Genomic DNA, 288,358 nt, shown 5'->3' on the forward strand with positions numbered 1-288,358 from the left:
CTCTAGGGGCCCTGGTATTTCTATTGTTACTTCTGGGATGGGAGGGGTGAGAGAAAAGATGTTCCCTGTTCTTCAGTAACATTGATTTGTATTACTCAAGTGGTGGCCATTATGGCTGAGGATATCTTTTGCTTGTTGAAGTCAATAAATAAATGACTGTTGCCTGACCTAGTGTTCTATTTATTCTTTGAGATTAAAGCAGAAAAGCCAAGCCTCTCTATACTTAAAAATCGAAGATGGATTACCAAAACACCCTATATGCTAGCTAGAATTGTAGTTAAGACCTGCACGGAGATAAATAAATGCCACTGCTTCTCTAGCAATAGTCTTGCTACAGCCAAATACGAGAATTCTGTTCTCTGCATCGTTAACTTAATTTTGGAAGAAAATTTAAACTAAGTGATGGAAGACAGAAGGTTGTGTCAAAACTTGTAGCCTAAAGAGAAGGCAAGTCTGTATAGCTGCTCAGTGATAGGTACTTGGTATTCCTGCACTGTGCTTCTGATTTGCTTTCTAGTGGATGGACTGTGTTGAAAGTCTGATTTAGACACTACAGTCATGGGAAGTTCAACCATCTGAACTTTTTCACAGAATCATCAAAGTGCTGTTTCTGAGCATCTCTCGATTTATGGGTTTATCACTCCTGTGAGGAGGGGTTTTGCCTACTCTATTTGATGTGGATAACTGAGAGATTAGTTGTCTAATCCCACCTAGACAGTTGGAGTTCTTGAAGTGACCCTCTTTTAACTTAGGCATGAGCATCACGAGGCGTTGATACGTCTCTGGACAGGCTTATTTTAGGAGAGCTTCTTTTACTAAATGCCTAAAGGGTAGGCAGACGTTGGGTCTTCGAACTAACCACACACTATCCTAACATAGTGATTTTGGCACAAAATTCTTCTCTTGGCTTGACCAGGTGATGAGATTCAGCTCCGTGTCGGAGTTCTGTTGGAAGCATTTAACGACAAGAAAAATCCAAGAAAATCCACTTGGGTGAAATTTTTAATGAAATACACTATCCTGCTGATTCACTCAACTTGTCTCTTTTTTCAAAAGTGCTTTGGAAATGTGATGCATCCCTGAATTTTCCTCTATGCGTCAACTTTGCAGAGAAATTTTCAAAGCACTGTGTCAAGTTCTAGAACACATTTTTTAAAATTAGAATGGTCGCACGTTCAAACATATGTAGCTACGGTCTCTGTGGGCAGCTGGTGATCTGCAGAGCACCTTCAGGAAGCAGGTGAGCATTTGAGTGTTGAAGTGGCACTTGGAAGTGCCAGGTGCTGCACCCTGGCCATGAAGAAACTTGCATCATTTAATGACTGTCTGCTTCACTCTGGAACAGAAGGTTTGGAGGGATCCCTGAAAGTGACATTTGTCCTTTGTGGAATGGAACACATGAGTAGTTCAAAGGTAACATTAAAAAAAAAAGGTGGTGGTTTTGTTTTTTTGTTTTTGTATTGGGAAGGATGGACTGTTTTTAAGGTCAAAGAAGTCAGGTACATCAGAAACAAAACTTAATGAATGATGAAAAATAATAAATAAAAAGTCACCCTTGAGTAGTTCGAGGTCCACCTTCCCTTAGCTTTATGTAATTTATCTGGGTTGTTGCTTTCTGCTGCTTTCCTGTCCTTGACTGACCTTGGGCTAATTGCGCATGTCAGCACACGGTGACACTTGGTATTTTGTCTCTTCAAGTAGCACAGGCAGCTTCTTCTGAATTGAGAACTGTGCAGAATGAGACAGGAGCATTTAAGGGGAGTTCTAATGGAAAATTAATCCTTGCACTGAACAGCAGTGAAAATTAATGTGTTTTGCTACATTTTGCTCAGCTCTCAAATGTTTGAGGGTTATTTAGTCTGTTCATAGCTGCAAGAAGAAAAAAAAAGTAGGGAAGGGGAGAAGGAATAGCAAGAAAATAAAGATCCCTTATTAGAATAAAAACCATTTCTATGTAAGAGGTAAATTTCTAGTGGGGTGGGAAGAGGTTTTTTGAGGTGGTTTCTTTTTGTATGTTTAGTTCTGTGATTTTTTTTTTTTAATGTAGTCTTAAAATGGGAAAATAAGATCACTTAAATATTCAAGGGAGAACACGGTTTAAAATCAAACTTAGTTCTGCAATCCTAAAATAAACATCATGGTACCATGCCTCAACAGCCACAATGTTGATTACATTTCTACTGAAATTATACAAAATGTATATAACCCTAAAGAGATTATACAACTGACAAACAAGTGGCCATTCTGTATTCTACAAAGGAAGATGTCCTCAAATGATAAAGGGCAAAACAATCTGAAATATGAAGGAGTCTGGCTCTTCTGAGTAAATTGCTTTTGACCTGTCTGCCTTGTTGGACCTGTATTTTTACTTGTATCATTGAACCACAGTGTTAGCAACAAAGTAGTTCATATGTAACAAGCAGAGACTAACAAGTGTTTGACTACTACAGCAAAATGCTCTTCCTGTAGCACCTTCCAAGTGGTTATAAATGAGTTCTGGTGAAAAATGACTAAGAGTACGTTTCACATTTGTAGTAGTTTAAATTCATGCTCAGAAAACAAAAGAAACCGGAATGCATCAGGCCACTGCTTCATTTTACTACTGCATTTAAATTACAGTAGTATAATGTGTAGGAATTGTTCTATCACTGTTTTGACTCATTCGGGAACAAATTTCAGCCTTGGAGCTCATAAAAACTGAATTCGTATTGGACAATTTCAGGTACTAGGCTGTCTGATGTGAAGCTTCTAATAATGAACAAGTTAATGCAAAGCACTATAATTTAAGATGACAATACAGAGACTGGAAGTAGTGATCTTGTCCAAGTCCTTAGTCCATAATAAAATGCGTCCAATATAAAATGTTACTATAGTTGCTCACAAAATAAAGGTTGTAGAACAAGAACCTTTGCCTTATCCTGAGACTTAAGCTGGAAGGCCATCCTAGACTTTATTTAGAAGAATCAGAATAAAATATTCTAAGGATCTAATTTCTTAAAACCTAAACCAAACCCCTCCTAATTTCTGGTAATATTCTGTATGGAAAGAAGGTGGAAGATGTTCTGAGCTCTTAAAATAATACCAAGGGGTAAATAACCATTAGACATTTAGAAATGGATGTGTGTCAATTGCATCTGGAGTAATGGAGAATAAGAAAGGAGCAGCAGGTCTGGAGAATTTTTGCGATTGCGTTCACAGTCATTTTAAAGACGGCTGTGTGTTATTCTCCAGAGGGAGCAGTGCCTCTGCTGGGCAGCGGTGGCTTGTCCCAGGATGAGGATGGAAGAAATTACCCTCATGGTTGGAGGTGTGAGAGGAGATGCGTGGAGGGCTCTGCAGCTGCCGCAAAGCGATGCTGTTCTGTGGAAGACAAGCCGGGGGGACGGGCGCAATGGCGAAAGGGGAAGACATCTGATCTTGCCATCTGGGTGGGTGGGGGTGCAGGAAGACATCTCACACAGCACAGGAGAAAACAATTTTTCCAGGAATAGGTGCAAGAAAGAAACAGCAAAATTCTTTGTGTGTGTAGGCAAGCCTTGAGTATCACTAGATTTTTTTTTTTTTGCTCCCACAGCTTTTTAATCAACAATCCAGTTACTGAGGACACTTATTTTTTTTTCCCCTCTGGGATATAGTTCTGGTAAATCTTGTAAATTCAGGGGTTTTTCCTACTTCCTTGAAGACATTTTTGTGCTCAGTTATCATGTGTGTATTAGTGCCAAATTTCCACGTGTAGGATAACTACTAGTTGTGTTGCTGAACTTGCGGCATTTTGCAGGAAGCTTTGCTGCTTCACCTGCCAAGGCAACTAGGAATATGAAGGTTTAAGCTATAAGGTAATTCAAAGAGACAGCAACCAGAACCTGTTTGTTGAACTTTACCACATCATATTACACAGATTTATAAATGTTTTATACTCAATTTGAAAACAGTTTTTGTAAGTCTCCAGCCAAGCATGGCATTCACGATCAGAGAGTTCAGCAAGCTCAGACTCCCTTCCGAAGCCAGCAGGACAGCATCCTCCATGGCGTGAATCACAGTCTACGTCGATGTTTCAGCTCATCTTAAAATGAGGGCAGAAGATATAATAGTTGATGTCCTTTTTTGGGATGGACGTGATCATACGGGGTAAGCAGTCCGGCATCAAGATGCTACGGAGCAGTCTGCTGTCTACATTGGTGGCGATAAGGTACCAGGTGTCGAGGTGAGATGGAAGGTTGCAAATGAAGACAGAGAGCCCAGGGAAGGCCTTGGGAATTTACTACCTCTCCTACCTTGAGGCTTCTTTATACAGTGGTCATGCACCAGACGGGGGTTGTTGGCCTTGGCAACCGTGAATTCGCAATGTGTGTGCAGTGGTGTAATAGTTCATCCGAGGGAGCACGGGGGCGTCTGCAGATCTCTCTGGCACGGAGCAGCAGGGAAAGGGTGTGCTTCCCAGAGCCCGCTTAAGGATAGCCTTGGTTGTGACTGTTTTGGCAACTGGTTCTGTTAAATGATCACAGCGGGTCAGAAAGCTGGCAATAATTATTCAAACATAGTGGATGTGGGTACTGTTAATAGGAATTAATTACAAGAGGCGATTAGCTCTCTGGTAGCAGAGACGCCAGCAGGACTATGGGAAGTGTATGAAACAGATTTTAAATGTTGAGTTGTGAGTGCCAATGATAGCAGCAGTTGAATATAGTTGTAAATTAATCCCAAAGGCCAGTAAAAAGTGACATTTTATTTTCAAGTAGATGTCACCCCCAGTGATGAAACTACAAGGGCGACGACTGCCACAGACATTTTCAGTAACTGATGTTAGGGCACTTTTCTTTGGCTCTGTCAAGCCACTGTCCCGTTCACACTTGTGTGATCACAGGGGTGTCTTAACTTATTTTTGAAATACTAGATCTTTTAAGTGGAAACAACAATAACACTCCTCATCTGATGAATGGTTCAGTGTTAGCACTGGGTTCACCCTCTCGTGGTGGGGTGGTGCTTTAGGTCTGTAGATCCTAAAACACATAAAGTAATTTGTAGAAAGTAGCCTGCCATACAAATACCATATTCTTACAAAATTCAATGACTGATTCCGTTTATCACTAATCACAATAGCCTTGTTTTATATCAACAATCACGGAACATACTGAACAATCTTTATTTCATGAAGCAATTAGACAATGCATTTGGTATCGTATATCTCTTTACGACAATGCATCTGTCATGTTTAGCAGATTGATATCTTTTATGTTATTGTTGGAGTGCAAATGAAGGTCTCTGTTAAATACTACTTTTTTCAAAAATGAGTGTCCCCCCTCCCCCCTCAACAGTCCTATTTTCACCAGATAAGAACAAGATAGCAAGAGGCTTTATGCCAAAGTCCCATTTAATGATTCTTTTCAGTGCTTTTCATGCATTTGCCTTTCTGTTCCTAGTAAGGCCTGACAAAGTCTTTGATCACTGTAGCATCTCTTTTTCAATATCCCTCAGCTGCTTTTAAATAGATTCATTGCAAACAACTGCAACCAGCTCTAACTATAGGTAGTTACCAGTTCAGAACACTGTGAATGTCCCTGACAGCTGTTAATTTATGTTTACATTCATCTAATGTAACATTGTTTTCTCAACTTCTTGGCAGTTTTATACTTTCTGTTTTCCAGGTTTGTTTTCTACATCAACTCTTCCTTCAGTGATCTTTAGTGCGGTCCTGAGAAGCTTTTATGAGTTTTGTCGTTATTTGCTGAACAGAATGAAGAATCAAACAATTCAGAGGCTCAGCAAAAACACACTGAGATTTAGTTCAGCCTCTAGAACTTCCTAACAAAGGACGTGTGTTGGATGTGTTCCATGTTTTATATACTACATCTCACTAAAAAGACATCTGATTTTTCAGACGTACAGCACAATGGCAGCCTGTGGGTTTTTGTTCATTGCAAAGGCTGTGTCTATGCTAGCAAATTAAAGGGTGCCAGGGCGCAGAGCGGGAGACTTGACGCCCGCTGCTTACACTGTTAAATTGTTGTCACAGAGTCCCTGTGCTTGGTCCAGGCCGAGCCGCGTTCTTCCAAGCAACCCTTGGCGTGGTTCAGGGCTTGGCTCGGCCCCAGCTGACAACGCAGACGCAGCCATCCTGTTTTGGTGGTTAAAAGAGGTTAATAACATGGCCATGGCCATTGGCATGAGGCAGTTTGCCTCAGAAATAGCGCAGGCACTGGTACTCTTCAGTTTACCTAGTACAAGTAAAATTCAGAACTGAGCAATACAGCAACAAGCACTCCTTACCTCCTGCAAATATGCCATGACCTGCCCTCCTACAGAGAGTCCTACACTACCAGGAACATCCAACAGTGACTGAGCAGAGAGGCGCACACCCCGCTCTCCTGGAGGGAGAAGAAAAGTATAAGGCTGCTGCCTGCTGGAAGATTTCAAACTGAAAACCAGGGTTAGGAGTACACGTGAGCAACACATTTCAGAGCTACGCTTCATCTGATGAAATCTGGGACACACCAGGAGTGGTGAACCATATATCCAAACGGCATTTTCAGTTGAGGGTTTTTTTTTAATTTTACTTGAGTATTTGTTTAGTGTAGACTAAAAGACACAAGTAAAGGGGCTTTAGGACTTCTTATTTGGACTCTTTTTGTTAGAACTTGTAAAGGACTTAAAAAGAAAAGGACTTTGACTGCAAAAAAATAGAGGTGCAGCTATGTTATTACAATTTAAGAAGCATGTAGTCTTCTTGTCTTAAAATGGGATTATGTAGGTGAATACCTCTTCCTGATTTTTTGTTAAGAACATTTACTACGTTGAAAATAAATTTTAAGTAATAACTTAAACAGTAGCAGGGCTCTGGTCTGGGCATTAGAAATCAGCTGCATACGTTGTTAAAATCATCAGCAACTGCTATGCAAGGTCTGGGGAAAAGGAATGTCCTGCTGGGGTTTGAGAACCTATTATAATGTTTAACTCTCAGTAACCAGAAACATCGATACCAGAACTTCAGTTCGAACCTCCACAATTTTAATTTATGGACTCTGAGCTCTGGTATAAATACATTCTTCCTTAACTCGGGCATTTGCCTGAAGGATGAAAAGCTGATGTAACTTTTCTTCTAAGGGATTGTCCTTTTTTAATTTCCCTGATTTTTAAATGCCTTTCCTATAGCACAGGTGACTTACCCTGGACTTCTGCTGGCTCATCTGCTACTTGTTCATCCCTTAAAAAGAGTGAAACCAAAACTATGAAAACATGGCAACTAGCAAGCTCTGCAAGAAATATTTGGTGATTTATTAGGCAACTCTCTTTTCTGTTTGCACAAAACAAACTTTCCAGAATTCTCTGAAACGTAACTGTCTTGAAATTTAAACTTTGAGACATAAAGATTAAATTCTGATGAAATTGTGGTCAACAGGATCAACATGATCCTTTCTTTAAAAGGTCAATAAATTATTTTTAGTGTTACCAAGATTTCGCGTGGGTAATCCAGCTCAAAGAACACCCTCCCTTTTTCTTCAAAACCCTAATGGGTTTTGTGAATTGTGTTAGACTACGTGGGAGAAATTATGTTTTCTTTTTTCGTTTCTCAATTGGTGGGAATTAGATATTTTACTGTGTTGCTCAGATCTAGATAAAAGTAAACTCTGAAAACCTCAGCTTTTATTTCTAACAGAAAAACCATGGCTCAAACCTCGGTATTTTTAGATAAGGATTTTGGAGGGTCCCAGCTCCTCAAGTGCTGACATGCAGGTTTGGCGTGACTTATATTTTAACTAGGTGATTCAAACTTTAGTTGTATTTCAAACGTGGAAAAACACAGATTATTTAAGCTAGGGTGAGCACAATCTTTTAATTTCGTGCAAAGTCCCCACGTGGGAAAAGGAAGGCACACGTGCCAACCTCCACCTTGCATTAGTATTAGGTTAAAAACAAGGAACGAAAAAAAAATTTAACCAGCATCATGTATATGCAAGGGCTATTTGTGGTCTGATCACTCTTCCTGTCTCTGGTACTCTAAAATCTGTAAAATCAAGAGATTGATTCAATGGTTTTAAATCAGCAGATACCTTACACCATTTATATGTCAATTAGTACACCCTGCCTACCTGGCAAACCAAAACTCTTGCAGTGTTTAGCTGGCCAAACTGAAAAAAAAAATACAAATAATCCTATAAAGACACCAAGTAGATGCTATAGACGAATATAGAATGTTGAGAAATCTCTATCAGCAGCCCAGTATTTTTGCAAAAGGCTGAATGATAAATAGACACCAGAGTCTCAGTGATGAGAATTTCATGGATGATTGACAAATCACATATGCCACACAAAGCGGGCACTGCCAGCCAAATGGTTCAATGCTAACAGCACTAAAATCTTTACTGTAAGTGCAAATATTGGTGCTACTCGCACTACATCATTACTATTTTGGGGAAAGCAGATATTTAAACTACATAGAAATAAAAATACTTTGCAGCTCTAAATGAAATCAAACAAGATTAGAAGGAAACACTCAGGAAAAACTAAGGATTGCCTGGCAGCCAGGAACAGAGCAAGGCTGAATGATCTTTATGGACATGTGCTGTCATTGGATGTTCTCACCAATGGAAGTGTCAGTTCTGAAGACTGCCAAAATCCTTGCTTTAGTGATTTCTGAGGCACAAGAAAAGCCAGGATGGCTATATTTTGTGATGGGGAAAAATATAATTTTTTGTTTGAAATCTTTCAACTACGTCAATTCTTGAACTATGTCCTAGAGTTTACGGAAGATCCTACTTTATCTTTTCTGAAACAGAGAAACTTTGTATGCCATACTTAAATATTACCTCCTCCAAATATTTTATTCCATTTTATTCCATTTCCTTGGTCTTTAATTCTATTCCTATATTTTTTCTTTATCCTAATTATTTTCCGTACAGTTATCTGAACGCTAATTCTTTGGAGATAAGGTGAAAGACTCAATGCAGTATTCCAAGAGATGTGTCATCGTTCTGTTTCACTGGTTTCATATTAGAGTTCTAGAAAAAAATTACCATATTCTCAGTGTTGAATATGTAATAAATAGAATGGCCTTTTTAAAAGATTTACTACTGGCTATTGAATAGAGCTTTTTTCCTTATATTGGTTTATGAGCCCATAAGGAACATGACTGACTCATATTATTTCTTCTAATGGATTATTTTGAATGTAACATCATCAAATTTTACCTACACTGTTCTGTTCATCTCTTATCTGGGTAGAGCTCTCTGATATTTCTTATGGCCTGCTCTGGTTTTATCTAAATTGTACAATGATTATCTGTAGACAGTGAAATATTTTTCCTTCATCTTCCCCTGTAATTACACATTAACAAGTACATCAGACTGTATATCTGATAACAATATGACAGAATCTCTCAAGTTATTACATAGATGTAAATCTGTACTAGTCCACTGTATTAACTTCAGAGAAATTCCAAGTCTATAGCAAAGCTACTGATAACCAGCCCCATTCTGAAAAGTCAGACAAATAGCCCCTCATTTGTACTTTAAAAAGTTGTATTTCTAGCAGGCTTCTACTGTCATTGAAAAAGTCAGATCCAAATTCCTAATCAACATAATAAACCTTTTTTTTTTCACTGCTCCTATATTCATCATGGAGTAGCTCTCCTCTAAAATACACCCTGTATATTGCTTTTTTCAAAGCTCCACTTAAAAACCCCACATAATCCTTAGAATTCTCAGAAAACTTTGGAGACATCAAATGGGCGTAAAACTGAACATGGCAAATATCCAAGATTCTCTGTGAAGAACAGTCCAATAATGAACAATTAAGTACAGCAGTTTAATCATTTTCTCAAAATTCTCTGGATAATTAGGGAATGTATTCAGCTTAGAAAGCTGTACTGTCAAACTGATCTAGTAACTTTAATCAAAGGCTTTTTAAAAAATACAGGAGCACAAACTAAATTGCTTTAAAATAAACCAAACCAAACAAAACCCCACCATAAAACAGCAGAATACCTTTATTCAATAGGAATTACACAGGTCTAATTCTTTATTTTTCTTCATAAAAAGTTTTTTGTATTCATGCAAAGATATAATAGTGAAACCGAAAGAATGTCATGGCTGGTGCAATTCATATTTATTTGGGTAACAACAGACTAAAGAGGGGTTTAGGGTCATCGAATGAATTTCAACCAGACTCATTTGCAGCTTCGAATACAAAAGACACATAGATCTAGTTTCAGAAGCCTGGTAGCAGAGTCATGGCTTATTATTTTATTTTCATATAAAAATGAACGATGTTTTCATATGTGACTTGATTTTGCTTTACTCTTCTAGCTGCATACGAGAAGAACACCTAGAAACATGCTTGTCAGAGTTTATTCTGTTCGTGTAACTTTATAAAATGTTAATTTATCAGTGCTGGTAGTGGCTTGGGTAATGCAGATGGATACCTAATTCTACACGACTTTTCACCAACAGGGAGAAGAAACTGAAAGGTGAAATGGTGTGTTTTGGTTGGAGTGGGAAGATAGCCACATTCTCTGGTAATGGGTGCACTGAAAAAGGAAATAAAGGTAAAGAATTTAATACCTGCTGCGGGCAGAATACACAGCGGGAAAGCACTTTGTACACAGCTCCGTAGTGGAAAGTTCAGCTGGGTTACTGACACAGGGCGTGGAAAGGACATCTTATTGGCATGAAGCATGAACAAGTGAGTATTTAAAATAATTCTGATGTGAAGGTACACAGTTCCTGCAGAAGGAATTTACTTACAATAGTACTGTATTTGGGCACATTTGCTTCTTTCTGTAGACATTTAATGTACACGATAATAAAAATTCATCTTGCCTCACTTCTTGCCCTTGTAAGATTAACGGTTGGTTTCAAGAGTAAGAATCAAGAGTCACAAAAAGTCAAACAACTGGTGGTGATAATTCTAATTTGAGGTGGAAAAAACCCCGCCAAAAAAAAAACCAACAAACCCAAAATCAACCACAAAACGAACCAACCAACACAACCTGAGGGAAGCTTAGTCAATCCTTTATGTTGCTCTCAACCTTCTCCCACTGATATTGTGCTTCAAATATTTAACTACATTTTTCAGCTTGACAGTTTACAAACCTTAAATACTTTGCTTTGTCTATAAAGAGCAAATTTCACAAGAAATAGAAAGCATTTCATGTCAAGAACTGCTACCATTAAGTTTCAAGTAATATGCTTTCCAGTGCAATAGCAACACAAAGCTATTAAACCATACTGATAACTGATATAAAGAATTAGGGGGGCGGCAATCGGTAAAAAAAACCCACAAAACATAAAACTACAAGGATACAGAAAAATCAAGAAGAAACCCAATATATTACATTCTTATCTGTCAAAAGTAACCAGTAATTAAAGAGAATTCTAACATATCTGTATTTGGATAGTTTTAGTACTTATAGAACTTTTTGGGGAAGGAGGGAAAGAAAAAAAAAGGCAAATAATGGGAAATTAATAATAATAATAATAGTAAAAATTAAAAAAAAATTCAACTTAACTTTGAGATCAGTCCATACCTGACTGCAAGTTTTATATATTCACTATATTAGCAGCAAAATCCAATAAACTTCATTTCTGCTTTAAAAAAAAATTATTTTTGTGAACATGAGTGAATATTCACATTTGAAACTCACAGAATAAAATAACAGGACACCACCTTTGGAAAAAGAAAATGTAAAGCTATCAGATGTTAAAACAATCCAATTCCTAGATTAAAAGAATCTGAGACTTTCTTTTTAACTGTAACAATGATTATAGCTGAAAAGGAAAATAATTTCATTACAACAACTATTTTTTTTAATGTATACCTTTCAGAGTAGAAATGTATTCTAAAAACATTAAATCTCACTGACAAAGCAGAACTAATGTGATAAGATCACATGAAAGAAAATAATTATTTGAAAGCAAAACAAGATAATAAAAATTCAGACATGAGGATATTTTTATCTACTTGGGTACATAACAAAAACATCCTCAATTTAACTGCAATGAGGATAAAAAACTTTTGAAATATCTTTGAATAAATAAAGGAGTATTTATTACTGCTGCAGGAATTGTTAAAACTCATTCTAGCATGCATCACCAAACAATAATAATTCTGCATCTTCTCTTGTGGTCTGTGTGACTTCCGTATTAAGCCACAAATAAACAAAAATCTGTATCACATTGCATCTGTAACAAGAAGTGGAATGTATGTTTGTCCAAGCTGTTTATTAAATATTATTTGTAGTACTGTGGTGCTCAGTCTCAAGTCAGGGACATGGATTTCATTTTGCTTAGTGCCCTATGAAAATTAAGTGAAAGACACAATTCCTTATTTTACTGTCAAAACACCAAGAACATTTTAATTCTGTGGGCTGTACTTTAAACTGCATCAGGAAAAGTTACGAGTTGCCAAAATAGCAGGGAAGTTCAATATATTCAGGATAGTTTTCGTCTATTTTCAGACTCTTTAAAATTTCTCTGTTCCTTGGTTTATAGTTTCAGTGATGTCACATATAAATATACCTTCTTTTATTTAAACATCAAGGGAAATTAAAATGTTAATCACATTGTTCATGTAGCCCTTTGTTGTGAGAACCACAACACAGACTACAATACATATTTTCCATCACTAAGAAAAGACTCGAGTCACTTTATTTTTTAAATCTTTATTAAGAGGGTAAATATGTTTTCATTGCCATTTCAATTATTTGAAGTGTGGATTTAAAATAAAGCTGAAACACAGAGTGGTTATTGTTATAAAAACTGAGAAAAGGGAGACACGTACATTTAAAAAGATGAAGTGAGTGTAGCTACAGATAGAGTGATCAAATCTAGAATGCATCATTTTAATTATTTGGAAAAAAAAATCTACACTACAACATACATTCACCTTGGTGATTACACATCGCATGCTAGATTATGATTTTAATGATTTTTAGGACATTTGATAATTGTATGTGAAAATGCATGGCAACTAGGCATCTGCTGTATAAATATAATTTTTATCACTTCTTATAACATGACTTTATGGGAATATGTGACATTTTAGCCTCCTTTCTCTAATCTTTTATGGTAACGTTTGTGCAGTAAAGCAGAAGGGTGGCTGCAGCAAGCGCTCTCATCACGCCAAGCACAAAGCTCACAAACTGAGCTCATGGACCTTGGAAACACACATATAAAAATGCTCAACTCAGCCTCCCCTCAGGGGCACAGAAATACAGTTTAAATTGAATTTTGTTAAAAGTTATATAGTGGAGAGCTTTCGGGGTCTTTACACACAGAATATTCTTTGTCTAGTTGCTACATAATTTCAAACATACTTTTGGCTTTTCTTCACAAATTACATTAGTTAATAACTGGTGCAAAATAAATATTAAAAACATGAGAGCTTTTCCTGTTTACATCGATCCCAATTAAATTCATTGTCATTGTTACAAACACATCTTGCAAGGCCCCGACTCGACCTGAAAAAGCATAAATGCATTGCAGACCCTAAAGACAAGTCATTACGCTTACTTAAATCCCTTCTTCACCCGATACGTTTTTTTTTTTTTTAGAGGCAATTATGGGTGGATGTTTGCTTTATTTTCCTTTATGACTATAAGCAGCAAATAAACAGCTACAGCACAAATCAGAGCGTTTATTCGGTACCGTCGGCCTATCAAAGCATTTAATAAAGAAAGGCTTTAATTGTTAAGCAGGCTCCGTACAACACTGCAGCCTTTCAGGAACGTTCGGCAGGTTATCGATCCGGTGAATTACCTCAGGCTCAGCCATAGGGTGCAGGCACCGCCAGCCCTCGCTCGTCCTCGCCTTGACAACGCTCCTCTCGCCACCGCTCCCGAGAAACCCATCAGATCCGCGAGTCCCGCGCGTCTCATCCGGTTGGCCGCAAGAACGATGAACAGAATCATTATTAGTCGTTTGTTTGTTTGGGTTTTAAAGGAGAAGTTCTCACAGGGAGCGCCCTGCGCGCCCTTCGCCCGCCCTCCCCGTGGCGACACCCAGACCCGAGGCGGCCGCGCCGAACAACGGAGAAAAGCGCCTTTCTGCTCGTTTGCGGCTCGTTGAGGTTTCCTCCCCCCCACCTTAAACCCGAGGCACGAACCCGGCCCCGGGCACAATGTTGCAAGAATAAGAAACAACAACGCGTGACACCGGCACTTACGCGCAGATGCCAAATCCGCAGCGCCCCGAGGCCCCCGCGGAGCTCTGAGGGAGCCCGGGGCCGCCGCAGCCCCGCGTTCCGGAGGGGCCTGGCTACGGTGGATGGGGAAGCCGCGGCGAGCAGGGGGGGAGGTCGGTCTGGGCTTCCTCAGCCCGCCTCCCCCGCGTGGCCGCGCTCCCCGGGGGCATTTTGGCTTCGCTCGCTTCCCATTTCTGCGACACTGAAACTCGGCAACTTGCAGCCTCCCCGCCGCCGCGAATCGCCGCTGCCCCGCCGCGGCCCCTCCTCCCCGTGCGTCGTATCCCTCCGCGCGCCGGCCTCCCGCACCTCGCAGAGAAAGCGCCTTTCAGCCGCCAGCCCGCCGCTTCCCGCCCACCCAGCCGCTGCCGCTCCGACATCTTCTGCCTCAGCCCGCCCGCTAATAAACACGTAGCGCTCGCTCTCGCCCCTTCTCCCCTCAGCCGGGCAGCGCCAGGGGCCGCCGCGGCGGCGGCGGCGGGGCGGGAGAGGGGGTAGGAGAGCCGAGCTCCCCCCGTCCCCGCTGGGCCGCCCCCACCGCCGGGGACCGAGGGGAGCGGGGGAGAGGGAGGGGCGGCGCGCTGGGCTCGGCGCGAGGGGCCGAGAAGGCTGAGGAGAGGGGCGCGGAGGAGGGGACTCTTTCTCCGGGCGGAGGGATCGCGCTCGCTCGCGCTGACTGGCGGCGGCAGCAGCGGCGTTGGCGGCGGGTTGCTGTGAGTTGTTGTTTCCTCCTCCTGCCCGTGGGTTGAATGGTGGAGCCGAGACTCTTCCTGGTGAACGAACAGTGACAGCTACCGGGCGGGCGGACGCGTTTCGCTGGGCCCCGACGCTGCCGCGGGAGCGCGGCCCGAGCCCCCCTCCCCTTCCCCCCCTCCCCTCCCCGGTTTTCGCCTCGCCATGTCCGGGGACGGCGGCAGCAGGCACACGGCGGAGCTGCGAGCGGGTGAGTGCCGGGGGAGCCGCCGTGCGGGGCGGCGGGAGCCAGAGCGGGGCGGCGGGGAGGGGGAAGAAAGGCGAGCCCGCGGGGAAGGGGCGAGCTGCAGCCCTCACCGCCTCTCCTCTCCCCTCAGAGCTCTACTTCCTCATCGCCCGCTTTTTGGAGGACGGACCCTGCCAGCAAGCGGCTCAGGTAGGGGATGGATGGATGGATGGCGCCGCCGGGCCTGGCGGGGAGGGGGCGGCCGGGCAGGGCGGCGGAGCGGGTGGCGCGCTCTCAGCCTCGTCCTCTTTCTCCCTTTTTTCTTCTTTTAAAACGGCCTCTCTTTTCTTATCCCCCCCACCCCCCGCTTTTGTTGTTGCTGCAGGTCCTGATCCGAGAAGTGGCGGAGAAAGAGGTAAGCGGCGCCGCTCGCCCCGCCTGCGGCCTCCCTCCCCCTTCCCCTTCTCTCTCCCGTTTCCCCCGCCCCATCCCGGGCACTGCTGGGGGGCTCCCCGGGGGAGGGGAGCCGCTCACGGGGTATCCTCTCCTCCCTCCCCCAGCTGCTGCCCAAGCGGACCGACTGGACGGGCAAGGAGCATCCCCGGAGCTACGAGAACCTGGTAAGAAGAGCGGCTGGGGCCGACCGCGGTGCGGCGGGCAAAGTTTTTTTTTTTCCCTTACTCTCCATGAGCAGCCCAGTAAAAAAATTGAATTTCCCGCAAAAAAAAAAAAAAAAATACAACTTAAAAAAAAAAAACCCACACACAAAAGTTGGGGGATTTTTTAATATTTTTTTTTAAATACAGTCTCGGCCCCCTCCTCCTCCTCTGTCCCGAGGGCAGAGGCGGGGGGCCCCGCCGGAGCGGCGCGGGGTAAATAACAACAAGCGCCCCGATGCGAGAGCCCCGGGCTGGCTGGGCTGGGAGGAGAGGAGCGGTACGTCATGGACGCGGTGCGGGCGGGCGGGAGCCGCGCGGGGCGGGGCCAGCGCGGGCGGCAGCGGCAGTAGCAGCGGGCAGGCGGCTGCCGCAGCCCCGGGCCGCCGGCAGGCGGGGGCGCTCTCGGCCGCGCCGCCCGCGCACACAATGGCCGCGCGGCGGACCCTCCGCCCCCCACCCCCCGCACAAGCGGCCGCGGTAGCCCCGCGGTGTCCGGCTGCGGGAGAGCGGGAGAGGTTGCTCGGGAGCTCGGGTCCCAGGTCGCTGACGTTTTTTCTTCGCTGTTGTGTTAACTTGGGTTGGGATCTCCATCGCGGGGGGGGTTTGTTTGTGGTTTCCTTCCTGGTTCCATGTGTGCTGGTAAGGTGCGTTGTATGGCTTTGCGTTTTTTATATACAATGTATCTGGTGTGCAGGAAAAACTGTCCTTGCCAGGTTCACATGACAAATTTGACTTCCATGCTTTTATTGTATTGGTTTTTTTTGTTTGTTTGTTTTGTTTTGGTTTTTTTTTCCTAATTCTTCCAGTGTGTGCCTTTAATCTCAGGTGTAGATCAGTGGTAAAAAAAAATATTACTTGCAATGTTGTATTTCTCGCTAGCAGAGAGGGGCCTGGATATTTTTTTTTTCTGATATGTTGTGAACTACAGTAGTCGGGAAAACAGCAATTAAGGTGTCTGAATTGTGTTTGTTAGCAACTTGTTGCTAGTATTGTTTTCATAACAGGTGCACTGTTGTACAACTTGGTGTCTGAATTTCTGAATAGGATTTCAGCGGGAGACTGAGCCGTGCCTGTAATGTTCATCAAAGAGAGATTTCCCTTCAGGCTTTCTGGTTGGTTATCGTAGTTCTGAACTCCAGTATTTCTGAGACTTAGACATGTGGAGGGCTTTTGAGTTCACACTAAAGGAGACAGAACAGTTTCCATCTGTAAAGACTGTAGGCTTATACATTATTTTGGTTATATTTGAAGTGTTACAATATCAGTCATAAGTATTTATTGTAGTTGGCACAGGTCTGTTTACTGCATTGGTTTTCTCTGGAACAAGGGGTGGATTGGCCCAGGCATTTTAAAGCATGTGTTGTGGAAGAACGTACCAATACTTTTTAGTTTTCCTGAAATCAAAGATCATGATGAAATTCAACTAGGAATTTCAACATGCTGATACTTTTCTGTGATATATGATGCTATTCTTATTTATTTTTTCATTAGTAAGACTGTAAGGCTGTATTATCTATTTCCAACAATGACCAGAAGTTGCTTGGTAAAACTTCCCATGAATCTCTCTTTTATACTCTGAATTATAAAGAATTGGAGGTGCAGTCTTAGTGCGGAATGGATTTTTTTTCTATGTAGTCAGAATATAAAAGGATGTGAAGAAAGAGCAAGTAAGGAAAAAGACATTTTAAACGTTGAAGTAAGAAGACTTGAGAAATAAGTTCATTCAGACTCTTCTTTTTAAGAAACATCTTTTGTTTGTTGAAATGCAGGTAAGGACTAATTTAGTCAGAATAGGTATGTAATGGCATAAGATGTACTTCCTCAAAATTTGGACTTGATCCTGGATACATAAATTTGGAGATGTGATGCTGTCTAGGTCCTTCCACTTCTCCTAGTTTTCTGTTCTTAACAAAGTTGTCTTAAAGTTCTGTATATTTATATGGCCTTTTCCACCTTGTCCCTGCCTATATGTTGGGAGAGAGGGGAAAATAAATTGGTTACTTTGTTCCTGATCCATCCCCTCTTTCGCTCCTCCTTCAATTGTCAAAGATGTGTGAACTTTGTATTAGTTGACATTTTAGGCTTGTGAAAACTGACACAGAAGGGCGTTTGCAGGGTGACAGTTACATTTGATACAAAATAAATATTTTTCACAGTGTCATGTTTCATTAAACAAAAACTTGTTTATCTCAAACCAAAGAATCTTTAGCTTTTAAGTTAGAGGCTGATGATGAGCCAACCTTCTCTTTCTTTTTTTTTTTTTTTTTTTTAATTTGAAAAACATTTCCAGCTTTCAGATGCCGACTCTTCTTTCTGAAGGAGGCATGTTTTATCATGAGTTGTTATCACTTCTCAGACTTGAATGCCTTGAGCTTTCACCAAACTTCATAGAAGGGCCTGAAAGGACAAAATCTAAAAAATAAAAATACCAGTAAATGTACTGTTACAGGTCTGATTTTTACTCTAGGAGGGAGTAAAGTCTCTGTGTGACAGGGGATGGAATTGTTGTTTGCAAAGTCATGCCTTTTATTATACATCTTTTTAGGTGGATATGTTTTCAAGAGATTAATAATCCTGGTTTTGTCCTCATTTTGGAAGCATTAATTTTAGGAATTACTTAGTAGAGTTAACTTCCTGTTATTAGAGTGAAATTTACAGCCTTAGATGTTTTATTTCTGTAACATAATTTGTGTAAGTAATATTAAATCAAATGCAATTTTTATCTTGTGAATTACTTGCATTTTTCTGTTTGGTCAGTGAAGGTAAATGTTTCATTTTCTTATAAGCTAACACCATGCTGTGCAGGCTTGTAATGCTACAGAATAATAGATGAGTTCAGAAATGCCATTATACTGTGTTTTATATTCATAGGTGATTTTTCTTGAATTCAAATATTTCTATATTTTGTTTTTCTACAGTCACCATTTGTGGTATAAAGCACATGCTTTGAGAGTGTAGTATTGCATTTCAGAGTGCCAATCTTATTTTTTATATTGTCAGGATTAAGATTTCTATTTGTGCTGTAGCCAAAGCCTTTCTGAGAATTGAGTCCCAGGTAGACCAGTTTCCAAGTAGGTATACCAAGGGTGGTGGGACTCTTCAGTAACATATCAGAATGTTTTGTATTCTCTTGCATTTGATGTGTAAACTTTACTAATTGTAAGCCAGCTATTTTTCTCTTCTTTTTGAAAGACTGAGAATTTCTCATGATAGGGGACAGAAATTGAGGCGTTTTAACACTTCACTTTAGCACAGCAAAGCACCATTGTGAATTGTTTATAGATTGTGGTTAAAGATATTTAAGTGTTGTGTGTAGTTAGTCTTTAAAACACATTTATTAGGGCCTCGACACATGAACAAGCTATGGTGCAGCAATTGACTCCAGGGTAATTATTATATTTTTCATGTTGCAGTAGCTGCTCTTAATTGTATGCTGTTGATGAAAGCCATGCATTTTTGCTGCATCCTTTGTGTAGGCACGAGTGCTTATCCAAATGTGTAGTCAATTGGATAGCGGAGCTGAACTGTCTGGAAAACGAACTGTAAAAAAATAATTTTCAGATGGTTCAGCTCTGCTTTTGTATGCAGCAGCATTGTGGGTCCTGCCACCACTATGAGGGAGGGAGTAGGAGTGCATATTGAGGAACGTGTTGGTGTTGTTCCTTTTAGGAGAGGTAGTACAGCATGGTTAGTATTTTGTTGTTTGTTTGTTCGTTTGGGGGTTTTTGAGGGATGGGATTTGTGTGGTGTGTTGGGTTTTTTGTTTGGTTGTGTTTTTTTTTTTTTTTTTTTTTTAAGGTCTTGTAGGGTACAAGTGTTGTAGTGTATATGTTCAGAACCAGCGTGGTTACTTTCTTATCTGAAGTATTCATGCAAATGTCATTGTCTCTATTAAATTAGAATTTTATTCATGGTTTTGGTGGGTGAGGAGGGAGAAGACAGGGAATTCACATCAAATAGGAAGATGGTGCAATGGGTTTAGTAGGCAGTATGCCTTGTTCTTTGTAACTGTTTAGTACAGTTTTGCTAACTTTTTTCCCTTCTCCTGCCCACAATTGTTAAATGTAGTTTAAAGTGAAAATGACAAAACTCTGTTCTCAGGCCATCCCCTTGTTCTTTCTTTTTGGTTGTGCAAAGGTACATTAAATTAAAAAGAGTATCTGTACAACTGGGACACTAAGTACATTGACACTATTTCATTGTCCGTATAATGTCTAACATAGTAAAGTCTTTTAGGCAGCATTGTGGTTATCGTTTAATGACTGTTTCTTAATAAGTAACCAGATAATAAGCGGTTTGTTTCTTCAGGAAATCTTGTGCTGTAAAGGTATTCAAAGAAACAGGGAGCCAAAATAAAACTTGCATTGAATCATTGAGCTGTGTCATCACCCAGTTTTCATTATTAATGGTATTTTGGGGAAAGTCTATACATCTTTTGGAAGGTGGTCTGAAAGGCTTGGCATTGGAGGTAAGGAAGCCTGTGAAATGATTGTGATCCTTAGCAGTGTTTTTGGTCTCATTGTCAGTGCTTCTGTTGGAGATACATCAACATAAATCCTAAAAGACAAACATTTCTGTTTTACAGATTATTGCCATAACTAGGAATTTAGATGGTATGAGAGCCTCTCTGTTCAAACTGTTAGATTTTGATGAGGAGGAACTCAGCTGTGAAGTACCACACATTTTTTCCACAGATAATCAAGAGGGTTTGCTAAGTCAACTATTTTGTGCTAGTTCTTTAAAACCAAGACTGAGAAACACTGATAAGAGATGGGCTAAAGAGGAATATCAAGTTTCTAAGGTGTACCTTTTAGTTAAAAACCAAACAGACAAACAAAACAACAATGACAAAAAAGCCCCAAACAAAACACACCACACCAAAACCAGGTTCGGGTAATCTAACAGTAATAGATGTAGTTGAACATCTTAGTCCCCAAGACTGAAAATGCTACTACATTCTATACCTTCTCATGTGGCAAGTAGCAAGCTTGAAGCAGTCTGTTTATACTAAGGTTTGAGGTTTTATCTGCTCCAGCCTCACACCTATTAAAAGCATTAAATAATTGGAAAAATAGTATGTTCTTGGGATGGCGGGTTTCATACAGGTCTGTTTCGTTAGAGAAAAAGTAATCTTGCATTCCTGTAGGCATTCCTGTAAGAAATAGTGGCTAACTATCCATATACAGAAGTATGCTCAAGCATAATTAGGAATTACATGAGAAATAAACATGCTTTGGGGAAAATAGTTAACTCTCCAATTCTCTCTTCCCATTGTCTGTTGCCACCTACCCCACCCAAATAAACCCAAACCAAAACAAACTGACAAACAAAAACTCACAAACAAACAAAAAAGCCCCAACAACAAAACTCACCAAGAAAAAAAACCCAAAGGAACAGCAACAAAAAATACCACAAAGAGAATCAGAATGTTTCAGAGAAAAGTAATTGTAGTTTATTGCAATTCTTAATCTTAAAGAGATAAGGCAGTGCCTGGTGGTACTGGATATTCAATTAGATTGATGGTCTGATATTGTACAACAATTACTGTAATTCAATTTGGAGCTTGTTTTGGGTAGTGTGTTATGTAGTAGAATACTTAAAGCTGGGATAGCTGCTGGTATTAGTAAGATGGAGCTCTCGCATCTTGAAATGTGGGTAGCTGACTGACTTAGATTTGGTTGTTAAATGTCCTTGGGTGGAAGTGTATTTTTCTGAAAGATGTTTGCGGTCAAACTTGTATTTAAACATGTTAACTGTTAGCATGGAGGGAAAAAAATCAACAGTACTTGAGAGAACATTTTGGTATGCACGCTGCTTAGAGCAGAATCCAGAATAAGGTCATATTTTACTTGATGTGTAAAACACTGGCAGCAAATAACTGCATTATATATGACAAATTTAGCTAAAGAGTTTAGGTCAAATCATGATTCTGGTGATGCATTCATTGTGATTCTAATGCTAAATTATTCTGCAGAGTCATGCCGAATGAAAATATAAGCACTTAGGTCTATTTCAAAGGTAATAAAGATTTAAATGTTAGTCCGAATGGCTGTGTAGCTACATTTTGTGTATTCCCATGCTGTTTGTTTGGAATAAATAAAGCTGGGGGTAGTAGGTAAGGGGTGAAGTTGAGGGTAATGCTGATGCTTATTTTCTAGAAAATGTTATTTGTGCTTAAGATCTGAAAATTTGTACTTGCTAACAGTTTTGATTTTTATTACAGTAATGTTTAAGAAATGTTATTAACTTGTCTCATGTGAAAAGACTACTCGAACAAAAAGAGGTCATTATTTTACTTGTAAAAGCATATCCTCTGTGCCTTTCTGTTTGAAGAAAAGAGCAGAATTAGATTTTACAGAAAGCCTAATAGGAGGAGGAAAGAAACCAGCTAGAATTTCAGCTAGGTGGGACTGACAGAGAAAAAAATTAGTGCTGTTTATATACTTTTGACATCACAGTTTTGGCAGAAAATTGTTGTTTGTGGAGTCCAGTTTTTACTTTCAGTTTAGAACTGTATGAATTTTAAATACTTTTCCATCTGTTATTTTTTCCTTTTGCTTTTACTTTCTCCTCTTAGAATCAGAAATTGATACCAAGACAAATTTCCATCATTCTATTCAGTTTTCATGAGCTTTTCTGTTTCTGACAAAGCTTGTAAAGTGTCCTTTTAAAAATAATTGTATTTCTTTTTTTGCCACTTGAATCCGACTTGAAAGTACTCTTGTCTGGGTTTTGTTGTTGTTGCTGTTATTTATTTTAGGAGGAGGACACAGGATACTAGATTACATTTAATGTTGGTTTTAGCTTCTTTTAATAGTTCATTGGTGGAGGAATTGTTTCCTGGTAGGCTTTCAAGTTGCACTTTTCTAATTTAATGTATCAACTGAACTTGCTTACCTTATCCTTTCTTGAGGTGTTGATACCACACTGTGGTTCTCTTTTCTGCATTTTTTTTTTTTTCTCTTTTTCAAAAGGGAGGAATTGGTATTAAGATGAATTTATGTTATACACTTTTTTTCATTTGTGGCTTCTACTGTGATGCCAATAGTCACACATGAAAATGAACACTGGACCAGGCTTTCTAGAGAGGTGTTTGATGCCCCCAGTCTGTCAGCGTCTGAGGCATTTGGATGGTGCCCTTCACAACGTGCGGTAGCTTTTGCCCAGCCCTACAGTGGTCAGACAGTTGGATGAGATGATAACTGTGGGTCCCTTTCAACTGGACATGTTGTATTAATATTGTTAAAATTATTTCTTTCTGATGGGGAAGTAAGTACTTCATCTGGAGAAAATTTACTTAATAGCCTACTTTTAATAAATTAAGTTCCAGCATTTACTTCTTTATAGAAGGAGAAAAATGAAATAGAAATCCAAATGAAACCCCTAATGAAATAAGTTTTTTTTCCCTAGCAGATTTTATAGTGAAATTAAGCTTCCTTTATTTTTAAAAGTTTCTTCTGTGTGCTTTGGTCTTATATAGGAAAGTGAGAGCCAAAGGATGACTCTGTATGAATGATTAATGAAATAGTTTTATAAAGTTCCTGGAGCTGTCAAGTGTTTAGATGGACAGTGTCACTTTAATTTTTTTTTAAGCATACAGCACACTTAGTATTGTTGAATCAGTTTATTAATGAGCTGGTTGCGAATGCTGCTTAGTGAAAAATGATTATTCAGACATGCTGTGCAGAAACATCACAAAACTACTGTGTAATTTGTCATAAATACCTGCGTTCACGTAAATGGACTAAAATGAGGAGAGATTATAGAGTGGGTGTAAAGGTATGTAGTAAGATAAGATCTTCAATAGATATGATCAAGAGTAGTTCAAATAGATCCCCCTTTCCAAAACATTTGCTTTAAAAACTGCACATGGAATTGAGCCTACCCAGTTTCTGCTAAAATAATAAAGTGAACACATGGCTCATGGCAAATCATGAGAAGCATGACTCAAGATGTCAGCTGGCTGTAGTTTGGAATGCATCAAAGCCGATTTGCTTCATTTACTTTACATTTTGCACGTTTGTGAAGATGTGTAGAACTGAAGGGTCTTGAGCAGGATAAAATGACAACCGCTTTGCATAGGTAGTTCTAATATTTGTGATTAAACAAAAAAGTCACTAATTATTTACCTTTGCAGAATCTGAACTCGTCTCTTGGGCGTGGAGTCCAGCTTCAGATAGGATTATACAAAAGGCAGTATTTGTTAAGATTTGCACTCCTTTTCATAGGATCGAAGGAGAACAAAAGCTGAGGAAATTGACCTGGGCTGTTGATGGCAGAAGCTGTACATAGCTTTGTCGCTACTTGTGGCTATTCTGATATTTCAGGGCTCTCAAACTTATATTTTGACTGTGATTCCTACTTCAAATAGAAAACAAAACCAAAGTTTTGAATTCAGTGGATTATTTTTTGCCACTCTTCTAACAGGGTGCCTGTCTGATGACATTAAATTTAGTCATTTTATATGAATTGATCTGTACAATCAACTGTAACTTTATTATAAAAATATTGCTAATGTTTTTTTAAAGAAAAGCCTTTAAAAAAAAGAAGGTGTGTAAATTTTGTAAGTCATATAAGTTTTAGGCATTCAAATTCAGACAGCTTGCAGGGCCTTCTACAGATGTAACATAATTCACAGAAGAAAAGCCCTGCTTTCCTGGAAAACATTTGGCTAAACATTTGCCTGTCAATGGGAAGTAGTGAATGAATCTCTTATTTTACTTTGCTTGCTGTGCAGCTTTTGCTTTACCTATTAAACTCTCTTTATTTTAACCCACCAGTTTCTGCTCTTTTACCCTTCTGATTTTCTCCCCCATCCCACTGTGGGGGTGTGAGCAAGTGGCTGTATGGGGCTGAGCTGCCGGCCAGGGTTAAACCGTGACAGAAGCAAAAGAGAAAACTTTTTCTCCTTCACTGGCAGGTTGCATCGGTGGTGGTGGGAATTACTGGTGTAAGCAAGGCTTTTCTAGAGCCTGGGTTTCAGACATCTGCACTCTTTATGTTAACAAACAGCTAGAACATGTGAAGCGATTACAGTGTGTCAGCAAGATAGGAGCATATTTAATGAAGAATGAGGTATATTTCTGTTAACTGAGCGTAATACAGAAGTATCAGTCTGCCTGAAGTGTCAGTCACAGCCTTCTCTAGTTGGAGAATAAAAAAACATCGTGAGCTTTTACTGCAGTACGTTTTTTTTTTTTTTTCTGCAAAGTAAAACTGTGAAGACATATTTCAAGCTATATGAAGGATAAAACTACTACATGCTACATTCTGTACAAGAACTGAAGAAAACTGAGTTTGTATTCTCCCTCGTAATTTTATTTTTTAAAAATTTTTGTTGTAGCTGAAGCTGGCTATACCTTACACATTTTAAGAAATGCCATTTCTTAACCATTATTCCTAACTGTTATTCTTAACCAGCTATTTAATTGCATTAATAGGAGTATACTTTAGTCATGCATATTTCAAAGCTTTTTTTTCTTATGTAAAATGGTCTTCTGGTCTAGAGTTATAGTAGTCCAAATGAATGAACTGGTTTTGTCTGCAATCATTAATACTGGTTTAACATTGTTACAATCAAGTGGGGAGATGCGTTGCTGATAATAGGAGCTTGTTTTGGTACTGTGCAATTTAAAGCTATGAGCAGTTACAAAAGCTGGTCATGTTCGTAGCCTGATAGAGGACCATGTATGCCAATTTTAAAGTGGTGTTACTTAAGTCAACATTTTAGTATAAAAGCTTTAGATGTAAAAAAGAAAAAATTAAAAAAAAAAAAATCCAGTTGTGGAACTTTGACAAGGTCTTTTAAGTTAAGTGAGATGAGGCAGAATGTTTTTGCATTGTTTTCTACAAAGCTATAGTATTTATTGGGGGTATGTGAATCTTCCAAGAATTCTGTAAGTGTTGCTGTCCTTACAATCTTTGTCTCATCTTCATCTTGCACAGAGAATTGCCCAGACTGCTATTTAAATATAATATTGAATATATACTTTATTTTTCACTGTCTATGACCAACCGTGCACTAAAGTCAGAAAGTAGTAAATACCAACAGTTCTCTGTACAATGTGGCATGTGCTGAATAGAGGAATTAATAGAGGACCAGCTGGAATGAATTATTGTACTTAAAGGTCATTATTTGTTTTTATCCTTAATATGCTATAATTTCTTATGAATTTGTGTAACCAGAATAAACCAGTAATTCTTCAAAAATATTGTGTTCTTTACCAGATGTGTTGTTTGCTCTTTCATATAATAGGTGAAATATTACAGACACTTGGCACCTGATCACTTGCTTCAAATATGCCATCGACTCGGACCTCTTCTAGAGCAAGAAATTCCCCAAAGTGTCCCTGGAGTGCAGACGTTATTAGGAGCTGGCAGACAGTCTTTGCTTCGTACAAACAAAAGTATGAAAATTTGATGAGATTTTGAGAGTTCTTGATTTATCATGCATTTTCTGTGTTTTTGCATTAAAAAAAATGTTTGCCTGTGTTTATTGTGTAATTCTTTTTAAACAGGTTGCAAACACGTTGTATGGAAGGGATCTGCTCTTGCTGCACTGCATTGTGGGAGGCCTCCAGAGTCCCCTGTAAATTATGGCAGTCCACCGAGTATAGGTAAGTCAATTTTATTATGGCATTGTCATTGTGATACCTAACTCCTAGGATGATTATTGTGCTGATGAGACCTAAGTAGTAGTTCTGTTCGTATTTGTCCTTGTTAGTGTCATGTACCTTACCTTTAGCGTTCTTTTTGTTGAGGTGTTATGGTGTTGTATTTCCCAGTTTGTGTCTGTGTAAAAAATAGATATTGTAAATACCTACAGTAGTTTTGCTCTGAAGCTGATTTTATCTTTGATGTATGAAATGGAATAAAATATATTTCAACAGTGAATACAGACAAATAAAACCGTTTAATAAAAAGATGTAGTAAAGTGGTCAGTAGATACAAAATTAGTACTATTTAGCAACTTAAAACCAGGACAGCATGACGCGCTCACATAGTTTAGGAGAATAAGTCATGTAAATTGGTGATAATTTTCTTTAGAAAGATTTTAGTGTCCTGTAGAAGTTATTCTTTTTCTTTCTGGTCCATGCAGTAATTTTGTAGCTGTGCTTTAGTTAGTTATGCTGTATCATGAAGCATGCATGTGATGTCTGTACCACTGAAAAACTGAGAAGCTGGAGATCAGGGATATTATTTTTCATTTTTAGCAATTTTTAAGCTCTCATATGGTCACTAAAACATGTTCATTAGTTTTCAGCCTTTTAACAATAAGATTTATGGTGTGGCTTTTTGTTGTAGTTTTTTGTTTTGTTTTTGTTTTGTATTTTAATTGCTGAAAGAATAATGATGCAATTTTCGGCAATTCTTTAAGGAGCATTCTCTTCCTTTTGTTGTGGATAGGAAAATGTGCAAAATCACTTGTCTTTTCAGCTTTCTCGGCTGATGTCCAGGGAAGCAGGAGCAGATAAGACCAAATTACCAGTGTGGATTATAACCAAACAGTACTGGTTTATACCAAAATGGTAGTTGCAGGCAGATGTGTAGTGTTGGATGAGAGTGGGCAGAGAATATCCAATTGATTGGCTCCTGATCAGGTGCAGCTGCTGCAAAGACAAAGGTTTCTGTCTTGGCAAAAAAAGAGAAGATACATTGGGTGAACTGCATTCTTAATGCGGTGACTTGCCATTACAATTTTTCGATGTCTAAATGCCTTTTGGAGGCTATTGGTAGCCTGTAAGTTTTCCATGAATTGGGGTGTGCATATATAAGTATATAGAAATAATCAAGAGAGTTTATTTTGGGCTGTTTTGTTTCTAATGTTGAAGAAACTCAAAATCAAATCTCAAAATGCATAGCATTGCACTTTACCCTGAGAATTACAGTTGTCTCTTAACAGCTGAAGTAGAAGTATGCCATAGCGAAGAAGCTCTTAGGTCGAGCACAGCCAGTTTTGACTTGGCCAGGTGGCAAAGTATGTGGTGTCCTAGTAGCTTTTTGATTTTAAAGCACGAGCTGCATGCTTTCCATGATATTTCTGTAGATACTTGGAATATAGGAAGAGAACATGGTTTTGCTGAGTGTTTAGAGATAAGTTTTCAGGGCCTTCTCAGCTAGTATGCGTATTGGTCAGAGAGGGTTCACTTAAACCAGGGGTGTCAGACTAATTTTTGCCGTGGCCACATATAGGAGTAGTTACATTCATACAGTTTGAAAATTACATTCAGCCCTTGGAAGGCAACAGTGTGGCTGATGTGGCCCCTGGTGAAAATGAGTTTGATACTCCTGACTTAAACCCTTACCCAGCACCTGCATCCATTCAATGTGGTTTTGTTTAGAAATGCTGTTTGGGTATTCATGTAGAGAGTTGTTCCTATGTTGTGTTCTAGATGTGGGGAAGAAAATGCCTGTTGCTGAATAGAATAAGTCCCCTTGCGAGTGACTGTGCATTGGCTTGGAGATTGTGAATTTGGAAAATCTTGGGCTAGACTAGCAGCTTTTTCTGCAAAATAACTGGAGGACAGAGCTTTCTAAAAGCCAAGATTTCTTCAGTGGTTGCCTTACCTTTTCCTTGTTGGAGAAATCTGAGTAGAATGGGACTGTTTAGCATGGTACTGTAGCTTGCTCCATAGGTTAGAGTTATTAAAGAGAGAAAGAATGTTGTATGAAATCCATGGCAGCTGGAGTTAAAGTTGTAGAGTTGCCGTGGTAGTGGAATTAAATGTTAAGAAAAATAACTTTCAGACTCTTTTTAGGGAAGAACAAGTGAGGCTTTCTAAATAAATGTTATTTTTATTGAACCTTTTGCAGAGCACCGAATATTTGCAAAATTACAGTTATTTCAACATATAATTTTTTTATGACCAATAATTTCCTTTTCCAAACATTGAGATAAGTGCTGGTAACTGAATGTCTTCAACTATGAAATGTATTTGGATTTTTTTGATGTCTGGCTCAGAGCTGTGTGTTAAAGCATTTGGTTTTGATTTGTCCTACTCTAGTCTGATCTTCTCAATGAAATAATGAACTGGAACGACACATCTTTTATAAATTGAACTAGAAAATTTTGTTCTGTTTCCTTAAATAACTTTCCTGTTTTTTCCCCAGGAAGGCTGTATTTTATGTATTTGCACCCCTCAACAAACTGGAACCTATTATTCTTCAGGCTGTATGTATTTCAGGTGGAGAGCCCACTAATAGTTGAGGAAAAGATACTGCCATATTTCTGTCTTGTGCAGAAGAACTTAATTTACATTTCAGTGAACATACAGAAATATTCATTTATTTCCTAGCCTGATGAATCAGTGCAATTGTGATGCTGATGGGATATTCTTTAGAATTAGATTGTTGTGTACATTGTGCTAGCTGCCTTTTAGGTATCTTGTTTGTGTGCAGCTAAAATACATCTGTACAAATATGTACTTCTCCAGAAAACTACAGAATTTCTGTAGAACATAATAGAGAGAAACAAAACTTGAATACAGAATAATTTTTGTCCAGTTGCTATAACTTGTGCAACATATCTTATAAAACTTTGTATATTTTTCCTGACCAGTGAATATATATCTGCCTTTCAGCAACAGTATTTCATGATCTTGCTGAAGAGTTCTGAGGCATTTTGCACTTCTCTCACAGTTCCTTTGTTAAATGATGCTGCTGGTTTTGCTGTGAAGGGAATGTGAGGTTCTCAAAGTGGTGTAGATGTCTGTTTTTAGAAATAAATATTTTAGACCTAAAAGTAACATCTTGTTACACATGTTTATTTAAGTCTAAAGTTAATTATACCAAAGTAAATTACTTCTTGTTATGCAAGAAGAAATGAGCTATAGAAGTCCTAAGGTATTTATACTTTGAGTAAAATACAAACTGAAAAAATACATAGTGAAAGCAAGTGGGATTGCATTGAAGTCAAGGAGCAATTTGGAAATGCTTGAGATTGTACAACTTTCATTTGTTTTACCTTCTGCCTTTCCAAATATCTCTTGTCCCACCCCCCTGAATTAGTAAGGGTTGGCAATTACTTTCATTGAGCATATTAATATTATATGTAAAGTTTTAGATGTATATAGAACTTTTGTATTTTCAGAAATGCTCAGGTGAAGAGTCAGTATACATTTACCTTCATGAAATGCCCAGAGACAAGTACTGACTTGATCAAATTGCCAGTTTAACCACTTTACTTGGCTGACAATCATCTGTAAGCCAGGAGGCTTCAAGTACTGCATTGAGTTTTGAGATCAAACAGAAAAATGGTAGGAAGGTAGAAGTCAATTCAAACTGCCTTTTGGATCTTGGACATATTTACAGAAGGGGAAAAAAAAAATCTTCAACAACCCAAAGCTGAGCGCTTGATACATTTGGCCTTACTAGCTTGGAGGGTGAAAGGAGGAGTCTAGCAGTCTCTTTTTTATTATTAACAACTCTGTATGTGTTGATATTCAGTAGAGATGTGTCTGGCCTCCTAAGTTATGAAAATTAAATTGATATGGGTAAGAGTTTTAAGTGTAGTATGTTCTTCAGGTTTCTTCTGAATCTGGTTCTATTTTTGTGTGAATGGAAGGGAAACAAAGGTTGATTCTGTTCTGCAGGATATAACTTAAAATTAGTTAAATACAACTACAGAAAATAAGAAAATGAAAGATAAGCCATAATGTTTTTGATGTGTACTTTTAAAAAAATAACTTAGTACAAAATTAAATTGGGTTTATCACTGATTATTGGATAAGGCAGATTACTATCCCCTTACTTTTAAGACAGAAGGCTCTGGCCTTCTGTTCAGAAAAAACGTGTGGACAGACTGGTGCTAGTCTAGCAAAGGACCAGCAAGAGGATGAAGGGATTGAGGCATCTGTCATGCAAGGAGAAGCCGAGAGAGCTGGGATTGTTTAGCCTTGAGAAGAGAGAGCATGGGAGCAGGGGGCTTTGTTATCAGTGGTTGTGAATACCTCAATAGGAGGCTGTAATGAAGATGGAGTCAGACTCTTGTGGGTGTCTCCTGACAGGATAGAGGCCATGGACAGAAACTGAAACAGAGGAACTTCAATGTAAACATTTAAAAACCCAACCTTTTGCGACTGGTCAAAGCTCAGGCACATGTTGCCCAGAGAGGTTGCAAAGTGTCCATCATTCGAAACATTTAAAACCTGACTGGACACATCCCTGAGAACTTGATTTAGCTGACCCTGCTTGAGCAGGGGGCTTGGACTAGACGATCTCTAGAGGTTCCTTCCCACCTCAATCATTCTGTAGTTCTGTGATAGCAGGCCTTTTCAGTCTTCAAGGCTGGTCAAGTTGTGTGAAAATGAGCCCAGTTACCTAAAAACTAGAACACAATCCATTTTTTTTAGAACCGATAGCAACTTAAATAATAAAAATTGTTGCAAAGTGTTTTTTGTGTGTTCAAAACATCAATAAAATACATGTATTTCTCAGGCATTGGTTTCTATTGATCAGCTAACTTCATTATTAAATATGAAGAATCCTGATTTTGAAACAAAAATATCATTTGGAAGTGGTGGATTGTCATCTGTATTGTGCAACAGCCACTCAGTAACATCTGTGCTTTTTCTTTATTTTAAGCAGGATCTTATGTGTGAGTAGTAGACAGGCGTGTAAAGCTAACTAAATTTTAATTTCTTTAGTTGACCGGGTGTTGGATGGGAGTTCTTTCTGTCCAGTGTCCCTTCCAGGAAGGTGCAGGCACTCTGTTCTGTTGTTTCCTTCTCTCTTCCTTCCAAGCCTTCTTTCTTCATGTTTGTTGACTTGCTGTAAGGCCCAGCCAGTGCTCTCTAACTCTTCCTTGGGTAAAGTCTCATCCTTCTTCCCTCATGTGTGGTTTCTGGCTCCTACTGCAGCTACTTAACTGCTTATACCTTATCACTCTTCTTGTGATTAACACTTTCATTGGTACTCATTTTTGTGTGGCCAGGCAAAATTTAAGCAAAGACAGAAAACTGCTAGTATGGCTAAAAACAGAGAGATATTAGACTTGCTGTCACAAGGCTTTCTAAAACAACTTTTTTCCAAATGCAGCTAAAATGAAACTAAAATAGATTAGAGACCACAGAAGGCCTGACAAGTGTTGATGCTAGATATGGGTAACAATTGTTACAAAACCAAAGGCCTATAATTAGTACAAAGCTAAAAATAAATTCCTGCAGCCAAACAATGAAATTGATCTTTCTGGTGCAAGTGAAGGTGATAAAAGCTATCTACTGTGGTTTCATTTGAAGGCATTGCTAGAAATTTCCAACAACTGTCTCCATTTTGCATTAAAAGCAAACAAAAGGTAACTTCTGAGCAGGTCGAGACTGTTGTGTATGCTCACTTTATTGTTATGATGAAGGCTTTCCTTATTCTGGTTGTGTGTGTGTTATGTGTGTGTTTAGAGGGCTTTGGGGTGTGTGTGTGGTTTTTTTTGGTTTTTTTTTTTCAACTGTAGGATTATTTGTCAGAAACCAGAACTAGCTTTGTCTTGTGACTGAACTAATCTTGGTTTCCTGCTGTTCTAAAGTAGACTGTTGGCAAGGAAAAGCTTTGTCATAAAGCAAATGTAACTGCATCTTTTTCTTGCATAAGGGGAGGGTAAAGATACAGTAGAACCTTAAGGCATTTGTGGCACTAAAAGTGCCTGGCTCCCCAGCTAATGATCCTGCTCCTTCATAAAGCATCTTGAACTAGGAAAACTTCCTTGAATCCTTGGGCTATGTAAGCAGTTAAATGAAATCATTCAGCGCTGTTCTTATGGCCTGAGGCCAATGTGTTTGGCAATTGTCCATACCACTAAGTGCTTTTGCTCCTTATAGACTAGCTACAATCCAGTTTGCGTATTTAGTATAGTTTGACCTGTGCTGACTCATGAAACAGTGTGTACCTGGTCTGGGTTAAAACCCAGCGATATGAGAGTTTTGCAGCCATTTCACGGCTGATGCTGGGGAGGGAATGTGATTCCACACCCAGATCTGTGCCCTGGTCCTGCTGAGTTCACTAGCACAGACATAGCCTTGGTCATAAATAAGGAGTGCCTAACTAGGCTAATAATGGAAGTATCAACTACCTCTCTTGGCACGGATAGATCTCATTTTCCATGTGTATGTAGTCCTGTGGACATTGTTGGGCATTTATTTTTGTCCTCTTCAGTTATTCAGAAGCTGTAGATCTGAACATATTACCTGCTGCATCACAATTTTATGGAATGCAAAGTGTATTGCTGTTGCCATTCTTCTGTCTGATGATGATATGGGGAACTGTTTGACTAATGTCTGTTTACTCTGCCTTATCTTTGCATGAGTAGCGGTTTAAAATTGGTAATGCTGAGCTTTATTTTCTTTACTGAAGATCTTGATTGAAGACTTCCATTTCATTAAAACCAAGTAGATCCTGCTTCTGGACCTTCTTAGCTTTTAAACCCAAAAAAGATCCCAAATCCTTTGAACAAGGTTCTGTTAGTCAAAATCAGAATATTTATGTAAGGTTTTGGTAAGTATGCAGGTACATTTTTGGTTTTGTTTGTTTGTTTAGCTGTAGTGAGTAACAATATCCTTAAAAAAAATATTGGTTTGCAAGTGATGGATAAATGTTTGGCTGTGTAGACCACAAAAAACTGGTTGCTGTGGAGAAGGTTTGAATGTTTGCTGATCTTCAGGTAATAGCACTGTGGAAGCTCTTAGGCTTGTTATATTTGAGGTAGTTTACTCCTCCATGGAAACTGACTCAGTCCTGAATTTTTCACGCTAGGTATAAAGTGAAAAGCGTACATTTGTGCATTGAAAGTTGTATTGCATCTTTATGCTCTGCATTGCAGTTTGGTACTTTTTTGTACATTTGTATTGTAGGCTACTTTTGTGTACGTTTTTCCCTAACTATGACAAAATGAGACAATTACTGTAGAAAGCAGTTCATACAGCAAGCGGTCCAATGTTGAAATAAACTTGCCCTTCTGGAGAAGCATTTTAGTTTATGAACTTAATACAAATACTGTATCTTTTTTTCTTTCCCCATTTGGTAGTGGATACCCTGTTTTCAAGAAAGCTAAATGGAAAATACAGACTTGAACGCCTTGTTCCAACTGCAGTCTATCAACACATGAAGATGCACAAACGAATTTTAGGACACCTGTCTTCTGTATACTGTGTCACTTTTGATCGGACTGGCAGACGGATATTTACTGTAAGTATAATTTTTTTTTTTGAGTACAGATAGTATGTCTAAATATACTGATGTTTTGTATCAAGAGCAGATAAATACTTTTCTCCTGTTACTGTCAAATATGCTTTTTAATAACCAAGCTGATTTGCATGTTAAAATAGTTTTGGCATACATTTCTTAAAGCTAGATGTGATGGTGATTGCTCATTTCTGTAGTTCAGTCAGAAAACACAGGTTATTTTCAGTAGAAAGGAATTACCTTATGTAGATTCTTCTTATGTAGTTTCTTATGTAGTTTCTTCTGGACTTGTTTTTTCTAGCAAAAACATAAGCAAAAGAATGCACCACCACCACAGAATTTGATTGGGAAGTCAGAGAGTGCAATCAATATGTAATTAAAGATTATTTTGACTCTGTTCTATAACTTTTGTTAAATTTAAAGCATGACTCTGAAGTTTAACAGTCTGATATACTTAGATTTGGTACAGCATGTTGTTGGAAACTAGAAAGCTGAAAATTCACATGTTGTGTTCTAACAAATGATGATTCATAAGGAATTGTCTTTATGACATCCTAGGGACTTTTTTTTGTACGGTGTTCTTAGTATTTGTAACTGTTTTCATTTTCGCTGTTGCTTGTAAAAAAAAAAAAATATATATATATATACACACACACACACACACACACATATATATATATATACGGGTAGGATGTCGGAAATTGGTACTGAAATTGCAAGTTTCCCTAGGAGTGGGCATTGTAAAAACAGGTGTCAGTGTAATTTGGATTTCTTGGTAAGTAGTCAGTTTTTGTAGGGCCAAAGGTCTTGTAAACACACAGTTCGTGCCTGTCTGGGACACTTTGGCTGCATTTATTGCCTTCTCACAAATGATGGATGTAATTGATACTTTTGCGGATCCAGGACCTTGATTGTGTCCTCTTTAATCTCATGGCAGACAACTTGGACGATGCAGATGGAAGTATGGTTCAGTTCTACTTTATGTATTGCAGTCCTAACTTACATTTAAAACCACCTTGAAAGAATTTTGTATTTCACCCTTTTGCCCATGTAGAGGGATGTGTGCTTGCAGGAATGAGACACTTAGTGTTTTAAATGGACTTCCATTTATTTGTTCACTTGTTATCTTCAGGTATAGCGGAGACTTTCTTAATATTTCTTTAGCTTTCATCAGCAAGCTAAATCCCTCACCAGTCATAGCCATTAAATTCTTATCTCATGTAGTTTATGCATGATTAACCTATCAGGAAAAGAGATCTTTGTTGTGGGTTTATTTTACATGTGACATGGCAGAATGGATTAGAGATTTTTATTTGTGCAAGTATAAAAATTGCCTATGCTCATCCTGTTCAACTCTAAATAAAAACTAATGTTCGTGTTTCCTAGATGAACTGCATAAAACTCCTTGCTAAGGTCTTCTGATTTTTCATTTTCCTAAAACTTTCCCACATTCCTCGAATCTTTCTACTTCCAGGGATATTCTAAATTTCCTCTGAGTGCCTCTGCAACGATCCTTCCTTGTTGCATGCCCTTGCCCTTTAAAAGTGATTAAGGAGAGAGAATTCTCTTGACCATAACAGCACTTTGTTTCCAAAAGCAAAGGAGAAGAACCTGAAATAAAATAGGGGGAGCAATATTGCTTCTGCCACCCCAGAGCTTTGCTGGCCATCCTTTGCTGACAGATACAGTGCGGTGTGCTGGTATGATTGCTTGAAAAAGGTCCCAGTTTAGATCATGTTTACTTCAATCTAGATTTAGTGTCCACAGAAATGAATTGTGGCTGGTGAATTTTCATTTTGGAGGGCCTGGGGCAGAACTTCTTACATCAACGTTCTCAAGTAGATCCAGTGTTTTTTGTGTAGATGTGTAAGTGGTCGTTGGCAAGCAGAAAGCCAAAGGGTTATATTTGACATTCCAGTGAAATCCAAGTTGCTGTAGCTGGCATGATGTAGTCAGTGGATAAACCATCATGAAGTGTCCTGTTGTAATTGTGTCTGTATGATGAAGTGGTGCCAATTCTTTTCAATCCAGACCACTGCCATTTCTAAAAAAAAAAAAAAAAAAAAAAAAAGTGTAGTGAGTAGGAACAGGAGTTTATAATCAGAAGTAAGTCAAACTTCATTCCATGTTGGCAGCATCTAAATTTGCATGTGTAAATAGGGAATATTTATTGTTCTACATTTTTACTCTACAACCTCCTGCATTCAGTGTGACATTAACTAGATAAGAGGTTGGTTTCGATTTGTTAATATGATATGATATAATATAATATGTTGTAGAAGATGCATCATAACTGTTACCTTTTCCTCCTAACCTCTGAAGGACTGAAAGCCTCTAAATTCAAGTTCTGTTTATGCTCTGCTTTAATTTAAAAGGAAAAGACAGTGATCTCAGCACGTTTTTGAGGCATACTCTTCTGGGAGATGTTATCTTTACTAGGAAGAATGTGCTCTTAGTTTGCCTACTTCATTTTTGTATTATTTTATGGATTTCACAAGATTTCTGAAGATCAACCTCTTACTGGTTTTGTGTTGGTTTTTTGTGTGTGGTTTTTTTTTTTTCTGAATATACAAAAAATATTCTTAATATACAAACTGTTGTCTTGGTATTTTTTTTTTAATAACTGCAATTAAGGCATCCTCTTTACTTACAAAGGTACAGCTAAAAGACTAACTAGCCATCAGTGAAAAAAATGTAGTTATTTCTGAGATTGTGTGTTCTGGATCTCTTGAAAGGCGTGACTTGTAGAACCCAGGCAGGATAAGAGGATCAGGCATTGCCTTTTCTGGTTCCTGCACTACTTATTATAACTTTCTGACTGCAAAGAAAGGTGGCTATCTCCTTTTCCCCCACCTTTATCATATTCTGTCCTCTGAGATTATTCTTTCTAGGGAATAATAAATAATGTTGTGTAAGATTTCCAACCCAAGATTAATTTATTTCTTGGCAGTTTCACTTCGCCCACAAGTCTCTCTAATGGTAGGAAAGTGAACCAGTTTTACTCCATACCTTGACAATGCTGTCATCAGTTCTCTCTTGGTGCTGAACTTGTTCTAGGATTCACTTTTGACAAATGATTCTTAATGGGCACATAATTCATAGCAGCTGTAGACATAAAGTTGGAAACATGAGCTTTGGATAAGCCAATGCCCTTGCTAGTAGAACTGCAACGGTATTATAAGGGTTGGGAATGGTCCTATTCAGTTCAGGCAGAATCCTCTGAATTGAACTCTAATAACGTTATCTTGCCAAGATGCTGCAGAGTTTACAATTTCACCTTAGTATATTTTCTTGCCTTCTTTTTTTTTTTTTTTTTTTTTTCCTCCCTTTTTTTCTTTTTTATTTTCCTTTTTTCTTGTTGAGACTTGCTAGCAGTTATTTTTCTTGGCAGTGGAGGTGTACAACACATGCCTCTGTGGCTATACTATAGCCAGCTGGTAGGGATAAGGCTGTTTTTATGCTGATCTTCTTTCTGTGGTTTGCTGTTATTAAATAGACCTCTGAGGACCGTCCAGGTGGCATTAGGTCCCAGAACTACCTTTTCTTGGTGACCATTTTACATCTTTAAGTTGTCTGTGTGCAGATTGCTCTTCATCAGTTGCGTTCTGCAAGCAGCATTTTAGGGATCTCATAATGCAGTGTTTTGTTTATTGCATGTCTTATTCTTTTTTTTTTTTTTAATTCTTTCTGTGCTTTAAGCAATCTGTTCATCCAGTAAAATGACAGCAGACTGTAAGCTTACTGTGAAGGCAGTAGCTTATTTGTAACATTGATCTGTACAATGTGAGAATTGCAGAAGCATGTTTTATGTATTATGGATAGTTCTGTAGACAGAGGTGGTGTGTGTTTTGGGTATGTGGGTTTGTTTTTTGTTTGTGTGTTTCTTTTTCATTTTTTTTTTTTTTTTTTTTTTTATTCATTCAGCACCAAGGAAAACAGGACCAGTGGTCTGAGATTTCTAGACTATGATGCAATAAATATTAATGGCCTGATTCTGTTCTCATGCATCTACTGCTTTGACAAAGCAATTAATCCATGTGCGAGTGATTTCCACCCCCTAAAGTGTTCTGGAAGTTTTAGTTTCTCTATTGCTTTCCTCTACTTTCAGATGTCTCTTGAGTGGTGAGGCTGCTATTTGTCAGCATCAGTTTTACACGCACACATGCTCACCCTTTGTCTCTTCCACTTCTTGGGGTTTTTGGTGGTTACTGCGCTTTCTAGAAGAATACACAAGATTCTTCATGCTCACATTGTAACAACAGAACAGAATGAGCTGGTACTATTTTTCAGATAATAATTGCATCAAATAGATATAGTGTTTGAAGTTTTTTGAAGCTTTAGATACGGAATCTAGAAACACAGGAACAGTTACGGCAACTTACTAATGGAGTAGCATGGGAAAAAACCAAACAAATTGGAGTACTTTGTAAGAATGTTTGGATGTTTGTTTTAAAGAAGCAAAGAGATTAAAACTGAATCTGCTTAGAGCTTTATAAGCAGAGTTTAGAGAAAAAAAGGAACCTTTTTTCTCTAAACTGCTCATAAAGCTTTAAACAGCAAGTTTGCTTGTTCTGTTGTAAACCCATGTTAACTTGTTCCTTGGGATTGATTTGGAAGTGTGTGTTACTGAGCTTGTTTACGAACTCTTTCCTTTTTCCTTCTGCTTAGCTTCTCAGCAACTTAGTAGAAGCAAAAAAATTGAGCTATAAGTGAAATTAGCCTGTGTGTATATGATTGTCAAAAACACTCTGTGACTGAGCTAAATAATTTAAACTTCTCTTTTTTCAACAAATAACACTGTGTGTCTATTTCAATGTATTCAATATAAATGCGTTTTGGAGCCTTTCAAAAGCATTCAACTACATTTAAATGCAGTTGAACAACTATAAGAGATCTTTGAATCTTCTTTATTCTTGTATAAGTTCTGCGTAGGTGTGCATCTTACTTGGAGGTCCCAAGTTATGCCTATTAATTAAAACCTGTTCCTGAAGGTGGTTTACTTTCTTTTTATGTAAGTATTTGAGCTGATCTAAATACAGCAATAAAGACAGAATAAGATGCATAGTAGGTTCATTTATTGAGTCTTAGTTCAGTGGATATGAATTAAAAAAAAAAGTTAGTGATCTAAAATGAAGTGGCTGTTTCTAGGGTTTGATACAGATTTTGAGAGAATAAGAGAAGGAACGAAGTTAGAGTCCTGAGCACTTGGTTTTCATATTAATGAAGTCTGACATGATGGGGCAGAGCACAGAGACTGCAAACACTTGTTACAGTTTGTGAGGATACATTCTGAAGAAATTCTGAGGTAATTCAGAAGGACTTTTGAGATTCATGGCAAATAATTGGATTAATATATACTTAGGTTGCTGTGTTGTGGTTAAAATGACTGCTGAATTCCTATCTTAGATGAAATTAAGAGAAGTTACAGAGTTTGTGTTGTACTTGCTGCTAGACTGCTCTGATTTCTTTTAATGAAAATGACCTAAGGATATTGGAAAAATTGAAGATTAATCCTCAGGAGACTTGTCACATTGTCCAAAGCTTTGGAAAATGATGGCTCTCAGTAAGGTGCTCTAGCACGTTACGGAACTTGTACTGTAAAAGCAAAGAGGTGGTTTGATCATTACGCAGTTTTGTCTATGGGGTACTTTTTTCTTTGGATCCTGTTACAACTGTGTTAACAGAGTAACTTCCCATTAAATTAACTGTATCAAGGGCTTTGGTGATTCTAACTTGTGGAGGTGCTGAAAGCCTGCAGGGGACAGGAGACTTTTTGGTATGGATACTGAGGGATGTGAAAAGGAAGAGAATATGAGGCAAATATAGGGCAAAAACATCTTTCTTAACAGGGTAACCAACATGGTGAGTAGAGTGTTAGAGCAGGAAAGATGTGGGACACAACAAACCCCAATCATGTGAGGAAGTAGTAGACCAGGTGGGTAAGTGAAGAAGGTGGGGTGTTGTAGACACGAGAAACCATGAAAACAACAAAAGGAGCTGGAGGGTGCCCGTCCCAAGTGTACACACACAGGTGAAGAAGTGCATTATGGGGAAAGCTTTCACACTTTGAGAAATCAGCCTGACTAGGTGCCTGTACAGTAATGCATGCGCTGTGGAGAAAAGCCAGAGGAACTGGAATTCTGTGTGTAGTTGCAGGGCTATGATCTCATTGGGACCCAACAGGTGGGGTGGGGTGGGATAGCTCACAGGGCTGGGGTGCTGCCTTGGATGGATCCAGGGTCTTCAGGAGGGGCAGGCCAGGATGGCAAGAGGTGGGAAGAACTGCAGGTATGCTGTTCTCCTCCTTCTCCCAGATAGTAGTTTTGAATCTGAACTAGTGTATTGAGTAAAATTTAGCTACCTTTTTCAGGTAGAGAACTGAGGAGTTTTTAGGTACTAACAACATAAAGAAGTTAAGGAAACAAGGGGAAATAAGTTGTCTGTTCATCAGCATTAACATACGTAAACAGGCTCGTATTTATTTTAAAAAGAAAAAAAAAAAAACAAAGAAGCTTTCCAAATCCTTTAATGCATTCCACTAACTGCAGCATGTATCTGGGTTCCTGTTGAAAGTGTTTCCTGGAGCGTTTGCCTAGCTGTCTGGTGGGACAGCTCTGTTTCACACATAGTGGCTGTGTTGGTGAGAACTTCCCAAGCTGTGTATTGGTGTCCTGGGACAGGGCTGCCCAGAACAGTAGCTAAATTAAACCATGGCACTGTGGGACTTCTATAGTTACGTGAATATAGACCAAAGAGTGTACTAAATAAGGAAAATATGTAATTTACCTGTTTACAAAAGCTGTAATGTTGACAATAGGGTCATAGCCTCTAAATATTTTTAAGACTTTATTGTTAGATGCTTACATTCACTGAAGGCTTACCAGTCTTTTAAGAATCTGGCTGTTGGTCCCTGTGCTTTGGATACCTTTTTTATAAAAGGTGGATGATAGTATTGCCCCGCCTTCTGACTTTTTAAAGAATAAATACTAGGTAAACTTGTGCAGAGGCACTATAAGTAAATGGAAGAGGAAAAACCCAGGTGAAATTTTATAATGATGGTGTCACATTGTAATGTGCTGTGGCTCCTGTGAGTGTCCGGTAGCAGATTGGTGCTCCAGATGTTAAAACCCAACACTGAGCTTTATATCGCTTCTCAACCTAAGCAAATGAATGAAGTGTTTATAGCAGATCTTCTCTGTCAGTGTCTTCCATGCAGTGTTCAAATGTCGTTGTGTTCAGTGAGGTGCAAGGCTTTGAGACTTTTAGGGGAGGTGCAGAAATGTGATGAAAAATGAAGGGCTGAGTTCTGAAATTTTTGCTAGGGCTGTGAATTTGTTGCACACAGGCAAGCAGCTGTTACAGTGTTACTAAAAATGCTGGTAGGGCATGAAGGTCAAACTAGAAAGATAAGGAACGTAAGTGGGTATAATGCTACATGCCAAACACAGTACCAATTCATAATTCATTTTCATGTTTAACGTAAATTTTCATTTTAATGTATTGCAACAGCTTCTTCAGTTTGTGCTGGCATTTTGAAAAAAGTGTCTTACTGAAGAGCATAAATCCAACTTGCTGTAGGGTTTGTGATCGTTATTATAAATGCATCATGCTTTGTATATACAGTTGAGAGTTAGCATAATCTCATGTTGTGTTTTGAATGTAGTGTGAAAAGCTTAAAAGCATGGAAAGGGAATATTTATCTATGTGTGCCACTGGTTCTGTTTTTCAGTTCATTGTGTTACTTAACTGTAACATCAAAACAGCTAATGGTATGGTTGAAATTATTTCTACCTTATTTCTAGGGATCAGATGATTGCCTTGTAAAAATCTGGGCAACAGATGATGGAAGGTTGTTGGCAACCCTGAGAGGACATGCAGCTGAAATATCTGATATGGCAGTGAACTATGAAAACACCATGATAGCTGCTGGAAGCTGTGATAAAATGATCAGAGTTTGGTGCCTTCGAACTTGTGCACCCTTAGCAGTTCTGCAGGGCCACAGTGCATCTATAACATCATTGCAGGTAGGTTTTTGCTTTGTGAACTCACCTGAGCAATAAGAAAATGCCTATTTGACTGAAAAAGGAACCACCTGAGAATGTTCTGTGTAATAAAAATGCTTGCCTGGCAACTTAAGCCAGTGAAGCAAGAAGGAATTTTCACGGTGCTCCTTGTGAAATAACATGTGTTTATTGTCAAAATGCCTGACCCTTGAAAAATGCCAGACATAATCCCTGCTAAATAAAATTGCATGATGCATGTGGGCAGTTCTGTTTTGAAGTGTCAGTCCTTTGTAGGCTGTACTTCTGAGCTCAGGTACATCGAGTAAGAACTGCAGTCAGTGCTGAACACTTTGGCTGTTTTCTGATGACAGTTACATGCTGTTGCACAACTTGGGTTGTGGGGAGGGAGAACCCAGAGTGCTTTGGCAAGGAACCCAGAAGGGTTGTTCTGAGGGAAGAGTGACACTGAGCAGTATCATGTTATTTTGGTGTTCATTGCAATTTATTTTTCTGAAGTATGGTTTGATACTTGATTGTTTTTGTTTGTTTGTTTTCTTTGGGAGAAGTCAATGACTTGAGGAACTTCTTGACGCAGCTGGAACAGATTAACAGGAGACCTTTTCTTTTTCTTCCCTCACACCTCCAGTTCTCTCCACTGTGCAGTGGCTCAAAGAGATATTTGTCTTCAACCGGGGCAGATGGAACAATATGCTTTTGGCTGTGGGATGCTGGCACCCTTAAAATAAAGTTAGTTGCTATTTTATTTGTTGCTATCTCTTTATTTGTAATTAAGAGTGATGTACAAATGTTGGAGAAAAATTTGACTAAAAAAAACTTGTCACTGGCTGATTCACTATGTGATTGTTGGATGTGATCTGTTTCTGATGTAGCTATAGCTTGCTTACTTATCTTTTAAGGACTAAGTTGATAATATAGCATTTTGTGGAGTGAAGGAAATAACTCTGTACCCAGTTTTGCTATATCTCTAACATTTATTTTAAAAGCCTAATGATTTTTTGTAATATGATGTCAAAGTTGGTGCTTTCTTGGTTCTCATCTCTTAATCCCAAATAAAATGAAAAATATGTCGATAAAATGATTGCAATTTAAACTTGAAAATCAGGGGGTTTTTAGGAGACAGTAATGCTCTAATACAAATTAGGTTAGGGTAGTTTTGATATTTTTTCTTATCTGTATTGCCTTTTTCATAGTTGCTTTTTACTGTAGCATGGCAGGAGGCAGAATTCTTGGGCAGCTGTTTATTTGTGGCTGAAGTTGAGCCTGATGTTTCTACCTTCAAGGTATAAAAATAAAAATGTTGTCAGGACCCTCAAATAGAGATACTTTTAAAAATTAACTTGTTCAATGGCTTTCAAATGCTTTTTGCTCCTTCTTTTCCTTTATCACAAAACATCTGTAGCTTACAATGGGAAATAGTTGTTTTAGTAATCGTTAGTGATTTAGCTTTGGGGATGGGATGTGTTCTTACAGGTATATTCTTGTAGCAGGCAGGTTCCGTTTTCTTACAGTTTTGGTAATTGCTGTTAGAATCTCTTTCTTGCACTGTGCCAAGATTATGCAGGGCTTGTAGGTACATTTGCCTAGATACTCCTCTAGTTATCTGGACCTTCACTATTTTGATGCTTTCTGAGTGTTTTGGCTGTTTTCACTACTGCAGATGAAGGTGCTTCTCAGGCTGCTAGTCCTCAGCTGCTCATGCATGCTGTAATCAAAGAAAGACTCTTCTTACCGAGGAGAGGAGGAGATGGTTTGCATGCTTGTTTTTAATGTCTGAAGGAGAGGAGTTGCTACCACATTATTTTTCTTGAGGTCTCTGAAGTCAGAGCTCTTGCTGACAAGATGAAATCTGCCTGATTTGTAAACCTTTTGAGCCCACATGCTTCTCTCTCTCTCTTTTTTCCTTTCTTTTTTTCTTCTTTTCCTAAGTAAAGTTTGAGTCTATGGGATTGAATTTTGAAACAAATCCATGAGACTTAAGTGGGTTGTCCTATATATGAGCTTGGAGATGAATGTTTAGAAATCATGGATGTTTGGATGAATCATGGTGTTGGATGGGATTTGTCTTGAGGTGAAGCTTAAGGACTGAGAAAGGTGGCATCGGTTATGATAGGGGATTCTCAACTAATTCCTTTCTATGGTGATAGGTAAACAGTAGAATAAAAATTTTCAGTGAGGTGCACTCAGTAGATATTAAAGGAATAAAAGTTTTTTGAGTAATGACTTCATGCGTAAGTAGTTGCAGCAGATGTGATCAGACAGCGGCACTGAGAAAACAGATTAGTTCCTTAGCTCATGCAGCACAACAAGGAAGTGGTCTGGTAACCCGAGTCATACACGTGATTCATGTTGCATGACAGAGTGCGGAGTAGATTTTGAGACTGGAATTTGTACCATCTTTACCTTCTGTTCTGGAAGTATTTTATAAGTTGTGTTTGAGAAGACAGCGGAACTGTTTAAGCTGTGTTTCTTCAGTCTGGAAAAAAATGAATGCATGTCGATGAGACATATACAGTCATGAGTGTCTGGAGGAGGGCATATAATGCGTAATTGCTTGTTGGCCCTTATTGTACTAGAGAGTTCAAAATGAAGGTAGCCAATTTCAAATTGGAGAGAGATGTTTTTTTACAAAACGTGCAGTTAAGTTATGAAACTCCTCTCCACAGGGTTTTATGCGTTATATGAAGATATTAAAGGGCATCACTGTGGGCTTTTTCTGCTCTTACACATCCAGTTTTGCCTAATTCGGAGGCAGGATGCTTAGATTTTTGTTTGAACTTAGTAGAGCTGTTATATATTTAAGTAATTAATGCTTTTAGATCCAAACTGAAGCTTGATAAAAATATGATAAAGTCTAAATAAGAAACAGATATGTATTTTAGAGCTGGAACCTAACCGTGTCATTTAAAATATCAAAATAGTTGGACACCCAGAAAAGTCTTAATGTAACTTTCCTGAATTGAACAGTATACTGATTCAGGGGAATTTGTTAGTCACAGGAGGTTTTACTTAATGTGCTAATTGTAAGCGTCTCGAACTGTGGTTGTCATTGCATGGGGTGATTGCACTTCCTTAGACCTTTAGATCTGGATCTGCTTCCAGAACTGCAGAAACATGGCAAGTTCCCTCTACATCGGTTCTGTAATGTGTCAGGGGAAAACGAGTGCCAGCAATATAAAAGCATCACAGGAAGGAAAGATTAATGTTAATGTTTTTCATAAGTCCCTTTGTGAGGTTATTTTTTAAAACATGATGTATAGGCCATCTGGAAGAGAGAATAACTGGTGGGGTGGGAAGTGTCCTTGTATCGCTGTAGCAAAAAATACAGGCTTGCTTCTGATAAGTATCTCTGAAAAGGAGGAAAGCTGGCAGAGAAAATCAGATCCTTACCACAGCTATTCAGGCTCTGAGCTTGCTGCCCTCTATCTGGGTTCTAGCACCACTCCCATCCCAGGAAAGAGAAATGGGAGCTTTCAAGCAGGACCAAAAGACCAGGCCCTTCTCATGTACGCCTGAAAGCAGTAATATTCCAGGTAGATTAATTTGGTTTCCAAATAGAAGAACAGTAAGGTTGGTTGTTGGTGCAGGTAAGGAAGTCAATGAATGTGGCCCAAACAAGATGGGAAATCAATTAAAAATTTAGGCAATCACAACTTTTCCCGATATTTACTTTCCCTGTTGCTATTCTGGATGATGGTATAAAGCACAAGAGTCAGATCCTGTATCAGTTGACAGTAGGTATAAGAGAGAAAAAATCAGCCTTGGGTCATCAGAAATTGAAGAATAATCTGTCTCAAATTTAAGGGAGAGTTATTACATCTAGTCAGTGCATCCAAGTTAAATTAGTTGCACTGCAAAATATTTGCATATGTATCTCTGAAAGAGATGCTGAAGTTTTCTTGTTATTCTTCTGCCACCTGTTTGGATCACAAGTTTCCAGTGTTAGTCTGTTATTGGTAGACCATATGAACAAGGCAGCAGAACCGTCTCACAGTTTTGGGTAGAGGAGCTTAGAATGTTGCTTTGCTTCTTTTCTATTTTTTCCCCTCATAATTTTAAAAAGAGGGAAAAAACTTAAGAAAAACACATGCTGATGATTTTGATGTTCCTGTTTTGGACAAGGTGTTGATTCTTAATTGTCATCAGTGTAGTTTTCTTAAGCAGAAGGCACTTAATCTGAAAAAAATAACAGACATTAGAGAGTCATAAGTTGGAGAATTTAATTTGGTTATTCAAACTAGAATGTAAGTGCATACTTGCTCTATTTTGCAGTTGTCCTATCTCCAAAGGCAGAGTTCACAAACCACAGTGGAAGAAAAGAGCAGCCTATTTATCTATTTACACTTGCTCCAAATTATGTAAGCTGCATATTGAATCATCTGATAGTTCTTTTTACGTTAGTATCTCAGTTAAAAAGGGTTTCAGCTGTTTTGTAGAGTGGATCTTTGTCTTGTTTAGTGTAACTTCTTGTGAAGTTTCCTTGGTAGGAGTCTGCAGGGAGTTACCTTAAAACTCCTACAGGAAGGTTCACAGAAACAGCCTACACGGAATGGACAGTTTGTAGAAAGATTTCTTAAGTGGTATTCCTGGTTTTTATTACTCTGCTTTGTGTGTAGGGACCCCCCGAAGTTTAAGGCTTATTACTTTATTTGAGATAGCAATAGCTGATTAGTGGAGAAAGGTCTCATGCATCTGCGTTCAGCTGAAATGAATTATATGGACCATTTTGCTTTAAAAAAATTGATAAATTATGAATATTCATTCTTTTATGTAAAGACAAATCTTTAGTGATGACACTTGTGGGTGTAACACTGCTGTTCTCTAGTAAGCTTATTCTTTGAAGACTGCAGATGGCATACTATGCAAGACCACCTACTGATTTGAGGTTGCTGCAGTGCATGAGCAGAATTGAAGTACTGACTGAAGAATCCGATCTGATTTTTTTGTTTCGTTTTTATACACTGTTAAAGTGTATAAAATCCATGGAAGCTTTAGTCGTGCTTGCACATCAGGTTTTGAAAAGCCAAAAATGACGCACAGGCCATTAAGTAAAATTCCTTACAAATTTCTAACCACTAGCCTGACATTCTTTGGGTGCTATTTGAAACTAGCCCACAAATAATATATGTCTTCTAATACTGTGAAACTCTGCATTTGTTTAAATATATTTTCTATGAAGAGCACCGGGCCTTGTTTCTCTGTTGTGAAAGCTGCAGTGTGCTGCAGGACAAAACAGAGTTTTAGTTCACTCAGTGGTTTAAAACTGAACATCCTGGGCAACTGGCTGTAGTGTCTTCTGTTCTGCTTTGCTGATGACTTAAGAAGAGTGTTTTGTATAGCAATATTAGAGGAGAGAGGGGAATGGGATTGAAGTTGTGATAAAACTCGCCTTGATACATGGATTACTTAGTTCATCTCAATGTCTTAGTTTCCTAAAGATCCAATCATGAAGCATAGTCACATGAAATTGTTTATAGTTGGGCAGCCATCTGTTCCTTCATATTTAATTTTGACCTTCTGTGATTTATTTCTAAGATACTTATTTTTTGAAGCTCTATTAGGAAATCATTTAACTGTTTCTTTGTTTGTAGTCCAAGGCCAACAAAGTTTACAGAACGCCCTCGGCCTGGAGTCCAAATGATCTGTTCTTCTTTTAGTGCTGGTAAAATACTTTTTTGTTCTTTTCCTTTTTCTTTTTTGTATCAATATAAGAAGTCATTTGAAGAGTTAAAATGAAGTGTAATATAATTACTGCAGCATATTGCTTTAATAAGGTGGAATTGAATTACAGTAGCTATGAAAAAAACCCAAATATTTAAAATAGAAATTCAGAATATATGCATTAGTTCTTGGTGATATGGAAATTCTTGAAACCAGTTAAATATAAAATGTTGAAAGTAACTCTCTTGTGACTACAAGTCTTTTAAAACACAATGTATACATTTTTCTCAGAGTGATTCTGAGAGTCAGCTTTATCTGAGATGGAATTTGGGACAAGAAGGTGTTGATTACCGGGTTCTCATGGTCTGTATATGATTAATTCCAGAGCTAGCAGTTGAAGAATGCAACATAAATAATTGGATAAAATATCAAAATGACGGAAACTTACTTTCAGAAAGTGTACTAGAGCTTTAATTCCATTCAATTTTTTGTTAAGATTGAGGCTTCTAAGGGCTTAGTTGAAGCAAATAGCTGTACTTAGCTGATCTTTCAGATCTATCTGCAGATGCATATTTCTATGACAGCCAATGTGAGGTAATTCAACTCCAGTTAAACTTTTGAGTTTCTAAATTTTTTTTTTTTTTTTTAAACTTAAAGGTCCGTTACAGGCATATCTGAAATGGGATTCAGCCTTAAATTTAAGGGAATTAATTTAAGTGTTGATGTTACAGCCATTTGAAAATACTGAAATACTATTAGAATGCTGTTTTTTCTTAAGACTTATCTGTTTTTTTCTCAGGTGGAATGTTTTTGGCCACTGGGAGTACAGATCACATCATTAGGGTTTATTTCTTTGGATCAGGTCAGCCAGAGAAGATATCAGAGTTGGAGTTTCATACTGTAAATACTTCTTTAAAATTACATATGTATTTGCTTAAAATAAGAATTTGAATAAATTTGGATAATTTGGAATAATATTTGATTTTTTTTTTCTTTTGTTACTCTTTTTTTATATAGGACAAAGTTGACAGCATTCAGTTTTCTAATAGCAGTAGCAGGTAAGTGCACTCTTTATTCAGAGCTGTTTTTTTTGACCTTCTGGACATTCGTAAATACCAGTTTCTGGATGTAGATATTCAAAATGCTTTCCGTTTTCAGGTTCATCTAGTAAAATAATCTGTAACTATTGGATCCTCGCTTCTGGTTTAATAATATTACTTCAGTTTTACAGTTGTTTTCATTGTAATGAACAAAGTATTTTGAATTTGTCAAAACTAAGGAGTATAAAAATACTTGAAATTTCTTCTTAAGAAAAGTATGTATATACTCATATAAAATACATGTGTTTTTAGATATATTTAAATATTTAAACCTTATTTCAGTTAAGTGACTTCTGGATGCAGAAAAGCTATCAAACTAGATCTAGCAGTATCTTGTTTAGCTAGCCTAATGTTTTTTTAATGTTTCACTTTCAGTTCTAGGTGTTGGATATGAAGGATGCTAAAGAAATCATTTCAGTTTGTTATGAAGTTTCTGACACTTAATTGATGTTCTAATGTATACTTTTATTGTGATATAAATAGTTGTAAACCAAGTTCCATTTTGCTCCTTCCACCTCTTTTTCCTCCTTCTACCCCTACACCCAAAAAGGGGGAAGAAGAAGGTGAGGGAGAAACTCAAATTGGGAGAGAACTATTCAGATAAGTATTTGCTACTTATTTGGAGTAGGCTTTGCTTAAAATCATGTCTGTACTTCTGCTTGCAGGGCTCTCCAGGCCCTTCAACTATTTTCACCCCTTAAATTTTTTCCTTAGCTTTACCTGGTGTGGTAGGGTCAGTTTCTCAGTGCTCGTGGGATGATGGTGTCCCTGTGCCAGAGCATCACAACTCTGCAAGGTGCACCAAAGATCAAAGTCCAGCTAGTTTGGAAGGGGCTCAGGATAGGGAAGCAGGTTCTGCTTTTTCCAAGATTTCAGTTTTTTGCTGGTACGTGAAGTGTTTTTCACCTCAAACCAGTTATAGATCATTCTGACACTGTTTGAACTTCTTACTTGCAGCTACCTTTTCTGAGTTCTAAGTTCTGGAACATCTTTTTTCAAGTGTCCTTTCTGTACAGATCTGCCTTTGATCTCTGAGTAACTTTTTTTCCCCTTTTGTTAGATTTGTGAGTGGAAGCCGTGATGGAACAGCACGAATCTGGCAATTTAAGCGAAGGGAATGGAAAAGCATTTTGTTAGATATGGCTACTCGCCCAGCAGGGTAAGTGATGTAAAATGTTTTGCTATCGGACAGATACTTGAAGGACGTTAATATAATTTGCTGATTTATTAAAAAAAAAGAGTGCAAAGAAGAAAATGAGGGGAAGGCCGTCTTAAATTATTATTGCTTTAAATGCACACTATGCTTGTCTAGCTCTTGAAGTCCAATGAAAACAAATATTTGACTACATATTCAGCTGTGGAAACTAACATGTCCTGATAGTAGCTCCACCAGTATTTCCATTAGATTAAAAGACTAAAAGATACTTAAAAGCCACTAAAGGTCAAATTTATTTGGCTTTCTACATAGGTATTTATTTCTGGAGCAAGAAAATCAGATCAGATCTGTTCTTGAGACTGCTTGCATTTAGTACTTTAAGACTTACTGTGATAAGATATCCAGATGCCCAGAAAAGCAGTGTTGAGTTCTTTCATACCACATGCCAGAGCAAATAAATCCCTTCCTATGTAATGAGTTCTTATTTGTTAAAACAATCTAAGAATTTACATGGCTTTGTAAGTCCGCGAAACTTTGTGCACTAGAACAAGCATGAAAGAAGACTTGAAGATGGAGAACAACTTAGGGAATTGTGACTTGCACCTCTTTACTTTGGCATGGAGGAGACATTTTCCAACTGACATACATTAGAAAGACTTATAATGGGTTTGAGGGTAAACCTTTATTCCCTTACTCATGATACTGAGTGGTTTGAAGGATGACATTTAAGAGAAAGAAAAAAAGAAAAGGAAATGATTTCCGGAGTAATTCTGTGGAAAAAGGAAATTATTTCTGGAGTAATTCTGTGGAAAGATGTCTGAAAGACCAAGACAGCCATGGAAGAGAAGGCTAAATAAACTATAATGTAGTTAAATACTTAGATCAGAGGATATCTGTTAGTTATGGACAGATGCAACAAAACATAAATCTAAAACCATTGTTCAAGAGTGTCTAAAACACCGACACTTTGAGAACAGACTGCATTACTCTCTCTTGAAATGCAGCCTGTAAAAATTCTCAGTTTTAACTGATTCTGGGAGAAACAGGAATGGGTTCTTCTTCCTTGTGGTCACAAATGATGAACTTCTTTGAGAAACTCAACTGCTCATTTCAGTAAAGCACCTTTAGCGGAATTCTGTTCTGTCCTTTTGACTGGAGGGATAAGTACACTTCCAAATTTGATCTTTTCTGCACAAGCACAATTTTATCAAAGAAAATGAAATTGCTCTAAAAAGAAAGAGTGAATTCAGCTTATAAAGCCTCCTGGGTTTCAGTATTGAGTCTAGAAAGGAATCTGGCTATAACTACATTTTCTAATATTGAGTTTTACAATAGATACTATTGTGTAATGTATTGTAGTGCTTACTCTATGGAAGATTTTATATTTTGTCTGCCTACTTGGTGGTAACATGCTGTTGTTGCATTTGGTTGATGTTTTTTCAGAAATTAATGTGCTAGAGAATGCAGTGGTGATTCCTCTTTAAACCACACTGATAAAAATGTAATTTTGGAGTATTCTGATAGATTATATTACAGATGGCTAGAGTCTGGTTTTCATAGGGATAAAAATAAAATACACGCAAGGTTAAGTGCCATTATTACTGATAGTAAAGTGATGTAAGGGTGGTGGTATAGTACTAAATATAGCCTGAGAATTTAACTCATTTAATGATACCAAAATACGTCTCTCCATATTGAGAACTACTTATTACAAATGCTCTCCAGGACAAATCACTGTTCACTGGTTGACCAGTTTGGATTTTTGCTGTTCAAATGTCACAACAAATAATGCAGTTATAGAATTTATTTGGGTGAAGTCATGTATCAGAGGGCATTTTCTGGAAAAACAGATCAACATATTAGCTCTAAGATAGTAAGAGGACCCTACAGTAATTGTTTAAGCATGTATGATTCTTCTGTTCTTGTATGTGCTACATAATGGAAAATATCTTTAATTTCTCTAGTTTCTAGAAGTAGTAATGCTTCTGTTCTTAATAAAGCAAAATACATAAGTATTTGCACTTTTTAGGGAAATAAAAATATTTTGGCAAACTAGGATTGCCTTGAAACCTTTTGCTTTCTTGTTTTAGACAAAGTTTACAAGGAGTTGAAGATAAAATCACAAAGCTCAAGGTGACCATGGTGGCATGGGACCGACATGACAACTCTGTTATAACTGCAGTAAATAACATGACTCTGAAAGTCTGGAATTCTTTCACTGGTCAGCTCATTCATATTCTCATGGTAAGGTTTTCCGTCTTGATTTATCAATCCTGAATGCAAATTTTATTTATACATCATCAAAATTCTCCTTTTTGTGCCTTTTTTTTCTGTTTGAAAACTGCCTTAGCAGATGTTTTCAGATAATTGAAGTGTAATAGAGATGTCTGTCAGCTGCTTATTAGAAAATAAAACTCTAAAGTTACAAATAACCATTTCTCTTCAAGATGTATGAAACTAATCTTGGACTTCTTTTCCTAAAGTGTTATCTTGAAGGAGAGAGGGAAACAGTTCTTTCTTTTTACCTTTATTTAATGTGACAAATGTTTCAAAATACCATTCATGGATAAATTTGCTCTGTTTAAACAGACACTTCTGCAACCTAATCATTCCACGAATACAAAAAAAAAAGTCTTCTAGCTAGAACAAATCGTATACTCTTTTTTTAACTGAGAAAGTAGGTGACTCTAGGTAACTCGACACTCTGTTAGAGATGGAAATATTTATACAAAGCTTTAAAATTTTGTATTAATTTTGGAGATGTTTCTAAATTATAGTTAATATTTGATTCTTTATGGATCTAAATGAAGTTGCTAACTGCTGCTCTGCCTGAACAAATTGAAATCTGCAGAGCATTAATACCAAAAATACTGAATGTTGTGGACTCTTAATATTTTAAAATAATGGTGAAAGTATTAGGACATACTTGTTGTGAAGGTGACATACTTGGCATACTTATTAGGAACCTAAAATTGCAATTGGAAAGAGTATGATACACTGCTAAAAAAAAAATTCTCATACTTTGTTGGACACTTTCATAGGTTAATGTTGTGGTTGCTAGTGTTAATGTATTGAGTTGCTCGGTAAGTATTTGAGACAATCCTCTTGTTTGTTGTCTTGTATCTTTAATTTCAGGGACATGAAGATGAAGTCTTTGTACTTGAACCTCATCCATTTGATCCAAGAGTTCTCTTCTCTGCTGGACATGATGGAAACGTCATAGTTTGGGATTTGGCAAGAGGGGTCAAAATCCGGTCTTACTTCAACATGGTAATTATTGTGCTATACGCAGCTATGCCACAGCAACCTTTCTAAACTTTTTTGCTTTTAGTACAGTCTTATGTAGGCCATCTTGAAGCATGTATTTGTGTAAAGGGCAAGATCCAGTGAAGTCAAGAGAAATTCCTGTTCAGTTTAGTGAGGCAAAGATTAAATGTCTAAAGTGGAAAAAGTTTTTTATTTGGCTGTATTTCATAGTGTCATCTTTTTATTCTTCATCCACATGAAGTTGGAGTGTTAGTTTACATTATCAGAGGTCATCCATAAGAGACAGGGTGACAGAGACCCTCCTTTAGTGCTCTGTTTCCTGCCTATAGAACCGAGGTGGAACTTGGTTTATTTATGCAGTACTAATTCTTAATCTGGTTAAAGCTCTTCAGGAGTCACCTGATCTTATACAATGTTGTTGTATGCTGCCTTGGCCCATTGCACTGAATACTGTCAGCCTTTCTGTGTAGAACTTTTCCATACGCAGGTCTCAAATTTGTTGTGTTCTGCACTAAATTAATTCTTCTGGAAGATGGATACAACAGGTATTTTCATCTGTTTCTTGATGTTAAGTGGGTCTTTGTACGTAACTTTTTCGTCAAAAAGGTAATGATGTGTTGTACAATTCAGACTTTGTCTCCTGGAGAAAATTACAAAAGAATATGAGGGATGATTGAGAATGCTGAGAGTAGGCAAATGGGCTTCATCCTGCCTTCAGTCATAGTGGAATGGCAGTCTTGGAGGCCAGCGTAAAGAAGATCACCTGAAGAAGAGACCTGCCATAGATGTACTCACAAAAAAAGGACATTTAGAAATAAAGTCAAGCCAGGAAGGTCCCTCTGAACCTAAAGAAAGATTTTGAGATGTACAGTGTACAGTATAGTTCATAAAGTCTCTGAGGAAATTCTGCCAAGCATAATGGGAGAGAGAGCAGCCTAGACTCCTTTAGCACTGACCTAGCTTCAGTATCATTCCCTCTGCACTGATTTCTGCAACTGAACTGATGAAGGGTCCAAGTCAATCATCTTGAAGCTATGAGTACAGATCTTTGTTACTCAGTGCTGTTCACTGTTAGCGGTTGGGGTGTATATTTTCATTGCGTGGTTAGGTTGCCTTTCCACTGCTGCTTACAATGGATGTATTGATATGATAGTTTTCATGGAATTTAAGGTCAGAAGAGGCTGAGCTCATCTGCCCTTTGTAAGACAAGTTCATTCAAGAGCTACTAGAATCTAACTTGCAAATGCCTGTGACATTAGCAAGCCCCTGAAAGACTGAAATATTTATTTAAAGGGTACAGCATAACACAAACACCTAAAAAGGGTAGAAATCACATACATTTTAAGGTCTTTGGAGTCAGAGAAATGTGTATCAGAAAATCTTCAGCAACTAGTAATCTGTACTTCAGCTTAGAAATGCCTGTGAGAAAGTCTGCCTGCTGTGTGAGGTAAGGGGAATTGTAAATCTGGCAATCAGTTTGTCTCAAACCATTGAATAGGTCATATGAGCCAGCTTTGCAAGAAAGGCATCTCTCTACAGTCTCTGAGTATTTCACTAGCCAGTCTTCCACATCTGATACTTCAAAAGACATGGGTGGAAATTAGAGGTTTTCTTAGGTGATTGCAGTGGCAGGGGGATGCTTCTAGATCATGAGACTTGATTGCATAGTCATCTCTGCAGAGCTGCAAATGTTAAGTGTCTGGTTTACTAAGGGAGGGCATGACTACATACAGAGCTGCCAGTCTTCTCCCAGTTTCCTAACTGGCATATCAGCTGGCAACATCATTAGACTAGTCACTATTAAATTATTCTGATAACTGCTGTGATGTTCATTGACTTGCTCAATATGTCATCTCATACTTCTGAAAAACAGTATTTTTATTCAGGGCAGGGAAATTTTTACAGATCTTTTGGATCAGACAGGGAAGATCACCTGAAGGAATCAAACATGAGAGCTAAATGACATGAGATATCTGCTTTACCATTCAAGAACCTCTTATTATCATTGCTTGACAAAACAATCTCTGTGGTACCAAAACTAGCACTGGATGACTTTGTCATAACAAGAGCTCCTTAAAAAAAAAAATGCAGACCTTGGGGGTGTTGGTCGAATTAGCAAAATCCGAGATAACTGTTAACTTAATGGTAGTCCAGTCAAGTATTCCCAAATTAGATGGATTGCTTGGTACATCTAAAGCCTTGTGGCAAACTCCTAAAGTAGAGTCGGGTATTTTATTTCTTCCCCTGCCCCCAAATTCCTTCATTGTCAGCATCAAAAAAACAAATTCCAAGGAATGCAAGTGATGTCAATCAGCTTGAAACTTTTCCTTTTATCCAGTCAGTGAATGTGAAATTGCAAAGCCATAGTTACCCAATACACTTTTTGTTTTGTATTTAACTTAAATGGAGGAATTAAAGCTTACTTATGCCTTGCTGGCGACAGGTGCCTCTAGGAGACTTCGGTGGTCCTACAGAACATTCTTTGCCAGCTTTTTAAAGTTAAGATTTACTATTCAATGAGTTGGCACAGTTACAGTTAATTTGAACTGGTTTTGCTCTGTTTGCCAGATTTTGGTCTTTATAACTAATAGTAAACTCAGTCCAGTAAGTGACTGTCTACACACATGGGTTTACTCTCAAAAAGTATGTGTGTGTATATATATATATATATATATATATACTTTATATATATATACTTTATATATTCCACATTTTCACCTGTAGTCTTAACTTCATTTGACCTAATTCTGGAAGTATCGTATAACTTGGTGTCAGAGTTCATGGGCATTCAGAACTAGTTTAATTCAGTGGTTTGAGTCAGCTAAACTCTAGGAATGTATTCACTGCCTCAGAGAGTGAAACTTGCCATAGAAATGTCAAGAGTGTGAGAGGCTTAAAGCTTTTTAGGCAATTTTGAGATGCAGCAAATGAGTCTCACGTGTAAATACAGGTACTTGTTTTGTGGCCTGTGTAATATGCCTGCCAGTCTTGACTTAATACAGCTGCTAATGAAAAATGCTTCCCAGCATATTTTTGTCATTCATTTTTCCAAGGAATCCATGAGGCTGTGGCTTTGGTGTTGTAATATTAGGACAGTTTCACATGCTGTATTTTCCAGGTACAAATAAGCATTTAGCAGACTTATGAAGGAACGGGGTAATAAACCTTAAGTGGTTGCTGCAGCGAACTGTTTCAAAGCATATGTATTTCAAAAAATAATGAGTTTGCTGCATAAGGACAGGGCAAACCCTTGTAAATGGTTAAATTGTGGCTCATTACCCATGGCTTAGCTTCACTGAAGCACTTGACTGCTGTGGCACTTAAGTTATTGGGGACCAAGGTCCTTAATTTCCAAGGTGGAATGCAGTGTCATACCAAATTCTGAGTTTACTGAGCAGTGTATGAGATTTAGGTGTCATAGTGGATAATCTAGGAATGGTGGGCTGTCTAGCGAAAGCCACTGCCTGATAATGTACATAGAGCTATATTTGAAATGCAGTTTCTTATTAAAAGCTTCAATGAGGCATCTGTATCCCTTCTGTGCTAAGGCACCTTTCCAGTAACTGAGAAAGGTCTCTGCTTCCCTAAAAGGAGGGCACAGGAGCAAGTGGCACTCACTCATCTTTTGGGATTGTCTTAACTAATGTTGAGCTGGGAAATGCAAGACCTAGATTCTCTTTTCTCGGTGACAAGGTGTTCAGTTCAACATCTGCCAGTTACCCAGGAGGGCGTCTCAGCTATGAATATCTAGACAGGACTTTTTCCTGACTTTCTCCTGGAAGTTTTGCCAGTGTGGAGAGGTGTGAATCCATAGCCTGTGGGTTTAGGCACTTCTGCTAGACTTGTTTTCTTGGGTATGGAATCATGTTCTAGGTAAATTAGAAAGTGGTAGAAATGGGCTGTGGCTTCAAGCTTAAGGCAAGCTCTCGAACTTGCAGGATTAATGCTCTATTGGGTCATAAATAAAAGCTGTATACGACTTGGTTGTTGTCATGTTTTCTTCAGGTCTTCTCACTAAGTTACTTCTTAAAGGACCTGACACTGGTGGCTTCTTAGGAATGCCAGGGACTTGAGAATCTTCCAGATTAAAAAGGGGGTGTCTAGTAATGTGAAGTGGATGCATGGTGGTTTGGTTTGGTGATCGTTTGTTTTTTTTGTTGGTGGTGGTGTTGCAATTTGGACATTAAGTACTGGTGTTCTTCAAGTCCGACTCTATATAGGTTTGTGTTATGGTGCTGCACTTAATTTTTGGTTTTTTGAATTTATGTAGTTTCCCATAAGCAGTACTTGTCAGGGTTGAGCTCTGAGTTGAGGCAATGACATTGCCAGGGTTAAGCTCTGCTGATTCAGACTGCTTGCAAAAGATATTCTGTCTGGAGCTTAGAGTGTAGGTTTCTTCTGTGGTAAAGCTGATAGTTCTTGTCCCATGGGTGGGCTGACCTGTAGAAGAGTATTTTTAAAAGTTTCCTGAAAGGTTTCAGGATATGTACAGGCCTGTAGCTCTGTTCTTTTTTTCTCCCTTTTTTTTTTTTTTTTTTTAATGATTTTGTTTACAGCATAGCTTTATGAACAGTTGCAGGAACATATGGTTACTGCAGTTATGTAAAAGTATGAAAACTGTACTACAGTAACAAGAATTAAAGACTTGGAGTAAGCAGGCATTTTTACAATTTTTGTCACTGTAGAATATTGGATTTTTGTACTGTCTCTTTGAATGCAGTTGCTTTGCCTGAGTCCGATACCTGACTGGTCAGACTTTGTTAGTAGGCATCGCAATTATTGCACCAGTCAACTTGTGTTTTAGTTGATAAAAAACAGCCTTATGACATTTAAGAAATCCTTGTGTAATGTAGAAATTAATCAAGTAGGAACACTGATGCCTTTTAAAGAAAAAAAAATGGTTCTCCTGGTCAACATATTAAAACAAACAAACAAACAAAAACCAAACCAAACACACACACAAAAAACCCAAACAAACAAAACAAAACAAACAAAACCAAAAACTGAACAATCTTTCATGACTAGGTGTTGCTCTTAATTCTCATTGCAAGTTGCATCTTTGAGAAGTCAGTTTTCTTAAGTCTGACACATTCACGTGTCTCAGGGGCCTCCTGTGTGCCAGTGCCTGTTAAGGTCAGAGTTTTACTTGCTTGTAACCTTAATGTGCTCCTCCCATTGGCTGTGGAGAGATCATTTGGATGCATGTGTGTTCCCTGGTGCTGAGCAGTCTTTCTGAGTGCTGTCCTGTATTACACTGTTCTTTGCAACATGCTCTGGGTGGGTGGTAGTTCTGGAACCCACTTTGAACTCAATGCAAAGGTGGCTTTAGTCCTTTCTTGGTATTCTGAAGAATGCTTTGAAATACTGATACAAAAAGAATGTTTGTATTATCTTGTATTAAATTCACAGATCCAAGTGCTTCAAAATCCTCCTACCTTTGTGACTTAATCTGACTTTCTGAAAGGCTAAGCCACCTTAGCCTTTGGCACTTAAGTCACACTATGTATCTCCAGCTGTTGCAAATTTGATGATGAGTCTTTTTTTCAATGCCAAAGCACATTTCATCAGAGCATATAGAGTACCGTGAACATATTTCAGAAATGCATTAGAACTCAAGCTCTGTAAACTAATGAAGTAAACTGATTCTTTTTTTGAGAAGGAGGAAGAAAAAAAAAATTGTTCACCAAACCTGTTCTCCCCCTTTCTCATCTTCAGCTTCCTTTGAAATGACAACTAATTCTGTTAGATTTGTGAAAGAAAAGCTTTAATCTCTCCCAGAAACACCATCGTTCTCTTCTGTGTCACTGAGTACATGTTGCTTGCCCTGGAAACCAGATTGGTACTTCAAGAATAGCGGATGATTTCTTACAGCAGTGTAATGGTTACTGCTTGAATTGGTGTTTGTTGCTCTTGTGCCCTCTGTCCCACTTCTATGGAAATCAGCAGGGGAAAGAAAAAAAGAGAGAGAAGAAAAAAATTTAAAATTGCAAAGCCTTAGGGGGGTTGCTGACCTCCCTGTTGCATCAGTGCTGAAGAAGATATAGGGTACACTTGCATTTCTTGGCTCTTTTTGAAAAACTCTGGTTCTGGGGCTAAGATTTGCTCTTTCACTGAGACCTAGAAGGACAACAATGTCTTTGATAGCTGTAGTTGCTTTAAGTAAGAATGAGGCTTTTTACAGGTTTTCAGGTGTCCTACAAAAAAAATTGTGATTTTTTTTTTTTTTAATTTTCTTTTTTTTTTTAAATGGGGGCATATTTTCATCTAGATATGCCTACCAGAATCTTAGCTGTTTCCTTTCATTCTATGCACTTTTCTGTTGGCAGATCTTGATGAATAGTCCCACACTTTCATGTAAAATATATTGCTTACATTTTATGTAAGTAGGCATTGTATCTAGAACGGGGAAGCTTGTGACTTACTTGCATGTGTTCTTTCCAAAATGCTTATTAATTAGCAACAGATGATGAGACTTAGACTATAAATATGAACATTTTCTAAACAAAGTCAGGACTAAATCACTTTCATGATTATTTCACAAAATGTTAGCTAGCATATTCAAAGATCTGGCTGCTGTGATGAGCATGGTTTCATCCATCTGTATTAAAAGCTGTACATTAAAACAAATACACTGTAAGCAGCTGAATTGAAAAGTAATAATTTTCTAAGAAGTTAACAGTTCTTGCAGTTGCAATTTTAATATCAAATTAGTAATATGTGATTTTGTCCAACTCCATTTAAAATTGTGAGCCAGACGCAAATTACTTGAGCTTTTAGGATAAAGTCTGGATTTAACTGCATGAGCAAAGTTATATTTCTTTTTGTTCTCTTTTTCTTCTAAAGAATGTTTGTGACATCTAAAAGAAAAACGGATACAAAACTTTGCATTCTTAGAGTTCAGAGATTAAAGGACATCCTACTGGAACCTTATGTAAATAGTTACAGACCCTTTGAGCAAGATAAAGTTATTTTGACTTTGCATCATACTGCTACATCAAAACTTAAATGTAATCATTCTCCTTAACAGGTACATTAATGGGGAGCAGCAAATCTAAAGCTCTTGGTACTGCAACACTTTTCAAAGTACTCAAATATAAACTGTTGTTGAACATATAGTACAAACAGGCATAAGCTCCTTGTAGCCTGATGTTTTGCTTATGTCCTTGATTGGAGTTAGGAAAGTATTGCAGAAGTTAATAATCTTTGAAAGAAAAACAGAACAAAATCAACAAAAACATACACAAAAAGCTTGTAGCATTGCAGCAGGGTAAAAATGTTAATGAAACTGTGAACTTGTTAGCTATTGAGTTGTTTGAGCTGTGACATCTTTTGCACAGTATTGAATGTCTTACACTATCTTACCAAGTTGACTGGGCGCTTGGGATGGCTTCTCTAATGAAGTCTCAAATTTAATGGGGCAGTGCTTGTTATCTGAAATAGAAAAATGAACAGCTGTACTTAAGTCTTGCTAAGAAATCCTGACCAGCATTCTCAAGACCAGCTACTTAGCATGACCAACTTAATTTGTGGTAGAAAAAATATATTAAAGAGAAAATAGATGAAAAGGGAAGAAGTGCCACAGTTTGTTTATGTAGTTTTCAAGCAAACATGCATAATGCCTTTCTCAGCATTATTTAGTTTTTAGAGAAAGGACTATATCTATTTTTACTTTAAAATTCATTATAAATGAATATTAAATTTCCTTTTTAATATCTATGTATATATGTCAGGTACATGAAGCGAGGAAATTATGTAAAGTGGTTATGTCTGGGTGTTCCTGAAGTAATAGTTGTGAAGAACGGAAGTTTTACTTGACTAGATCTTTCTCCATATACGCGAGAAGACAAAACTCCAGCACCTGCTTTTCACACTTAGAGGATTGCAACATGGCCATATTTCTAACAGTTTCCAATAGGAAAGTTAGCTAGAAGGAAGAGTGTTGGAAGGATCTTGTGATGATGCAAGACTGCTCTTCAAAACGTTATTTACTTATTCCTCTGCTAGAGTAGCTTTCATTAGTCCATGTTCTAACTTTTTATGCAGTGGAGTATGTAATGCTTTCATATGATCAAAATAGTAGAACTTGTTTGTGAATACTCAAGAACTTATTTTTAGGTCCCTTAATTTCCTGACCAGTTTGAAGTTTATACCCAAAGTCTTGCAACTGTGCTATAGTAAAGGAAAAAATGTGACTCTTTGGTCCTTAGTTTTCTTTTCCAGGTTGCTTCTTTCTTGTGAAACCTTGGGCTGAGGAAACAAAAAAATGGATTTGATATGCTTGTTTTGGAAGTGATCTCTGAAATTCTTTTACTTAATTTGATTGCCTTTGAAAGCAAATGGGTTGGTTGGATCACCAAGCAGATACTAACCTACCTTGGAAGGCCACCCTCTTCCTGGTTACATGATGATTGGAGTTGTATGGCTCCAAAGTGCTGCTGCTATTTCAAATGGTGTCTTAATGAAACAGGTTTTGCTTCTAGAAATGCTGGCACAAAATCAGGAAAAGTAGTGGTATATATTACAACAGAGCAATAGTTGCATTTAAAACATACACCTTGTTTTTAAAATTCAGAATGTGTACTTTTGCACATCGAGTGAGAAAGCTTGAAGCAAGCGGGTATGTTCATAGTGGTTTTGCTTTACATTCACTGTGTGAAGTACCATGGTGAATATATGCCTTTTTATAGCCAGATACTAGTTAATCTGTGTAAAAGTGTTACTACAGGTAAATGTTTTATATTAAAAAACCAAAACAAACAGCATGTGTTGATGTTAACGTTGAAAGTGGAGGCCACAGACATTAAGAAATATAAGGGCAAGATGCTGAAGCTAATGTCTGAGTTTTTGTCCCCAAGCCTGTAGCTAGCTGGTTGTTTAATTAATGTAAAGTCATCTGGTACTGTTCCTGGTTTCATGCGTTTTTCCCAAGTGGGTCCGTAATTACTTTTATAGGATGTATGGTGGTTGTATTGCATGGTCCTTTTTCAAGCTTACATGTTTTCCCTAACTTTCCCATGTTGGATGTATCTTTTGAAAATTCTGGATAGAAACACCTTACTAGCTTCGTGAGCTTTGGATATATTGTAGATTTATTTGAAGCTACTAGCATAAGCAGTGACTGAAATGGTCATATAAAAAACTTCACCATAAAAAGATCAAGTTCAAGCAGCCCATAAGAATTTTCCTGATTTCTGCAATGGAAATTGTAGAGGGTGTAATTTGACCCTACTTGAAGTTAATGGAAAGTCTGCACGGCAGTTGAAGAAATCGGACCATCTGGATGCGGTGATGTGTTGCTTGTCCTCCCCCCACACCCTGGTCTCTCTGCCCTCTTCCCACATGTCTTATGTTTTTATATAAAATCTGTGAAAAAAAAGTTGGGAACCCCCACAGAGGTGATAGTAGTAATGTATTTCATAATGGCGATGTCTAGTTTTTGTGGATTTGGACACATACATCCCTTGTTAATGACCGTTTTAATGTTCTAGTACAGTTTAATCCTTGTGTTGCATAGAATTTACTGTCAGTGTTACGGTATCAACTGATTCAGGTCAAAAGAGTTTCTTCCTGCAAATTGTCAATCAAGCAGAGACTACTAAGTTGCAATCAGATTTTTCTGTGTACTGCTCCTTCAGAGAGCTGGCTGTTGGCTCTGTCCTTTATTTTTAGCTCTGAGTGGACACTTCATTACAGGCAGTTCCTATGCTGTGCCTCCTTATGTCTGCGTATTTTAATGTTTTTCCTGGCCCCCTCGTCTCAGGTCTGATCTTTCGCTGGTCTGTGCGATACGGTTCCTTACTTTCTAATGCTACTTCTGCTTTCAATGCAACCTGATAAACTCTGAAGCTCTAACAGCATTATCAGATCTCTTACAACATTGTTTCCTTTTTGTTAATCAGTAAGCCTGCATGGCCTACCTAGATCTTTGTTTGCAAGTACTTGATTAGTTTTAGCCTAAATGACATACCAAGCAATTGGAGTCCCTGTCAGAAGAACAACATGGAAGATCAGGTTCCGTCACCTCAGCAGAATGATTTGTGCATGACTTTTCTGCCACATGAGGTGATTTTTCGGACTGATGTCTAAAAGGCATACCACTTGCTCATATGGCCTATGTATTGCAATCTCCAGTGTTTACTAGAGTTAAAGGTGGTTATTTCTGGTGTTGTGGCCTTCATGAAGTCTGAAGAGACTTCCAGTTTTGCTGAGATGATAAGGGATTGTATTTTAAGACCAGGTTTTGTAGTCATCTGAAATACAGAATGACTTACAATAAGATTAAAGGTGGATTATTTTTGAATCAATCTGTGCATAGTCCTACTAAAATGTTTTTGAAATTTTCCAGAGGTTCCACCTTTAGATTCTACATCAGAGCAGATCCTGAAGAGCAAAGCCAGCAATACTCTAGTAGTCCAAGTAGGAGCCAGTACTGAGTTTGCAGGATGTTTCTTAAGAAAAATTTTCTTTAACAACAGAAAAAAGCTGTAAATACTTTATATATAGCCTTTCTATAACTTCAGGCATCAACAGGGTGGGTGATCTGTTAGATCTCTTCATTCGTATGTTTATCTTTCAAGACAAATAACAGCATTCGTGAATGGAGAATTGACTTGAAATGCAGGACTACAGAAACATTTTATTCTTAATTACTTCTTGTTGTCTTCCTACCATTTGATACTTTGTTACTGTTCTAGAAGCAGCGTAGGAACCCTGTTGATTTTGATATATTTTTTTTTTTAAAAACTGACTTTAAAATTCAGTGTTCTTTTGCACTCCTACAAATCTACTCCAAGCTCTCCTACCTTGCAGAAAGTCTGTAGGTATTTTTTGGCTTATCATGAAAGCATGCTGTGATCAGAGATTGTTACTTAAAACAAAGGAGAACATAAGCCTGCAAAGCAACTTCAAAATGTTGGAGACTGATTTGACTAGAGCAGATATGTAGTTTCATCACTTATGAAAGAGGTTATATATTTTAATAACAGTTAACTTTGCTTTTTTGCTAGTTTTAAAAAGTTGTTCTAGCATAGCTTTGTGATTGTTAGAATCTAAATTTCAGTTTTCAAGTCTGAATGTTGCTTGTAACTAATTTTTGGTTGTTCTATGCATTTAAGTAGAGTAGTTCTCTTCCTGCTAAAGGTCTTTTTTGTATAGGCATACAGAACAGTCTTCTTTCCTTAGTGTCCATGTGAAGAAGCTGACCTCTTAGATTTTTCCATTGTCATGATGAGTGGAAACATTTCTCTGTAGCTGTTCCACTTCAAATTTACTTATCTTGAACATGGGAAGCAAAAACTGTGCATTCCTTGGAAGAGTTTGTGCTTGTAGTTGTCTGCTCGTCTAGCATCTGTGCTCTTTCTATTCTGGATACACCACTGGTATATTTTAGGATTATAGTTTTCTTTTTGTTGTTGCATCATATGTGATGCATTGCAGTAAATACGCAGTGATCTTTCTGCCTGTGTTTCCAACTAAATGCATCAAACTCAGTGTGAAGGATGGGAGAGAATGTTACCTAAGGCTGGTAGAGGCTCAGTTCACTGACTTACTAAAACAGCGCTCATGACTTGCGTTGGAAGGTGTGGTAGAAATACATAGCATTATTGCGTGTAGACTGAATTCAGTTAGTTTTTCTGTTAGTGAGTTATTTCTAATAATCTTACTAGGTTCTAGGCCAATTGCATCTTGTCCTGGTGGTTTTTAATTGCTTCAGCTGATATAGTTTGTGCTGTGTCCAAAATCTGTTCTCAGTGTATGATTTTTCTAACGTTCATTTCATCAATGGACTCTTATTTTTTTTTCTGTAGTCACTAGTAGAAAGGCCTGGTTTGAGGAACTTCACCGTTAACATCTTTTTAGCTTTGTATGTCTTTCCAAAACCAATAACCGTTATCCTTTCTGTAGGAAGTTTACCTAACTCTGCATTTCTCCTACTAATTGCAATCTGTTCCATTTGAACTAAGTTTTCAGTGCCCTATCATGGCTGTGAAGTCTAGCGAAGTTGACTGAATTATATTTTCTTGATATAAAAATTCAGTTATTTTACTCAAGAAAGTTTGTTAAGTTTGTCTTGTACTCTCTACTCTTGATTAATTTCCATTTTACTTTATATTTTTCCCCTCCTCCGTGTCTTTTGGTTTTCTTAAAAACGGGGTTTTCAAGTCTTTCATACTGCCTTTTGATAACAGGTCAGAAAGGCTTGCTATTGAGCACTCTCTCTGAAGGTGGTACTACTGTTTTCATACAACAAATTATTTTTATTGACCTAAGACATGTTACTTTGTGTACTAGTTTCAAAACTCCAGTCTCCCTATCTTTTGGGAGAACAATAAGCTCTCTTTAAAACTAAGAGGAAAAGAATGCATTCCTTTTTTCATTCTCTTATTCCATCAGCATTCCTCCCTTTGGGATATATCAATGTCCATTTGTTTCCTTGCTCATGAAAATGTGGGCAAATAGCTTAATTCTTGGGGTTGAGACTACAAGTAATCTCAATTTAGTTCTCATTGTGTAGCATCACTTTTTTTTCCCCCCCTCTTTGTGGCTGAAGACTTTTTGCGACTTGCTTTGCTGCCAGAAGCATCATACCCTGTTCACTCTTGGCAACCCTTTATGACATCTCTTAACTGGCCAGTGCTTTTTCTGTTCTCCTGAGCGGTCTCTTCCCATCACCATTGATACCCTTTCATGCAGCAAGGAGAGGTTTCAGACACAATAAACAGTTTATCTTCTTTGGGATATGGTCTTCATATAGTTATTGCATCTTTGATTTAAAAGGGATGGAGTGGGGAAAGCAGCTTCCTTCTTGCTCAGGTCCCTTATCTAATTTGCTGAAGTTGCAGCTTCAGTGATTTACTACAGCTTCCCCTTTTGAAACTTAATATTTAGTTTCTGTTTCAAATGACCAAGTCCTCTGTGATAGTTTTATTATTTAAGAAATTCCATTGTAAATTTTCGTTTATTAATCTCCAAATATTTTTGTTTACAAAAATTCTACTGGGTAGTGCACACTGGCAGACTTTGCCCTTTAATTTGTAATAGTAATTGTATCTTGGAAAGTTATCCCGAACAGTAATTTTTGTTCTTAGAATACTAATCATATTTATTTCCAAGTAATTGTACATCAGACTTGACAGATGGTACTAAAAGGTCTTACTGCTGTCCTTTCCAAAAGCACTTTTTAAAACAGATTCTGGCCACATTTAAACAATTTGCACTGTGCTGATCACTGAATAGTAGTTCATTATTCTTTTCCTTTACATATGAAGGCAGTGTCTTCCAACTAACACTCTTAATTCCCAGGGGTTTCTTGAAAATTGTCCATCCAAATAATTTATTGCTGGGAGGGATTAGAAACCCCCACCATCTTAATAGTCTCTTTTCTTTTTTTCTCTTCTATTTCTTATTTTTTGCCTTGCCATGATTAGCAAAAAGTTCTTCCCACAACATGTCTTGTATGCCTTGTAAAGCAAAAAGAGTTCAAATCTTAGGCTCTAGGAGAACCCTGAAATTCTGTTGATGAAGGACTTGAACATTAGGAAGCTAGATACTTTCATGTTACCTTTACTGGAGGAAGGGGAAGGGAAAAGAAGTCTCTCTGTAAGTACTCCTTTTCCAGGTGTTTACTATAAATCTGCAAAGCTTATTCTTGGGCTGAAGTTCCTCCTCCTTTCCACTTGCCTCCCCGAACTGTCTCCCTTTAATACGGTGAGCTTTCTACATACAAAAAGCAGCACAAAGTTGTAACTTTGCCTTGGTTGTTGGATCTTGCTTAGTAGCCTAAATTAATTCTGCATTCTTAGCTGTTGTGATGTTAGTGTCACTTGCTTGAAACTCTGTTTTTATTTTCCATCCCTTTCTATAGGATACTTCTGTTAAGAATTCATTTATTTTGGAGTAATGGGCAAAACAGAACATAAAACTTGCGTTGGGTTATGTTCCTCTTTTGCTAATCTGGAAACTCATTTGGCTTTTATGGAAAGTACCTGTAGTAAGAAAGACCTTTATCAAATACCTGAAAGCACTGATACTAGATGTAGCAACCTCTGCCACTGGGGGGGTGTGCAGGGATGTGGGTGTGCATGTGTTGTAAGACTGTGGGCAAAAGATTTAGATTTCTTGCTTTTGTCTCAGCCTGTAAGACAGTGAGAACAGTACCTACCTCACAGGTCTTTTGAGGCTTAGTTTGTTAACTTTTTAAAAATAATTCTGATGGCCTCTGGAAGGTGCTACAGAAGTGCATGGTGTTACTGCCTGCAGCTGAATACTGTTGTTTTTTCTGGCAGTATATAGGTCTGCCACGGTTAGGGAAATAATTGTTTTGGTGTCTCTTTAAAGAAAATGCAAAAGTGCTTTGCTGGGGAGAATAGAAAGGGGCTTTCTGAAGAGGTGCTGAAGACGTGAAAATTCAGAGTGGTGATTGGTCACCTCTGCTTGATTGACAGGTTGCAGGGAAAAACAAAAACCCATTTGTTCTGGCTTAATGGAACTGGAAAACAGAAAATGAGTATCAGGTAAAAATTCCTTTTTTAAAATCTTTGCAGTTCTTTAAAAAGTGGAGTTTTTACACAAATCTACACCTCCCCCACTCCAATAAATTAGGAGTAGGAATGACAGAAACAGGCAGTTGCTAAGCTGTGTAATGTGGGTTGTCTATGTCAGTGCGTTTTCTAATGGGCAGGTGTTCTGAAACACCGCAGCAGCCAGTGCTACTGGGCTAGCTCAGCAAAAAGGCAGAGGATGGAAAGGGTGTAGCGACTAAATCCCTGAACTGGACCCAGCTCTCTGGTTAGGCTTATTAGCAGGACTTTGAAGGGGAAGCTTTTATTTTCACTTCCTATACTGTGCCTGCTTTGTGGATAAAGTCTGTCAGTTTCTACTGCTATCAATTTGGCATCTTTCACAAGCATTATTACAAAATTCACTGGAAAGTGAACAGCTAAAAAGTAAACTATGTTTTTAAGTAACTTCCATCTAGCAGTATACTGTCTTACAGATTTTATTAAAAATTTCTACATCGGCACCAGTTTTGAAAATCATAACTGAAAATGATTTGTTTCTGGTAACTTAATTATTTTATTTGTTACTGTATTTCAGATTGAAGGACAAGGACATGGTGCAGTTTTTGACTGCAAGTGCTCTCCTGATGGACAGCATTTTGCATGTACTGATTCTCACGGTCACCTTCTGATTTTTGGCTTTGGTTCCAGTAGCAAATATGACAAGGTACAGTGCAAGATAAAAATCAAGATGTTTCTCTGTGTTGAATGCATTTGTGCAAACTCTCCTTCAGAGCTTCATAACAAGAGAGCGTATCTTAACATAATTTTGAGCCTCTAAAATGGGATGTTTCAGATTCCTGTTGTTGACATTGAGTTTTCTTTTAAGATCTTTTTTTAAACAGCAGAAATATGCTATTAATCTGTTGTTTACATGGGAAATTTAAAAGAATTTAAAAAATAATTAGCCAGTCATTGTCTGCTCTCTTAAGTGATGAATTTACAAAGTGTCTACTAATGGATCCACATGGATATGTGAATAAACTGCAGTGGAATTGATAGTAGTTTAACATTTTCCTTGAAATATTTTTCTGATACCTAAGTAAGACTGAAAAAAAGGAGGGAGGGTGTAATAGAACTGTTTCTGCTATCTGTATTTAAACATTACATAGTGTGGGAGACAATTGTTTATGTACTATAAGCTTCTAGAGGTAAAATGTTATGTCTGCTAATAAAGTTCTGCTGTTGTGGATACCTTGATACTTACACAGCAATGTTCTACCATTACTGTGTAATTAAAATATTACATCTTTATTGTAATGTCATAGTCTGCATTGTGAATTCTAAGTGTGGGTGTCTTGCCACAGACCCTCATGACTATAAAGATACGTGGTGGTAGTGTTTTTTTGTCTGGTGATGAGCATGCCCTATGAACCATACAGATTACCTAGTCTGGAGTGCCCACAAGGTCCTAGTTCTTCTTTTGCTACCCAGGGAAGAAGTGAGGTATGTCTCCTCTCCCTCTTTCTGAGACTTTAACAGACGTATCTGCTCCAGGATTTTCATCTCTGCTTCTGGCAGCTGATATGTGAAGGTTGTTGATGAAGTGCTGGCTTCTGGATGTTCCTTTCTGCTTTGGATATTTGGACTCAGGTTGGCCTTGAAAGCATTTTGGCAAACAGCAGCACAGAGGGGCCTGAAAGAGGGGAGAGCAAGAGGAATTTTAATCTTGTAAGCCACTGCATTTCTTTCTGTAGTCTTCCAGCTCTTATTTTCATGCTAGTTACAGCAGCATTTGTATATTGGGAATTTTTTTTCCTCCTTGTCTCTCAACTCTGATTTGAAGTACTCGGTACTTGGCTGCTGTTGCTGTCCCTCAGCTATTACTAGTTGTGCATTTCCCATTCCATTCCAAAGAAGACAAATAAGCAGAAACACCACAAGCAAGGAAAACCAGGATCATCAAATCATGTTCAAGGTCTTTATCTTTCAGAGTTTTTACTCTTCCAAACTTTTAAAGCTTGTTGTAATAGAATCATTTTTCTCACTGTGTCTGTGGATTGTTCTAGGTTAATTTTCTCTCTGGTCATTTTGGAAGTGTATATCCTCAGCTGCTTAGAAATGTTGGAAATGAGATTGAAATAGTGAGCCTTTTTGTCTTTGCTGTGAGGGACCAGGAGCTTCCTTTACACTGCCTTTTGAGAATTTACCTTGTGAGGGATTAGATCTGTTTGAAGAATGAAGACAATTGCTTTTCACTTCTTGAATTCTACAGACTCTTCGTTCTCTTGGGGTTTTTGCTGCAGCCTCTGAGAGAAGGTTATGTCTAAAATTTTTCACTTATTTGGTAATTTAAAACAATCCTCTTCAGCTGTTACTGTGCCAGTGGTAATCTTGGCACTCTTGACCATAGAAGAAATGGGAGCAAATAGTACTTACATTTGTTACCTTTTTAGTCTCAGTCTTTAGCTGTCAGAAAACTCAGCTTGGAAGTTTCCCGTCTCTTTCTTGTCTGGGTCCGTCTCCTCTTTCATTTTTGTCTGACCTGCTTTGTTGTAAAATGTAACTGCAGGTAGATAGGTGCTGGAGTTTAGGTGTTCTTTTTTCTGTACTCCCACCCTAATATACTTGTTTTTTTTCCCAGACATTGTGAGCATATACTCTGGTAGGACCTGCTTTTTACTTTAAAGGGATTTCCATCTATCCTGGGGAATTATATTTATGGAAGAAAGGAGCATGGTGACTTGTTCTGTATTCCTGCACTTGGGAGTTTTGTTCAGGACAATGATTGTAGCTGAGATAGTGGTAGCTCTGCTGAGAGAACAAGCTCTTGGTTTTCCAAATGTATGTTTCCATGTTATGTTCAGATAGCATCTGTGTTTCCTAGTTGACTTGAACCATTCTCTGGGCTTTTTTTTTTCCACATTGTGATCTTGGCCATGATGAAGGTTGAATGGGTGTTTTTGGATTGTTTCCTCTCAGCCCCAGTCATTTTTTGGTTTTGTTTTTGTTGTTTGGGTTTTTTTTTGTTTATTTTTGTTTTTTAATACTTTTTGTGGAGTAATTATTTAGTGGGGAAAAAAAAAAAAGAATGCATTTGCTGCTTGCTTTGGGCTTCTTTGTTATTTGACCCAATTAAAGGAACTTTGAGCCAGTCTCAGCTGAGATTTCCGAATGTGTGAACATTGTCTGAGATAAGCTGAGCTCACTGTCAACAGGGCATGTGCATTTCTGAAGTTCTTGCTTAGGTGGAAACTTGTCCAGGAGGCATAAGAGAACTTTGTGTTGATTTTAGGCCTTAGACTGGACTAGGTATTTGGGCTTTCTATGCCTTTAATTTCTAAACACTGCCCAAACCACAGTTCTTTGTTGCAAGTTGACAGCTCCTGTGTGGTGAATTGGTGCACTAGTAGGGAAAATCTCTTTGCATTTGTGTAATTGTGGAGAAGCTTGGCATTCTGAACGTGTAGTGTAATGTAGTTACTGAAGGAGTCTATTTGTAGAGCTCAGACCTTGTGGAAGGCTTTCCTACTGAAACCCAAGCTGGGTTTGTGAAGTCATATGTGCAGAGGACTCATGTCCTAATGGTGATGTATATTCTTACTGCCATGAGTTTAATCTCTATTAGTATATCAAGAAACAGATCTGATTATTGGTACTTTTAACTGGTCATCTACTGAACATAAACATTTAAGATTCTCTGAAACATCTAATTCTTCTGATTTTTCTCAGGACTTGGAATAGCCTGAGGATAAGATTGCAGCCCTGGGACATTGCAGCAGTTAGGGATATTCCAGTGTTCTCCCTGAGAGTAGGTTGGGGCCTGGGTTCTCCGTGAAAGGCTGTTCTTATCTTGTGGAGAAGAAAATTGTTGTTTATTCTCTCTACCATACTCGATTGCAGTACAGAGTACACAGAAGGGTAATGACAAAGAAGTCCCTCGTGATCTAGTACTGGAGGCTGTGCTGGTAGGGGTCACTGAATCTTAAGAAAGGATTTGCAGGTCTTCTCTTTGGTTACAAAACCTGGGATGCAGACAACATTGTGACAGCGAAATCACAGCACATTAAAACTCGCAGTCTGCATGATCATGCCATTGGAATCCCTTCTTTCTCAGTGTGGGAAGTACTTAATGGGGAAACTGACACTAGGTGAAAGTACTGGATAGTCTACTATTGTGATTCTAGGGAAAATTCTCAGTCTTCCCACAGGACCTGCATCTTTATCATATACAAGCTGAAGAAACAAAGTTAAGCAGGCCTTGATTCATCCAGTCAGACACATAAAAGTATCTTTCTCATTCAGCACCTGTTAACAGAGAATTTGGCTATGAGACTTCATCCAGTCAGGGCTTCTTACTGCAGTGAGACGTCACCTTGTCCATATGCACTTTTTCAGAGTAATCTTTTGAATCCCTGAAGTAAGTTCTTTGCCATTGTATCTTTCCAGTTTTCTTCCTGTTGTTACTTTTCTGAATTTTGTGGGGTCCAGATCCCATGATTCCTATGATTTTTTTTTTTTTTTTTTTTTTAAATTGTCCACCTCATGTACTGCATGTAGGCACTTTCTGATGTTATGATTGACAGGTGTTTGTTGTTATCTTTCTTTCCTGGTCTTCTCAGGACAGGAGAACTTTCGTTATTGAGAGAACAGACCTCTGAGTAGACGCTCTAACCTCAGCCTCACTGGTTTCTACATAACAAGTTACTGGAAACTATGTTATGGATTGGTAATGACAGAGCATGCTTTTCAGAAATAAGAGTATATTCTAGGTCAACTTAGGCATTCCTTTGTCTGTGCTCAAATACCTGTCTTTAAGACCTCAGACAAGATTTTTTTTTTTTGGACATCTCTTTGCCTTGAGTCAATTGTTTAATCATTTTAGTGCTGTACCGGAAATCTAATTTGCGTGAATGTTGATTCTATTATTTCATTTTTACTAGTTCAAAGTTAAAATTAGTATATGAGCTGCCAAGGGGTTTGCTTCCCAGTAGGTAGTGTTGGGATGTGTAGTATAGATGTCAGCTTCTATTCTGTTTCCTTTCTCTTTTCTCCTTACGGTTCACTATCTTTCTGACTGTACAATACTGAGATGCATGTGCCAGTGAGGGATGGAGCACACTATTTGGACAAAATTAATTCCTCAGTCTTGAGTGTCTGTGGAAAGTCATCTAAAATAAATTATGAATAGGTGGACTGAAATAAAAAAGAAAACTTTGAGCCTGAAGAATTCAACTTTAGATCAGCTTTATTTTATCTACTGTAACTTTTTCACATATCTAACATTATAGTAGGAGCATACATGTTTGACTGCTGATGTTAAAATATTTGGTGATGATGTGACGTGGTATTTTCCTATTCCTCTTCTTCCTATACCACAGCACCTAAGTCTTTGACACAGTTTTCATTTTCAGACTGTATATTCAGAGTATAGGAAGAAAATTTGTAACCTGTTTAATACGTCCATGCTGTGTTCTGTCATATGTCTTCAAGTAGTTAAATATTGCCCTACTCTCCTGTTCTTTAAATGCTCCCCGTCATCAAACATGTGGATTATTCTCCTTGCACTATAATATAGGAGAGGAATACTGGGAAAAAATAATCATGGAGTAATTAAATTTTCCCTTTTAAACTGAGATAAACAAATCAGCTTTGTTTTTGCAAAAGTGACCACAAGTAACATTGTTAAAAGTACTTTTGGCAGTTATCTACTGTATGTTTTTTTTTAATAGGTTCTTTAAAAAAAAATTACAAAATGACTTTGTTTACAGATAGCAGATCAGATGTTCTTTCATAGTGATTATCGGCCCCTTATCCGTGATGCCAACAACTTTGTCCTGGATGAACAGACACAGCAGGCTCCACACCTTATGCCTCCCCCATTTTTGGTTGATGTGGATGGCAACCCTCATCCTGCAAGGTATCAGAGGCTAGTTCCTGGTCGTGAGAACTGCAGGGAGGAACAGCTTATTCCTCAGATGGGAGTGACATCTTCAGGTATGAAAAATTTTGCTTCAGTACACAGTAGACTATCTAGTTACCTCCAGGTGTTCTACACTTTCCCTTTCACTTCATCGTTTTTCTACGTTTCTGGACATAGTAGTTCATGTAGTGTGGAAGAATTGCAATGTCCTTGGCACCGATTGCTGATGACAGTCACAGTACTGTCATCGATCAAGTCAGTACTAGTTGATGCTACAGCACCAGTTAGCTTGGAGCTTGTTTCATTATTGGAACAGTGTATGATGCCAAGTGACCTTGCAGTTAATCTCTTTGGGGTAAGATTTCCTACTTCAGAAAACCTCAGAAATATACTGATCTTCTGTAGATCAGTTGGAACAGGTAACACCAACAAGAAGCAAAAAATGAGAGGACACCTGAAATATGCAAAATACTTTTCCTATTTAGATGAAGGCAGTCATTCAACTTAAAATTTGGTTGTTTGGTTAGAGAACTCTGAAGACTTGATGACGATACAAAATTAGGAAATTCCTGGAAAGTTGTATTCTCCGTGCACAAGACACAGGAGGAATGTGCATATTTTGTGCCAATAACTGGCTGTTGGAAACTGCCTAAATGTGGTCCACATGGGTGGGGATGTAAAAATGGTGCCTACTTGTTGTGTGTCACTAGGTTGGTGTTAGTATGGATGAGCAAACAGTGACTGGTTAAAGTAGCTTTAAATGTTTTAAAGATAAGCATTGTTAAGTGTTTGGATATTGTTGAAAATATGGGAAAACTGACTGTGGCTGTAAATAGTAGCCTGTATGTACACCATAGTTAAGCTTGGGGTGTGTCAGACATTCCAGGAAGGTGAACTGACTCTGTTGTTACCAAAAGATCATCTGATGGTGTTGTTACCAAAAGATCTCTTTATCCTCATTTTTAGACCTGAGGATTATAAGCCAGTGAATACTTAAATAATAATTTTTAAGGAGCATTTCCATATTCCATCCAAAATTACAGGAAGAAATGCTACCTAAGAAGCAATTATAAGAATTTAAAAATCCTTTCTGATGAATGTATACCATGTTTTATCTCTAACTTTTTAGCTAGTAGCTTTGAAGCTAAATTTGATTTCCAAGGAAGAACGCAGTTTTACTTCATTGTTACAGTTACAGCATGGATCCATGACATTCTGAAGTTCTACAAATTTGAAAATGTCCTGAGCGTATTCTTCAATATAATATCTTGAAACAAGTCAGACTCTGCACACAGACTCAACAATATTAAATTTAATGGAGTGGCTGTGCGACACATGAAATGTCTATACGAAGATGATGTCCATAGCATTTGGTTTAATAGCAGGAAGCCATCAACCAGGTGGACAGAGACAAGAGAGATTTTGGAGAGAGAGGAGACATTTTTCTACCTCTTTACAGTTTAGCAACAATATACGCAGTCTTATCCAGAGTGAAACTATGTTCATTTATTTATTATGTTCCCTTCCACTAAGGAAGCTCTGTTTCTTTCTGAAATGTTATTGAGGAATTTGATGTATCTCCCTCAGAGCTCTGACAGATTATTTCTCAAGTTTTCCATAGAGGCTTATAAGAATAGGTGGACTGCAGATAGTCATGCTTGATACATGAAGCTCCTGTAAACTAGATGTTTTGAAAAAAATAAATACCAGTGTCTTTACTATTTCATGTTTTTGAAAACTTGCTGTTACAAAAGCAAAATCTCACAAGCTAGATACATAAACAACGTTTCATTTTGTTTAGGTAGCAGTTTCATTATTTAAGATCATTCTTGTGTTACTCGTAGTATTTCTCATTGTTTCCAGTAGACAGTATGTCTGCTCATGAGATACCAAATCTGACTGGCTCACTACATGAGTCAGAAAACATCCAGCTGTGGTTATACCAGAGCTCACTGCATGATCTGAGCTGCTGCTGCTTTAGGGAAGTTAACTTCAACTACAGTAACACTGAAACCCTGAGAGCACTGTCTTAAATATATTCTTTGTGCATACCATCATCTAGTAAGAGATGGCTGCTTCTATCTAGCCACATAATCCAAGTTCTTCATTTCATAGCACAACTTACTGTAATACCTTGTCTTGGATCTTGCAAAGTGCAGTTTATACTACGATATCTCTTTGGAATCACACTGAAAAAAATATTTCTGTACCTTGTTTTTTTGAACATTGTCATCCTTGTTTACAAAGTTTACAAGTTCTGCTTCTTTTAACTAGAGCTTCCCATCACTCTACTCCACCATCTAACTATTCTGTGTGGAGGTATCTGACTTCCTTGTCAAATCAGTACTGTAACCCTTGTCGTTTTCTCCATACATCTCTAATTTTATTGCAACTGTTGTATGAGAACAGATTTTGTGTTTTTCATGCTTACATGCTGTGTATTTTGCTTGCTGCAGAGAAAAAGCGTTATCACCTTGTAATCACTTCTGTGAGAATGATTCCTGTCTTTTACTCCAGAGACCTACCCAAAAGGAGGTTTTTTGACTGGTTTTACATACCAAAGAAAATTAGCAATACTTCCTCTGTGTCATCATTACACCTATGTGGAGCTCAATCAGGCATTTCACTGCTTGGTGTTCTCGAGTGTAGATAATTCTCTTCTAATTCAGTTAGACCTTCTTGATGGAGTATTGTGTTGAAGTTTATGCTAAAGTGTTTTATAATGCATTTGGAGCAGGCTAAGGACGCATTTGAACAATTTACTTTGAGCTGGCAAACAACAGTTGTACTAAGCTTCTGTGACTTGCTGGCACTTGATAAAATATAAGCTTTTATTAGGAGTGGCATATGATCATCTTGACTCGGCTCCAGAAAATACGTTCTCAATATATTAAGAAAAAAGTTGTCCTATTTAAAAAAAGGCTGTTACAAAAATGTGTTAGCCTATATTTCCACATGTGATTCTGTGCTGTACTTGTGAGTTTCAAAGCTAAAACTTAGATGAGATGTTTGTAACATTTGATTCTTCAACATTTATGTGTTGCTTTCCTGTATGTTTTAATTCACAGGATTGAATCAAGTTCTAAGTCAACAAGCAAATCAAGAAGTTAGTCCGTTGGACAGCATGATTCAAAGACTTCAGCAAGAGCAGGACCAGAGACGTTCTGGGGAGGCAGGAACCAGTAGTACCAGCCGGATAAGCAGAGGTAGATTACTGGCAGATGGGCGTTGTGGCTTTTCTGTTGAAACAGCTGAGAGCTGGAAAACATAAATCACATTATTGTACGTGATTTGTGCACTTTGTTTAACTATTAGAAAGGAGGAATGGAGCCACAGAAAATAATACATCTTTCCCATCTTTTTTACCTTTCTGCAAATCTCAGGATTCTTAACATTACAAACTTATCTTTGTTATTGTCTGACCACTGAGGGAACCTGCAGTAACTACATTCCTTTAGAAGTGACTACCCTTCTGTTTAATCTGGAGCTGACGATTTACTTGACTGAAGTCTGAGTTGTCTCAAATAAATATGAGGGAAGAAAAGAGGAAGGAGCTGCTTATTTCTCAGCACCACTGTTTCATATTTCAGTGTCTTGCACTAGATTACACAGTAGTTTTTAACACTTAAAAAGTCATGGTTGGCAATCTACTCAAGTAAGCAAAAATAGTTTGTGTGTGGAAGAATGTGGAAAAATGTTGAAATTCTGCTACAATGTAGGTGTTTGAAGGGTCTTGCATACATGTTGTTTTTTGGTTGATTTTTGTGTGTGTGTGTGGGGGGTGGTTTGTTGGTTTTTTGTGTGTGGGTGTGTAGTTTTATGTGTGTACAAATTTCTTACAATTTCTTGCCTGTAAATTTTACAGCTGGGCCTCTTAATAATTTCCAGTGTTGTGGCTTCATTTTTTTTAAGGTAGAAGACTGTTTAAGGAATACACTGATTCAGTGTGATATAATGGGTCACAGTGATACAATATGCATGTAGAGTGCAGTAGCAATAATTGACTTCACATAAATATTTTCAAAAGTATTTCAAGAGAAAAGCAAACCAATGAAACGTTGCTTCACTTCAGTTTGTTGATACGTCCTTTTCAATGTGAACTTTTAAACAGAATACTGCAGCCTCGTAGCTGTTTTAAGTGTGTGTGTGTGTGTGTTGTAGTGACTGTAGAAATTGCTGAAATAGTTATATTCAGTTAATATTTGATTTCTTTTGCAATAATAGATCAAGTAAAATGTTTTTTCTCCTTTCATTTTGAGTTTTTAAATGCTTCCCTTAGAGTTTCAGATCAAGTACAGCTATCACTTTTTGACTTTTTAGGATCTATAAGTTCTACCTCAGAAGTACATTCACCACCAAATATAGGATTAAGGCGTAGTGGACAAATTGAAGGTGTGCGGCAGATGCATAGCAACGCCCCAAGAAGTGAAATAGCCACTGAGCGGGACCTTGTGGCTTGGAGTCGCAGGGTTGTAGTGCCTGAACTGTCTTCTGGTGTGGCCAGGTAAACAAAGGCCAAGTTTGCAGTGAATTTTAGTTTGGTGAACTTAATTATATTGAACAGTTTTGGAATTCACATTGTCTTACAACTATGTGTAGTATTTATCTGTTCTGTGGTCTTATTTTTTTTACAAAATCATTTTCAGTTTGAAATCAGTTGCTGTTGAAAAATCTTGGGATTATAGACGTATTATGAATAAAAATTGACTGTTTAACTAATGATGGAATAATATAACTTGCATATGCAATGGGATCTAGCTGCCTCAATGTTTTCTGACTTGTAGCATATTATTACGATATATTTTAACTCAATTTGTTGCTGCTAATTTATGGCATTTTATGGCTCAGGCACTGACCTAATCCATTAGGTGCCTGAGGTTAATTTTTATTTCCAAACTGGAAATTTATTTTGTTCAGTAATTAACTCCAGTGATGAATACTTAAATCAATAAGTCAAAAAACCCTACTAGCCACAATCAAACAAACTGCTTTAGCTTTTTGAATTAAAATTGAAATCTTACTTTCTTCAGAAAGGGTTATTTTGAAGCCACATTCTGACTGTAAATAGAAGAGCTGTTGTTCAAAGACTGTTATAAATATTGAACATTTATACCTTGATTTGGAATAAATCCTCTCACTTGTAGTATTTTGCTTTAAAATAAACATCTCAATTTTCTTTTTTCAGTAGGCAGGAAGAATGGAGAACAGCAAAGGGAGAAGAAGAAGTAAGGGTATATCGGTCAGAAGAGAAAAGAAAACATGTCATAAGTCACATTCAAAGAGAAAACAAAATACCGACTTTCTCTAAGGTAAGTAGTCACTTGCACTAATAAGCATAAAATTTAACTGGGTGTGTTAGGCCACGTAAATTTACATTGTTCTTCTCAGTTTTAAATTTAAAAACCAGGGGTACAGGAATGTGTTTATCTCCCCAGAATGAGAAAGCGTGTTTCTACTGATGTTTCATTATGTTCTGAATAAACAAAGGGGGTTGCTTGTAGAACCATCTGAGTGAGAGATCTGTGAATCTAGTGTTAGGGAAAGTCATGCTCTTTGCTGGAGCTGGAGTGCATTTTTTGATGACTTAACTTGGTGTGTTCATATAACTTGCAAAAAAATGTAATTAATGTCTTTACATTGGTAAAAAAGTGTGAAGGATATATATTCTATATTTACAAAAAATAATTTTATGCCTTGTTTGTTAGAAAGTTCTTTTACCTATGCATCTGGCTTGCTTATCTGTGCTTCTCTAGCTGAATAACCAACTGTATTTTGTAGTGAAGGAAGTAAATTTTAGGCCACTGTAAAGGAGAATCCATACTCTTGTCTTTGTAGTATGTTTATTCTAGATTTTTTCACCCTTAATCAAAAGCTTAGTAAAATGTAGACCTTCAAGAATGCTGCAACTTGTCCATGGAGAAGTAAATATCACATGCAGTTCAGGGTGGAAAAATGAAGAAATGAAATATTAAGAACAAGCATACAAAAAGCTGTGCACGTCTTAACTTCATCAGAGTACTGTGCTTAATGCCTTTATTATTCATTTTCTTGGAGAGGAAGGGATTGAGATCAAAAGCAATCTGAAAATAAGTAAATTTCAGATGCTCTAGTACTGCTTCAGTAGTTTTTAATAATGGTAAATTAATTTTATATGCAGTAGGAAGAATAAACTTAAGATGGGCAAGTGTTTCTACTTGATACTAAATTTGAGTGTTTGGTTTTGCTTCTTTTTCATACTCAAAGGAAAGCTTTCAAAAGAAGTGAGATGAACACTTCCCCACTCCCAAACAGTCCCCTAATAATTTTTAATTTCTTCACTAAATTTCTTAATTTTTTCTTCAGTTTCTTCCTTGTATTAGAATTCTGTGCATTGCTGTCCTAAGAAATGGTATTGATATGCTAATTTCAATGCTGCAGTCACCAACACTGTGTTTGCCCAGGATAAAGTGAACAAATATTTTTTCATTGTATCTGCAGTTATTGTACAGAGAAGGAAGAAGCTCTGTGCCACTTAGGGTTTTGGAGGTGGGCATGGCAGGGCTCATTAATTATATATCAGGGCATCAGAAATCTTGGTAACTCCTATTTTTCTCTCGGAAATAATAGCAAATGGGCCTCACAAATTCAGAAGTTTACAAAGATATTTCTTGCAGGGATGTGTTTTGGTGCTGAATTATAGACTTTTAGTTTAATTAAACAATTACACTGCTCAGGGCTTTTTTTTTTTTTTTTTTTTTTCTTCAGCTACAGCCTAGTCAAAAGATCCTTCCTGACAATGTGAATTCCTACCATGTTACCATTAAATTTCTAACTGGGTTACAGTTTACCTATTATATCACTAGGACATAAAAATAGCAGAGTAGGCTAGTTGGTTAGGCATTTTGGTTTCAGCAATTACCTTTATTTCATGTTTTTGCAAATCTTTTCTCAGAGGAGAAATTTTTTAGTCTCCAGACTTTAAAGACATCACTGGATCATTTTGAGCGCCATATTTATGTCCTTAAAATCCTACAGAGCAAAAAATAGCTTGGGAAGGCCTTGCTTCAGTTTCCTACATTTACCCAAAAGAGTGCATCTTTCTTTTGTCTCAGTCCCTGGAGGGTCTGTGGTCTGGGTTCTGATGCCCAGAATGCGGGAGAGAGAACCTGGAAAATCCTTTAGTCACTTCCCACCTTCATCCTGAGGAAATACAGCAAAAAGCAGACAGCCCTGGTCTCTGCACTTGAGTATGTCAGTAAATTTTCCATATAAGAATTATTCCTGAATTCAGTAACAGTTTCAGAACACTTAAATAAATCCTTCTTAAACCCTACAGGATATTTTTTAATGGCAACTCGGGATAAAAATGACATATTCTTCCATAGTTTATTCTGCGTTAGATGTGTCCCTTTTTGCAGGGCTTGGTTTGCTGAGAAGTACAGTAATTCATATAACTTGTGATAAATCTGAGGTATTCAGAAATTAGTAGGTATCACATGGGCTTTAAATAAACAAATTTGCAAAAAGAAAATGATACTTGATCTCATGTGATTGAGTCTCCCAGTTAAATAAACTGCTCAGTTTTTAGTGATTGTTGTTGTTGCTTATGGTTGGCATGAGCAACACTTTTTCTCAGTAGTATCTGAACAACAGGAATGGTGAGTTGGAATTGTCAGTTTTGGTAGTGTCCATACTAAAATCAAACACCTGGTAAGAGAAGCAAGACTGACTGTACTCCAAAACCTGATGTGTGATATTTTAAATGTTCTGGTTTTTTTTAAATATAAATTAATAACTTAATTATAGCAGCTCTTCTGTTGCTGTTCTTTACAGTGACTGTGTGGCTTTAAATAGAAGCTGTGTTAGACTGAAGATAGAACTGGAAAGTACTGTGTAAATCTTTTCTGTGAATGCATGCAGTAGGTTTCGATACTGATACTGTGTAATCTATATTACAGTAGTATTGCAAGAGTACAGTCCTTTTGTGTTGCATAGTGAATTCTTACGGGTTTAATGAGAGAAGTTATGATGTAGAGGAGATGGGGAACACCTCAAACAAAATATAGGGGAAAATGTTATCTTCCAGTAATCTATAGACCTAAGAATTACAGTGTCAGGAATTCTAGGAAGAGTGTCATTCTACAGTACTGTCAGCTGGTCTGGGAACAGAGTAAACAAATTTATTTATATTCATACTAGTAGGAAATACTAATTTTTCTCTCAGCTTTTGAAATTTACCAGTTATGTTCATATAATAATTATAAAATAATATTTTCTTCCATTCCCTTTGAACCGAAAGGAGTCAAAAATACAAAGTAAAGTGAAAAGGAGGGCAGGAACAAATGTTGGCATTTTGGATTACAAGCTAAAGTGTAGGTCAATAAGGAAGAACACAGAGCAGCTGTAATTACTTTTTGAGGAGATTCCAAAGTCCTATTACTAATTTTTAGTCTAGGGTCATTATAGAGTGTGTTAAAAGTAGTACAGAATTATAGATCAGTCTTTCTTCTTTAACAATATCTGCAGCTTAATGGAAATCACATAAGTATTCTGCTATTTGAAGTTTAAAATGCCACATTTCTTAGACATAGGTCGTGCTGAGAAGTGTTTGTATGTGATTGCTTGAGGGACTAATGGAGTTGTGTGGGAGAACCTGTTGGGTATTTTGACCTGAATAGTGTTTAGAATCTCAGTTTGACTTTCAAAGTCATTGGTGAAGAATAGGATTTTCTCTGATTATTATTAAACAAAAACACTTATATACATATATATATATATACACACATATACATATATATATATATATCTTTAGGACCATGCCGAAGATGAGAAGTGACATAAATAACATGCGTAGGTGAATGTTCCTGGTCCAAGTCATTAGAGTATTACTTGATTAAACTACTGGGTTTACAGAGCATTTGAATAATTACTAAAGAGCATGAAATTTCTGTACAATAGAGGGTTGATGTGGTGTATGTGTGTTAGTAAAAAAAATGACAAAACTGGAAATATTTCTCATTACCATTAAGTGGACGTTATAAGCAGAAATTTCAAAGAATTAGGATTGGAGATAGTTATGGGTGGACAAAAGTAAGCAAAGGCCTCTATTACAGGTGCACGTGACTATTGTAAGCTAACAGGAACCAGTAAGGAGAAATGTGTGTGTTGTTTTGCTTAGTTGTGTTCCTTAGTAGGTATTTTTCCACTTACCATGTTATTTAAACACAACTTCTAGGTAAATCAGCAAGATGTTAAGAGGAAAATAATCTAAGCCCCGATAGATTAGCACTTAGTGTCCATTATCTTCACTGCTTTTGGAACAGTTCTCACTAATTACTTACACATATGTGATGTGGTAAGAGTGAAAACTAAGTAATTACAAGCACCCATCCAGACTTGAGGGGAATGTGGAAGGGGAATGTGCTCTTTGGCTAAGGAGGAAATGCAGGACAGGAGACAGTGGCCACGAACTGCTGAAATGAGGAAGGTTTTGCCTGAACGTCAGGAATTACTTCACTCTGAGGGAGACTGAGCACTGGCACAGGCTGCTCAGAGAGGCTGTGAAGTCTCCAACCTTGGAGATACTCAGGCGTTGCCTGGACGTGCTCCTGGACAACTGGCTCTAGGTGGCCCTGCTTGAGCAGGGGATTGGGCAAGATGACCTCCAGAGCTCCCTTCCAACCTCACCGTTCTGTGAAATAAAAACTGCTTTATACACTAACAGTATGGGGGATTTGTTGTATTTATCACCTGGGGAGAACTCATGATCACTCAAGAATGTTAAACATGGATGAAAGTGTATATTATCAACCTGGCTAATGCAAAAGTATCCCTCTCCAGAAAAAAGAACTGAAATTCAATAAGGGCACATTTAAGTGCAGAGATAAATATTGTGTTGAAGAATTCTAAGAGCATTTCTAGTCAAGAATGAAAACAGTTATGTATGCTGTTTCAGAAATTGCTTTTTTTTTTTTTTCAGCATAACATGTCAAATGTGGTGTTGTAAAAAGCATATGCAGACAAAAAAGCCAAAGATTCTTTTCTTTGTCTTAAAGAGGCTGTGAGCATCTATTTAGTGTTGGGCTTCTGACACTGGACATACACTTGTGCCTTGCCCCTGTTAAACTTTCTAGTAGAGGCTAATTCCTTTTGTCTTAAGGAAGGAGGATCCGATTTCAGATAAAGAGTAGATACTGCTGGTGAGGAAATACTATATAATTGCTACAGCCAAAGCTTTCCAAAATTGCTGCACCCTGTGTGAAAGCGCAGCAAAGCTGTGCTTCCTGGTACGGTCAGGGTTGTAGGGACAGTAAAATGCAGTGGTCTGAGTTGTCAAGGCACCACTGCGTTTTCACTGTGGCTTTCACAAATGGTGTTACAAAGACCCTCAGCAGTGCCCAGGTGACATGTTTGTGTATCTATCCCTCTCAAATACAGGGAATACCATCATTCGTATTTCACAGAAAAACTGTTCTGACAGCAGCTCTAATTTCTAGTGTATTTATAGATGTGCTCTGATATTGACTGGAAACCTTGGATGTGATACAAGGTACTTGTCAGCATGTATGACTGTTCACCAAAGGGTATTGAGAGAGACTGATGATTGAGCATCAAATCATAGGTTATCCTGGCTTTATTTCCAAGCCTTCTGTTAAAGTTGAGAGTCCAATTTTAAGCTGTTTCTTTAGGATATATATGGGGCTGGGGGCAAAGACCATTAACTCTGCTTCCTCAGTCGTTGAAAATTTTGGTGGTGTATTCTGTTGTCAGAAGAAGCTTGTAATACTTTATCTTTTTAGTCAAACATTCACACTTGAAACACACTCCCCTCCTGCACCTTCCCTCCCAACCCCAGTTTCCCCCAAGTAAATAAAGATTTGCCTGACCTGCAGCTTCTCATCAGATTTTGGCAAAGCTATGTTAAATAAGAGTGCTGTTAAAATACATTTTTTTTGTAAGATGTGGGAGCTGTATACCTTGTGGTGCCTTTTCTGGTCCCTGCTTGAGTAGTGGGGTTGGGCAAGGTGACATCCAGAAGTCCCTTCAAACTTAAGTCATTCTGTTACTTATGGATGACTACCTGTGGTTCTGTTTTTATCTTTTATTTTTTTTTTTCTCCATTCTTGTTTTGGCATTGCATTTCCCAGAGCAGTTTGTTACCCTTTGGCATCACTATGGCACAGTATTTATACAGTAATGTTACTTTCATAAAGGAATGGTATTTTGGAGGGGTTGTGAGGTGTGGGATACTTTCTTTTTTTCCTCAAGCTTTGAACTACCAAAAGAGAAGAACTCTTCCCAAAACCAAGGAGTAATGCAAAGCACTTCAGTTTTCCAAGGATCCATAGTTCTAGTATAAGCATGGAAAAGCTATATTTATAATGCCTATTTGAGAGAAATCTCACCTCTGAATAGAAAGGGGATGTAGATTTTTTAGGACTTTTGTTTCTAAAGCAAAGATGAGCATTACAGTCTGGCTGTAATAGAGCTCTGCAAAATACAGCCTTATTATTGTACAGGATACTTGACTAATTTGTTTCATTGGGGTTATGTGATTCTGTTCTGTTGTCCGTGTTTCATGATGGTAAGAGGCAGATGGGCTTTAAAACACGTCACAATTCAGCAGCAGAAGCAAGTTGCTCTAACACTAGCTTTTGTGACCTCTCTGCTCCAGCAATGAATCTTGAGAGCTTGATGAGAGGTGAGCAACCCCAGAAGGCTGAGGGACAGCAGGCTGTGTGATGGGCTTGGTCTTAGGGCTGCCTCCGAGAGCAGCTTGAGGAGATCACGTGCTGCTAGTTTGAATACAGGAGAAGGAATGCCCCAGGTCTCAAAAGCCTTGGGCAGTGTTAAAATAGCGATTGCTGAGCAGTCCCATCAGAAGTGTCTCTGGTAGCTGTGCTGCCAGTGGTAGCTTCCCCAACTAGAATTCACAAGACAGAAAAACAGAAACACAGTGCTCACTGAACAGAACATAAAGCAGGTTGTGTTCGTTCTGTGTGCTTCGGTGAAAACTGTGATGCAATTGTACAGATTGGCATGCTGGCCTACTCTACTGAACTGTTGCAGTCACACCTGAAAAACATGTATCTTCTGGCAGGAAGGGTAGGAGAAAAGCTCTACCTGCCAGAGTTCTTCATTTTAAGGAAAATTGTTGTGGCTAAAGAAAACCAAATCTTAGTTACTGCTGCTTAGCCAAGTTTTAGTTTTCACAAAAAGTGTGGTGATCTTTTCCTCAATGAGAAAATTTAACCTCATGAACCAACTTTGATCATACATGACAGGAAAGATACTCTCTCTCTTTTCACAGAAAAAAAAAACAAAACGAGAGTAATAGATACAAGCAGTCTTCCCTACTAGAAGGCTTTGGTAATATGAGTACTTTTCTGTGGTTTGCTTTGGTTCTGCTTGCTTTATCTCTGGGTCTGTTTTTTTCAACCATATCAGCACCTAACAGGTATCTGAGGCTTCCTTTGTGCAAGAAAGAGAGCGCTGGGGAAGTGTACCTTATTTTGTGGCATCTAGGAATGTGTCCGGAAACTGTTATTTGGTCTGAGCTCAGCTGAAGTTTGAATAAGCATGCCAAAAAAAATAGTTCAAAACTCTTGAAACTGAGATTGTAGCTCTTAATTTTTTGCTGGGGGTTGGGGGACTAATGCAAGATTACACACTTTGAGTTGAGAGCAAGTGTTTGCATTATGTATGTTTTACAGGAGGAAAAAAATCTCCTTATGCTGGGATGTAAAGTGTTTCTTAATTATAACCTTATTTCATTCTTCTGAGCTTCGTAAGAACTCAGATTCCTTCCAACTGACTCATCCATTTGAACTTTTCCATGCATCACTGCACCATTTAAAGGCCCTTACTTCTAACAGTCATCCGTATATGCTAAGGGATGTATTACTATATGGGCCTCTCTTCTAACAGATCTGACCCCTCAATTGCAAAATAACACACTCTGGAATTCTCTGTAAGAGTCCCCTTTCCTCTGATGGCTGTTTTTAGTGTAATTTTGAGCTACAAGCTCTTAGCAGCCTATCAGTAGTTGACTGGTATGTACCGTATAAAGAATGAGGAGTTTTAATAATTAGAACAGAAAATTTTTGTCTTTATCTGGGAAGAAACTTTAATTATTTCCAGAATATACTGAACTACTTAGTGCTAATATTCAACTATGCATGTGAATTGTTTTCTTCAGCAGCTCCTTAGTTTTGGACTTGTGGCCTGTTTTGAATTTTGTGATGTTGAAACCTGTATCTTTTTTTTACTGCCAAAGTTGCCTCCTGGAATACTATTATTAAAGAAAATGCTATGTATTAATAAAACGTATACTTTTGACTTTTGTGTCTTCACAGAACCATTCTCATGAACATTTACTAGACACTAGCGACTCAAGAAAACAGCAAGCTAATCAGCACACCTACCGTACAAGATACGCAGTAGAAGAAACTGCAAGGCCTGCTGAAGAGTTAGAAAATGGACACAGTTCCTCAGATGTAAGATCCTTATTCATGAGTCAAACTTTGTTCCATTTCTGCTCTTTAAGATCCTGCTTCAGTTAATTAAACATTGTTTCTAGTGGAAACTCAGCTAACTTAACTGTGCATTTTCTCTCTTTAAAAAGTGGTGTCGAATTAGGTTCTCACATGCTGTTGTATGTGTTTAGTTTTGCCTAAAAAGTAATTGACAGAAGAGAGAAATACTAATTTGTAAGGGCATTTTTCAAAGTGCAATGTTGAATCTTCCCTATATTTGTAAGCCTAATCAGCGTGTCTCAGATTGAACAAGGAGATGGGATAATACGACTTCCCAAGGTCGTCACCAGCCTCAAACATTTTGTGCTTTTTTAGCTACAGTGGAGAAAGTAGTAATACAAGTAGATAAAGTTTGCGCTAGGTTTTTGTTTCATATTGAGAAGACGTGGAAATACTACAGAAAAAGAACAGGAAATAATTTTCAAAAAGGTAAGCTAACATTTAAAAATGGAGATTTAGAAGCACTGAGATATCCACTGGCTATATGTTAAAAAAATGTTGCTTTACACTGTGTGTGTCCAGGCATAGGTATTTTCATTTAATTAAGTCCATTAAATTAAAGTAACTATCTGCAAACTGAAATAATATATAATACATTGAAAGCCTAGAAGAGTCCTAGTCATGTTGTCATGTATTATAACTTTTTTGAGTTCCAAAGAAAATGTTTTCTTTTCCCTTGCCTCCTCTTCTGCACCACCTGTTCTTGTTAGGAAGGGGAAGTTGTTGTTGCCAGTGGTGGAACGTCAGAAGATGATGAAAGAGCATGGCACAGTGATGGCAGTTCTAGGTAAGTGACATTATACCTTACAGAGAGAAGTCCTGCTGATAAATTTTAAGTAATTTTCTCTGTAACCAGTTAATGAGCAATGACTTAAACTTGAGCACATTTAGAAGAAAATACTAAAAAGGGCTTAAAACTTTATGGATTTAATTTTCAGCTGTATTACTAACTGAAATTTAGGGAAGGTGTCATCCTTGTTTGTCAGAAGCAGAATTGTTTCTGGTTGGTTTTGCAGAAGGGTAATTCTTTGCAAGCACAGGCACACTTCAGGCATGTGGTAGCAGTTTCCTATGACTGTCAGTCTGAGTTGTGTGACTGCCTCTGCTGACCCTTGGCTTGAAGTCAGAGGGCAGAGCTTGAAGTAGCTTCCACACATTATTTGTTTCTTCTTTAGCAGATTTTTTTTTTTATAACTTTTGTTCAAAGCTATTCATAGCCAGAAGTCCTGAGAACAGTATCCAGACTTTAACATGTATCGTCTTGAACTGACCACCAAGTAAACAGTGGATTTACTTATAGTGATGCTAGAAGTTAAGCTTCTTGCAAGATGGTCTCAAGGCTTTTGGTTTAGTACCATTTAATTTGTAGAGAGAATTTAGGGGTTTAGGCACTGGTTTTAACTATTAAAGTATTTTAGTGATCTAGACAGTTAACTATAATCTATCATATGCAGTGACTACTCCAGTGATTATTCCGACTGGACGGCAGATGCAGGAATCAATTTGCAACCACCAAAGAAAATTCCTAAAATTAAAACAAAGAAAGCAGAAAGTAGTTCAGAGGATGAAGAAGGACCTGAAAAACAAAAGAAACAAATTAAAAAGGAAAGGAAAAAGGGCATTGAGGAGAAAGATGGACCATCAACATCACCAAAGAAGAGGAAACCCAAAGAGAGAAAACAAAAGGTTAGAGGTTCTTTGTATATTACAGGATGCTCACTCCTGCTGTCTTAAAAATAATTAGATGAATGATTCAGTTACAACTTCATATTGTCTAATTTGAAAACACATAACTTTCACTCATAACAAATGATAATTACCGACTCTCCTAGGTCAAATGATAGATCACTGTAATGATACAGTTTCTAAATTTGATGTGTTTCACTTAAGGGACATTTATAATATTCTTAATGCCATTTTTCTCAGACCAAGAAACTTCTGTTCTATGGATGTATTGAGTATTGGTATAACATGTACCTGTATTTTTTCAGCTGTACTGCAATTTCTTTTAGGTCTGCACAATCATGTTGTCTTTTTTTTTTTTTTTTTTCCTATCAGTTTGTACCATGATGTGTGATATTTGCATTATGCTTGCCACTGTGCTTCCTTCCTGGGGAATTTAGCTTCATCAGGGTTTTGTCTGTGTTTTGTTTGCTTTCTAATATAACCTTGTCATTCCAGTTTAGACCAGTACATGGAAATTTTCAGTCATTTTTGTTATTTTCAATGTATTGTTGTTTTGGAGAGGGTTGTTTTGTTTTTAATTAAATGTTAGATCAGAAAACTTGGTTTCTTCATTCTTTTTTTACAGAGACCAAGAATAATCTATCTGGTAGATGCTAATTGCTTTCATAAGCTCATAGCCGTTCTTTTGCTATACCCAAGGAAACAAACTGTATAATCTAAGTAACTAAATAACTGTATTTTGTTTATTTATAAGATTAGGAGTCCTCAGCATTCCTTAAGATCATTATTTCAATATTTTGTTCCTCATTAGAAGGTAGAATGACAAAACAGCTGTTTAAATATGCAGGTTGGCATAATATCAGCTTTACTGTGGATCCTGGGTACAGCGTGCAGGATATTAGGCATGTCTTTACTCTTCAATTAGGGTACTTTCTGTTGATTGTACACAGTCATTTGTTGTAGTGTCAATACTAATAGTATCTTGATATTTACACAGTCTGAAAACAGAAGAAGGTATGAGATCAGGAAAACAGATGGTGTGGGTTTGTTTTGTTTTTGTTTTTCCAATGGTCAAAAGCTAGTTTAGCTTTTTATTATAAAATATAGTACTGGCTGACAGCCAACTATTTCCACTTAAATTGAAGCTGACCTGAGTGTTTTTGGGAAGTTTATATCTGCTTTGGTCCCAGTTATTGAGATTGCAGGAGGTTTTTGATTCAAAAAATGTAAGACTTAGGTATTTCATATTTTTAAAGATGTCTTGCTCCTTTCTTGAATCATGAGGAAATATTAGGCTGATAGGAATACCAGAAAACCATACCTCTTCCTTGTGCCCCTAGGTAGAATTAATTTTACCTGTCATTCCTGACAGATGCTTGTTTTTGAAGTTCCTTGTGGTAGAGACTCTACCTCCTTCCTGGGCAGAGAGCTCACAACCCTTGCTCTGACAGAAGGTTCTTCCTGATTCCTGAACCTTGAATCAAATTAGGACTTTCCATTGAGGAAAGAAGTTTGACCATCTTTGTAGCCAGGCACAGAATCAGAGAAATTAAGAAAGGAGTTATTTTTCTCTATTAATGATTGGACTGTTGAGATCTTGATGGTGCATCCATTTCTAATCCCCGTCTACTAGAAAGCAATCTAAAAACTGATACAGCAGTGAAGAAGGGCAAGAAAGGAGCACCCAGGAAGACCAAAGGGTACAGAATATTTTTTTTTTCTTTGGGACAGACACAAAGAGGCTGACTCTTAAAAGGGAGAGTTTGGAGGAGATACATTAAAACACTTTAATAAAACTATGAATGATTTAGAAATGAATAAATGAATTATTTTGTTCCTTATTTTGCTACAGTCAGATGTAACACCCAATGACAGACATGAAACTCAAAAAAAGAGCCCTTTCCTCATTCCACTTCCACCCCCTGAAAGCAAACAAAAACCCCAAACAACCTGAGCATGTAATCAAGTTGTGGAACTAATTACTGAAGATGTAGTAGAGTTTCAGAAATGATTAGACAAATTCACTGAGACTAGTCTGTTCCTGATGATTGAGTTCAGGTTTGGCTTCCAGAGGGTCTTAAACTGGTGATTAATGTGTGAAATTACAACAAGGGAAGATTTTATGTTTAAAGGCTATTTCTTGTTACCTTCCCACAATTTACCAATGACCTAGACCAACTTTGCTTTGGTGCACTGCATCAGTTTTTCCTGAGACAGAGTTGCTTGAATCTGAAGATCTACAAGGTGCTTCTATGTTAGTGATTTATTGCAATGGAGAGGTTCTGGTTTGATTTTTGTTTGTTTTTGACTGTGTGTATGCTTTTTCCTGTGCTACCCACCAGTGCTCCAGGGCTGCACTCAAAGCAATTCCCATCCTGGTGAAACCATATTTGAATTAGTGTAATGGGGTCACACTTGGAGGGTCCCATTAGCAGGCTGGGGTGCGGAGTCTTCTATCAGTGACTATATAGGGTAGATTTCTGTACAACTGTCCAAGGTTGCTTTCTGTATGTGCACAAGATGATGTGAATAATTTCAAAGCAACCTTGCTTGGACAGTTGTACGAAAACCTGCTTTTTCTAGCCTATTAGATACAGACCTGCAGGGTGCACCCAGGACCTGCAACTGCAGTGAGCTTTGTTACTTGGAAATATGTTATGTGGATATAACATCTGAAAATATAATTCCACAGCACATTATAGTGAAAAAAGCCAGTAGGTCACGGGGATGTACCCATTTGGGATCATTGCCACATGCTTTACCTCTGTTTATGTTCTTAAATATCTTCTTCTTAATTTTGTGTTCCTTAATTTGGAGGCAGCTGTATAGTTGTAATGTCTTATGAGCCAAGTCTACTCTATTAATTTAGTTAAAGAGAATGGCACGTTTCAGTTTTATCTTTTTGGGCATGAGGTGTAGTTACTGGAGTGTCAATAAATTCAGGCTTTGTTAGAAGAACCCCAACACCACCACTGCACTTGGGTCATAACAACCCGAGGCAGTGCTACATGCTCAGGGAAGAGTGGCTGGAAAGCTGCCTGGCAGAAAAGGATCTGGGGGTGTTGATTGACAGCCGGCTGAACATGAGCCAGCAGTGTGCCCAGGTGGCCGAAAAGGCCAACAGCATCCTGGCTTGTATCAGGAATAGTGTGGCCAGCAGGACTAGAGAAGTGATTGTGCCACTGTACCTGGCGCTGGTGAGGCCACACCTTTAATCCTGTGTCCACTTTTGGTCCACTTATCATAAGAAGGACATTGAAATACTAGAGAGAGTGCAGAGGAGGATGAGAAAGCTGGTGAAGGGTCTGGAGCACAAATCTCATGAGGAGCAGTTGAGGGAGCTGGGGCTGTTTAGCCTGGAGAAAAGGAGGCTGAGGGGAGACCTTATCATTGTCTACAACTACCTGAAAGGAGATTGTAGCATGGAGGGTGTTGGTCTCTTCTCCCAAGTAGCAAGTGCTAGGACAGGAGGAAATGGCCTGAAGGTGTGCCAGGGAGGTTTAGATTGGATATTAGGAAAAATTCTTCATGGAAAGGGTTGTCAGGCATTGGAACAGTCTGCCCAGGAAAGTTGTGGAGTCACCACCCCTGGAGGTGTTTAAAAGGCATTTAGGCGAGGTTCTTACGGACATGGTTTAGTGCTAGAGTTAGGTTAGGTTATGGTTGGATTCGATGATCCTGAGGGTTTCTTCCAACTGAAATGATTCTATGATTCTAAAACCCAACAAACTAAAAAAACACACTTAGTTTTTCAGATTATTAATGTTTTTGGTCTTGGTGATGGTTGTAAGCTGTTAAGTAAGATTTATTTTCACACTGGCAATGATTTTCTTTTTACATTAAATATACTTAAGAAATAGCAGTTGATTTTAATAGAACACTTCTTAAAATAAAAAGGTTCCCCAATTGTTAGTTTATTTATGTTAATCTGTGTGCATTTTCTTCAGAGGCTGGCTGTAGGAGTTCTGGCAGAAAATGGTTTGACACTAGAAGAATGGCTGCCGTCAGCATGGATTACAGACACTGTTCCTCGTCGGTGCCCATTTGTGCCACAGATGGGGGATGAGGTATTGTAGTTTTTCTTCCTCTGTGTTCTTGCTTCTTTCAGCTTTTTTTTGGCCTTTTTTATATTAATCTCTGCATTTTTTCCAGAGACTTATTATCAGAATATTTTGGATTTTCTTCAAAACATTCTTTGATCTGGCTAAAATTTGCTTTCACTTCCTTTAGTCTTTCTCATACTTAAAAAATATTCTGTATAGTGTTTCTTTGATTTTTTTTATTCCATGCTGTTGAGGTAATATTCCTTCTTGTACTGTGTTCAGTGTGTTGATTTCTTTATGACAGGTGTATACAAGCTGTATGAGATGCTTTACTTAGTGAAACTAGTCCTTAGTTGTGGAGCTTCTTGTATGCTGAAGAAGAGGTGAAAAATCAAATAGGAATTTAAGTTGCTTGGAAAACTTCAGTTTAGGACTGGAAGTAAAAAACAGGAAATAAACCTCTTGGGGGGAAGGTGTATGTTTGGTTTGGTTGGTTCATGGTTTTTAAGTCATTTATTCTGAACTAAAACTGATATTGTCCTTTTCACTTATGTTTCTGATATCAGAAAATTTGTGTTGGTCTCTTACAACAGAAAACCACAGAAGTTTTGTATATATGTATTTTTAGATGAATTAGACTGTAAACACTTTGTAAACATGGCCCAGATAAAATACAGTAGCAAAGGGACACCCACCAGTTTTTATTGTGGAAGGTATAGCATGTGAACATTACAGTGAATTGCATGACTAAGTAGTATCAGATAGAAGGCAATCCTGAAAATCAAGGTCTGTGCGTGTTTCCTAAAATCCCCTCAGGTTAAAATAAGAGGAAATAGCTGGCTTGTGCTGTAATGTGTCGTGCATTGGTTCTTCAGGTAGCAGTGCATTTCTGAGGTGCTGAATGGAGTTCTTGTACAGCTCACACCTTCAGAATGCAGTTGGAGAAATATTTGATGTGGTGGCAAATTCAATTAACTTTGGTCCTGAGCTAGAGCTGTTTGTAGGTACTACCTTAGAAATGGAATCAGGAGCAGAGGTTGCTTGTGCCAGCAGTTCTGTTTTTACTGGATCACTTCATTAATGCACTTCACAGGACAGCTATGCAAAAATTAAATCAGCATTGCTAATAAGAGAGGAAAGGAACACTTCAAGTTGAGAGTTGCAACTGGAGAAAATGCTTATGTATTTATGCCCTCCAGCAAGCATGTTTTGGAGGCTGCTGTTCAAAAGATCAAGTCCGAATAAATATATTTGGTGCCTGATACCATCTGGATACAGTGAAGCAGCCAAGGATTTATCTGTACCCTATTACTCAGAAGACTTTAACATCGTATCGGTTTAGTAAGATAAACCCCTGTGTTTGGTTTGTGGCACCTGCTGAACAGCTTGTGCAGTGTATACTAGGAAGATGTAACTAGACTGCATCCTTTTGCTGAAAAATGCTTTGTATTGGTGGACAGGATATTTCCTGTCTTGTGTCTAGAAAGCAGGAGTAGTTGCACCACTGGAGAATACCTTTGTAATAAAACAGCTCTGTCTAAAACTCTATCTCTGATACTCACCCTCCCCAGATTTGCTTAAGATGTGAAAAGAAGCTATTTATCTAGAAAGTTACTTTTGAGATCCACAGAAATAAAAGATCAGTTTAATTAGAGAAATAGAACGAGAAGAGGTTTCATGTGGCCTTTGAACATTATGGTGGATAGTTGGTATGTTTTACAAAATTTGGGAGGAGAGATATTTCAAATTTGTTCTCTTGCAGCTGTACAAACAAGAAAGAAAAACCCAGTACTGCTATATTTAGTTACACTCGGTGCGTAAGAATAGCACATACCATCCTTTTTCCCTTTCTGAATATTGCCATTTACAGACCTTTGTCATGTGTCTTGAGGAACAGTGGAGACACATCAGAGAGATGGGACTGAATTTCCCTGTCTGGTTATTGAAATACAATGCATATTCACTAGAGGATTCGGCCATCAACACAATAAAGAACCATTTTGTCTGGGTACACAGACATGCAGAAGAAGGAATTTATCAAGACTAAAAATATAATTTCCAGGAAAAAGGCATAGATTATTTTTTCACAGATATCTTTCTAATTTGTTCTTCTGACAGAGGATGTAATGCTTAGAGCCATTTACAAAATAAAAATGTGTCACTTCTGTAAACAGTGGGTTGAATTTTCAGGTAGAGGTTTAGCAGAAGCAGTAAGTGTAGGAGGAATTGTTTGTAGCCTGTGCCACTAAGTGGATTTTTTTTTTTTTTTTTTTTTTTTTTATTCCCTGGAAGGTACAGGAAACACTTGTCACAATGTTGAAAGTGTAATTGAAATTGGCATTATTTTAGATCTGTCTCTCAGTAGCACTGATTCCTTTTCCTGCCAGTTGGATTCTGACAGGGCACAGGAGATTCTCGCTGCTTTCATGCCCTCTGTAACTACTGTGTGTTTTTTCCCTACAAGGATATTGTGCTCATAGAATACTCCGAAAAACAAGAGTTTAAAAAATTGTACTGAGTCCTTCTCCATTTAAAAAAACAAAAGCACCATGTAACATTAAGGAAGTTCAGTAACTGTTAATGTAGAAACTTGATAGACACTTGTTTGTGGTGTTTTGTGAGACAACAATTTTGGAAAGCACATGGCAATACAAATATTAGTGTATTTATTTGTATAAATGTAGTTTAAAACTTACTGAGGGCTTTTCACTCTGCTTTTTTTGTTGTGTTATATGTTTACATTTAAGCCATTGTTCCCTGTTCCTATTTGATAAAAATCCTGTGTTTATGGTGTGGGGCACTTTCAGAGGTGTGGGTGTTTTTTTTTGTCGTTTTTTTTGGTTTTAATTTGGAATGCATTGTACCTGGGATATAGTTGTTCATCAGATATTTGTTCTAATTAGTTTGAGGAACCTCTGTTTAGCATTTCAGATACATTCCTTGAATATGTTTAAGGTTTTCAGCTTAGTGCTTCATTACTGTGATGGTTTATAATGAAAACATTCATCCACATGGTGTCATATATGACAGGATCTCAGTAAAATAATAGGCTCTGGTTGTCTGAACCATGGAAATTTATAGTGGAAGGATTTGAAAAACAATTTAATAAGCACTTGAAATGTCTGTTTTCAGTTTGTTCATGTCTGTGTTGAGCTGTTTGTTCACTGGTACAGAAGCAATCACCAAAATCTTAGCAGAACAATAACAAACAGCTGAATTTTTCTTCTAGGATATATTTCTTGTTTCAAGAGGACATAATTAGCCTGATAATGAATTTAGTGATACTTGATTGTCATCTCAGGGCTGTTCTACAGTGATAAATAACTGGATGGATTAGTGGACTTCATGTTGCTGTCATTGAATTGTTCTATAGTACGGTGATAAATAGATGCTTTTGTTACTGATTTCATTTTGTCCTCACGTGTAATTTAGGATATTTTGCTCAAAGGGAAAACAGTGTTCTGAATCTTTCCTATTTTTCTGTAAATGTTTCTATGATACCTACTTTCTAGCACTTAATTTTTTGAGAACCTGTAAGTCTTGCAGAAAAACAGTGGAAAAAAAGTTGATGATAAAACAGAAAGTACAAACATTGTATGGCAGTGATAGACTAGCATTTCAGCTCCTCAGAGTCTTTTAGATAACTGTCACATTTCACTTTTAGGTCTACTATTTCCGACAAGGTCATGAAGCATACGTTGTAATGGCTAAGAAGAACAAAATATATAGTATTAATCCCAAGAAACAACCGTGGCATAAAATGGAATTACGGGTATGACTTCTTTTTCATTTTTGTTTGCATCTTAAAAACAGTTTGGAAACTAATTGAAAAAAGTATCCTTAATACAGACGTTTCTAATGTCATGCTCATAGTATTTCAAGATAAGGAAGAAAAGTTATCTTAATAAATAGTCAAATGCTATCAGACCTTAAACTGTACTTCTTTTTGCATCTGTTTGGGCAGATGAGATGGTTACACTTCATAGCAAAGTATTTTTCAAACAAGTTATGTTGTGAAATAATAGCTTGTTTTGAAAGACTAAAGTTCAGATACTTGATGGTTCTGGCAGAAGTCTCGTCGTTTCAGTATACTCTATATTTTCATGTTTCAGAAAGTTGTTATAATGTTCCTAACCTCAGTGGTGGTACGTAACATTCTGTTTCTTCCAGGAGCAAGAGCTGATGAAAATAGTTGGGATTAAGTATGAAGTGGGCTTGCCTACTCTCTGCTGTCTTAAACTGGCTTTTCTTGACCCTGATACGGGTAAACTAACTGGAGGATCATTCACCATGAAGTAAGGAAAGAAATATTATATTCAGATTAGGGAATTTCTTGCAGGAATGTGATGTTGAAAGTTAAAAGATACCATTAATATTGTGACTTTGCTTTTGAGGTGTTGAGTTTGAAATAATAATTTTTATTTAAGTGCTTTACTTTGTGCTTTTGCTGTTTTATCTCTTAATAGTTGTGTGTTCTGTTCTAATTAGGTACCATGATATGCCAGATGTCATAGACTTCCTCGTCTTGAGGCAGCAGTTTGATGATGCAAAACACAGGCGATGGAACATAGGTGAGTTGTGGGGAGTTTTTTGGTGTGATTTTTCTGCTTATTTTTCTAAGTGTCTACCTATTTTCATGGTAACTTATTAAAAAGTAGATTATGGTAAATAAGATTCTAGTACTGTGCTGAAATTGGAGAACAAACTCTTTCCATATGGGATGTGGAGTCCTACTTTGTCCTTGACTGAATCTACAACAAGCAAACAAAATACTGAAGGTGATTAGTAGAAGAAAGTGCAAAGAAAATCTCGGTTGTGTGTTTGCAGAGAGGAATTAATACTTTTTAGAAATATGGTGTTTATTAGTAACTGATAATTTATTGCAGCTGACATATTGGTTGTCTTTTTGTTTGTTTGTTTGCGGGTCTTCTTACAACTTCATTGTTATTAGAATTTTTTAAAATTATTGTGATTTTTTTTTTTTTTTTTTTCCCCCACTTTACGGAATTTCTTCTGGAAATACAGAAACACCTTCTCCACCATTTGAAATACCCTTCTCATATCTCTATACTTGTTTTATTTCTGTTCTAAACCCCATATAGTTTAGCTTCACTGAAGTGTATATAACTATAGTTCACTGCTGTGTGATGTGGGAATGTTTTTGATGCATTTTACTTTGCCCATGCTAAGTTATTTCCAAGTGTTGGATACTGGAGAATGTCCATGACAGGCATATCCTCCAGTCAGGTCCATTTCCTAGTCATCTTTTCTATATGATGACAAAGATCATCTTTCAAAAATGAAATCTAACCTGGGGGAGAAAACTGCATTGCAGCAAAATGATCCTCTGAGTTGTTTATGTTTTGTTTTGTTTTTTCCCGGAGGTCAGGAAGTGTATATGTTCTCATTCGATTGTCCCTGATACTTAAAAGGTTAAACAAGTATTACTGATCCTTCTGTTCTCCTAAGAGAGACATTTGTATATCATACTGTATTTACAGAATGATAGGCACTGTTAAGTCCTTTCCAGTGTAGCAGCATATTCTGTGAAGTGACATGGTCCTGAAAGTGAGATATTGGTAGCCTTCCTTTTTTTTTTAAAGCAGGTCTCATTGTTTAAACACATTTTCTGTGAAGTAGCAGTGAGTACTGCTACAACTCAGTTTGTGCAGTTCTTCCATTCAGGAGCCGTGGCTGGCACGTGCGCAGCTGATGTGCCAGCATTTCTTGCTGCTTCGAGGAAAGCATCATATCACAGAATCACAGAATGTATGTTAAGGCTTAGAAGGGACCTCAAAATATCATCTAGTCCAATCCCCCTGCCAGAGCAGGAACACTTAGATGAGGCTACACAGGAATGTGTCCAGGTGGGTTTTGAATGTCTCCAGAGTAGGAGACTCCACAAGCCCCCTGGGCAGCCTGTTCCAGTGTTCTGTTACCCTCACTGAGAAGGGTATATTTATATATATATACCCTTTATTTATTTGTAAACATTAATGAGGTCACCCCTCAGTCTCCTCTTCTCCAAGCTAAAGAGACCCAGCTCCCTCAGCCTTTTCCTCATAAGAGAGATGCTCCACTCCCTTAATCATCTTTGTAGCTCTAAGCTGGACTCTCTCCAGCAGTTCCCTGTCCTTCTTGAACTGAAGGGCCCAGAACTGGACACAATATTCCAGATGCGGTCTCACCAGGGCAGAGTAGAGGGGAAGGAGAACCTCTCTCAACCTACTAACCACCCCCCTTTTAATACACCCCAGGATGCCATTGGCCTTCCTGGCCACAAGGGCACAGTGTTGGCTCATGGTCATCCTGCTGTCCACCAGAACCTTCAGGTCCCTTTCCCCTACATTGCTATGCAAAAACATGATGGGGTATCTGATTACCTATGTAGAAACAAGTGATACGACATATGTTTCTGTAAATATGCTGCCTCCTTGGTCTGTATTTGCTGTTTTCCAAGTGCTATACTCTCCTAAGTCCATTGTAGCTAAGTAACCTGAAGAAGGGGCACAGCTGGATGTTAAAAACTGGATTTTAAATTGTTCCCTACCTGACTTTTTGGCCAGGAAAGAAGAATTGCGCTCTTGTCCTTTGATGTACATCATTATATCCTTGCTTAGGATGTGTGTGCCTTTAGCAATAGATGTATAAATTACATGATGCCATATTAATAAGTTTTGTATCACCTCATGCTTTATGTTGTCCGAAAAGACAGCTAGTCTTCAGTTCTGTAGGGAACGTGGTAAAGACCCGAGGCTTGTGATTCAATAGGAAATGTAAACCTTGATATCTTCTTTAAAGATCATTTCAGTTTAAAGATCAAAGATTGGTCAACATCTACTAACATGTCACGGAGCTTTGCTCTTTCTGATGGTTATGGATCTGTGGTCTTGTCCCCCTCTGCCATGCCGTACACATTTTCCCACAAGATCACAGCAGCAGGAGCAGAATGACTGCTGTACCTTGTATGTGAACAGCCTGGCCAGAGGTCACATCAGCTGTCATGATAGAAATCCAGGAGTAGAGGAGGGACTTGTCAAGTGTCACCATTGCTGTTCTCAAAACTATGAGTGCAGGTAGCACCTCCTTCCTGGACCGGTAACTGTATTTCTAGACGCTTGTCATATAGAAGGCACTGGAACTACACGAAAAGTATCGAAAGTGCCAGAGCCTTTTATCAAGCCTTCAGTGTAAGTAATGTGAGTTTCAGGATAGTGTCTAATGCCAGCTTGTAACTCTGGCAAGTGTGTATTAGACTTTGTTCTTCAGTTCCTCTTTTGGGTGGTAAAAATAGTGGTAAAATAGTCTCTTTCTTTGAGACAGTATGAAATGCTAAAGCAGAGATAGCAAAGGCACTACTGTTAAAAATGTTACAGCTCTTCCAGGAGCCTTCTGGAGTGCTGCCCTGCTCTCTGCATTGTCACTTGGAATATTTTACTGGTGTACGCTTATGTACTTGGAACAAATCATGCGGTGTTTTGTTGCACTGTGGGACACAGTATAAAAATGTTCTTTGAAAGCAGATGGTATTTTCTGCCAGGATAAGGAGAAATGCCTTAGAACTGTATGTGAAACTGTTCCTGAGTATCTAACAATGTGAATCTGGGATCCCCAAGATTTATCTGACATGCTCGTGTCTTCCAAACTTTCACCATAGCTCTTTGTCAACAAACAGATTTTTTTTTTTTTTTCATGTCAAGCAGTTGCTGGTTTGTCTTCTCAGGAACTACTGTTACTTCCTTTTCTTATTCCTCTATGATTTCTGGCATTTAGCCTACAAATCAATGTTTTTATAGCTACTATTTGGAGAGTCACTGGATATTAAATTTTCAGACTCCACTTTTAAGTCATTAAAATGTTGATCTTCAACCAGTAACAATCCTTGGTGTTTTTGGTGTGGGGTGTTTGTTTTTGGTTTTGTTGTTGTTTTTTTTTTGTTTGGGGGGGGAGGAGGGGAGCAGTTTGTCGTGTGTTTTTGTTGTTAGGGGTTGATTTTTTTTTTTTTTTTTTTAGGGAAGAATATTTACTTATCTATTTTATTTTTATTATTAATATTAAAGTATATGAATGTATAATCTTTTCAGAAAGAACAAATGTAAAGTTCAAGAAGTGACAGGTTCTTATTTCTACCCAGATTTTTATTCTATATCTTTGTCTTACTATAGTTTAACTGCAAGATTAACACTTGTGTTAAAAGTTATTCCAGTAGGATTCCTGCAGTTTTAGCTGTATGTCTCAGACAGGTGTGCATACCTGTCTCTTACACCACTTTCTTACACCACTTTCTCTCAACCACTTTAAGTTCAACACATATTTTGTATTTTCATCAGGCTAATGTTTTCTAGTAATAACACAGTTCTGGAAAATTATGCTAAGTCCTTCTAATAAGAATTTTTGTGCTGCTGTCCACATAGATGAGGTAACACAGATGACATTGGAAAAGAGTGACTCAGGAGGTGGTTCTGTGGGCATTTTCAATCGTGTTTTCTGCTGTGGTGTTCTGTCCATAGGAATGATGCAGCTCTTGAGAAATCGGGAGTGGCTGCCAGCACACACTCCTTTCAGTGGTTTTGATCTGCTTGATATTCAGCCCTATGAAGGCACCCACAGTTGGACTGATTGATGCCCCTTTTTTTTTTTTTTTTTAATCATCACTAGGGAATGCCATCTTGAGAGATTGTACTTCAAGACCTCTTCAGAATTATTTATTCCTTTAAAATAAAGCATCAGCCCTTATTTACATTTTTGATCTTGCATTTCAGATATTTCTGATATACTTGGTTCTATTACATTTAGCACAATTGGGACTATTAATAGAACCTTTGTAATTGTCCTAGAATTACTTGCAATCCATTAATTTTTTTTTTTAAAAAGTGCCATAAAAAAAGCAGAACATTTTTTAGAAGATATTTACTCCCTATTAATTCAGATAACTGCAGCAAACATTTGGGCAGCATGAGGATGTACTGAAATGGAACTAACTACAGCAGTTGAGAATTTTTATGTGTGTAATCAAACCCCATGAAAACAAACATGCAGTTTGTGGAATCTCAGACTTATATTACATTTGTTCTTGTATTGAGCGAGCTGAATACTTTACTAAAAATTTTTTCTAAATTCCGTGGCATGTGTTAGAAAATGTTAGAATTTATGATGGCGTGTAATACACATATTCTCATGTGTAATATTTTTAATAACGCTTCTGACCTTTTTTCTCAGATAGGCAAATGCTTTGCAATAGTGAAACCATTTCAAGTCATAGTTTAAATTACTTTGCTAACCTTTTGAAGAAGCTTTAATAAATTTTATTCTTTTATCAGTCAGATTGCCTCTATAGTAAAGGGAATGAACCTCTGAGTTACATTTGTGTAGCTGAAAAAGCACTTCAGAAACAGAGGAGTTGCTTGGCAGCATGTAAAATATTGCCTTTACAGAAGTGTCACAATGTTCACTTTACTGTAGTTTTTAATGCAAGTAGATTTCAGTTTTAAAGTTAATGCGTTGAAATGTCTTACCTTCTACATGAAAATAACAAATAAATTCACATATAAAGAACATGTAGATAGATTTGCCAATCATTAATTGTTTTTTAACATCATTTTAACGTCTATTTTTGTTTAAAGGCAACCTTCAGAAATAGTTTAATAATTTTCTTTTAAACTGGGTATGACTCATGTTTGCCTATTGATGCTACAAGTGTGCAAAAGGATTTCTGTGTTCAAAATCAAGCCAGATGTATCTAAAAACTGCTTTTCCTGAGAGGAGTAGGATGCCTTGCATTGATGAAATTATTTTGTGTTCTTATCTAGGTGATCGTTTCAGGTCAGTGATAGATGATGCTTGGTGGTTTGGAACAATTGAAAGCCAGGAACCTCTTCAGCCTGATTATCCTGATAGCTTATTTCAGTGCTACAATGTCTGGTGAGCAAATTTATCTTCAATCTTTTGTTTTTAATTAGTTATTTCATTTGAAGTACTGACTGAGCACCTTGCTGTTATTAAATTCAGTCTTGCATCTCACCGTACCAGTTTATTAGAATACTCTGTGGTATATAAATAAGCTACATTACAAACATTAAATAATTACACTGTTGAAGCAATATTAGTAGATAATGTAAATGTGGTTATTTTAAAGCTGGGACAATGGTGACACTGAGAAGATGAGCCCTTGGGACATGGAGCTGATACCAAGTAATGGTATGGTACATTAATAATATAATTTGCTTTAAGGGTGTATTTAAAGAAGAAAAAAAAGTTGTATGGTTTTACCTCAATAATCATGTTTCTCTTGGGGAGTAGGGGGAAGGCCCATAAACCAGTTGCTTATGAACATCCTTAAATCAATTATTAAACTAAAAGCAGATCATGATAAATGAACTGTGAAAAAACATACAGCCATACTTAGACAAACTAGTGTATGCTGAAAATAGACAGAAAAGTTACAAAAACTTAGAAGAGATCATAGAATCACAGAATACTTTGGGTTGGAAGGACCTTCACAGGTCATCTAGCCCAACCCCCTGCAATGAGCAGGGACATCTTCAACTAGATCAGGTTGCTCAGGGCCACATCCAGCCTGGCCTGGAATATTTCCAGGGAAGGGGCATCTACACCTCTCTGGGCGACCTGTGCCAGTGTTTCACCACCCTCATTGTAAAAAATGTCTTCCTCATGTCTAGTCTGGATCTCCCCTTCTTTAGTTTAAAACCATTGCCCTTTGTCCTGTCATAACAGGCTAAATGACTATCCCCATCTTTCTTACAGGCCCCTTTTAAGTACTGAATGGCCACAATAAGGTTTCCCCTGAGCCTTCTCTTCTCCAGGCTGAACAACCCCAACTCTCTCAGCCTCATAGCAGAGATGTTCCATCCCTCTGATCATTTTTGTGGCCTCCACTGATCCCTCTCCAACAGGTCCATGTCTCTCCTGTACTGAGGGCTCCAGAGCTGGACACAGGACTCCAGGTGGGGTCTCAGCAGAGCAGAGCAGAGCAGAGGGGCAGAATCACCTCTCTCAGCCTACTGGTCACGCACCCTTTGATGCAGCCCAAGATACGATTTGCTTTCTGGGCTGCAAGCACACATTACCGGCTCATGTCCAGTCTTTCATCCACCAGTAGCCCCAAGTCCCTCCCCGCAGGGCTGCTCTCAGTCCTTCATTCCCCAGCCTGTATTCCTACTGGGGATTGCCGTGACCCAGGTGCAGGACCTTGCACTTGGCCTTGTTGAACCGCCTGATGGCCCTTTTAATTTGCTTCCTCGGGAGCTCTGGTTTTAGCATTTGAACTCATAAAACTGACAAAGTAAAACCACTGTCTGGAGAATTTTTTAGTGTCAATATCTCAAACTCCATCTGAAAATCATCGATTATTCATTACCAAAATCATTTATTAACAAGAATTCTGGGGTAAAAAAACAAACCGAACAAAACCCCACAACAGCAAAACACAACCACAACAATCTTTAACTGATAAAGGAGTGTCTTACTTGGTTCTAAAATAAATTCTACAATTAGCTATATGGTAGAGGATAAATTTTTTTTCATGAAGGACTTTACACCAAAATTCATTGTAAGGATTTAAATTTAACAGAACAATGTACCATAAGGATATTGGATGCATCCAACATGTCTTTGAGCAAATCAAGAATTATGCATTATGTTGTTACATATCTTTGAATTATAGGGATGTATATTACACAAGATACAGAGATTTATGTTTTATTTAGTTTTCGTGTTACATTCTAGCTGTATTTCCAGAAGAACTGGGAACTAGTGTACCTTTAACAGATGAAGAACGTAGAACGCTGCTCTACAAACCTCTGGATGGAGAGTGGGGCTCCAGGACACGAGATGAGGAGTGTGACAGAATTATTGCAGGGATAAACCAACTCATGACTCTAGGTAAATCATGAATAATATTGGGAACGTTTTTGTGTTATATTTTTCAGGCTGTGCTCATGGTACTTCTGAAATTACCAAAATGAATGTGATAAAATACACCCTTTTACCTCTTAAATTGAAGAAAACTTTCTCACCACACATGTAGTGGGTACACATAAGAACTACATTTTTCTCCTGTTTTCAAAGGTCACTGTTGCTTTTTGGTAGATAATTGGATATGTCAGGGGTTTGGGTTTTACATGCTAAAACCTTGATTTTTTTGCTTTAGCTACTGGAATCCCTTGTTGGGGTTAAAATTGCAAACTTTATGATAAACAGAATATTAACTATATTACAGGCAGATAGGTTAAAAAAATGTTATATAATTACTCAGAGAATGAATACCTATATGTTGATTTTCCCTATGTTAACCTTTTCTAGTTCCCATTTTCTCCCCCACATTTTCTTGGTTGTGCAAAATGTTGAGGAAATGGCAAAATGTTGAGGATAAAGTAATTGATTGACTTATGAAGAGCCACTTGCTATTTGGTTGTAGAGCAATTACTCTTTCCAGGCAGCTTCTGAAAAGGTAATTGTTAAAACATTTGACATATCGCTGCAACATTTACGTGATGAAATATGTGTGTCTGAGATGGAGATCCATTAGTGAAATACAGGCTGAATTGTAAGTCTTCCGTATATTTTTTGACGAGCGAAGTGTGTCAGTCAGCACTCTTAGTTTTTTGGGTATCAGTGGTCATAATTTGTATAGATAAGTTGTCACAGACAAGTTTCTTCAACTGATTTTTGAAGTACCTAAAGCAAGATAAGACACATTTAGAAAAAGCCTGAAAACTTAACTCTTGAAATACTTCTGATACCTAAAGGTCTCACATTATGACTTCTCTGGTGACACACTGCGTAAAAAGCTTCCCTTTGCTTCCAAAAGAAAGGAAATATCCATATGGTCTAGTAATACAATTACAGAATTAAATTTAAAAACTTGTGAGAAAATGAAATTTTAGTTGTTGTCACTGTGTTGTCGGAAAGTAATGGTTTTACATTTAGCATTATGTTGTGGGTACACAACATAAGCATTATGGCATAATGCTTAGTTTGGGTTTTAACTATGGCATATGTGGTGCGTATTGGTACAAAGTAGCAGTTGCTAGAACATTCATAAGAGTAAGTAAACAGCTTTTAGAAGAAGAGCAGTCTGTTTAACAACAACGTATTTTCTGTTTTTAAAGACTTCGGAGAGACACTGCGAAGGGGTTTTATGTTTTTGTGTTACTGTATTTGCTCTTGACATGTAAAATATAGGCATGATGTGTCTAGGAACTTGTGATGCTTCTGAGCACAGGAGGAGAAAAGCAAGTTTGTGTAGATGCGCAGATTTAAATTGCTCAGCAGTCTTCTAGCATTGTGGTGGGTTGGCTTTAGAAGGCTTCTTTGCTCTGAGGTAGGGACAGGAGGTTGTGTTTGTATTTTATTTTTAGTCTGGATTTTGCCTGTATTTTAATGACATTGAAATGGTACTCTAAGTCTTATGGTAAGAATCTAATGATTGCTTTGCTTGAAGATGAGAGTGGTAATATAAAACCAAATGAATTGAGCCTGTGTTGTAAATAACAGTACTGAATTGCATATCTTCAGATATGTATAATTTATACATATAAGTTTCCTTTTCAAAGGTGTATATTTTGCAGATACTCGCCCGTCTCTGAGGAGTGTGGTGCTTCATGCACAACAGAATGGGTAGTCACAGCAGTGATTATACTGGCAGCATACATCTCACCTAACATTTTTATGAGTAAAAATACCGAAAATTGTTCAGAGTATCTAGCGTAGTTATTTGTGTTATTTTGGGGAAAGTGCTTTGTGTTTCAGAAGAAATAGCATCTCTTGTGGCAGGAGTGGAATCTTGAAACTGCTATAAGCTTTTTGTGGTATGTAACTTATATATATATATATATATATATTTTTTTTTTTTTTTTTAATTCTATCTAGATATTGCTTCTGCATTTGTGGCACCTGTGGATCTTCAAGCTTACCCAATGTATTGCACTGTTGTTGCATATCCCACAGACCTCAGTACCATTAAACAAAGACTGGAGAGCAGATTTTACAGGTTAGATCCAAGTCTCCTAAATTATTTGCCTTGAGATCCTAAATTGTTGGGCAGCAACAAAAATAAGCTTTATCTTTTTGACATTGTTTTGATGTTTTCCTAAACTATGTTTGTAATTGCTACTTTTTGCAGTATATATTATCACTTTAGAAGTATGATCTTTTAAATTACCTCTGTTTCCTTTGGTTCTCGGGATGTTTCTGGTTTGAAAATCAGTGTTTGTGTAATACTTGTTTTGAATAAACATGGATAGCATTTTGTTTCGGGACAGATTTCAAAGTTAATTTTTAGTGCTTTTGTGTACTAACTGAAGATTGAATTCTAAACTAAAATAACTTTTTCATGTTCAAAAATATCCCTGTTTTTTATACACTATAATTTAATAATGCACATTTATTGTTCCATGTTTATTGTGTGATTCAAGATAATCCAACTTTGACTTCTGTAATGTACTGCTTTGAAATCAGAGTTGGTGATTTGTAATGGTTTTCACTGCATTTTGCTTCTCTTGTCAAAAGAGTAAGCAGTTACTTTTTGTAATCAGCCTACCTTATTCCATAAATCTGTTTTTATTAGTTTGTAGTATTGCCAAGGCCCAGTTAGATAACGAGCAGCCACCTTCTATTGTGTTTTCCAGTGAAAATGTTTTCTTTACCTGCAGAAGCAGGAGGGACTGTTCAGATCACTTGTAATTTTGGTAGCTTTTCATGAGGCATTTTTTCCTCTTCTGACCCAGGAATCTTAGCATGTCCATATGTTTTTAAAAAATACAAAACAAGGTAAATATGGTCTTTCCCAGTCACTGCTGAACCTGTAAACATGATTAAATTCCATCTAAATGCTTATGCTACACTAAGCATTTTAAGTGATTCTCCAGTTCACTCTAGGAAACACTTGTGCAGCATTTCTTTTTCATCATGCTTTGCTAGTATGAAGATAGAAAACTCTATATATTTCTAACTTCCATGCTGTCAGAGTTTTTATTTTAAATAGAATATATTTTCTTCTTTATTGCCCCTTTTTTTGTTTGTTTAGATTTGGGGTTAATTGGGTTTTTTTTGTTATTTTTGCTTTTGTACGTAATTTTTTCACAATGTTGTGGCTATTCTATACTTAAGTCATTAAATCAGAGCTATGGGAGGAAATCTGATCATTGTCTATCTGTCAGAAAAAATGTATACTCTTAATTTTTATTAGTATTTTGTTAATCCTCAGCTGTGACTTAAGAGGAGGTGATATAGGATGGATTATGTATATCATAAAGGAATAATAAAAGCTGAAGCATCACAACTGAATTTGCCTGAGGGGCATTGGCAGTATATTCTTAAAGCCTTTTGTATAAATTACTGCAGGACATAAAGTGAGAGCGGGAGGCCTGAGAAAGCTGCCTTCTGCTGGTCACACAGGAAACATACCCAAGTGTGCATGTTTTCTGATTTAGTGTAAAAAAAATTATGAGTGGGGTAGTACATTGGAAGAAGGTTGTAAGGCTTTTTCTTCTGTTTCGTATACAAATTGGTATTTGTTTTTCTTCCCCCTCCCCTCTTACTTCTCACACACAGGCGCCTTTCTTCATTAATGTGGGAAGTCCGGTACATAGAACATAACACTCGCACATTTAATGAACCTGGAAGTCCTATTGTCAAATCTGCCAAATTTGTCACAGATCTCCTGCTGCACTTCATAAAGTGAGTAGCTTAGTAGGTCTGTTGTTATTCCTGTCTCTTACAAAGGTATTTAGTCTTTTCAGATCTGAATTTTCAAGTGAGATAGTTCTGCAGCTTGAGTAAGGCCTATTTTTTACTGTTGGGGCAAAACAGAGTAAGGCTTGTCTTGACAAAGGATACTCAAGTTTGCAAAACAAAGTGAAGTTTTATAATACATTGATTTGCATGGCATTTTTCAAGAAACTTTCTGCTAAATGATAAAAATGGGTCTGAGTGTCTTCATGGAGTGATATATTTATGGGTAAGTTAGGAGTTTGAGTTTCAATACTGCCTGTGTTAATATAATTCTGGGCATTTAATTCTAAAGTCTTTACAATTTATAATGTGATTGAAAATGGTGTTTGATATGCAACATTGGAAACTTTGTAGTTGACAGAAATACTAGTTGTCTTTCAGGTGTTGTTTTTTTTTTTTATTGTCTGTAGAAAAACTCAATGAGAAATGTTTCAGATTTCTCGGTTAGTTGACATGTCTGCAGACTTGAAGTTTGTAATAAGAATTTAACTGCGTGTCCAGTGCCCTGATTTGCTTGGACACAGGGAATGTTGCTGTTCCCACCTTGTGGAAATGGCAAGATACTTCAATAGTTTAACAAAAACTATAACACTTTTAGTGATTTAGTTTCTCAGTGTTAAATTGAATCTTGTTTTTTATTTCATGTGTTCTTAAAAACACTAGAATTACATTATGTATTTGGAAATCTAGGACTTTAACTCCATGCATAAATCTTTGATATCTTCAGTGCCTGTGATTTCTCATACTGGCTGGAAAGTGAAAAATACTTAACTGCTTCAGATATTGAAAGTTTTCGTCAAATACATCTCTAGGAACACATATGTATCTAAAGGGCTTTTCTATTACGAATTTTGTTAACATCTTTGTTCTATGTGGCTTTTTTCTGATTAATTAAGGAGCTCAGGGTTTTTCAAAGTGTGTGTTTTTAATTGGCTTAGTAAAATTAGTGCAATACATGGATATTCTTATTTAATAATGGCCTATAGCTTGTGTCTGTTAATATACTCATGTAAGTGAATTAGCAATGCATATATAAAACCCAGACTTTTTTTTTTTAGTTCTAACTGTAGGGTAGAAGGCTGAGACCATGGAAAGCAAACCACATGGTTCCAACAGGAGTGAAATATCTAGATGCCTCTGGGAAGCTAAGATTTAGTCTCCAAGTTACCCAAGTCTTTTTAAAAACCAGGAAATTGGGGGGGGCTGGTTCTCGACTTCTTTCACCTTCTCCCCTAGCTGTTCTAGTGCTGTAGCCTGTATTATGGATTAGGATTCTAGTGCAGAGTTACTAAGTATTTACTCCTGTTTTCTGATGGTTTGTATTGCTACACAGTAGAATCCCTTTGGGCTTTCTTTGGTGTAGGAGTTTACTGTTATACAAGAACTGAAAATTGGTATTTGTTTTGCTGACTTAATTATGCAAGTTTATATAATAACAATGTTAGTCCTTACACAAATAAACATTGCATTTCAAATGTCTTAAATTGTGGATGCTAATCTGTTTGCACTTTCGTACATTAAATCCACAGTAATGTTTCTTACAAAGCTAGATGGGCCCCAAAGCCCTTTATGTGGTATAGTGTTAGGGTTTTTTTAAATACTAATAAATTAATGTTAAAGGATTAAGATTTTTAATTTTAAAGGATTGGCACTGTTAAGTCGTCTGTGTGTTACAGAGTGCAGATAACATCTTGCAACTTTTGAGCGGAAGATTAGCTTTTCTTATTGCTGTAGTCATCTTGGTATTCATATAGCGCTGAACACTTTGTTGTATTATTTGGGAATGGCTTCATAAACATTTTCCTGCCGTAGGCAAAATACAGTTGATTCCACAGGTGAAGATGGAAAATAAATGTTAGTGTGTATTTCTTTTGACACAGAGACCAGAGTTGCTATGACATAATTCCATTATACAATGCAATGAAGAAGAAAGTGTTGTCTGACTCTGATGAGGTAAGTGGTTGTGCCTTAGACATTTCCATTGACAGACTGAAGAAACGGGATCACTGTCTCTGTCCTCCTGCTGGATGCCAGAGTACTATTTTTGTGACTATAAGGGAGTGGGGTGTACTTTTCTGTCAATTAAATGTTTCTTTTTGTCAGCCATTAAACTGGGTAAAAATCCATCTTCCTCCTTTAGTGCAGAGAGCTTTAACAGTTTATTGGAGAATTTAGATTATTTTTTTTTTAGACTTTGGAGAGGTTATCAAAACTGACAGTCACATGAAATGCTTCCCAGAGGGACAGGGATAGAACTGTAAGGACTCAAATTATAAGTGAAGTATTAAAGAACTCACTTACTCATATATGCTTATATTTTTTTAACCTTTTTATGCGACTCATTATCTTGCTCAAAGGAAGAAGAGAAAGATACAAATGTGCCAGGAACTTCCACTAGAAAAAGAAAGGTAAACTTTTATATATTTTTAAATTATTTATAGTGCTATACATAATTAGAAATGCATTTGTAAACAAATGAGTGTAAAACTGAAAACGTTTTTATTACTGTGTAACTTCAGCTTCAAGCTGACTGAGGTGGTGTTCTTCTGAGCTGTTCAATGTAAAAGCATTTCTGTCTGTGCTGCTGTGTGCTACGAATTCATTAATTAGAAATTATATCCTGCAGAGTAACTCTTCCATTATATTTTGTCTAAAAAGCTAGTTTATTTAATATATACCAGACAACATTGTCATTTCAGGATCATCAGCCGAAGCGGCGGCTACGTAATAGAGCTCAGTCATATGACATTCAGTCATGGAAGAAGCAATGCCAGGAGCTGCTGAATCTCATTTTTCAGTGTGAAGACTCTGAACCATTTCGACAACCAGTGGATCTCCTTGAATATCCAGTGAGTATTTCGGAACAGGAGGCTGGTTATGATCCAGTTAATAGGTGGATTTTATTTTTTCAACTGTGACCATTTTCCCAGCTTTTTTAATTGAAACTTCAGGCAGCTTTATTGACATATTTTTTCAGTGCTTCATTGTCACCTGATAATAATGTTTGTTGTCTTTTTCAGGTAATTTCGGAAGAAATTGTACTTCTCTGCTCTCTTAAATTAGCTACAAAACGTTTTATATTCAGGGTTGCCTATGTTTATAAGTAAATTACAGCTTTTGCGATTATGACATGTCTTTCATTTCTGGGTGAAAAATAGTCATTTGAAGTGCATATGTTGATTGTTGCATGTGACAAATGTCATGGATCAGTTTTCGTTTGCGTTTCAGAAGTATAAAAGCTAAAAGTAGTTTTCATACCACAGTCATCTGGGCTTGATGCGTAAAAAGTACCCACTGAAGAACTGTAATGAAACATTAACTGTAGTAACAGTGACTCTCCCAAATGTCGCTTTATGCCTGGGTCATTACCCTGGAGTTCATATCGCCGTGATCAACCATTTGTAACTACAGAATATTATAACACAGAAGTCTTGTTGCCTTGTATCTCTTTTAGCTTTTCAGTCTGGTTCTACTTTAAGTAACGAAGCAAAGGTTTTGCATGCTTTCCTTCAGTTTTTCTTTAGAAGATCACTCTGAGGTGATTAACTTGGGGGAGATAATTCATCCCAGTGGGAGAAAAGAAGTGCTTCTCTTTTGGAAGTCACGAGCAGGTCTGTCCTGACAGTTCCACAGCCACTGGGGTACCATCATTTTTGAAGTAACTTAAACTTGATGTTGTGGCTGAATCTAGTGGCCTTTTATGTTTGAGATCCTCAAATGAACCGATGCACGGAACACTCTGCTCCCTGGCGTCACAAACCTATTTAATGTTCAGAAGCACTCGCACAGTTTCTATTTGCTCTGATGGACTTGGTATTTAAGCTTTTTGTAATATGGGTATTCCTCTGTTTCTTCCATAGCCTAGAAAAAAAGTTCTTTCGTTGGTTTGAACAGGGTCCTTTTTAAGCCTGTGGAGTTTTCATTATTTTAATATTACTTGCCTAAATCGTCAGGTGTCCGCTTGGGAAACTGCTCAGGTTTCAGCAGGGATGTGCTAAACGTCTGATCAGGTTCTAATATTCAAACTTCATATTGTAAAGCTAGTATGTAAAAACAGTATTAGGCTTAGTACCAAGTTTGAGCTGTTAAGCCACCCAGGAGAGCTTGTATTCACACTTCCATGTATCATGGTTATCTTTGTGACAGTGCCGGTAATACAACCCTTAGGATACAGAATTTTGAGCTCTGTATTTCAGTAAATCTGTTTGCAAAATGAATTAAGTCTCATATCAGTTAACTTCTAGCCTCGATCCTGGCAGGTATGTCTGTGAGGAGTTATGTTGTGTACAAGTAGAAAGGAGCAAAATGTCTTCCAGCAGTCTTCCAGAACTATTTAAAGAGGACATTTCGTTTAAACAGGTTTATCAAATGCATCCTAAAAAAAAGGATATATTAAAACTTGGAAAAAATAATTGTAATACACTGCTTTGCTATTTCTTAACAGGATTATAGAGATATTATAGATACTCCTATGGATTTTGCTACTGTTAGAGAAACACTGGAAGCTGGCAACTATGAGTCACCAATGGAGTTATGTAAAGATGTAAGACTTATTTTCAGCAATTCCAAGGCCTACACACCAAGTAAAAGATCAAGGGTAAGACTTTTGTTTGTTTGAAAGAGTACTTTCAGCTGAAAAAAACAGAACAGAAAAACAGAGAGACAGTGTAATTGATTACTTGAAAAACAAGTTTAATTTTTTTTGATACTAAAACATGAATATTTCTGAGAAAGTATAATAGCTTTTTTTAAAAAAAAATAAAGGAACATTGGCTGTTTGAATGCCTAAAGTTCTGATGTTCTGCACATGTGTTTTGAAAGTAAATATTGAAAGTGGATCTAAAGGGAGAGCCACATTGAAGGAAAGATCTGTAGAAACATGATTGTGGGTACAATAGTGGAATTTAACTGATATCTTGGGCAAGAAACCAAATTTTCAAAACACACACGGAGCCTCAAACTCCTCCACTTCAGAGGTTGCCCCAAATTAAAATGTCCAGGTATAGAGAGTTGAGGATAATGATATTGTATGCTCTTCACTGGTATTCAATAAGATTGTAAAGAAGGACTTAAGATTTCTGGGAAACAGAACTGTTTACATAAAGCATGAGCCTTCAGAGCCGTTCTTACTTAGCTGATAGGAAATACCCTGCCACTGGTAGAGTTAATAATGTTTTCTCTCAGATTATCTTGCAGGTGCAGTATCTGTTAGCAGTGAAAGTTATAAATATATATTTACACATGTTCAAGGCTTCTGTGTAGCTTTCCTTCTACTAATATGCTTTAGGTGTTAGACTAGAATTATTAATATTTTTTTATGTTTGGCTGTTCTAAATAGCAAATTAATCATCAGGACTTTACTGTCTTAAGACGCAGAGACAAATTCCAGAAGGAATGATGAGTGATTGGTCTCTCTTCAGTCAGTAATAGACAATTGCACTCACTGTTTGGGCTGCCTAAGAATCAGTCTTTTGTCTTTTGGTTGCATCAAAGGGCAGGGTGTTTTGGGCAGGTCTGGATTCTTTCGTGATTTTTTGTTCTCGTCTTGATCTCCTCAAACTGAGGTAGAATGCTTGACGTGATCTTAGCTCCGGTGTAGTTTCACGGATTCTTCTGATATTTTTGTATTTTTTCATGTTTCTTCCAGACAGACTGGTATAGTAGTAAATTTGTAGCTCTTTTTTATTTTACTTAGAAGAGGAAGGTTCTGATGTCAAGAATTTTGATATTCCAGAACCTCTGTACTCTCAGTGCATGCAACACATACTAGTTAAACAGTGATGTTTTCACTCGTTATTCTTACATGACTGATGCTAACTTGAAGAGTAGACATAAACCTGTAAGCTTTTCTTCTCCTTGGTACATTAGACATACATTTTTGTATCGTTTTTTTACATGTTTTCTTAAGAAATGTCTTTGGATGTCCTCTCTAGTAATGCATGCAGGGTGGTTACACTTAGCTGTTTAGTCTGCTGCTCAGATAGTTTTTCTGGTCTGTCATTAGACAGGCAACTGTTTAATATTGTCTTTCTGCTTCACATTCTAAGAAGGTTCTGTGTCCCCTCTTAGAGTATCTAGGCGGCTCACTTCTGTGTTTTTGTTTCCAGAATTAATAGCAACTGTACTCAAATAATGAGGCGTGATCAAAACTGAGTCTTGATTTGGCAGGGGGGAAAATGTGCACCTACATAATTCTAATACATTTTTTGTACCTCTTGCAACCAGCTCACTGGTAGTATCAATTCATCTGTAAGAGGATATGAGGAAGCAACTTAATATAGAAGAAAATTAGATTTCTTGACCCTAGATGTGATACAGTAAATTTCTGTTAAGGATTTCTCTGTGGTTCCTGCTGAAGCTGGAAAGGGATGTGTTCTGGAAAGGCAGTTGAAAAAGGGCAGTTAAAATAGTGGCTTTTCTAATTTTTCCTTTTGTGTGTGATCTTCAGTGGTAATACACTTTTCAAAACCATGAAAATAGTTAAAGCAAATGAACACGTGGATTAGTGTAAATTTGTTGAGACAGACTGGAAATTTCCTTAAAACATTTCCCTGTTAATCAATTTATTTATCATTGAACAACAGTTAGAAAAGTAAGTGAAATGAATGCTTTGGAAAAGTGTAAAACTTGCTTGTTTACTGGCTTTTCTTTTTTAGATCTACAGTATGAGTTTGCGCCTTTCTGCTTTCTTTGAAGAACACATAAGTTCTATTTTATCAGATTATAAATCTGCCCTACGCTTTCATAAAAGAAATACAATAAAGAAACGAAGGAAAAAAAGAAGTAGAAGCAGCTCAGTTTCTAGTAGTGTTGCATCCAGGTACATTATTCCTTTACAGTATTCATGAGATGGTGTGCAAGTTTGACATTCCTAAACAGTAGAATTTAGAGTGGTTGTGTTTGTTTTTTTCATATTACCTCCTTTACTGTTCTCTATATTACAGAATTATAGCTTTGACATGCAAGTCCCTATGATGTGGAAGAGTTTTAAACTTAGAGCTATCCTAGTGTAAGTGCTTAAAATTCAAATAACTGCTAAACATGTACAGCAAAATAGCATTGTTTAGGATTGCGATGGCATCGTGCTTTGTCATACAACTACAGCTTTTATTGTAAAGGTTCACTTTTCAGAGGCTCTCAGCTACGTGAATTTCCACAGTAAATGTCATATTTTTAACGTACATCATACAGAGATGATTGTTTTACTCCTATGATTTCAGACACTGGTATTTAATTTTATTTTTTCCTGTAAAATAAAAAAGTGGTCAACCAGGATACAAATTGTTCTTCCTTTTTCAGCCCTGAAAGGAAGAGGAGATTAATAAAACCTCAGCTGAAGGCAGAAGGTTCTGCCACCTCTTCATCTTCTGCGCCTGCACGGTCAACAGCACTGAGACATGCTCCACCTCAGATGAATGGAAAAGCAGCTGAAACCTCTTCCCTGGTCCGGACTAGAAGCAATAGGGCAATAACAGATGTGGCTGTTATAGAGCAACCATCTACTTCTTCAGGAGCAAAGCCTTTAACAATAAAGCCTTTAATTACAAAGCCTAATACTACTGCAGGGTCAGGAAAGTCAGGCAAGTTGGGGTTTTTTGTTTTGCCCTTTTTTTTGGTGGTTGTTGTATGAGGTTTTTTTGTTAAGCTGTGAATATTTTTTAAACATAAAACTTACTTTTTGGAAATATTAATGTATTTGTTAAGACTGGTTCTGTTTTCAAGCTGTTGGGCCTTTGACGTACTTTGGAGGAAAACTGAGGCTGTTACTTTATCCAGGAAGCTTTCTTGCGTGTAGATCACCAATTCAAATCGTTTGTTTGTAGTAGAACATGACTTGTGTTTTAGCCAGATAAGATTGAATGTGGAAAAAACTACTTAACTTGAATAATTGTTTGTTTTTCCTTTTTCTCCTTCCAGTACTGGAGAATTCAACCAAACATTCCAAGAACCAGAATATTGTATCAATCCCTAGTCAGTCTGATTACAGTCATAACACCAGGAATAACTCCACAAGAGAAAATCCCGAGAAAGAGAAGCAAATCAAGCGCAAAGTAAAGTCCTCCACTGTTAATCAACAAGGTACAGAGTTCTTTGGAACTCCACCCCCGCCCCCTCCCCAATTATTGATGTGGTGGCTGTATTCTTGTACTTTATTTGTGATAATTTGGGGGTGGGGAAATTAGTATGCATTATGATTTAGCAGAATATGGAAGTCTAATGTAACAACTCAGTCACAGTTGTTTTCCTTCTTGATAAATTAACATGTTTTTCACTGCTCTTAACACCATGTCCATGGTGTGATAACTGTGTTGTCTAGCCAATTTTGATATGTTAACATATCTGTACATACGAAGAAGATGGAGACTCCCTTTTTATAAGGAGTCATATGGAAAAGGCAAGGGATAATGGGTACAAGTTACTCCTGGGGAGATTCTGACTGGGCACAAGACAGACATTTTTCACAATGAGAACCATTGGGCATTGGAATAATCTCTCCAGGGAAGTGGTGGATTCCCCAGCATTGGACACTATCAATATTCAGCTGGACAGGGTGCTGGGCCATCTTGTCTAGACTGTGCTTTTGCCAAGAAAGGTTGGACCAGATGATTCTTGAGGTCCCTTCCAACCTGGTATTCTGTGATTGAAGTTATGACAAGGATCATGTTATGAGTTCTGAGATTCCAAAGCAGACTTCTGTAGGGTCACACTTTAAACCCTGTGGGTTTTACCTAATAAAACTTAACATGGGTTATATTTGACTCAGTAATACTGAGTGTGATGACACTCTCCACAACCATGAGGATAAAGATCAGAGCATCCCAGCTGCAACTTTGTTCTTTCATTTTTTGCCCCAGCAAAACTGAACTATGCAGTGTTTACTGTTTCTGCTTAGTATATTTGTATGGATTGATCAGACGTAGATTAATGTAATCTTCTGACTGAACTTGTATGGTCTTTTGATGTCAGGATACCTTAAAATGCAAAGCTACTGTGGAGACTGAAATAAGATCTCCTAGTCATAAAAGCTTTCCTGTTGATGAAGGAGCTTTGAACTGTTATGAAGCTGCTGTGAAGCAGCTAGATCCACTAAGCAACTTTACTCTGAAGATGGAGAAACAGTAGTCTGGAAATTGAGCCTCACCTGATTAATCTGTTTACTCATTGTAGTACTCCTCTCCCTGAAGATTATCTGGCCTTTCTTACTCTTCCATGCTTCTGAAAAAGAAGCTTGTGATCTGATAAGTTAAATCATATGTCCATTCCTTGCAAGCTTTCTCACAAAGGCCTCACTGCATGGCTAAAGAATGTGCCCATTACATGACTGGATGGTTGGTCATGTCAGAAGTCAACAATCTGCACGTTGTTGATGTGATCCCTTCTCCCCTGTATATCTATTCATATGACAATGGAGGCCTGTGCTTTCAGTGCATGATGGGGCACATCTGAACACGGCAGAAGCTGTGTATGGATGTTCCATCAAAGGACTGGAGGTACTGTCATGCTGGCTGCAAGTCTGCTCCTGGTCATGTTACAGGCAAAGGCTGTGGTATCAGAACATCTCCATCGGGGTCCTGTGACATTCCCCACCAAGGAAGCTAGGTACCACTCACCTAAGAAAAACTCATAGCCCATAAAAGTCTTGAAGCAAATGCCTTCTGCCATGTGTCTGTTAATGTGAGAAATCTGTGCAGATTGCATACTTTTTTTGTTTTGTTTAAGTCTCATGTTTCTACCCTTTTCCTTGATTGTTGTTGAAATAACCCTGGTCTAATGAACTGGCTATAATGGGATGCTACCTCAGGCTGAAAGAAACTTATTTCTCCAGAGATTACCTGCTGTGAGGCATTTCCAGTCCTTTCAGCAATGCTTCTTGAGCACCTGCCTTTCCCCCTTTTCCCCCTTTTCCCCCTTTTCCCCCTTTTCCCCCTTTTCCCCCTTTTCCCCCTTTTCCCCCTTTTCCCCCTTTTCCCCCTTTTCCCCCTTTTCCCCCTTTTCCCCCTTTTCCCCCTTTTCCCCCTTTTCCCCCTTTTCCCCCTTTTCCCCCTTTTCCCCCTTTTCCCCCTTTTCCCCCTTTTCCCCCTTTTCCCCCTTTTCCCCCTTTTCCCCCTTTTCCCCCTTTTCCCCCTTTTCCCCCTTTTCCCCCTTTTCCCCCTTTTCCCCCTTTTCCCCCTTTTCCCCCTTTTCCCTGTTGTCTTTGTTTTTTTTCTTTCCTCAAGCTACCTTGAGCTAAGCCCAACCAGAAGTTAGTCCTCATTGCCTACTGGCATGAAGTTCTTTGAGCTCGACTTTGGATTCCTTAGATTTTGACAGATTGGCAGTCACTGTGAATCCATTCAGATATTTTAGTAAGAGTTTTATTAAGGCAGTATGAAAATGGATGTAACTGCAAATCTGTTGTGTGATAAATACTCTCATTTCTTTACAGCAGATTGCAAGGATAATGCTTTGGCGTCAGGAAGCATTCAGGTAAACGGACATGGAGGACAGCCTTCGAAACCTCCAGTTAAAAGAGGTCCTGGACGGAAACCGAAGGTGGAGACTAACAACAGTACGTGTGAAGTGGTGCACAAGAAAAGAGGCAGAAAACCAAAAAAGCTACAAATTCTTGAACAGCAAAAGGTTGCAGAGCAGAATACCATCCAGACTGCAAGGGACATACCAGAAGAAGCCTCTGCTTCTACTGCATGCAATTCTCTTTCTGAAAATAATATGAAGGAAGACTTGGTACAAAAAAAAGGCCGTGGGGGTAGAAAGCCAAAAAGAAAGATGAAGACCCATCAGGTGGGCTCGGACCTTTTAGTTCCTGCGAATGTTAAAATGCAAACAAGAAGCAGGAGGAAAAAGATAGATGAGCCTATGGAGGAGGGGTCTGAAGAGCTTAAAGACTCTGAACCTCACATGAGAACTAGAAACCAGGGTAGGAGGACAGCCTTTTACAATGAAGATGACTCTGAGGAAGAGCAAAGGCAGCTGTTGTTTGAAGACACCTCCTTAACTTTTGGAACATCCAGCAGAGGCAGAGTCCGAAAGTTGACTGAAAAAGCAAAAGCTAATTTAATTGGTTGGTAATTTTTACCAAGGGTTTTACTTCGGAATGCTATGAAGCAGGTACAATAAAGGAACAGCAGAACAGACTTCTGCTTCCCTGCTGCTATTATGGGTTAGAAGAATATGTTCTGATTTGGGGAGAAAAATTTAGCAAAAAATGAACTGAAAGAACATTCTTTGAAAGAAATATATATTTTAAACTTTTGCTATTTATTGCCCTCCAAATAGGTTATGCATTTCAACAGTCATTTTGTTCACAGTTGAGAATAATTGAAGCAATTTCTGACTGGTGTACGGAGTTGAGAACTACTCTGCTCGAGTAGTACGTAGTATCTCTACACGATTAAAAAAAGGTGATAGAACTTCGAATGCCACAAACTGAAAACAGAAGTCCATTTTTGACCAAGTAGGTACACTTTGATTGTGAAGTCAAGTTGCCTAGGAAGGCAGATTTTGGCAAAAAGTGGCAGTAAATTCACTTACATTTCTATTAAACACAAAAATACCAAACTTTGCTAATCTGAAAATGCTTAATTTCAGTTGTGATGGAACATTGAACTGCAAAAGAAGCCTAGCACAGGCTGTTGGTTTATCTAAGTTCTGCCAAACATAGCAAAAATGTAATCACAAATATATATATATGTATCCACATTGGAAAAAGTTTGACTGATGTCTAATTTTTCAGACCTTGATTCTTGTATCAATCACTAAATCTCTGTTTATTGTGCCAAAGACTGAGAATCAGTGCAGTGGAAAGCCTTTTTTTCTTTTGGAGTGTCAGTACAGCATACCATTTGCAGTGATAAAGCTGTGTATTGTTTTAAATAGTGAGTTGTTAACATTGTTCGAAATGTATCCTTTTTGGTACTTTTGGTAGAAAATAATGCACTGGTGGGGTCCTTTGACAGAGATGTTTTAGACAAAATGTATAATTGGTTAAAGGATTCAAGGAAACTACAGGACAGGTGTGGAATTATGATGTTTACTTTCTGGTCCAGATTGATTGTTGTTTCTACAACTTTAGACATGCTTAAGAGGCTAAAATGACCTACAAAGAAGAGTGTATGTGTATATATTAATATATACATAAACACGTACATATAAAATATTACCCAGGTATAAATTTTTTTCAGGATTTTTTAGATAGCACTAGAATTGAAAATAAATTTTAAAATGTCATACTTTATAGTTTAATTTTAAGGGGAAGATTGGTTATTTTCAATTATTAAGGTTAAAAGGCCAAATCACTTTTTATGCAATCATGTTTTATACAGTGGTCTCATTGCACATTGTGTTTTTCTGCACTTTTTATGGTATATCACGCTGACATAAGTCAATATACACCCTAAAGAAAAATTCCATTTAATGATTGTGCCTTGTATTCTATTATTTCTTGCATCCTTAGTAAAATTAAGTTGTCTATTGTAAATGATAACTATATGACTTAGGGGAATGTATTGTTATATGTACTGCTCTGGAAAAAAAAGCAGTTATTTATTTGTTTATGGTACATTTAGTTGTTTTATACCTTTACAAACAAACTTTAATACCATTTTCTATCACTTAAAAAATATTGTCCAGTTTTAAGGAAAAAAATTACAGAAGGAGTCATATTTTCTGAGATCTGGTATGGTACAAAAATGTAACCAAAACTTTCCGGTTATGCATTATTTTGGGAGTTTGGGTAGTGTGAAAGATTTTTTTTTTCTATTGGTGTGACCCTAACTTAGTTGAAAAAATAAACCTGAAATGAAACCTCAATTCTGTACACCCTTAATTGTTTTGTTTTGTTTTTTTTTTAACAAATGTCATCTGCAATATCTGGAAGGGAGGGCATACAGAATTAAGTCCTTAAATTTGCACAGATTCTGGATATGTACTTGAGGCCTGATTCTTCACCCTTTATTTTCTGTTACCAAAAAAAAAGTTAAATGTTTGAACAAAGGTCATTGGTATCTGGCACCAAGAGGAATAGAAATATGCTACTGTGGATGGCAAATTGTTATCCACCATACCTGATTTTATGTAGTTCATTACGCATTTTGCTACCAAAAAATCACTAAACTGTTTTCCAGATCCTCTTTGAATTGTTATGGATATGAATTCGGGTAACAGGGATTAGTTTGCATTTCATTTGTTGGTATATTTATTTTTTCTAACAAGTATTTCTTTATCATTCAATTAAATTGGAATCACTAAACACATGGAAAGATAACAAGCGATGGTTGTACAGTTGCAATACAGCATCACAATTCAAAGCTCATTGATTCTACTTGGTAATTTTGTCAAATCTCACTGATGAAGGCAATCATTTGAAAATGTGTAATTTCCTGATGTTATCTGCATTGTAATATAAGAAATAGATTATATCAAAATTCAGCTTCTGTATTTACTCCATTTGTAATAATGTTTTATATGGCATGTTTATGTATGTATTTATATATCAAAAATACCTTGTAAGTAAGTTTGGGAAACTGAAATAACATGTGTTCCCTTAACAGTAGGTAGGAAATTTTACATCTTAATTTTACGAGAAGGCCTTACCTGCCAAACATGGATACTGCTTCCCACCCAATAATATCGGTGACTTTAGCCAATAATTTTTTATTCATATTAGACACACTAATGGTTTTTCTTTTTAAAATAAATTGTGGATAATTTGGGTCATTTTTTAAAACAGAATCAATGCTAAAAGTTTATTAGGAGTTAATACCAGATTTATTTAAAAGTTATATTTTTATAATTTAATTTCTCTAGGTTGGGAACTTTATTTATGAGACTTTAGTCACCATCAGACTGTGCATTTTGGTTGGGGAAAAATGTTATTTGAAGTTGTTGTGACATGAGTGTATCAACACAGAAAAAGAGCTTTTGATTTAAAAGTCTGAAGTTTTTATATGTGAGCAATAAACTATTGATCAGTGCTCTGAAATAATTTTAAGAACTATCGTTATATGCATGTTTTATAATGGCATCCTAAGTACCTAACAACTGGTTCAGAAAATGGAGTATCAAAATCTCATGTGCTTGTTTCACATATGCATTGTAAATACTAGATCGTTTCATAGTCATATACACTCAATCTTACAGACCTGGCAGCAATTAACGCAGTTTGATTAATTAAATTCATTTTTATTTGATGTGGATATGAGGATACTGTTCTGGTATTTCTACTCTATACTGAAAAACATTAAAATTGGTATTCACCAGTGAGTGGTATCTTACTAAATGTGTTCTCTCACTACCGCTGAGGAAATATCTTCTGTTTCTGTGCTACTGGTGTGCTCTCAGTGTTTAACAGAAATCACTGTGCCTGTGCCTACATACTTAACAACTTTTTAGTCTGTTTCTGTTGTTAGTATCTTCTCTGGGAATAGAACTTAAATTTTACCACTATAGTGTTCATTGTCAATATTGAACTAGAGCTTTTTGTCACTTGGCAGTTACCAGTGATACAGCTTTACAGACAAATGTCTTCCTCCAGTGATTAGACTGCTGTGATATAGATTTACGTATGTTTATTTGTACAGTGTCCGGTTTGTACGTGTGTTCAGTTTGTTGATAGACTTGTAAGATTGAGTTGGTTGAGTTAAATATTACTATGGCTTAATATTTGTAAAACTATGAATTGATAAAGGACCCTGATGCAACACGTAGGATATTAATATTTATTAAACAAATAAATGTTAGTGTAGAGACAACTTATTTACTGTATTGCTGTACAAATATTTTCAAGTACTAATTCTGAATCCGTGCCAGAGGCGTTTGCCTTACCAAAAAAAGACTATACATAACACAAAAAATACCATCTATTCAGTAACTTCAAGCTCGTTACAATTTTTACACCACATTGTTAAATCTTTTGCTCACATTTGTTGGATCGATGATTACAAGTAAATGCTTTAGCATGTAATTTGAATTTAGGCGCATGTTAAATGGTTGAATGGTTCTATAAAAGCAGTAGGCTGGATGGAACCCTTTCACCCTGCACTTACATAGTAGATTGGAGGTTAGGTTTTTAAGCTCACCTTCATCAACATTTGCATTTAATTTGAAGCATGCAAATCTTGCTGAGATAATTTTAACATATTGCTGGTTAATCAAGATATAGCCAGACCACAATAATTACACAGTGTCCTGAGTCCTTACCTTACTCTAAAGTAGTGTATTTTTGCCTGCAGTAGTTTTTCAAATGTTTCTTTTTGCTTTTTTTTTTTTAACACAGTTGTGCATTTAACAATAATTTAAATACAATTCTGCAACAGTGCTGTGTTACAGGAGGTAGAGGGCTTTAAAACCCCACCTAGAAAAAGCAAAAGCTCATTTTCTGTTTGCTACCTAATGAAGACAAATTAGCTGTGTGAAATTACTACATAATATGCTTTCTTTTATCCCTGAAGTTCTTGTAACAGATTGGTTTCCAAGGGGACCTAGACATTCAGCTGATAAAAGGGCTGTTAGTTTTCTGCTGTAAATTATTGTATATACATGCTGGTTCACATGCAGAAGAAAGTGTATTAAACTTCATAAAATTGGCCAAGGCTTGACAATGTGTTTCCAATAACAAATCTGGTATTGACAGCTTACGTAGTTCCCAGTTTTTGAATCAGGGATACAGCCTGTACACTTCCTGCTGTGTCTGGGGGAAATAACAGGCAGCTTTTAAACTAGTGCTAACCTCTAGGTGCTCTTGCATTTCTGCTAATTTAAATGTGGGAATTTGCCGTGTCATTTTACAGTGTGGTACAGGAGGAAACACACCAGGAAAGGGAAATTAAAAGACATCTTAAATTGCAGAAAAAGGTGATTAGCGCTGCTTCTTTTTTTTTTTTTTTTTATTTTCCCCAAGGTTATAACAGCCTCAAGGCACTCTAGAGAGAAACCTTATATGCTACAATAAAATCAAGGTGAATAAATTTAGCTTTTAGGAGGTAGGTAGTGAGACAAAGAGTCATGTGCATCCTTTTTAATGCAGATAAATACATCAGGAAATTCACTTTGAATAATGCAAACAATACATTTTTAGGGACGAAAGGTAGTACTATATGATGGATTTCTACCCTGAAAAACAAAGCATGAGGTCATACAAATTAGGAGTAGAAAGAAATACAAGTACTTATCACATACACATGCCTGTATGATGTACATGTACTATTTCGTGCTTACAACTGTGTGTATTGGTTTGCTAATAACATTGAGACCCTACAGAAGTTACATTTTTGGACCATACTAAAACTGCAGAAGTGTAGCAGACAACTGGATGATGATCTCGTGTGAATTAAATTCTGTCATAATGTTTTACGTATGTATAGAATGAAGCTCAACTTCAAAGCAATGACCTAGAAAGGTTAATTTTGAAACTGACACATTTTCAGATTAAAAATTATGCCTATTTTGTACAGAATTATGTAAACCACAAATCTGTTGTATGTAATGAGTAACAGTTTTGAAAACTATAATTCTTTAGCTTTATCAAGGCTTTTTCCTTCCAGAAATCTGGATTATCATGTTATAACCTGAAGTATCTCACCAGGATAACAGTGCCCTTTCTTTTTGTACATATGGATTGGAAATTTCTTTACCGTTATGTGGACACTTTCTATGTTAGTTTTGATGCATAATACTTTGAATCCTTTTATACAAACTAGAATGTATGTGTAAGAATTACTGTCACTGCAATGTAGTAACTACAAACTTATTTTTAAATAAATAGAAAACATGTTTTTCTAAGCTGTCCAACAGTGTTTGTTTCTATCTAGTGATTTACTGTGTTATGGGACAATTCCTTGTGTGCTCTTCAGAACAGCCTAAAATCAGCTTGTTTTGATTCCTTGTGGAATATGGTAGAGCAGCATATGGTATAGTGTCTTATGTGGGAGCAGACAAAATGACGGCCAAAGCACACTCTGATAGAGATCAAAATTTGCTGTTTTGTAGGATTTTTCACTAAAAACTACAGTTCTGGAGGCAACATAAAAGCAGTAGCTTCTGGCACTGAAGATGCCGTGTTACCAGTCCCCTTATCTCACTTTTGCACGCGCAGCAGGGTACCCCTCATCCTCCAAGGAGTCATCTCTGTTCAGGTGACAGCTGTTTGTACCAGAGCTACATCCAATCTCTCTGGAAATCTGTGCTTCCCAGCAACTCCAGAAGAAGCTTAAACCAACCAAGCAGAGAGAAGTCCCTCTTCTTCCTGCATGCAGGGTACTGGCCTCAGCTCTAGTTGCCCTAGACAGGTGATGCGCAGGAAAGTCAATATGGGATGTATTTTGTTTCCTGGTGCTGCAGGGTTGGTTTGTTTAAATCTACATGTTTCTGCTCCAAATGCGTGAGACAAAAGAAATGTTTGGTATTTCAAATACTGCACCATGTGGATTGTTTAATTTCACCTGTTACTACTTTTATCGGATGATCTTCTCATCCTTAAGTACCTTATCTGAAATCCTAAGGAAGAAGTGACTCACCTCTCAGCTACGTCTCCTGCTGAGCCACGGGGAGTGGTCGCAGCAGATCAAACCAAGTTCTCTGTAGCTTTCCAGACATGTCCACCATGGAGTCTGTGACAAAAACAACACTTGTTTCAGCATATGAGGAAAAGCCTCTGTTGTCTGAAGTATCCGTGTGGGTTTTAGTAATCGGCATGTTCTGCTTGGAGAGAAATAATTTTAGGATACTGAAAATACAGCACGCTTCCATGTTTCTGGTAAGTATTGAAGGTGGGAGTTTTATGGTATGTGCATCTTCACTACTACAGTGTTGTAATAATAGTGGTGTGCTGTTCCAAAAACAAGCCACCACAGGTCTAGGGTTTTAGTTCTGCTACTGTGAGCAGTCTTAAGCTGTTCTGGGTTTTTTTTTTGTTTGTTTCTTCTAAAGGAGATTTTATAAAAAGTCTACAGTCTTTCTTTTTAAAAGGTCTTCTTCTGTGTAATTCTGTACAGAATCCTTAAAATACAATCATATCCCAGTTTTCTCTTCACTTGTGTGACAGGTGTCCTTTTGAAACCTATGGTGGTTATTTTACTTTGAGCAGGAATCAAGAGTTTACTTAGGATTAACAGATGCTGTGAAACGTTGGTATGTGACAGCTCAATGCTGACTGTGCCACTACTAATGGTTCATTGTCTTGTTAATACCAGTTATGCCTGTTAGATCATAATGCTTATTAAATGAAGGAAATTATGTATGATCATTAAAGCTGACCATTTTGTTTTCAAAGTGAAAAGTTCTTGAACCAAAACCTGTATTCTTTCCTGCTCTAGCAATTAATATGAGCTTCACAGAAGAGTGTCTCCATCATTTTTCCCAAAGACAAATGGGCAAAGTGTAATGGCTTTAAAAACTAATCAATGTTTCTATTTGAAGCACATGTGAAAGTAAAGTAAGTGCCAGAGAACTAAAAGCAGCAATCAACATAGTAGGTGACTGGAATTCAAATAGCATATGATTGAGTTACTGTACACAAAGTTAGCATGCAAAATATAATTTTTGTGCGTTTTAGTCATGTGGACACAACACTCAAAGCCCAAAATATCAGGTTGTTTTTCTAGCTCTGAGAAAACCTGTGTTAGATAACTTCACAAGATGCTTAATTGACTCTTTTACAGGAGTGTAGTGAGGATTTATGAATCCTCTCTTGTACTTTGAAATCTGTGTGCACGCTGAAGGGAGGACAGGGTAGTGAATTAAGGAAAGCAGTTTCTAATCCAATAACAGTCATACAAGTTTCCTTCATGCTTCTCTTTCTCAGAAATAGGGAGGTTTTACCTAAAATTGGTCCTATCTGCCTCTCATATTGCTTTAGTTTGTAGGCACATCAGTGGAGAGGAAAAAAAAAATGAGAGAGGAAACAAGCAGAGGCAGGTAATAAATTGGTTCAGCGCCAAATTTCTGCAGAGGCATATTCCTGAATATACTGAGTTCAAGCTACATATTAGTTAGTATTCAAGGGGCAGACAGCCTTATCTGTTAATCTGTGCTTTGTTTCAGGTCTCTGAATTTAGCTTTGAACAAGGATATTCAAAATAAGAAAGACTGTCTCTTAATATGTAAAGCTAGTTTAGAATATGACTAAACTAGTAGAAATTAGAAAGAATGACTTGATTTGTGTCCTACAGTGGAGAAACTTAGTGGGTTTTTTTTCCCATGTTTCAGCACCCTAATTTAAAACTGGAATTTGCTTTATTATGAAGCAGGGTGGGGCAAGCTGCCACAAACTGCTAAAAAAGGTAATACAGCTGTTGAAAGCTTCCCATTCACCAAGATATTATCATAAGGACATTTACAGAAAAAAATCACTTTAAACAGGGGAACTCTTTAATTAGTGATCATGCCAGCATCTTTCAATAGAATGCAAATTTTTGCCCAACAAGAATCTCAACATGAAGAGCGAGGTGTGTGTGCACTCTGCTACTGCTGTCCTTCGGTGACATCAGTTTATCTGAATGCACAAGTACATTGGGAAGGATTAAAAATCTAGCACTCAAAGCTTTATTCTGTGTGGTGGTTGCAAAAGGTTTGAGGTTCTAAAATGTGTGTTAATACTAAACTCTTCTGATAGATAAAGTTATACAGGAAATGAGAGTTTAAATTATTTAGGAAAATTATTAGAAAACTTATATGAGCTTTGTCTTAAGAAAGGCAGATCATCTGAAATTGTCTTATGGGAAGGGTTTTTTTCTTACCTGCAACTTTATCAAGTTGTAATATTTCTCTGGCTTTGGAAATGTTCCAAATGTTCCAAACGTTCCCTTTACACCTCAGGAAAATGTTTCTGATTTTCTTTTTTCCTTCTAGTATTCTAATAAATCAAAATCTTTAGGAATTAAAGTCCTTTAAGGAGTTTTACTTCCTTAAAGAGACCACAGTACAGTGGTGTTGCAGCTGGTCCTATCCAAGTCCAGGACTCTAGGAGCCTAAATGGCGGTAGGGGGCGATGAGGCACAATCATTTTTATAGCTGTTTCTTGTGCCCCTGACACTGAAGCTGCCCTCACTTTTAGGGACTTTTCAGCCCTGCCTTTGTGGTGTTCTGTTAAAGAATGAGAGCTCAGTTTGAGTCTGCTCATGCCAGCAGCAGCTCTGACCACTGATGCCTTCCTCTCCTTGCAGGGGGTGCGTGTTTTGTGTGTCTCCATTTTGGGGGGTAGAGAAGAGTCCATTTAAGTTACTACAAAATGCCTAGTGCTAGTATGTGCTGTCATATGCAAATATATCTGGTTAAACTTGTGTGAAATTCAGCTGCACAGAACATTAAAGTTCTTCACAGATGGGGATAGTGCAAACCCTCAGGTCTTTGTTTTGTTGCATTCTGAGAATAGGAAAACCCTGATCTGATCCAATCTGAGAACCCCTTCCTGCAAGGGGAAGGTGACTGCCAGTCTGGGAGAATCACAGAATGGTTTGGGTTGGAAGGGATCTTAAAGCCCATGGCCAGGGACACCTTCCACCCAACCAGGTTACGCAAAGTCCCAGCCAGCCTGGCCCTGAACACCGCCAGGGATGGGGCACCCACAGCTTCTCTGAGCAACCTCTTCCAGTGTCTCATCACTCTCATGGCAAAGAATTTCTTCCTTATATACCTTCTTTTCAGTTTAAAGCCATTACCACTTCTCTTATTATCACAGAATGTTAGGGGTTGGAAGGGACCTCAAAAGATCATCCAGTCCAATCCCACTGCCGGAGCAGGAACACCTAGATGAGGTTACACAGGAATGTGTCCAGGTGGGTTTTGAATGTCTCCAGAAAACGAGACTCCACAACGCCCCGGGCAGCCTGTTCCAGTGTTCTGTTACCCTCACTGAGAAGAAGTTTCTTCTCAAATTTAAGTGGAACCTCCTGTGTTCCACTTTGTACCCGTTACCCATTGTCCTATCATTGGTTGTCACCAAGAAGAGCCTGGCTCCATCCTTGTGACACCCACCATTACCGCATGCCCTTGTACTGGAAGGCTGCTATAAGGTCTCCTTCACCCGGGCGTCGGGCAGAGAGTTCACCGCTCCGGGTTCACTCCAGGCCTCACAAGATGTCCGCCCGCTCCTCACGGCGCTACCTGCCGCCACGCGCCGCCGGCAGCTCGCGCCGCGCCCCGCCCCAACCTGGGAGCTCAGCCCCTGGGCGGCCGCGGCGGGGCGGGGCGGGCCCGGCACCTGCTGCCGCCCGGAGATCCGAAGAGCGGGACCGCCGGGTGAAGCCACCGCCGGGTGAGGGGCTGTCTGCGCCGGGGGTGGGCCGGGAGGGGAGGGAGGGTTGCGGGATGGCACCGACACCTGCCGACCCCGGCTCCCGGCAGCCGCTGGGGCGAGGGCTGCGGGGCTTGTCCCTCAGAGCCCGCCTCACCTGCCCGCCTGTCGGCTTCGTACGGCTGAGCCCCGGGACTGGGGCAGAACTACCGGCACAGGGGCTGCGGCCAGCCCGAGCGCGGGGCTGCGGGCACAGCTCCATCCCACGGGTCTCCAGGTGCTTCAGAACACACGCAAGAGTATTGTGATTCCGTGGGGTTCCAGCTTTGGCCCAGGCCATCTCTCCGTCCCCTCTGGTGGACCCAGCTGCTCAAAAAGCTGCTTTTAGAAGCAGGAGGAGGACCCGCAGCGGCAGGAGCTGCGCGGTGTGAGCGCTGCCAGGGCCTGTCCGGCTCTCCAGCTCAGCCCGTGCGGGTGGCACTTTTGTTGAACTGATTACGTGACTCTTCCTCTCGCCTCAAGATGTACATGAGTAAGGAAGTAATTTAGGTGTACAACTACTGATAGTGTCTGAAATTAGGAGATTTTTTTCTCTGCTGTTGGCTCTAAATCAGGTAATGTATTGTGTCCAGTTCTGGGCCCCTCAGTTCCAGAAGGACAGGGAACTGCTGGAGAGAGTCCAGCGCAGGGCAACAAAGATGATCAAGGGAGTGGAGCATCTCCCTTATGAGGAAAGGCTGAGGGAGCTGGGGCTCTTTAGCTTGGAGGAGACTGAGGGATGACCTCATTCATGTTTAAAAAATTGTAAAGGGCTAGTGTCAGGAGGATGGAGCCAGGCTCTTCCTGGTGACAACCAATGATAGGACAAGTGGCAATGGCTACAAACTGGAACACAGGAGGTTCCACTTAAATTTGAGAAGAAACTTCTTCACGGTGAGGGTAACAGACACTGGAACAGGCTGCCCGGGGGGTTGTGGAGTCTCCTTTACTGGAGACATTCAAAATCCACCTGGACACATTCCTGTGTAACCTCATCTAGGTGTTCCTGCTCCAGCAGGGGGATTGGACTAGATGATCTTTCGAGGTCCCTTCCAATCCCTAATATTCTGTGATTCTGTGTAATGCAGAAGTGAAAAATGCCATTTCTGGTAATTGTTTATCACACACACACACGTTTTCATGGGTCTTACAATATTCTTTGGACCTCCTTCAGCATTATTTTGTGATCTCGACTATCTTTGCTAGGCAGTTTTCATAAATCTAACTTCCCATGTACATGTGTACTGGATGTATTACACTAACCCAAATTACTATGTAAATGACAGAAATTAGACAGCAGGAACTAGAAGCAATTCAGATACGACTGAAACAATACTGTGCTTGCCAGCGGAGCACTCTGCTAGGGAGTAGTGGCTGTGACAAGCCACTACTGGAGACTAAAGAGACAGAATGGAGAGTGGATGGAGGTGACTCTTTGGAGGTTGTAGTGAACCTGTGCACTCTGAGAACGCTTGTGTAAAAGATAAAAAGCTCAGATTTCATCACATTCTAGTCCTGATTTGAAAAATCCTCACTGATTTAAAAAGAGAATAAATGTTCTCCTCATCTGAAGGTATCTTAATTTGAAGAGTCGGAAATATTGTAAGGTATTGGTAAGCTGTGGCAGGTGCCTGTGTAATGAATAGAGATGTCACATCCTTTCCTAGTCTAGTGATGAGACTGTAGCACACGTTATCATCTTGGTATGATACTATGCATGCCAGTGATCTGAAAGGAAAATCCCTCGGTTCTGTCAAATGTGCAATAATACCTGCAATCTAAATAGATTTTTTCTTGAGGCCATTAATCAGATGTGTCAGATGTTTAATACACTTAATTAGATGATAAAGCAGTGCAATGAATTTTGTTCATGGAGAACAGCCTTTTATTGCAAGTTGGACAACCACGCAACTTCCCGGTTCCTGTGTTTATTTATTTATGTATTTCCAGATGGTAGAGATGTCTGTATAACTCTTAACTAGGTTTTAATTTTCTTTGTCTTGTGAAGCAGTCTACTTTAGTTTTCTATTATTTTTTATAAGTAGCCTCCAATTTATTTCAGCTTGACCTAATTTAGATGTGCTCTGGATGCAACTGAAATGTGTGTGTACAGATTGTATGTTACCTTGTGAACCAGCAAAACAATCTGAAGGAAACTTTTAAGTACTACACAGCTAGCAGAGCTGGCTGCTACATTTTTTGTTTCTTTTTTTATTTTCTTCCTTCCTCTTTTCAGAGTAGAGAGCAGGGAAGTATCTTTGGAGAAACCTCCTGTTGGGGAATGCCTCACATCAATGCAGCTGCAGCTCTGCAGATCTGCATGCTCCTGTCTGCACTTCCTGCACAATATTTCATATCCCAGTGGTACGGGACAGACTCTGCTCAACGCATCCAAATAACAGAAAGGTTGTAAGTCTCACCTTCCCTACTGTATTTATTTATAAAAGAGCTCTCTTTCTCATCCCCAGTGACACTTTGTCCTGGAAAGTTGGAGTGTGGGTGGAACACACTACATGAAAACAACATTCAAATCATACCTCAGGCATTTTTGTGGCTTAATATGAGTATATTTAGTCATTTAAAGATGTCCTTCAAAATGTGAATAACAACCTGTTTCCTTCACGTAAAAAATCTGTGTATAATCTGTGTGAGTGCATGACTATGCCTTAATCTCATTCTGCTTTTGGACATTACAATATATGTTACTATGGGTTATGTGCCTTTAAAAAGCGGGAAATGAAGTGTTTGATTAGTAAGACTATTTCTAACTTTCCGTGACCTTTTGACACTTACTGTTAAAACAGATTTTCTTGCGTAGTATGATTCAGTACAGAGTCTTAACCAACAAAAATTAATGCATAGTAAATTACGTCAGGCATGCATAATGATAGAGTTAAGTAGTGCCATTTTGTGTTAATATATGAACTAAGAAACTATGTATTGACAGCGTCGCACGCATCTATCTCCAAATGTAAAGCGGAGAATAGTTTATCAGGTCCAATATCTGATAGCATTAGTCACTGGCAAATGTTGGTATATTGAAGGTGAACAATGTAAAGAGAGACTTATATGACTTGTTTTTAACAGGGCAGCCTGTGTAGTGCTTTGGTTGTGTGATTCATCTGTAGAACTCAAATATAGTAAATAATGAGAGAAATAGATTGGCCTGATGAAAAAAAAAAATAACTAAGTCTAGCTTTGTGCATAAAGACCCAGATTTAAATAATTTTCAGATTTCATGGCATGAGTCAACTACTAACCCTTTAGATTTATGCAAAAACATTTAAGCTATTTTTTAACAGATTATGTGCCCCATTTTTGAAATGTCTCATGCTTGCTATTCTCAAGCTGAAACTGCAGAATCTGATGCAATTTAGCAATTCCTGTGGTCTGAGTACAGAAAGCAAGTAACCTTGTCATGAAAAATGTCATTTTCCAAAATTTACATAGGGTTTACTGGTACAAGTGACTATTGAACATATATTAATTTGCAGTTTAGATATTAATTTTGAGGAGAAATTGTTCCTGATGACTGACTTTTTTTCCTATTTGCTACAGAAGCAAAGTTTACATATTAAACAAAAATATATACAAATATTATAGAAGGCTTCTAAAATGACGTGATGATTATTTTTACTACTAAAGGATAATTGCCTCTTGGAGCAGCTTTACAAAATCTCACTTGAGTCTGGATGCGTGGACAGATCGTTTAAAACTGTGGCTGTCAAAGACAAGGTAGGATGTTACATACTGTCTACACGTAAGAATACATTTCAGATGTGGCCTTTTTAAACAGGAAGTTATGCTGTAGGGGTGAAATAAATAACAAAGGGGAGATGTCTCTTATTTCCGTGTTGACATTGATTTGGGACTTTCTACCAGTTTTAGGAAAACCTTTTGCCTATAGTCTACACAAACATGCAATCTGAACTCCATGTAAAACTGAATAAAAATCATGGCAGTGATTCTATCCATGTTATCCTCTACTTTAAATTTATGTGGCCATGAAGTCCGGAGAACTAACAATATTAATGATTGTAAGCAGCTACATGATTGTAGGATCAGATCCTACAACATGGGATGGACAACTTACGCTGCATATGGTAGTTCAAGAAAATTTGAAATTGAATTCAAAAATGCAGATGGGAAATCTGTGGGTTTAGGAAGAAGGGGAAACTTGATTACTGGACATGTGGCAGTGAACTGTTCTACAAAAAGTCAGATCATATCCATTTATATATACGCCATTTTAATTTAAGAAGACTGTTGCTTGCACATGTTTGGGGAGGTTAAAAGGCTTGCTTGTGAGTTTTAATTATTGCACAGTAGAAATGATCCAAAGATTTTACCTTGTCTGGACCTTCAAAGATCCTTTATTACTGATCCATGAACAATAATCAAGGATGTCAAGTTCTCTGAACTGTGGAAGATTCAGACTTAGTTTTGCCCCCAGGAAAGCCTGGGGGAATAGTATATGGATGGAAACAGAAATTATGCGTTTCTTAAGTTCACCATCAATTGATTTGCAACTTTGTGGAAAGCTCTAGGTGTATCTAAAGACAAAGCCTTCAAAGACGAAATGATCCTTTGGAACTGCTTGTGTCATCTTATAAAGAACTGGTTATCCTAAAAACATGTTGACATTTAAGACCTTCCAAACCTACTATATTAGCTGCTGTTTTCTATAGTGCAATCTGACAAATCAGGATATTTGCCCATTCCTGTTCCTGTTAAAAGGTATTTGTCAACCTTAAATTTTCTTACAGATTTGAGCTAAACCAAGAGTTTATAAAAACAGTATTGTTTGCACAGTTGTGGAACCTGCTCTTACTTTCTTCCAGGCGGGGTGAAGGGTGTAAGACTGAAAGAGGGAAGGTGGTGAACACCATAAAAGAGGAAGGAGACTAGGACAACCTGTAGTTCTTTGGCACCAACAGGTTGCTGACTGGTATGAATGGCAAATGTTAACCCAAATACATTTGTTCACAGCCTACTCCTGTTACATTTCCAGCAGAAGGAATATTTGAAAGCTCCCCCCTACATATCAAATTTGTCATTGTTTCTGTATGCTTTGTCTTTTTCACAATGGCAATTAAAACCATTTCCCCTTTATACGATGTCCCTCCCCTAGCCCCTCCCGTTTAAATTCACATGAAATTCAGCCTAGTCCAGAAGGAGAAGTTACATTTACTGTAGCCTTAAGCTGGGACTCATTGCCAGACACCTTGTCCATACCAATGTTAGCCAATCTTTAAAGAATTCACAACAGAATTTACAAAAGATACTGAAGAATCACTCTGTACGAGTTCAGAATAATATTTGCTCACCTATAGAAAATAAATGGGTTTCCTCTGATATAAAAATTATAATGCACCTGTGGAGTTACATATCCAAATAAATTAGATTGATATTCTTTTCTCCTGTTGGAACAAATTCCTTTATCTTGTGTATTCCTTAAAAGCAGTTTTAATGTAAAACTCTCATTCAATTTGGGCTTCAAATCGTGAGGAACTCTGTATCAAAGGCTTTGCAGTATATCTCTATTCAGACAAATGCTTAAGATAGTAACAATCAGAAGGATGACTATGCCAAAACTCAGTTTCTAAATAACTTGTTTGAATGTTGGATTATTCATTTTACATTTTAGGAATTGGTACCATGGAGAAAAGAAAACTAAAATGGGTGACAATGAAGCAGAAACCCATTCTTATTTTGCAGGTATTGGAATCTTTGTAATCCTTTTGGATTTTTTGGTGATATTGTCTTCTCTAAGATCTTCTATGGGGATTTCTGTACTTGCTTTGTGAATGGTAGTATATTTTTTTTCCTGCCTCTCTGAACATTATTGATAATGTTCAGTAAGCAAAACAGAAATCTAAAATCCAATATCTTTTCACCCTGTGTTGTGTAACAGTACCAATATGATATATTGGTATATATATGTATGTATCTATTTTATTGAATAGATATGAGTGTGCCAGTTTTGTATTGATGTAAGAAGCAGTGGTATAGCTTTCACTTGACTGAGATGAACTGATTCAGATCGGCTTCATAAAAAGAAAAAGAAACAGTTGATCAGTCTGCTCCTGGAAAGAAATTCCGCAGAGTCAGACTGAATTGTAGAATTCTGTGATCTAAACTGGAAAAAAACTAACGGCAAAATCACTTGAGCACTGTAAAATATTCTATGTAAGGCTTAAGTAATTGTCAACACATACATGTGTTTATCCTTTCCAAACTTCTGTTAAGACCCCTATGTTATATCAAAGGCATACAAATAGAAAAAATACATTCCTTGGTGGGTGTTGCTTTGTCAAATATCATAGTAAAAATTTGAGGGGCGTGGAGTGGGGAATAGGGACCAAAGTACCCGTGCCCTTGTTTACTTTGCCTGTTAATCTGTCACTTTTGGTGGAAGTCAGGAGAATGTCTGTTTAAATGTTTAATATACTTGATCAAACACTTACCCTTGCTAAGTCTCTTTCTTTGTTAAACTAGAATCAACTCATGTTCACAGTCCAAAGCCTGAATATATTCAGTTCAGTGTGGGACAGGTAATTGTTCACAAAAGATTTGGCTACTCAGGAGTCATTGTTGGATGGGATGTAAAAGCTAAAGCTCCAGAAGAATGGCTACAACACAACTATCCTCCAGCGAAACAGGTTTGAATATATTAAACTCTATTAATACATACATAGAATGACTCCGGCTAGAAAAAGCTTCAGAAACACTCTTACAGACAGACTTCCTGCTGACCTAATGGAAAATATTTATAGTCCCATAGCACCTGTGCAGCTGAGCGATACCTCTGCCTCTTCTGCACTGTTGTCCCAGTAGAGCTTTGCTTTTGCACCACTGATGCATTAAGCTTCGCTGGTCAGGGTTGTACTGGACACATCTCAAATTAAAATCACTCACATTTAATACACAGTGTTGTATTTAAAGTAGCAGCGTCAACCTATAATGTTTGAATGGATTTCTCTTGGTGTATTACTGAAGTTGACAGGCTGTTAAATCTTACATCTGAACATCCAGTGTAGGTATAGTTAGTAACATCTTCATTGCACCTAAGAAATGCAAGTAATCCTTTGTGTTTAATCAATTTCAGTTAGAAAGCAATGTTTTTGGGGATCTGGATACTTGCAACGTAAATCTATTTAGCAGCATATTTTTGTTAAGAGTTCTTGAAGCTTTTGAAATTCTTTAGCCTAAGTCCTTGTTGTATTTGAGAATCAGATGCTAAATCTTTATTGACAGTGCTGGTCTGGTAATGCAGTGCTGCACATGCTGTGGGGTGACTGCTGACCTGCTGCTTCAGTGGCAGGAAGGCACTAATCATTTAGTTAACTGAAAATGAGAAAAATGAGACACTCTGCCTGTAGCAGAGAATTCATGTTCAGCTGGGAGCAGATATTCAGTCCTGTTTTGTGTGTTTTGTTCCTTCCCCGCTGTAATTTTATCCACCTGCCACTCATCTTTGACTTCTAGAACACCTGCATCCTTGCTTTCTTTTCTTCTCTCATTTTCTCCTCTCAGTATTGTTGTCACCAACTGAACACTCATGAATTTCCCATCAGGCGTTCTGATTCTTTTTATGCACCTTATGTTGTTCTGTTCTCCCAGTGACCTTGTGTTCATCTTTATGTTATTAACTTCAGCAGTGATAACAAGTGGTTTAACTGTGTGGCTTTGGGGTTTTTTTAACTTGCCTTTGCCTTTTCACGTTACATGCACCAGCTATGCAAAATGCCTTCTGACCTTTACGAGGCAACTGCTAAGCTTGGTCCTTGCAAATTCTGTTGGAACATGAGCCAGGCTTTCAGCCCAGCTTTGATTTGCCTTTCCCTGACTTGCAGTTCTTTACATTGTTGAGCAGAGGCCACTGCCTGTCACGTTGATCGATACAAACTGCTTCATAACCTCCAGTTATCTATCTGTATTAATCCATCACATTTTTGTGTTTAGACTGTGGCTTACCTTGGGCAGGAATGTTCATGGATAGTAGTAAGCATGGTGGGACCCTGGCCTGTGATTTGTTTTCATAGGCACTGTAAAAATAATAGTAAGCCACACTTTCCCTTTCTTGGCTGGAAGACTTTTATATATACATAGAAGTTGCCTTAGCTCTGTCCAGGATCAGGACCGGGATTGTCAGAGATGACTGATATTATGTTCTGGATTTGTTTCTTTCTCTCTGCTGTTCTCTGTTGCTGCTACTGAAGGAATAAGGGTGACTAACAAATTGTTATGGAACCTAGTTTCTTGCCAGATCTATGGGATAAAAGGTTAATTAAAATTTTTACTTAAAAAATTTTTCAGATATGCCAATAACTTCACATATTACAGTTTTGATTGCTTTGTATTTAATTTTCCAAACTGACATAGGTAAGATCGTAAAAATGAACTTGCTGTATGTATATATTGAGTAGGTTTAGGTTCTGTAAGCCTAGTGAGAGTTAACTGATTATATAATGTAATCTTCGGTCGTCATCTCCCCTTGAAGCTATTTATTTTCCTTCTATTTTTACAGGATCTAAAAGATACTCCTCACTATCGAATTCTAATTAACAAAGCAAATGGATTTGGCAAATCTACAGCTTATATTCCTGAGGAAGAGATAACCATTATTATGGGATTAGAGGTAGTATTTATCTTTTATTCAGTTGCAACTTGTTTGTTATCCTGTACATTTAAAACTTGGGTGACCTTTGGCTTAATAGATAACGTATATTTTTGCAAAGTTAGTGAAAACCAATAGAGAAAGTAGATAAATTACTGCTGTACTTTCAAGTATGTTTTTGGAAGATGATAAATGACCCATGTACTGCCAGCTTCCAAGTATCCACCTGCCTAGTTCTCTAAGTGTTTTAGCAACTTGTGTTATGTACAGGCTGTTGCAGACATGGACTTTTGTTTTAGGATTTCACTGACCTATCAAAGTTGGAAGAGACATTTAATTTCATTCTACTGGATTTGGCAAAGTATATTGGTTTCTCAATTCCACTCTGAAAAATCTGCATTTCAAACAGCTCCTGCTCATCTGCTGCCCAGACTGAATAATGTCTCCCTTTTTAACTGCAAAACCCTCTGGGAGCCAAAAAATCTGTTTGGTGTATCACAGTTTGGTAACTTTTGATTTCTAGCTTATGCAAGATGCACCTGATTCTTAAACTTGTCAGGGACTCTGACCCAGAAAGCAGCCTTCAGGCATGCATGCCACATAAAAATGTCTTTTTGTAAGGGATCCAGTGCTATTGTGGGTGCCTTCTTTTAAATTGTGGATAGTGGCAATACCTGTATTTAAAATAACAGCAAGTAGCAGAATGATTCATCTAACAGGAGATGCTTGGATTAGTCAAACAGAGGAGATTCAAATTGGCACCTTTTGCCTTTCAGAAGAAACCCCAAAGGAATTGTTTAAGTTAGGCTGGCCTGAAGAGTCTCTGTGATCTCTCTTGAAACTGTGCCGCTGCACGTAAAGGACCTCCCTCAGTTCATGGGGCTGAACAGTGTGACACCATTACCTCTTTTCTTTGGCAGAAGCCTTAGCTCCAGTCCTCACTTTTGTTTTAGCTGCTGCTTGTAATAGAAAATGAGCTAACATACCTGAACTCAGGAGCAGGAGCTATGCTATCCCAGATAAGTGTCCTAAGTATTTAAAACTGGGTTCTGGTCACTCTAACTTATGTGTCTAAAAAATGCACCTTTATTATGTCAGTCAGCTGGCTACCTTCAGTTACCTTTATAGTGCATGGGGAGAAACAGATACCTCACTTTAAACATCTACCTTGTGTAAACTGGTCTAGAGGATATCAGATCGCTTTATTCACCTCTATGATAGGCTGATTCTCCCCACAGATTATTAGGGGAACTGATGGTAATAAGCTCACAAAAACAGATATTTGAAAGTTGTCTAGTTGAGATGATTAATTACAAATGGTGAGTGATGCCTGTACCTCAAGTTCAAAAGGTCTGTGGTTTGCCCTCACTCAGCATTTCCTACAGCCTAGTAGGCAGCATAATTTCCCAAAGAGTTGAGACTGATGAGAAAATGCTTAGACTTGTCCTAACTCTTTCCCAGTTGACAGTTATAACCCGCTCACTGTATGCTTTCTGCATCACGACAAGGTAGGTAACTTGGATTGCCCTGCAGGGATCTTGCATCTTCAAGTTGGACACTGTGGTATCTAAGGCCTTCTTCTCCTTGGTGTGTGTTCACTGTCTCCCCAACCGCTTCTTTACTGTTCCTGCTGCGTAATTGGATTAGAAAACTGATCCAGCTGAAATAAATAACGAATTACCAGCTAGAGTTGAGTGACAACTACTTCAATAAGGAATAGTGCTGAGTTTAAAACACCAATGCTGGTGTAGATCTAGCACGTATCTCATGAAATGTGTTCAACACTTATAGAGAACTTGGACAGTTTGAGAAGGCCACTGTTCCAACAACATAAATGAGGTCAAGGTACATGGAAAAATCCCACTAGAAGTAGTTAACTGTAGTAAATTTAATGGTTCTTTTAAGTATCATCAGATTGTATTTACTGTTAATTCTGTTGCTTAATCAATTCAAAATATTATTTTCTTAGGTACATCACCCTGATATGAAAGCCTATTTCAGTGGATATGATGGATCAAAATACATTATGCAGCCATGGTTGAAAAAAATCTATCCTCATGACTGAAGTACTTAAGTGTTTGTATATGTAACACACATCCAGATAACGTTTCCTTTTTAAACTTATAAAACAGGGCAAATCTCATGTATATTGTTTCCTATGCCAAAATAAAACATTCCTAAGCATGTTTTCTGTTGAACAATCAATTTCTTTAGAAGCAAACACACTGCATGTTCAATTTACTGTGACTTGTGAGAGGTATTAATTTTCTTCCAAATTTGGGAGAAAAGCTTTAAATATAGCCAGGCTTCAGCTGGGAGTACCAAGCGTTTTGCACATCTTGCCATTTTACGGGGGGCAGAGGAGGAAACTGAACAGTTAAGAACTATACTTTCAGAATTAATCATAACCTTAATTTTAGGAGGTAGAGCTAAATAAAGGCCAACAGGAACTGAAATATTTCTGGGGGCAGCTGTAGTAAGTCAATCTTGCAATATTTTGACTACGCTCTTTACAAAATTGTGCACTGGGCTTCTTTCAAATGATACAAGCAAAGGAAAAGTTAATCTACATTTTTGCACCTGAATAGATGTTAAGAAGCCATCTATGCTGTCTCAATGCACAACCTGCATTCTTAATGTCCTCTCTTTACTTTCTACCATAAGAATTAAGTAAAATACAATAACAAAAAAATTAAGAAAGTGTAAAAAATTTTATTAAGAAAATGTGTAGGATTTAGAGATTTTCTAGAGAAGCTTGTTTCTTCTGTTTTCTTTTCCTTTTATCTCAAACACAGCAAACACTCTACAAGAAGCATAAGCAGTAGCATTCTGGATTCTTTCCTGCAGAGTCAGTGAATCTGGGACGTTTGACAGATGACTGTCAATGTGGCCTCCCCATTCTTTTGTTTCTTCTTCTCTTATTAATAAGGGTTTTCCCAATGACTGGCCAAACAGTCGACAGACTTCTTGAGCTTTCCTCCGCGTGTTTCCAACAGCAGCAACACATACTTGACGGCTGAGAGGTAGAAAAACCAGCACAATAACAAGCAGGGCCAACTGCTCTACAAGTACTCCTGCCAAGCATTTATTTTTAATGCCTCAGCTTTTGTAACTACACAGATGTAACGCACATCACCTTCCCCTGGGTTCTGGGTGATTATTTAGGAGTTTTGAGGAGGGGGTGTGCGGAGGAAATGTCAGCATCTTCACCAACTACCATCAGGCCTTTTAACACTGCAGATGTCCATGGTGTGTGGTGCAGAGCACGAGTTCAAGCCTTGCCCCAGGCACTTGGGTGGCCCAGCTGTAAGGCGCACTAGCACCTATTTAACCTCACTGGCCTGATGTCCAGGCTCCTGCCTGGTAGATACCTTTGAAATACACTTCTGACATCTCCAGAACCATTACCAGAACCATTATCTTGCTGCTTGGACGAGGCATAATTATTTTATTTAAAAGAGGGAAAACACCAACCAAGAATAAACTTCCCTCTGCCCCCCCAATGTCAGTGGGAGAAACAGGACTTTGAATAGTTAATGTCAAAAATATTAAGACCATGAGCTTCAAAGTAGCATATTTCAATGCTGAGCAAGCACCGTATGTGGTTCTTTTCAGATCACGTCAGCAGCTAAGAGTAATGGGAATTGGCAAAGTTGCTTAGAATTATCAACATCTGGTAACACACTTGCACCTTCATGAATAAATACAAATTAAATTTACGTGCTGATGTAACCAAAGTCAAATTTTGTTGACCTAATATTCACAACAGATTATACTTCCAATGGAAATTAGTGGGAAAATATTTTTTTATTACATTCTGCATCGGGACACTGTAGAAAGAACAAGCTGTATCCTCTAGGCTGAAGAGTACTAATTTATAAGTCATATTTAAAAACAAATACTGAAACATCTGAACATAAATTTTAATAGGTATGAAGGAAACTATTTGCTCCCATTGCAAACAGTATAAATTATGTATTCATATTAACTGTTACCTGAGGCTGTAAAATTCGTGGCGTGAGAGAGAACTTACCGAAGGGTGTCTACAGCTTCTGGTGTATGGTAGAAATGAGGTGGACTGATGGTAACAGAGGTTCCTAGCTTTTCAATGAGTAGATTGCAAACATTCTGCATTTTTCCAAAATCACTGAATATAATACAGACCTGGGAGTGAACACAGACATCATACAAATAATTTTTTTTAAATTTTTCTGATATGATTCAACACTTGTATTTAAATCAGTATAAAGCCAGATATGTACAAACTAACTAAATGTATTAGTCCTGTATGTAACTCCAACATTTTTTTACTTGGAACATTTTAATATAGCCCCAGAGACTACCATTAGGTTTGCAACAGAAAGAAGCTCATAAAACGGTTTAAAACTGAGGATTAAGAAATACTCTTTTGTGAGGAAGTACAGCATTCTTGGTATGCAGACAATGTGAAGAATGAACGTGCTCTTTGGGACACACGATGATGCATCCTGGTTCTTCCCTTTTTAGATCACTAGACGTTAATTATGCAGAAGCCCAAGCAAAATGATGTGGAAAACATTGTGCAGGAAGGAAAATTACATTTTAATTCCAAGCATTAGGTTGAAGAATCCTGAACTGTGAGATTAAACTAGGCCTAGCCCAGTCTAGCTTTCAGTAGGCTCAAAACCCTGTGTTGGTTGAACAGACTCCAATATCTACAAAGAACTGGGCACCTCAGACTTGGATTAAAAACAATTTAAATATCTAGCTGTGTGTGGCATTGACAATAAGAAGCATTAAATATTGTTGCATCAGGGATTCAGGTGCTTTCCCAAGTGCTACAAAGCAGACATCACCATCAGCCCCGGATCCAGAGCCTTCCACATGGGGAAGTGCCAGCCAGGCAGCCACTTTCCAGGCAGGAGCTGGCCTTTTTCTGCGGCAAAGCACAGATGCCAGGAATGAAATGATGCTGAGCTACTACAGCATTCAGGAATCAGAAATCCTGGGTCCCAAACACTTTTTTAGAAGTGCTAAACCCTCATCTCACTTCCCAGTACAGTGCTCTCACCACCAAGTCAGGCTCACCTTCTCTCTGATCCCTGACCCTTTCCCTTTGCACAGTGATACAGCTTCAACAGGAGGGGAAGAAAAACACGGTGGAAAAGAAAATTCCACTGCCAACCCCTGTGACATCCAGTCACTCCTGTGACTGGTGCAGTTCATGCAGCAATCTATCCCAGGGAAGGTATATGGTACAGAAATCCAAGCTATGGCACAGCAGCTGCACTTCTTGTATGCATACCACAGCTTTACCTCAACGAAAATGAGATAATTCAAAGAAGGTGAATTTCTCAGTGAGAGAGGAGTGGGCTGCTTCATACAGGGTAAGGTAAAAAATGGATATTGACAACTATCACAAAGTAATTAATGCACACGTCTTGTTAACCTTGGTAGCCTCTCAATGCAGTACATGTACCTCATCCTGGCTTGAATCCTTGCACTGGCTCTGTAGCTTTTCACACAAGTGAGCCAAAGCTGGGCTTAGGGCCTTAAAAACTGACCAAAATGGAGCAGTGGGGCAATTCCACCTTCTACATGGACAAAAGGTCACTCCTGTTGTGCAAAACTGCACCAGTTTTGCATTTTCATCTCAGCTGCATGCCCTTTATCTGTACCTTGGGGGCTGGCTCACTTTCTGGAAGGTGCAACACCAATTTGAAAAAAGTCTGAAGATGAGACTAAACCTAGATTTCTTTCTTCTGTGGGAGTTCTTGCCATAGACAAAAAGCATACATCTATCATCTTGTGCTGTTTTGCCAGAAAACTGTCGTTGTTGTATTTTGTGGGAAGTTGAAAGTCTCACTCTGAGGACTGTCATAATGCTATCAGTGTTTACAAGATTAGTTCTGTCAAGGAGATGAAACAAAAGAATGATGAAATAGAAGAACTGTGGGTCTTAAGCTGCTCAGGTTGGGGCAGTTCTAGGCACGCAGGAAGATTATTGTTAAAAAATAAGCACATAGTCAGGTACCCTCACAAGCAGAAAGTAACTGAGCAATAGCGTGCATTTTGTTGTTTTTCCCCCCTAAAAATCATGCTCTTCATTTAGAGCCAGATGAAATAAATTCCACTTATGTTCGCAGAAGATAACTGAGCATGGGGGTTGGACTCGATGTTCTTTAAAGGTCCCTGCCAATCCAAACCATTCTAAGATTCTATTATTAAAATGCAAAGCAGTGTTTCTTTTTTTTTTTTTTTTTTTCAGTAAGATTATGATTAAGTTTTAAAAGGGTGAAAAAGTAATAAGAGGGTATGCAGAACCATTATGGACATCCTAAGGTTTGGGTAAGGCTGTAAAGGACAAGAAGGTATGGTTTGTAAGGAGGCAAGTATATTAAGAAATGCACAAAACCGACATAATCTTCATCCCATGAGATCGTCATGCAATAAATGAACTATTGTGATTAAGATACTGTAGAGCTTTGTGACTTACGCAATTTCATTCTTCTGCATATTTTCCTTTGTTATAGCATGAATTCAAATTTATCTCCTTACAGTTGAAAGCATATCTTGAATGCTTAATTATACTTTAAAATAGCTATTTGTCTGGGTATTTCTTCAATCTTCTAAAAACCCTACCATACTGCTACTTAAGTGTACAAGGCAGCCAAAACAGCAGTACTATGGCTGGATTTTTCAAGTGCTAACATCCCGGTCTTAGGCAGCCATACAGCTTCTGAACAGCAATTACAGCTGGTCCAAGCTGCCTACAAATGAACACTAAATCCATGTAATTTGCTTTCCACATAAAATCTTTGCTGTGTAAAACTTAATAGCAGAAAGGAGATGGCTGGTTAGGTTACCACTTAAGACTGAATTTGTAAGCTTAAGCTTGTCTGTAGCCTAAATAATAATTCAATATAGTTTTATTAATTTTTAAGTATAGCTTATCTAAAAACATGGTGATTTAAGCACCCATGATAGTTGGTGTCTGCTTTGTGAAGTTAAAGTAATTCAGAACATGACACTAATGCATACCATTTAAGCATCTAAAGACTCACTTTAAAATCCAAATTTTGTTTTCCAAATTCTCTATTATTTCTGTATTTATTGCTGTAATTTAGATGAGAATATGCCTTAAAGCAAACTAAAGAGACTGAACTCTGTTTTAGAGGATTGTAAACAACAGCTCTATAAAACAGCTACCATTTCATTACAGGCTTCCAGGTTTACTTAATAAGAATCTGTAAATTCGCTGGGTAGTGATTGAAGTTTGATGCTCTAAAAAGATCCATTGACTGAAAACACGTAATTTCCCTCAGTGAATGTTTGCAGCACAGCATTTATTTCTTACTGTGGCATGAACATACGAAAATATACTCCCCTGAGCTGCTTCTGAAGTAAACGGGATTATTCCTGTGATATTTAGCTTTCACACAGCACGTTTTACCTACAGAATTCCAAGTCAATTACCTAGGAAACAATTAGTTTTGCTTTACTTGCAGCAAGCTGATGGCAAAGTCGTGCAGAATAAACCAAAGTCCAGGTGCTGTTCAACTGTGGCTTAAGCAGATCTAGATTAGGGCTGCCACACCACTGTTGTTCCCCATCCACTCTTGTCCTCTGCCTTGCATTGCCTTCAGTTCAGGAGCTAAAATAATGGAAAAATATAGAAGCTAATCTGAAAAAAGTAAAAGCTATTAACTGCAGCAGCTTTCTGAGCTGACCTGTCACCCGATCACCCAAGTACATCTCCTTGCAAGAAGCAGAGGGCAGGAAGGGCTGGGGGTGAAGGAGAGTGCAGAATCGGGGGGTTGCTGACACTGCCACGGAGCGACAACCTTTGAGCCTCAGAACCAGATATTCCCTTCTGTAGCACTGTATAGTATTTAAAAAGCACACAGTCATCTGGGAAGAAAACAATTATTTCTATATTACAGAAACAAGTCCTGCACACAACAGAAGACTCCAACTGAACTCTGCTTTAAACTGCAGTCTTGCAGTAGTTTACTTAGACAATGCTGCCGTTACTGTACAGAACATCTGCTCCTCAGGAAGGGGAAAGACAGTCTGCAAAGTGTCATTGGTCTTTGCTAAATTTCTTATTCTTTTTTGTTAATTATAATTTTTGGTTAGGTTGAATACGTACCTCTGCTTCCATTTGGTAAATATTTTCTACTCTACTAAAATCCTCTGTTACAGTCATATTTTCTTCCTAAAACAAAGTACAAGAATATAATCTTAAAAGACAGAAATTAAGCATCCGTTGGAAATGTATATACATTGTGTCCTGTAAAAGTTGAACTGTTTGGCTTATTACTTATGACTTAGAAACAGAAATTTGGAATTTTCCATGCAAATCTCTTGCATTAAAAACTAGCTGGATGTTAAAGACTGCTTGACCTTAAGGTAAATTATACAGTAGCTCTAGAATGTAATTTTGCTGCTATTCACTTGAAGAGAACAATTACATCTTAAAAGTGACTGCTAGCTAGAAGCTGTATGTATCAGTGTGTAACTGTAAATTCACCTGGTTCAAAAACTGGAAGCTTTAACGTTTTTCAGAAAGTTAGTATGTGAACAGTGCTTTTCAGGCCCTTATTTTAAGATATTTTAACAGTAGCAGCTTGTAGCAAGGTGATCTGAACAATGACTGAGCAGAATCTTATGCCGGCAGAATCGCAACCCTGAAAAGAGGCTAATGCCACCACTGACACTTGTGCATTAACAGCAGCTACATTATTCAACATAATGGCTGCACTGAGCACTAGCAAATCCTGTAATACTTGTAAATAAGACACTGATCTAACTAAGATACAAAATAACTCCACTTACATCCAAATATTTGATCAGCTTGCTAGTGGTCTATCAATCACATTTCTTTCACCCGCCTCCCTCATAAGTGAATACTTTGGATGAACAATTTATTGTAAAATTACTACAACACAACAAAAAGCACTGTGTGCAATTTAATTGTATATACAACTTTGCAGTTAATACCCAGAAACCATAACAAAGCAGATACTAAGCCTTCCAATTACTGGAAAAGTTTTACTTATTAAATTTATTTGCATAACAAAATAATATTTGCTTTCAGTGTTGACACATATCAAAACATGCTTTGTGTCAGAATATTTTCTACAGAGGTTAAATTCTTCAAGTTTGCCAAGTAGTATATAGGCATAAGTTTATATAAATGATATTAATCATAAGAAGCATTTTCCTTTTAAAAATATCATAAAGAAAATCAGATCCATAATTATCATTGCACAGCAGCCTCCAAGAAACAAATTCTGAAATTTCAATGTTATGATTGATTTCCAGTGCTCATTGAAACGCACAATGGTCCTATTTTGCATAATCTCTTCTAGTAAGGGCAAGGACCAGGACTGGTTAGTCCCTAAAAAATGTATTTGCCCTTTTGCAGTCACAGGTTTGAGGCACTTTGGCAGTGTGGCTGGCTCTGGTTTGATAAAGAGTGCTCACGTCAGTCCAGCACCAACCACTCATTTAATTTACAAAATGGAGCAAATCTTACTGTCTATGATGCAATCCAATTACAATTGACAAGGAAGATTTTTTTCTAGAACATTTACAGATCTTGTAGAAATAACCACAAGGAAAAACTTTCTTCAACAACTCATGCTTTACGGAAATAACTATATAAAACTTCAGGGTAAACACAGAAAAAGTGCAGTTGTTTTTCCTTGGTCCTGCTCCTTAAGCCTTTTTAAAAAAGTTCTACTTCCTGCTGAACGGATTAAAGTCTTCTAATTTGGTTTTGCCCTCTGCAAGGTTCCTGTGTATTTAAGGACAGTGCCATCCTGTGGCTCCAGGCACTACTGCAAGATCAGTGCAATCTGCGTGAAAGATCATTTTGTGCCATCTATTATAAAATTTCCCTCAGAGCTTATTTTTATCCCACTAGATTTAACAGTAGCTGTATGTGTTACTGAAGATAAATGGATGAAATAATTGCTCAAGTCATAACAAGGTGGCCTCCTGTGATACATCTTCTGTTAGATACGTTGTTCCTGTTTGAGAGTGTGTTTGGACAAAGATATGGAAAAAGACAGGTAGGTGATGATAGAATTTTAAATTGGAATCAGGACCTGGACTACATCAAAAAGCAAAAGGCTTTTTTCCTGCTGCTTATGTCTTCTGCTCATATTTTGGCTGAGGAACTATCCATTTGATTGCAATATCCACAGGAAAAAGTGTTTTCACTGTGACTTAGGGAAAGCTACACCTGTGATGTGTCAGGTATTCTGGACGTCAAGAATAACTTTCTCCATTTTCTAAATCTGTGGGCCAAGAATCACAGAAGAAAAATCAAATTAATATAATTGTTATGTGATAACTCAATTACCCCAGAAGCTATTGAACAATTCTTAACATAATTGCACTTGCATTCTGCCTATATAGCCCATTTTTTGAGCCAGCAGTGACATAAACCATCACTGTTGCAGGTGCTGTAAACAGAAGGAGCAGGTCTAGAATTGTGCTTTCCCTTATATTTTCTTTCTTTTCAACAGGAAAAAAAATCCTACACACTCTCTTCCTCCTACCTATTGGCTACTTCTGAACAATTTCTTCTTCACAGGACCACCCTCATGACACCATCACTGTCTATAGGAATGACTGTTCCTTCTCCCAGAAGAGAACAGGGAAAAAACTAAAGAGATAATCAGCAAAAGCACACTCCAAGGAGACAGCTATATAACAATACAGTAGGAGAAAAGCTTACCTGCCGCCAAAGTTACATGTTCTGCTCCTGGTTACTGCTTTAACAAACCCATGAGACCGTTTTATGAAACACAAGACCAGTCTCAGTATGGGAAAATGTTTATAGTTTGGAAATGTATGCTAATGCACCATTGTGGTAAGCTACGATGGTATGTGGTAAGCTACGCTGGAGGCACCTGGAAACGTCTTTTAAAATTTACTTGTACATTTGCATTGGTATATCTAATATAACTTTACGTTATGAAAAATATTTAAACAATCAAAAGTTAGCTTCTTCCACCTAAGCATAGCATTTTTGTTCTTAATACTAAAGAAATTGGTAGTGAGAGTCTTGGTGTGTGCTTGTATCTCCTAGTAGTCCGATCGCCCTAGTGTCCCCAGAGAGTTAAGGACAATAAGCACCTACGGTCAGGGAGTACTCCAGCTGGGCATCGGGTACCTGTGCTCCAGCCTCTTGTCCCCTCGCTCTGTCTGTTCTGTTTGGCATTAGACAGACAGAACAACAACCTAAACATCTGCAGTGAAGAAGTGTCTGCTGCTTTATGTCCATTCAAAAAATAACAGAGGTATATATAACAGTTACTTTAAGAAAGGTAAAAATCAGACTTGTACTCAGCAAATGTAAGGATACTTGGATACTTTGGAGATACTTCTTAAAATATGCAGTATTCTAAAAGTCTAAAAAAAGGTGATGCCTTATGAATGTTTCTACATTTCTTATTCAAGGATATAAGGAAATTTGAAGATTTTGTACCTGACTGAGCAAAACTTCTAAGCTGGTGGTTTGTGTATTTGTTTGTTTGTTTTGGGTTTTTTTTTGTTTTTTTTTCACACTGACTGGAAGGATGTGTATCCATAACTGTGACTCCTAAATAACAGATTGAAAATATGGAGGGTATCGGACATATATCCAAGGATATATCCCAGTACAGACAAACTCTTAAGTCAGAGTCCACTGGATATAGTTTGTGAGCTGGGTTGTTTGTTTTGTTAAATAACACTCAGACTGGTACAATAAAAATTATCACTGTTATTTTTAAACAAGATGGCCAATGCCAATTGTTAGAGAGAGTGGTTAAAGAAAACAAGTGTCATCTCTACACCACTACCCAAATAAATCATAGGTGGTAAATATAAATCAGTTTGCTTCTGCAGAAGGAGAAAAAAAACATTACTTTTGAGCAGCTGGGCTGAATAAGAGATTGGTTTCCCAACTGATTTTACTTTCCCTGCAGCCTTCAAAGCAGATTCTGTGCTCTGAAGTGCTGCATATACTTACAGCACTCTATAAATAAATGCTACGATGTGCATCTATTTCTGATCAAAAACCTGTGTAAATATATATGGAAATTAGGTGCTGCCCCCAGGCATCCTGACAAGCTGCTAATGCAAGCTCCTGCTGCTGCAAAGGTTATGCACTTCTGATCTCACAGACTTCCTACGGCAGCAGCGACAAGGGTTAAGGAAATTGTTCTATGGATTAATTAAAAATAAACACATGGAATAGCCAGCTGATTTATAAGAAGGCCCTAGATAAGCTTGCAACAACTAGAACCATATGGAGATTATGAAGAGATATTAATTTTACAGTGGTCCAGAACGGCATTAGCTACAAGTGATGTTAGCAAGTGCAGTTAAGAACAAATTGCCAGCAGTGAGAGTTGTTAGTAGAAAAGCTACAAGGCAAATAAAAGCTCCAGCAGAGGAGTGATTTAAAATTGGATGGAACAAAGTACTAAAAATTATACCTTGGGGAACTGCTCTGAAAAAAGCCCAAACCAAACCAACAAACTTCATGTTGTTTTTCTCAGAGTTCCCTAGAGCTAACGCTTTGCTAACACTGAGAAACTCACAAGTTAAGTAGCATTTTACAGTCCTTCGAGTAAGCAGAAAGTACTAACATTTCCATTCCCCAGCACATGGCATCTCTGAAACAGCAAACAATTACTGTGAAATTATTATAAGAAGACACTGAATGCTCTCATGTAAAAATGGTCCACTCTCCACCAGTGCTCACTTGCTCCCATTACATTTCTGAATCTGACTGCATATACACAAATATAAGAATTTGTTTGTTGGTAATACTTCATTTTGCAATTTTTTTTTCTAGCCTGCAGCAGCACACACAGCCCCTCTAAAGCACGCTCACTTATTTAACATTGTGCCTACTCCCTTTTTGTGTGCCATCCTCCATGTGCGAGTGCTCTGTGTTACCCTGATTCGCTCAGGCTCATGTCAAAACTGGAAGTCAGTTATTTGGATTCACTGTAGGGTAAATATGTGCAACTCTCTTTTCTAATCTATCCACACTACAAAGAGTTATTTATTTGCAGCCAAGAAGAAAATATCCCATGATCTGATAGCCCACCACAGTGGTGAGTACAAAGCTTATCGTCTTCTCTACCAACAAAAATGAATCCACGACGCCGTTCCTCCTGAAATCCACCAAACTTTAAACTCCTGTTAACTCAATTAATAGAAACTGAAGGCATCCAGCCCGTAAGCCCACACAAAAATGCACTGTTTCTGACTGAACAAGTCATTCTGATGGCAATAGAGTTGTGCTCCCCACGACAGACACACACCCAGACACGCGTTTGGGAAAAACACTGGGAGCAGGATCATGGATCTAGCCCATAGCAGCCTCCATGACTCCTTGCCATCTAGTCCCATGGCTGCAATACAAGCTTTTCCTAAATCAGGGTTAAGGAGTCTTTTCTTATTGCCGCCTTTATTCCTGAACAAATGCTTTATTTGGCTACTAGAGACAGCATCACTGAGTTTTAAAAGGAAACAGTAAATCTTATTTTCGGGGGGGGCGGGGGGGAAGCTGGAGTCAGCATTTCAAACACATCCAGCATTGGAGATGTGAGCATACTGTTTCACTGTAAGCACATCGCTATTTAGGCCGAGTAACTTACTCTCTTAATTTGCATTTACAAATACTGAATTCTATTGTAACATCATGCAGCATCATGAAAACCTTCTGCAATTCTTTCTTTTTAAATTCCAAATTGAATAATTTGGTGTTGATAGCAAACTCTGTCATTTCTCTTTTCCCCTGCTCATTTGTGAATATGCTAAAAAGGCACAAATTTCCTGGGGAACTTCAATAGTAAGCAGCTTTCAAAAGCAACCACTTATTCCATCAAAGATTGGCTTTGTTCTGTTTTAAAAACAGTCCTAGGTGTGGAACACTGTCCAAAACTGTTTTCTAAGATCCAAAAACAACAGTACCACCATTGCCAAGGACAAATATCACCCATACAGAGCGTTTACAGTGCAGACAAAGCTTTAAAAGCAAGACTATGATTTCTTGTCATAAAATGACTTCCTGAGGCCAGAACACTTATTCAGGTAAAGGAACCTTCTGAGTCTACAAGGGGCTTCCGTCACTTCAGCTATCTGGATCACGTCTGACGTTTTCTCATACCTCTTTACTGAATTGGAACGAGAAAAATAAAGGAAAAAGCTCTGTAGGTGTTTGTCGCTAAGCTACGGTAATCACATAGTTATACTGACACCTGCACACATGAATAGGTTACATTACATTGCTGTGCCCCCCTTTATCAGTTTCCTCCACACGCACACGAGTCTGCTGCATTACACGAACAGATGCAACAGTCAAAACAGGATGGTTTCCACATACAAAACAAACGACCCGGCGGAGAGGCCGAGCAGAGCCATTACACCTTTTCTGCTGTGGCTGGCAAAGCTGCACCTCCCGAAGACACACAGGCTGTCATAGCGGCGCCCCGGCGGCCGGCGCCTTCCCGAGAGCTGCAGACGCCGCTCCCGCTCCGCTGCCCGCCGGCTGGGCCGGGGCCCCCAGCGGCCGCCTTGCCCTTGGGGGCTGTCCCCGTCCAGCCGCCGCTACTCTCGCCGCCGGCTGGAAGGCGCTTTAACGCGCCGGCTGCCGAGCGGGGTCGGGGAGGCCCCGGGAGGTGCCGGTTGAACCCCGCGGCTGAGGGGCCCTTGGGAGCCCAGCGCCGCCGAGGAACGCGCGTTCCGCCCCGGCGCTGCAGGAGGCGGAGGCCGGGTGACGGCTCTCACCGGGACGCCGCGCTGGCGGGCGCTCTGGGCGATGTACTCCAGCCGTCGGGCCACGCTGCTCCGCGCCGCCCCGGCCGCGTCCTTCCGGCTGCTCAGTCGCAGCGACACCCGCGCCCGGTCCGGGCTGGCGCTCAGCTCCGCGCTGCCGCTTACATGCACCTCCCGCCGGGGCGGCCCTGGGGGACCGCCGCGCCCTGCCGGGACTGGGGCCGGGGTCAGGGCCCGGGCTGGGGTGAGCTCGGCGAAGACGCGGGCGGGGGACGGCGCGGACAGCGCCATGGCGGCGGGGAGGGCCCTCACGGCACCATGGCAACCAACGCCAGCGCCCGCTGCACCCTGGGAGGCGCCCACGTGACACCATTCCTTCCGCCCCCTATCGCCCTCGCCTGGCTGTGGCGCAGCCGTCACGCCGACGCGAGACGCAGGGGCTTTCCCGCCATGACAGGTACCGAGGCGGAAGTTCCTCGTCCCCCTCAAGGGAGGTCCGCCATGACAGTTACCGAGGCAGCGCCTCCGGCCGCTGCGGAAGGCGGTTGTGGCGGGCGGCTGGGCCGCAGGCGGCGGGAAGGCTGTGGCAGGGCAGGGGAGGGTGCGCACCCTCTGAGGAAAACCTGTCCCCTCTACGCCATTTTTGACCTATTATAATATTTTTCCAGCATGCTGAGATGTGTAGCAACCTGAGAGAGTGTGAGGATGGGCACTGGAGAAAGGGCTAGAGTCCTTGTCTGTGGAGGGCAGGCTGGGTTTTGTTGTGCCACAGCACATCCTGCACTGGTGGCAGGGCCTAGGCAGGGGTGACTAAAAGCCCCTTTAGTGCCAATGCTGCTGGTTCTCTGTGGAGGAGTCTTGCAGCTCACACATTGGCTTTGCTGATGTCTGCTGGGCAAGTCCTGCTAGTGCTGGCCTCTCCTTAGGAAAGGCAGAGGGGTGCAGTTTGGCTTCTCAGAATCACAGGATGCTTGAGGTGGGAGGAGGCCTCTTGAGAGGGGATGCAGCCCCCTGAGCAAGCAGGATCAGCCACAGCAGGTTGCCCAGGACCATGCCTGTTTTGTTCTGAATATTTCAAAGTATGGAGACTCTAGAACCTCTCTGGGCAACCCACACCACTGTGTGACCACACCCACAGTAAAAAGAAAGTGGTTTGTTATGTTCACATAGAGTTTCATGTGTTTCAATCTGTGTCTATTGCATCCTGTTGTGTCACTGGGCACCACTGAGAAGAGCCTGTCTCCCTTGACTTCCCTCCCATCAGGTATTTATATACATTGATGAGACCACTCTGAGCCTTTCCCAGTCGCAGCTCTTCCAGCCATTCCTTGTAGGAGAGATGCTCCTATCCCTTCATCTTCTTTGTGGCCTTTGTTGGACTCTTTTCAGTCTGTCCACATCTCTCCTGCACTGGGGAGCCCAGAACAGGACACAGCAAACCAGGTGCTGAGCAAAGGAGAAGGGTCACCTCGCTCGACCAGCTGGCAATGCGTCTCTCAATGCAGCCTAGGATGCTGTTGGTGCATGGTTTGCTTGTTGTCCACCAACATCCCCAAGTCCTCTTCTGCTTACCAGCCCCTGCTGTGTACTGGTGCATGGAGTTGTTCCTCCGCAGATACAGGATTTGGTGTTGCCCTTTGCTGAACTTCATGAGATGTCTCTCAGCCCACTTCTCCAGCCTGTTTGAGTGACTATGACTAGCTAGGTGACTAACTCTGTGTGTCTAGTCTTATTTGTATGGGGATTTTTGTGGATGACACTGGATATGTTGTTCCTGTTCACATTTGCAGTATAATGTGTTCTGATTACCTGAAATTTGGAATCTGGCACAGCTGGTGAAAGCTGATGACACTGTATGTTTACACAAGGTCTTGCAGCTTTTAGAATTCACCTTGCAAATGCTGGAAAGTCTGTGTGAGCCGAGACATAAATATTGCTGTAGTTTCTTTCTAGATGAAAACATGACATGTAAATACATCAAGACCTGATTTTACAAATCAGAGGCAGATTCCTTGGAGGTGGCAGGAGAGAGAAATATTACGGGAACTGAAGCCTTGTCTTTTTTTCCCTTAATCTGCTTGGTACGCTGTGTGCTTTGTGTCAACTCATTAGAGAGATTCTGTACAAACTAACTTTCTCATAATTAATATCCCATCTGCCTTAAGAGGTGCCAATGACTTTTTCATTCCTCGTGACTTTTAGAGTCTTTTGCCTTTGAATCTGTTTTTCTTTCCAGATTTGCTGCACACTTGAAGCTTCCAATGAAATGGACTGAAGCTGTTAGATATTCATTACTTCTGGAGATGATGCTCCATGCTTCTCAGCATGAATAACCAAAAGTAGAGACACCTAAAATTTTGAGTCTAACTGACTTTGATCCAAGTTATATGACAAGACAAAGAAACAGCTTGGAACAGAATCCAGAAATAGTGATGCCTAGCTGCTTAACATAAATCAATTCAAGGGCTTACATGAGTAAATTCTGGGCACTGCAGACTGTAAGAAATAAAATACAAAGTAAAAATGAGTACAGGTGGAATTATAAATGTATATTCCTCAGAAATAAATTATTTCATTAAACAGGGAGTTAAAAGGCTTTTGAAAGTAGTCTGCAGTAGTCTTTTTTTTAGGCAAGATGTTAGCAGAGGATTTACTTAAATATGTAACAGTATCAATAGGCACACTCTAAATACTGAATGCCGCTTATCAGGGAATCATTAATAAAGCTTTTAAATAAGTGTTGGGTAACATGACAAAGCCAAATTGTGTACTCTCCAGGTTTGTTTGTGTGTTCAAGACTATTCTGATTTAATTGTTTATTAGAAGTGATTTGCATTTTTATGAAAGACTGCCTGTATCAGACAAAATCTCTTAGAGTTGCACACATATATGCAGATATGCAATGAAATCTCATATGTGTTATGCACTTCATAATTCTGTGCTGTATGATCTTTAACTTTCTGGGAACATAGTGTGTCTTGTAGAAATATTACAAAAAGGTGTCATAATTTTAGAGCTTAATTGGTTGAATCCTAGAAGACCTTTTCCAAGGCCAGTTATAGAATTACCTTAGATACATATTAATCTATGGAAAATCACTTTCTGTGAAACAAGGTCAAGCGTTATTGAGTAGTTAGCATGCGCTATAAGAACATCCTACAGTAAAGATAATTTAATAACTGTAGCCACATCTTTACACTTTTAAAGGGTAGTTTCCAAAGCTCCGGTTTAAGTATATTGAAAGGCTGTGACTCAGAATTGGAATATAAAGCCAAATCTATGGATAACAAGCTTTTTCTGACTTACAGCTTGGGTAGGAAGCATTTTTGAAAATGATGGATTAAACTGTTGCAGATTTGGAAAAGCTAACTTAATTGCGAATATCATTCTGCTGCCTTATAGTTGAATTAAAATATTGAACACAACTACAGACTGAAGAAATGAAGAAGGTGCTAAATGGTGTGTGGGACTTGTTTTTTCCTTAAAAAGCAGATGGTTTGATTTTTGGATCTATATATGGTAGCAGTGAAGTGCTACATGTGATGTTTAGCAATGGAGCTGGGTTTGTTTAGTGAGCTATGATTTTTCAGGTTTGGAATGTGTGTGACAAGGAAATCTCTGGTGAAGCTGTTACCAAATGCTTTTTTTTTTTTTGTGACAGGACAATTGCAGTAGCCATGTTGACTGATGTCTTTCTGTGATGTGTCCTCCTGTGTATTGTAAAACATGTAAGGAATGGAGGCCCTATGTCATATCTATGTTTTACTTGGTTATTCCTTACCACATTTTTATGCAAAGTTGGTTGGTCGCCCACTTCTTACATGGCGTTGACAATCACTCTGTAGGGCAAATAAACAGTCACTGTGAGCCAGATCAGTTATCTTTTCAAAAGCGTATGAGACTCAAAATTGGGAAGGTTAGATTTAGGAAAATAGCAAATTCTTCAAAATTAAAAATTTGTAAGAATTCTAATTCACTGAATTCTTAATTTGGTAATGATCACCAAAGAGTCCCAAATGTTTACCTGAGCATTTTTTATCTTTTAAGAAGAAACATGAAGGTAAGAAAGAGAGAACAAAGTTAGTAGTCCTGCCCCTGTTGGTGTTATATTTCCAAGATCAAAATTTACTGGGTAAGCTGAAGCCAATGTAGAACTTCAATGATTGCCATGGAATCTCCAGTTTTAAGGAAATGTGTGTCCTCAGGAGGCTTTTTCCCCCTACATGGACTAATATAAATGACTGACAGATTTGCTGAGGCTTTTGTGGAACATACCAGGGCTTGCAGGAGGTGAGGCTGGTGAGAATTTTAAAGCAAAACAAAGGTTTTCACTTTAACAACGCACAGAGTTCTATAGAGAAAGAGAAAAGCCTCCAGTCTTCTCACTCTGATTTTGCCTACAGAATTTCCCAGGGCTGTTAACAATTTCTGTAGCTCAGGATGTTGGTCAGTGAGTCTCTGCTCTGAATGTTGCTTGCTGGAAGACAAACTCCGGTGAAAAGGATTTGCAGCCCAAGTATGGGAAGTGGCAGTACTGCTGGAAAGTAAGAATGAGTTCATCATGCTTTTACCTTCCTTTAAACAGCTCAGTGTCTCACAGATTCAGAAAAGACATCCCTCATATCTTTTCCTTGCAGGATTCCTCCTAAATAGTGAGTTGACAAGATAAAGTGATTTTAGAGGTAACCCCATGCAAAACCACTGGCTCAGGCTCGGCTCAGAGGTGATCTGACTTCTAGTTTTAGATTGGTACTGTTAATAAAAGCGGAAATTTCTTTACTCTGGTTTTCTGAGGCTACTTTAGCATATGATGTGAGCAGTGAAATTGTTCTCTGTTCTCTGACTGTAGCTAGCTGTTGATCAAGTAAGCTGATAGATTAGTGTATTGGTTGAAAACCCACAGTACAAGAAAACACATTGTAACGTCATTATTGACCATTTCTGTAAAACTGCAAAGAATTTAATACAGTTACTGCTGAAATCAGTTAGGAGTCTGTGGTTGTCTTCAGTCACAACTGAAAGAAACCCTAAATACTGTGCTCAGTTTTGGGCCCCTCTTCATAAGAAGGACATTGAAATACTAGAGAGAGTGCAGAGGAGGCGATGAAGCTGATGAGGGGCCTGGAGCACAAGTCTGACGAGGAGCGGCTGATGGAACTGGGACTTTTTAGCCTGGAAAAAAGGAGGCTGAGGTGAGACCTTGTCGCTGTCTACAACTACCTGAAAGGAGGTTATAGCATGGAGGGTGTTGGTCTCTTCTCCCAAGTAGCAAGTGATAGGACAAGAGGAAATGGCCTCAAGTTGCACCAGGGGAGGATCAGATGGGATATTGGGAAAAAATTATTCACAAGAAGGGTTGTCAGGCATCAGGACAGGCTGCCCAGGGAAGTGATGGAGTCACCATCCCAGGAGGTGTTTAAAAGGTGTTTAGATGAGGTTCTTAGGGACATGGTTTAGTGCCAGAGTTAGGTTAGGTTATGGTTGTACTTGATGATCATGAGGGTCTCTTCCAACTGAAATGATTATATGATTCTATGATCATGGAACATACTGATATTAATAATGCTGTCAGAGTAAGCTAGATTAAGGCTAGCAGAAATAGGATTTAAATCTGGTCTCTGATAGATGTCACCGAAATGCCATGTGTCCTGTGCTCAGCAGCACCTAAAAGTGAAAGAAGTCACAGTCACTGTTCAAGGGTATGAACATTATAGAAAGGCTAAGTGACCCTTTGAAGTGCTCTTTGGTATTGCGTTTGTGAGGAGATGGCCTGGAGTTATTCTCTGTAAGCAATAAATATTTTCCAAAAATGTATGTGTCAAAAGAAGCAATATTTAAAAAATAAATTATAAATAAATTAATAACTTAAAGATAGTAATCTTGCAGGATATGATAATGAAAATGCAATTCAAGATACTATAAGCAACACTTAATTAAAAGGTACACACTTAATAATTTGAAGTCTCAGTTTGTTGTTATTTAAAATGTCATCTGAGCTTTTGTGAGTTATGAAGGAAATAATATGTATTTTCTCCAGTCTATAATTTTATATTTTCTTAGAAGTTCACAATAACTGTGAATGAACACACATATATACTTCTCATATATAAGCACTGCTAACATCTTAACTGCCCACAAATACTCCTTTTTGGCAAGGTAATATAACTCTGTAATTTGACCACCAGGACTCTGACAGTTACTGCAATTACAAGTTCCACAGAAACACTTTAAAGGAGCTTTGTGGAGGCAACCATACAATTGGGGAGCATTACAGAATGCTTGATTTTAAGGCCAAAAGAAATCCCTATCTCCTGGCCTCCTTAAGAAGCCATACAGCTTTCAGAAGTTTTGAAGTGTGCTGACCAAACTTCTAGAAGACCGTGTCAGTTAAGTATTTATTAATTATTCTTATTGCTAAAAACCCCATGAAATTATATGCCATCCAGATTAACAGAAAATGCAGATTAGAAGGGGCTAGAAGTTAACAAGTCTATCCTTCTCCAAGCAGTCATTGGCAGATTCTAGGCTGCCCACTTCTAAAAAGACCCTCTGCTATTAGAGATTTTCCTCACTTGGCTGTGCCTTAGCTGTCCTCACCGTCTCTTGTTTGCTTTTGGCCGGAGATTCAAGGAGTGCACTAAAACAGCAATTATAGTCAGCAACAACCAAGAAACACTGCTTTAAGAAACCGTAACCTCCCTCTTTCCACAAGCACAGCTCCTTAATTTCAAACAAAGTTCCGCATGCACCATCTCTTTGACTCCCCTCTTTCACAGTGGATTGCAGAGACCTTTGTCCCACCTTCAAAACACAAAGGAAAGGAGTTTTTATCCCAAGTGGATTTCTTTCTGGGGCTCATTTCTTAGACCCTATTATTTGCTTATGGATATGATCTGATCTGTCAGTAAGCCTTAAACTATTAAGTGTGTGGGCCCAGGGCTGTTTTTTCCTCAGGGCAGCTTTTGTGTGTCCTATTTCTGGAATTTGTCTGCTTGCTTGCATTTCTGTTGATGTGATTGAAATAACACTATAGAAAATAGATGGCTTTTAAAAATCAATACTTTAAAATTGTCTGTCTAAGCTTGAATTAGAAAATTTTTCTTTAATTATTAAAAAATACTCATTCCTTTACATGTTGTTTGTTTAACTCTAATGAGCCTATCCCAGTGTAACAGCACCATGACATGAACGAAAATCAGCTTCTTTTTCAGCAGGTCATGATACAGTTTAATGTCTTGAAGCATAAAAGTAAGTGGGTATGCAATGCAACACATGTTAGCTTTCATAAAGTTACCCAGGCAGTTATTTTAGAATTGACACTATAATTTGAATCTCCTGCATCAAGGAAATCCATAGTTCGACTATGCACAGACTGCAGATTTTCTCTCCTCAATTTTTCATTCCCAGGCTCCCAAGTCAATTCAAATGAGATCTTGCTATTACACCATTGGTGGTGGAGGAAAATGTAAAAAATGGATCACTTTAAAACTAGGCCAGTTTTTGGACCTTTTTTTTTTTTTTTTTCATTACATGGCATCACATCTTTTTGATATTTGCAGCAAGGTGTAACATTGGTTTTATTATGGATCTTCTTAACGACTGAGGTTATTGACAATGATGCTTATTGATCTGAAATTATGGATATACTGAATAGCCGTAAAGGTGCATGTTGAAGTTTATAACAGATACTTGTTTTAAATATACACATGTTAAAAAATTAAGCTGTAGGTGCTGTAAATGGGAGATATAAGAATAGCTATGAGAGGGCAATTCAGAAATTAGCCAAAATATGGCATGTAAGAATTTGGATGAGAAGAGGAAGCAGAGGTGGGAGACTCACACCAGTGCAGGTACTCGGGGAAATGAAAATCAGAAAGAAGCAAATACTGACATAGTGACAACCGAAAAAGGGTAAGTGAAACAGAAATGTCTTCCTAACTTCTGAGCCTTTTTTTTTTTTTTTTTTTAATACCTAAGAATTAACTGGAAAAGGCAACATAAATGAATGTTTTCTCTCTATTTATGGCAAACTTTCATTTTCCCCCCCTCCAATTTTCCTCGATTAAAATTCAAATTCTTGCCTTTGAATACCCTGAATTTTGGTTATATCCTGTGGATTTTGCTTCCCTCCTTTTCCCTGCTCATGCTGCTCAATCCAAATGATGTGTTTTTCACATTTTTCACTACCTTTTACAGATTTTCCCCACATACCTGGAATTCCTTGTAGGACTAGGTTTATAGTGTTACCACACTCATGATTCTTCATGTCCTTCCTAAGAAAAGGTTTCCTTAGAAAACCTAACCCTGGTCCCTTTGAAAAGTTAAGCCTAATATTAAAGGCTTAGAATAGTGCTCAGTCTATATCCAATGGTGGGGTTTGGAATGAAACCATGTAGAGTGATAATACTGGTGTTCTCTGCCTGATATTAATCTTTTAAAATATTTTCCATATGTGTTGTTAGAGGCAGTTTCTCTGGCAGAAAAAAACAGTTCGGTGTTCTTTCTAAACACAAGTGGAAGTTAGGAGCCGGTGCCTTCTCCCCAAACCTGTAAACTCTCTGCAAGGGTCCCGAGCACCTGTCCCAATTACCACCCTACACGATCCAAGCGAAGAGCAGATGTTCCTGTTGTCAGAGGGTGTCTAAGGTGTCTTCACGTTCCTGAGTCCAGAGCAGACAGCTGGCTGATCCTCAAACCATGCAACTACCAATGGGTGGAAGAGTTGGGAGCTATGTTTCTTATTTTTGGTTAGTGGAGATTTTTCTAGGGTTTGAAATAGAAGTAGTAGTGTAATGTGACTTGGGAATGAGTAACTAAACACATGAAGTAGGTCACTTAGAGATTTAAACAAATGATATCTCAATGATTTTGCAGGAATGTCTGAGACAGATAGTTTTAGGATAGCCTAATTGCAATTGCAACAGCAATGGGGCTAGTGGAAGTATAAGGGATACAGCAGCAGAAAAACCAAATCACAGTTTAAAGATCAGTGAGAAAATGTTCACAGGAAAAATTGCCTATAAAAATGCTTTTGAAGAGCTCTGAAGGCTCCCTAATAAAAAATGTCTAAGCACCAGAGAGAGAGAAATGGAACAGGTAAGACATGCAGAGACAGTAGGACAATGCATAGCAAATGCCAGAAAAAGGGATGACAGAAAAAGAGCTGTCAAAGCAGACAGTATCAGGGCAATAGTTCTACCAAGACAGAGAGATTTATTATCTGAAAGCTGCATATCTCAAAAGAATGTTTGTAAGTGTGCTTGGACTATAAATCTGGAGAGTTGCAATATTGCTATGAAGTGCAAAATTAATTCAGAAGTAGAGGCAACTGATTAATAAAGAAACTTTTAAGCAGTTGTGAAGTAGCCGTGAAGTGGAGCAGACTGACGTCGTAATTATTTACCCTGAGGGATTAACAGTTTTAAGCAGTTACATAAAATAAGAAATCATCAGGATCAGTTCAAAAGCTTTGCAAAATACGTAGAAAAAGACTTTTTTTTTTGTTTCCCAAACAATAAATTGTATTTTTTAGAGTGCAATAGACTCCTTTAATTTTCTCTGTACTATGAAACATTTTTTTTAACCTAAAATTCCATAGGCACTTTACACACACCTGTCAGCTTTACAAATGCATAATTTTTGGTTTAAAGTATGTATTTGCTTACTATTGAAGTTAAGCTGGCAAGTTATTTTATCATAGGTCTCTGTACTATAATGTCTGTGGACCTAACTGGAAGTTGAATTCCCCTCTGAATAAGCTCTTTCCCCTCAGCACATAAAAATATATCATATCAGGCTGAGAGAGCTAGGGTTGTTCAGCCTGGAAAGAGAAGGCTACAGGGGCATCTTATTGCAGCCTTTCAGTACTTAAAGGGGGCCTGTAAGAAAGATGGAGACAGACTTTTAAGCAGGGCCTGTAGTGATAGGGCAAGGGACAATGGTTGTAAACTAAAAGAGATTTAGACTAGATATAAGGAAGACATTTTTTACAATGAAGGTGGTAAAACACTGGCTGAGGTTGCCCAGAGAGATGGTGGAAGCCCATTGCTGGAGACATTCAAGGCCAGGCTGGATGGGGCTCTGAGCAACCTGATCCAGTTGAAGGTGTCCCTGCTCACTGCAGGGGGGTTGGACTAGATGAGATGTAAAGGTCCCTTGTTCCCTTCCAACCCAAACTATTCTATGACTCGATGGTATTATATTGTGTTTAAAAAATTAAGTGTTTTTTTTCTATTTTAATATTAGCTAAACTTCATATCTACTGACTGTACTTTCCTGCAGTTTTCAGAAGACCAGAGTGATCAGTAAGAAGTAGGTTGGCCTTCTTAATCCACACCACTTTTCTCTATATTTAAACTTCTTCTTTTTGTAGTAATAAGATCATTAACTAACTAGGTTTAGATTTGGAAAAAAAAGAGCCAATATTTTTAATGACCTTGAATATACCTCTAATATCCCTTTTATACAGTAGGGGGCCTGTTTTGCACCTGAAATAGTGAGTTAGGTCTCTTATGTTTAAAAATACAGACCACAGGGAGTTACACAAATATTAAGGAAAATGGATAATTGCAAGAGTAACCATATGGTTCTGTTTATACCAATCTGGCATGTTTTGGGAATTTTCAAGGTTAGATTCTGCACTCTTTCTCCTTGCAAGTTAACAGAAAGTGATGGCTTGTAACTGTTTAGATTTCCCCACACTGGAGTGTGCCACTGAGCAGGGAGTTGTGACAGGGGCTAAATTATGTGTAAGAGTCAAGACCACCACATCAATTTGTCCTTTTTTGGGTAATACTAGTCTGTCAGGAAACTGAGCACAGATTATTTTGGTTTTAGATGGTAGGGTCCTACTGCATTAGTTGATTCTCCTGTAAATGTATTATTAAGTGAGATAGAGCAATTGCTCCAGCATCAAGGAAAGCCAAACAATGAAATACTTTGCAGCCTTCATTTGATTGCATTGTCATTAGGAGTGATCACTGAAGTGTGTTTAAAAGGAGTTATGGTAGCACATATCGAAAAATCAATACAAATGTTAGTTGCCTTGCAACTTTGTGCTTTGGGATTATAATAGCTGGGAACGGTTTAAGTCAATGCATGTTACAAAAATGGAGTTTATGTGGCATAAAATGTGATTGCAGAAATGCTGTGAATTAGAAGGTTTGTTTACGTTGGCTGTACTGAGAAGCTGAGCTCTGTTTTAATTTTCATCAGTGTGACAATAAGAAGAACAAAACCACAACTGAGTGGGAGAAGGGAATGGGAGAGAAATAGACCTGTTTGCTCTAGTATATCAACCACAAGATACTTTCTTTACTAAACCCTAATTATCAATGTCTAGAGCAGAACTAAATGGAGTGGTTCTAACAGATAGTGCTGGGGAAATATCTTGGCTGGTAGAAAATTTATTAGAGTTGATGGGAGCAGAAAATGGGAAAACCCACCTGAACTCTTAAAGTTGAATTTTCATGCTTTGCTGGTAAGGTGCCCAGCAGCATTCCTTTACCAGGAACTGGAAGTTTGTAATGGGATTAGAGAAGGATGATACCCACAGAAGTCGAAAATGTCATTTAGTGTAGTTTTTGAGAGAAATAAACTGTTTTAAATGTAAAACTTATTATAGACCACTATTTTTTCTTGTGTCTCACCATTTTGGTGTTCTATCATTTAATGCCGTGACATTTGCAAGTTATTTTTGCATGAATAATGTATACTGGGAATCTGTTTTCACTGTTTATACACATCTTTTTTGCAGAAAGAAGACTACAGGCCTATCTTTGTTTACTTTGTAGTCCCTGCACGGTACTGGAATGGGAAGTGTGGAGTCAGTCAGTGCAAATGAGAATCAAGCTGCACGTTTGAAAAGCAGTGAGCAACTGAAGAAATAGTTTTGAAGAGGAGAGCTTATTATTAGCCTTTCTAACATCATCGTCAAAGGTGCTGGGGGTTCTCAGTTCTCATCAACTTCAAAGAGAATTAAGTGTTCAATTTTTTCCTGTGGAATTGGGGGTGCAGAAATGAATGCCAGATGATAATGAGCTGATAGGATGACATACACTTATGAAAGGAAATGCTACATGTGAGAAAGCATTTCTTTGACAATTTTTAGTATGTCATGGGTTGTGCAGTGACAAAAAATGGCATAAGATGGCAGTAAGAGATTGCAAAATATAGTGGTTTGGAGCGACACATTCCAGTGAATCAACCCCACTGGCTTGCAGTAAACATGGTTGTATAACAAGTGAAAAAATGGGCGTTTCTGAGCTCCATGAAGGCATTTGTTTCTAACTTTTTTGCATTTTTCTTTTCTGCAGAGGAAAATCTCCAGTTTACTTGACATTTCTTATGTGACTGTGGGAAAATAGAACAGCATTTTGCACCACATTGCCATCTGTGGGAAAGCGCCTGAAATTCACTGCTCATACTTTTTTATCCATGCTGTATGAAAATGACTCCAAATTTAGAGTTGTATTAAATGTGGCATCATGTGCTGCTAGGAACAAAGTAGGTCAAAACAACCATGTCATTATTGCACATGCAGCTTTGCAGCCTTCCTAGTGGAGCATAAGCAACACGAACAAGAGGCTTTAAGATCATCCACTGCTAAACTGCAGTGTGGAGACAAGCCCTAGACCTGTGTTGGCAGATCTAGAGAGAGCCCAGGGGCCGTGCTTGGCCCAAGGCAGGTAGAGCTGGTGAGCCCTGGGAAAAGTTTTGTTTGGTGCTCTAGTGGCAGTGTAGGGTCTTCTCATAACCTTTCAGTCCAGGGTTATGACCAGGAGACACAAGACTGTCTTTTCTTAGCCAGAGGGATAAGTTTTGAATGTTAATATAATTACTATCTGTGATAATTACCTGAAAAGTAGCTGGAGAAAAATATTTGTTAACTGAAAGAGGGTAGGTTTAGATTGGATATTAGGAAAAAAATTCTGATTTATAGGGGCAGTGAGGCACTGGAACAGGTTGACCAGAGAAGCTACGGATGCTCCATCCCTGGAAACACTCAAGGCCAGGTTGGATGGGGCTTTGAACAATCTGGTCTAGCGGAAGATGTCCCTGCCCATGGCAGGGAGGTTGGAACTAGGTAAACTTTAGAGGTCCTTTCCAACCCAAGCCATTCTATGGTTCTATGATGCTATGCTTTCTGGAAACTGATTCTAGTCTGATATCTCCAGCTTAAGCATTACTAAATAAGAAACCATGTGGGTTACTTGCAAAATACAGGTGTGCAATTTCTCAGTATCAATGATTTAATCACATTTGTGTTGAAATTTTCAGTAATGACTCTATGTTAGTATTTAAAGACATGCTCTGTAGCCCTGGTGTATACTTTATGTTCCTCTCAAGCAAAAAGATTCATGTTTTCTGAATCCTTTGCAGTAGGAATGATGATAAACATTTTTAGCTGGTGCTTTTCATCTTTAGATCTGAAAGTGCCTTATAAATGCACATATCACTTACCAAAAAGGTCTTTATGTGATCAAACAAAGTAAAATTCACATAAAGCAACAATGAGCCATAAACATTTTCTAAAGTGACTTGCAGTGCATTGCCTAAGCTCTGTTTTAGTAGGGAGAGGTAGATGTGGAACAAATTCTTATGTTTGCCTAAGTTCATGATGACTTTCACTCAACAAAATGATTATTTTCAGCATCTGCATTAATGGAATCGCTGGGGACTTCGTGTTTATGTGTGATTTTTATCTGATATCTAAGCTAGAGGTCAAAACACAAAATTGGCATTTAAAAAAATGGTGCAGATTTGTCATGCTCCCCGAAGGCCTTGTTCCATGAGCAGGGAGGTGGATTACAGTCAGATATGAATATTTTCATGTTTGAAGTATAAGATCTTGTTTCACTTTAGTTCCTGTGTAACTGGTTCATTCCAATCAAGATTTTAACATTTCAGGAAATAAAAATTAAAAGTCATTTAGTATTACTTCAGCATTTTGTTTTTAATAAAGATGTTTCTGGGAAGTTCAAGTGGGCATTTTATTGTATGTATTTTCAGCACCGTGTTTGATCAAATGTGGCATAGACAGCTTCTCTGCATTGTAGACTGTGGTGCAGTGTTTGTGGGCTCTATATCAGTAATGCCAATCATGTGTATGGCTTTAGTGTCATCCCAGTGTCCTGCGGGAAGCCTAGCAGCAATCGACAGACAAGGTGAAAGCATGGGTTATACTCTCATTTTACTGATGAAAAGGAGGTCTTCAGCTCCTAGGTGCTTAGGAATGAAGTAATAAATATTGTCTGTGTTGGACTCTGTGATTCATTATTTAAAAGCCCCTTTATTAATTTTTTTTACTGAAACTAGCCAGAGCACTGGAATGGATTTTTCTGTATAGTGAGCTTCCCTGAAGGCCACAAAGCCTTTAAAGTCAAAAAGACATTTTATTGAGAATAAAAGTAAATTAATAGATTTTTTTTTTTTAATAAGAAAATTAAGTGACTTGGTGAAATAGAGTAGAAAAAATATCTTAAGAAAAATCTTCCCTTGCTCAATGCAACGTTGAAGCCAGATCCTGGCTTCCAAGTGTAGTTTTAGTCAACTCAGAGGCACAGTAGCACACTCTGTACAGACTTTCTGGTCACCCTGGCACCTTTGAGGGCTGGCTGAGCCAGCCTCTGTTCCACTTGGGAGTTTTTCAAGCTACATCATGCCCTGAGTCTTTCTGCTGTGCTGTAGCCTTCCCTTCCTGAACATTCATTCTCTTGTTGTTTTTGTTTCTTCTTGGTCTTGTCTCCTCCTTGTCCTTCCTCATTTCTTCCTTGTTCTTTCTTCTTTCACGTTCTTCCACCCTGTAGCCTCCTCTCCCTCAGTGGCATACCAGTGCTGGAGAAGTCTCCCTCTCCAAACAAGTTCACCTGACACAGTCATTCTCTAGAGGTATGCTGTATTAACATGAATTAAGCAGCAAATGTTGAACGAAAGATACGGAATCCATCACACCTGTTATCTACATTTACACTAGGAAAAATGGATCAATAAGTGGGTTAATAGCTCCTAAATTAATGGAGGACAGGGTCTGGATGTGACCTCCTGCAGAAGAAGTTGCAAGAACTCTGCTGGTTGTTTGTGAGGTGTAGCGTGGAGAAATCACTTTATTCATGCCCTGTATTTTTGTCTTTTCTCTAAACAGTTGCTATGCGACACTGTTGGAGACAGGTATTTAAGGTAGTTGAACTGTCCTGGGATGACAATATCCACTTTAAAGGATATAAACTAGTTGGAATTTATTAACAAAAGCTGCACAAGACTTTTAAAACTCATCTACATGGCACAGAGTGACACAATATTGTACCAACATAATTAGCCTTCATATTAAAAATGCAACCAAGTAGTATAACAGTTACACATATACATGTAGAAGAGAAAAAGTAATAAATACATCATAAGAAGTACTTCACAGTTATTTGACTAGGTTTAAGACTGAAATGTTCATTACGAGTGTACTAGTAGAAAAAATGGAATCCAATTTGACATTTAAATCATGCATTTACTCCGCATTTGTGGAAAAGACAGAATAACTTTAGAAATAACTTACTGCTTTCTGTTCCTTTTGCTAATATTTTTATTTGGTGTTAAATTCTACATTGAACTGAGAGATTTGAATATTTGTGGTATTTTACATTATAATAGTAAAGGCATGGCACTGCATGATAATGAAATTACAATAATGGTATATTTTACTGTGGCTGTAGCCTGTTAATCCTGATGAGAAAGTGATAAAGATCCTTGGGTTTTGATTCAAATATGTAAAGAACATAAAAGTTTGATTTAATGAAGTTCACCTTGGTCTGTTGAACTTATATAGGTTCATATACATAGATGGATAGGAGCATATGCTGAACTAAAAGTGTGAAATGTTTATCCTTCGAGCTGCTTAGAAATTATTTTAAACTGTGGATGGGTTTTCTACACAAAATTTATTTGGTTTTATGTGGCAAGTTTTTTGCAATTCAAGTGCAATGGTGCTTTTTATTCCTATTCTTAGCCTTTTGAATGTGCAGGGTTGGATGTTCTCAGGTAGGCTTCTGTAGCTGTTGAGGATTTTATTGTTTACCCTTTCACTTTGGGTGACTCTAACTTACAAAAAAGTTCCCATATTTCAGATTCCTGTTCTGATAAAAGCTGCCTTCCAGTGAGAATTCGCTTGATATAAGGAAATCAGTAAATTATCTGTATAGCAGCTTTGTTTTTCTCATATACACAAAGATAATGGATGTTCTCAAGTCAGGATGCAATTTTTTGGCGTTTTTGTAATATTCAGTGAAGTACCATGACTGACAGCTTCTGCTTGGTGATAATACATTTTCCAGATTGTTTTATCCTCTGGCTCCTCTTCCCCAAAATTCTGAATGATACAAGCTATTTTGATACACAGCCTTTTCAGTAAGAAATCTTTGCCATTAATCTTATGATGGAAAAATTTGAGAAAATTTTCTTACATTGTCACTGAATGCCACCCCTTCTATAATTACTTTCTTATGAGGTTGCTGTATGATACTAGAAATAGTTGACTGTTCATGTGCTTAACCGATCCTCTTGTCAGGAGAGGGAAAAAAATATTATTTAGTTAATCATGTGATTTTGCCTCAATAACAAGCATGGACACATTTAAACAGCTTTTATGTATTGCCCAAATCTAATAAAATTCTGATTAGTTGCAGAATAGAGGGAATTCTAGAATTCAGGCTGAAGGTCCATTTTTCCTCAGACTGTTGCAGAAAGGCTCTTGCAATGCAGGTGTCTGAGAAATCTTGCACTTCTCATTCGCCTTTCTATTGGCCAGAAGTGAATGACAACCATATGGAGCAAATTTGATGCAGTTTATCAAGTTATGTACGACAGCACAAGGTATGAGGTCAAAAAGCTGCTGACTTTCTGGACTGAAGTGGGCTAATCAATACATTCGCCCTGTCTTAAAGATTGAAGGGAGAACTTTTCCTGCAGAGACTGCAGCAAACTGACTTGCTGTTCTGTAATAATCTTGATGGGTACCTTTGCCTTTGTACTGCATTTCCCTTAAGGTCTGATCCAAAGATCACTCACAGCAAAGAGGATCTTCCCATGGGTTTGGTTCAGGTCAATGAGTGAGGTCAGGTCAGGCATCATGGAGCTTGGCAGCCGTGGCAAGAAAGGGAACTAAGACCCAAAGACCACAATGGTGAAGAAAATCCCATTGTGAAGTTTCAGAGTGGAGTGAAAAATTACATTTAGGGCAGGATTCATTTTATGAAACTCAGGCATCTGAAAGTTACTTGTCACGTTCCCTTCATAGCCATAGGATAAGAAAGAAACCAGATAGTGATTCATTGAACCTGATTTAGATATATTCTTTAGGATGAGGCAAATTGCCTTTGGGAGTTGCCTCTTCTCTCTTTCAACTATGAAGCAGCCCGGGGGACTAGCTGACATTTAGGCAGCTGACTTTTAAATAATAAAGTTAGAAAATCCCTGTCAAGGGAACCTGTAGCTGTTGCTACGACTCTCTCTTGCTCTATCCCCTTTCCTCCTCCTAGCTGATAAGACAATATCACAGATAGGTCTGCTGGCTTGAAAAGACACCCTTCTGATACTCTGGTAGGTCTGCACTGTGCTTTCTTCTAGCAAATCTAAGCTAGGAAACAGATACCTAATACTTTTACCCGAATAAATTCTCCTTTCTCTAAAAAAAACAGGCTTTTCTGATTCAATTCCGGTTGAATAAATAGCTTAAATTATATGCAGTGAGAATATAGCTCAAAGTTCAACTGCACCTCTGTTTTCTTCCTGGATAGTTCTAAATATCTTCTATTATTCCTTCCACCCTTCCTAACAATAAGTTAGCATGAATTCAAATATGATTTTCCTACATCCCAGCTGCTGCTCTTGAGACTGGATTAAAGAAGGTGTAACACATTCTTGTTGAAGTTAAAGACTGACAAAGCTGATTTGGATTTAGCGCATATCTTTAGAAACCTGGCCCAACATTTTTTCAGAAAAAATATTCAACAATATTGTGACACAACGATATTCAGACATAATTTTCTTGATTTCCTCATATTATTATAGGGTATAGTTGTGTCTTTTATGCAGAAGGAAAGTACTTCAAAGCAAAAGGTACCTTCTGTTTCCTGCCATGGAGAAGAAAAGCTGGCACCTAATTTGTTCAGGCACCTTAGTTACTGAGTTGGTTTGGGTTCATTTTTCTCACATTTTCAGAGGAGATTGTTTTACCAGTAGCTGTATTGTTAAAGGTATTCGGCTTTTAAAAGTGTGCGTGTTTATGTAGTGGTGTTTTCCATAACACTGAATTTTTAAGGACCAAAATCTTCCTGCTAGACTCTCAATCTCATTGATAGTCAATGACATTTCAACTTCTAAATTTAATTTGAAAACATATTTTGGCTACTAATGTAGTTAATAGGTACTTTTGAAAGTTTAGACTTGGATGTTGAATTAATTTATGGATTTGTACTCAGTTTTGAAATAATGTTATTTGATTAGTATGACTATTATTTTTAGTGGACCATATCTCATCATTCAGGTGCTACATTTTGGTTCACTGCAAACAAAAATTCTCAAGAAATTAGTAGTCCAAATGGAGACATCTCTGATAAGACACACATGATCTCTTTTGGAAATGATCATCACTTGAGGTACAGAAGGTACAGACTGTTTGTTGTTTTTTTTTTTTAAATTGGGAACAAAGTATTTTGTTACAGCAAGGCAAGAAAATAGGAGAAATAACTGGAAATAAAATAGGTCTGCCTATGGAATACTGTGGACATTATGGTGGGACATAATGTAGGTTGAATTTGATAATTGTTTAAATATATATGGAGTGGATTCTTCTCAAGAATCAGATTTGTAAATTGAAGTCACTTTTGTTGTAGCAAGTGGAGTTGAATCCTACTTATACTGTGTATTAAGAAAAGGTCAGCTCTGTGATAAATAGAATTATTACTTGATTTTAATTACATGTTTAATGTTTGATTCTATATTTATGGGTATTTAAAAAATACAGTAAGCCATTTGATAGGATTGTACCGACATGGTTCTTACGGAATTCAAGTTGTCAGCCAAATGTGAAAACCCACTGTATTGTAAAACATTTTTAAATATTATTAACTAATTAAAATGCTTATTACTAAAATATAAACATAAAATAAGTAATTTCTTTCAGTGCAATTCTCTGTTGGGTTAACCAGAATTTTAAGTGATGTAGGATTGCTTTAGTGTTAAAATCTATGAAGGTAAATTTTTCTTTATCAGTTTTGTTGTTTTAAGAAAATGCCTACATTTCTGGTCTTCAGAAATATTTTGATTGGTACTCATTAAAACAGTCTTTCATTATCCTTTCTGAATCCCTGTACTAATTCCTCCAAAGCTTTAGGATTAGCTGAACTAATAACTCAGTTCTGAATAAACTTGACATTGTTCTCAGTTGCTTATAAACATATCTGTGTACAGCAGCGAATCAGCCAGAAGCAAGAATGCCAGAGAAAAATTAAAATCCTGTTTCATGTATTTTCAAGAAGAAATAATATTCTCCCTTCTTATTTTAAGATGGTTTTGAGGCAAGTGCTTGAGAACGTGCTAATGATTCTACTCAGTGAGCAGCCTGTTCCCCGTAATCTCTGCAGTTTCTGAGACTGAGAAATACAGAGGAAAGAAGAATGTATTTCAGAAATTTAACTCTGCAAATTACACACACGTTTTCTTTCTTAGGTTTAAACAGGAAGCTAGAAATGCTTTTATATGAATGCCTGGCTTCGTTTGACACACTTGACCTTCGGTATGGTTACAACTTGTAGTTCATGTTGCGCTCAATGAAAGAATTTAAAGAGTTTTCAGGAGAACAACTGTGGTTGCTCGTCTTTGTGTCTGTGCCTTCATGGATTTGGACCACAGATACAAACATGTGATTCGAACACAGACCTGGCACATATCCCCTGCACAAAGGAAAATACACTTGAATAGATTGTTAGTAATGTGAATACACAAAGCAGGACTGATCCCAGATTGTATTGTAAACTCCAGTAACTCAGCGAACCTGTTAAATAAAGTGTGCTGTTCATTAGTCTCAGTAGATCAACCAAATCATTAAATGTGAATATATAAGTAAAAAAGATCATATATATAATTTTGATCTATTCAGAATTTCAGGCCCTCTGTTATGTTGAGCCATTAGTTTTCTGCAGGTGTGGTGTTCTGGTTGGGTGGATGTGGGGCTGGCTCTGCGGGCTCAGTTTTGGATCTCAGGCTGGTACAAACAACCCTGGTTCACAGGGTTTAGTAACTGGGAGTAAAGTTGCAAAAAAAAAAAAAAAAAAAGAGTATCTGAATATTAAAGTTATAAACTCTCCCAAAACACACAATTTTTCTTGATGTTTTTCAAAATCTGGGAATGAGTTTGCTGGATACAATTTTCATGAGCAAGTGTAGTCACCCAGATATTGAACAGGGGTTCGTGTGCTTTTGTGTCCTTAGTCAAATGCTTTATGTAACTCCAGCGGTGGTTTCACAGATGAAAGGTTTCAGCATAAATGAATGCTTCACTTTTTGAAGGTGAAAGGAGCTGTGTTCCCTTGTGCTAGGAGCACATTCAGGCCTTTGAAATGCACTTCTCATCTTTGGAATGCATAATACGAAAACTGTCCCCTTTTCTTTCGTGATGTATTTTTTACCTTTTACAGGCTGTAGGCTGAGGAATGCTGCCCTGTGGGGATTTCTAGATGTCAACATAGGTGCCCAATTTCAGCTACTTTATGCTATTCATTTGTAGATTGTCAAATTCAGAAGTTTGGATAAAGATTTATGTGTTTGGTCTATTTTATTGATCAGTCTTAAACTGCGTCCTAGGTTAATAAAAGTGATATCAAGTTTCCAGGAGCAAGAGAAAGTTCAAGTGAGGAGAACTTGTTAAGGGATTGTGTCATTTACAGCAAGCGATCCTGACTGGTTCTGCCCTTGCCCATCCAGGAGATACTTCCAGGAAGATTTCCCCCTGTGCATACAGCTTTTCCAGGACCTCTTGTTCTCTGCTGTCAGGTAAGAGAGTTTGTGGTGGGCTGACAGGTTTTTCTGGGATGGTGTTGTTTCCCTTCCTTTATGACTGTCTGTACTTCCCATAACCCTTCAGGTCCGTCCACAGGGCACAAAGCGATGTTGTGCCAGATAGTCTGGATGAGGGGTTGCAGTTTCCTGAGCAGGAAGGCTGGGACAATGCTGGAGCCGTTCTTGCTGGGGAGCAGAATATCTAGGCTCTGATAATCATAATACGATCTCGCTGTTTCCAGCAAACAGGCTAGGTTGATAATTTGGGTACCACTGTGCTGAATTGTGCTGTAGATATACCCACCAGACAGGATGGAGGAAAACCTGGTGTCTGGCGCAGCAGGATCCTCAAAAGCGTTACCCATGTTAAATGTTATTTTATGCCTAATTCTCCTCCAGCCCTAGTCTCCTTTAGATTGTATTGCAATGAGCTAACACCTGGTTGTTGGGAGGTTTTATTACCACTGTTTTGCAGGTCTGTAGGCTGTCTGGAAGAGTGATCAAAATTATTTTCCCTCTGCCAATAGACCTCCAGCCAACAAACCCTCTGAATTTCTTTCCTAAATAGTGATGCTAACTTAGAAAGCAAAGAAATTCACTTAAATGATATGAGCCTATTTTAGGGCAGTAAGCAAATCCATCTTAATTTGGTTGCTTATGCTCTTTCTTTATCATGATAAAGTAAATTCTTATTTAAAAATCTGAAGGTCAGTAGGTAGCCTACATGATAATGCATCTAAAAAAAATGTTCTAACTACCAAATTTGATCCAGTGAAAATATGGTTGCTATGGGCTCTCTCGTGGACTTTGCACTTACTGTCTGTAAAAAGGATCATCGGCACCTATCTGTGATCTCCATACAAGGTATCCCCAGACTCCTAGGGAAATGTATTCAGCAGTTTAGGAATAGGTCAGGCACCCAAATTCTGTACCATGTTTCACACTGGACCTGATGTTAAGCACCTGGAAAATTCTGGAAACATAATTTGTAAGATCATGTTAGATACTTAATTTCATTCTGAATTTAATAGAGACCCTTAGGCATCTAGGATTGGTGTTAGCAGTAGACAGCCCATGAGGATACATTGAAACAGCCTGTGAAAACAGTTGTCTCACAGCCTCCCCATCCTCTTGATGCTTAGGTGAGAGTGGGATTTGTGTCCTAAAACCATTTCATGGACTCAAGTGATGAGCCTTTGGATGGGAAACTAATGTTCTTATTGAGGAGTGATAGAAATGCTTTTCCTTTTTGTAATAATTCAGCTGTCAGCCAGGCAAAATGGAAAGTGCCTTTCTGCTGGGCCAGTAACCACTCTGACAAAAGGTGTCTGCAGTTGTGCCATTGCAGCTGGACCACTGGGTAGCCAGGAGTGGAAGCTTCCAGGGACACAGGGAAAAGGGGACCTGACACTGTTGGGTAGTGGCAAGAGCCACAGTTTGGGAGACAGGTGTCACGCCTATCAGTGTTCATGCGTTTTATCAATTGATTTCTAGTTATAAGCGCATAAACAGTTTTGGACTAGAGATTAACAGCTAGGACTCTTGGACTCTTGACTCTGAGAGGAGTGTTACTTTACCCAAGTTCCTGAGGATTTATGTCATAGTGTCATTCCTGACATAAAAACAATTATTTAATTGGGGGTGAGATCCATTTCTACTAACATTAATTGCTTTGAAGTTACCTGTTTAGTCTAAGAAGGTGATCTAGGCTCTTAATCAGTGGACACAGAGACATCCAACAAATGACTCAGTCTCTCCTGCAACAGGAGATGCTTATGAATCACTGAGTGGAAAGATACCTATATAAAAAAATACTCCTTTGAGTACAGAGGGAATGGAGAAGACTTGCTTACTCTAAGTGTTGAGCTGTGGACAGCTGAAGTGGCAGGAGACAAATTACAGTCTAGGCCTGCTATAAATCAGAGTTTGGGTTCACTGTGAATCACACTGGGAGTTCCTTAGCCTGATTAATTTCGAAGTGCAGATGGGATCTCAAAGGAGGAGTCCAGTTCTGTGAACATAAATGTCTGTCCAGTCTTCCTCTTGTAATTGTGCATGTTTGAAAAGCAAATGATTACTTATGTATGGAGGAGTTACACACCAAAATAACCCAAAGAACATGGTGAGCAGTAACTCCTTTTGTGTGTACAAGGAAGCTGCAACTGAAAGGACAGGTGGCTTTCAGAGATCTGGAGAGTCTTCTGAAATGTTAGCCATTCATGTAAATTCAGTATATGTATCTGAGGTGAAGAAAGCCATGTCTTCTTTATATTTCTGTTCTGCAGAAAGGTAGCAGAATTTTAGGAAACAGGATGTGCAGTACCCACAGGGGAAAATCTTCTTGTAGATATGTCCTGTATAGGCAAGGACAGAGCAAGTCATCTGGCAGGCATATTGCATATGTGCCTTGCTCCTTGGAAAACTGCAAGTTTAATTGGGTTTTTCTCCTGCTGTTTTTTAACAATACTGAACCTGTCACTATGCAGGGAACTTCGTATATGAAAAATGTCAAAAAAAGATTAAGATAAGTGGCATCCCAGTGAGTTCTTTAATGCTCAAGGCATAGATGACAGACTCAAAAGACTATGCCAACAATAGAAATAATATGTAAGAAAACAAAGCAAAAATTACTGCACAGTGTGGTTTAGTTTTATGCAAATCAGGGAGCATTTAATGTGAGTATCCTAAAAGAAAGAAAACACAGCTTTCGCAAAGAATGTTAAACTGCCTGACCTCAGTGGTGACAGAAAACCTTTTAATCCACATGTGACACCAGCAGCAGTAATGTAGGTTTCTGTATGCTCTGTGCACGCTGTGTCAATGCCAACCTGAGGGGTCCTCCGGGAGACACAACACAGTGACATGAGCCTAAGTCCACCGACAGATTTGGGTGCTGGAGAACTGAGTGTTTTTGTGTGTAGTCTGGCTTTAAGGTTCCTACTGCCATACAAGAGTGCATACCAGTAGAGCTTACAGCGCCCGTCCTCTGCCCCACAAGGGGTAAATGCCTTGGAAGGGATTCATGGTCAGTGCTCAGAGAGGAATGTTGCTGCAAATAACTGTGAGGAACAACTGGGAATAAGCTTCCATCTTACATCTTTGTCTTGCCTGGGTTCAGTCACCTGACCTATGTCTCCACGTAGGTACTTCCCTCTGGACATGCTGGGGTAACTTGTTTGCCCCAGAAATTTTCTTCAGAAGTGGAACAGCAGTACTTTCCTATAAGACATAAACAGAGGAAGTAATAGTGGCTTCTTTGCATATAATCTTTATTATGTAATTTTGAGTGGATCGAGTATTCCACACGGGATGCAGTTCCATTTCCTTCTCCACTTGAAATGATTCGAAGCACCTCCCACCACCCAGGTGAGTGTCCCAACAAGGCAGAGATGCTCTAGACACACGTGAAAGGGAAGAGAAGGAAGAGGCACCATTTACATCTCTTTTAAAGGCTGCCTAAAATTGAATGGGAACAACTTAGTCATTAAGATGGACATTAAGTAGGACAGGAGGTGTGGGAATGAGCAAAACTGCTTGCCCACCCCTGAGGTGTCCAGGCTGGGGCCAGCCAGCTAGAAGTGTCACTTTTGTGTGGAAGACAGAGTTCTTTCACACTGTAGTTTCATCTGCTCAAATTAACTGAAAACTTGTGAAACACATCTGCTATTTCACAGCTAGAGAATGTCAAAATTAAACCTCTCCTTTGACAATCCTTCCATTTTTCTGGCACATGTTTCTTGGAGATACATGCTGTTTAGGTCTCTTCCATATCCTTTTTCAGAGTGTCTCTGTTGAAGCTTTTAGTTTCACTGTTCTTCCATTCACGATCCTGTCTTTGATTTCTGTTTATCCCTGATACCATGTGGTGTCACATAATCTGACTGCAACAGTGTCACTGAACAAATCCTTTCTTCCAAGCAGCAAATCCATCATGCTGTTAGACCTGAATAAAGGTATGCTGTCTTTTGCAGAACCCATATTTCCAATGTCATGTCTGGGCAGCTAATCCCCTATGTTGCAGCCACCACAGGAGTCATGGAAATAGCCACAGATCACTTCATTTTTCTAAAAACTTCACCTTTAAAAAAAATCATTTTGCAAGTCTAATGCTGAACTAAAGGAAGAGGTAAAGTTCATAACGATTGTTTTCAATTTTTTTTCATCTGTCAGAAAAAGCAACTCTTCCTTTACACTTTCATCTTTTTAACTGATGAGCATGAACATTTTCTTATTTGATGTTTAAGTAGCTGCTATGGGTCTCTTGATGACTTCATGCCTTTGACTTATCCAGAGGCCAGGGCTTAGTGGTATAAAATGATAGATATCATGAGCAACCACAAGTGCATGTTTTGCTCCAGAGAGCTGTTAACTAACACCCAAAAAGTAACACCATGATTTCACCACACATTCTGCACAAACTTAGAAATGTGTTTTGTGAGTTAGCTGCAAAGCTCCTATGTGTTTGGGAAGCTCTATCATTCACACAGAGCTCTTCAGTAAGTACAAACATGCAAGAGAAATGGATATATGGATATGCTATAAATTTTGTATGAATTTCACTTCTGTGTAACGGCCTAATGAAAAGTCTAAACACTACTTCTTGTCTGATTTTAAGGAGAACTTGAGCTTTAGGTTTGCTATGTGTTTGTAATTTTAAGTCTAGATAATTTAGTACACCTACTGCATGCAGTATCATAGTAATGTTAACTAATGCCAAGAAATTTCTTCTGCTGATATCTCTCACTGTCTGTATGCTTGTACTCATATGGTTCAGTTATCTGACTGATCTACTTACTGCTGCTTTTTGTTTCGTAGACAACATGGATTAAGTTTGGAATTTTACTTCCTCTCTGTCTCATGCTGTTTTCAGATGATGAGGCTGCATTTGGCAGGTTCTGACAGCGCACACATCCTATTTCAAATGCCCCTGCACAAATGTTTTGGTTTAGGAGAGAACTTCAACAAATACTTGGTTGACCTGCTGTTTCTTTATATATGACCCTGTGAAACAGGATGCTAATTAATGGATTTTTTTCTTCCTTATTATTGCATTGTTTTCCTTTGTATTTTTGTCCACTTGCTCTCCTATATATCAGGTATAATCTCTGTAAGGCAGGGACTTGCCATTTTTTTAGGCTGCGTACATCTCCAGATCTTTATCTGTGACTGTATTTTTGTAACCCTGAAAGTAACAAGGATAATTAATAGTGCTTTCCTGTTTTGTAATGTTGAGTGATTCCATCAGATCTCAATGTGAAAAGTTGCTTCAAAGGGAAGCTACTGGATATGAGCAGAGAAAGTTGTCAACTTGTGAAGTAGTTTGACTCCTGAAGAGAACATTCCTGTTTAAAAATACTTATGTCCTTTTGTAGTAGTTTTTGATCTTAGATTGAAGATTTTAAATTGGCTTTCAGGCCTGCGGTCTGCATATTATAGAGTTTAATTAACTGTGAGTGTTATGGGGTTCTTTTCTTGAAAGATCATTCAGTTTTGTTTTCTCCTTAGAAAAAGTCGTACGAGGCTCCTGTGAACCCCTGAGAGAAAATGAAAGCTTACAGTTAATAAAATGCATTTACCTGTGTGTAAGCTGTGACTGGCTGAACTGAACTTCCCTCAGCACTGCTGTTATTATATACCATATGTCTCCTGCAGATATACAAGGCCTGAGGTCAGTGGGGAACAAAGCTTTATGTATAAGTGCTGGTATGCAAGACTCATTCATCTTCTGAAACTGCTGTGCCTGTAGAAGTGTGAAATAGTGATGTGAGAAATTGCTGAAAGAACTATTGTTTGCCTCTACACTCAGCTGCTTCTCCCAGATCAACACTTGCAGCTGCAAAGGGTTTCTCTTAACAGATGCACAATGGTCGTGGTCCAGTCCATGGAGATTTTGTAGCATGGGGAAGTAGAGGAAGGAAGGGAGGACAGACTCAGGTGTCCTTGCATGCTGAGAAGGGTGCAAGAAGAGACATTCTTTCTTCAGGACAGTCGTGTGCTGTGACCTATTTCCCTTTCCGTCAGCTCCTACACAAGGGCTGATTTGAAACAAGCACTTGCCTTATAGCGTTGCTTCTCTTTTCTAGATCAAGCCACATGAAAAGCTTGGTAGCAATGCTGGGAGTCCTTTGCTGGATGACACTGGCAAGACTTGATAGTCTAAGTGTTGTGGATGTCCTGGTATCACACAGTATCACAGTATGTTTGGGATTGGAAGGGACCTCAAAAGATCATCTAGTCCAATCCCCCTGCTGGAGCAGGAACACCTAGGTGAGGTCGCACAGGAACATGTCCAGGCGGGTTTTGAATGTCTCCAGAGAAGTAGACTCCACAACTTCCCTGGGCAGCCTGTTCCAGTGCTCTGTCACCCTTACTGAGAAGAAGTTTCTTCTCAAATTTAAGTGGAACCTCTTGTGTTCCAGCTTGATCCCATTACCCCTTGTCCTGTCATTGTTTGCCACCGAGAAGAGCCTGGCTCCATCCCCATGGCACTCACCCTTTATATATTTATAAACATTAATAAGGTCCCCCCTTAGTCTCCTCTTCTCCAAACTAAAGAGACCCAGCTCCCTCAGCCTTTCTTCATAAGGGAGGTGCTCCACTCCCTTAATCATCTTTGTTGCCCTACGCTGGACCCTCTCCAGCAGTTCCCTGTCCTTCTTGAACTGAGGGGCCCAGAACTGGACACAATATTCCAGATGTGGTCTCACCAGGGTGGAGTAGAGGGGAAGGAGGACCTCTCTCGATCTACTAACCACCCCCCTTCTAATACACCCCAGGATGCCATTGGCCTTCCTGGCCACAAGGGCACAGTGCTGGCTCATGGTCATCCTGTTGTCCACCAGGACCCCCAGGTCCCTTTCCCCTACACTGCTCTCTAATATGTAATCTCCCAACCTATACTGGAACCTGGGGTTGTTCCTGCCCAGATGCAGGACTCTACACTTGCCCTTGTTAAATTTAATTAGGTTATTCCCCGCCCAACTCTCCAGCCTGTCCAGGTCCCGCTGGATGGCAGCACAGCCCTCCGGCGTGTCAGCCACTCCTCCCAGCTTGGTGTCATCAGCAAACTTGCTGATAGTACACTCAATTCCCTCGTCCAAGTCGTTAATGAATATATTGAATAATATTGGCCCCAGCACTGACCCCTGGGGCACTCCACTAGATACTGGCCTCCAACTAGACTCCGCACCATTGACTACCACTCTCTGGCTTCTCTCCCTAAGCCAGTTTGCAACCCACCTCACTACTCTATTGTCTAGACCACACCTCCTCAGCTTAGCTGTGAGGATGCTGTGGGAGACTGTGTCAAAGGCTTTACTGGTGCTGGGCTTGCATTAACTCTAATGATGTATTTGGGATGTGGCAGTCAGTTTGATTATATTTGTATTTTTGGAGCTAAACTAAACCAACTTTTTCTGGAGAATTCTATCTGTTGTAAGAGAGGGTGATGCCAGTTTCTGGAAGAAGGGAAAAGACAAAGCAAAATGAGAGGAGTTGAAAATACTGTTACAACCTATCCTAGCATAAATATAGTAAACTGAGACTTTCAGTGGCAAATCCGTTTGGTTGAGTTGTAACCTCTGAATTAATCAGCAAGGTTACATTTGGTGTATAAATAGCTGCAGGATGGGAGTCATCGTGACAAGCAGTATTGTTGTGTTGCACAGACACTCAAATAGAGTTTGTTAAAAAAAATCCCTAATTTATTGGAATCCTGTATTAGGGTAATGCTGTCATGGAGAATGTTGTCCCTGAAACAGGAGTTGGTTGCTGCCCAGTGGTGACAGGAGTCTCCATTGCACAAGTCTTTGCAGCAGTGCCTTCACCTGGACTGCAGTTCTGCTCAGTTGTTTTAACCCAGCTGGCCCATGGTCCTACATGACCAGTTGAGCACATTCATGATCCATCACTATTAACAATGTACAAGAGACTGTCCTATGTGACCATTTCTGCATCTGCAGGAGCAGTTTTTATTAATTACTTACCATGTGGACAGTGTGATCCACTTTGCAGCAGGAACTGCATAGTAGTTGCGGGGTCACCCCGTCCAAGAGATGAAACAACAGTTTCAACTACACAAATTGGACTAGGCAGAGCAGGAGCTGCTTGGAACTTGTGGTTCTGCTCCTGGAAGTGTCCAAAAGCCCCAGCTGGAGGGCTCTTGAACACTTAGCTGTGAGGGTGCTGGAATGCCAGCCAGTCATGCAGTTTCAAGTCGGTCGCTTGTCTAAAGCGAGTTCAGTATCTCATCTATGTGGATGGTGAGCTGGGGAGTTCATGGAACACTCAGGGAGTTAATGACTAAATGCATACTGCTGGGCATGTAGGCATAGCCTGATCCGTACCTACAGCACGATTATAAATAAAGGAGAAATTTGAGGTTTCATACTTATAATTCACATATAACTTAAGTTCTGTAGCTTTTTCCACAATTGCCTATCCATTAGATGTCCACTGCTGCGTCTTGCACTGTTACTTTTGGGACGTGCTTTTGGGCCTACTGTACCTTCAATCTGAGGACCTGGCTAGAGGGTACCATGACATCCTTCTGACCCATGCACCTGGGTTTCCCCTGTGTGGAAGTGAGCTAGTGAGGAGGCATCACCATACACTGCAATCAGTGTGTCACTGGAACCATTCCTGATTCCACAGCTCAGATGACTTCCCAAGAACTTGTTCCTTTGCTTCTTGGTGGCAGGTGGCAGGTGGCTGCAGAAGCATAAACTGTCAGAATGAGTACCTGGGTAGCAGTTGTGTATTAAAAAATAAACCAAGATGACAGTGTTTGTAGCATCACAGAACAGTCTGGGTTGGAAGGGACCTTAAATATCATCTAGTCCAATGCCCCTGCCATAAACAGAGACACCTTTCAGTAGATCAGGTTGCTCAAAGCCCAGTCCAACCTGACCTTGAATACTTCCAGGGATGAGGCATCCACAACTTCTCTGGGCAATCTGTTCCACCACCCTCATCATGACGAATTTCTTCCCTATGTCCAATCTAAATCTACCCTTTTTCAGTTTAAGACCATTACCCCTTGTCCTATCACTACAGGCCCTGGCAAAAAGTCCCTCTCCACCTTTCTTATAAAACTCCCTTTAAGTACTGAAAGGCCACAATAAGATCTTCCTGCAGCCTTCTCTTCTCCGGGCTGAACAACCCCAACTCTCTCAGCCTTTCTTCATATGAGGGGTATTCCAGTGTTGACTTGTGCTGTAGGAATGACTGCAAAAACAAGTTTTCTGCGGAAGGAAGTGGGCTTCTCCTATTTTTCAGCTGAGGCTCATTTTATATAGCTCAAGCTGCTTTTCAGGTATATTAAGGACAGGACTGCTGGTGACAGTGCTCAGTCTTACCAAGAGCAGGGTGTTCCAGTGTCCCTTTGTCTTAGAAGTGATAACTGTCTGATTATGTACTTACATCCTTGTTAATTCCTCAAACCTCCTTCAGACTTGATGTACCTCAACATTTTTGTGTCATCCAAATAGATTCCTAGCAAATAATTTCTTAATTGTTTACTAATAACTTAAATATACTAAATAATACTGCCCCTCTACAGCTACTTTTAAATTCTCATCATTTGCATGCCTAAATTCTCTACTTTTGTATCTTTAAGCCCTTTCAAATCCCAAGATAGATGTTTGACATTTAACCCACGACTAATTAGATTCCTTAATAGCCTTAAAAAGAAATTAATGAAAATCCAAACAAATTATACCTTACCAGACTACTTTACCTATTAGTCTCCTGACAAGAATCCTAATATGTTAGTAGGGACGCAGTTTTCTCATACAAAAATCTCTTTGTCTCTATTACCTTCCCTCAAAAACACACAAATAGTAGGAGCCAGACCTTCAACATCACTTAACTAATTTCTTTGAAGCTGTGCTAATTTACATCAGTTGATGACTTGAGCAGAAACATGCAAGTCTAAGAACCTCATCAAGTGATCCCTTCTCATGCAATTAGTCTTTGATTGTGTAAGTAGTTCCACTGAGGTTAGCTGTGAGAAAGGAATATAGATTTTGGCAGCTAGGAGCTTTTAGGTAAGTCACAAAAAGGTGTTTGTATCTGCAGGCACATTTACTTAGGTGTGACATCTCAGTACTGCTGCTTCGCTGGTGCTGGTCAATGTGGTAGCTTTGTGGCCTTTCAAAACTTTGCCAGCTCAGTCGTTGTCTGTCTATACTGTTGAGGGATGAGATCTCCCCATCTTTGGCCTTTCTCCTGGATGTTTATCTCAGTCATGCAGTTATGCCAATGTTCTTCGTAAGGAAAATGAGATACCCCTTCCCAAGCACCAGCAGCTGGGTAGCAGAGGTACCCTCTCACTATGCATGCAGCCTATGGCAAGTCTCTGGCCCATAGCAGGTGAAGTGAGCACTTGAACCTGTGTCCCTGTGGTACTAAGTGCGTGTTCTCATTTTGTATAAACTTGCTGACATTCACACTGGTGTTGTGCTGCTGTTTTGTGGTTTTGCTGTGAGCTCCCTGAGAAGCATACAGGCACACACTGGTTATTAGTGGTGACCAGACTGTGTTTGCTTTCAAGATAGCTTTTCTCTGTAATAATTAAGAAAATCTTCTTCAGGGCTCCAGCTCAGCCCAAGCCTGCAAGTACTATATTAGCTGTTGGGCTGTAAGAGTGATACATATGTATGTATATATATGTGTGTGTGTCTACACATGCTTTTTTTTTTTTTTCCCTCCCCACTGCTATTGTCAGATACTTGGGTATGTGTGGAGCAAGAGATGAGCAGGACAGTAGTTTTGAGTGGTTGGTACCTGGGTGGTGGCCCAGGTGGTTAAGCAGGTTGGTGATTGTGTCCCTGGGGCAGGGGAGAGCAGCCAGGCAGCTCAGAACCAACAGAACCCCACATGGACTTCTTAAGGGGGACCCCAATTCAAAATGCTTTGTATTACACAATATTATACATATATATATAAATCAGTGTAGGTCTGATTAGAACCAGAAGTTTCTCATTAGATACTCGTAAGTATGTCTGAAGAGCTAACCATCATGTTTTTTAAAAAGCCTGGATAAGATTGCCATTAGAGGTAGTAGGTGTAGACATAACACAGCTGGAAAATATTTACTTAAAAGTAGGGAGAAGCAAATGCTGCTGACAAATATTTGGTGATGCTGAATTGTGAATAGGAATAATTTGTCACCTTCACCATCAAAGCAATATTCACTGTTGGAATCTGGTGAAAGAAAAAGTATCATTGAAGAGAGATAATGCAGTGTTTTCTTTTTGTGAGTGAGCACTGAAATGGGGCTGTTAATTTCAGCCAGGGTATGTTGTGTGGTTTTAGGGTGGTTTAGCACTTTCATTCCCTTCTACTGGTTCACTGTACAAATGGCAGCTTAAATACTTTCACAACTGCACATGACCAGAGGGCATATTCCCTGGAGTCTCTCAGGCAGGAAAAATCACAGCATGTGGCAGTATAAATATGACATGGAACATTTGCTGTGTGTTCAGAGACCTTTGATAAACCCGGAGCAGAAACATAAATCTTCCTTCCACTTTTAAGATTGTGCCTAAATAATATAGTTTAGTCTTCTAATTTAAATACAGTTTATTTAGAGTGGGGAAAACAACTGATTTACAGAAGAGTAAAAATGCTAACTGTCTTGGATTTTCTCTTTGTGCTGTTGTCTTTCATCACTGGAGTTGTTAGATTTCTGGGATGGAGTATTTCCTGCACTTAGGTATAGGATGCTACAAAACATGAGGCTGTATAGCTGATCATGTGTGGGCAAATAAGGTCCCTGTTTTCACTGTTAATTATTAAAAGAAATCAAAATCTATTTTAGCATGAGACACAGAAATAGGCAGGAAAGAGAGGGATCAGACTGATTGCATAGGCAGCAGGAACCCAGTATGTACCTGTTGAACTCAGGGCTGAATTTGCTGAACAATTCATGGTAGCTTCCAATGGGAAGTAGCTACAATGGGAAATAGCAACAAATATAACACCAGTTTTTCTCAAAGGGCAGCAGAGAGAATCCAAGAAACCACAGAACAGTACCTCTGACTCTTGTACTGGACAGATCAGTAGAAGCTGTAACAAGTGACAGAAAAGAGTGGTGAGACACAACATAAAGGAGAAGAGTCAAAGCAGATTTCATAGACTGAAGTAATTAATCACAAATCTATTCTGTCTCTTTGAAGACTATGTAAGGGTGATGCAGTTAATAACAAATTTCAAAAAAACCCTTTCAACAATGCTTTTTACCAAAAGCTCTGATGAGATTAAGATGTCACGGATTAATAATTGGCTAAATGAAAGAAGCCGCAGGGTAGGAGTAAATGATCTCTGTTTCACAATAGAAAGGAGTGTTCAAAGTTCCAGACTCTGTGCTGTTTAGTGTATTCAAAAATGATCTGAGAAAGGGGGTGAGTGATGCAGTGACAACTGCTGCTTGATCAGACAAAATATTTCAGAATAGCCCAAACTCAGACTAACTACAAGGAGCATCAGAAGGATTTCTTCATATTAATCGACTGTAACATAAATATGGCAGATGAATTCTAAATACTTTAAGTAATGCACTTCAGGAAACCAATCCTAAGTATATCTACAAAATAATTTTCCTATTAGCTGTAACAATTTGAAGTTATTACACATAATTTTCTGAAAAAAATCATTACAGTGTTCAATGAGAATTGAAAGGCAAATGGAATGTTAGAAGTTATAAGCAAAGGAATATATATGAGGTGCTGAAAATGGAGCTAATTTCTGATGTCTTAATCACAAATAGATATAGCAGAGCTAGAAAAGATACAGAGAAGGTCAATAAGGTTAAGCAGAAACCTGAAATGCCTTCTGCATATGGGAAGATTAAATGAGTTATGGCTTTTAGCTTCGGAAGGAGACTACTGAGATGTACTTGGTGTAGTTCAGTTGGGGATGATCAGTCCCTGTCTCTCACGGGCTGTGCAGTATGAGCAGTGTAATGGTGCTATCAGACATCTGGCTTAAAACAAGCAAGAGCAAGTACTTTTCCACACAGCCTGTAATACAGCTCAGGAACTCATTGCCATGTGATGTGTCAGATGTAAAAGCAGAAATGCGTTCCTCAAGTTGGATGGATTTGTAGAAGAATGGCCACCAAGAACAAACTCTGGCACAGAGCAACGTCAAACACCTGCTTGCTGGGAAAATCAACTGTGGTCAACAGGACTCGCTGTGTGCCATGTTTCTGGGCAGTAGCATCTGCTGATGGCCACTGCCAGAGACGGTACAGGAACAAATGGACCTTTAGGCTGACCAAAATGTCTTAACATATTTATGCTCATATCCATTCTGTGGATTATATGTTAACTGTTCTTCACTGTTTATTGAGTGACCAAAGGCTGGCCAGTGCCAGAGGACCCAGGTGGCTGCTGCGACTCGGATCTTCTTCCAGTGGGAGGTTGTGGCTCTGCTGAACTGTCAGCCAGCCCTGCGTCCAGGCTTCACCAGTACTTCTGCTTCTGCCACTGTCCTGGGCTTTCTTCTTGCCTCCCAAGACTTGATTTTCTTAAAAGCTCTGTTTTAACTTCCATTCTTTTAAAGTAGCTTAAGTACAAGGTGGTGCATTGAGGAGTCACATGGGTACAATTCCAACACGCCTGTATTTTGACCTATAGCAAAGAATATTGTTGTGTTTCTGCCCAGCATGCAGTAAGCAGTACGAGCCCTGCTGTCATGATCTTCTTCTGCCTGCTTGGTGTAGAAGAAGGAAAGCTGTCCGCTAATGAGGCAGGTGATTCATTAGGGTATGAAACAGGCTGAATATGACTCCTTTGTAAATAATTTCTGTCTGTGTTTCCTAACAGACAGGTGGAAGCTCCTTATTCATATGCATTAATGACACATGCTTATCAAGGAGTGGCAATGCTGTGGACAAACAAATGCCATTTCCAATATTAATATGTAAATTACATGCTAAGAAGAAATGATCAAGGCCTCCTGAAATAAGGCAGCAAGCACTAGTTGCATTCCTTGCCCTTCAATATGCTGTGCACTGCAGATAACTCTTTTCCCTAAATGAACATTTAAAGCTTTCATTTTGTCTGCTTCCTCATGCTTAAATATTTCAGATACATTTTTCCTAAGTATGTTGCACTGTTTGCATATAAAGCTTTATTGTACCTCATAGGAAGCTGACGTGACAAACAATTTGCTTGAACAGCCTTGGGTACTCTGATTCCCTAGAAATGTTTATAGGTTATTCCTAGCTTTGGAACAGCAGATGTAGGACTGAGGTGGATTTCCTTGTGAGAAACCATGCCAAATAATCCCCTTCTGCAAACACATCCAACCCTATCTGGGAAACTGATTGGAGGCTTTTGTTTTGTTCCTAGTATTTTATTTTTTTTTCCAGAAATCTGTTCCAGAACTTCAGTCTCCAGATGGTTGGAAACCTCAGTTCTTAGTAATCATTTTCTTTGTATGCCAACACTGTCTGTGAGCTTGAAAGGTTATTCTCTTGTGTTTTCTCCCTGAAGTATTTGTAGCATGATCAGTCACTGTCTCAGGATGTGACACCTTTACTTTTTTTGAAGCTGAATAATTAATTTTGTAAGTGTCCCCTTATAAGATGAATCTCCATTTATTCACTTCTCTAACCAGTATTCCCTGACTGTGTGCCAGTCTGAGTTCTTTCTTTAACATAAGCTGTTAGGAAAAGTAGGTGCTATGGGAGCTGAGGCCTTCCTCATCAGAGCTTAACCCAACAACGCTGCTGCTCTGCTGTCTGTATAGAAAGTAGGATGACTATGGAGACTTGTACAAAACATGTTTCCAGATCCAGCATCTCCAAGTGAAAAGATTCTGGTAGAATAGAAATTAATACCTTAATATTCAAAATAAGCTACATGATGAGGTGTGGTGCCTGATGGAACCCAACAACTTCTGTGGGACACTTCAGGTTCATCCTTGCTCCTGTCCAAGGGAATTCGGTGGGCCCAGCCACCTGGCATAGTGCTTTTTTGGGTGACTTGTGGCTGGGAGTGTGCAATAATCATTTTTCCTTGATGGACCTGTGCAGAAGGATTACAATGGGGGAAGGTTCCGTTCACATATTCATTTAGCAGCTGCTTCTGGTGGCTGAAGGAATAAATTGCTCCAGTTCTCCTTTGCCTATTTGAGTTTACTAAGGAAAAGTGATAGACACTGGAGAAGGAAGTGCCTGGTGGGCAAGACTCAACAGGAATCTCTCCTATCCAGTGAGGGAGTTTTGTATTGAAATGTCTTTGGAATTGTCTTTATTTAAGTTTTTAGATGATACTCTATCTAGCAGGAGTATAAATTAGTCAGAGAGAGAATTCCTACTTGCATGATATCTGAAATGCTTTGACAGCCTCCACTTTCTGAAAATGTGAGGTACTATTTGTTCTCGCAGCAGGCACAGTGATGTAAAGTAGTAGTAGCTGTTTGGCGGGGTAGATCAGGTACACTTAGCTTAAGATAATTTAACTTTTAAAGGTGTTTAAAGCTTAGTCAGCAAACTCATCTCTACTCAATGCATTTGTGTTTACTCGAAATTTTTTAAGATGTCCTTTAGACTGAGACACAATTTCCTTTGAAGTCTCACTTCTGAATGTAGCAGTAAGATGCTGGAAAGGACTGAGGAGGGTGTTTTATTCATCAAGAAGCTAAAGGTAGACTTGAGGTGATCTCTCTTCTTCTGATGAAATTCAGTCCTTTATCTGGAAGCTCTTAAATCATTCCTGGCAGAGGTGACATTGTAAAAATAATACTGAAGAACAAAAGTTCTTGCCCTTGGAATACACTGCATTGCACCAAACGTTGGGCATTTATTACTTTTATTTATTTATTTTTTTTTTTCCTTATGAGGCTACAAGAGCCGACAGACACATGGAAATGTTAGTTTCCTTTAAATTTCTTTAATCACTCTTGGCAAGTTGATAGATTTTTTTTTCCTCAAACAAATACCTTGTGAAATAAGTTACACAACGGATAACCAGAGTGGTGTCTGGTGAGCCACAGGGACTTGCACAGGACACTTCAGGTTCATCCCTTGACTTCAGTGAGCCCAGCCCTGACTTGCTATAAACCACCTCTATGGCCATGTGTGTCCGCAGAGCACTGTGCTGCTCTTTCCGTGTACTTGGTTGCAGCAGAGTGTGGCATCTATTTATTTAATTATACACATCTAAATGTGGATAAAATAAATCCTTTTCCTTTGCAAGGCAGATGCACTCTGGGGACACAGATTTTACTGCAAGGTGGTAGAGAGAATTTCACAGGAGCCTGTGTGACTCATAAAAACCTAACACCCCTCAAATTCCCCTCTAGTGAAGAAGACTCTATGGGGTTTGTTTTCCTTTGAGTGACCAAGAGATAGATCTTCCTCATTCTGATGGTGTAAAGAGTTGGGAGCTGGCACACCCGTGGGTGAATTTGTTCTTAGAATAGGGATGGTTTATTTGGTTTGTGGTGACAGTAAAAGCAATACATAAGCAGGGCTGAAGCTGAATTATGAGTATAAGGATATATGGAAAGCCTGCTAGTCACAAAGATGCTAATATCTGATCCTTTCTGTAGATTATTAAAAAAAGAAAAACCCAAACTCTAGGAGATAGCAAATAAATGATGAAGGTGGTGAGTCTATGCCACTATATTCAATGGGACATAATTCAGTTGGAATAAATTTATGACCTAAATGCACAGATAAGTAATTTTGAAGTAATTTGTGTTGGTCATAGTGATTTTTGGGGACATATTTTGGAATATGAGTTGGCTTATGTTGTTCTGGAGACCTGTCAAGTCTGGTTTAATAAACTCATTTAAATTCTGGTCAGGAGCTTTTCTACTATATTGTAACAGACCATTTGAACTCTTCCATTATGTAAAATATTTAGCACATGCATGAAAATTTGGAGTTGATGTGCAGTTCAGCAACAGTGGTATGTACTTTGCTGAATAGCATCTAATTTCTGTGTCACTACGGGTGGAAATAGGCATTTGAGTGGTTTATGGCTCAGCAAGTCCCAAGGTACCAGCTCAGGTTTTAGTGAGGGAGAGGAGACACTCTTTAGAGAAAATCCACAGGTTAGCCAGGAGATTTGGCCACGAACACACTGTGTAGTCCAAGAAGCAAGTAGACAACTAGAATAAATGCAGATGGAAACAGGTGAACTTAGACCTTTCTCTATGCAGTGTTTGCAAGCTTCTCCACAGATTTTAAGTCCGTAACACCTGAATTCTATCACTTTTATAGATTTTAAATTGTCAACTTTGTGTAGCTGTTCCAGTTTTTATTCATCTTTGAGTATATTGCAATGATTTCTACCATGTACTGTTGATACTGTTTTCCAGAATACCACGAATGGCTTGAAATGGGAGCTGAAAATGACCATGTCTCAGCCACAGCAGCTGCTACCATCCTCTGAGCAGCTGCTCAATCTACGTGACAATTGAGGGCTTCTAATAAAAAAGCTATTTTACTGTGTACACCTGATTTGTTAACCTGACTTGCAGAAAGTGATGAGTAATCCCCACCTTCAGGTCAGTGCTGAGAAGTAGCGAGACTTCTGGAGGCTTTCCAGCAGCAAAGGTTTTACCACAATATTCTACATTATATTATAGTATTCTGTTTAGCATAACTCAGCTTTACAAGTTGGCTGTCTCTGACCTTGATATTCTCTCATATGTACTGTGATTGCAGTGAATTTTGAGATTGCTCCTTGTTATCTGATGAGGGAAATGCTATCTGGGAATCAAAAGAGCAGCGCAGAACAGAGGTCTCTCCTCTAGGAGACAGCTTCATGCTGGTTGAACAGTATGAAACTCACTTGTGGGTTTCTTTTTTCAGGCTTCAGGGAATTCAGCTTTCATGAGGAAACCCATACAGTATCAAACCACTGCATCAGTTCTTACCTCCCTCGTGGTTGCTGGTATGTGTCTGAAAGTGCTATAGGTGGGCAAAGTCTCCGGGTACCAGGATGGCTTTGGAGGTGGTGAACAGTAAGACTGCTCTAATGTGTGTGGAGTTGTGAGCGGGCAGTTGCAATGACTTTCTAAATCTCTGCTGTAACCCCTGGGCTATACTCCTTTCAGCTCCACTCTTCTGCTTTTATTAAATAATCTGCTGCTGACATAGCATTCAGCTGGATGTGAAACCTTTAAAGAGCTTTCAGGTGGGAATGGAAAGCACTACTGTGTTCAAAGTGAGCAGCCACCTGAAGTCTTAAGCTGGTCTGTCCTTTCTGTTCATGGCCAAAGCGTGAAACTCAGCTGATGCTACTCAGCACTGGAGAAAAGTCACTGAGTCACTTCACAAGAAGCATGTGAAGGTAGGCATCCAAATGGAGAAGTTTGTAGTCTTGAATGCAATAGGCTCTATGTACAAAGCAGCCTATGGAACAGCGTATCACACTTGTGAGTGAACTGGGAGCTTGCTGCGTGGTCAGTAAAGCTGCTCTCAGGTACACCAGTGACATTATTGGGGTCACCTGTAGTTGGGGCCAGAACCCATCCATACCTGCTCATGTGAACTTAACAGAAAGATTTCTGTCCCAAATGTGATGATAAGCTGATATTTCTTTGTTGCTTATGTTTAATTTTTCCATGCATCAGTGTTACTAGCTGAAGTAGTCAAGCCAGGTAATTGAACTGAGACCCCAGTCTGTGTGGCCTGCACAGTGGCCTGGATAAAGTCATGGTGGCAAAGCTCTAAGGGATTTCAAAGAGGGCTGGTTGTCATCTATAGCAATAAACAAGCCCTGTCCCTAGCAGTAATAGCCTAAAAGCATTTTCAGCTTAGCTTGTCATGCTTTACGTACCACTTTATTGGCAAACATCTTTCACATGGTAAGCAATTCTGCAATGTATATAGAGGTAGTAAATAAAGCAGTGATTCTCTAACTCTTAAAATTCACTTAGAATGATGACACATTTAGTTTTGTCTTGTATAACTTCCAAGGGAAAAAGTATTAAAAGTTTTGTGTTTGAACATTTTCCTTAAAGAGAGTTCTGACAGGTGTAATCTCTTATTTGATCCTGCTAAGTATATTTCATTTCTCAAGTAATGTAATTACATTTATTTAAGAGAACTACTTCATATCCCTTAAAAAACAAATATTCTTTCCATCAGATACTAAAAATTTACTTAAGAGAATTTTGGCTTGTTTACTTTTGATTTTTAAGGCTTTTAAATGTAAAGAAAATGTAAATTATTTTGTGTTTGGAGGCTCTGCTGTAGGAAGCTCCAGGTAATTTTTCTGAGAATGGTGAAGGTACGTGGAGGTATGTGTGGGTCTGTGTATATACATATATACAGGTAGATACACACACTTGTCTGCGAGCATTTATACATGCATATAAGTATGTATACATAGGCACCTGCTCAGATATCAGTTCAGAACTTCAGTTGCAGGGTTACTCCAGCCTGACTAACATCTAGTGCTGCCCCAATGCCAAAGGAGGACATGGTCTTGTAAAAAACACATAACAAATAAGTTTGAAGAGGGAAGAGGTAGTAAGGAAGAAGGTGAGGATGATACTACAATATGATATAAATTACCTGAGGGCCCAGCATGGTGTTTTTGAATCACTAGAAAACACCTTTAATAAGGAATGTGGGTTGTTCCTGACTACTGCTGGCACATAAGGATCGGTATTTGGCTGATGAGTGTCACAGCAGAAGCAGGTCTCGAGGAGTGGTTTGAAAGAGAATATTCCCATCAGATCTTTTTCAAAGGGTGCATTTTCTCCTTCAAATCAGTTGGAGTTCCCATAGCTGAATCATTAATAACCATGTCTTCTGATGAAGTTCAGAGCCCCACAGCACTGGTAGTAGGATGAAATTGCAGCTGGAGAGATTTGCCATGCACGCAACCATAAAAAGGCTCCTTCTTCCAGAAGTTGCTTTGTGTTTTCTAGTGAGCTGTTGTGTGTAAATGATACATGGCTGTGCAATATAATTTCCTCGCTCAGCATTTCCTGGGAGTGTTCTTCAGGATTCCATGGGGCAGGCTGCAGCTGGGGGAGTGACCTGAGGAGGTTGCTGCTGCCAGTCCTGGCAAACAGAGGGCTGAGGAGGTGCAAGTCCTGCAGCAGCTCACCAAGACTCGGCCCAGGACAAAGCTTTTGAAGTACTGCAAGTGGCAAAACACTGTGTTGCTAAGTCTGATTTCTCAGCTCTGTGAAAATACCTTTCAGAGTACACATATGCTGCACAGAACCAAATGACACTGTTCTTACTGGATTATATCTTGAGAAGAAAAGTTAATTTAGTTCAATCTTTAAATCCCCATTAAAGCCTTGACTTTGAGGTCAAGGTAGTAAATTTTAGTTAGATGTGTGCAACGTGGTTTACTTGTTTGTTTTTTAAAGAGAGTTTGTGGTTTTATCTAATTTTAAATCCAGAGTCTAAATCAATTTAGTCTTCACTGTGGGACAATAGAGGATCTCGTCTGTACAGTGTTAGAGATTAGGGTCTCAAAGGTAAGTATCTGAGTAGCTTCTGCTGAGTCCAGTTCAAGGCAGGTGACTACCTGTTGTTGAGGACACAGATGTAAGTACCACTCTCATTCCTTTCTGTGGGCAAAGCCAGGAGATCTGCTTGGGGTCATGTCTAACCTTTTATCCATGTCTGCTCAGACTGCTTAAGGAAGGATTTATGGATACCATTTTTATAATCACAGCAAAACTGAGGGCCTTTTCTTACATTCCCCCTCCATGGGAAGAAAGGCTGAATTGGACATCTCTGTCCAAGTGGAAACAGGGCTCCTACATTTGGATGTGGCTTACCACAACTCACTGCTGAAGAGAATTACTCATCTGCTGCAAGGTGTTGATGAGGCCAGTCTTGATTTGTGCATCAAGACTCAACCTGCTGAAAACTTACTGTGATACAGAAATTGGCACTAGTATGGGCCATTTCCAACTAGAATAGCACTCTGATTTGCATGTTATTCAAGCACGCAGCTGGATGATATTGAGTTTTAGTATTAAAGAGATAATGAAATGTTATGGAGATAAATTAATTTCATGCAGACCAGCAGCTGGACACTTACACAAGCTAGATTTGAGTCAGTCATTTACCAATCCTCCACAATGTTCCCTTTTGCTCTGATTCAAGTGCAACAAAGACAGGTAAGCACAGTGCAGCAGCCAGAGAGAAATTTGGGAGCACCATAGCCCAGGGAGGCAATGCTTCTACCCACACTGTGAGCAGTGGCAGCATTCAAACACACATATCCTGTATAGAAAGATGATTACCCCAAATGAATGCATGTTCATAAAACACGTTACTTTCTTCACTCAGTTTACTGATAAGCGAAAGCAGACAGCTCTCTCTGTCTCACATGGAACAGCCCGAAGAATGAGGTGTTATTTAAAGGGCAAATGCCATTGCCTTTTTTTTCCCCCCCTCCTTATTGAGCTTCTGGAGTTTTCCTACAATCATTCAGATGGAACTTGTACCAACAGATGAGTCACAGGAGAGCTCTGGAATAAGCAGCACTTATTGTGCCTGCAACACCTTTCTTCTCTCTTAGCAAATGTGATTCAGATCATTTCTGGGATGGACGTGGCAGAATTTTGCTTTCAGGCTGTCAGAAAGCAGACTCCTGCTGTAATTTCCAAGGAACTGTTTTTCTCATGGCAGTGTTTCTTTTCCATTAGGTGTAGGGCTTTTCCCCCTTTCCAACATGTGTGGAGCAAGAGGTTCCCTCACTGTTTTCTGGCCATCCCTTCTCAGTATCCTCCCATGATATGTAGTAACACAGCAGCTGAGCAAGTCTCGTGTTCTCTGCCTGCACAGACACACTACTTTTGCTCTGTAATTTTCAGGAAAGTGGATAATTTCCCTTTCTCAACTCTTTCTCTGCCATGTAAGTCATTCCCCATCCCACAAACAAATCAAAAGCATCATGATTTGAAAGAAGCCGGGTGGGAACAACAGGAAAAACAAACAAATAAATAACACTCCATCTGCTCCCAAATCTCCTTGATTTTGAGCTTAGTTCTCTCCTTGGGCAATTTCCTTACCTACTTTGAGTTCCTTGTAGTGACATCTGTGAGCTGCATTTCCTGGATGCCAACAGAATTGTAGCATCTTCTTAAAACTGAGGTAAAATCAGAAGAAAGGTGAGGTGAAGCAGGCTGTGACAACGATGGCCTGACAGGGTCTCATCAGGTAGCTCACCTTCCTCGTTGCCCTCTCTCACTGCAGCCTTTGTCATCTCAGAATTTACTTCCTTTTTTTCCATATCTGTATCTAATCTCTATCAGATCTCTACCTATGTCCCTTCTTAATAATTTCATGTGTAGTCCCTCTTCATTGTTTGTCTCTCTTTTTCTCCCCGCCCCCCCTCCTCTGCTCCATCTAACCCTGCAAATGACAGGTCTGTTCAACTTTTGGTTCAAAACCAGTTTTTTATTTTAGTTTTGTTTTTTTTCTCCTGAGCAAATGGTACTTATGAAAACATTTGTCTGTCTGTCTGTTGTTCAGTTATCCACAGTCCTGCCCCACTGGGCCCAAACTTCTGGTCATGTGAGCTGATTTCATCCAAACTTGTCAGAAAGGTAAAAATACAAACAAACAAACCCTAAAATTTTGTGAAAATAGTTGGTCAGGTAGAGGAGACAGAATGTTCATGCCCCATCAGGGGAGAAGCTGATGTGGAGTCATGTTGCTTAGACATCAGAGCATCCAGAGAAGAGAACAGTCTTGAGATCTAGAATTACAGGAAACCAAGTTTCATCATCTCTGCTGCTCATAGAGCTGGGCATTTAATTTCTCTCTCCTGAGAGAAACATTGAACTGTTACTCTTTATTCCCAGTGTGTCGTTGTATTCAAACTTTTTTTTTTAAATTGCATTACACTGTCAGTTATGATTAACTTAGATTTTGTTGATGCTGGTTATTTCATAGAAGAATTTTGACTATGACCTTTACAATGTGGAGTCTGTCACCTGAGTTTTCTTTGCTGTCTATTTTTATGTCTGTTCATGTACCAAAGGGGAAATAATGGCTGTGGTCCTAAGTGGGAAAATAACTACTAATGGATTAGGTTATATCAAATGGATTGTGAGACTGAGATAACCAGCCATTAAGAGTCTGAGGTTTGCAACTGTAACCACAATAAACCTTCTGAAATTTATTGGTGGTAGAACTGAAAAAGTCATAACCCAAAAAGGAAGGTAAGTGTTAGATAGACTCAGATTGACTATGGAATAATGGTCCCATTCTTTTTTACTTTTTTCCTCTCTCAGCTAAGAGTTAAACCTTTAACATCGCATCCTTTTCAAGACATCATTCAAAGAGAAAAATAACTGATTTTGTCAACATAATGTTTATTTCCACTGAGAGCTGTATCAAAAGATATCAAGTAGAATCTTGTTTCTAGAAAAAACAGATTACTACATACTGGCTACCAGTGTCTTTCCAAATGGCAGAACATGTTAAAGAGTAAGACTTGTTTTATTCCTTTACAAGTAAGTGAACTAAGCTATGAATTTATGTGCTTCCTTTAACAATGTCCCTATCTTGTACTTTGGAAAAAAGTGGCAGGAAAGCTGTACTATATCAGAGTTATGGGGACACATTTCTCTGGTTCTCAGTGGATGAACTTGCAGCCTGCATGATCTCAGATTTAGTAGGACCAGTAACATTCAGTATCTACAATTTTCATAAAGTTTTGTGGCTTAATTGCCATAGTAATTACTCCCTTCTGTCTCAAGATATTAATGGTAAGTTTGCAATACATCGCCCGTGGAAATGGTTCAGCAAGAGGAAGATGACGACTCCTCCTGCACAGCAACTTACTAATAAGCTGGGTTTATCTTTTACTCATTTATTTGACTTCTCTCATGTAGTATTTTTGAAGGCAAGCTTTTTTAGCAAACCTGAAGAGATCAAAATAGAGGTGGGAAACAGGCAGTATGTTAGTGGAAGAAAAGGTAAATAACATGGTCAAAGCTGGTAAGAAAAAATAGATGGAATAGTCTCACTGCCTTTTGAAATTTTATTTATTTTGCTGAAATCTTGTTTTGGAGAAAAGACATGAGACCATGTAGAAACATCCCATTGACAGTTGTCTTCACCTGTGACTTCTATGTCCATCGAACCAAACTATTCAAAATTCAGTTGTCAGAGGGGAAAAAAAAAAGAGAGGGAAGTGGGAGAATTTTCAAGTTTCAAAAATGTTCCTGTTGATTGCAATGTAAAATTGAAATCTTGAAAGTGTTTATGATTAAAAATCTTCAGAGCACACAGCTCAGGTGAAAGTATAAGGTGTTTTTCTTAAATTTCAGTTTTTAGCAAGTCAAGGTTTTGGTGGGAACCATTAACTGAAAAATTACTAACCTCATCTACAAAGAAGTCTTTTGTGGCTTTGATTGCAATTAGGAAGACCATTCTCTGAAACAGGCAAGTTATGCTCCCCGTTCCTCCTTTCATCTTAATCAGAGTGGTTACTGCATGCTTAGAGCTTCGAACAGCAACTGCTGTCAGTTTTAGGAAAATATGACCGAATTAACTGCATAAATTATCAAGATGTTATAAAAATGTCAATAGTAAATTTTTAAAGAACACTTTGACAAATGGCCTCTCTATTATGAGCGAAGTCTAATGTGTTATTGAATACATGTTAAACTACTTGGTGACAAGGTAATCAGAAGTTATGGATTACCTAGGACTCTGCATGGCCAGATGTTTCCCTCTTAGATAATCCTTGACAGTTTCATTATTAACTGATAATTGTCAGCTCTGCAGTAATATATCCATCTATCGGTTATTTTACATGATCATGAGCAAGCCCCAATGCCCCAGTGCTGCCTGAAGATGGAACCAAAAGGCAGACACATTCTTTCTGTGTTCTGCTTGGGGTGAAAAAAAAGAAAAAAAAAAGAAAGAAAAAGAAAGAAAAAGAAAGAAAGAAAAAGAAAAAAGATCTAGACAGGATCACGCAATATTGTAATGGTCACAGTCAAAGTGGAACCACTGCATGTGTCATTTTGTCAGTGTGCACTGTCTGAAATTTGTCTAGCTCTGGAGTTAAAATAAATCCACCAGCAAAATACATTTTTTTTACCTTAAAAACCTTTCTGGCTGTTGGTAGCCTGGAGGATATTTTTCATCTCAACTTTAGCAATAAAATCAAGCTGATATAAAAGTTTACCAACTACTGTGCATGCTTACTATAGCTATTGTATATTAGAAGGCTTGCCTCTGCTCAGTGATTTTGGAAGAAGTATAAATGTGTTTAAATCTATATAACCACTTTATTGATGTATTAGTTAATATCATCTGTAAGTATATTAACACCTTTATATTGATGTAATTGTGTCTACCTGAGCAGGCTCCAGTAATTTAGTTAAATCAGTTTTGCTATCAAGGCAGCTTAATGAAGGGGGGAAAGTAAACGCTAGATACAGAGAAATGCAGGTAATTTTTGTCTCTATTTTGAAACTTGGTGGTTTTTCCAATCAACAGCAGATTTCTGTGAACAGAATAGGTATTCTTACAAAAACAGCAGTAAATAAAGTGTCATTTCCATTGATAATGATGCTATTTGCTCTAATTAACCCCTTACTGTTGGAAGAGCTGTTTCAGAACTTGTCAGTCCTGTTTCCATCAGCCTTACATTTCTCTGCAGCAAAGACATTAACTGAGTCATATGAAGCTAAAAAGTAAGGAGCTTGGGGATCGTTCATTCAAAATTTTGTATGAGCTTTTATCAGTAGCAGCATTCTTTGTTGAGATGTACTTGCAGTACATGACAGGGATGATTTTCCCGTTGGAAACAAGGAATCCTTAAATTCTTTTTTATTCTGCCCCCGATAGAATATAATGTTGTCTAGGCTTTGTGTAGGCTACATTTTCACCCCCTGGGAGCTTCCAGATCTGCAAAAAAGAAAAAAGTATGACACTAATTGAATTTTCTTGTTTCCTTTCAAATTTCAGCATCGTGACTCTGCTTGGGCATCTGGATGTGATTGTTTGTTCTCACTCCTGCCAGGGGACCAACTCCCACAGGCCATTCCTCCCCTCACCTCCTTCCTCTTCTCCTCCCTCCCAGAAGTTGTTTTTCTTGAGACATGGGAAAGCCATCAGCATGTCCTGCTGCTCTGAGGGCCATTTTCTGGCTGTCTTTGCTCTCAGAGGTGGGTGACACCTGCTTTTTTTCACAGTCTGGCCAGAAAGCAGCAGGCAGAACTGGCACCTTCCAGCCGAGTCCTTGGCACCTCCCAGAAAGGCAGGAGCAAAGATGTCCCCATGCTGTGTAGGTAACACACACATGTGGCCATGGAGGAGAAAGGACGGATGGAAGATGGTGGATGGCAAAGCAGCTGAGGCAGAGCTGAGGGCCATCCACAACCAGCCCACTCAGCTGAGATGCGACATTAAAAGGCTGTAAAATCTTGTACTGTTGGTGAACATTGGCAGCAAAGGGGAAAGGCATCCAGCTACCTGGTAAAGGCATTTTTTTTCTGCCTTTAATAAAAATATTCCTTGTTAAGACATTTGTTTCCCATTTGCCAGTGGGGACAGTTTGTGGGAAACTGCAGCTGGTCTGTGGAATCCTTGACAGAAAATATGGGAGTAGAGATCAGCCTTGAGATATTAAGATTTACCCTTGAGAAGGATGGGAGTAAAGGAGTATCCGGAGAGAGGAGAGATGTACCCGTGAGAGAGGAGGGGATAGAAGAATAACATGGATGATAGAAAAATTAACCAATGAGATGTTAGTGCTGTAACTTGTAACCAATAGTGAAAAGACACATGAACTGGTAGAATTGTATAAAAATGCACTTGTAGCAATAAATGGCATCTATTACTTTCATCTCGAAAGAACCTGGTCCGTGTCGTTTGTCCGTCTCAACCACGACAACAGTTTGCACACTGAATCATTTGCACTGCTCATTTCATGAGGATGATTTTCCCTGGTTTCTGGGTGAGGACTTGAATGGTACTATAGCAGTGATTTACCCTTAAATGTGAATCCACCTATTCCTGATTCCACTCAGGTCCCGGTAGAAGAGTTAGAAACTGGCTCATACAAAAGTCAGTCTGGCCTCCAGTGTTTATTCAGTACCTATTTAAGAGGTGATGGTTACTATCGACTGCCAAACTCACCCGGATTCAAAGTGACAACTGGAAGGACACTGTCTCTGTGTCCTACTACCAAACTGGGGATGCCAGTCTGTGCTGGGCGAAGGTGCCTGAGAGACAACCAGACCCAGCACTTTGGAAGGTGAACTTCCTTGTCTGCCTAGTCCTGTTTTTTACCTGTGGAAAGGCTTTCAATGAAACAACCGCAAAGAGAATGTTAATGTCCTTACACAGTATGACAAAGATGTAAATCACAGATTTTTTTTTTCTTTTAAATTAAATAAACAGAAGGTTGTTGAATTTCTGTTAGAGCTTCTAAACCTGCTTAGAATTTCAAAACCAGTTTTAGATTGAAGAAAATAAATCCAACAGTGAAGGAAAATATTAAAATCCTCCCCTACTCCCCCAAATAAAAGGAAGAAGGAAAAATGGGATATGTCAGTTTAATATTAAAGTTAAAATGCTTTGATTTTGAGGAGAACTTTGCAGAAGAGAAAAGGATGGGGGTGACAAATCTTTAAAGAAGGGAAAATGGAGTGCTATTTTAAAAACTCTTCTGTTCTTTTCAGATTGTAGTATTTTACCGAGCCTTACAGATGACAAAGCAGCTGCTTCCCCTGTGTTTGACTGAATGCTTTCTCCACACACCACTGAGTTAGAGATTTTTTCTTTCTGTGTCACATTGATCTTCTCTTGTTGCGCTGCCTCTAACATGCCATTAGGTGCCTCTGGCTGCCAATAGGGAGGGAGAAGATCAGGTTCTTGTGGGTAAACTGCCATTAGGCTCTTCCTGACATGACTTATAATATTATGGTCTGTATCCGCACTCTGAAGATATTTTGAGGGGTAGAATCACCTTATTATTGTTTTTACTATTTGCACTGAAGGAGTTTCTAGGGGACCTTGTTCAGACCTGTTCTACAGATGTTGCACAAATGGATATTAGAAGGCAACACCTGCCTCCTAGGGCTTGCCTTTGAGCAGATGAGACAGAAAAAAAGCAATTATTATCCTCAGTTTGCAGCAGGAACCTAAAGCTCTCCAGTGCTGCACAGAAATATCTGGACAAGCTCTGAATAGAAGTAATATAGGCAAAGGAGAATGATACTACATCCAGACTAAAATAGCCACCTTCTCCCAAGCTCTAAGGCAAAGTGACCTGTTAAAGCAGTTACACAAGATACCCACAGTGACTAAAACTTGCAAACAGAGTTAAAAAGTTGTATTAGCCAGACTAGCATCCCTTGTTCATACTGAAGATGTTAGTTGCTGCTGCCAGTTACCCCAGAAAGTCAGGATTACCCCACTCACTGGTTTTCAGGGACACTCCAACAAAGCTCATGCTGCCCAATGTGCTGCAAAGTAACTTGTTAAAACATGTGCAAAATAGCCTTATTGTCCTCTCTTTGGGATTTTCTCTTAAAATAACTCTCTGTGCCTGTAATTTCTGCCAAGATGTGGCGACGATGAGGCCACTGGTGTGCGGATGCTGTTGTCTATCGCACCAGTCAATACTGTCTGATGGGTTCTTATCTGCCTGTGATGGTCTCTTGTCTCTTCACAAAGGCTGTGGGTGGCTAGGGCAGCATTTCCAATCTGTAGAGCACTTCACACAGTGGATATGTGGTAAATGTTGGCTTTCTAGGTCCTGGAATAATACATTACATATATTAATAAAAAATGATAATAAGCAACAAGAAATCTTTATCCAACTGCACTCTATGCTTGCATGCTCATATAGCCTCCCACTGCCCCCCGCTTTCTGCCACCCCCAAACACACTCAATACAGCTTGCCATATGTGGGAGCAATTAGCAGCTGTTGATATTAAGGATGCCTGTAGCATAATGCTTGACTCATTGGATTTCTGTGGGGAAACAGGAACCTCCAGTGGTCATTTGGAGTCCAGTCATGTTCTAACAGACTTCAGCAAGAGCAGCATTAGGTCCTTAATTTATATCTGGCTTTAAAATTTTCCTTGAAGTCCTAAATTATACATTCATAACCAATCTCTCATACAACACATAGCGGCTAGAACTGCACTGCTTCAAAGGTTTATTTTGCAGTTATTTACCTTTGCCAAGGGCCTTGACATCCTGAAAGAAAAAATCCATGTGAAAATGAAAACGAATACCTATTTTTAGTGAAAAGCACCAGTGCTATAACTTTTTAAGGAAACATTGCAATTCATGTAGTGCCTGAACTTGGCTTAGAAATGTAATCTAAGTGCTAAGTGAATAGATCTTTCTTTTCAAAGATAGATCTATTCTTTTCAAAGAAAAAGACAGCCCCCAGTTAGAGGGAAGGCTGAATCATAATTTATCTGTTTTAAATTGTTTCTTTCTAGAAGTTAGAGTCTGAAGTTAGGCATTTCGATGCTCTACTTTGACCAGTCAGTAATCATACGAAACAGGGATGGAAGGGACCTCAGGAGGACTCTGTCTCCTTCAGAGCCAGGTCAGCTCTAGTTAAAGTGTTTCACCCCTCAGCTTCCTTCAGGCTGCAGTCCCACAGTACAGAGGCAGAGAAGGCTGACAAAGTTTTATATCTCTTTGTAATTCCTATTTATATTAAAGACCCTGACTGAATCTGGTGTGGAACTGGAGCTGCTGTATACTGCTGATAGTGGAAGGATTGCAGTACCCAACATGACATTTCCCTCTCCTTCAGGGGAGTGACAATTACTGTCTGAGAGCTCAGAGGCTAAATTTTCAGAGTGCTACCCAGAGTTGCAACACATTAATCTGGACAAGCACAGCACAATTAACCTTTCTGTGGTTGGGTTTGCGAAGGGGTTTAGGGTATACCTCTGAATATGACTTGGAGGATCACAAGTCCTCCACCAAAGCTTTTAATTTTTATTGTCTACTGGGTGAGGTAAATTATTATGTTCATTTGATTACCAAGTACTGTGCAAGTGTGTTTATATTTATACTCCTGGGTGGTTACTGTCAACGTAACTACTGCAGACTGCTCAGAACTTTGAGTGGTCCCAATCTGCTAGACTGGGAACCAAATATATTAAGCCATCCTCCTTGGCATGGGGACTGACTATATACTTCCTCCTATATGCTACCTACCCCAGGGTGGGCTGGTCTGGGGCCCAAGGTGGTGTCCTGTGTCACCACGTGTGTGGGAAACAAGAGAGCAAAGCTCATCGTGGAACTAGACAGCTGTGGTGAGGGAGTGATAATGTTCCTGGGGACCCTACTGGAGAAGTTCAGCTGGAGGTGCATGTTCAGGGGGCTGGAAAGGCAAAGGGAGAGGAAGCAGAAAGAGAATATCTTGTCTGATGGTGGATAGACAAGGTGACTACTCTGCCTATGCCCTTGTAGGCAGGACTAGCTTGCTTCATTTATCCCCACCTCCTGCTCAGAGGGGAGTGTCAAGCACTCACATGAAGCCCACAGGCTCATCCTTTTTGCTGACATCTCTCCTTCTTCTGCTTATGGCAAATCTGTTCTGCTTCTGCTGTGCAACCAAATTCTGCTCATGCTGGAGAGACCACCTGGACTGAGGACACTTGTAAGAGCTTTCACCTAAATCAGGTGGAGCTTATCTGAAGCAGAATAAAGAAAAGAGAAGTAAATCTAAGAGGAGATAACAAATGAAAATAAAATTTAAAAAAAGGTAGAAAACTGTGATTAATATGGGAAAATAGGTAATAAAAAGACAAAAGTTAAAATATGAGTAATTAAAAAAGACCATAGGCAACACAGTCAACATTAGTTATGCTGCAGCTGGCTTGTGCTCAGCAGAGATGAAACAGATGAACTGCGATTGCTGGTCTCTGAGTACTGCTTTCACTCAAGGATTACTTTTAAAGATTATTTCTTATCTTTATTTCTTTAATGAGGACTGCAAAACCCAGCTGGGGATTTACCAGCCATTCCCCTTGATTTTTGTTGTTTCTCTTGTCTTTTTTTTCTCTATGACATTGTGATAATTATCATCTTTGGCTCTCCTTAAATGGGTCATTTGCAGGAAAATTACAATATGTGCCTGTCTGAGGTACTAGCTAATTGAACACTCAGAAGACCATCAATGATGCTCTCCTGGAAGGCAGACTATGTGCCAAAGAAAGCAAAGTATGTATTGGTGAGACTCACAGGGCAGGTGAAGACATATTCCAAATTAGAGACTAGTGTCAACAAGAGGTGATGTTCTTTTAAGTACATGTGTAGCTCTCATCTGCTTTTAAAGTACAAAAATTCCTATGTAATCCTATCGGAAATTTAGCTTTCAATTCTGCAAATGTGGGATTGAGCTTCCATGATAATAGATGCTGCATGAACGCTGGAAATATGCCCTTCTTATAGGTGGTCTTTTCCTAAATTACATGCATGTTGGAAACAGGCCACTGTGGAAAGAGCAACTCTGTACAGTTGTAAGCAGTATATACCTTGCTTGCAAATGGGAAGAAAGCTCTGAGAATCAGCCTTTCTGTACTGTAAGGTAAATATTATCAGTCTTCTTCAAGACTCACCTGGAAAGGTACTGAGACAAACTGACTATATTTTTGTCCTGGGAAGATTTCCTGACAGTGTCCGTGGAACTCATTATAAAATGTAGAGGCCCCATGTGAAAATTTCTTTGGACTGTTACAGGAGTCCTACAGCATTATCAAAGCCCCTGCTCTATTTTTTTTAAGTTATTGACTTTAGAATTTAGTTTCTGTATATTAATGGCCTATGTGGAATTGATGGAAATCAATATGGTATTATTGTGTACAAGGACATACATAAATATGACTTTTTCCATGATTAGGAGAGATGTATGTCTTTTCAGTCTCTGTTTTGTCTTTTTACTCTCTGCACAGTCCAATGGTAACATAAATAATATTAAAACAATGCACTGACTCACTTTTATCTGTGTTTCTGGTTAGTTAAATTATTAATAAATGCTTGGTACAAGACTGATTTCAGCTAACTTTATCAGTCGGCAATGCATACATTTATATCTGATTTAGATTTTTAGGCCTCTCTTTATAGTCAGTATGGGAAAAACAATCCCAAGGAGTGATGCACGTCATTGAGTTTTAGGTACATTTCTAAAAGCAGATGAATTGTGACTTCAAAAACTCATCTTTCTCCACCTAGCTCCAATGCAAATGTCTTAATTTGGAGAGATGAATCTTACCCTTTATTCAGTTTGTGTAATTTCTGTGTGTACCTGGATCATTACTTAGGATCATGTTTAGCCTGAGGTAGCTGAGAGCACCATTCTCCTCTGACTTGAGGTGCTGCAGAGAGCCATCTCCATTCATGAGCACCAGACGGCTGCTAAAATAACCACTGTTTTTTATGAGTGTCCTTGGTTGCTTTTTGTTGAGGCATCTAAATCTGTTTATGCTGGGTTAAATGCCTATCAGACTCAGTCTTTCCAAAAACATAGTAGAAGGATGCATAATGTCGTTTCTCTGGTTTCCCTCACATGGGAAAAGGGTTGGAGAAGCTTGGACAATTCCTGCTAAGCAGGAGCCAGAGCAGGACCTTAGGCACCAAGTGGACTAGAGTTAGATAGGAGGGAGCCTCATGGCTGTAAATGTGTCCAGGGTTAAGCAATAGCTGGGACAGGACTTTTTTTTCTTAAGTAATGGTTTGGTTAGAGGTCTGTTAGTTCTGCCTCCGCCTCATGCCAGTGGCTCAAGTCCATTACTGGATGTAACTGTTAGTAATATTTGCAACACAGGGATTTATAGACACATTTATTCTGGAGGAATCTAATCACTGCATTGCTTTCGTAAATGTAGCTGTATCAGAAGCAAACAGTGCATGAATTATGTGTCTCGGCAGGATTGATCATGCCCTTAGGAACTAACAACAGCACCCAGAGAACAATTACATTCTCCCTTTCCCAATAATGAAGTACTATTTAGAAACTGAAAATCATTATGTAAAACTTTGAGAAATGATACAATTACATTACATTACACATGATTTTGTCACAGGCTTTGCTTATTACATAAAATTTAAATGTCTTCTGAGAGAGAATTCTGTAGTGTTGGTTTCCTGCTCCTGTGTTCCAAGATATTTTGCCTTTCTGTTAAATAATGAAGGAGAACTGTTTAGCGTTGGAAATACCATATATTCTGAAAATTCAAAAAACTTGCTTATAAAAAGAAGTAGTGGCTGAAAACAAGCAGTTAGCATTCTAATTATCTGTTCATTTAATATTAAATAACCTGTTAATTTATCAGTATCTATTTCATATTTTATTTCACCAGTGTAACTCAAAGAACTGAACACAGGCATTGTACTTTTAAGGTTGTCCATCCTGTATAGTCAGTCTGATTTCTTGGTAATTATTTACAGATTTACATTTAAGCCTTTTTTTCTTTCTTTTGCATAATAGCTCATCTTTGTTTTGCACACTGGTTTCAACTCATGTGTGGCAAAAGCTATGTGATGGGAAGAAAAATGAGTTGTGTTAATCTAGTTTGTGCAGTGTTCCGTAGTCCCAAGGCAATGCTCTGGTGAGTGGCCAAAATGTGGGGCTGGGTGAGGTGTGACCCTCTGCATGGAGGCAGAACTGGGCAGCAGGTAACATCATGAATGGCCAGGATGCTCTTTCACACTCTTCCTACTTTATCTATCAAAAGTGAGGCTTGTGGAGATGCTAACATGGCATTTCCAAAAAATTCAATGACATTCCTAAATCTTAAGGACTTTTGCCTGAGGCTGGAACTGAAGCAAACAGGAGTTAGTGCCTGAGCAATCTGGCATTGTCTGTGTGCATCTCATTGCTTTCACAAGCAGTTCTTGATTAAACAAGCTTTTCCTTGAAGCAGAGATATTAGGCATATTTAATACCAATCCTTCTATACTTTAAAGGCCTTTTATTTAACCAGGATTCTGTCACAGTGTGAAAAGTTTTCAATTCTGGTTCTTAAAGAAGCCCCCAGCATCCCACAGAAAATGTCGGGTTAATTGTATATAAACCAGTTGAAGAGGCTCTGTCCCATGGAAAGCAAAGTAAGGAACAGTTTTAAGTGCATCAACAGTCTGTTATTTAAAGGCAGTTGCTTCCCACACTTCCATTTCTGTCTCAGTAATTGATTGTGAATGGTTTCAGCAAATGTGTTGCATCAAGAACTCACTAACATTAGTGGCTTGAACTGGGGTTGATTTTTTCCCCATAGTCTCCTAGTATTTTCTCATGCGCTGTGCTTTATGCTGCTTTTTAAAATCAGTTCTGTGGCAGCCACATTATGCTAACAGTGTGTGTGTGTATTTGCACACTGGGAGAATGGGACTCCATAGGAAAACCTGGGAGAAGCCTGGCACTCCACGGAGAGCTGACGAGACCCAGTTAATCATTTATGAGTTTAAGTTTTTGTACTTAAGTCTTACAGCACTAAAGCACTGAAGTAGTTCCCACAGACTTTCCAGTGCTGTGGACATCCTCCTGAAGTAATTAATTATAATTTTGGTTTGACTGGAATTAAGAGTCTTGAGATGTCATTAGTGTTCAGCTCATGTATCATGCAAGACAAAATTCTGTTTCCTTTTAGACAATTTCATATTATGAGTTTCTTTTCAGTATTAGTCTTTTTTATAACAGAAGCTGTCAAAAGCTTAAAGAGACAATTCCTTTTATTTGAAGGCAGGTAGTTTTATAAGTACAGAGGTACGAGGGCAAGAAGTCCACATTTCTTTATGTTTATCTTGCACATGATGATGTAAAAGGATCCTCTTCTTTCCAGGTGTTTTGTCACAGCAGGACCCATGGTAGGGGCTGACTTGTAAATGGCAAATGGTGACGCTGGATGGGCTGAGGAGGTAACTGCCCGTTGTCATGTGCTCCAGTTTTCCCTCAGCAATTGTCATCCTGCTGTCATATCATTCATGAACATGTTTCTTTCCGCAGTCTCCAGCCTCCTAGGTTAGTTGACGTTACTTTTTCTTACACTGGTTTGTTCAGCAACTGAGTGATACTGAAATCATCTTTGCCATGTCAGTCATCCCAGTTTGGGTGTCTGCTGTGTGGGAGTGAGCCATGTGGCTACTAGGTAGATGTGTCTGAGGATGGCCTCGATCTCCTCCTCTGTCTACTGGAAAGGTTTTGTGATCCCTGACTCAACCAAGAGCTGCCTGGGATGCAGGAAGCTTGCTCCTGTGAAATACTCAAGTTTTTCCATGTGAAAATGGCTCAGATCTAGGGGAATATGAAGGTTTTTAGTACCAGTGGCCAAAAACATTTTGCAAGAACCCTCTGTGTAGGCTTCCTAGTGCCAGCACTATCTCCTGTGGGTACTGGAGATCACTTTGAGCCTGTAGTTAGCTAGCAAGAACCATTGTTGCACAATGCTTTGTGTATTTATCCAGTGTGTTTTCTTTTTAAATATGTTTTGTTTACAGAACAGGATTAAGTCCTAATGCAAATCATATTGAATAAGGAAGTAGTAGCCCTCTATTTGCAAACTTCCTCCCATAATGGGAATAAGTGCTACTATGTGTGAAAGAGTGACAGCTCTCTTCATTGTCTTCCTTCTTTGTCATCTTGCCCTTTGCATGTCCTAGGAACTGATTATCAACTTTTTAGTCACTAGCATTGCTGAGAGCTCTGAAAAAGTGTTAAAATTTTAAATAGGCGGAAGCCTCCACAGATGGTAATGAAAAGAGCACGGTTGCATTTTCACGGTGTTTCTGCTTTATTTCAATATATTCTCATGAATAAAATGCCTTATGCCCTACTAGATTCTGTCCAAGCTAATAAACTGTTGTTGAAAATATTGAATTGCAGAAGCCTGTCATTAGAATCTCACATAAGCTGCATTTTGATGTGGCAGTCAAACCAAACTAAACTCCACTACGCATAGGCAACATAAAAGCTCAGTGACTGCCCTCTTACTAGTCAAGTGGTGACCTGGTATCAAACTCAGTGCTATAGAGCTACCAGAAGGTGAAAACCATACAATGCCCTTACCTTTATGCAGTACCCCCCCGTCCAGTAGCTATGGTTAAACCTTGTTTTCTATTTAGGTTATAGAGGAAAGGCTGTCAGAAACTATGGATACTAAAAAGACCATTTGGTTACATTTTGGTTATTTTTATTTTTTTTTTTTTTAAAAGGTATGAACATGTAGCTAGTGACGGAGGAAGCCAACTAAATGTCCTCTTTTTATAAGCTTTGAAGTTTTGTGTGTCTCAGCAGGAGCTCCTGAAGTCTCTGAATTTGTTTTTAATCCAACCCTTTCTGACATCCTTAGGGATAGAGATGAGAGCTCAACATACACCCATGTTTCTAAGATATTGTCTCTCTCTGTCCTTATCTTTGTTGCTGAATTTCTGAGTGCCATTGTACATTAGAAAATCCTCAGGTCCAGCACTGCTGGTGAAGAACTGTAATATTCGGAGCAGCTCTGGGTGCCGGACATCCCTGAAACTCAGAAGACATTTCAGTCCTTCAGGGGCCAAATGATGCCTGCTCTCCTCTGCACCCGCTAAGAAGTGTGAGATGACTTTTGCTTTCTTTCATGTTATCCAATCAAATGTCTATGTAGTTCCAGCTTCTCACTTATTTTTTTCCTGAAAAGCTGCACTGCGTTTCGAATTTGCCAACTCTATTATGAGGAACAATAGTTTTCACATTATGCAGTGGTTTGATTTTCAGTCAGAGCCTTAGCTCTTGGAAACAAGTTATTACAGGAGATGATTCCCTTACTTTGGAAAGAAAAAACACCCACAAAGAGTTACTAGTTTTAGTGGCTGCAGTGCAAAACTCGAAGTCATGACTCAAATTTACTCTGAAGGCAAATTAGAAGGTATGTAAAAATAAATTAACAAACTGGGCAGATTTAAAAGATTCTTGAAGCTTGTCATGGGGATATCTGCTCTTGTAGAAAAGATTGAGAAAGCTCAAATAAAACTGATGTGGAACATCTGAAGGAATCTCCATAATGAAAGGTTTTAAGAACAAGTTTGACAAATGTCTTTCATGAAAGACGGGACAGTGAAGCATTTTGGCAGGGCAAGGACTAAACAACCTTTTAAAATATTTTTCAGTTCTATCTTTAAAATGCGTCTCAGTTCTACCTTTATTTTCTGCTCTTGGAATTGGTGAATGAGGTGTGAGTGACCCTCTATTTTTTTTTCTCTCTGAAGGTAATATGAGATCACAGGCAATAATAAAATTTAAGTATATTATGTCTATGCTATTACTTTTATCGACTAATCATGTAAGTCATTAAAGAAGCAGAACTGGTTTTGATGATGAGCTGTTTACCATAAAGCCATCTTGATAGTCATTACTTCTGCTTCTGGTTTTAGATTGTTTAATTCCTTCCTAAATGATCTCATCTTTTTGCTGAGCGTCACATTATTCCTATATTTCTGGTTACTCTTTGGGATAATGGTGTACAAGTAGCGATTTTCTGATCTTCTATGAAGTCCTCCAGTGACTCAAATTACACCCAGTTTGTAACCACAGACAAGCTTCATGGCTGGTTCTCCAACATTTGTTTGGAGGCAACAGCCGTGGTCTAAGCAAACCTAGTGAAATGTGTAGGAATCTTGGGGTTAACTTTGGAACAAGAAGGTTGTGTAGCTGGAAGATAGGGCTGTTTCTATGCACACAAATAGACTGCCATGTTCAGAAGTGTCTTAAACTCTGTGGTAACATAGGAACTTAAAACATCAGTGAATTGTGTACTAATTTACCGGTCCAACAGAAAAGACAGCTCACAATTTTGTATTTCCTGTGGCATCTATTTTACAACAAGAGATAACACTGATTCAAAAAACAGCAGATGAAAATATTTCTGTTTTATTTTATGAAGTAATGGCCTTGCAATTTAGGTGTGGAAATACCAGAGAAATAGTTTTCATTTTCTGTATCGCTGAAGGCGATGGCAATAGTAAAATAGCAGAGATCACTTATAACAGTCATTTTGATTAAAATAGTGTTTACCTTGCTGCTCTTTCATCCACCATTGATCTTAAATGGATTAAAAACTATATCCAGTGGCAAGTATTTGTTATTAAAGAGATTTTACAAATATGCTTAGTGAGATGAGCAATTGTATTGTATCATGCCTTCTTTGACAGTAAAAATTATATGAGAATACACATATTTATTTATTACTTTCCTTTTACTAGTAAGCTGGTATTAAAGGGAAAAAAATGTAGTTTTTTCTCCCTTGTGCAGAGACTATGAGAAGCTTATTTCTCAAGAGGAAGCATCCCAGTATTGTAACAAAGGAACTGTTTGAAAAAAAGAAACTTTCAAGATATACCACTTTACAATCTGCAAATCTTCAAGTCGGTTTTCTTCATCTGAGGAGCTGAACTCAGGTATATTTTTATAGCCATATTCATACATTTTTATAAGTGGGTGTATTTTATGTGCTCTGAAAACCCAGAAACATCCAGTGAACGTGAACTTTGTTTGCTCAGCTCATGTGAAAACCGTGGAGAAATTGACCTGTGGGGTTTGAGTAGCTATACTAACAGAACAACTGCGAATGCATGAATTGAGATTAGAAAAGAAACCATACAAAAATACTAGGATATCAATAAAAGGTAGGATTATTTGAAAAGATTTACATATGTATATTCTTGTCTTCTTTGTTTTAAATGGTGAAAAGACATAAACATTGAAAGATCTAAAAGTCATAAGTTAGAAGAGCAGATGTGTGTTTGCAGCTGGTGTATAGAGAAAAATGGTGGCAAATATTGGATTTAGACATCACAAAGATAGCATCCCTTCTGCTCCCAGCAGGAATTTTGTGATTGATCTCCGTGCTAATAGGATCAAACAGAAAGACAAAAGGCATGTAGGAATGGATGAAAGCAAAGAGGTAAAAGGACCTGACTGGCAAAGTGCTGAAAGTGCTCTGGTACAAAGGGATGGCAATCTTTAGAATTAGACCTTGCACTAGAAAATGCAACACCCCCGTTCAAAATATAAAAATGACTTGCAAAAATGATTTATATGCATAAGTGTTCTACCTGCCTTATGAATATATTAGTAACTAGGATATGTAGATATGTATATGGCTATAGTTTGATATTCTGTATAAAATAATTGTTTATCAGTAGCCTTTCTAGCAAATGAAAAAGTTGTTGTTTTTTTTTTTTTTTTTGCAATAACATAATCACACCAGACCTAATCCAGCAAAATCTGTCCTAGTCTTAATGTGAAACAAGAAGTTCCACTCATGAGATGTGTTTTATTTTATCCTTTGGTTGCACACAATAACATCATTAATGTTATTCAGCATTATGAGAGCAATAGTACCAACAATAAAAGATAATGCAATAGGATTTTTATTTAAATTTAGATTTGATTAATGGCCTTGTAAAATTTTACCAGAGGGGAACAGAAATCAGGTGGAAGCACTTGCAAAAAAACCCACCAAACATTGTTAAGCCTCTATCTTGAGAGAAGACCGAAGGAGGCATCACTGGAAAGATTTTGAATAGGAAGTGATTTTGTTTGGGTGTGGTGCTTCCCAATGTATAAAACCACCTGTGGGCAGACTTTTTTCTGTCCTGGGTCTTAGAGGAAAACCCATGTGACAGGGATCTGAAAGACGTGGCAGTCCTTATCAGGGCAGAATAAGGGAATAATTGCTCTGTGGAGCCTGTCTCTCTCCATGTGTCCATCTTTGAGTAACTTCAACCCCCCCCAGACATCTGCTGCCAGCTTCAGTAGTTTCCAGGCTCTTTCTCTAGCTGATGTAGAAACAGACAGTGATTAATTTCATTTACTTTAGAAACTTTGGGATGACTATTAGGCTCTAAGGAAGCCAACTGTCTCCATGGAAGAGGGAGCTTCCTAGCTTAGACTAAATGTCAGCCTTAAACTTTTAGCCTGCTAAAGTTAGTGTTTCTCAATATAATTTAATGTTATTCACTGTAGTGTTAATTTATGGCTCACAGTCACTTTTCCTTCTCACAGCATAGCTCCAAGTATAGTGTCACTGCCTGGCTCCCTCATTTGAGCCTCCAAATTTGGAAAAGGAAGAAGCCTAGCCTTCATCATCCTGGAGCATAGAGACACCAGATGCCACATTTGACTGGAGGCTGTTTCCATGGGATTCATTGTCTCATATTCACCATTTTCTCTAAATGAATATCAGCTTTTTTTTTTTTTTTTTTCAAAATTCTGGCAGCTCCCACCTATTTTGTCTCCATACCATTGCTTTGAAATCTAGGGGGAGAGGGTATGGGTACAGCATGATTTAATGAATGATCTGCTTTGGGAACCAAAGCCAGAGTGACAGACTTAGTGCAGAATGATGAGGACACTTGCAAGGCTGGATGCCTTAGTCTTGAGTAAAGAAAAAGATAATGCGGCTACAAGTGTCTCTCTGCTTTCTTTGGAACTGGTTCGGGTTTCTCTGTGTGACACTGCATTGTGTCATGAAGACATATTGTAAGAGTTAATACGTGCCCAACAAACACATGTGCTCAGTGAAGAAAAGTTGAATAATTTTATGTAGAAAAGTTTCTTACAAGAGCTTAGGAGCTAGTGACAGAGAAACGGTTAGCTGGCTGAAAAATTGTATCTAAAAAGGCACAGGATGTGTTTAGAAAGGGGCGTTCAAACTGTTACTAAATCAGGCACCATGCAATGATTATTTTTGAAAATATTCTGGCAAAATCCCCTGACATGTAACAGATGATTTGCCATTCCTATTGCATGCACTCCAGTAATAGTTCTGAAAAAATATTCTGGCTTAATTAACGAAGTTCAATTTCTTTGGAATTCTACTTTTCCTGTGTGGCAAGAGAGATGATGAACAGCGCTGAAATGCATGGGTGCAATTTACTAAGCCAAAGCTTCCTTCCTCATATTAGGGAAAGGAGTACTGTCTATAGATTGGCCACAGACCCAAGGAAAGCACATGTGAAGACTGAAACTACTGGAGGCATTTACAACCACCCAATTTAGGAGTCATGCTCAGGTATGAGATTTAGGAGGATAATCTCCCAAAGCTCCACCTGTGGTTAGTGGAGAAATGAGCATCCTCTGAACATAATTCAGAGCTGGAGCCTAATTTAGGTTCTCTGAATCACCATCCAGAAGTATCTGTAGAAAAAACTTAGCTTAAACATTACTTTGTCTAGCCTTTAACCTTGGTGGCAAACTGCAGGTTAGGAACTATGCCTATTTCCCTTCTGCCCTTTATGTCAGCATGCTTTCTCCATAGCTAGACTGTCTTCTAGATCTCCTGCTAATGCAGTTATCCTTGGATTTGTCATTCATAATTCAGGTACTAAATTAATTTTCTAAACCTAAACCCAGATCTGCTGCTGAAGAAAAGTTTGGTTTAAAAAACTCAGGAATCAGAGGGGAGTGAGTTACTCGAACTAATTTCAGAGCTGCTGAATAAGAAATTATGTCAAAGCAGTAAGCTCAATGTGCAGGGTCTCTCAAGCATCTTTTTCTTATATAATGACAGGGGTGTGAAAGTTGGAGTCAGTCCTGTGTGCTTGTAAGCTTGTGCTGCTGCAAGCAGTACAAATACTCCATTTGTTCTGCTAAGCATAGGAATCATTATGCAGCTGAGTAGAAAAGTGCAAGATAACTGGTTAACCAAACTCTTTTGTATTTAGAGATCCAGAGGACAGAGGAGTCTTCTAGTCTTTAAAAGGATATTTACTTTTTACTTATATTAAGGGAATCTTAGAGAACTTACATTTATTTTCCTTTCTACAGTGCAAAAATCCTTCCTGATCTGTCTGTGTACTTCAATCCTTTATGAAGCCTAAAATATTATACATATCTGTTTACTTTAATCTCTTTCCTCCACTTCTTCCTGCATCTTATCTCTTCAAAAGCCAGTAGACAGAAGTTTGGAAATCATATATTGCTCCTTGCATAGCCACATATTATGGGTGCCAAAACTGTACGCACTGCATATTTTGTTTTACAAGTATTATCAGCATGTTCTGAACAACATTTGGGTATTATTATAGTGTAACAGTGTTCACAAGTTTAGGTTAAAAGAGACTCCCAGAAGTTTCTGTGGTGCTTCCAGAACTGAAATACGAATGAACATTTAAACTATATTGAACATGGAAATTTATGGACTGTTAGGCATGATCTCATTAAGGGAAGTCCTAATAATGGTAAGCTGGATGAGAGATGAACCCCTCCTTTGAGAAGCCTAAATCTTCTTCAAAGTTACTTTTCCTCTAAATTACACCTTCCAAGGACTCCCCAGATGCTGGCCTTCAGTAAATCTGCAATTGATTTGGATTGAAGTTGTTTATTATGTGTGTTTCTGTAGATCTCAAGTAGAAGGATGAGAAGAATCTTGAACAGAGCTTTTAATTTTTATTCTTTTTTTCTCCTGTGTTGCTACTAAATTATTTATGCCATGTCCTTCTTCTGCGAGTTCTTCACTTTAAAATAAATGTTCTACTAGACATCAGTTTGTTTATTGTGAGACCTAGCATGTACCTCTCTGAGGTAAGAAAGAAAGTGATCTAAGGATAGAGAGCTGAAATGCTCAGAAGTGTTCATCATAATTAGATTTTACATCCATACCAGCCTTCTGAAAGCTTCTGTTTGACGGCTGCATAGCTTGGAGATGTTGAAAAGTCTGACATTTGAACACGGGCAAATCTGCTTTAGTTTGATGTTTCCTCTGCTCTGTCAGCTTGTGAACAGCAGAGTCCTACCTCTGGCCAAAGTCCCAAACAGTCTGATAAGACTCTCAAGATGAGTTGTGCTCTGCCCTGCCTTTGCAGTGGACTTGGGAAGCTGATCCCCTTGGAAACGTTCCAGGAGGTGTTCGCAGTCATATCATGGGACATGGGATATTTCAATCCAGAGCAAGGATCCACGTTGTCCTCTGAAGGACTGGCCTGGGTGAGTGATGTGAAGTTTGCTCATATGTTAGAAGAAGGACATGAATTACTACAGGTATTCCCATGTCAGATTTAATACTGATTGCAGGTCTGCCCATTTCATGGTGTCAGGGAAGGTGCAGCTACCCAGGGAGTTTGCAAGGCATGTTAATGGGGTAAACAGCCCACTGCACACTTCTGGTGTGAAGGCAAATGTAGAAGGAATCCCAAACTGTTCTTCACAGTAGCTCTTAAGTCCAGCTAGGAGGTAATCATCCAAGTCCATAACATATGGTAACTGATACTGAATCAGAACACACAGAGTGTATTTCACCTGTCTAAGGCAATTTTCTTCTGTGAGGAAATACATACATTTCCTGTATTGCATGTTGGAAGGAAAGCTTGAAGGTAACCTGACCTAAGCTACCAATTTCTGATCAGGTTCCCCTTTCCTTTTCAGTGTCTTTGTCTATTTGTATTCATGTAATGAAGGTAGCTGGTAGCCTGTGTTTGCATGTGCACTGTCTTGGGAAACAGACTGTGAAGTAATGTGAGGGCCAAGGCAAGCTGTGACCATGCCGTGCAACATAGAATGGCTTGTTAATTGACTAAGCTTGCATTCAGTAACTCATTCACAAGAATTCAGAAACTATTTTTTTCGGCTGGCATATTTTTTGCCCCAATGAAGACTTCAGTTTGTCATCAATAGCAGAAACTTTCTCTCCAATTTTTTCAGCATTCTTGATTTTATCAGACTAGCCAAAGCTACAGTTGTTTTAAGCAGGTGGGAGAACAGCTTTGTTGCTTCTGTGCTGTCAGCACTGGAATCTATGTATTTTAAAGTATATGCATGCATACATTTATTTATACACACACATATTTCATTTTACAGCATAAAATTATAAGGCAGGAACGGTTCACTTAATATATCAAAGTGATATGCACAACTATCGCACTGTATCTTAAAAGCAATACGCAGTAAATCACTTAAATATTTGTTTGTGTATGACAAAATATTTAAAGCTGGAGTATAACCTGCTTCAGTTTCAAACTAAATGAAAGTTATCATTTAAAATTGCTGGACTTGTATTTTGGGTCTGTAGTAAATCAGACTTTCGAGGTCCTGTGATTTTGATAGAAATAGGTTGTGAAGTCTTTCAGAACTTGCAAACAGACAGCAAAGCAAAAATAAGGAGAAATGTTCTGTAATAATGTCCCATTATCCTTTACAGCCCTTTTGTCTTCCCTCACACTTTAATGCTTTCTGGACTCCATGAGATGCTTCTAGACTCCAGGTTTAGTTCCTGCTCTTCTTTGCTTTATAGCCACCATTTTGATGTATTATTGAGCCTGCTTGTTGCATTTTCTCTGCTGATGACATTCCCAGCACAATTCCCAGCACAAATTCCATCCTCTTCCAGCTTTTGGTTGAGTGTTACTGCCAAGTCCACAGCAACAGACTGAGTGAGTCCATCTACTGGCCTTGCTGCTACGATGCCAAATATGATTAATACTAATCATAGAATCATAGAATGGTTTGGGTTGGAAAGGACCTTAAGGATCATCTAGTTCCAGCCTTCCTGCCATGGACAGGGACACGTTCCACAAGACTGGGTTACTCGAAGCCCTGTCCAGCCTGGCCTTGAATACTTCCAGGGATGGGTCATCCACAGCTTCTCTGGGGAGTCTGTTCCAGTGCCTCATAGTGAAGAATTCCCTCTTTATATATAATCTAAATCTACCCTCTTTCAGTTTCAAGCCATTATCCCTTGTCCTATCACTACATGCACTTTTATAAAGTCCCTTTACAGCTTTCTTGGAGGCCCCCTTTAGGTACTGGAAAGAGTCTATAATGTCTTTGGGAAGCCTTCTCTTTTGAAAGCAGAACAATCCCAACTCTCTCAGTCTATCTTCATAGGAGAGGTGCTCCAGCCTTCTGATCATCTTCATAGACCTCCTCTGCACTTGCTCCAACAGGTCCATGTCCTTCTTATGTTGCAGGCCCCAGAGCTGAACACAGTACTCCAGATGGGGTCTCACAAGAGCTGAGTAGAGAGGGAGAATCACCTCTGTCAATGTGCTGATCACACTTTTTTTTTATGCAGCCCAGGATACAGTTGGCTTTCTGGGCTGCAAGCACCTATTGCCAGGTCATATTGAGTTTCTCATCAACCAACACCACCAAGTCCTTCTCATGGCTGCTCTCAATCTCTGTCCAGCCTGTCTTGATGCTTTGAAATGCCCTGACCCATGTGCAGGACCTTGCACTTGTCCTTGTTGAACCTCATGAAGTTTGCACAGGCCCACCTCTCAAGCCAGTCAAGGTCACTCTGGATGGCATCCCTTCCCTCCACTGTGCCAACTGCACCACATAGCTTGATGTTGTTGGCAAACTTGCTGAGGGTGCACTTAGTCCTACTGTCCACATTGCTGTCAAAGATGTTAAACAGTGCTGATCCCAATACCAACCCCTGAGGAACACCACTTGTCACTGGTCTCCACTGAGACATCAAGCCATTGACCACAACTCTTTGAGTGTGACCATTGAGCCAATTCCTTATCCACTGAGTGGTCCATCCATCAAAACAATGTCTCTCCAATTTAGAGACAAGGATGTTGTGCAGGGAATAGTCAAGGTAGATGATGCCAGTTGCTATTTCCTTATCCACCAGTGCTGTAATCTTGTTGTAGAAGGCCACCAGATTTGTCAGGCATGATTTTCCCTTAGTAAAGACATGTTTACTGTCATCAATGTCCTCCTTATTTTCCATGTGCTTTAGCATAGTTTCCAGAGGGATCTGCTCCACGACCTTGCTGGGCCCAGAGGTGAGGCTGACTGGCCTGTAGTTCCCTGGGTCTTCCTTTTTGCCCTTTTTAAAAATGGGGGTTACTTTTCTCCTTTTCCAGCCAGTGGGAACTTCACCAGAATGCCACAATATCTCAAATACAATGGATAGAGGCTTAGCAACTTCATCCACCAGTTCCCTCAGGACCTGCAGATGCATCTCATCGGGTGCCATGGACTTGTGCACCTTCAGGATCCTTTGATGATATTGAACCTGATCTTTTCCTACAGTGGGTAGTTCTTCATTCTTCCAGTCCCTGGTTTTGTCTTTTGTGACTTGGGTGGTGTGGCTAGAGCAGTTGCGGGTGAGGACTGAGGGAAAAAAATAGTTGAGTACCTCAGCATTCTCCATATCTTGGGTAACGAGGTCTCCTGTTCCCTTCCAGGGAGGGCCCACATTTTCCCTAGTCTTCCTTTTATGACTGATGTACCTGTAGAAGCTTTTTGTGTTGCCTTGATGTTCTTGGCCAGGTTTAATTCTATTAGGGTTTTAGCTTTCCTAATCTGATCCCTGAATGCTTGGACAATTTCTCTTATTCCTCCCAGGTACCTGTCCTTGCTTCCACTCTCTGTAGGCTTCTTTTTTTGTGTTTGAGTTTGTCCAGGAGCTCCTTGTTCATCCATGGAGACCTCCTGCCATTTTGCCTGACTTCCTCTTTGTTGGGATGCATTACTCCTGAGCTTGAAGGAGGTGATCCTTGAACATTAATCCGCTTTCTTGGGTCCCTCTTTCCTCCAGGCTTTACCCCCTGGTACTCTACTAAGCAGATCCCTGAAGAGGCTAAGGTCTGCTTTTCTGAAGTCCAGGGTAGTGAGTTTGCTCTATGCCCTCCTCGCTGCCCTAAGGATCTTGAACTCCATCATTTCATAGTTACTGCAGCCAAGGCTGCCCGCGAGCTTCACGTTCCCCACCAGCCTCTCCTGTTGGTGAGAATGAAGTCCAGGATTGCACCTCTCCTTGTTGGCTGCTCTATCACTTGGAGAAGGAAGTTATCATCAACACCAGTCCAGGAACCTTCTGGATTGCTTATGCCCTGCTGTGTTGTCCTTCCAACAGATATTGGGGTGTTTGAAGTCTGCCATGATGACCCAGGGCTTGTGAACGTGAGACTGCTCCCATCTGTCTATAGAGGGCCTCATCCACTTGGTCCTTCTGGTCGGGTGGCCTCTAGCAGACCTTCACTGTAACATCACCTGTCCTTGCCTTGCCTTTAATCCTGACCCATAAACTCTCAGTTGGCTCCTCATCCATCCCCAGGCAGACCTTCAATCCAGCAGGTCATTGACATAGAGGGCGACACTCCCTCCTCATCTCCCCTGCCTGTCCTTCCTAAAGAGTCTGTATCATTCCATTCCAATGCTCCAGTCACAGAAGCCATCCCAGAATGCCTCTGTGATGCCAATAAGATCGCAGCCCTGCATGTGTACGCATGCCTCTAACTGCTCTTGTTTCTTCCCCATGCTATGTGTGTTTGCACGTAAGCCTTTGACTCTTCTGGCAGGCTTGTTTGGAGTGACTTATTTTCACAGCGGCTTTTCAAACATGTTCATTATGTTTTGACAATGCCTAATTGCCCCAAATACTCCCCCTTATCTTCATCAAAAGCATGTGACATACCAGCTGATAATTTCATTATTTGTACAGTGATAGTCACAGTCAGTTATGCCGCTTCTTACGGGCTGGTGGGATCAGTGATTGAAGAGAGTTCCCATCCAGAGGATAATGGTCAGAGGAGGGAGGGAAGACCTTCACTGATGGGCTTCTGATAAAATGTTTCAGCTTCACTGGATTTGGGCATGTGCTCTGTGGTGCTGTGCTGGCTGACTTTCAAAGCTCTTGGAAAGTGTACCCGTGCCTCCGAGTTTCTGTGCCAATTCTCTAGCCATTCTGCAGGTCAGAAGGGCAAGTTTCGGATGTTCTGCTTGCTGTGTGCAGAGTTGTAATTCATAGTGTGGGCCAAGTTAATAACCTGATTAATTTATTTATACCTGGCCTTTAGCCACAGAGTGCAGAACAAGAATCTTGAAGCAAGTGTCAGTGCATTTGCTTATGAAGCACAAGGCACAAACTGGCAATGTTTTAAACCTAAATTCAACATCAATATTGATGGGAGGGGAATGCTCAATGCCTACATATATTTAATAATTAGTGTAGCAGTACAGAAGCAGTCTCAAGTGAAAAGCCATCATTGCTTAACTAATTTCTTGAAAAATTAGATAGGAATAGAAATGTGTATTGTGGGTTTTGATGCCTGTTTCTCCAATGATGGTGAAATCTGAATGAAAAAAACAGCAGCTTCAAAGATTTGTGCATCAAATGCTAGCTTAACTGTTTCCTTTGCTTGAAAATAATTTTGTTTTCCTTCAAGGCTGATCCCTTGTTGGTCCTAGGCTTCATATCACTACTGTTACTTTCCACGATATGTGTCCTTTAAGACCTCCAAACACAAATATTTCTGCTGCCAAGAAAAATGGGGTATTAAAATTCACATTTTCAAAGTTTTGCAATCCATTGAATTTGCATATACATGCATATATGCATATATACAAACCACTAAATCCTTTTTGACATGCTTTTATTTTTATTCTTGAATTTTGCTTCCTGTGCAACAAACATTATAAAGGCATCCACTGCAAATACTTATTAAATAGGCCTTAAGTTGAGCTCAAAGGAATCTTAACATTTTAGAGCCAAAAATACAAAAGGTGTTTGCTTCTGTGAGCAATGGGCTGTGCATAAAGCATGGTAAGAGGCTGATTCTTTTATCTGTCATTGACAAACTCTCCAAATCTGGACAGGTTTGGAACCAGAGGAACTGGGTTATTGAAGCATGCTGAGCTACCAGCTGTCTGCTGAGCCATGCCTCTTAACTCATTTAATTTGCAAAGTCAAACATATTAGCGTAAATGACCACAAACATGGTACAAACACACGATAAGAAGACAGGTTTCACTTTCAGACTTCAACCTTGCTGTTTGGTTCAGGGCCGTGGGGGCTTAGAATCTCCTCAGAAACTCATAAGCAGGATAAATTCCTGTGAAGTAGCAACAGATACAGATAGAAGACACTGCACCCTACATGCTTCAAGGTCATGAAACACACAGAGAAATATTTTAGAGTGAGTAACTTAAGACCTACAGAGCTCTTTTCAAGCTTTTCCTTGTAGGTCTGAAGGCAGGGTAAGGATCCTTTCCACCTTACCCTAAACCACTGGATATCATCAGGTATTGACTGCAAAAGGAAGAACATTCTTTTTCAGCAATACAGAATCTTATAGCACCCACAACTTTGAATACTGTGGTCAGTTTTCAAGTTTGCATCTCAAAAAGGACAGAGTGGACTTTAAAAAGTACAGAGAAGGTAACTAAAATGATGAAGTGTATAAAGGAGCTGCAGACAAGGTGGGACTTCTGTTTGAGGAGGCTTTGGGGCATATGGCTGAGGTTTGCAAAATCATGGAGATACTGGTTAAGGTGAATGCAGGAGTGTTATTCTCCTTCAGTGCAAGAACCTGGGGAAGTAATTGAAACTGGTGAGAAACTAGTTTAAAGCACATAAGAGAAATTATATCTTTGTGTGATGGGTAGCGACCTGGAACACACTGCCATGGGAGTTAATGGAGGCAGGAGGTATCAGCAACTTCAGAAAGACACTATGCAAAAAAGAATGTGACTACAGGTCCATGAACAGATACTAAAGGGAATGGGCAGAATTATCCTGTAATTGAGGTTAGTGGAGAAGGAATATGAAGAGTCCATATTCCTTGTTGCTTCATATTCCTCAGAAAGGATTTTTTCAATAAATTAGTTAAGCAGTGACACCTTTCCACTTGAGACTGCTTCTGTAGTCCTACAATAATTATTAAATATACATATTTATGTAAGTATATAACAACTAAGGAGTCATCCTTCATAAATGTGTGTCTGGCTTGCTGTTGTTACTGTCTTCTCAGATCTGAAATCAGATAACTCCCGTGGAAATGATTTCATATTCATGGCTCTTTGATCAAGTTCAAATTTACTGTTTTGTGGAAAGGCTGTTATTTCTTTCCTTGGTTATGTTTTTGCACGGTTGTAATTATCCTCGGTTAGTTCAAACTGGGCAGATGTCATTAGGTGGCTGTGACTTACACCCAGATGGAGTGACCCAGAGAGTCCCGGTGACCACCTGCCAGGGTTGGCTGGGCTCAAGGCAGGTACAGCGATGTGAGAACTGCCCCCAAATTAGGGCCACACCCCTGCCGCTTGCTGTGGGACAGGTTAATTTTACCAGGTAGCAGTCGTGTTTGAGTGTGTTGTGGGAAGACAGTTTGTTATCTGCATCCACCCTGATTTAAATTGCTTGTTGGCTTGCACCATGCAACTGGAAGAAGAAAGTGAGCTGGACAGCAGGGCCAGGAGCTGGGCAGGCAGCCATGGGCACTGGACGTACCTGGATTCCAGGTGACAAGATGGACCAGTTTCCAAAGCTCAGTTACCTCTGTCTTCCTGATGGGAAGACTTTATGAACACCCGAAACTGCTCCTGCCCATGAGAGTTTATGAAGGGGGAAAGAGTCTTTCTGTTTGGCTTTTGTTTTCCCTTGGCCCAGAATTGTTACGCTCACAGGTGTTTTTTGAATAGGCTTAATAAAGGCTTGCTGACAACCTATGGAGCGCCAGAATCTCACCAAATTTGTGCAGTGCTGGAAGCACTGTGAAAGATGTCTAAAATCTGAATCTGGAGAACTGAATAAAAAGTAATCTTAATCTGGAAATCTGCTGCCTTCTGGCTTCAGGGGACACATGCCAGCACAGGGCACCTCTGGAGACCCTCATCCCGGGCACAAGGGGAGTCCATTCACAGCACAGGATGAAAGCCAGCAGCAAGAGAAACACTTAGAAACTGTGAAAACTTACATAAGGATAATCTGCAGCCTCCAGGGAAATGAAAAAGGATTTCACCCCTCTTGAACTTCTGTAATCATATAACACCTGTGATGTGTTCTAGACATGAAAGACAAATGACAGCTCCCATGTCATGCTGCTTGTCTCATAGTGAAGACAACACTGAACAGCAACTGAAATTTGATGGACAGATTTCCCAGAGATAAGAGGATAGGAAACCAAACTAATAGCTGCTTTTTTTTTTTTTTTTTTTTCCCTAGTTATATTGGATTAAGGCATGGATGTGAGTATTTTGTCATCTGAGCTCAGCCTTCTTTGGGTCAACATGATTATTTCGAGATTTGAGGCTCGTATCATTCATACCAGCAGTGGGTTGAAATCAAGCAGCTCATTGATGTAGCCAGGCAGAATGGAGTAAATGATTAACAACTTGTGGCTGTGTCTTCCTCATATTCCCAAAAGGCTGGGAAAAAGAACCTCAACCAAACTACAAACCTTTCCACTGTATTTGTCAAAGATTCTTTGTGAGTCTCCATTGGGCCTGAAGTATATGAAGAGGGCTTATATGGTATTGTAAAAATGAAATGTACAATTATGTTTAATTCTGCAAACCACATGGCATTATTTCTGATGCCCAGCTGACTGATGTGTAGGATTAACTTGCGGCAGGAACATCAATGGCAAACTGCATATATATATATTTTTGGTTTTTAGCTATTTAGGTTGATGCAAGCTTAGACTTTGTTTTTTCTTTTATGTATTTTTTGAAATATCCAGGTTAAATTAGATTTACAGGGACTTGCACAAGATTAAGGTACATTCATATAGTAAGTGTATACATTTGACATGTTTACCTCAGGCTTGACAGTAGCAACTGATACTTTGTAGTGTAAAAACCCCACAGAAAAGGCCAGCAACAGTGCATTTCACCAGTGCTCTTAAAAACATTGATTTGCTGACCCTTTATTTTCTACAAGTTTCATCCCAGCCCATTTCTCTCCCTCCTCTGTTCTAAGGTGTCAGAGTCTTCTTTGGAATCACGCTTGGTGGACAGGTGCAGAGGGGACTGGTATAGGCAGAGGTGTATTGCATTTGCTCAGGGTGGCTGCAGGGAGGAGAGGTGGTGGCACAGCTGGTGTCTGCAGGCTCTGAGATCTCTGAGATCTCCCAGCGCAGCATCTCAGGGGATGCAGGTGGGTGTGAGACTTCTGTGCCTGAAGACGCAGAGTCTGCAACAGCTCCAAGCCAAAACACTGAGTGTGAAGACCTGGAACTGACCACATGTCTCGGCTCTTGGTATTTGCCTCTTGGCACAAGGGGGAAGGACACTTTCTACTGTAGCAGCTGCCTTGCCCCGCAGCATGGTGATTTATTCCTTCCTCCCAGCTATGCTGGCACACTGTGCAGCTGTGTGTACCAGCAGATGCTTGCTGCATGCTCTGTCCTACCCCTTTTCCCTTCATCCCATCAATTTTATGCGATAGTTCATACACATGAAAAAAACCCTGAGCTAAGAGAGTTAAAGGTGAAGCCTATGCCTGATGGAATAACTATGAACGCTATCTATGCCCTGAATCTGGGAAACCTGCACATCTTGACTTGTGTCTTCCTGTGGACATTGATGTTGTTCTTGACAGGGGTCAGTGTCCCCCTGACATCGTGCCTAGCTCCCACCAAACTTCATCCACTTTTGCAATAGTTTTGCCACCAATGATTTGTATGGCAGTCTCAGTTGTACTCCATAACCTATCAATGCTCCATAATCTGTCAGTCAAACCTGCCGAACAACACCAAATGCACAGCTTTGCCAGTCTAAACAGCGGCTTGGAATTTGTTCAGGAGTTGTTGTAGTTGCTGGCTCTGTTGCTGACAAAATTTTCCCTCAAATTTTATCTCTTAATATAAGATCTCCTGCACCAAAGTTGGGAGAAGGGCAAGGAATATGTCAACAGGCTGGGGTGTGTGCTGTGAGAAGACCATAGCATACACTGAAAGGCATCTCTGTTCAAATCTCTAGTGACTGCAGTCACTCTAGGTGGTGTTTTCAGAAGGAGGTTTTTGAAAGTGAGGTATTTTGGGCTCCTTTTCAAGGCATCTACCTCTCCAATTTGTGCAGTTTATGTGTGCCATGGCTCCGTCTCTTCCCCATTCATCTTCTGGATCCCAGGCCCAGAGCTTCTGCTCAGGTCTTACAATAAAGAGATCAGTAAGCAAAATTGTGTTCAGTTGCAAATAAACTTTTCTCCGCAATTCCAGACAGTGCAGCAAGGGGTAATAATCATAGACAGTGGTTCAGAGTTTCAGGTTGGGCTGTAAAAAATGTGACTTCACCAGAAGCATAGGCAAATGGCTTATAGGGGCTTTCAGATCTCCAACTATGGATCTTTTCTAGATGTAGCTGAACAAAGACATGGCAGACATGAACTAGTAATGGTGATGGGCCAGTTTCAAACAGGAAGTTGGATAAAATAGTCTTCCAACAATGTTTCTATGGTTTTGTGGATTGTCTGTGTTCTTAAATTGTCAGAATGGTCCTTCCTTCAAATGGGTTTGGCCTGAGACAAGTATCAGTATTCTGAACTATCCCCAGGCATCACTTGGGAATTAGCCTAATCCATTCCCAATAAGCAGTTTGGATGGTGACGCCGTGTTTATAAGGGTAAAATAATTTTATGGCATGTTAACGACGCATTCTGTACCAGTTGGTGTCAGTGTCCAGAAAACATACAACTAATTAAATTTCATAGGATAGATGTGTCTTGTCAGGGAATGTAAAGTGGGAACCCACTTGGCTGTGTCTCTGGAAAAGGCAATTGCAGTATGGCAATTTTGTTAGCTTTGACAGAGGGCTAACAAAATGTGCACTTATTTACTGGAGGACCAGGATCACCAGTTTATTACTTTAAAAGTTCTTTAAAGGGTAAAAATGACAATCATTTATCACTGCTGTCAAGAGGGCAATCCAGTTGTGATCTTACACATATGTTTCTGAGTATTATGTAGCAAAATAAAATTCGTCATTGTCTTTCTCTAGAGATGTAGTGTGATGTTAAATTCAATTAGGATATACAATAAGAGGGGGTGCTGTCACATAATAACTTGATTTATAAGACCTAAAGTTTATTGTCTTGAATTCTTAGTGAGGGTTTTCCAATCAAATAAACATGAGATTCTGGTAGTCTTTGTTCATGGGTAGTCTAGTTCATGGACTCTTGGCTACATGTGTCTGTAAGCAAGGTGTGAATTCAGTGCTTTCACTTAAGGATTTCAATATTTCTATAATTTTACCTCTAGGAGGGGTCACAAGAATTCACTTTCTGGATCAGACCAGGAGGAATTCAGTCCAATGTTTTGTAACAGGCATTGCCTGGGCTCAGCATCAGGGGCTGCCTGAGATTCTGGAAACCAGGGGACACAATGGTTGGTACCAGATGGTGAAGAAAAAAACTGCAAACAGCCCTGCAGCAAGGGGTCTGGAGTGAGAGATCATGGAAATTCACAACAGCCATATTTAGATCTTGTTCTTCTGACCTTTACGAGTGGGTTTGCATTGCATCCAAAAAGTTTCCTCAATTTTTTATTGACATTCACCACTAGCAAATGCTGAATGCAGATGAGCTCTGTCTCTAGGGTGCTGTGCTCAGCCTAAGAGGAAGGAGAGCTCAGTGACTTTGGGCACAGCTGGCCTGCATCACCATCACAGGGAAGAGAGACAGAGCAAGCTTGGCCCTGGGCAAAAGGTCATGCAAACAGGCTGGTGCTCAAAGCTATGGGTAAAGTCTGCAAGCAATCCTGCCTCAAATGATTCTCAAATTGCTATTTGGGGTTGAAACTGGGAAATGCGAGTATTTGTGCAAGCATAGGATTAGCCAGCTCTTCCTCCTAACACCCTTCTGAAGCAGAAACTTTTATTACTATTCCAGAACTGGCGAAGTCGGAGCAGTGAGGTTACACTTTCTCCAAAGTTGCATGGGGAATTAGCGGGAACGTCTGAATTACAACCTGTCTCTTCTGCCTCCAGCCATGAGCTTAGCCCTGCGGAGAGTGCTACCTCGCTTTTCATTACCCGTTTTCTTTGTCCCATCACATCTACTTGTAGAATTGCAAGAACTAGTCATTGAGTCCCCTCTCCAAGTTCAGTCCCACAGATCTTTTATTTTAGCCACATTTATCATCCTGTATATTAATTTGATTAGTGACAGATTTACTTTTGACTGTAAAGTAGCATTCAGCTCAGCAGAGCTTTTTTAAAATTATTTTTTAAGGTGTTTCATTCTTTTTAAAATAAAAAAAAATTTTTTTGTAATGGTACTTTGCAAAAGAAACATTTTAAAGTAATGTATAATTATACTCTACAGTTGTCAAACAGAACAGTGGTTAAGTGGCTGTTCAATAACATGCAGCAGCAATGCTATATCAGGTACTAATGCTGCTTACCTTTTAGCTACAGTGTAATTATTGGTATTTTAGGCAAAGTACTGCATTTATTCCACCGTGAGAGTGCTGCTGAAATGTGGGGAAGTATTCTTATATTATAATGCTTAACAAAGTTCATATGTGTGTAAGTGAAAATGAACATGTCAATCACTGCAGAAAGAAAATGGAGAATTGCTCATCTTTTCTAAAATCAGTAGTTTTAAAAAAGGTACAAGTGTCTTAGAGGCACCTGACTCTTGTCTGTTCTGAAAAAGTACTGAAAACCTATTGTCTTCCCCTACTTTACAGAGTAATAGGAGGGCTGTAGAAGAAGATGATGCTTGAATATAGAAGGCAACAGAACAAAATAAAGGCCATTCAACATTACTGAAACTGATAAGTAGCTGATAGTATTCAGTTCAACATGTTTTTCATAGTATTCTAAATTAAAGAATCAGAATTTTTAAAGACTGTGTTTGAACCTGGAAAAAAATACACTGGAAGAGCTAAATAATCTCTTAAATTCTTGAGTTCAAGGTGTGTTTTCTGCAGTGTTTTGAAACCTGAATGCACTGTGAAGGCTTAGCAAAGAAAACTCTATGTGTAAGTGTTCCGTGCATCTTGAGTATGTATTTCCATAGATATTAACTTTCTTTTTGGTTTATCAGGATGAGAGTGTGCAAATTTGGGAAGTGTAGCACTCTCTTCAGACACTGCACATACTTGCACGCTTGTCATTTCTCAGCACCAGCAGCCTGCTAACCTGTCTTAGGCAAGACTGAAAAGATACCTGGCACCCTGTCCTACCTTGTTACACAGGAGCAGAGATGCAAGTGTACAGGCTAATATGATACCAGTTTAAAATGCTCATTATTGCAAGTATGGGGAAAATATTGTGAACATTTATTAGAATTTTGAATGGTTGCTCATACAAACTATTTATTTAATAAGCATTTCAGTGAAAGCGTGTTTGCAAAACAATATTTTTCTGTGTCTGAATACTTGTATTCATGTCAAAAACTTGGTAGCTGCAGAGGAACTAGAATGCTGGCTGGTTGCTATTTGTCCACTATTGTGCTTGAATGTCTAAAAACATCTTTCTGGGGAGAAGAAACAGTACCATGTGAAATGTAGCCAGTCATATGCCAGAGATTAGCTAACTATTTATGGATTACCTGAAGTGGACATTTCTTATGTATTCTACTCTTATTCCCAAGGATAACTGACACTTCCACACAAGACAGGATTGTTTGCAAAGATAATGGTTAAATCTGTCAGATTTATTCACAGCGAATAATTCAGAACAATGTTATTCAGATTTTTGTTTTGTTTTGTTTTGCTTGGAATAAAGGGCTGCTAATAGATAGAAAGGAAGGTTTATTGTCCAAAACAGGAAGCACAAGATACTGGTTGGAAACATAGCTGAATTATTTTGTATATACCTAGCAAATGTGCGAAAGTTTATTTGGTACACAAATCTTTCAGAGGTACAGCATCAGATGACAGTTGTCTATCTCACTATCCTGTGTACTGAAATGAGTAATATTATTAGTGAACCTCAGTTGTGACCAGTATATTCCTAACAAAACAGGTACTATTTCACAGCTTTAGTAAAATGTGGTGAATATTCCAGACCAGAAGGTGAGTTGCTCGCTTACTGGGTAGTGGCAAGCAAGTCTTCTTTGGTGTTAATTCTTCTAAGTCTAAACATTGGGTAAAATCAGAAGCTGACTAAGCTAGAAACAAAGTGCTGTCATTTAGTGGGTCAACTTGTAGCTGTTGACAGAACTGTCTCTGCATGGAATGAGCAAACTCTTTCTCCCAGGCTTCAGTTTGAATCATTAGGTTGGATGTCACAAATAGTGTAGCATCCACAGCCTCACACCCATCCTGTTAAAGACGGAAGGATAAAAGATTTGAGAAACAGAGAGAATTAATAGAAAATTTTCTGGCTGATTCTTCCTTCCCTTGAAGCTCACAAGGTAGCTGCTAAATGAGCTCCTGCAGACTTTCAATAGACATTAAGTAAGTGTGAACATCCCACCAGTCTTTCCACATGACATAGGCACAGCAAACTCACTGGTAAGAATCACCTGTAACTTCAGCTCAGCTTCCTTTTTCTCTCAAAGACTGTTTGAAATTTCTGAATTGCCTGGGAACTTTCTGGGAGTTCTTTGTGCATAAGGAGAGCAGAGTCATTCTCAACTCTTTGACATCAATTCCTTCTTCCTTCCCTCCACCCTGACACTCTGATCATTTAATTACTTTGCTTCCCAGCTAGGACAAAGTGAGCGTTTGGCACCAAAATGGCTCAGTGTTCCCAAAATGCCCTCACTCAGCTCTGAGGCTGATGGACACCTTGGGGAGAGACCCTGGGGAAAGAGGCCTTTCTGCTCTGCAGCCCTGATCTGAGGCTGGCTCAGTTCTGTGGAGACAGAAGCTGACACAGCAAGGTGTACACTGTTGTCTCTGGCAGAGTCACCCCTGAAGTATTAAATGCAATCAAACACAAGTCAGCAGGGCTCTATAGTTCATTTTCTAGTGGTATTCTACTCAATCATGTGCCTAAATTTCTAGTATATTTCAGAAGCGTGGTAATAAAGAGTTATACCTGTGCAATGCCATCTTTCACTTCTTTGACTACAACCCCTCTAGGCAAATTCAGTAGCATCTGTCCAAAGTGAAGCATAAAGAAAGATCAGGCACCTGAAACTTAGAATGATAAATCATTTAAACACTAAGTGAGGCATAATTCAAGAGTTTGGATTGCTAAGTCTCCATACTTGGCACATCAGATATTTCAATATGTGATTTAAAGATGAAGAAGGCCATGACCTGAGGCTGCTTAAGAATCAATGGTGAAGCAGTTTAGCAAGCATGCTATTTTCTTCTTAGGCTTTCATATAATGAATGATTAATTAAAAAATGTATATATATAGTAAAAACCCCCGTAATTTTAAAATATTTTTTCTTAATGGCTGATCTGTATTTTTTTTCCTTCTGAGGACTGCTTATTGGCCTCATTTGACTTTTGTTTACTGAGGTTCAAAAATGACCTCCTTTTATTGGTTCTGGTAAGAATTTTCTGTTTTATGAGATGTAAAACTTCCCCCATTAAATAAAATGCTGAAGCTCCTAGGTATTTCAGTAATCAGAACTTTGGTGTAACTGTTAATGTTGTGACAATAGTCTCAACTGCCTGGTGCTAATGTGCATCCATGGCTGTAGGTTCAGGCCCTGGAGGAACATAAATGGCTACAACATAGAGAAATCAAAGCAAGAAAAACATGCATTATTTATCTGCTAGAGTGGAACTGGAAGGAGCTACAGTAAGGTGAGAAAGTGCCTGAAATATATCCTTAGTGCCTAATCTTAGTCTGAATTGTACTTGCATCAGTGCCATTCAAGGAGCTAAATTTGAACCACAATGGGACAGCAGAAAAACATTCCTATTGACCTAAATAAGTCTTTTTTTGTTTCCTGCAGACTGCAGACTCAAGGCATCTTGCTGCAGTGATTTGACAAACATACTGGCTTAGCACAAACATTGCGGAGATGTCTGATATCTTTACTGTGTCTTCTTCCACATATCAAAGCTTGATCAAAATCTTGGGCCTTATTTTTAAAATGTCCCTCAGAAGTTTGGACTTAAGCTGATCTGAAAGATTGTGTGAACATAAAAGACGAAATGCAGTTGGGATCACAGTTCCTTTAGCACTTTAGTGTCTGTGGAGGGGTGGAGCTCCTTTGCTAGCTTTTTCCATGTCCTCATGTAAGGTCCATTACGTGCCCTCCATGCACAGCTCATCACTGCATTAGGCACAGAGTTTTGTCTTCTGCCTGGAGTGAAGGTGAACCAACACCAACCATTGTGTTGCTTAATGCAGTAGCAAAAGGGACATTGACATTCTGGGAATGAGAAAGCAGCAAGGATTTCTGCAGAAGAGGAGTGGCTGATCACTGCTCCCAAATCCCTCTGAGCTTTGTGCATCCAGCTGCTGAGGTTATGATAATGAGGCTGTTCCATTAAGAAAGATTTTCAGAAATGTCAGTCAGCTTTGTTTAACAAACAAAGCTTACTGGCAAGTCTATGGCATGATAGAATGGGAGGCGACTGAATATGATCTGTGTGAAAAGTTTTTGGTCTGAAAACTGGGGTAAACAACAGCAGTGCAGAGAGTATTTATGTGATTGAGAACTCAATGAGCTCCAAACCGTACAACCAACTTACTTGGCACCACTGTCTCAACAGAAAATGGCCAGTGACGGCCCAGCTAGTGTTTGGCCCCTCAGACTGATCCCAGAAGCAGCAGCTGAGAGATCTGACCTATTTGAAAGTGCTAGGAAGCACTTGGGCTTGGCTGGCTTCACACTGAGCTTGTTTCAGCTGGAGATGGACAGAGCTCATGGTTTTGCTCTGCAGATTTTATATACTAACATTGCCATTTTGTGTCTTGGCATTTTGCATTCCGGCTCACAGATGATGTAGCTCTTCCTGCAACTTTCAAGCAATAGCTATTTGTGACTCTTCTTTCACCAAAAAGCGAGTAAGATCTGCCAGCTGTCGCTTTAGCACCAGCAGCCCAGAAACCTGTTCACATTGCTTGTCACTCTGTGTTGCATCTGGTAGACGTCGCCTGACTGGTTTTGCTCAACTGACTCAAGATGTGATAAAAGGTGTGCGTTCAGCCCTGCTGAGGGATATATACAGAAGCCTGATGGAAAGCAAAAATAAAAAAGGAACCTCCCTTTGTTCTCTTTCTCTCTGCTTGGATGGAAGAAAGAGAAAAAGGGATAGGTGAAAACATGTCACAGAGATGAGTAATGGCTTGTGTCATTGCTGACCCACTGTGCTGGTCCAGTGCAAGATTCTTTCCTGTTACTCATTGCTAAGATGGAGAAACAAAATGTCAATTTTATTATGGCTAGGTAGAAGTCAGGCCAAAATACGTAACCTAATTGTGATGTCTGGACTGGGACTTCGTAGGGGTCTCCATGCCTGCTAGTGTTTACACACACTTTAGACATCACTTTATAGACAGTGGTAGAGAGGGGGCAAGAGAAGCCCACTGCTTAATAAGACCCTCTCTGGGAAGTGGCAGAGCTGTACCCCAATATTTGCCATGAACAAGGTGAAGCAGAAGGTGGAAGCTATATTTCCCACAGCTTGAGTGCTTTTGCTGTCGGGCTAATGCCCACTGCTGTTTTGCACATCCCCATGTGTGCCACTGCAGCTCTCTGCAGCCTGGTGTGGCGTGAGCCTGCATAGCTTGCCTCGAGGGACCATAATACTTCAGACAGTAGACGGTGGCAAGGCACATGTCACCATGGTCACCTTTTTGAGGTGGTGAACTGACTCCCACAGAGCTCTGTGTTGCTGAAGCTGGGCTCTTTCACTCTGAAGCTCTCTCTGTAGTTTTTATACTACCTGTCAGCCACCTCTTTTTTAGTTCATTGTGATTACTTCAGATAAATTAGAAAACTGACTAGTTGCCAAACTTGGCTTACAGTCACACACAGGTGCATACTTTGGGGGCTGGATTTTCTTTTTATAAACACAGATAAAAACATGTTGATTTTTTTCCTCTCTTATTCATGCTAACAATAGAGTACTGATATTTTCTCTTTCATTCCCTGGCTATCCATTGCCACCCTGTTGTTTGACAGTCCAAATATGCATAATAAATAGTGGGACCAATTTAAGCCCAGGTGCCGAGGCAGCTGTCTGTGGTAAAAGGCTGTAAACGGTGGTAAAATAGTGACAGTGAAGAAAAGCCAGCATCCTGCTGCTGAATTTGCCTGTGCTGGAGCCCTGGACAACAAGGTTTGCTCTGAAGGAGACATGAGGGTTAAGGAGACAAAGGCTCCTGGTAGGAAAAGGGATTCTGTACCCTAGATGAGATTTTTTTTTCAGCTGGTGAGAGGAGATATATCCCTACCCTCTACCTGTCTTACCCCCAAAATACACTGAGCCTCCTCTTCTAACCTGGCCCTGCTCTGCTGCTCTGTTCTCAGATAATTTTGTCCTGAGATACCATAAGCCAGCTTTGAGAAATAACAAGATCATCTAATTGTATTCCTTATTATGGTTTTTGATCTTAAATGAAAACACCTCAACATTAAGAGCTCAGTCCTGTTTATCTTGAGCCTGTGATGAGAGGAGCCTGCCATTGCTCTCAGGATGTGGTCTGCATTTCAGATGTCTGAGAGCATATCTCTTAGGAACAGGAGAAAGAAAATATAACTCACCACCACATTGTATTAACAAGCTATTAAAGACTGTATTTTCCTTGACTTTCATGGGTACCATTAATGTGATGCGAGTATGACCTAATGGAAAGAAGAACAAATCCTATGGATTTGCAAAGTCATTGTGGATGCTGGCTTTGCTGGTGAAGAGTTACTCCCATTTATGGCTTCACAGTAATTTTTCTGGCTCCTGCAATACAGGATGCATTTTAAATTTCTGCCACAAATCCATAAAGAAAAATATTTATAGTGTCTATGGTAGGCAATAATTTCAGATATTTATTAAAAACAAACAAACAAACAAACAAAAAACCCCTATGCAATTCTTCTTCTTCTAAAAAAAATAAATTTCAACTTTCTAGTTTTTCAAGAGTAAGCAGCACCACAGGGAATTTTTAATGTTTAATATTCTGTGTTCATAGTACTCTGAAATCAGCTAACATTTTCAAAAATATCACTGCACAACAAAGCACCAGTGCATGTTTTTAACACTGTTTGGGTTTTTGATGTCATAAATCAGTGTGATTTTGAGAGTTTTTTTGTAGTAATAGGGCAATTTCCACAGAGTTTGCAGAGTTTGTTCCACCTTAGTTTTTAGCTGAAACTTCATCTCAAAACAAATTTACAAAGGTTTTTCTGGGTCTGGATGTTTTCAGATTTTTTAAAAAAGGATGGGGGCATCTACATGTTTACCTACAGAAAACATAGTGAGTTGGAATCTCACAAGAAATATGTATAGTTGTACATTCTAGATAGTTGAAGAGGTTCAAAATATTATATTGTACTATCTGTGAGTTATTTTTGCACCTCTGATTATAGACATGGAAACATTTCCTTAATTTTACCCACTGGGGCAGAAGCATCTGTGGAATGACAGAACATGAAGGCATTGTTAAATTAGCATTAAAATTGACATATATATATATTTTATGGGTTTGGTATGACCGTACTCTTTAGGAAATAGATCTAAAAGAGAGGATTTTACTGCATAACACACAGCTCCAAGTTTGAAAAAATGTAGAGAACAAGTTCCGGTTCAGATTAATTTTATCTGTTCCAAACCTGGAGTTATAAGACTTCAAACTATGCAAAATGGCTGGGCTGGCCAATGGGAGAGAATTGGAAGAATGAGAGGTGCATAGGGCTGTGCACGGTGGATGCTTGTGGAAGACGCTTGCTGTGTGGAAGCTGAATTGGCTTTTTTTTAGCCCTGCTGTTGTCCCTGAGAGGACAAAGTGTGCGTGCTGGACGGATCATGGACCTGCTGTCATTGCATTGCCACCATTGGACAGTGCCAGTTTGGTACTTACAACCTCAAGATTTTGGTCTCCCTGTTGGTCCCTGAGCTTAACATCACTACTGGGTTATCATAGTGGAAATCTAATCCCTAAAATTTTTCAGGACTGCATAACTCACTACTTTTGGACCTTTTAATATAACTGAGGTGCTGCTGCTAATAATTTATTTTGGCCTTGATGGGACAAATATTGCCAACTTATCAATCAAACTCTGTATCTTGAGGAGAAAAAAGTGAAACTGTCTTCTAAAGATAAATGAGTTTTAATTTCAAGAAAGACAACATTTATAAGCTCTCATTTCATTAGCAACTCCTTCCCTTTTTAAATATCTACTAACAGATTTAAAGAAAACCACCAAAAAAACACTGGCTGAAAATAGCTATAAGAATTCCCTACCTTGGTTATGACTGTGACAACTCCATCTGTGTGCTTGAATGAAGCAGAAAATACAACCTTATCAAACCCCTACATTTACTTGCATTGCCACAGGATGTATTTGAATTCACGTGCTTAATTTCGGATGACTGAAGTGCTGACTATGTAGTTCCATGAGGAGAATTTGGTGCAGGAATGCCTCAAGTTACTGAAGTGGCCAGGAAAGGACATGAGATGTGGGTGGAACAGCCCCGACACTTGCTGGGCCATACCTACATTATCGCCAATAAAAATGTATTACATATAGGTTTTCTGAGGTATAAAATGTTTTGGGCAAGCAGAGGCTGTGTGAGATTCTTCACAGCTGGAAATCTTCTCATAACCTTTGGCATGAACAGTAGCTTCTATGTAGGTATTTCACTCTTAACAAACAAGTAATGTTCATGTAGATAAATACTAAGAACTATCTTTCTAGTACTTTACAATTTATTTTCTACCTTAGGAACTTTCATCAAAGCAAGAAAATCTCCTAAGTTACTGCCACTGTTGTGGGCTGACTGGGTTGCCTGGGAAAACAACAGCTACCAGCATACTTTGGTTTTTTTTGAGCCCTTCTGAGACTCAATGGGGTAACAAGAATGGGGTTTGGTACAAGTTATACCTACTTATGTTATTCTGTCAGATTGTATAGTTATTTTTGCATACATGTCCTGCGAAAGGAGAGGATACACTAGACTGGGCTGGAACATGCATGGATCAGTGTAGCTCCCTCTCCATTTGCCTCTAGGGATCTCTGTTGTAGCTCTGGTCTACTGTTAATTGAAAGGGAGTTTAAATTCTTCAGAATTTAATTTGCATAGAGGGTAGATCAAATATGCTTAATCCATCTGTGGTCTGTGATACTAAAACTTGTGGCCAAATAAATAATGCTGAAGAATGAATCAATTTTCTCTGCCTGTAGCAAGGCAGGGATATGCACAGAGCAGCAGAAGAGAAGGAAGGGGACAAGGTGTGGACAATGGCCATAAGATCTGTGGAAGCCATCACATTTCCTTCTCAGATCCTCAGAAGTTTTGTTGAGATGAGCTTCAAGAGCATGCAAGCAGAGTTTGCGTGATCCACAGGACATCCTTTCTTTCAAAAGCTGCTGCAAAAAACAAGCCCCAATACTTCAGCATATTTTGAATGTCAGATATGATTTATGAAATGAGACTTCAAGCCTTATTTTCTTTTATTATTGAGTAAAAGATTTTCAAATGCTTATTAAGATAATCTGAGAATCAAGGAGGAAAACAATGAATCACTTGCAAAGAAGAAATTAATCTTTAAGAGAATCCTAAAAAAGAAGCATTTATCATTCATGCTACTTCATTTATCTCCCCAGGCTGAGTTACAGTTCCATCTGTGTGACTGATGCTGCCTCTGAACAACCTTCCCCCCTATCTCCTGCCTTGCCTTTCTCAGGTTAGTCACGTCACCCACCCAGAGAAGTGGTGAGTGCTGGAGCTCCTTTGAGGTGACATGACAGAGTTTCTCTCTCTTCCCCCATTACCATTCATATTGCAGTCAGTTCAGAGAGTGAACACAAATCAATACCCTCAGTTGCTGAAATCAGGCAAACATGTTCTGTGTTGTCTTTCATGATTGAGTCATTTTCCAATAGTGGTTTCTTAGGCTGCTGTAACAACAAGGAAAAGAGCAATTTCTCCAAGTGAGGAGCTGAAAGACACAACCCAGTGATGTTAAGTTTGATCCTGGTCTTCATCCAGAAACACCTAAATGTAAAAGCTGGAAGCTAAAAAATATTAAGAACTTCTTAGGCTATATGGTTTGCATGCTATGGCCAGGTCAGGTGTAGGGTGCTTATTTCTGTCACCCAGGCACCCATTGGTGAATGATCATCTTCTTGATCTGTTTTCTCTCTTCTTCAGTTTAAAACTACTTTGTTCCTACAAATCTTCTCTCTCTTATTACAAAAGCACTGCAGAAAAATAAATTGTTTGTGGTGCTCATCTGTATGTTAGCTCAGAGATTGATTTTTCCAGCTCACAGCATCAGTAACAAACTGAAAAGTTTGGAAGTGTTTCTGCAGTGTGCTAATGGATAAGCTTCTGGTCTTCATCCCACTCAGAGCAGGATTGGACTAGTGTTGCTTTTTATTAATCTAGAGCTATGTCCAAAAAAAGTCAAGAGGAGAAGTAGGGCTCTAAAAAGTTAGCTGCCCACCTTCAAAAGTATTACTTTCAGTTTCTGTGAGTAATAGCGGTTACAGCACTGGACTTCCTCCATGTGGGATGACGCTTGAGAAAGAGCTATCAAAAGTAAGTGGAACTCCTCTTTTGCACTAAAAATGCAAGAAGTTTTTAAGACTCCATGTTTCATCTCGGTCTTCATTATTAATGTAAACCTGTAGAAAATAAAAGGGGCACGTATAAAGTGTCTCAGGTGTGATGCAAGCTGGCTGTTTAATTACTGCTGATGTTGGACAAGGGGCTAGTGTCCAGTCAGGAAGGCATTGGGATCCTGGGGTTACTGTGAATACTCTTTGGAGAGGAGAGGCTTCCTAAGTATTCTGCTGAATTTGGAATAGGTAATCGGCAATTACATTAAATCTGAAAATAAGAGTAAAAACCCAGATTCAGGAAGTATTGGTGTGGGGAAAAGCAATACAGTACTTAGCTGAATCTCTGTAAGAATCAGAGCATAGTTGTGTGAAGATAACATAGAGTATTTTTTGGGATAGATTATCTACCAAATTGCACTGATTATTGCTTGATATCAAACATTGGCATGTGACTCCTCTGCGCACACACACACACACCCACAGACAAACCTCTTTTGTTTCCACAGTTAAATTAAGATATCTCCCAGTTTTTGCCTAAGATTGCTCTGAACTTTCTTGATCTGTTGGGTCATCTATCTTGAATATATCCTCTTGTACCTTGGCCTGGCTTCTGCTGTCAATGTGTAATTTCCCATTGAAAAGTGTTTCTTTTGAGAGTTGTTGGATAACAACAGAACCAAAATCCACAAATTTGCCCAAGGCAAAATATAGGTGAAATACTGAAGCAAAGCCAAAATCTACCATAAGACCTCTTGAAAACTGAAGAAATATTCATTTGAAGAAGTCTAATGACTGATTCCTTTGCTGAAAACAAAACTATTTTTTTATCATCTATACCTCTTATTTATAGCTTAGTCTTAAAGTAACCATATGCCAAACTCACCACTGAAACTAGTGTTGATTTTGACATTTAGAACTACGACACTGTAGCAGCTAGCAAGACTCCAGAGCAGCAGAATTTAGTCTTCCTCTTGTAATTTTACGTACAAATGACAGTGCTACTATGAATTAAAATCTCCTTAGGGTGGATCCAAGATCTGCTGTAGACCTGTTCTATGGCCCAGTTCACAATGCCTTTAGAGATCCCACGTACAGAGCCAATGGGATGGAAACTTGTATGTAGTATGCAGAAATTATCTGGAATTATTTTATATTGCCATTAAGCTAGTAATACAACTGCCGGGGATTTACTGGTACAGGAGTGAGACCTTAGGAATCACTGTTTTTAATGTTATAGACAAATAAAAAATATTTTTATTATATCACTATAAATTCAGTTGAAAAGCCAGATTAAATGGCATACTACCACAATTATTAATAAAAAAGCACCAAACAATAAATAAATAGCCAAATAGTATACCGTGTTTCTAAATGTATTGACTATATTGATTGGACAGAAATAGGCAGGATGGGAGAAACTTATGACAGTTTTCACTGCATACCCAGCAAAGGTTCAGCTATAATTTTTTTCTTTTTTTTTTTTTTTTTAATTTTTATTTTAAAATACTGAAACTTGCATAAAGGCTTGGGGAGATGGTCTGAGTTGAGACTATGTCACTATAGATTTTATACCTATACTGTAACCATTACACAGTACAATACAATACAATACAATACAACAATACAATGTTGGGCCCCAAACTATCACAGATAGAGTCCCCTTCCATATATTATAGTACTATTTTCCTACTAAAATTAAATGACAGAAAAAAATAGTTGATTTCTTTGAATCAATGAAGCCATTTCTTCTACTTAGCCAGTACAACCATGTACATTTGCATCTATGTGCATTTATGTGACGTAGTATTGGAAAGGGACTGTCAGAAGGCAACATTTGCAGGAGCAGAGAAGAGAGGTTTTAGGGAAACGAAATCACAGCAGATGTTCCAGCTATCCCATTAAGATGAGATGTGACCTTTTAATAGAAGAGTGATACTTTGGTGGCTGACATTTGATTTCCTAGTGTGCTCCCAGCGTGCTGTAATTTGCTACAAAACAATGAGTAGCATTCATCTGAGGCTAAAAGTTTCTTTTGGAAGTGCTCAATATTCTGTGAAAACAGCAATTGCATTTTATGACTTGCCAGGCAGTTTTTCAATGTGCTAGTGAAATTATCAGAAAAGAATGGGAACGGGTTTATAAATATTGCATGAGAGGAGCTGTATAAACAAACAAACAAAAATATAGCTACAGACATATTACTCCCTTTATTAAAGCAGTATTTATTCATACACTAAAAAAATCACATTGAAATATTAAAGAGTTTGATCTAAGCTGGGAAAACTAAAACAATAACTGTTTCAGTCTCTATTTTCAGTGTCTTTTCCCTCATCACCGTACAGTTTATACACTGCTGTGAGCATAACTCTCCCTCTGGACATGGCTCTTCATGTTGTGGGAAATCTTTATAAACACTCTGCCTGGCCTCAGCTCAGGAGAGGAGCTGTTACTTGTAGGGTACGTCAGTTCTTACAGATGATGGATGCTCAAAGAGCCAAACAAAGGTGGGAAAAACCCCAGGGACAAGAGCTTTATTGCTCTTGGACGTGAGCAGAGGTGAGGTTTTTTGCCATGCAGAGCTGTTTCCTACTCAGTAGACTTTGGTCTTGCACTTCCAGTGCCTCTTCCGTTGCGCTCTCTGGGAAGAAAATGGTATTTCCCTGCAGGGATGCTGCTGTGGTTGGATATGTGTGTTGCCAATGTGTGTCTCATTTTTTTTCATCTGATATCCATGAGGCTCTGCTAGCAGCTGACCACCATCTTTTACCTGCAGCCTCACCAGGGAGCAGCCCATCCCTGGCAAGTCCTGCTGTGCCAGTGCTCTATGAGCATGGCAGCCCATTCTCTGGGATCACACTGTCCAGGGTCACATCTTCACAAGCTTATTCTTTGCCACTCTGAGACACCAGTCCTGCTATGAATTACTCACCATCCCACCATCAGTAGCTTATTTTTAGAAATTCAAACCAGAAAATTAGAAGTTTTTCCCCATTTTTTGCTGTTGATTTTTTGATGGAGCAAGCTCTAGAAGAGCCAGGTCTTCTCACCTGTGAGGAATAGGACAGGCTGTGTGTCAACCCTATGTTCCTGTGAGTGTCACAGGTGATGCTCCTCTTCTTGGAGTTTGTGTCCTCAGCTCCTTTCCTCTAATTAGCCACTTAGCCTAACTCTTCCCCAAGTGAAGGTGGAGCTGATGATCTGCCCAGTACTTTCTCTAGCTGGTAGCTGAGTTGTTAGAAACTGGCATATGCTCAGTGATGGACAGAGGGGAGTTAGTAGAAGCTATCATATTTGGGTTTCAGGGCCGCATGTGCTCCCCCAAGAGCAGCTGCAGAACCTACAGGCTCTGGGTTGTCCCCTGGCCTTTGGCAGGAGATGGGGGAATAAAACTGACAGCACATGGCCACTGAGGGCACGTAAAAGGAAAGAAAGCAGGTTGGAGATGTTCTGTGCATACTCTATGCTGGGAGTGCTGCAGGTGGACCCAGGGAGAAATGCAGGTCACTGGGACCATGAGTAAACAAACCCACACTGGGACTGGAAAGGAGCTGGTGACCATTGGTGTCTGTGATAGCTATAGGGACCACAGGAAAAAAAGAAAAGGTTTAACTGACTTCTACTTAGAGTTTCAGGGTTTTTTTTTGTGGTTTTTTTTTTTGTGGTGGGGAGGGGGAGGGGAGTTGGAACTTGTTTCAGGAACATTTGGGGAAGTCAGAAAACTGGCAGATTTCAGAAAACAAATGTAAATGTCCATCACTAGTCTTGCAGGGTGCTAAACAGACGACAAAGCTGTCAGCTCCAAAAGGGTGGCTTTGTTGTTTGCAGTTGCTGACTTGTACTATTTTTCCTAGCTTTATCCACTGAGACCTTGAAAATATAGCAGGTCTACCAACACTGAGTGAACCAGCATGTCACATCTTCTCGGGTCATTAGCACCTCTGGGCTTGTGACAGCCAGGATTGTTCTGTAATTATTTTCCATCTCTACATAGCTGTTAAATGCTTTTATTCAATACAAAATATTTCTCAAAATGTTTCTGGACTGTTTCATTAGTTATAATAGATTATTTTCCCAAACAAGCAAAGCAGAAGTGAGCTTCAATGTCTCTGAAATTATTACAAATGTAATTATATTATTTCCACTAGTGCCAAATAGCATTTATTGTTATTTTTGTGTCCAATCCAGTAATTCATTTTCTTTAATAATTTACAATTTGATTGTCACCATAGCACCGCTTTGTTTTGTACCTACCAATAATGGTACTATAGACAGGAAGCCAGACAGGGAATGAACAATAACACATAAAATCTGGGGTTATGACTAAGAAGAGAGTTTTGAATGAAAAAAAACAAGCTCTGCCAGGCCAGACTGCCAGGAGGGTGAGACTGAATGCTGGAGACAAGGCTTACCTTCGCTGCTTCCTTTGGCTGGATCCAAAACCAATGTCCTTCGGGGACAGAAAAAAATGATTGGATCATCTAAGCATCAAATTTGCTAAATAGAAAAAAGGTACATGTTGTCCTTTGTAATATTGTTTAGCCTTTAAAAATAAATTTTATATGAAGATTGACAACTCATAGCGTTTCTCCTCTGTTCTGTTTGTACTCTGAGATTAGGAAAACTGTTGAAGTTCGCCACACAACCCTAGCCTCCCATGTTTTTTAAAATGAAAAGCAAATTGTTCCATTATCTTCTCTAGAGAAAATGTTTACTGATCTGTTATTAACTACTTGTCCTTCTCTTTATTATTATCCCTTCCTTGTCTTAACTCTTCGGTACCAGTAAACATTTTGCTTTGGTTTTAAAGATTAAAGAAAGAATGATTACAGACTCGATCTGTTGAAGTATCTTCTCTGTAGAAGTGAAACATTGCATTGTTGTCACTACAATTAAAAAAGAAAAAGAGAAAGAAAAGAAAAAGAAAGGAAAAAGAAAAGGAAATGGAAAAAGTTTTAACTTCCAATCTAAACAAACTTACATGATACCAAGACCATTTCTAGATTATGATTTTACTGATGAGAAAACAAAACTCTTTAAGCATTCTTTAAATTGTTAAGTAAAAATGATTGCACACCTTATACACTGTCAGTAAAGAATTAGTTAGCTGGATGTGGGAAAGACGTGATGTGGGATACTGTGGTTATTTATTTATTTATTTATTTAATTATACACACACACACACACACACATATATATATATTTTTTAATATATATAAATTTTTTCTTCTCTTTCCAGTAGAGGGCACTGAAGAAATGTAACCAAATCACTGCTTATTACCCTGACACTCTGAATTGAAAGCACGAAGGGCTGGTTATTTAACAGCAACATCTATTCTCTGAGGCTTTATAATCTGAATGCATATCAGAGAAGTCTGTACAAGCTGTTAATAAACATCCAAACAGTTTTATCTAGATGCAATGTTACATTCATCTTCGGTAAGGTTTTAACTAAACTCTGTACCCTTTCTGTTATCTGAGTGCTAAACTACATCTTCCTTTTTGTTCCTCCAGTCCCAGGTTTAATGAATACTTTTATCATGGAGGTACACTGCACAGGAAAGCACTAATTTAGATGTGCCTTGTTCGCAAGGGACTTTAGCTTGTCTCTGATTGCCCAATGAACCAGTTTATATTGCTTTTCTGCAAATATAATGGCAATAATGTTGCTTTAAATTATTAGTGGAAAATGTTTTGTTACCTAAAATAATCAGAATATTAATTTTATTTTGTTGCTAATTAAACAAATAAGCATTACAGAAAGTTTAGCAGCTTTCTTTAAAACAGAAGTATAGTCAGAGACAAAGTGAGATGGAAAAGTGCCTGTCACTATAACGAGGCTTAGTTATATCTGTTAGATGTGTCACTGTCTTGCTTAGCTGCTGCCTTCTAGCAGCTGTATCAAGGACAGTTTCTGACACCAAATTTTAAATTCTGGTCAGTTTTGACTAGGATTTCAGTTTAATCCCCTGTCATTAATTTTCTGATGGCATTTGTGTTTGAATTTGATATTAGCAACAGAAACAAGGCTCTTTTTTTTCCCCATTTTCAATGCTTTGTTTTGGGATTGTCAGCGGTATGTCCCTATATGGTTAACTTTGGATGCAACTTTTGGTGAAATCCTTCCTATTTGTAAGAGATGTGTTTTGCAAGCTGTTTTTAGGCTAGACCTTCTTTTCCCACAGCCTGCCCTGTGGAGGACTGAGTCTAACCTCACAACTAGAGTCTAAAGTGAGATCCTTGCTTATCCCGCAGGGCTACAGGGCGACAGAATAACAGCTACTGAGATATAAGTTTCACTCGTTTTATGAACTGAAGATTGATCTGGTTAAGCACAAACAGTCCCCTCTTGCTGAGCTAACACAGAAGGTGGGCATTCGAGGTAAGCACAATCTCTCCTCTAGCCATTTCCTTTTCCAGGGGATAGGTAACAAACATAATTAATTAGGCATTTCTTTCCTTGCTTTGCAAAAGCAGCCAATGCTCCGGGCATAAACAAACAGCTTCTCTTTTGAAAGAGCTTACTAGTTTGGAAACATCATCTATAGTCTGAAGAATGTCACTAGTATCAGCAATGTGGCTTACTTTTAATTAAGACCAGTGTTTACATTTTACCGATTAAAGTGTAACTTAATCAAAGAGGGATTTAGATTTCAAATGAAGATGGATGCAAGGGAATGTACCGCAATGTACCTTCTTCCTACCCTCCCTCTGCCCATGGAAATACCCTCAGTCCCCCATGTTGCCCGTCATTGTACTCTTTGCCCTTCAGTATTTTTCTGCCTTTGTATTTTGTGTACCTTCCATGTAGCCCATTGCCACCACCACTATACTTTCAACATTCTCATGTCCAAAGCACCATCACACCTCTAGCTCTGTCCTCTTCACAATTGATCCAGTTCCTCTTGTAACACTTTCCAGTAAAATTGCTGTAGTTTCCTGTGTCATTTTTCATTCACTCTACAAAATCCCAGCCTACCCTCTGGTCCTCCCCATTCCCTGCCTCCAGCCCCTGGCTCTTCCATGTTCTCACTACTGTGTGACAAATTTCCATGTTCCTCATTGACTGCTGTTGGCTGCTGGTCGTGAAGAGCTAGCTCTTTGTAATTAGTGACTCTGTAGAGAACACGCTATGTTCTTTGACCTGCCAGCCAGTTTGGCTGCCAATACAGAAGAGATGCACATTTTTATCATCCTACCGGCTAGGAAACCCTGTATTATGCCTGTGAATTACTGGTGCTCTGCCTGATAACCCAACAGAGCAGACAGCATGCATGTGCGAGCTTTTCCTCAGGGCTTGCTTGGCAGCACCAAGGGATATATTCAAGTTGAAGAGGTTTACCACAAAAATATAAACTTGATGCCCACCAGAAATGTGGAAAGATTACATAACACACTGATAAAGAGTGAACTAGTTATATTCCCTGGCAAATACAAGTCAAATGTCTTAACAACCTATATTTTTATTACTGTATTACATTACAGTATTACAATGTTACGCTACAGCCATTTACACTCTTTCCTCCATGGGGCAGGCTAGCTGGTAGTCTTCCCCCATCTGCGGTAACTTTTAGATGTGCCCTAAGATTTTAAGTCTTGCTGCATAACAAGGCTTGATGTAAGGTGAACTGATACAGTGGTGTTTGTACTCCTCCTCTTGTGAGCTACCTTGTTGTGACACCCATTGCCTTTGCCTTCTTCTGGCCAGTGAGCTTTGCTACCTGCCCCTCTCTCCCAGTTGCTCCCTGTAGCTGTGTTCATACCATCCCATAGTCTACTCTGTCTGATGGCCTCTCCCATAGTTTTAATCATAGTCCTTTACATCCTGTGCAAGAAACACAGCAAACGTTCCCACTGTCCCCTCTCAGGTTATGACCTACATATCCCATAGTTTTGGGGGCTATTGCTTTGGATTAGCAGGGCTACAAAAATTAAGACTGTTCAGTTAGTGGGGCCCAGGAGGTCAATACGTTATTACACCTGACATTTTCTCCACAATATGGTAATCTTTTTGGAGGAAAAGTAGCTTCTCCATAAAAAAGTGAAGGGAAAAGAAATAAATATGTGCCTGGTCTGAGCTCAAAAAGCTGTGCTCAAAAAAACCTGTCATTACTGAAGCCTGAAAAGTAGAATGGGCATGGAAGACAGCTTATTTAGGGCTAAAATCTGATCCCACTGTGGCTTTTGGCAAGGCAGCTGGGACAGCTTGTTATTTTTGGCAATTGAGACTCAACAAGGTGATGTGATCCTTTGTCGGGTTTTCTTGTGTGATCTACCTTTGCATCAGGATGTTTTGTCACATCTGGCTAGCACGCCCTGGCTGGTGCTGTTCATTTATGACCTTACTGTTTCACATTTGTGTTAATGCAGTAATGCAAGTTCCTAACAGTAAAAAAAATCATGAGCCTTCCCTAATAACTCTTTAAAGAAGAAAATGGACCTGGTTTTCCTTCTGATTTTCTCTTTGAGTCTGCACTGTCACAGAAAAAAAAAAATGTTTAAGCTGAGATGTAACTGGAATTGCAAAAGGATAAGCATTTTGATTTAACTGTGTTGTGCAGAACCATTTCAATGAAACACCAGCCTGCATTATTGTTCTTCCCTCTCTGATCCTAAAAGCTCTGTCTGGCATTTAAATGACAGATCAATCACTTCAGCTCCAGGGTAAGAAATCCTTCCTGCAATATTACAGGGCAGGTAGGTTTTCAGCTGGACATTCTTTTCAGCAGAGTGGTTGCAACTTGCAATTATAAATTTAACCTTGCTTTATGAAACTGTAAGAACCTATTCTGATGTGGAGATCTACATACTTCAAGTTTGCACTTTGTTATGAAATACCTGAATTCCTAAGCAATGCAGCACTTTATTGATATGCGAAACCATTCTGGTGAAATATAATTAATTTCATAACCAGAATAAAATGACTTATCTGCAAAAAATAATGTATACAACACGTGTCCTCCCTTTATGCTCATGGAATATAACTTTGAGCATATTCTAATTTCTTCGTCTTGATTTGTTATTTCAGGCAGTTCAACCATAGATTTAGTTCTGTTGGTCTAATTAGAATCTATGCCTAGACCTGGGAGGCCTGGGAGCAATGTTGCTGCTGGGGATACGTTAATGACTTACGACTGGTCATTGAACTGGATGGAGCTTTCTCTGCTTCTCTTGAGATCTATACAAACACTTCCAGCAGGAGAACTCACAATTGACAATCTATACCCTTGTTTCCTTGACCAGTTGTGAAATATATTGCTTTGGATTGCACTGCTAGGGATATTTGTGGGTTATTTTAAGTTCTGTTATACTTGCATTACCTGTGACTTGTGCAGACACCTGATGTCTAGGTCTTGTTGCAGCTCCACCTGTTCCTGTTCTCAGATGCACACATCACTCTCTAACAGGGGTTGGCTCATGCAGCTCAGCTTCTGAACAGCTATATGCAGGCTTGGGTTGGATGGCTGTCTCCTGCTGCAAGTGAAATTGCAGTTTCTACCTAATCCTCCATGCAGCAGGAGTATCCAGCACTTCTGTCTCACTCTTCAAGGGAATAAAGCAAATGTTTTTGTTGAACTAAAAGGAAATAGCTCAGAATATGACAAAAAAATTATTTCAGTCTTTGCCAGCTAATTCATTCAGTATTCAGATGGTGCTATTAATTACTACTGTTAGAGAAGATAACTTACATGCTATTTGTAGAACGTTGAATAAAATAATAAAAACGAAAAAAACCCCAAACAAATAAAAACAGTGGAAAGCGAATATTCAGAAAATGTAAAGCACATTCATCTGTTTATGAAGCCTATAATCCAGTCCAATCCAATGCGATCCAAACCCTTCACATAGTGAGGCTATGCTCTGCAGAAGATAGTTCTGCACTCCATGTAAACCAATATTTCCATATTGATTAAAGACAACATCAGAATGCTTCAGAAACTCATAAAGCCCCACTTAGAGCATATTGCCTTAGCATGTTCAATTTAGGGGAAAATTGATATTTTTAGAGGAGATAACTTTAAAAAAAATAATTTTAAAAAAGACAAGGAGTCAAGTGAATTGTTTACTTTTCTTCCACTTTCATCAGTCAGCTCATGTAGGATTTAAGAGACACTGCAATATTAAACACTTCTGTAAGTTTAGTTTTGTGTGTCTTTATGATCCTGCTTTTAATAATGAAACCTTAAAGATGTTTTCTGACTAATATACAAAACAGGTGCTATAGCCTCAGAGTAGCACTATTTTACAGACCAAAGCTTAAAGGACATCCCAGACTGTCTGAGAAGCAATACAACTGAATTTTCATTTCCACAGACAGGTTAACATTTGTTTGTACAAACTTCATATTGGCTACTCTGGGATTGTGGCAAAGTGTTTTGTCTTAGATTTGAGAAAGGCTTTTCAAGAAGAAATATAACCCCACCTATCCCAGGTGTGTGCATGTATCTCCCATCAAAAGATCCTTCTATAGTCAATGGCCAATAAGAATCATCTACTGTATACAATAGAAAAGCTTGAACTGTAAAGGAAGAAACTGAAAATTTTACAAGAAAATCAACTAAATACTAAACTCCCATTTCAACTCTGGGTTTCATACCTGACATGATTTTTGAGGCCGTTTCCAAGGTTATCTCAAGCAGATAGTCAAGCAAATTAGGGAGGAAAGAATGGAACTGTGTTTTGGGTTGTAGTTCAAAGGTCCTAATTTGATATACTTCCCATGTAAGTTTTTCAAACCACTTGCTTTCTTTGTGTCTCAGTTACCGTTTGAATAACTCATGGTCTTGTCTAGTGTGGTGGTAAAGATCTAATAGATAGAAAGCCACTGTAAGCATCAGTTTCATGACAAATATTAGGCAGATGAAATGACATAATAACTCTCTCCCAGCTAACAGCTGCTCTACCATGAAAATGACCCCTTTTTCTGAGGATGTACAGAAAACTTCTGTGGAGGTAGAGCTCTTTCAACTTTTTTTCCTTTTTTTTTTTTTTTTTTTTTTTTCTTGGTGAGAATAAGGTATTCACTTCCTACCCATTTACTGATGAAGACAGGGAAGAATTTCTACAGAATCTGTATTTTTTTTGCCTTCAATTATTGCTGCTGGAGGTCTTGGCCTGGGAATTTAAAACCTGAATCTGAATTCTTACAATTGCCTAGTCTCGTTTTTTTGCCTGTATTGCTTGTTTTGTTTTTTTTTTGTCTGTGAAGATTTTTAGCAATGAACACATCAGATCCTTAGCACTAAGAAAGAGCTTAAACTAGTCCATATAGAATGAGACATCAGTAATTCCAAGCTGTAATCTACACTAATTAGAGATTACTACAGGTAGTGCACACATGAAATGGCACAGACTTAATTCAAGGAGCATCTGGGCTAAGTGATATGTCACATGGATGGTCCCAGCAGTGGGAAATGAAATGGAGTACCCAGCAGGTACACATGTACAGCCATGTGAGAAGAAAAAGGTCAGGAAGGTCTTAAGGGGAGATATCTTTTTTTTTTTTTTTTTAAGTGAGAAGCCTTTACCCTGAACATTTAAATTTTAGAGGCTGATGATGCTGGGATGAAACGAGCATATGGTACATCTTCCCCTAGAGAGCTCTCCCTCTCTCCTCATGCAAGCTGAGTATTGCTCTACTTAGGAAAAAAGTATGTTGTGTTGTAAAAGGCAGATTACAATTGATGCTTCCTGCAACTTCACCAGTGGCTTGATTCTGGTTAAGGACCACCTGAAAATTATTTTACTGAATGTCTCAAATAATTTTGAGTTGGCATAGCCCACAACTTACTGTGGCCATGTGATGGAGAAGGAGTCAAGAGGAAAGGGCGGGATATCAAGGTCTCTCAGGGAGCAGAATTATTTTTGAAGTTAAGCATGCCAACCACATGACTGAAAAGCAGTGGGAATGAGATGAGTAGCATTGTGTGAGGGCCATTCCAGGACTAGCTGCATTTACTCTAAAAATGGTTGTAAAGGGGAGACAGCAGCATGGCCAGTCCCCATTCATGTCCCAAGGTGTCTGTCACACTGCATCAGCAAGTTACGCTTCATATTTCCTGTAAATCTGCTGTTACTTTTCACTGCTCTTTCAAAACCAAATTTCTTATAGTTGGTAGGAATCCAACTATAGGGTCTTGAAAATAAACCATAAGTCTCTAGAAACAACCTCAAGTAACTCTTCTAGACCTAAAACTTTTCACTTTTTAGTCTGATATCTCGAGAGATTTTTAAGTCCAAAATTCTCACCATGAAATAGAATTTCTGCTTGTGGGACCAGCTTGGATGAGAAGTAAAGCAAAGTCTGAAGTTTATTTTCATGTTATGGAAATTTACAAGACCCAAAACCATGGATCAGGGCTAAAAGGAAGTGAAGAGTTCAGGTGATAATAATATTGGTTATTACAAGGTTTTGCAGTTAGTCCAGCAGGGATGGAAAGCTATCAGCAGATGTCCCTGGAAAGACCAATGTGTTTGTTTCCCTTTTTTTCTCCAGGCTTCACTGAAAAGGCCAGCTGAGATCAGGCAGCTAATAAAATTATCACTAAAAGCACAGAGAAAACTTTCAGGTAAGGAAAAGACAGAAAGTGTATGAATAAATTTGAAGCTTGCTGTTCATCTGGCCCTGATGATCTACACACTGTAGCTTTCTGAGGCTGGATGAGATACATCTGACCAACCCTAAATGTCAGTTACAATCAAACTGGCATTGCTTGTGCCCATACGTTCTTGTATACTTACACAAGTGTTTGGGGTTGATGAAGGACCAGAATAGCAACACAGACGAAGAAAAAGTGCTGAAAACTAGGAAATGGTGACAGATTGAATATAGGGTCATGGTGGTGGGGTTTAAAAATGAATAAGGAAGAAAAAATATTTTGGTTATTTAAAATCAAAATATCTAATATTGATATTGACTTGATTGCTCTTTACAGAAATACCTAATTTCTGTCTTCTGATGGGAGTAATTTGGTGCAACTACTTTTATCAAAGGGTTACTAGACAAAGAGCAAAAAAGAAAGCGTTTAAAAATATATGTAAATGAATGAGATATTTAAGTCAAGAGGTTTCCACTGAAAAGCCAACATTTGCCAGTATCTTCTGTTCTTTGTATTTCAGATGATGCAGGATAAGAACTGTCAGTAAGTACTGACCTATAAAAATAATGACCACTGTAAAATGATTTTCTGTTTCATTTGACTGTATAAGGCCAGTAATGTGTTACTAATGAAGCAAGCAGGGTGCATAGCATCACCTTTTCTGGGACACTAAGAAACAACCAGCCATATGTACAGCAAATGTCTTTGGCAGCACTGTGTGGCCTTAACTGGAATTTCTGTGCTGTTGTAGTTTTATAACTCAATCCTAATGTTATTTAAACATCATTTTTCTGTGTTTAATTTATTTATTGTCTCTAGTGGTAGACACAGATACCGGTGAGTTAGATTATATTAGCATTTCAGAGTAATAATAGAAGAAAGCAATTATCTTTGGGCATAAAAATAATTTTAATCAGACAGCCAGTGAAGTGGGAATGGACAGACAATGAATCATTATACTGTGTTTTAATCAGACAATAAGAGAGCTGATCTGCAAGAGGAGCTCAAGAAACTGTTTTGGCTGGTTGAGTGAAATGGGCACAACAAGGACAAATAGTCAACTTCCTTGATGCTCTTTGTGTCACCAACAAAATAAATACATTAGCCCATCATTTCTTTGAAGTCATGGGAAGACTTGGAGCTTGCTAAAAATTAATAGAAATATTTTCTTTACTCTGTCTTAAGATCCTATCAAACCAACACATGTGGGCCATTCCCTGAGCATTCACTGGCATTTGCTTTTTCTTCAAGCCATCGTATATTACCTTTTTTCCGTCACATGAGAAAATTTGAATGGAAGTCCCCTTTTATGGAAATGTCATCCTATGCTGTTTCCAGGTAAATCTGTGCATAATGTTAGATTTTCCAGACCTGAAGATAAGAAAAGAGATTTATGTCTGAGACCCACTTGTCTCACGTGAGTGAGCAGAGCTTTTTACCACTGCAAGTTGCATTCATGGCCCTGCTTTATTCCTGCACCAATTTTCAGGTCAAATATAACAAAGTGATCCCCTAATGTAATGAAAGAAGAAACCAGATGGCATTGCAAACTCAGTGTAATTTAGGTGCTGCGTTACACAGCATCTATCATATGATAAACAAGATCCATTTGCATTTTGAGACTCTTGATAGCTCTGCACAGAGCCAAAATGGACTGGATAATTCATCACGATTTTTTTATCAGCATACAGAGAGGTGTGGGCTATGGCAGCTCCAGTGTATACGTGCTGCTCAGCCCAACAAAGGCAAAACCACAGCTCAGTGGCAGCTCTTGGACTCTGGAATTTTGTGGCTGTGTGCAGTGGGGCTTGGAAGTCCTCAGAGTGGGCAGTGCAGGGCAATTCCTGTGTTTTAGATGTGCTGACACCCACTGGGATGCCCACATGAGGTGCCTAGGCATCTTGCCATAACACATGATAAAGCTAGGTACCCTAAAATGGGATTCAGAAAAGTAGGTGTTCAGAATTTAGAGTCTCCTTGGTTAGTCAAAAACAAGCCCTGAGAGGAGTGGTTGGGAAATATCTACATCTTACTGTAGTTTGCAAACCGAAACTCCCGCCAAAGCTGGTAACCTCAATGACACCTTTCTGAAAACTGGTGGTTCTTTCTCCAATTTCCTTTCTGGAGAAAATCCAGACATCTGCCCTGAAAGCTGGGCTTAGGATCTTCTAGATGACACTGGTAACCACCAGAGCAGTAAGTATTTTTGGGTTGGTGTTCTCCATCTTGCTGGATGACAACATTTCATATTCCATTCAATTTTCAGTGGGCTAAAGAGATCACCAGGGCTGCTGTAGTGGAGATGTCAGTCATATTGGAGGGGAATGGTTGCTTCCTTGTGGTGTGACATGCAGGGTGAAGGTCTAAGGAGTCAATAAGGGATAAAAATGCCCACCAGGAGATGCCCACTGGTCTTTGTACTTGATGGCACCAGTAGTCATTTGGATGGATTAGAGAAATCCCCTGAGAAAAAAGTAGTTAAATCCTAGTCAAAACTCACATATTTTTTGCTTTCCATACCTGCTGTTTGAAGACCCATGTTAAGTACATGGGTACTGAAGACCCATAGGGATCAAGATTCTCCTACTAGCACCATAGTGGCAACTTTCCCATCTCCTTATGTTTTGCAAATTAAATCCCAAGGAGAAACTCTCGGAAGCAGAGAAGGGCAAGGTGACAGCAAGTGTCTGAAGGCATATTGTGAATTCCATGGAGGGCAGCTCAGAGAGACAGAAATTGTCTCCCAAAGCAGAGAACACATGAAGCATGGAAAAAAGGAGTGTAATTATGCAGCTGAGAAAGAGAGTGATCAGTGAATTAGTCATTAACTCCTAGGAGAGGTACTGGAATCTGAAGGGAAATTGAACTCCCTTTTCAGAGGCATAAAGTGGTATAATCAACATTACTAGGGACACTGAAAGAGGTTAACTGATGACTGACTTCGAGACAAAGCAGACAGAGATACTCTGCTTCTTCAATGTTGAGACTATTCTGACCAAATACAGCTCTTCTCATGTGACTCCAAGGAGGGCACTTAATAGCCCCCAAAGTCTAACTCACCTAGGAATAGCAAGAAGATCATACCAGCCACGTTTCCAGCTAAGTAGCACAAATGAATTTTAGCTGTTTTCTCAATGAATTTGTGAGAATTCTACAAATCAAGAGCTTATGTCTTGTGATCGTTGACCAATGTGGTGGTCATGAGTTTGGGCTAATCACATTACCCTGATGGCCTCATGGGGGTTCTGGGGATGGGCTTTGCCAGCAAAGCCCTGCTGGTCCTGCTGTCATCACCATTCCCTGTGGGGCAGTTGGCCTTCATTGCCTATCCACAGTGACTATTGGGGTCTGATGGCTGTTGAAGAGCTTCTCAGGAATGTGACAGTAGCTGTGGCAAGGTCTCTGGAGGTAGTGGGAGACTCAGTTAAGGTGTTACCAGCTGTTCAGAGGTAAGAACTGCCAGGGAGAGCTGATGACTAAAGAGTCATTGGATTCTGTTTTCTCTTTTGTTAATTACCTGATTTCTTTTAATTTATTCCTTATGCTTTGAATACTTTCTACAAGTTCTTAGCCTATATCTTGCATGAACATTTGCTGTTTCAGCAGATGTTCCTACGTAAATCTGCTGGCTAACCAAACACAGAAAATGAAGGCAAAACAAGTGTGAAAATACCAGCAGAAAAGACAAGTTATTTTCCCAGATTGCATTTGTGTTTCTTTCTCCTTCCTAGACCAGTCCACGGGGAATTAAGACAGAATCTGGTTTGGTGAAATACCAGCACCAAGCTGCTGCAGGGCTGCCAGGTAGACTTTGCTGCTGCAGCCCAGCACAGGCTATTTTCTCCTGGAACAGCAAAAAGGCTGCCTTGTGCATGGACCTGGCCAACTGAATGCTGAATATTGGCACATACTGGCCCTTCATGTACTTCTGGTCTCACATTATTCTGGATTCGTCACCAATATGGTAATGTTTGAGTGATCTGCTAGTTCTGTCACACAGGCAGCACCCGAAATTCCTCAGTTATGTTCAGTGGCATGACTGTCATCTGGAGCAGCTCACACTGGACATGCCCACCTCCCTCTTCTCTGCAGGAGTCAGCACAAAGGCTGCACAAATTTGGCTGTATCGCAAATTGCCTTTTTTTTTCTTCTCTCTCTCTCTCTCTCCGTTTTCGCTGTCTCTGTTATCGAGCTTCACTGACCAGGCACTAAGCAAACACTGAGTATTCAGCACCAGCCCTTGGTTTCTGCGCATAACTGCCTGCGGGATCAAGCCCTAATTGAAGGAGTAATCAGGCATGACTTCTTGGTGATTGCTTTTAATGACCTCATCCGAAGCCACTCCAGTAGACAAAGGCAGCTGAGGACATTAAGTGTCAAGGATAGTGCTTGGTGTTTTACAGATTTGGATTTTACATGACTAAGGTTTCAGAAACTTGATGTTTAAACCAAGTGACAAAAACAGCTTGGAAACTAAACAGTGATTAACTATCTGCTCCCACACCCGAGGAGGCTAAAGAACTCAGTCTGGAAGTATTTTAAAATGAATTTTAACTTTAGTTACTGTACACAGTGGAAGATGAGAAGCAGGGAATACATTTTGGAGAGGATATTGACCATATTTTCACACTTTGATCTACCAGGATAACTGGGAAGAAAAAAATGCCTTTTATTCATCCATTCAGGTTATAAATGAGTGTGGGTAATACAAAGGGAATTGACTGAAGCATCCCCTCTTTTCCCTTAATGTCCTGAGGCTGCTCTCTACCATATTGTCCCTCTTCCTTCTCATTTGCCTCTGTCTCTTATTCTGATCTTTATTATTCCCTACCTCGTTCCCTTCTATCCTGATATTGTGTGCACATCCAAGCTGTGGCTTGTATGTATAAATATCAGTTTACAGTGCCCAGATGATGTAAGTTATGGGCAAGGGGAAGTAGTAGAGTAGGTGGACAGTGCTGGGTACTTAATATATGGGAGCAGACTAGTATACACATATTTGAGGTCAATATTACTTCTCACAGCTGATTGTGAACTACTGGTATTTATGGCAGCTACACGGTTTTAAAAATGTAAATAAAGACTAACAAACCTTAGCTATATCTCTGTCTGACAGAGGATTGTTAATAGAAATGAAAAATTCTGCATGGCCACGTAGCTTAGGCAACCCTACTGCAGTTAACAAAACTGAAATGTTTGAAGTACTAAGGACTGTGGCACATTGACTTTAATGGTAGAAGTTAGTCAGCACTGTATCTGCTGCTTGTGCTTCTCAGACCATTTAGGCATAGATAGTTTTGGACAGAAATGAATGGTATTATTTATTGTGTCACATCTACTTGCCTCTAAGAACAATTTAACTGGACACATGCAATGATGTATGCACACTCCAAAGCCAAAATAATATTAACTGGTGCTCTGCCCCGTCAGTCTCAGCTAATGAATCTCATGAAGTTACTTTTTACCTAACCCCTAACTACTGCTCAGCAAGGAGAATGGCCTTCCCAGCAACATATCTGTAGAAATCATAGCAGAGATGAAAACAGATTTCTGTTATAGTCACAGAAAAAAATGTTAAAAGTGAAATTCCGTTACAGGCAGATGATAACATTTTATTGAGACCAGCTGAAAGAACCCATGCTTCATTTTCTGCTTCATTTAATGCATGTTATAAAACAATCCCACACAAGTTTATGAGGTAACTTTACAAACCAAGAGAAATCTGTGATTGTATTTTATGGTAGGCTTTGAGGATTCATTTTCCTGAAGCTTGCAGATACCTCTGTTTCCAACAACATACCTTTTCTGTAATGTCTAGTGGTGAAAATATGGACTTGAGGACTGGAAGCCAGGGATTTTCTTCTTTATCTAAGGCTTTTTGACCACTTCCCACATATTTTCTGAGATTGACTCTTTTAAAGAGCATCTTGACTCACTGACTCCCAAACTGACAGCTGTGTAAGGTAGCAAAAAGGAGGAAGCATAAAGAGACATAAGCAAAAGAAAGGGAATAAAGTAGACCTGTGGTCTCCTGAAGCATAGGAACCAAATGGGATCTTTCGCTTCTTGCTGTATTTTTCCTGACCACTGAAAACTCTCACTGGTTCTACACATTGTCCTCCTCTTCCCTGCTTTCTCAAGAAGAAAGTGGTTCTGAATGGCTATTCTTTCTTCATGTTTTGCCATGGGATAAATGTGATTGATTTTAAGCAATCAGACTATGCTTGGATTTTTTTTACTGTAGCTGTCTTATCATTTTAGCACGATTCTTCAGCTTTTCTGTCGTTCCTCTCCCCCCCCTTTTTTTTTTCTTCAGAGTGAAGGGTATGGAAAAGTCAGATTTATTGCTCATTAAATGGAATGCCCTTTTTTTCTATTGGATAGCTGGTGGGAAGAGGTGCTGGTGGAACAGATTTGGGGGGCATATGGGGCTGTTTGCAATTCTGGACAAAAATTAGCTACTGTATAACTGACCTGTAGGATCAGAATTAGTGGCCAGTGCTGTCTTGGAAGGTAAAATCCCCAGAAGCATAATTTTATAGAGGCCTTCAAAGTCTCTGTGCTGGTTTGACTGAAAACGAGTTAGTTTTCTTCATGCAGTTAGGAACCTTTCTTTTTCATAGCTGGTATGGTCATTATCTGGACTTAGTTTGAGAACAAGAAGATAACAGACCGGGGCAGAGTTAATGTTTTTAATTGCTCTGGTCTGAGACCCAAGGACACTGGGCTTTGGGACCAGGTGATGTTTCCTGGGACTGGCTGCTCAGTGTGGACAGAGTTTGTAAGGAATTGCCTTGAGTATTTTTTATTTTATATTCTATTTCTGTTATACATATATATTTACTAGTAGTGTATTAGTATTTTGTTATTTTATTGAACTGTGTTTATCTCAATCCAAGTTTCTTCCTTCCCTTTTGATTCTCTCCCCTATTTGGGGGGTGGCAGGAGGGAGTAAGTGAGAAGCTATCGCAGTTGTATTGCTAGCTCGGGTTAAACCATGACAGTGTCCTACTTTAAGCAGCAATGAGTCTTACTGGCAGTTGCCCTCATTATAAAACCACTGTCCAGAAGGTGTAATTGTTTTTCCCATGGGGAGAGAAGGGCTGCCATCTACAGCTGATCTGAAATGTCCAAGTTAAGGTAGGTACTCGTAAAAAGAGCTGGGGGCATCCAGCTAGTATCCTTTATTTACTAACGGTCTGGTAATACATACAGTATTACTTCCAGTACCACCACACCTGGGAGGTCTAATTTAGCATCCCTAACTCAAAGCATGTACTGTGGTCACTCTGAAGTGCAGGGTAAATAAGGAGAGTGCGAGTGCTTATCATGAGTGATGACCTTGCTGTCAGCAAGGCAGGCTCTGCTCTGTTACGGCAGTGGCCTAAATGATGCTGAAGATGCCCATGGTCATGTGGCAGAGAATTTGCTGGCAGGGATCTGTGCAATGGCATAGCATAGCTGATGTGGGCACCTCTGCTGAGTAAGACAAGATCTGGGAATTTGTATCCCATTCTCTCTTCCTCCTGTTCAAGTGCCAGCACACTGCTGGTCTGTGGCTTTGGGGCAGCAGCACTGCCTTCACACCTGCTGTGGTAGTCCCAGATTTGGGAAGAAAAATCAGTTTGCAGTTGCTGATGAGAGACTGCTGCTGTTCATATTCCTTACCTTTCACTCCTGCTCTCTGCTCCTGCCCAAGCTACAATACAATTTTCTATCATTTGCTTTCCATGCACATGAAAACCATTTTCTTTTCACTGAACCAGAGCAGAGATAACAATTTAGCTCTGACTTAGGTATGTGCTCCTCAAGTGTGTGCGTCCTGAAAACTCTCCTTTAGGGTATCATGATTTTAAATGATGGCCAAACAATGGCACTTTTCAATTTAAACTATAGCCATTATGCACAGAACATCTGTGCTCTCCCATTAAAAAGCTGTTCCTTATAGCTGCACTTCATTATGTCAATCTGTGGTAGGTTGAGTTTTGTTTATTTATTTTTTTTTTTTCCCAGCCTGAACATTTTAAAGGGGCATTTGCAACTTAAACAACTGGCTGTTACTGAAAGCAGAGGAGCAAGGCCAGCTTTCTAGGTACACTGATACACAGACTGAATTTCTCAGGCTGGCACAGCCTGGAGCTCTATGTCAGAAGGACACCTAACTCCTACCCAATTCATGTGTCACTGGATCACATCTTTGCATTATACAGATTACAAGGATTTCCTGATTTTTCTGTTTGTCTTAGAAAACTTCAGTATCATCATTAATTCTAACTCTATGGTGAGTTCAGCTCTGTGTTGTCAGCTTATAGATAGTTTTTGAGAGAGTATGCCTGATCTTTGACCCACTTCTTAGATAAAATTAATGTTTTCTAACATTATTTACAGTTTTCCCTCTCATGACTTGTGCCATCCTTAGACTTAAGTTGGAGCTTTTTCAGTAGCTGTTCCTGAAAGAATAACTTTGTATGCGTGAAAATGTCCAACCAGCAGAGGGTGGGATGTTCTTTGGTCAAATTTTGATTGTTCTTTTTTTCACCCTTGAATCCAGCCCTCTTTTTTTGCTTTATTAAAATAAAAATAACAGTCCCAAGGGTATACAGATTTGAGGAAGCAAGCAAAAGAGGGAGGGGTTTTTTGCTTTACCAGGTCTCGTTGTTCGATCTTTCTCTTATAGGTCTGCTAAAAGAAAAAAAAGTGCCATGTCTATCAAATCTCTGTGTAGAATGAAACCCTCATGTGTAAAATACCTGCTATCAAAGGGTCTCATTAGTCTGCACCTAGACCTTATTTGTAGTGTGTATTTCAAGGTTTCTGCTGTTCTTGGCTTTGCATATGTTGGTGAATCTGGGTAAATTGTCTTGACAAGGAAACCCACTGCTCAGAGCACATTTTTTTTTGCCGGTAGTTTTAACTGCAAGATGCTGGACAGCAAAATTGCAAAGCTCTGTTAAACTGATTGCAGTTAGCAGAAAGGGATGTTGAAATGAATACTTTCCCAGAAAGCCCAAATATAAAATTCAGTAGGAATTTCAAGTGTTACAGGAACAGCACCCTTTAAAAGGTCTTAATTCAATGCATTAGGGTGAAAAATATCAAATATTGTAGCAAAGCTCTGTGTGTATAATTGCAGAAGGATTGAAATGATTAGCATAATACATTTTTTTCATTCAAAGAAACTGTGCTCTTGATAGGTTTTTACCAACTGGAGGAGCCAACACAACCTGCAGTGCTCTGCAGTTAGTGGTTTGTGCAGGTAACAGACACCCTCACTGCCATGTACTCTGCCCCAATTTATCTCTCCCAGCATATAACCACTGGTTCTACCTAGTGAAGCATGAGTGCACTCATGAACACTCATCTGCCAGAAAGGAGGAGATTATCGTGTATCTAACAAGCACCAAATGTGGCAGAAGTCTGCGTGCACTGAGTAACCCTTCCCTCACTGCCACATGATACCCTGTGGTCTGGATTCTGGGTTTTATGGGAACAATAAAGGTCTTCGGGAAAGTTCCCACAAAATGAAGTAAGTTACTCTTAGCTGCCTTTTTTTTTTTTTTTATTATATATTCTTTTTTTTTTTTAAATTTTATTTTAATGTGGGATTTCAGAAGATGATTTAAAACCTACTAAAATTTTGATCTCTAATAAGCTTAGTGTAAAATATTGGAGTCTACTAATCTCAGCTTCTGTGCTGTATGAGCTAGGAAAGAAAAGGCATCCTACAGACGGGATTAGTGACTGGAAAGTTGCCCAGTGGAAATGGACTTGGGGTGTTAGTGCTAGTCAACAGGTGGCTGAACATGAGCCAGCAGAGTGCTCAGGTGGCCAAGAAGGCCATCCTGGCTTGTATCAGAAATAGTGTGGCCAACAGGACTAAGAAAGTGTCTGTCCCCCTGTACTGGGCACTGGTGGGGCCGCACCTTGAATACTATGTTCAGTTTTGGTCCCCTCACTACAAGAAAGCCATTAAGGTGTTGGGGAGAGTTCAGAGAAGGGCAACAAAGCTGGTGAAGGGTCTGGAGAACAAGAAGTGGCTGAAGGAACCAGGTCTGTTTAGCTTGGACAAAAGGAGGCTGAGGGGAGACCTTATAGCTCTGTACAACTACCTGAAAGGAGGTTGTAGCACCAAGGGTGTTGGTCTTTTCTCTCAAGTAGCAAGTGAGAGGACAAGAGGAAATGGCCTCAAGTTTCAGTAGGGGAGGTTTAGACTGGAGGTTAGGAAAAATTTCTTCACCAAAAGGATTGGAACAGGCTACCAGGGAAGTGGTTGAGTCACCGTCCCTGGAGCTGTTTAAAAGATATGTAGATGAGATTCTTAGGGACATGGTTTAGAAGTGGCCTTGGTTGTGTGAGGTTAATTTTTGGACTTGATGATCTTAAAGGTCTTTTCCAATCAAAATGATTCCATGATTCTATGATATAGCATTTTTTACTCTGAAGGAATGTTAAACTTTTGGGAACTGTTATGTCTTTGAGCATGCCAAATAAGGAAAAAAGCATTAACAATAATATAATTACTTCTTTTAAGGAGTATTTTACTTTTCAAATAAATTAGTATCTTCTACATGAAACAAAGAGACAGTTAAAGGCATAGACTATTGATACTTCAGTCATTGAATATCTATGAATATTGGCACAGAACTTCCTACTAGGTATTTCTATATGTTTTGTGGGAGTTTTATTAGCTGACTGTGTGTTCCCAGATGAAGGATGTACAGGAACTCCTGGGTAAACTTAGCTAGTGGTAGAATTTAGTCTTTGAGATCTCTGTGCATTTTGTAGTAATTAATCAGGATATTAAATCTCTGTGGGCATTTCACAGTAATTAATCATGGTGAGACAAACATCTCATTGACAGCAGGCAGCCCTTCTGCTTCTGAGAAGCCAGTTCTCCACGGTCGGTATACGATCTGTCTCATGCATAGGTGGCGTAAAATGGATCTATGATCTGAAATAGAGTTGAGCAGCAGGGAGCAGTAGTGTGACATACAGCAAAAAGGAGTATACCGCAGTATCTGGAGACTAAAATATATAAATGACAGTGACCTTACATAGAGCTGGAAATATTCAGTACCTAGAGTGCATCTGAAATGAGACAAGTCAGAGTGCTAATTCCTTGCATGACTCCAAAGATGCTCCAAGTTTTGCACCTGAGACTTCTGCAGCTGAACTCCTGGGGTACACTAGCTCAAGTCTTTGCCTTTGCATACTGTATAATATCTCTACTAAGAAGGAAAAGCTGAATAGAAAGAAGAGAAGCACATTCATTTATTTAGATTAGCCAGCAAAGTGACAAGTATGTCTTGATGACAAAATGAAGCTGGGCAAACCATCCTCCTGAGAGAAGACATATGCAGAGGAGGTGTCTGGAGCATTGGGCCATGTGAAAGAGGCTGGGAAAAGAGATGGGAAAGAGATAGACTGTCAGCAGTCTGAACCATTCCCGTGACTTGAAAGCAGATTGGCTTGATGTATGATGCAGAGTATGTCTTCGTTCTTTTTGAGCTCATCTCATGCTTGTGCTCCAGGATTGTCTTTATTTGTCTGAATGCCCTACAGTTGTAATCTCTGAAAAACGGTTGCCTTTCTGGTTTTGAATGTCTCAGCTGCTTCCTCCTAGGTAAGGAGGCTTTTTGTGCACTGAAGTACATTATTACAATTGTGTTATAATTACCATACATATTTCTAAGGCAGTTATTGTGCATCTGTATATTAGTACTTGGAATATGAGTGACACAGTAAGAGTTTAATACTGTAATGCAGTGACAGAGGATACAATAAATTAAGACCCTTGACTGCAGTTTACAAATCAAGTTATTTTCGCCAAGCTGACTTTACTTGTATGTGTCAGAACCTACAAATCAGTCTGGAGACAAGTTTGCAGGTGTCAGGGAAAGAGACAGGGCTGGTGTGGAAATGCCCTGGCATCATCCTGCTAACCAGTGAAATCCCAGTCCCAGTCAGGATGATGGGATACGTCCTGTCCCAAGGAGACTGATGTCTTGGAAATAGAATCTAAATTGCCATGCCACTCTACTGAAGTTACTCAGAAGAAAAGGTAATGTGGAAGTGTGGCTTAGACTCTGTCCCTCAGAATAAATTGTCTAATTACTTTTCAGCTTCACAGCCACAAATATCCTGGAGTTGTGTCTCAGTCATGTCAGTTCTTTTGCATATCAAACATAGTGAAGAGGTGGAGAGGCATTTAGCACACAGTTCAGAGGAGCATTTCCAAGTAATAGAAACCCAGTTCATCCCCCTACAGAAAAATGTTTATAGCAATTTGACAAAGACAGAAAAAATGAATTAATCTAACACATCAAAGGCTTTTGGATATGCCATAAGTGTGGCAATGCTGAGATCACACTTGTAAGTAGATGTAGGAACACAGAAACTGATGACCTTCTCTGCCCAAAATTGATCTACTTGAAATTAAGATCAATTAGTGGACAAAATAATGAGCAGATGGCTATTCTGAATGATCATAATTTGATTTGGATACTGGTAAGATATGAAGCTAAGACAAACGAGTTTCACTGTTGTGCCCAGAACCCACAGTATTAGCACCGCTGTGCCATTATCATCCTGACTCTGAGGTGCCATGGCCAGACAGTCCTGGAGGGAGCGAGCAGGTGATATCAGGATCGCTGTCAGCTCTGTCTGGCTGCCAGATGCCTTTTGAAAGGTGCAAGTTCTATAGCTGTCCTCATCCACTGCTTTTTTAACCAGCCTTTCCTACACCGTTTCTTCTCATTCCTGTCTTTCCTTTTGCCCTGTTTAAGGAATCTTTGGTTTAGCTGAGACTGAATCTTTTGAACACCTCCAAAATGGCTGCTAAAAGCAGTATATTACAGAAATTAGAACTGGTGTCATATTGTCAGCTTTTGAGGTGGCTGACAGAGGCAAGTGTTGTGCCTAAATTTCTCTAACAATGAGACTACAAGTAAAACGTCAAAAACAAAGTTGTGCTCTCTGTTTCTACTGTGGTTTCTTTTCCTCTGTAGTATATGTTTCACTTATTTGCCTTCGAGAAAGCAGGATCAGCTCACAGTAATATCTCCAGGACATTTTAATAAGCTTCGCTCTTTTTCCAAATCTTGTCAGCATGTTCTGAAAATGCTACACAATGTATAGAAATTTTAACATACGTATTCATAGGATTCCTCAGTGAAGCTGCAGTTGTGTTTGGTGAGGTTTAATGAAACACCTTATTTGATTCTCCAAGCTGCATAATAACATCAGAGATGACAGGATTTACCTCTGCATTTTGGAACCAGTTAAAAAATAAAACAACAAACAAACAGAAAAACAGAAATTTCAGTCACCTGTTATTTCAAAATAGCAAAGACTGAATTGCGGTAGCTGGTAATTGCTATTTCTGTCACAGTAATCAAGGAGAATTTTCTTTACTTTATATTTCTTTAAACTTGGATATTCAGGTGCTGAACAAGCACAGTGATTAATGTAAATGCAATTTAGTATGGAAAATGCTTGCAATTCTATTTAAATCTTTGAGACCAAAGAATCTGTTTTGCACTTGGCCAAACTTACTCTTCTGGTAAGAGTTGGCCAACCCATTTCTCGCTGAGCCGTTCAATACTTAGTACACATTCATCAAACTGAGATACTTATGGAATAACTTTGTAGAAGACAAGGTGGACAGAATGGTACCTCAATAAATACTTAGACAGATTTCCCCAGTGTCAAAGGATGCCACATATAAGATATTAAAATAAAAATCTGGGGAAAAGTCATGTCATAGGAATGTCTCTGTGTGAACTACAAGAAAAATTTCAATGCAGTCACACCAAGTTCTCTAGGCTAATTCTGTCTTTACTTCTTGGTTTAGCTCCTTCACATTGTTAGCGCCTAAACAACAACAACAAAATAAAGAAGGGTCATAAATACTATAAAGTGCTGCAGCGTTGCTGTAACAGGAACTGAAATTTGGATATTGCAACTGTCAGTGTCTGCCATAGCTGTAAGCTGTGTACTTTAATCAAAGACCTTACAGAGACTGAATGGTTTTACTTCAGACATTGTCCTTTGATGCTGTGAGCTGACATACTTCAAAGCTCTTCTGTTTCAGAGTTAAGACGTGTACGAGTCAGTTGCCATGGTGTCAGGACACTATCCCTAACAAGTAGTATGGGATACCATTATCAGCTAGTGGAAAAGTTTAACAAAGCCAATTGAGGGCTTTTTGGTGATGTGACACATTACATCTCTTTAACTCTTCACAAAGAATCCATAATTTTCATAAATTCTGCATAAACATGCTCCTTGCAGGTGGATGCAGACAATCCATTTAGCCTATGGTAGGCTAAAACCTGCAGCACAGTAGTATCTATATGTTGCTGCCTTGAAGGCATTAACATCTAGTATACTGACCAGATTTTATACTAAAAATCTAGGTGAGTCATATGTTGGCCCTTCTGAGAGTGGCGAAGTTAGTTCTTAGTGACTTTTCAGTATTACTGGTAGCTATTTCTGATTACCTTTTGCTTTTTAAAATGAATGTCCATACATGCTACAGCAGTTGATGAAGAATACTAAAACTTCAGAGGAGAAATATCTGTTCAGTACATGCAGACTAAAATGTATATATAACCCATAGATAATAGGGATATGTGTCATCCATGACTTTAACTGTACAATGTTGAAAATTCACCCTTTAGGCAAAAGAAGTACAGCTCCAGTGGAGGTCATTTAAGTCTTTGATCTTTCAAACCTAGCCTTAACTTTACCTCCATTCTCCACACTATAAGCTGGCAATATTTTGAAGTCTTGTCATATTACTGTTTTGGCTCTAGAGACCAAAATTTTCCATATATTTGTACTGTAACAGGGAAAACAGACTTACTTGGCTTTCTGAATTGAAGTTTTCTTGTTTTCTATCATCTCTGTAATATCATTTTCCATAGCCGCCTGTTCTTCATATCATTCATCTGAGCCCTCTGCTCTTCATATAATTAATCTGAATTGTGTACCTGTTTCAAAGTTAATACAATCACAAAAAGAAAAGGGTACATTCAGATCCATTGCATGCTCAGTATCTTGGAGGATTGCCCGTGTCCTGAAAGGAGATTTTAAACCTTTTCAGGGTAAAAAAGAGCTATCAATTTATGAGGAATTCTAAGCTGGATGTGCTAAATTTTGTTGGTGTTTCTCTTTTCTGGGGCAAGTCAAGGTTTGGAACATGTCATTGATTTATTGCTTTCATTAACATGGTGGAACACAACAAGTAGAGTGCTGCTATTGAGTTTACTGCACCTGTCCTGTAATGCAATACCTAGCCATTATCAGATGTAATTAGCATGTTTGAAGTAATATATTAGTCGACCACAAATGCTTTTTAAAAGGAAGAGGGCAGTTATACTGAGTGCTTTTTGACTTTCCTGAAGGGTCTATTGTAAAAGCTTTTTAAAGGAGTTAAAAAAAAATGTTCACACTGGAAGAGCTGAATCAGGGCCTTGCAGGAAAATGTTGTTGTGGATGGAGAATCACTGTTAGCAAAGCACTGACACGGGACACCAAATGACATAAATTTTAAAATGTTGATACCAACTGTATAAGAAAAAATTCTGGCATCATCATCCATCCACAGAGCCTCTGCACATTACAGCTTGTACAGGAAGATCAATAGCGTGGCAAAAGTTGATGGAGGTCTGAGCCCTGAACAATCTGGCATTTTCAATCTAATGTATCATTGAATAGTGAAAAAAAAGAGACAGGCGGGGTGGATGGCGGATAAGCACATATGATGTGTTCTCTTTTATGCATACCACAAAGAAAAAGGGAAAGTTTTCTCCTATTTGTCAAAGGTATTGTGGTGTGAACCAATGACTGAGGAAAGTTGTGAGACTTGCTCACAGAGGTATCTCACTTAAGAACTTGTAATTATAAAAAGTAGATATAAGTGTAAGTTTGAAAGTAGCCTAAGATGATTTGCCACTTGCAAACCTGGGCCTGATGCAGTTCGAGTGATTTTGTGCATGACCTACTCAGAATAGCTTGTTGTACTCAAATGGGAAAGCAAACACCAAGTATATCTCTTCTGTATCATCGCCTACCTATAACATTCTCAGATACTATAGTACTAATTTTCTGTGGAAAATATGTCTGCTTTTAAAAATTATTGTTGAGACAGGACTTCCTGATGCTCTAAGCATTTTTGTTTCCCCTGCCAGTGCTAAGAGGAGGCACTATATATATGTGTGATAAACAATGAAGAGGGCAAGTCCTTGTTCAGTTTTGCCAGTCCTTAGTCACTGTCATCTCACTGTCCAGCTCAGGGACCTCATCGGGGTGCTCAGGAACTCCTGCCTGCCTAGTAGTTCTGCTTTGGGCTCCCACCCCACCTTAAATAAGGGAGGATGGAGTAAAAAGGCCAAAGGGTTTCAAAGTTTACTGGAGTCCCACCCTCACACGGACTTGAACAGATGGCCAGGGTGGGCACTCCAGCCAAGTACTCCAAAGTGCTCTGGTGGATTGTTAGTTTTAGCCACCAGGTCACCTGGGGCACATGTAGACCTTGGGGGATGAAAACAATGCAGACAAGTCAGTCCATTCCAGTGAGAGATTATGTGTCTGGGAACGAAGAGGGGAAACGGTAATGAAAGCATGAGCTAGTCTGCCCTGGGGAGCTGTGGCCCTGAAGGAGAGATAGGAGGCTGGACCTGAGTTTCCCGGACAACATTGTGGTCAATGTGCTAATGGGATCCTTGGACATCTGTTAAAGGCAATGCTGAATAACAAGAAAGTGACTCAATCATCTATTTTATATTAGTGTGAACACAATGGAAGACAGTTTTTGTGTTAATGATATCAAGAAAGTTGTTGAAAACCTATAGTGTTCATAGAAGACTTATTAAAACACTGAAAGAATCAGAGATAAAATCCTAAGAATTAATGATGAGTTGAATCTGTTGAGCATACCAAAGGAATGACTGAACAATTACTTGTCCATGAACACCTATGTAGGGAACAGGCATTGTAACAGAAGTATCGTAAAATCAGCAGGACAGTGGAACACTAGCATCCACTAGCTGACTGTTAACAAAATTAAAAATCAGGACAATGAGCAGGTTTTTTTGCCTTTTTGTTGTTGTTGTTGTTTTTGTTCTTTTGTTGTTGTTGTTGTTTTGTTTTGTTTTTACATGGTCAGATCAAATATCTGCTGGGAGCACTTTGAGATGTTGCAGTAGGTTTCTTCTCCCCTGAAATGTTTTGAAACAAGGTAGTTACCTGAAGAGAGGCTCTGCAGCTGCTGGGTTTGAACCAGCATCCAATGGCCTTTGCTTGCCAGTCAGTAGAGAGAAGCACGGTGGTGCCTTGGAATTTGCCAAAATTTCACAGCCATTTCAGATTTACAAAATACAAAGGATGTAATAGAAGCATACTAATATTTAAATATCAACCTAATCTGGCCACTGACACAGACACCTGAGTGTTGATGACCAGCACCAACTAAGTACTGACACTGTATTGTGCCCAGAGCAAAGGCGTCTGTGCCCCCTGCCTGGATCTCCTTTGTCCATGCATGTAACGCAATGGAAATTTCTCCTCCCATGTCGTCAGTTGTCTCACAGTGTTCGGCTGCAATATTGTACTGAGGAGAAATGTTCTAGACTTTTTTGTTTGTTTTTGTTTTCTTATACGTCATTCTCATCCTGATTGATAGTGTATTATTTTGAGAGGACAAAGTGGAGGAGCAGGTATAGAGAACTCAACCAAAGACAAAACACAAAAGGTTGTTTGTGTGTGTTAAATACTCCAAAACTAGAATGACAAACACAGCAACAAGGCCAGTACTAGAGAGAATCCAGACGAATTTATTTTATTATGGAAAACAACTGGCAAAACTGCAACCATGCTTGGCTGTGCTGTTTAAGCAAAACTGCAATGGTTGCCATTTATACACTCTGACTTGAAAACAGGCTGTTGTGCTATTTCCATGTAGGCTGATATTGTGTGTTTTCCATACAAGATTACTTTTCTCCTCCACATGCCACTTCCCTGCAATCAATCAAAAAGATTATTCCAAAGTGACCTTGTTGTAATAGTGTGTATGTTAAATTTATACATAACCTCAAATAAAGCACACGTTTTCATTACTGAATGTATGAGTAGAGCAAGCAGTAGCAGTATTAATTTTATTTAATGTTATGCCTACTGTATTAAGTTAAAAGATAGGAAGATTTACCATCCATTTCAAGGGAAGCTATTGCAGTTTGATACCGACATTCTCAGCAGTTTAATTTTTTTTATTCTGTAGTAAAATAATGTAGAAATAACATAACAAAGCAAATTCACAGGCTGTTGTAATACACCCATCAGGGAATCTGCTTCCCTGCAGTGGCTGAGGGTGACAGTGGAGCTGGAGGGAGATGGTAATGGGGTCAGCACAGACCCCATGGCCTCCAGGCTGGTCCCATCATGGTGGGGCCAAGAGGTCCCATCCATGGGCACAGATTAGATGCAGTGGGGACTATGGCCACAGCCACCCTGCAAGCTGCCTGGGAGGGCCTCACTCCTCGAGCGATGGGGCTGCCCAGGCTGTGCTGGCGGGGAACTGGCCCTGAGCCCTGGCAGCTGAACCCCAGGAAAGGGGATGCTTTCAGCACCTTTATAACAGCAAGGAGAAATAGGCAAAGCACAGACAGCTCTATGGAGAGATAAAGTAGTGAGCTTTGGGGCGTGCATTTCCTGGTGCATATATAAGGTACAGGTTTGCATTATTGAATGTGTAAATAGAACAAGGAGTAGCAGTATTAGCTGTATTTAGTGCAATGCATTCCTTACAGTCCATTTCTCTATGAAGCTCTGTGGCAGATGCACTCTTCCCCTCGGACCTTGAGAATCAACATAAATGTCTAGGCTGATGGACCACTATGGTCATGCACATGCACACGTCCCTTAGTCAATAGGCAGGCCTTTGACCAATGAGACGCCTTGGTTGAGAGAACTTTCTGGACCACTACAATAAATGACCAAAGGTCAGATTCAGCTAGGGTATAAATGGAGCCTGCTGGAAATCCCCTTTGAGTTGGTCTTCCACAAAGCAGTGGGTGGGCAGTGGAAGACTCTCCTCCTTAGAGTGGCCATCTAAGGAACATGCCCTGGGGACTGACATACCTTGCTGACCTGGTAAGCAATCCTCTGGATACCCTTGAGAGTCCTCACTCTGACACAGAGTGGGAAGATGCACTTTTTGAATCATCACTCAAGAGTTTTGTGATCTGATCCCCTTGAGATTTGAATTGGTTGTGCAGTAATTGAACTCCTAACCAGTATCGGAACCTGTATTGTGTAATGTTATTGGAATCCTGAATAAGTTTGGATAAACTCTGTTGTTGGTTTCTGTTAAACAGATATGGTTAGAATAAAGTCTGTTCAGAGCTTGTTGCCTGCCTAAATTGACTTTTGGGGTGCCTCCATGACAAGCTCCATCAACACCTACTAGGTAGGTCCTGTGTTGTACTGTGCTTCTCCTGTTTATTTTAGCACAGAAATTTAGATAACAATTTCCTTTACCACTACAGTTGTTCACCTTTTCTTTGGTATTTTCCTCATTTAGTCTGAAAGGAACTTTGGGTAATGAGTTTAAGAAGTGCATTTAATTCCTGCACATTTCTGTCTGAAGCTGAGGGTGATAAGAAATGATGGCTTTTATCCCCAGTCAGCTTATTGGGGTCCGTGCTTCTCCCCAAATCAAGTTTTTCACTTTCCCAACTGGTTTGAAGCATGTTCTTGGCCAGTGTAACCCACACAAATGCAAGCAGGGGGTGGAACAGCAACTGACCATCCCAGATGCCCACTGGCAGGATGATAGAGCCCTTGTCCCAGTGCCACTGGGTTAGTCCTGCTTCCTAGAGAGATCTGTTCCCTTACCTGTTGCCCAGGGACACACTTCTTCTCTCCTAGGGCTCCTTCACTTTCAAGATGCTTCCCAGCCTTCTGCCTGGGGTGGATGAGTGCCAGGGACACGTGGCTTCAAGAAAGAACAGGAGTGCCTGTCAGGAGCCACAGAGGATAACGCACTCTGTAAGTTTGGGTACAGGGCGTTTCACTCCCTAAGCTTTGATTCCCCGCGTGGAACAGAATCCTATTTTCCCAGATTTAAACTTGCAACACCAGTGAAAAAGCAATTATATTGCAAAACACTTATAAAAATGATTACAGTCATCTATTTTTCTGAAGCTTTTTGCAGTTTTATCCAGATTTTTTGAAGGCTTTCCCCCAAAATGACATCTTCCTGTAAATTCATTTCATGTGTCAGAATATCGAGTCATCAGAATGTCCTCAGTGATGAATCATTAGAACATCCTTAAATCATGGTCCTTAGTATCAGTTGCGGTCACAGGAATGCAATAATCTGTGCCATGGCAGCACACTTAGAGTCATCTAAGCATTTTTTGAAAGCTAATACACTTTTCACTTAATTACATTTTTGAATTATATAGCCATTTTGCTGTGATTCATTGTAATTATCATCTATATTCAATTTAAAGTAAGAAAATATACATAATAATCTTTGGTATAAACACACTTTAGTCAGTGCGTTTGCAGCAGGGTGGAATTAACCCTGCAAAAAGACCTTTTCATGACTGAGCTTTCCCATACAAAATATTTGTTAAAATACTCCCAATACTGGTACAAAAATGAGACTAATTGTAGCTGTGCATAGCTGTATACAAAACCTCTTCAAATTTGCCAGAAAAAATACCCAGATATAATGATTTTGGGTGAGAAGAAACAATGTGACTTCAACTTTCAGTGTACAGGTATGTGTGTTAGCAATTTTTGTCAGCTTTTCCAGGATGAGTCTGTATGTTTACGCTGAGTCACCACACGCAAAGGAAAGCAAATGCACTAAGTGCTCCTGAGCCTGGACTGTTGTGCAGATGGTTAGTAAGGACAATACTCATTGAGCATCTGAGCATACAGGAAAGTAAACAGAAGCCAAAGGCAACACCGACAAAATCATATGCCAAATTAAACTCAAAGTGTAAGATGAAATGCCATGTGGTGAGGCTGGTCATGCAATATCTTTTTGGATAAATTCCACTGATTTTAATAGAACTGGATAGACTGTATCCAAGGCCTGAATTTGATCAGATCTAAAATGTGTTACCTCTTAATTCCTGCTGTTTACTACACCAGTTTTTAAAACTGAATAAAAAAATTCGACAGCCCATATACATGCTAAGATGAAGATCAGTGATATTTCTCAGGTATGTCTTCTTTTTAGTTTTCATGAAGGAGTTCTACTAAGCATCTTCTGCTTGGTTTATCTCAAGAAGTACCACATTATCAAAAACCTATGGCTGGTTTCCAAACAACAGCTAGCCTAACGATGATTCAAACTGGATCACTCTGTCTGCGCTAATATAAATAAGAATAGTTTTAGTCGTGTATATTCAGATTGTGAATCTGCTGCTATTGAGGCATCTTTCAGTCTAGTGGTTTTATCTGTTAACATTTGAAGGGAATTATCTCAGATTATCTGCAGCTGAACACCTTTAAATCAATGGAGTTAGAGAAGCAAGAAATTTGGCTTGTTATTATTATAGTTATTTGTACTGCATTAGCACCTGAGAAAGGACTGGAACTTCATTACAATGGGCAATAGCTGAACTTAGAGGAAGAAATTTCCTTGTGAGGCTTTTACAGCTATATGTAAAACAAGACATAAAAACTTGTTGCAAGACATAGGGAATACGGAGGACATTCTAAGAAGTTGATACGATTCTAGGGTTGGTTGGATATGTAACCTAATGGTCCTGAATGAATTGACTTTATTAAAAATGAAATAAATAAATAAATACTGACATTCCCATATTGACCCTCATTTCTTTATTGCTCTAAATGGACCATTTACAAATAACTTAACGGCTCATAGCTCTCTGCATTTATCATTCTGCAATTGCCAGGACATTAGCAATTGAATCAGACTGACTGAGCAGTTGTTCTGTGACTGAAGTGGCTTTGATTGTGTCAAAACTCAACGCTTTGCTGAACACTTGCTATTCTCTCAGGGCAATATTGTCCTCAGTCACATATTGACAAAATATTCTTATGCTTTACCATCTCAAGGCTGAAGAGCATGCCTTCTTGAATCCTAGGTTTTTAAAAGCTATTTTGGAAGTGGGTTAAGCTAGACCACTTCACATCATCCTGAGCATGAAACAAACAGGGGACCAAAACTGAACACAATATTCCAGGTGTGGCCTGACGAGTGCTGAGAAGAGTGGGATAATGACTTATTTGTCTTTGCTGGTGATGCCCTTGCTAATGTAGCCCAGTGTCCTGTTGGATTTCTTTGCCACAGCAGCACAATGTCCACTCATATTAAGCTTGTTGTCCACCAGAACCTCCAGGTCCCTTTCCACAGACCTGCTCCCCTGCTGGGTGGATCCCATCCTGCACTGCACTCCTGGATTATGTTTTCCCACTTTACACTTGTCCTTTTTGAACTTTAGAAGTTTCTTGTTAGCCCACTCTTCCAGCCTATTGGGGTCATCCTGCAGGGTGGCTCTCCCTTCTGAAGTGTCCGCTTACTCACTCACTTTGGTGTCATCAGCAAACTTCATGAGAGTACACTTGATCCTATCATCCATATCACTTATGAAGATGTTGAACAGTGTTGGGCCCAGTATTGATCCCTGGGAATTTAGCTGAACAGATGAATAGCTATGAAACACAAAAATGATTAGCGAGGATGGGAATGGCAGGCAGAAGTCCAATTTTGGCTGAAGTGTTTTATACATATGAAGGCCGTCCTTCTCTTTGTGCAATCTTTTCCTGGCACTACTGGACAGTGCATGTGACAGCACATTCTCCCTCCTGGAGGTTTGGGTGCTGGCTCTGAGGTAACATTGCTGATGGCAGACCCTTCCTTTGGTGACCTTGCACCCAGGCTCCCAGACAGCACTGCAGGGATGCTCCAGCCAGAGCTAAGCCCCTTCGCAGGGGAAAAACTAAATTGAGCAACTACCAGCTGTTCCATTCTGTGCCCTGACATATATCATTGGAAAGAAAAATGACAGGGCTTGTATCTAGGAACCTGTTTCTGTCTGTTATAGCATCTGAAGGATTGTTTTTTTTTTCTTTTTTTAAGAAAAAGGCCAATTACCTTTTCCAAAAACTGTAAAGAAAAAACTGCACTCAGCCTATTTTCTTATAAGTCCTAATACCAGCCTGGTATGCTTCAGCTTGCAGAAATGGACAGCAATATTTATAGTATCACCTGATGTTTTCTACCAGTTAGTTTTACACAAAGAGGAAAGTGTTTCAGAATATCAGGGGAATTAAGTTCCTTTGCATTTTTTTAGACTCCTTACTCAGTGCAAATTCACATAAAATTGTAATCCTCTTTGTCTTACTCTTCAACTGCTGCTGAAACATAATGTCAGGAGCAGAGTTTGTCAGAGATGCCAAAGTAGCTTCTCATAACTTGCATTTCTGTAGTCTCATGATATGTTGAATGCCCATGGTTTCTCAGAAAGCATAGCATTTGGTTTTTCTAGACTCAGGAGAACTCAAGCTCAGATCCAGGAGCATTGAGTTTGCTTCACCGTGTGCACATCCTTTTCACGGCTGACAAACTGGTGAGAAACTACTGTGGAGTTAATGGGTTTGGGTAGCAACTAGATGCATGCAAAATGACCACCTGCTCACTGCATGTAGGCAGTTCAGATGCCAGCACCTCATTCAACTCTGTGAAGGCCAAGTAGGCTCCACAAAGTATGCTTTGCTGCTTTTGTTGAGCACAAAACCTAGATATAGGTCACAGCTAACACACAACTCATGTTCCTTGAAAGAAACATGGAAGTGTCAGCAAACAAAGATATACGTCTCAGATCAGCTAAAAATCACTGAAGAAAAGAAGTTGAACTATAATAATTCTATTCTCTGAGGGATTAAAGACTCTTAAACCTGTAAGGTCTGGTCATACCTCTGCCAGCCCTGGAATGTCTTTTTTATGAACGAAAGAGGTAAATTTGTACAAGCCTACATTTCAGTAAATAAGGAGAGACACCAGCTAACCTTCTAAAGCTGCTGCAAGGTTGTGGTTTTTTTGTTTTTTTTTTTTTTTCTTTGCTGTAGGAAAAGTTTACAGTTGTTGAAACAAATTTTGTTCCTGACTGGTATTAACCAGTGTGGAAAGAAGATTTACCCCATGCCTGCATTTAGATACATTTTCATAGCATTTTACTTTGCATTCTTAGGATGTACTTTAAAGATGCTAGTGCTGTGTTCCCTTGGGGCATTTTTTATTTCGTTTGATAACCTTTGTAGAACTTGAGCCAATTCAGTTCCCAGAGAAAGGACACATTATTTCTACCCAGGATTAGCTGTTGATTTTGCGGTATTTCCACTGGAGCAGGAGGGTGTAGATAGCAATGGGCATGTACAAACACTTCTAGATATGTCGAGGCTGCAGTCTGCTCTCAGTGTCTATGAAGCTGAGGGAAAAAGACTCAAGTATATAAAAGTCATTTATATAAATACTGGATTAAAACAACAGCAACAGCAAACAAGAATGAGGAAACATGACATTCCTGATTTGGAGTAGCCACTTGCTCTATTTGAAGGACTTAGGAATTAATTTTTCAGTAGTCATATGCTTTAGCCATGGATGAAATTCTAGACATTTTTTAAGAGGTAATTCCTGTGAATAGTTGGAATATGTGCATTGGGTCTGGCTGGGATGGAGTTAACTTTCCCCACAGCAGCCCTCATAGGGCTGTGCTTTGTAGCTAGAAGGGTGTTGATGAGGCAGCAGTGTTTTGGCTACTGCTGAGCAGTGCTTGCACAGCATCAGAACTGTCTCTCCAACCCCCTCCTCAAAGGCCAGTGGGCTGCAGGTGGGCAAGAGGCTGGGAGGGTACAGAGCCAGGACAGCTGACCCAAACTGACCTAGGGATATCTCATGGCATGATGTCATGCTTGGCAGTAAAAGCTATGTGAAAAGAGGAGGCTGACATTAGTTATGAAGGTGTTTGTCTTCTGGTGCAACCATTACGTGTACTGAGGCTCTACTTCCTAGGAAGTGTCTAGATATCTCTTGCTCATAGGATTGTTTTCCTTTGCTTCTGCACACTGTCTTTGCTTTTATGTCTTTTCTTTTATTAAACTGCATTTATTTTGACCTGTGAGTTTTTAATCTTATTTTCTCCTCCCTTCCTGCCGAGAAGGGAGAATGATGAGTGGCTTGGAGGGCATCTGGTGGCCAGTCACGGTCAACCCACCACAACATATTGCAAAATACTTCTAGTTTCAGCTTAATGTTCTGCAAAGTATGACTAAGTATGTGAGATGTCTTTAAGTAGTTCCAGATAGGAAGGTAATCCAAACTCCTTGTTGTTCTATAGAATCGCTCAAAACCTATATTTAGGAAAACACTGTTCCTTCTTTTCATGCTTGAAATGTCTTTCTAAATTGCTGGAACATTTGGCAGAGCAAGAGATCCAGGCTAGAAACTTAAACACTTATTGCAAGGAAAGGTCTTTCATGAAGTTATTTTAAAACTCCCAAGAGTTCTCATTCTAAAGCTGTTCACCTGCATCTATAAAAGGAATTTATAAAAATATGTGATCAAGGTAGTACAAAGAGAATGGTTATTTTCCTAAGATTAAAGTGCATTTTTGGTTACTCAACTAGAAATGAAAATTGGTTATATTAAACACTTTCATTAGTAAGTTTATATAGAACACAAGTTTCCAGACACTGTATGTTACGTTACGTTACGTTACGTTACGTTACGTTACGTTACGTTACGTTACGTTACGTTACGTTACGTTACGTTACGTTACGTTACGTTACGTTACGTTACGTTACGTTACGTTACGTTACGTTACGTTACGTTACGTATGTTATGTTATATGTCATATTACATTTAGGACAATCTAAGTTTTCTATCAAATTTTAATTTGTAAACATACCTCTCAAAGTTAGAAACATTTACACATCTCTGAGGTTTACTGGTAGAAGTAAAGAGAATAAAATGCATTATTCTCAAACTATTTGCATGTGTAAAACAGATGCTGTGAGCCCTAAGAATATAAACAAAATTTGCAAAGTCAGTTTGCAAAGATTCAGGCTAGTGTTTGATGAGATTCAGAAAAGCACCTAAACTATTGTTTTATGACATAAAAAATTAACTGTCTATAGGGTATTTTTCAAAACTGTATTTCTAGAGACATGTATCAGAAGTACATTAGCCTTTTGCTGCATTCAGTACCCTGTTAGCTAATGCGTGATAACTAAAATAAGGGATAATCTGATGTGGATTTTTTTCCTAGCTTTAGGAAAATTGTATGTACCTCCATCTTGGAGATGGCTCTTGAAAAGAAGTAGGCTGTCAGTGTTCCAGCTCTTGGTATTGTGATTTAATGACACTTGGATAACCAGAGGTGCCGTTTTTAGATTAATAGATAACATAAATTAGGAAGACTAATTATAAATAATTTAAAAAAGGAAAGCAATCATTTAGTGCCTCAGTAGCTGGCAAGGAAAATTGATTTTTATTTCTTTTCATAATTCATTAAGTACATGTTAGTTTTGGGAAGGAGGGGAGAGTTATTTCAGATTCCAGCAGCTAAATCTATCTGAAGAACATTTGTCAAGCCCCCTTGATGGAAAACAGAGACCTTCAGAGTGGTTTATAGACTGGATATGCCTTTGGTTGCACTTCTGCACCTCACTGGATCATGGGACCTGTCCCAGCACCACTGGGAGGATGAGGAGGCTGGCACTAATGTACTGCATTGTTTTTCACCTTGGAGCAGGGCCAAGCTGAGCCCTGCCCACCTAGGATGTTGCCCCAGTTGTCCTCTGGCAGTTCCCAGCAGGAAATATTTTTTCTGAACCAGCTTTGACAGAAATTTGCCCAAACACTTCTCAAAAGCCATCAATCAAAAAGAGCTCATCATCTCCCCACATGACCTATTCCAGTGCTGGGCCACCTGCGTTGTTAGAAAACTATTCATGCCCCATTTCCTGGATTTCCAGTGTAAACTTTTTATGCTTAATCCTTTCACTAGTTGACCTGGAGAATAATTTATTCTTTTCGTTTTAGTAGGAACCTTTGAAGTGTTTTGAAGACTGTTACTATGTTTCATTTTGTTTTTTTCTAGTTGAGACTAAAGCACTCCATTTATTTCAGGGTAGCAGATAATTCAGACTTGACACACCACAATGTGCACTGACAGATGCCCTCATAGTTGCATTGTGTATCCCTCATGCTTAGAAGTCTCAGCACTAAGTAATGTATTAGTATCTAACTATCCCCATAGACAAAGCACACAAAGGTCTTATTGTCTGTTTATGCAATTTTTTACGCTAAATTATTTATTTGCAAAACATAGCTCCAGAGTCTTATAGTAGCTTCTAATTACATTTAAAATGCTCTTTGTGATAGATGTGAACACAAACTGAAAAGACAAAATGGCTGGCCCCATTGCTATCTGCAAACATTATTAGTTTATAATGACCTTTTGCTTTGTTAAACCACAGAAACTACTTCAGAGAATGTTGATGGACGTGTACGCTTTATGTTGCATATGGTCTTAGTTGTTATGCTTACATGTCATCATTGGTCATGTAGCTGAGGTTAGTGTCATGGCCTATGAAAAACATCTAATTGTCCACAAAGACCACCAAGAGGTCCAGAAATGCAGAACTAAATGAGTTAAGAAAAATATGCGTTCATAGAAATGAGTGAGGAAGACAAATCAGAAGATTTTTACGTTTTTAAAGGTATTGTGCCATTTCAGTGTAATGGGTTGGTTTACAGTCTCTCTAGTGCAAAGGTGGTGTGATATATAAGTATATAAATATCCCTCTTCACAGAGAGGTCTTGATACCCTAAAGCAAATAAGGCAAGCTCAAGATGAATGAATGGCCAGGAATCCTCCTCTCTCCTCAGACAGAAAAACTTCTTGATCATAGCAAATGTATTTTCACAAAACTGTGTCTTGGACTTACCCTTCTCATCTGTTTTCTTGATTCTTGTTACATCTAGCTTTAACTGGATGTATTTAAGTGCAGGAGGAGGAAACAAGGTAGCTGTTGACAACCAAAAAAGATTGACCAATGACAATTAATTACCCAGCTTTTCAGTCCCTAGGTAGTATTTGAAAGGTAGGTCTTCCCTTTCCAACCCCCCTTTCCCCTCCTCCAGAAAAATATCCCATGTGTCTAATAGGATATTGCTCTTGGAAAGAGATTAGTTAGAACAGATCCAAATCTAATTGTCTTTGTAAGCCGCTTAGTTATTTGCCTCAAACAGTGGAAGTCACAAGATCATAATTAAGACTTCCAGCTCATGGCGAGATAAAATGCACAACGTGATAGCAAAGCAAGTAGTTGAAGTGGTGCAGCGTGCCACAACATTATTGCCTCGGAAATAGTCTATTGTTCCCTTCTGAGCCTGTGAGCTGCTCTCTAATTGATGAGGAAAATAGGAACATATTTTGGAGGAAAATCTCTTTTTCTTCTGGAACTGTTAAATTTATCTCATGCAACATCAATTTAGCAGAGGAGAGTGTGTGTGAACAAAGGTCTGCAGCTGGAGGTGTGACCACATTACCCATCAGTGACCCTGTGTCCCATCAATAGTGAGCAAACCCAAAACCTGGGACCCTCATGACTCCAAACCATTCAGTTCTTGGCATAGTTACTTCTTATGTTGTGAGGTCTGGGCAAGCAGGTGTGAGGTTACTGGTGGGTGGGAAGAAAATGTGTAATATATATATTTTTAATTCCATTAATACTGCTGGAGGTGTTCTCTGGATTGAGAAAGCAGGGCTTGGCCCCATGGCTGGGTAATTAGGTGACTGGTGGCCTGGTCTCATCAGCTGTCACTGTGCATGCAGACACCAGCAATACAGACTGAGTGTGGCATGTCTTGGACAGAGTAGGACAGGGTGCCACACCAGAGCTGAATCAACCTCTGACAAGACACGTGGCCAAGCCGACACACTGCAAGGCATGGGCTTGCCCAGGCTGGCACTCCCCCAGGATTTAAAGATCACTCTATGTTCCCAAGCTCTGCATATTTTGGCTTTTCATCTCCTGCAGGAAAGCCAGGCTATTGATTGCCTTAGCGAAGGAGCTCTGTAACTCCAGCAATCCTTGAGAAGCCGCAGAGAGAGAAATCTCTGCAACAACAATGCATTCCCCATCTAATTTCACTCCGTTAAAGGGTTTATCTTGGAGGGCAGAACCTTTCTTGATTGAAATCACGGAGTGGAGTTTAGTGAGGGTATCTCAGCTGTCAGATACATGTACCATGCACCAGGCTACAGTCTATTTAGAAATAAGATTACTTCAGACTGAAGTTTCACGTGGCAAAGCCATGCATTGCAGTGCTCTTTTGAAATATTTTTGCCCTGTTTTTTCACCTCTCATCCTCCCCTCAGACACTCTCCCCATACTCATCCCCATGCACCCTCTTTCCAGCTCTGCCTCCTGTGGCGACACTGTGAACTGGATCAGGAGATTGATCTGGCTTTGTAATAACCTCCTTTTTCTGTAATGACTGGCTTATTTTTGAGCTGAGTAGTTCCCTGAGTCATTTCAAAGTGCAGCCACACAAACAGCTATTCTGTCCACACAGAAGAGCAGTGACACACAGCACAAGGTAATAGTAAGCTGTAGGGCATGAATGTCTTAAAATGCCTTAATGTTTCATCTTGTGAAACCTCAGCTTAAGTCTCTCCTATTAAAGTAACGCTTCCAGGCATAAACTACTTACACAGTCACAAAGAGCATAAAAGTGCATGAAAATGATGCTCTTGTTTACCGTTTTGGACACTACCTGTATGATGATGGATTTCCAGGCTTGATTTACAACTACTGGAAATGTTGGCTGAAAAGAGGGAGAGTACTTCCCAATACATTGCATCTGCAAATGGTAAATACACATGCAGTCCTCAAAAGCAGCAGAATAAAACAAAGCTGTAATGCTGTAAGTCCACAAACAGTGTAAAAAAGCCAGCCTTTTATTTTTCTGACATTGATGGGAAGACAGTCTTTCCTTTTTCCCAGACTTTGTTGGAATTAAATGTTTTGTTTCAGAACAAAGGGAAGTTTGTGGGTGGGATTCAGTTCAAAAAGAAGGTATCCAAACTAAGGCTTTTACAAGTAGGCATTTGCCAGGAGTTTAAGCTCCTGTCACAGTCAGTGCAGTCACTGATGCTTGGAGAGCAGTTTGTTTCACCCCAGAGCAGTCACTTGAGGTGGAATGCAGTTGCCTGAACACAGGCTGCTGGTGATATTTGAGATGCCCAGGAGATCTGCCCAGGGCAGGAAGATATGACAGGCACAGCAGACCTCCACCCTTTTGTGGCAGCAACTGAAGACAGGGAAGATAATTCACAGCATCTAAAATTACACTAGACACCTCTATTTAAGCTACTGAATCTTACTATAGCAGCTAGTCAGTTAAATAACTTTAATCTCAATATCTGCTTGATTGCACTGAATTGGTGTCCACAGAGAGTAGGAGCTCAGATGTGCATATTTGGATCCCTATATGTAGATGTATAGATTTAGATGTCTTACTCTCAGTTTGAATCCCCATCAAACAAACAACTAGTTGCCTTTTTTTTTTTTTATTTTTAAGAAAAATAAAATCAAAAGTGATTTTTATAACCCTTTCCATATATACATATATATGAAAGCTATGCTGATGAACTGAGAAATCAGCCTGTTGTGGCAGTTCTGGGAATGCACAGATTTGACAGTGGCTCTATGTGTTTGTGGTCTGAACTGCTGACATCTCAGACTTCGGCACTTACTCAGGCTGCTATGTGAGACACAGATCTTATTTTGTGCCTCTAGCTGAAATAATGAGTAACTGATGATAAATGGTCAAAAGTAGCAAATATTCATGCTCACATGAATGCCTGTGATCTTAAAACAATATTCCTCCAAAGATCTTTCTGAACAAAACCCCTTTGACTATATCAATAATTCAAAGTTTGAGTATCCCCCCCCCCCTTTATTTTTTTTTTATGAAAACCATTTTCTCATGCTTTGTAAGAGTAGCTAAAAACCTCCTGTGTTTCTAGCACAGGGCAGATTCCACGTCCAACAACTAAGTGGGCAAAAGATAAAACAATAACAAGTGTTCTGGGGAAATTTTCTCAGTTTGGTAAAAATGGTATTCCAGTATCATTTAGTTCACTTTCTTTGTTTGTCACTACTTAGTGTCAGAATAATTCAAGAACTTTTTCTACAGATGTAGCCCCAGGAAAGTATTTATGCCAAAGCACTGTGACTTATTCCTGTAAATGATTGAAACTTACTAATGGAAATGTGTTTAAAACATGATGAAACACCAGATGTCTAGTCATAAATAGAATAAATGATGGTGACATTTTTATGTTGGGCATTAGCAAACTAATGCAGAATTCCTTCTGTTTAAATATGGTAATTTTTTAACCAGATAAGTATGTTATTTGGTTCCCTGGACACAATTTTTTAAAAGTAGAAATTAATTATACTGTTGCTTATATTTCATTTGGACAGTGAAAAGTTTTGGCATATTAGGTGAATATTTTCTTGAGTTTTGGATTTATATCTTGATTTATATCTTGATTTATATCTTGATTTGGATTTATATACTGACACTACCTTGTCAGGAAGAAAAGAGCTACTGGGCTACTCATGAAAAGCTCTTGGCAAAAGCAATGAATGCTGATTTCTTTCCCTTCTGATATTGATGAACCTTGCCAATAAAGAGGTGCTTAATTTTATTGCTCTTAGAATTTGAGATTCTTCCCATCCTCCTCTACTCCTCGGATTTCCTTTAATCTATCTGTAGCCACAGAGAATGTTTCTGGTTTGGAGAAGAAAAATCCTTTAAGTGTTGTGCTGCAGATAGATTTTGGAGGAACTCAAGTCCTCAGACATCCTAATCAGACTGATGTTTCAGGGCAGGCCAGAAGTGAAAAAAAAGGAAAGAAATAAACCACTCCAGAGCAGAGGAAATCACTAGTGCAATACAGAAGCACTTAAAGCAAGAGGAATACATGCTCTTTTGATCTATTATTGTTAATATGCAGGCCTGAATAAAATGGATAGATTAATTGGAAAATAGCCCACAGCCCATTCATGGATAATGAACTACTTATGAAATTTTTAAACAAGATGCCCTTACAGATTAGATGACTACTGTGCTTACCGAAGCGCTGCTGCTTCTTATTTGGAGATAAATAACTCTTGTTTGCAGTAAACTGACAGACCTTTCAAGCTGCCCAAGCTGCCACATGGCTTTTGAGTAGCCTGCAGATTTTAAAACAAGTTAAAAGTCTGTTACGAAAAAAAATGCGTTCTGTAGTACTGCTTGCTGTGGCTTAGCAGAAATGGAAATGAGAAGTTGGTGTGTTTGTATAGCTAACTACTATGCAGAGCCAACAAGCTTCTGCCATCTCTGAAGGAGGCAGGAGCAACTCATTCATCATTATCCTTCATTTTCACAAGTGCCAATCCACAGTCAGTCCACAAAGCATCTTTTGCAAGCAGCTTCAGAGAGAAGTAGGGTACCATCATGCTGGCCACCATGCCAAGGGGCGTGCAGGGGACATGGAACCAGTCAGCACTGGGTCTTCTGATCTGGCTACGCCTGCTGTTCACACGGGACTGCCAGGAAAATAAATAAACTCTGCCACAGGCAGTGACAGAGTGATAGTAGCATTTGTAAAGCCAGAACAGGCCATTAGCTCAGCATATATTACTGAATTTTGGGCAGTTATTCTTATATTGAGAGTGGTGACTAGTAGCTTACTAAAATAAAGCTGCAATGCTTCCTTAACTTCTTCACACTAACAGGAGTGCTCCAATTCCCTATTAAATTCTTAGAGCTCTTAATATCTGATTTCTGGTGTAAATATTTTATGGAAAGTGAATCTTGATGTTTGACTCCAGCACTCATTTAAAAATTGCTGATTCTTTAGCTCTGCCAGCTGTGAAACCCATACATTGGGCTGTTGCTGGACACAGAGGAAGAGAGTTCATTAAAAGATATTGAACCAATAATTCACTGATGTGTCTTGCTGTATTTGCTTAGCTCTATTAGCTCCTAAATCTCTAAGACCTTTTTAAACATGTGGAGTGAGACTGAGAAAATGAAATGAACCTCTTCTGATGGAAACATTTGTCACCGAGGCAGATCAGCAAGCCTGAAGTTAAAGAACAGACATCAAGAAACTGAGGACATTGCTGAAATAAGGTTAAAACCTATGATCATGAGAATTCATAAGCTAAACCAGTCAAGAGCATCTGATACCCTAGACTCCATCCAACTCAATTTGTCTGATCATCAAACTGGAGCAATGAGGACAGCTGAAGTGATGACAGTCTGGAATGCAGAAGTGCTGAACATGAGGAGTAATTCTTTCCTGAATAAATGCCATGGGAATTGCTTAAAACCTGTGTGGCTACTTAAAATGCTTATCAGTTACTTAAAGGTCAGAAGAAAGTATACTGAGGTAACTGTACGCTAGTCAAGCATTCTCTGACCTTTAAACTTCAATAAGTACTTGGGAACACAGAAAATAAATGGTATAATCAGAAATGATGTACTCGAATGATGAAGGACAAATTTCCTGTTGATGTAAATGTGACAATGTTGCTGATTGTTTTATGTGATACACGTTTTTAGGCTTTTTTTAATTACAGTATAAGTTGCACCTAGAGAAGCTGTTTCCTACTCCAAAATCAAACATGCTACCTTGTATAGTAAGAATATAGAATACATGTTAAATGTAAATCAGTACTGAATACTTATGCATACTTGTATATATGGATAAAATACTTTCCTCCTCTGCTTCATATCTCTGTTTGTTTTTGCACTTTGGTCTTTTCAACGTTATATGAAATAAGATCCCAGTGGAGGCTAGGGAATCTGTACTAATACCTGCTTTTCAGACAAAGTATCTCCCATTTAATAGATTGCTAGCTTCTTTTCCTGAAATATTTTTTTACCCTAAGAAGTATAGATAATAGTTTGTAGTAGTGTACAAAAGGTTCATTGTCAACTTCAGAGCTATAAAAAAGTGATACATTTTTGTTCTAAGGAAAAAAGTAGATATGCAAATGACTATAGTATTATTACTGGGTATACAGAGTATAACACTGTTTAGGAAACATTCATTTTGCAGAGCCCAGTGGTCCTGCTTTTGCTAATGGGGAAAGCAGTAATATATATTCAAAGCTGTAACCAGAATTGCTGGTGTTGGGCTGCTGCCATCCCCATTGGCAGTTAATAATTTTTTTCTTTACATTCCAAATTTTTGCATTTGAAGGAGCAGAAGTGACAGATATCAAGACTGCATTTATAGGATAGAAAAGAAAACCAAAAATATGAGCGCTATTAGTGTGCAAACACTGCCATATTGCTCTACTGATATCAGGATAAAATGAATGCACACATTTGAGTTTTAAATTAGAGGCAAAGTGTTCTTGAGGTAAGGTAGTGGGTGACAAGAAATTTGAGCAGGAGATAAAACAGGTAAAAGCCCCCTCAATAGTTGATTTTGAAACAAAAAAAAGGTACATGGATATTGTGATTATAAACGGCAAGAGGAAGGATGTCAAGTCCAGATTGTTAATTAGGAAATGAGAAATAATGGTAGCAAGATAATAGGCTACAAGGAACCATAATTTCCAATTGTGTATTGTGCAAGTTGTGGGGTTTACTGGTTAAGACTAATAGTATTTTAAAAACTATCATTTATTTGTGTACAAAAGTAGCCTAAAGGGTAACAGATGGGTCTATGCGGAGGGGACAGAGACCCAGAGCAGTCCTGCCTTTCTTCCTTCTCCATACTCTTTCCATATGTACCTTGCTAGCCCAGTCCTTGAAGCTTTATTCTTTAGAAAAAGACCCCATTTTTTTTTTCCAACTATTAAACTGTGCCCCATGCTTTTAAATGTATGATGGAGTGCAAAAAATACACAGATACTGCCTTCTCTTCAGAGTCTATAGAAAATTAATCTATCCCAGCTCTGTCAAATGGACATTAAGAAAAAAAATAGGAAAAAGAAACAGTAATGGTGAGAGTCAAAAATGTGACAGTCTGGGAGACAGGACACAGCAGCCATCCCTGCTCTGCGCTATTCCTGGGCAATTGCTGCTGCAGCTGACTGGACAGTTGGGTAAGTAGGAGACTTGAGAAATGTCATGTAAGCTTTGTCCTTGATGAGCATAAAGGGTGTCTTTATTTTCTCTCAAAGGTTACATGTCATGAGCTAAAATACTCTTCAGACACCAGACTGTGGCTATTTCTCAGCTCTTTCCTCTCAACTTTCATATCACTTTTGTGGGTAAAGTATTATATTTTTACAAGAACATAAGAAACTTTGCAATTGAGAAATGCCATTTAGACAATTGTACTGTTATGTCCAGAATAATGTCTGTGTCCTTTCTTTCAACTATCTAGTTATTTGCTCAGGAGCTCATCTCATGCTTTTCAAAGAAGTAAATCCCTCTATTTCAGTGATTCACTTTTAGTTTATTCCATGTTTACTCTGATGTGTATGAAAAATTTATTAGGTTAGTTTAGACTGTGGGTTAGATTAACAATTGTGAATTCTTAGTTGGAATTTCATACTATAAAGCTGAATTTTCTCTGTATAATAAATTCTCCTGTAACATGTTTGATCAGCTTCTAGGATAGAGTATGTACATTCATTTGAAGCTCCTTAGCCTTCACAGTGCTGGGAAGAAAAGGACACATAGAGGTCATGTTTCATTTTACCTATATAATACAAATATTTTAGCCTCTGAAGTTGATTGTTCTCTAGAAGGTCCTTTTTTTTTTTTTTTTTTTTCATTGGCTATGAATGGATAATAATGTCCGTGTGGAGATGTCTGTGTGGTAAACATCTACATTAGGCAGATAAATCCTATCTTGGTATATAAGTATGAGAAAACAATTTTGTTTCTCTTCTAGTAACCTCAGAAGCATTTAAGATAATGCATGGCCTTTCAAAATATAAAGGAGGCTTGTAAGAAAGACATACATTTAACCAAAGCCTGTAGTGACAGGACAGGGGGTGATGGTTTTAAACTCAGGAGGGTAGATTTAGATTTGGTATAAGGAAGAATGTTTTTATATTGAAGGTGGTGAGACACTGGAACAGGTTGCCCAGAGAAGTTGTGGATGCCCCATCGCTGAAAGTGTTCAAGGCCGGGTTGGAT

The 288,358-nt window shown here is 38.9% G+C and overlaps 4 protein-coding genes across 7 annotated transcripts in view; 3 read left to right on the forward strand and 1 right to left on the reverse strand.

The window, feature by feature from the left end:
• Positions 1–167, forward strand: part of HMGN3 (high mobility group nucleosomal binding domain 3) — a 25,569-nt gene extending 25,402 nt beyond the window's left edge. For both annotated transcript variants that reach the window (XM_082050006.1, XM_082050007.1), the window contains exon 6: positions 1–167. This exon is cut by the window's left edge and continues 1,152 nt beyond it. The gene's annotated coding sequence lies outside the window, so the exon portion shown is untranslated.
• A 14,636-nt stretch (positions 168–14,803) lies between these two features.
• PHIP (PHIP subunit of CUL4-Ring ligase complex) lies at positions 14,804–121,353 on the forward strand. 2 transcript variants are annotated; one of them, XM_082049330.1, is made up of 40 exons: positions 14,804–15,118; positions 15,246–15,304; positions 15,480–15,509; positions 15,655–15,714; positions 26,009–26,159; positions 26,271–26,369; positions 33,764–33,924; positions 41,724–41,945; positions 42,571–42,671; positions 47,534–47,604; positions 48,403–48,503; positions 48,621–48,661; positions 49,764–49,862; positions 51,950–52,103; positions 52,995–53,129; positions 68,223–68,351; positions 73,396–73,621; positions 76,616–76,753; positions 77,868–78,051; positions 78,733–78,856; positions 86,882–87,022; positions 87,772–87,848; positions 88,516–88,747; positions 92,695–92,814; positions 96,455–96,562; positions 96,961–97,085; positions 97,279–97,361; positions 102,600–102,711; positions 102,926–102,987; positions 104,536–104,691; positions 106,681–106,801; positions 108,364–108,489; positions 110,424–110,496; positions 110,901–110,951; positions 111,243–111,392; positions 112,988–113,140; positions 115,200–115,363; positions 115,843–116,123; positions 116,461–116,622; positions 118,970–121,353. In XM_082049330.1, the coding sequence occupies exons 1-40, from the start codon at positions 15,073–15,075 to the stop codon at positions 119,611–119,613; spliced, it is 5,472 nt and encodes a 1,823-aa protein (XP_081905456.1). In that variant the 5' UTR covers positions 14,804–15,072; the 3' UTR covers positions 119,614–121,353. The 2 variants fall into 2 exon arrangements, with proteins under 2 accessions (XP_081905456.1, XP_081905457.1); XM_082049331.1 differs by having other exon boundaries at positions 118,973–121,353.
• Positions 121,354–129,737: 8,384 nt separating this feature from the next.
• On the forward strand, positions 129,738–140,617 carry LOC309437546 (uncharacterized protein). The gene is made up of 7 exons (XM_082048084.1): positions 129,738–129,793; positions 132,053–132,220; positions 133,457–133,546; positions 135,459–135,529; positions 136,310–136,473; positions 138,342–138,452; positions 140,401–140,617. The coding sequence occupies exons 2-7, from the start codon at positions 132,093–132,095 to the stop codon at positions 140,494–140,496; spliced, it is 660 nt and encodes a 219-aa protein (XP_081904210.1). The 5' UTR covers positions 129,738–129,793; positions 132,053–132,092; the 3' UTR covers positions 140,497–140,617.
• Positions 140,618–141,123: 506 nt separating this feature from the next.
• Positions 141,124–153,647, reverse strand: IRAK1BP1 (interleukin 1 receptor associated kinase 1 binding protein 1). Of its 2 annotated transcripts, XM_082048082.1 has the most exons (4): positions 153,213–153,641; positions 146,563–146,628; positions 142,465–142,595; positions 141,124–141,447 (listed from the first exon to the last, which is right to left on the reverse strand). In XM_082048082.1, the coding sequence occupies exons 1-4, from the start codon at positions 153,489–153,491 to the stop codon at positions 141,177–141,179; spliced, it is 747 nt and encodes a 248-aa protein (XP_081904208.1). In that variant the 5' UTR covers positions 153,492–153,641; the 3' UTR covers positions 141,124–141,176. The 2 variants fall into 2 exon arrangements, with proteins under 2 accessions (XP_081904208.1, XP_081904209.1); XM_082048083.1 differs by lacking the exon at positions 146,563–146,628 and having other exon boundaries at positions 153,213–153,647.
• Positions 153,648–288,358: the final 134,711 nt, after the last annotated feature.

This window comes from Streptopelia decaocto, assembly GCF_964273445.1.
Source record: "Streptopelia decaocto genome assembly, chromosome: 3".
Lineage (NCBI taxonomy): Eukaryota > Metazoa > Chordata > Aves > Columbiformes > Columbidae > Streptopelia > Streptopelia decaocto.

Bases quoted from the DNA above. Each gene is read 5' to 3' on its own strand.
- LOC309437546 (XM_082048084.1), top strand. From the start codon at position 132,093: ATGCCTCACATCAATGCAGCTGCAGCTCTGCAGATCTGCATGCTCCTG. The intron at 132,221-133,456 runs GTAAGTCTCACC...TTACTACTAAAG, and splicing joins ATCCAAATAACAGAAAGGTT to GATAATTGCCTCTTGGAGCA. The intron at 135,530-136,309 runs GTATTGGAATCT...TTGTTAAACTAG, and splicing joins AACCCATTCTTATTTTGCAG to AATCAACTCATGTTCACAGT.
- PHIP (XM_082049330.1), top strand. From the start codon at position 15,073: ATGTCCGGGGACGGCGGCAGCAGGCACACGGCGGAGCTGCGAGCGG. The intron at 26,370-33,763 runs GTAAGTCAATTT...CCCATTTGGTAG, and splicing joins TGGCAGTCCACCGAGTATAG to TGGATACCCTGTTTTCAAGA. The intron at 87,023-87,771 runs GTAAGATCCTTA...TGTTCTTGTTAG, and splicing joins ATGGACACAGTTCCTCAGAT to GAAGGGGAAGTTGTTGTTGC.
- IRAK1BP1 (XM_082048082.1), bottom strand. From the start codon at position 153,491: ATGGCGCTGTCCGCGCCGTCCCCCGCCCGCGTCTTCGCCGAGCTCACC. The intron at 146,629-153,212 runs GTGAGAGCCGTC...ACTTTGTTTTAG, and splicing joins CCCGCCAGCGCGGCGTCCCG to GAAGAAAATATGACTGTAAC. The intron at 141,448-142,464 runs GTAAGTTCTCTC...TCTACCTCTCAG, and splicing joins GAAGCTGTAGACACCCTTCG to CCGTCAAGTATGTGTTGCTG.